The sequence below is a fragment of the Chiloscyllium plagiosum genome, unplaced genomic scaffold (assembly GCF_037043375.1).
Source record: "Chiloscyllium plagiosum isolate Xiang-an unplaced genomic scaffold, Cpla_swu_hap1 HiC_scaffold_15, whole genome shotgun sequence".
Taxonomy (NCBI): domain Eukaryota; kingdom Metazoa; phylum Chordata; class Chondrichthyes; order Orectolobiformes; family Hemiscylliidae; genus Chiloscyllium; species Chiloscyllium plagiosum.
In genome coordinates, this window is record NW_028270153.1 from 37,561,621 (window position 1) to 37,849,978 (window position 288,358).

A 288,358-nucleotide genomic window follows, 5' to 3' on the forward strand; every position below is an offset into this window, starting at 1 on the left:
TTTTGTATTATCAGCAAACTTGGAAATGTACCATTTGGTTCTCTCATCCAGTTCATTTATGTGCATTATGAACAGCTGAGGCCACACTGGTTACTGCCTGTCAATTAGAAAAAGACCATTTATTCCCACTCTCTGTCAAACAATTCTTGATCCATGCCAATATATTTCCCCCAATTGCATGTGCTTTAACTTTGTTCACTCACCTCTTATGAAAAGCCTTCTGAAAATCCACATACATCACATTGCTGGTTCTCCTTTATCTGTTCTACTATTTACATCCTGAAAACACTCCAGCAGATTTGTTAAACATGATTTGCCTATCTTATACTCTTGCTGGCTTTGTCTAATCTTGTTAATGTTTTTCAAATATTCTGTAATCACGACTTTTATAATAGCATTTTCCTCACTTCTGATGTTAGGTTTATCAATCTGAAAGGCGTCTTTCCTCTCCCTTTTTAAAACGTGGGGTGATATTTACCACCCTCTTATCAGTAGAAACTGCTCCAGAATCTACAGAATTTTGGATGATGACCATCAGTATTACGATATTTCCAGGGCCACTTCCTTAAGCAAAAATAACAAAGCTCCTAAAGCAAAAATATGCCTTGAAATTAACCTTACTGAAGTAATTGCAGGTGTCACGTCTTCACCAGAAGGCTCACAGATAGATCATGCATTAAGTTTCTAACCTACCTGTTTTTTGATTCTACCTTTCTAGCTGTTAACCCCTTAAGCCAACATGCCCTTACTGTGTAACTGTAGTAGACTCCAAGCTAGTTTGAATTCATGTACCCCAGATTCCACAGTTAAAAGCTAAAGCTAACTGTTATGTTATAAAATATATGAACTCATCAGATATTTGCAACAAATTCCTGGCCAAAGAAAAACCTGCAAAAGAGACAAGAAAGGCAACATTAGAATTCTGCAGTCAAAGAATTCTGCTTTGGAGCTTTGCAATGATGGAGGGAGGAAGAAATGGGTTACAGTTGGAGAGCTCTAAGCAAGACATTAAGAATAGAGAAAGAAATATCTCAGGGCATAACATTAATAGATTTCAACAGAGATCTGAAGATCAGAAGAGGTTGGCAAATCATGAGCCTGGGTTTGAAGATCATAGGAAATGAGACAGATTCTGGCACATTTGTTTGAGGGATGAGGAAACACTCTTGCTCCTCCTAGCAAGCAAACAGTGTGTTAAAGAAAACAAATAATTGCTGTAGTTGTCAGCTGCCACCTCACTTTATGTGCTGGGTAGCCTGGAATATGAGGAAACCCAGCCAACGAGCATTAAATTTACATGGTTGGAGGTCTGCTTCAATGTTTAATCATGGATCCAGCTTTCCAAAGTGGGACATTTAAACCCACAAGCTTGTCATATTAATCCGAAAGTTGGCACATTCATAAGCTTGGGTTTCACATGTTAAATAATTGGATAAGAATGTATCCTTCTCTAATCTATCATGGGAGGAATGAAGTTACATCTTTTAATTGTTTTCACAGTTGTTTTCAAGAGGTTCCTATTCCTCAATTACAACTTTTAGAACCCATGTATATTTGTCAAAACTTTCTGCCAATGACAAGCAGGCTCTAAAAAGAGACTTGGAATGTTGTTTAAAAAAGTCTGAAGCAATGTATTTACGTGAAGGAAAAAGTCTGAAGAATAGCATAAAGTAGTGAACAGATTAAGTGAGTGATTAAGAGTCTGATAAGCCACAATATTTCTACTGACAGATTCTTTCTTTCCTCACTTCTTGTCCATAAGCACAAGTGTTTGAATTTTTTCTTTTGAAAGCTGTGGTATGTTTCCATCAGTCCTTCTGTTTGTGAAGTCCAATTTTCAAAATAAGCTGCAGCAAACTGTGATGCAAAACATTTTCTCAAAGTTTCTTTCACTCCACTTTTTTAGATTCTGGGTGCTTTGTACTTAAATTATATGTAGCAATATTTAAATATGCAGGATTAATGCAAACTGTGCAATTCAACTGACCTGAAATTAGTGGAGCAGATGGAGCATAAATTTGGAAAAGTAACACTGTGTTCAGCAATAATCCAGAATAGATTAGAATCCAGTTATGGCGGTGGTGGACAATTAAACAATTCATCTGTACAGATGAGGAACACAGCACATCAGATGAGGCTGTTAAGGCTGAAGCATTTGCAACAATATACAACAAGAAGTACTGATTGGATGATCCATTTCAGCCCTTCTCCAGATGCCTCCAGCATCACAGATGCCAGGGTTCAACCAATCTCCTACCATTTGATATCAAGAAATAGCTGGAGGCACTGAATATTGCAAATGCAATAGGCCCTGACAACAATCTAGGGACAATACTGAAAACAGGAATTCTCTAGAACTTGCTGTGTCCTAGCCAAACTGTTTCAACACAGCGACACCATTGGCATCTACCAAACAAAGTGGAAAATTGTTCAGATATGTTGTATTTACACACACAAAGCCAGCAAATTGAGCTTTGCGAACTATCACCTGTCAGTCTACTTTTGAGTAAATTTGTGGAAGGTGTCATCAACAGTACTATCAAGTAGCACTTTCATAGCAATAACCTGCTTAACATTGCTCAGTTTTGGTTTTGCTAGGGCCATTCAACCTCTGATTGAAATATCGATTAAAGAGCTGAATTCCTGACTGAGGTGAGAGTGACTGTCCTTGACATCAAAGCTACATATGACTGAATTTGACATTAAGGAGTCCTAGCAACTTGGAGTAATGGGACTCTTGGAAAACTCTCCACTTGTTGGAGTCATTCCTGGCACAAAGGAAGAAAATTATGGTGATTGGAGATGAGTCATCTCAGCTCCAGGAAATCTCGGCAGGAGTTCCTCAGGGTAGTGTCCTGGACCTGACCATCATCAACTGCTTCATCAATGACCTTCACTCCATCGTAAGGTCAGATATGGGGATTTTCACAATGATTCACCATATTCAACATCATTAGAGACTCCTCAGATGCTGAAGCAGTTCGTGTTCAAATGTAGCAATACCTGGATAATATTCAGGCTGGGGCTGAAAATTGGCTAGTAATATTCATGCCACATATATGCCAGGCAATGATCATATTCAACAAGAGAGAACCTAACCATCATGTATTGACATTCAATAGCATTACCATTGCTGAATATCCCACTGTCAATATGTTGGGAGTTATCTGGAAGCTATTATTCCTGATGAAGTGCTTATGCCCAAAACATCGATTCTCCTGCTCCTGGGATGCTGCCTGACCTGCTGTGCTTTTCTTGACTCTGATCTCCAGCATTTGCAGTCCTCACTTTCTCCTAGTTATCTGACTAGTCATGTGTGTTCTGGGGCTACAATAGCAGGTCAAATGCTAGGAATCCTGTAGTGAGTAACATTCTCTAAAACTTGCCCATTATCTTCAAGGCACAAGTCAGGAATGGATGGAATACACCCCCCTTGACTGGAGTGTAGCTCTAACAACAACCAAGAAGCTTGATACCATCGAGGACAATGTAGCCTAGTTGACTGGCATCACATTCACTCCCTCTACCTCCAATGCTCAGTAGCAGGAATGTGTGTAGTGCACTGCAGAAATTCATCAAGGCTCCTCAGACAGCATCTTCCAAACTCATGGTCACTACCACTAAGACATACAAAGTCAGCAGATACATAAGAAAATCGCCACCTGCAAGCTCCTATCCAAGCCATTCTCCATCCTGACTTGGAATTATATTGTAATTCCTTCATTGTTACGGGATCAAAATCCTGAATCTCACCCTAACAGCATTGTGGATATCTCTACATCCAAAGACTGCAGCATTCAAGCTCATCACCACCTTCTTGATTACAAATAATGATTGACAATAAATGCTAGTCCCAGCAGTGATACCCCACCAGGGATGCTCACATCTCACAAATGCAAAGAAACATAGATATTTACTTTGCAAACATGCACCTATTCAGACTATTCTGTCCTCAGTAATTTAAACAGACAATATGATTTGACTTTGTGCTTTCATTCCTCCTCATCCCAACAACCTGAATAATTCAATGGACTGTAATGTTAAATTATCTTGTGAAAATGCTCAAGTTGAACAGGTTACTCCAAACTAAAAACAGTTGAGGAAAGTCACTTTTCCCATCTGGCTTAATTTTATAAACAGCCTTTTTTTTTTGCTCTCACAGCATTGACTGCTGTGCAATGCTTCAAGTCCCACTTTGCATGACTTGAATTTTGGCTGCACTTTTTTCTAAAAGGTTGTTTTTGATCACCTAGTTTACACAGCCAGAAGATGTTTCATCATTGGTACCCTGACAAATTTATGGTCAGCATTGAATATCTGGTGACGTTTGGTGTGATAGAAGATCTAACAATCAGATGGGAGGACAAAATGCCATTCACTGAAGTAATCACACAAGCTGGCATGCCAAGTGTCCAAATTGCACTGAAACAATAACAACTGAATTGGGTTGGCTAAGTAACCAAACTGTCTGACCCTCACTTACCATGGCAGTCTTTAATCGGGATCTTGAGTTTGAGGTGTACTCTCACGGCAGACAGAGGAAGCTCTGCAAGGATAGTCTGAAGGCATCATTTCGGAGTTTTGATATAAATATCAAGACGTGAGAGAGGTTTTGAACAAATTTTCTGCAACGAGCACAATCAAACAAAAATGGGGCAGCCTGCGTTTAAAGCAAAGGTATATCAGAGGCAATGAGGAAGTGCAAGAAGAGGAACTTCTGAACCAGCAACACACCAAAACTAAGAAGTCTAAAAAAAGGTTTTCTGTGGAACTGTGCAGTATTTGGAGCAGAACCTTCCAGCTGCAGATCATCTTTTATAGTCATTTACCTACCCACCAAACTTTACCTTACCAAACATCCAGATGTCTTCAAAGGATGAAGGAAGTTTCCAACCATTGTTATAGATTTTTATAGTTGGAATCATTTGATTTCAGCTCAGTTTCAAAGATGTTGGGACATCATCATCCTTTTCAATACTAGTTTTTAAATGGGTATCTGCATTCCTTAAATTTATCAAAAAAAGGGGCAGCACAATGGCTCAGTGATTAGCATTGCTGCATCACAGTGCTCGGGACCCAGGTTCAATTCCAACCTGTCTGCAGACTGCACATTCTCCCTGTCTCTGCATGGTGTGCTTTGGTTTCCTCTCACAGATCAAAGTTGTGCAGGTTAGATTAGATTACTTACAATGTGGAAACAGGTCCTTCAGCCCAACAAGTCCATACCGACCCACTGAAGCACAACCCACCCAGATCCATTCCCCTACATTTACCCCTTCACCTAAAACTACAGGCAATTTAACATGGCCAATTCACCTAACCTGCACATTTTTGGATTGTGGGAAGAGCACCCGGGCAGAATGTGCAAACTCCACACAGAAAGTTGCCTGAGGCGGAATTGAACCCTGTGAGGCAGCAGTGCTAACCACTGTGCCACCCACTAATTTAGGTGGATTAGCCATGCTAAATTTTCCATTGTATACAGGGATATGTAGCTTTGGTGGATTAGCCAACGGGAAATCCAGGGTGATGGGATCGAGAGGTGCTCTTCAGCGGATTGGTGTGGACTTGATGGGCCGAATGGCCTGCTTCCACACTGTAAGGATTCTGAAATGAACTGGAGTGTCACCCTGGCCTATCTAAAATAGAGTATTTGCTTTGTTGTTCAGTTACTCCAGAAATTCTTCTTCAACAAACTTCACACCAGGAACGAGTTACCATTCTTCGGATGGGAAAAGGTTTCTTACATCATTCACGAACTCTTCACAGAAAATGGAGAAACTCAGCAGCATCAGTGCCGAGAAAGCAGAGTTAACGTTTCTGAACCAATGATCCTTCTTCAGAACTGATTCATGAACCCTTTACCAGTTTCTATCATATTCCTCGTTCTGTCGGGTTTTAATCATATTATTCGCGTCGGATCTTACATGTTTATCACGCATTTTCTCATTTGCCTCCCTGCCAAAGCTTGAGTCTTTAAGATTATTTGACGTTGGTGTCAGTCTCAGTCACGTTATAAGACTTGATGGGGAAATATATTAATTTGTATTTACGTCGAACAGTTTATTACACTTGAATGTCTTTGATTTTGTTCATGTTTTGTCATTTTTGGAGAATAAATTCACAATTTTGTCTTGGTTGTCCCGAAGTCTGCTTCTGAGCTTGATCTTCGCTACATCTGTAAAGATCGCCCTCTACAGTAAATGAATATGGTCTCACAAATACCAAATATCCATGTTTCGTAGTTTCTCCCTATGTTTCATGTATGTCCCAACATAAAAATAATGAAACCCCACTTTATATTAATGCACGATTTCTCGTTGAGGAAAGGAATCGTCTTGTTGCAGACCATAGCAGCAAAATTATAGGCAAAGTGTTTTCTCAGTAAGGGACTATCTCTAACATTGCACTTTTTAGGGTGACGTATTGAACGGTATTACCTGTCTCTAAAGTCATTTTAACTTGAAAATAGACTAGAATTCCAACTGCTGAAACCTTCTATGACAATGGTTTAATAATCCAAACCAGTCAAATGTATACCTTGCACTGACTGGCAGCTTTCTAACTCAGATCATGCTCAGCTGGGCAAAGATTTGTCCTGATACAGTAGCGCATTTTGACCTTGATGGACCCCGAATTTTGCAAAAGTAGAAAACAACTTATTTCGAAAATCCTGAATTTTTGGGTATAAACGCTTTGTCGTTTTCGTCGAGTCGCTTTCGGGACCCTGCACCGTGTCGTTTCACTTGAGTTTTACACGAGATTTTTGCTGACGGTCCCTTCACTGAGCATGTGCCTGTTGTCTAATTGGTAAAAAAATAGAAAAGCGGAATTTGGCTGGACAGTAGCGGCTGCTGCAGATTTTGGTAATTCGCAGCCCGTCATTTCCACCTTTTCTCTGGGGTTGTGATATGGTGTTTGTTTTTTTGGCTTTCTTCCGCCAGCTGGAGGCAAGTTCGGCGGAAGTTTAGGAACAAATGTGCAGTAACTCATCAGTTTCACGTTGAAAAGTGTCCTGTAACGGAGTGCAGTTGGGACTTCTCAAAGCGGCAGCAGCAACAACAACACTGAGCTCTGCTCATGAATGGTTTGTGGCGCTTTTTTGAACAGAACTGACTAGGAAAGCCAGCTCAATCGACCAAGTATTTTCCATACAGATGAAAACATATCACAAAATGAGAGTAGATCGAAACCAAGCTGATTTGGAAGTGTTTTAAAGAAGCCGCCAGCTGTGCAGCGGAAGAAATCCACATTCTCGACTCTTTTTGTTTAAACCAGTCCCTTGTTTATTTCTCGGAGCGCAGGAACATGGATGAAGAAAGTCACCCCGAAAATGGAGTGGAGAGTGGAAAGGACACAGATCGGCAGCTCCGTTTACGAGTTTGTGTGATGAATGAGATTTTAAAAACGGAGAGAGACTACGTGGGTTCCTTGAAATTTCTGAAATCTGTAAGTGTTTCTTTTCAGATCCCGTTGTTCTGTGTGATTCTCGGTTGTGAAATCAATAAATCGGGATTAATGGGATCTCACCGAGTTAACGTCAATTTAATTTCAGATGGTTAAACTAGGCGATGCCATTTCAACTGCTGAAGTATTGACCCCCACGTTGTTGCTATCAGTGTTATTTGAAACTTGGTGACAAGAAGAGTCCTAGGGATTTACAGCATGGAAACAGGCCCTTCGGCCCAACTGAGAGTGAAACTTTCATTGGAGCCTTGTTGGCTGCTGGGGCCAACGGAGCTGCTTTGTTGAAAGGGCTTCGAGATTATAATTTGGGGAAGTGGCGCTTTAGCCTGGTTAATTTTAACGCGCTAGAGTTATACCAGCTCAGCCAATGAGCTCAAACAGAATGAGGAATCGATCCATTTTGATGGTGAAAGTTACGTGGGACCAACATGAATAATTAACGTGGAATCAGCGTACAAAAGACTCAAGAATAGAAGCTAGCCGCGACACGTTAAATATTTCAAATATTGTAAGAAATACATTTCTTCCGAAACCAAAATAACAGACGTTCAATCTTCTTTGAATCATTTTACTGACTGTAAAACGCTGTGGATAGAGGTTCTGAAATGGCTTGGTGTCCTCATTCCTGATCTAATTAGCCTCCTTCTTGTTCTGTGGTTTCCTGTTGAGATAGGGGCAACGTCTATTAGCAGGTTCGTTTGCTGCCGATAAGGCGTGCTGCGAGCTGAAAGGTGTGCCATATGGTTTGTGTAAAATCAAACGCGCGCTCTCCAGACACAATGAGGCGAAGGGGGGGAGGCGCTGGAAATCCGGCGGCGTCCTTCCTCATTGAACATCTGAGCATTTACCGCAACCCCTCCAGCGGTCTTTAGGGACCGAAATCAACCTGACTTAATTCACATTGTCTTCAACTGCACAACTCCAACAGATTTCAGATCTCCCATTCTTTTCAATTCCAATCTTCAATACATTTCATTTCCATTCTGATTTGTGATGGATGTAAGGAGCGGGTGTTACGAGATTCCCCCTCTTATGTTCTCATTCTGTCGCCATCAGTTGGATGAGTGAACGGGGATTTCACAGTTCTTGGTCTGATTACAGTTAACTGTCAAATACTGATGACGCCAATCCCTCAAAGGGAAACTGGACATTTATTTGGGAACACACTCTGGAATGCTGTCCCTTTCTCACTTCCTCTTTTTTTAAAGAAACTGTTTAAAACCCATCTCCCAGAACATCATCTCGCATTTTAAACGTGCTGTCACGATGGTGCTCCTCTTTGAAGCAAAACTGCACTTGACCCCACCATCCTTACAAACTGCTTTCATATCTCCAACCTTCCTTTCCGCCAAAGACTGAGTATGTCACTTCCCAAATCTCGTCCTTACCTTTTCTGGAACTCCATATTTGAATTCCTCCAATCATGTTTTCGCTCATGTCACAGTTTGGCCATAGGATGACTTTCCCACTTTGTTCCTCTTGATTTGACTACAGTCTGTAATATGTTTGCCTTTTCCAAAAACTTCTACACTGTCATCTATCTGGGTGGGGCAATGCTTAGAGGTTTCCATTTATAGTTCCCCAGTTTTAACCACAGAATCACTTGAAATAGCTTCGAGTCCTATATTTTCATTGTTATGTCTGGTGTTCCACAAGGATATAACCTTAGCTTCATCCTATTACTCATTAAATGCTGCTCCTTGGTGACACCATCCGAAGGCACAGAGTTATTTTTCTCACCAACAGAAGCTCTACTTCACCACCAACTCTCTTGTTCCCAGCATTAATGCGAAATGATCAAACTGATTATCCAGTACTGAATGAGCAGTATTGTTTTCTATTTTCCAAATTAAACATGAACTCCAGATCCAAACTCCATTTCCCAGCTACCAACCACATTCCTCTCCCTGGCAACAGTGTAAGATTCTGATTGTGATATTGATGTAATATTTGATCCTGAGACAAGCTTCTGACCTCACTCACACCATCCCTAAAACTTCCTTTTTCTGTGTCCATAACACTGCCTCTGCATTAGTTCATGTTCTCCTTAAACCCTCATTCATGCTTTGATAGTTCTGGACTCACCTATTCCATTGTAGTCCAGGCTGTCTCACACATTCTACACTCTGTAAACTTGACATCTAAAATTCTGCTGCCCTTGTCTTAATTCACAGCATATCCCACTTAACCCTGTGCTAGCTAACTTACTTAGCTCCAAACACAATTTTACTTTAAAGCTCCTATTCCAGTTTTCAGATCCTTCCATGTCCTTGCCCCTTCCTGACAATGTGATCTTCTTCAACCCGGAATCCTCTGAGATATCTCTGCTCCCTAAATGTTGGCTGCTTGTACATTTCCCATTATAATTGCTGCAGAATTTGGTGCCTGTGCATTCACTCGCCTAGGACCCAGGATGAGGATGTTACAGTTTTCTGTCTCTACTTCATTTTCTTGCTTTGAAGACAATTCATAAAATATACTTTTTTGATGTCATGTTTTGTTTAAGAATGCTCCTATGAGGCACCTTTTGAATAGCATAGGTAGCTGATTGTAGGTGTTTAGTACTATTTACTCCAGTTCTAAGATATTTAAAAACTTGCCCCAAATGTTGCTTCAAATGTGGCAAGACCTTGACAATATCCAGGCTTGGGCTAAAAGTCACAAATAATATTTGGACCACACAAGTGTCTGGCAATAACCATCTCCAACAAGAGAGGATATAACAATTACCCCTTGACATTCTGTGCTATTACCATTGCTAAGTCCCCTCATGATCAGTATCCTTGGGATTACCATTGACTCAAAATTAAACCAGACTAGCCATATAAACGCAGTGGCTAGAAGAGCAGATCAAAGGCTAGGAATCCTGCAGCGAGTTATTCACTTCCTAACCTCTTAAAACCTGTCAACTATCTACAAGGCACAAATCAAAAAGAGAAAAATAAAAGTTGTGTGGATAAAAAGTTTGCTAAAACTGTTCTTGAGAGTGAAGTCAGATTCGCCGTGACCACACTCTATTTAGTGTCTTCATCAGTAATATCTTGGATGGTATCTTAAAGGATCTTCTTCCAAGTGCCGACTTTCGGCATTTCTAAATGAACAATGGCACTTGGTTGTGCTGTTAAAGGTGTACTGTATTGTTCAACTCGTGAGAATGAAAGAATCTTTACTGATCATCTGCAGTTGTGGACTGAACAATGGGATGTGGTTCTGGGTGTATCTAAACTTGTATTATTCATTTTCACAGTTGAAGTATGAATTCTGAAGGTATTGAGTGAAAAACACAAGTAGCATACGCCCTAATTGTATGTCAGTACATGAAGTTCCGATATATATTAATATCATCTCAGGTAGAGTTTCTTGTGACCTCAATGAATGATCTAAGTATTTTGTGGTTTTCAGTCTATTTTTTCAGTAACTGAACACTTCTGATGCTATTCGAAAAGTGTAGTGATGGAAAAGCGCAACCGGTGAGGCAGCATCCGATGAGCAGGAGAATTGACGTTTTGAGCATGAGCTCTTCATCAGGAATGAGGGGGGTGGACCAAGGGAGCTGAGAGGAAAATGGAGCGGGGGAAGAAAAGGTAGCTGGGAATGCGATAGATACATAAAGGTGAGGGAGTGGGTTTTAGGGTGACAGATCAGAGAGGAGGATGGAGCGGATATCTGGGAAGAAAGATGGACAGGTCTTGAGGGTGGTGCTGAGTTGGAAGGTTGAATCTGGGATAAGGTGAGGGGAGGGGAAATGAGGAAACTGGTGAAATCCAAGTTGATCCCATGTGTTTGGAGGGTCTCAAGGCGGAAGATGAGGCGTTCTCCAGGCATCGGGTGGCTAGAGTTTGGCAGTGGAGGAGGCCCAGACTTGCTTGTCCTTGGCAGAATGGCAGGAGGAGTTGAATTGTTTGGCCACAGGGCGGTAGAGTTGTTTAGAGTGTGTGTCCCAAAGATGTTCCCTGAAATGATCCACAGTTTGGTGTCCTGTCTCCCCAGTGTAGAAGAGACCACATTTGAGAGCAATGAATACAGTAGATGACGTGTGGAAGTACAGGTAAATGTGGAAGGATCCTTTGCAGACTTAGATGGAGGTGAGAGGGGTGGTGTGGGGGCAGGTTTTGCACTTCTTGTGGTGGCAAGGGAAGGTTCTGATGCTAATCAAGATTGCTGTAGATGAACAGTTCCTGAATAATTGTTCAAAATACTTTATAAGCTGCTGACAGGAAGTTCTCTGTGGTTTAGTGCATGGTCCAAGCTGTGAACTGAATTTCTGGTTGGAAAAAGGAAGTTTGTTCAGTGACAGAGTCTCTGGTTGACATGAGACATCACTAAGCAGCCGAAATGGAGAGCTAACCTCACAGCAGATCTATCACTTTGTTAATACTATATTGGTGAGAATCTCCATTAAGCAATTGCAGCAGCTAATCAAGAAGTCTGATGGAATGCTGGACTATATTTTGAGGAGGCTGGAGTATAAGAGTCGGGAAGTCTGTGAGCAGTTTGGTTCCCTTATTCAAGAAACAACATCATTTCACTAGAGGCAGTTCAGAGAGAGTTCACTTGGATGATTCCTGGTATGGAGGGATTGTCTTATGAGCAAAGGTTAAACAGGTTGAGAATCTATTCTCTGGAGTTTAGAAGAATGAGAGGTTATCTCAATGAAACTTATATTCTTGAGGGGCTTGACAGTGAATTCTGAGATGGTGTTTCCCCTCATGTGGGAGTCTAGGACCAGAGGACATTGCCCCTTTATTCCGAGACACCAATTTAAGACAGAGATGAGGATAAATTGTTTTTAAGAAGCTTGTGAGTGTATTGAACTCTTTTTTTCACAGGGCACTGTTCAGTTGGAGTCTTTCTGTATATTTAAGGCTAAGATAAATTCCAATGGCAGGGCAGGCTCAGGGACTTAATGTCCTACTCGAGTTCCCTTTTATATGGTCTTATACAAGTACATTATATATACCTAGAATGTTAAGGCAGCTGCACATCATAACATATTGCACATCAGTCTTTGAACCATATGGAAGGCACATCTGCCACACAGCTGATGAGGCAATTTAAACCTTGGCATAACAGCTGCTGGATCGTTAATATTTTATGGCTCACTATAAACATGATTTGGTTCTAGCTCCATGTTTGATGCTGCCCATAGTTTGGTTGCAAAAGGTAGGCAGTTGCTGCTGAGTGCTGTAAACTGGAACCACATGTTTACTCATGGTATGTTGGATTGATGGTCATGCAAATTTTGAGATATTCTTGAGTTTGATCTTTTTCCAACGTTATCAGAACTAAGTTTGATTGTTCATTCATTTGATATGTACACAAGTGCACAAGAAGAAGAAGCAGGGATGGCCCTTTGAGCTCATTCCACCACTCAGTGAGACCATGTCAGATCTGTGACTGTGTAATGGCTAGCTGGTGACTATCCTCTGGATGTCAATAGGTGCATAGGATGCAAACAGAAGTCAAGGCAGTTTAGGTAAGTGGAATCTGTTGGGTGTCACTTTGGTTGTAGAAGAATTATTAGCCTGAAAGGTTGACATGGTTCTGTGTATTTTATTGATTAATATGAGCTTATTAATGCTTATGAGAGAACTAATCACGTCATGAGAAGAGTGAATTCTTTCCATTTGGCTCCTGATTACTGTATGCTGTAATTGATAGTTGCCTTATCTAGACAGAGTTTTTTTAAAATAAACTGTTAGATGTTTGAAGGTTAACCTCAGGAATGATTGTGCACTTTTTGGGATTTCCATGTCTTGGCTTTTATCAACCTTTGCCCAAAATTTTCTGGAGGTTGCTAAATTGAGCCAAAAGTAAGAAGAAGAGTAAGTCAATGTTTGATTTTGGCAAACATAAATTTTACACGTGTGAATTTCTCAGTAGTTTAGTTGGGAGACCTTTGAACATTGTACACCACAATGTCTCTGGTCTGGAATGCTTTGTGTTGCTGGAAAAGCACAATAGGTCAGGCAGCAACTGAGGAGCAGGAAAATCGATATTTCGGGCCGGGAAGGGTTCCGGCCCAAAGTATCGATTTTCCTGCTCCTCGGATGCTGCCTGACCTGCTGTGCTTTTCCAGCAACGCACTCTCAACTCTGATCACCACTGTCTCTTGGAATGCTTTGTGCAAAGCCATTCTTGGATTTCAGAAATTTCTGGAACATGGAACATTGAAATGTCAAACCACTAATATATGAACAGGAAAATACCATGGGATAAATATTTACTTGAAGCATAGATCAATCTAAAACATTATAAAGCTGTAATAAAAATTGTTACCAGTATTTATGTTCCCAAAGAACTGTACTGAAATAGTGAAAATTACATTGAGGCAATTGGTGGTGTATTGATAATGTCACTCATTATTCAGAATCCCCAGTTGACATTCTGGGGACTTGAATGAAAATCTGACCATGGCAGCTGATGAAATTTGAATTCAGTAAAAATCTGAAATCAAAAGCTAGTGTTGTTGATTGTTGTATAAACAAATTTGGTTCACTCATGTATTTTTAGGAAAGGAAATCTATCACCCTTGCCTGGTGGGGCCGATATGTTACTCCAGAGCCACAGCAATGTGGTTGACTCTTACTTCCCTCCGGGCAATTAGGGATGGGCAAAAAAAATGTTGGCCTTGCATCGAAAGAAACTTAAGTTACTCTATATACTGTTTTATTTCTATAACAGTTAGATACAGCAGAAAAGAAAGTTGTGATCATCAATAGCAACAGTTGGGTTCTGTCTCTTGTCCAGTATGCTGGTTAATGAGATCGAGCTTCACGATGGTCTGAGCAGACAGGATTTTACGACTTCATCACCAAACATTTCCTACAATTTCATTCATTTATTTTGGATGCTGCTTTATTAATTTTTCTTGGATTCTGTGCACATGGATTGCATCTTCTCAGCTGATAAAACTTTATTGCTATGGAAAGCCAATGAAGCAGGAAGCTACTTTTTTCCCTTTCTGAAGGGTAATCTCTTGGGGAGCATTAGCTTCTTCACTGTTGTCATTATTCATAGACTTGTGGTGTAAAACTGTCTTAAATGTCGTTGAATCTGTTACTTGTTACACAACTGGAGCAGCAACATTATAGTTTTGCTTGATCACATTGACTGAGACAGGGAAGACAATGTCGACATTCTTTTCATTCGCTTGGTGTAATGCAAGAGATCAGCTTCCTTGGCTTTGGTCTACTCACATCCTAAATATTTCCTTTTGCAGTATCTTCATTAAACTCCCAAAAGCTCATGACTTCTGGCTGCTTTTTGTAAGGGTCTTGTAATGCCACTGTTCCATACATTTGTCAAACACTAGAATATTTGTATTGAAGATCTTCTTAAATGCAACAGCACGGTGGCGGCACGGTGGCACAGTGGTTAGCACTGCTGCCTCACAGCGCCAGAGACCCGGGTTCAATTCCCGCCTCAGGCGACTGACTGTGTCGAGTTTGCACATTCTCCCCGTGTCTGCGTGGGTTTCCTCCGGGTGCTCCGGTTTCCTCCCACAGTCCAAAGATGTGCAGGTCAGGTGAATTGGCCATGCTAAATTGCCCGTAGTGTTAGGTAAGGGGTAGATGTAGGGGTATGTGTGGGTTGCGCTTCGGCGGGGCGGTGTGGACATGTTGGGCCAAAGGGCTTGTTTCCACACTGTAAGTAATCTAATCTAATCTAATCTAATCTTCAAGCACCACCAGTATTGCAAGCTAACACAGAATCTCCTGTAGTGACATTTCTTTGATTTAATATCCTTTTGATTGAATTTAAGATGAGCAACTGGGGATAAATATGTAGGAAGACGTTGTCAAAATCTTGCTGTCCCACAGGAGGTGAACTGTCCAAAAATACAATTTTGCAGTAAATAACCAACCGAGTCTTCTGAAAGTGTGCACAACCACTGGGGAGAAAATGATTGTGGAGTTACTCAGGAGCTGATGAGTGATGCACACAGATTTGGCCTACTCAGGAAGAAATAGTGTTTATTCACCCTTTTAAAATATTAGCATTTGCATATAGGAGCATGGTGAGCTTTCTAGATCTTTGCAACTTTGTACCGCCATCTCCTCTGCATCAGCAGGTGTGTGGTGTGGCAGAAACCTCAAAAAAAAGACTGTTGTCGTCTGCTTGATTTATTTGTTAAAGACTCTGTATCTCAACCTTTAACTAGACATGTTTGGCAGCCTTTCTATTTGTAAAGTTTTGTACACTAGCTTTATCAGTTTGTAGCCTTTAAATGGGAAATACCTTGTCCATGTTCTTCTGCAGCTTACCTTGGGAATACTTGGAGTGTAAATTCTTAAATTAGTGTAAAACTGACGGGCTTTTTCCACAGCCATTGTTTTTAAGATAGTGACCCTCTCATCACTATGTTGCCACAACCATTCATACAGTATATGATCAAGGTCACCAAACTTAGCGCTGCGCACATAGCTTCTCGTGCTGCATATTCTTGTTAGCTATTAGGACACCCATGCAATCTGCCTCTTACAAGGTTTTCACTAAAACACCCTTATCTAGTTGCATTATGACTTCCCCTTTAATTTTAAGTGTAGCATGCTTACATTGTGCTGCAATGGTGAAGGCTTTTGTTTTAAAACTATGCCCTGCGAATGCTTGGGACTGCTCAAAAGCATTGCTGCAGAAGAAGAGGAGAGGGAGAACAGAAGAAAGGTGAGAAAGAGATAGAAAAATGGTGTGAGAGTCTGAGAGAGGGAGAGATAGAGAAGTAGACCAATAGAAGAGGCCGAATGAGCATAATGACACAGATCAAGTGGCTTTGTAACCTCAAGCTATTTTCCCCCACTACACAGTCTTTGTGCCCCTCCCCCATCACCCACCATTTTCTTACCTGAAGATCAGTTGAGCCCACACCTTCCTGATTTGGTGAAGATGAAGCAATCATGTGGTGAGTCATTCTGCCAGCTCAAAAAGACATTTGGTGTTTAGGACATTTAATTTCTGGACTGGAGAGGTTATAGTGTAACAATGTTTTGGGTACATCAGACTCCAAATTTGGGGAAAAAGATTTGAAAATACATTCTCCTTTAACCTTGTTTTCTATCTCATGTATTGGAGTCTGATTGGAGCCTGGAATTTAACATAATTTAAAATTGAAGGATATAGTTTATTTTACTTGTATAAATGAAGTCTTTGACCGTGCATGTTGAAGAAAGTCTGCAGGGGAAAGTGGATTCTAGAAATGTGTTAAATGACATTGAGTTAAAGACTTAAATTTAGTTTGTTTCTGGAGGGTGCATTTTCTGTTTTTCTTCATGACATGGCATGTGTAAGGTAATTTTGCGGTACCATTACTGTGATGAGTTTTTAGAGTCATTTGAATTGATCAGAATGGAAAGTGTGCCTGAATTGTAGCGCAAACCAAAACACCAGAAACCCACACAACTACCCATTTGACTGAAAGTGCTGTAGAAGGTTTGAAGTTAAAGTATAACTGACAGATTGCCAGATGTCCTAGTAAAGGAAAGCTGTGTAGGATTGTATGCCACTTTATTCTGTTCTGAGGTTGGAGCAAAATGATGTTTTGTGATCTTTTGTTGGCTAATTTTTTTTAACCTAATACTTATTTTCAAAGCATAGAGTTGTACAAAATAAAAATAAATCATGTTGTGGTTGCTTTCAAAATTGAGTGCTTTTTTTCCCCTTTGTGAAGTAAATAATTGATATGAACTGATGGAAGGTTTTTCAGTTAATTATATCTTTGCAACCTTACAGCATTTCCAGATTAGTGATGCTAAGCAGCAATTCAGAGATTGAAAAAGGGGGTCTTGTACCTTTTTATCATTTAATGAACCCTGCATAGAATTGTTCATCTTGGTTTTAGTTTGTTCATTCCAAGATTTGATCCTCATCTGTTCAAACCTGCTAACAAAGCCTGAGTGCGGTTGAGGCAAGGATCAGGCCATTTGTCTTGATTTTCACTGTCCTTAAGTGATAATTTCTCCTTTTTATATAAATCAATAACTTATCAAATTTCACTAACAGATTCAGTGGCTTTGCTTTTTTTTGTTTAACATATGAATTTCAGGTTTTATGCTTTGGTCGCTCGGTTTTAAATATCAATTGATTTTTTTTAAGACTTCACTGCATGTATTATTAAAAACTTCTTGAATTAATTAAGATGTTGGCATCTGGCTAAGTTACTTTTTGGCTTCCAGAAAGTGGTTACCAGCTGTACCAAGTGCTATGTAATATGCATTTTAAAAAACATGGTTAACCTCCAGCTTTAAACTTACTGGCAGTTTTGTTATTGTGAGCTTCAAAAGCTTGTTCCAGTCTCTGAAGATCATGTGGCCTAACTTTTAACTCTTATGCAACTCCTCCAACCAAGGTCGGCATTAACATTTTTGAAGATTCCATTAAACAGCTTTGACTTTAAGTAAATCTACTGTGTAATATGGCACTGAGCCAAACCAATTATGAAGTTTCCATTTTAATTCTACGATTGTTCTTGATAAAATGTAAAACAAACATTTTTTTTGACAAAGATGACATGAGTTGTTTCCAGTGTCATGGCCATAACTAAACTCATGGAAGTAGATTATCTGATCATTATCATACTGCTAGTTATGGGGCTTGTATACAAATTGGCTATCAAAATTTCTACTTTATGGTCCAGTTATGAAATGTTAATGTTAAAAGATATCCAAATACCAAATCATTTTAACCAATAGAATTCTGCTATAAGATTTAATGATTTTTATACAAAATATATAAACTTAGCAAGCAGTTTTACCTCAAAAATATAGTTCATAACTATGTAGGCTCTGCATTCAGTTTTACTTCTCACTTCCCCCAATTAATTCTCTTCTAGTTTACAGTAACTGAGTTATTTACTTTTATTAAGATCGCCCAAATACATGCCACAGTCCCCTGGAAACTACTTGAACTCTCCTCTACTCCAACTATTGTTTTGTTTTATTTCTTTATTGTGGATGCATTGGTCCCTTGTTCTGGTTGTATTCTCAATGCTTTGCAGTCAATTCTGCTAATTGCTTTCCAAGTCATGACTTCAATAGATTTTTCTACTGACTTTTAAATGGGTTGTGTTCCATCACATAATTTTAAACTGAGATTAAACCTGCATCCCATATGATGAATGAGGAAAATCACTTTATTTCTGCTTACATTTCTGGTTACAGTGGTCCTGCCCTAACTGTAGTTCACTTTGGTGATCTTCTCTCAGTGAACTGTCCAAACATGTCTCTGTGAACATATAAATAAATTGAAATCAGAGAATTTCCAAGATCTGTTTCATGATACTGTGTTATCTGTCCTTGAGCAGGCATACTTCAGAATCATGGCATCCCTCATTTAAAATTCTTTCTTTGATCTGGTGAAATAAAAAATAAGCCTGAATTTTATAACTTCCAAGTGTCATAAAATGTGAATTCTCCAAAACTCATTTAGCTCTGACACCGAAAAATATCTCTCTGAAAGGATTGCAGTTGTCATGTCTGCAGTTCCTTGGCTAAGTAACCAGACCTGCCATTTTTTATGATCTTGCTTTTCTAGCCTTAAGCTTCTGAAGTTAATGTAGCCAAATCTGTTGAGTGTAATGAATTCCAAAATTGTTTAAATTGTATTTACCCCCACTATCTACAGTTAAATACTACTTTAATTTCTAAAACTCAAGCTTATATTGTAAAATGGTGAATTACTAGAAAGGAGCTCAGAAATGGACTGAGGAGAGCCAGGAGGGGACACGAAAAAGGCTTGGCAGGAAAGATTAGGGAGAACCCAAAGGCATTTTACTCATACATGAGGAATAAGAGCATGTTGAGGGAGATGGTAGGGTCTATCAGGGATACTGTAGGGAACTTGTGCGTGGAGTTTGAGCAGATTGAGGAAGCCCTGAGTGAGTTTTTTGCTTCAGTTTTCACGAAAGAAAGGAACCTTGTTGTGAATAAGAACTTTGAGGAGCAGGGACATAGGCTTGAACAGCTCAAGATTGAGGAAGTTGATGTGCTGGAAATTTTGTCAAAAATCAAGATTGATAAGTCCCCAGGGCCAGACCAGGTTTACCCTAGATTGATCAGGGAAGTGAGAAAGGAGGTTGCTAAGCTACTGGTGAAAATCTTTGCTTCCTCACTCTCCACAGGAGTTGTACAAGAGGATTGGAGGGAGGCGAATGTTATTCCTCTTTTCAAGAAGGGGAATAGGGAAATCCCTAACAGTTACAGACCAGTCTATTTTACGTCTGTAGTCAGCAAGGTTTTGGAAAGAATTCTGAGGGATAGGATTTATGACTATTTGGAAAAGCATAGAGTGATCAAAGATAGTCAACATGGCTTTGTGAGGGGCGGGTCATGCCTCACAAATCTTATTGAATTCTTTGAGGAGGTGACAAGACAGGTCAAGCAGTGGATGTGGTGTATATGGACTTCAGTAAGGCATTTGATAAGGTTCCCCATGGTAGGCTCATTCATAAAGTCAGGAGGTATAGGATACAGGGAGATTTGGCTGTATGGATTTAGAAATGGTTGGCTGACAGAAGGCAGAGAGTGGTTGTAGGTGGAAAGTATTCTGCCTGGAGGCCTGTGGTGAATGCTGTCCTAAAGGGCTCTGTTCTTGGGTTTCTGCTCTTTTGTAGTTTTTAATAAATGATGAGGAGGTTTAGGGCTGGGTTGTGTAAATTTGCAGATGGCATTAAGTTTGGAGGTGCCATTGATAGTATCGAGGGTTATTGCAGGCTGCAGCTTGACGTAGACAGGATGTAGAGTTGGGCTGAGAAATGGCAGATGGAGTTCAACCTGGATAAATGCGAAGTGATGCATTTTGGAAGGCCGAACATGAATACTGAATATAGGATTAAAGACAGGATTCTTGGCAGTGTGGAGGAACAGATGGATCTTGGTGTTCGAGTGCATAGATCCCTCGAAGTTGCCACCCAAGTGGATAGGGTTGTTAAGAAAGCATGTGATGTTTTCCCCTTCATTAACAGGGAGATCGAGTTTACGAGCCGTGAAGTTTTGCTGCAGCTCTACAAGATCCTGGTGAGACCACACTTGGAATATTGAGTCCCGTTCTGGTCGCCCTATTATAAGAAAGATATGGAAGCTTTCGAGAGGGTGCGAAGAAGGTTTACTAGAGTGCTGCCTGGACTGGAGGGCTTATCTTATGAAGAGAGGTTGACTAAGCTCGGACTTTTCTCTCTGGAGAGAAGGAAGAAGAGCGGTGACCTGATCGAGGTATACAAGGTAATGAGAGGGTTCAATAGAGTCAATAGCCAGAGACTTTTCCCCAGGGCAGGATTGACTGGCACGAGGGGCTTTGTTTTAAGAAATTAGGAGAAAGGTATAGAGAAGATGTCAGAGGTACGTTCTTTATGCAGAGAGATGTGAATGCATGAAATGCATTGCCAGTGGTGGTGGTGGAAGCAGAGTCATTAGGGACATTTAAGCGACGGCTGGACATGTACATGGACTGCAGTGAATTGAGGGGTGCGTAGGTTAGGTTATTTTCTTTTAGATTAGGAATAATCCTCGGCACAGCATTGTGGGCTGAAGGGCCTTTTCTGTGTTCTATGTTCTAATGAGCTAGTCTATCCTTTAAAATAACTTGACTGTGAAGGTCTTTGGAATACATGAATAAATAATTTGAATAATTGACTCCATGCACAGTGCACTGTGGGACATTGTATGATCATGAGGCTGGGTTTCATTGCGATTTGTGCTCACATGAACTACTAGGAATTGGGATTTGGACATATATGAAGAATGGCCATTTAGTTCAGGCATTGGGGGTGTGGTGGTGGAAACCAATTAATACAGTATGAATCACCACCACCTTGGGCAAAGAAATGCAGAAGGAAGAGAATTGGAGGCAATATTTGGTGAAATTTCCAATAAGGAACTGTCCTCAATAAGGAAAAATGATGATCTTAAGTTGCATAGTTCTTTTAATCCATTTTTCCTCCCTTAAGAAGGGATTAAATTAAAAGTCAGTTTTAGAAAAAAGTTGCATATACAGTACTCTCTTTGAAAGATGCTAACTGCACCAAAGCTTCAGACTTATGCAAACAAAATTTGTAGTACTTTTGAAAATCATCAAAAGCTATTTTGAGTTTAGATTTGGTTTATGTTGACAAATGTCATCTCGTCCTCCTCCATCCAAGATGGATGTAAAATGGTGATTACTCACAGTTGTATGAAAACCAAGATCTCTAATACTGGGCATTTTAAAACAGAAGTACAGGAAGCCATTGTTTTTCTTTGTCTCCTAAGAATTGGTAGCAGTTATATAAAGCATCAGCTTTTCCAGAAGGATAAAGTTAATAATCTTTGTTAATTGTTGCATAATATCACATAGCAGACAAAGTTTAGCCTTGACTAATTTTGAAGAACATTTATCCAATTCGCAAGTGGACAATCTCTGCATGCTTGAGAAATATGCTTGATTTTGGATGTAAATTTAACATTGGAATGGACTGCAGGTCCCCTTACCATGGTAAATTGTGCCTATATTAGCTGACTGTCTTAATAAATTAATAACCACAGACCACTGAGTATGTGATTGGGCTTTGAATTCACTTAAATTGCAGCTAGTGTTCATGTACGAAAAGAAAATAGTGCATGAACTGTGTTAATAGTGCAGCAAATTCGGACTGGGAAGCAGTTTTTGAACTGTGAACAGTCCTTGCCATTGTTTGGAAACATCAAGCAAATGTTTTAATTGATAACCTCTTCTTTTTGTGCGACATTGGCCTATGCCATTCCAGAAGTCAGATTAATCACATAGGCTAAACTATCTTCAAGTATTGATGCTCTGAGGCCACATGTAATGTGTAAATATCGTAGAGAGTGATACCATTTGCATTAAGGAGTAAAAATTGCTTGGTCATGCGAGTTTAAGTACAAAGGATATGTTTTGTATGCAGCTGCTGAAATTGGCAAAAAAATCTTAAAATTAATTTGATAAATTGTCTGATTTTATGAAGAAGTTAGGAAGCCAAGTCGCGCATTTTGATGTAATGCAAGTTGATTTAACATTTGTGTAGCTGTTGTTACAGCTATATGTGATTTTTAACTTATTTTAATAATTTCACTTCAAATATTTCTCTAATTATTGGAGACCAATTGCATGCGCAATGTGCAGCAGTGTCTGAGGCATGTCAATGTAATGTCCTTTTTTCCATCATTTTATGATGAAATATATATGCCATGTGAGTAGTTATGCCCATACTTCAAAATTTGTCCTCTTAGCATAAATCATAAGCTTAAATAAACATCTTTAGTGGTCAAAAGGCTACTACTTTGTTTCCTGGTCAAATAAATATTGACAATAAATGATAACATGATTATGCAAACGATTAAACAATTATACTGTAGCTGCCATCAAATGCTAGCTAAACTCCCTTGAGGAATAAACTTATTTTTTTGAAGGAATGTTGTTCTCACTGGATTTGTTGATTAAATTCAGTGATTATATCATTGATCAAAATAAGACATTCTGAACTTTCCAAGTTGAATAAAACTTTCATTGAAAAAGTAATTTTGGTAAAATTTGTAGTTTGTGATCAGAGGGGACCCGTGCATCATTTTTGGGTGGTACATGATTTGTCATCACTGTGCCTGTCTGCAGATAGATAAAAAAATGTTTGCTAAACTCTCTTCCACAAATTTGCCAATTTGTGCCGCTTTAGGGTACCTTCCATTGGGGAAAAGCATGTTTCAAAATTTAACTGTTTGATACATTGGTCATGAATAAATGCTTTCTGGTCTTTGCCAAGGAACACTGTTAGTTATAGAAGTGAAAAGGGGGGAAGTTTGCTGTCATTCACGCACACCATGGAGCAACTGGGCCTTTGTCCCACTCTGCTGAGCTCTTGGACAATAGGGCTTTTATTCCATTTCATGTCAAAGAGCAGACAGGCTTCCTTTACAGAGATGAGTTTCATTAATGAGCCAAAAATGGACTCTGCTAAAGTAATGAGTTTTTTTGGTAGTGTTAAGGATCTTGTTTTTGTTGAATGGATTTAAGTTTTTGTACATGTCTGAAACTATTAATTGTAGTAAAATAAAACACTTGCTTTGATATTTAGTTTTGTAAACTGCTTCACGTCGTCAAACCTTTTCTGTGATTTATTTTAGTTATCAGATTTACTTCAGCAATCTTTTTTGGTTTTATTATTCTGGATGGAGAAAATAAATTATTCTGGAAACATAAGTTAAGGAACTGTAAGCGTAACTAAGACAATCTATTCAGTCATCCTATATTCTCCTTGTTCCATGTTGTATTTGAAGCATACTCTTGGCTATTTTTGCATGGATTGAGGTGTTGATGAAGAATATAATGAGTTTTTATGCACAGGCCACAGTGTGAACCAAGTACATTTTATGTTGATCACAGTTTTAATCAGCTTTAAAAACCATGAATTTCAGGTTGACATAAAGTTTGTATAACTTGTTGTTCTTTATCTGATCATACTGGGATAAGTAGTTAATATATCTCAAAAATGAAAGTAATACAGTTTTGAAACAGTATGTAAAATCCAGATGGTGAGCATTAAGAAGATATCATTGGGAAGCTTGCAGTTCAACATTTTTGCAATATTGTAGTAGTATCTTGATACTTATAAATTTAGTCTTTTCTATTTGTAATGTGACATATGAAGCTCAGATTTTAAGTCTGATTTGAAGTTTCCCCACTCCCTCAAAGCAGGCTGCCAGTTTCACTTCCTTTGAGAATATTTTAGTTTGAGATGTGTGCAGTATGAGATGCGCAGGCCTTATTGGTCACTGTATCACCAGAATTTCCGATTTTTGGAAATTCTAAATTTCTGTTCCTTGCAGCTGACTTAACTTCTGCTTGTTGTGCATTTTTGCCTTTGGCTGGAGAAGTAGAATGGCCCACTGAGTGCAAAATTAATGCCATTGATACTGAAAGCTTTAACTGAGGTTCTGATAATGGATTCAGTCCATCATGCTAATGGAAATTCTGGATATATGAGTTACTAGCATTGCCAGTAAACAGCTTTCTAAGCTCCGTGCTTTGAGTCAAGTGGATGTTAAATCAAGCATAATTGATTTTTAATTTCCAACAATAAAATGTTCAGGCAGCAGTGGTGGCAAAAGATTGCCCTGAATTTAAGGGATTAAACTGGCCAAGTTCTTCAAATTGGCATGACATATTAGCAAGAGCTAATGAAAAACCTGAACATGCAGCAAGTAGCACAAGGGTTTTAAAACAAAAACAGTGAAATTGAAAGTGAAACAGCTTGGCTTCAGATGGAGATACCATGGTACGTGAGAAGGTTAGATTCCCTACAGTGTGGAAACAGGTCCTTCAGCCCAACAAGTCCACACCGACATTCCGAAGAGTAATCCACTCAGTCTCATTTCCCTCTGACTAATGCACCTAACACTATGGGCAATTTAGCATGACCAATTCACCTAACCTGCACATCTTTGGACTGTGGGAGGAAACCAGAGCACCCGGGGAAAACCCATGCAGACACAGGGAGAATGTGCAAACTTGATGCAGACAGTCGCCTGAGGCCGGAATCGAACCTGGGACTCTGGCACTGTGAGGCATCAGTGCTAACCACTGAGCCACCTTGCTGCCCTGAAAGAATATTGGTCAATGAGGCAAGTTTAAGGAGGCTCTTTGAAAGAGAGGGTTTGGGAGGTAATTCAAGTTTCTGGTCAAAGCAGCTGAAAGCATGGCTACCATGCAGATGTGTTATTAGCCCTGGAGCCACTGATGGTCAGCAAGCATGGGCAATGGGTGACTGAAACTTGATGTGAGTAAACGCAGACATCAAAGAGATTTGGCTGATCAGGTTTATGGAGCTTGAAGTGTTGCAGGCTAGTTTGAAATAGTCAAGAGGTAATGAATGGATGGATGGTATTTTCTGCAGCAGACCAGTTGTGGTAGAATCAGACTCTGCCTCAAACACAAGACCAAGGCTAAGAATAATCTTGATTAACTTAGCAGTAATAAGGAAAAAAAAAGTTTTTGCTGTGAATCAAGACAGAGGTTTCAGTAATTGCAATATTAAATTTTTCAAAATTTCTGCTCACCTGACATTGGATGCGAGATAAGAAGTGTCACAGCTCAGAGACAACTGCATAATCCAAAGAGTCATGGGCGGGATAGGACTGAATATCATCTGCAAAAACATGAAACCTGATGCTTCCTACTCAAGGGATAGCACATGGATGAAAAATAAAAGGCTACTGAAGAGAGATTCTTGAAGGGGAATCTCTCTGGTGCTTCAAATGTGGGCCATTGTAGATAATTATCTGTCCACTTTTAAATAAGAATGGAGCCAAGCAAGAGGACTTGATTCAGTTGGATGGTGAAGGACAGGTATTGGAGGAGGATTGTCTGGTTAATTACTGAAACCTTGACAGCTTGGTAAAGATGAGAAGAGAGAGTTTTGCATGCTCATACTTGTAAAGAATGTCACTTAATTTTTAAAGGCTGTTTTCTGTCATATGATTGGGTCTAAAACCTGATTGGAGGTACTTAAATATGGAATTGTAGGTAAGCTGTGCATTGATTGGCAAATAACATGACATTGGAAGACTTGGAAGAGAGAAGGGAAAAGTCATCGTTTGCAAAAAAAAGAGAGGATTTGTTGAGAGTGGCAAGAGCTGGGGTTCAGGTATGACTTCTTTTAAAAGGTGTGATGATGAATATGCGTGCTTCCAAGTCTCCTTGTCTAACACCGATTGACAGATGGTCAGAAAATTGTTTTAGCCAGAGTTGTGCCCTAAAAGAAGGTGTTAATTCCATTTAAAATAAAATAGCATTAAGTGCAACAATCGCAATAATGCTTTCTAGTGGAAATATGAGGTCTGAATTATGAAGCTGATGAGAAAATATTGGAACTGCTTTCAGTGTTAGTGAAAATAAGATGTTTCTTATTGAAGTGATGGAATTTTTCTTGTAGACATATGTGAATCTCTAAGAAATGAATGAAACATCCTGGTTCTAAATACAAACTGGGGTTGTTTATTCCCAAGTCTTGTCAGTTTCAGAAATGTGGTTCTAGGAATGCCAAATTTATGTATTGATAGCATGTAAATATCTTTTTTTCTCTAAGAAATGGATATAATTCAAGGAAAAAAATGATCCTGAATATATAGTTTTAATTGTGTTGTTCAATAACTTATCTATGACCTTTAATTTAGTTCGAGACAAAAAAGGTAACTGCAACACTCCAAAGTCATTAGTTTATTCTGAATGTTCTATTTTAGGATATTATGCAATTACCTAAATGATTAACTATAATCCACAAAGTAGCTTGGGCATCTATTAGCAATAAGAGAAAGTGATGTCTACATGGTTTTGAGTGACTGGATTTATCCCTGTTTTCCAGCTTTTGAAATTGACTCCAGTCCCATACAAAGAAAATCTAATTATACTTTTAATCTGGCACACAAGTTCAATGGCTGATGGTTTTCTATGCAAATGAAAGACTAGTATTAGGACATAGACTGGGAACTCAGAGTAATTTCAACAGCTATGCAGAGTGAAAGGAGTGAAACATAACCCATCGGCAATCCTGAGGATCCTGATGATGCCATTTTTGCTTTAAATCAAATCAAATGGGCAATGCAAACTTAAGAACTGGAATGGAAACTTAACAAAATTTAAATCAAAATAGCATTCTCTTTGGTGATGAAGCACATCAGCTCAGTAGTGCTGACCCTAAAGGCCTCTGTTGTGCTGGTGGACACCATGCACTCTGTCTCATTGAACATGCATGGTTACATCATTCATCCCACATACCAGTCTCTTAGCATCTCATTAAGGGTTAAACCAAAGTCAAATGCCTATGCCATTCGTCAAAAATTCCAGTGCAGATTACCCTGGTTCTTGAATTGCGTGAAAAACTGATAGCATCTCTGAATTAGAGCAGGTTTGGAAGTTTAGTATTTCTTAGCTAAATCCATCAACTCTTGAAATGTATTAATGTCTAGTGCCTCAAGGAAAGTTAGGCCTCTAATACCTGAAAAAGCTGTAGGTCCACAAGCTCTCAGGAGAAGTAGTCGTGGATTTTCATTTGCCCAGAAAAAGTGACTTATTCTTTCCACATACTGGGCCCAGTCTTCGATAGCAGGTCTGAACAAGTCATGCTTCCCAAATAATGGCATGATGCCAGAAATGCTTACTGAAACTCAAAAATGACTTTTGTGAGCGAATTTCTGCAGGAGCGTGTTTTTCTCTCGTCGCCACTGAAATAACGCCACAGAAGCCGGCACCCTGTCACCAAGTCCCCCTTTATGTACACATGGAGACGCCTTGACACTGGTGCAGCTTCTTCAGAGCCAACTTTGAGTGAACCGGATGTCTGATACTCCTGTTCTTATCTGTCAGCTAGAGCTCCCTGATTTGGAGCTGCTAATCTGGTCCAATCAGGGAACTCCTATTCTACAAGGTCCTTCTGGCTGACCTCATTACAATCACTACTAAGGCACAGAGGGAATTTGTCTGAGATGACTCCGATTGTGGGGCACCAGATCCTGATGGAGAGTTTGGTCTACAGGGCCACTGTCAGGTCCTGAGTGGATGGGGGTCAGTTCATCCAGATGATGCCATTAGCTGTAGGAGAATAGATGAGCTTGTGAACTATCTAAATTATTCTGGCTTTAACACTCTCAGCAATTATTTTCTCATTTTTGTTTTGTTCATTCCATTAGGCTTTCATGTAGGATGAAGCAAAATTTTGTATGATGACTAAAGCATGTATGTTTATTCTGTCCAGAATATTATGATTACTGTTATTTTTATTGTTGTGCCGAGTGATTGCGCCCTGAGCTTACAGTTGACTCCAGAGCCAACTCAATTATAGTTACATTGTTTATTGGCTTTCTTGATTATGCAGTTAATATACAGAACAGAAATGGATCACTTATCCCTGAAGTCTGTCTCTCATTTCATTGAGATCATGACTGATCTACAATTTAACTCCATGTATCCTGTTTGGCCCCATATCTCTCAGTACCTTTCCTTAACAATTTTGTTAATTTCAGATCTAAAATTCAACAAATGATCAATAATGTGTGCTGACAGGTTTCTTAACTTGATGGTTGAAAGATCTGGTTTTGACTTTTTAGGCTATTCCTGCTGGTCTAGATTCTCCAGCCAGGGTGGCAAATTTCTCACTCTTTTATCTTATCCTTTTCTCTAAATAACTTGATCGTATCCTTCCATAGCCTTCTAAATTCCAGGAAATGGAACTCTAGTTTGGGCATCCTCACCTCATAGCTTAACCTTGGCCTCCATATGATTCCAGTAAATCTGCATTGTACTCTGTCCAATGCTGTTTTATTCTTCCCATGTTGTCAGTTGTCCGATTGTGGTCTAATCAGGATGAAATAGCTGAAGCATTACTTCAGTCCCCTTGCAATTCAGCTCTCTTGATCTAAAAGTGAGTGTTCTAGTTGGTTTTTTTTTTAGTTATATTCTACATTTGTTATTATTAATTCAAATGACCCATATATCTGGAACCGAGGTCATTTTGGACCTTGATATTTCTTGCTTTTTGCCCTTGAAATGACATTACCCTTCTTGTGTTATTGTTGAGTCAAACTCCTGGAGCTCTCTTTTGAATTTGTTCCCACTTTATATTTTAACGTATACTCTCACCACACTGGGGGTGTCCTTCTATGCCAAAGACTGCGGCAGTTCAAGAAAGCAGCTCACAAAACCTTTTCTTGGGCATTTAAGGATGGACAACAAATCTTAATCTAACAATATCTCTTAGAAAGTCGATTCTTCCAACTACATTACTTGTGTTGATGTCTCTCTGTCATTGGTTAAATAAATGTCCTTAAATATTAATATTATGAATAAATATTTATAATCTTCCTAATTGGAAGATGGATTTGGTTGTTGAGGTAAATGTTCTCAGTCAATCACAGAATCCTTAGTGTGGAAAGAGGCCATCTGGCTCATTGGGTCTGCTCTGACTCTCCAAACAGCATTCTGTCCAAACCCATGCCCCATCCTATCTCCATAATTCTGTATTTCCCATGGCTAACCCACCTAACCTGCTCCTCTCTGGTCAGTACTTAAAATTTAGCATGACCAATCTATCTAACCTTCACATCTTTGGACTGTGGGAGGAAACCAGAGTATCCAGAGGAAAGCCATGCAGACACAGGAAGAACATGCAACCTCGACATAGACAGTCGACCAAGGTCTCTTTTGTTGTGAGGCAGCTATTGCTAACCACTGTGCCACCATGCTAATGGCCATTACTCCGGAAGTTCCTCATAGTAGTGCCTTTGGCCCAACAATCTTCAGCTGCTTTACCTATGACATCCCTGCATCATTGCATCAGAAGATGATTGGATAGTCATCAGTACCATTTGTGATGACTCGGATATTAAAGCAATCCATGTCCATATGACAAGACCTGGACAGGTTTCAGGTTTGTGCTGACAAGTTGCAAGTAACATTCACGTTACACAAATGGTAGGTGATGACCATCTCTCATGAGAGAGAATATTATGATCTCCCTTTGAAATTTATTGGCATGACCATCATTGGATTTCTCACTATCAACATCTTGGGGGTTATCATTGACCAGGAACTGAATGAGATCAATCATGTAACTGCTTTGATCACAAATAACAGGCTTTGAATTCTGCAGTGAATAACCATCCTCCTCAGTCCTGAAAGCCTGTCCACTAGTAACAGGGCGCTAGGCAGGAGAGTGGTGAAAATCCTCCACTTGTCTGGATGACTACAATGCTCAAGAAGTTTGATGTGATGACGAGGACAAAACAGGCCACTTGCTTGACACCCCGTAAACACTTCTATCATTCACTCTATTGACCAATAGCACACTGGCAGTTGTGTGTGCCACTTACATGATGCTTCGCAACAAGTTCCCAAGGTTCCTTAGAATACATCTTCCAAATCTACAACCTACAAGGACAGCAGATGCATGAGAACACTACTACCTGCGAATTTGCCTCCAAGTCACACACTATGCAGACTTGGAATGATATAGCCCTCCTTGTGTTATTGTTGGGTCAAAATTCTGGAGCTCCCTTTTGATTTGTTTTCACTTTACATTTTAACGCAAACACACAGAGCACTGTGGATATCCTTATGCACCAAAACTGCAACAGTTCATTATGGCAGTTCACAAAAATTTCTCATGGATAATAAATGTTGCCTCAGCCAGCAATGCCCACAAAATTAATATTTATACATTACAAAACTCTAGATTGTAAACCAATACCATGTTGTTATTCAAAAAGTCTAAAGTATTCATTGACACAATTTTAAAAAATCTCAATCCCTGTCATAATTTTCTTAATGTTGAGTGATAGTGCAAATACTTTGCATTATACCAGATGCCTCTGTCTTGTGAAATGTAAAGAATTTAACAATATTTTGAAATGCATATTTGGAATAATGTTAAAACCCTGCTCTGAACTCTGAGTTTAAATTAATGGCTGCTTGAAATTCTAGATTGTCTTGGCGTCCCTAACATGTCTGCTCCACAAAGAGGCTTTTGCATTTATTCAATGATTAAAAATGCTTACGCTCCTTTCCTCAGTAATGAGTTACTTTTGCTTGGTTTTCTTTTGCCAACAAGTGAAGAACATCCAGTGACTTGAGTGTTTGATCTTCGTGCCTGGAGTGTGCTGAGTGTAAGATGATGCACTACGAAGATCACTATTGGTATGCTGAAATTCACTTTCTTCTAAACAATCACTAGCATTGATATCTGCGACAGCTTGCAGGTCAGGCCACCCTGCTCTGAAAAGAGGCAGCCAGCCAAACGTTCAAATGAACTAACCTGCTTAAATACAGAATTATTGCATCACTTTGAAGAAGCAAGATGCCTAAGTTAGATATTCTTCTACAGGGATCTTTGCCGCATTTCTAGACCTATATAGTAGCCAATATGAATGTTTGCCTTTTTAAAAAGAGATCATTGTCTCCTTGTTGCTTTCTAATTTCTGAAGTATGAAATGATGCAGAGTAAAATTTCTGATCACTGCTTTGTCACTCATCCCAATAAGTGGTGGATTTTACTTGGACTGAGTTTGCACTTGTCACTTTCTATCCAAAGCATGTTTTGAAGTCATGCTTTTCACTCATATTGAGTATCTAATGACTGATTAATTGACTGATTAATTGAAAGCCTAGCGAGAAGTAAGTTGGGGCCTGTAAGTTTTATTTTCCTTGGTCCTGTTTTTGTGGGAAGTGTATCCCTTGAGCTAGTTGTTGCCTTGTTAAGACCAGGAAACAATCATGAATGATCTGTGTTGGGAGTTTTTGCTACAAGAGTTGTGATTCCATCATGGTGAACTCTCATCCAAATGATCATTCCCATTTAAGCTGCAGACTTAACACTTTTTTTTCATGTGTTGACCACCCACTCCAAAAAAGCCTCTACTCTGCCAATATTTTATCTTTCATTGTACCAGACACAAGCTGCTTAAACTTTACATAAAATTATAAAGGATATATGAATTTTTAACTCCCTGTCCTTTATAATGTATCAAGTTAATCTGTGTGGTAACTGACCGTGATGTTATTTACCTGTTCTGTAAACCACAGAAATCATGTTCAAGACTATTCATAAATGATCTCTCAACTTCAGTAGCTTTGAAACATAACTTCTGGGATTCATTACAGGAACTATATTGGAAGGATGCTTTTTTAAGCAAATTAAATTGGAAATGTCCTGAAGTTGACAAAAGCTGTTCTTCTTGACATTTGTGATTAAATGTGGTTTTAATTATAGGGCTTAGAAAGTGTCTTTTCTAGGGTCATCCAGTGACACTTTTCCCAATATTGAGTCCTGCTTTATCCCCTGTTGTGCTACAAAGCGAGTCACTGCCCATTTCTTACTATTTCTGTGAAAGTATAAAATGGTCATTTTGACCATTTGCATCTTCTGCTGAAAGAATGCTTGTGGCAATTCTGAAGAAAAGCAATTTTATTTTTGCAGGCATCTGCTTTTCCCCCCTTTTGGCTGTAAAAATTGATGGGTTTTGGACCATAAGATATGTTCATCACCTGACTTCCACTCAGTCCCTTCGTTTTCTTTTGTGTTAATATTTCTGATTCCTCATCTTTATTTAATATATTCTCCTTTGAATATGAGAGAGCAACAGATAAATGTGGTTTCAAGGCTTGACTAGGGGACGAGCTAACACTGTTACACTTTTTTTGTATAAATAAGACATGAGTACCTGTCATGGCCTTTGGGTTTCCCAAAGCATTTGACACCCGTAAATACTTTTGTAGTTACCAGGATAATGTAAGAAGTGTGACAGCCAGTTTGTGTACGGCAAAGTCTCAGACACACTAATGTGAACATGAAAAGAAAATTTGTTATAGTCATATTAGTTCTGTGATCAGTGTTAATCAGAATACTGATTTGTTGAGAGAAATCAGGTGCTTAGATAGGAAATATTATTGTAGACAATTTTGTTCATCTAAGCCAACTGGATCACAAGTGACGTTGCCAGCTGTCTTAATATTGCAGTCTCTCAGTATGCCCTACGTGAAATATTACACTCCAGTCACTGAACTGAAATTTGTTATCAGATTCTGATTATTCTATCTGTAGCACTAAAACATGTATATTGTAGTGCCCTAATGGTGCCTTATGGATGTGATCTTTATTTATTTGAGGAATAGTATGTGTATTTATTTAAAAACCCTATGAGCAAAACTTAGGACTGAGTATCTATGTAATTAATTTGGAGTTTTATGCCTAAGTACATTGCTTGTGTTCTTTGTGGGCACTCAATGTAGGTCACAATGACAATACAATAGGTCAAAATGACCGCAAGTGAGGTAAATCTGCAGAATGAAGAACTAAAAGTACTGAGAACATTTTAATGTTAACCCACCATTTCCTTGCTGCAAGCACTATATTTTTAAGTTAGTCACTAACTGGTGAAGGTTAAAATGAAATAATTGCTGTTGAAGCAATAAAAACTGTAGGGAAGCTAAAGTGATTAATTTGGGGACTAAGTTTCCAAGTTTTCTTTTTTTTTCCTTTCATACTGAAAATTACTCTGTTAAGCAAAGCTGCTAGAGGTGACTGCAGGGCTATATTTGACTCTGATATAGCGATATGACCAAATTGATATTTTTGTTTTCGCCGATGTCTAAACTGCAACTGCACTTCACCCAAATTCTATGTTGAAATAGATGTTCAAATTGATCAGTTTAATTGTTGAACAATTACACGTCTATAACTCAACATAAACTACCAATTTTTGGCAGAAGCCCAATATGAGGAAAATCTGTTGACATTTAATATAAGTGGATGCCAAGAGCTAGGAGCTCTCAATAGAAAATCAAAGTGGGAAGTATTAATGGCAGAACAATTATACATTTTCTATCACCACAGGGTAGTAATTATTCTTTATCTCTTTCTTTTTAATGATCCCACAACTCTCTCTTCAATCCCAACACAGCCTTTTTCTAGGAGCTCTGATTGTAGAATATTTTATTTGAACTTTATCTGAAGTTTTTTTGTTTAGTGGACTTTTGATAAGTAATTTCATTAACTGTTCTAGAGAATTGTTTTAAAGGAAGAAGTTGTTTTTCTTTCGAATTGGTAGGTCCTCTTAAACTGATTACACACAAGCTATTATAGAAGATTATTGTGGGGTTGGAATAAACATATTTGTAATAACTCTGACTTCAAATTAACTCGTTTCTCCTTTAATCAATTAGTTTGGCAGGATTGACAGAATCTGAGTTCTATGTAGCAGTTTTAAAGGCATTGGGCACCTTGATGCTTTACATATTTGTCTCCCACCTCAACTGTGTCAAATACTGTGTGTGATGCCATCTAGGATATGAAGATTATTTCTGTCTGAGTTAATTTTAAATTTCAAATCACTAGAGGAGACTCATCAAATTCATGAATAATAGGTGATTTCAATTATTTTTCAATGTGGGGGAAAAGCTTGTGTCAGAGTTTTCACCCCTATCTCAGCAGAATGAGTTTGCCCTTGTGTGGTTCCAGTGATATGTATCTAATTATACAAAGTTACACCAGGTTATAGTCCAACAGATTTAATTGGAAGCACTAGCTTTTGGAGCGCTGCTCCTTCATCCACAACCACATGATGAAGGAGCAGCGCTCCGAAAGCTAGTGCTCCCAGTTAAATCTGTTGGATTATAACCTGGTGTTTTTTTTTTAACTTTGCATGCCCCAGACCAACACTGGCATCGCCCAAATCATATCTAATTGTAGGCTGTGAATTGCAAAATGACTTCTACCATTTTTGTATCGTTACCTCTGGGAATCCTGAAGGATCCATTCTTGGACCCATCATCTCTCATCTATGTGTTGCTTCTTGGTGATACCACTGAATGTGCAAGGTAAGTTTCTATCCATATGCTGATGAGCCCATCAGCTCTACCTCACTGTCACCACTCCACCTCACAATCCTTCCACTGTCTTTAAATTGTCAGATTGCTTTTCTGACCTTTAATACTAGATAAGCAGAAATTTCCACCAATCAAATATTGGGACTGAGCCAGTTGTTTCTCCAGCAAATTGTTGTTTTCCCACCAATTGCATCCCTCTTATTAGCAACTGTCTGAGGTGGAACCAGTCTGTTTGCAACCTCGGTGTCCTATTGATCTGTAAGTTGGGTTTTTAAACACATCTGTCACATAACTAGGACCATCCACTTCCATAACATTGTCCTTCTCTGTCTCTGCTTCAGCGTTTCTACTACAAACTCACTTCCATGCCTTTGTTACATCCATACACTTGTAGCCAACCTCTTGCATTGTATCCTGCATAAACCTGAGGTCACACAAAACTCTGCCTAATTTTCACCAAATGCTGTATCACTATCACCCCTGTGCTTGCTAACCCTTCGTGGCCCCTGGAAAATTAATCATTTTTAAAATTTCTCATCCATGTTTGCAAATCCATCCAATCTTGCCCCAATACCTATTCTCTCACTGTCTCTGAAATCTTCCACTGCCCATTACCCTCAGAGACATCTGCATCTCTAATTTCATTGCTTCTGTTAATCATTGCACCATTCATCACTGTGCTTTCCAGTATCAACACGCTAAGCTCTACTAATATCATTCCCTGCACCACTTTATCCTAATTTGCTCCTTGAAACCTACCTGTTTGATCAAATATTTGGTCATCTGCACTGACACCTATTTGTGTGCCTCACTGTAATATTTGATCACTGTAAAGTGTCTTATTTCAATGTTTTACCAGATTGAGTCATAGACAGCAAAGAAAGAGACCCTTCAATCCAACTAGTCCATGTTGACCAGATATCCAAAGTTTATCTAGTCCCATTTGCCAGCAAATGGCACAATCCAAGTAGTAGAAGAACAGCTGAGAATACAAGGCACCAAGTCTTTCTTCTAACCAAGAAAAACTAATTTCAGGAGTGATACCAGGAAGTATTCCATTGGAGGATATTTCATTCAAAGAATGTTTTAATACTGGAATAATAATTTAGGTAGGATATTGGAAGCAAATTTTCAGGAATCAGCTACTCAGTTGGACGGTCACGCTGCAGTGATCTTGTGCTACTGCTTTTGAAAGATTAACATTGACTTTAGCGTACAGAAGTCTGTTTGGAGAAAACTTATTGTATCAATCGCGCCTTGTCCTCAAAGTCTTGTTTCTTAAAAAGGTGCTGAGAACCAACTTTGTTCTCTTAATTGGTAATGTTCCCTAATTTACGATTTTCAAGGTCAAAGTGATCTACATTTTTTTTCTCATCTTCACACATAACTCCGTCTTCTGATATTTGGGATCGTTCACCTGTACCTCATCTGTACAATTTGCAGTGAATAGTAGACACACCTATAGTTTGCAAGTCTGGTAACTGGATGTTCCATTTTAGATGATTTGATGAACAGAAACTATGTTTTCACTCGAAATATATCTTAGAACTTCAGAATATTTCTGCTTTATAGTTAAAGAAGTGATGCACAATTGTGTTTGTATAAAGCAACTTATTTTGAAACTACTAATCATCTGAACTGTGCAGTAATGAATTGAGTGGCAGCACGACATAACCAATCTTGATAAAGTAAAACAGGTTGCAATACATCTTCAAATAATATTGCTTTTCTGTGACATTCTTGGGTATATTTTGCATTTCTGGACTATGTAGTTATTGGCATGGGTACGATTTGCAACCTGAGAATTGAAATCATTAAGGCATTCTAATCTTTGAACGTAAGCCTGTAGCAAAACTCATTCCATGGCTAATATGGAGATTTCAGTGTTAGAAAATTGGTAACTTAAATTAACTTGAATACCATTACGGAATGATGCAGAATTGAAAGAGGCTGTTTGTCTAAGCATGCCTTTGTCAGTTCTTCAGAAATTAAAAATCAATGATTCTTTGTTCTCTGTATTTTTTCCATATCTAGGCAAAGTTCCCTTTTCAAGGACTTTTTTTTGTTATTCATTCATGGAATATGGGTGTTGCTGGCTAGGCCAGCACTTATTGCTGTTCCCCAATTGCTAGAAGGCAGTTAGTCGTCAACCACCTAGTTGTGGGGTTGCAGTCACATGTAGACCAGACCTAGTAATGGTAGCAAATTTTCTGGCAAGCTTTTCATTCGAATTTTTATTGATTTCAGGTTTCTCTATTCCGTTTAATCTACTATGTACCTATTTTATTATTACTCAGATATTACCTGTTTTTATGACAATTGACAATGCTCACATGGTTGAGATTAGGCCAGCTTTTTATTCCAGATTTTTAATGAATTCACTTCTCACCATTTGCTATAATGGAATTTGAATCCTATTCCCCAGAACATTGGCTTGGGCTTCTAGAATCTTCACAAATGTGTCATAGAGTCAGAGATTTACAGCAAGGAAACAGACCCTTCGGTCCAACCCGTCCATGCCGACCAGCTATTCCAACCCAATCTAGTCCCACCTGCCAGCACCAGGCCCATATCCCTCCAAACCCTTCCTATTCATATACCCATCCAAATGCCTTTTAAATGTTGCAATTGTACCAGCTTCCACCACTTCCTCTGGCAGCTCATTCCATACACGTACCATCCTCTGTGTGAAAAGGTTGCCCCTTAGGTCTCTTTTATATCTTTTCCCCTCTCTCCCTAAACCTATGCTGTCCAGTTCTGGGCTCCCCAACTCCAGGGAAAATACTTTGTCTATTTATCCTATCCATGTCCCTCATAATTTTGTAAACTTCTATAAGGTCACCCCTCAGCCTCTGACGCTCCAGGGAAAACAGCTCCAACCTGTTCAGCCTCTCCCCATAGCTCAAAACCTCCAACCCTGGCAACATCCTTGTAAATCTTTTCTGAATCCTTTCAAGTTTCACGACATCTTTCCGATAGGAAGGAGACCAGAGTTGCATGCAACATTCCAACAGTGGCCAAACCAAGGTCCTGTACAGCAGCAACATGACCTCCCAACTCCTGTACTCAATACTCTGACCAATAAAAGAAAGCATACCAAATGTCGTTTTCACTATCCTATCTACCTGCGACTCCACTTTCAAGGAGCTATGAACCTGCACTCCAAGGTCTCTTTGTTCAGCAACACTCCCTAGGACCTTACCATCAAATGTATAAGTCCTGCTAAGATTTACTTTCCCAAAATGCAGCACCTTGCCTCTATCTGAATTATCTCCATCTGCCACTTCTCAGCCCATTGGCCCATCTGGTCAAGATCCTGTTGTAATCTGAGGTAACCTTCTTCACTGTCCACTACACCTTCAATTTTGGTGTCATCTGCAAACTTACTAACTGTACCTCTTTTATACTCACATCCAAATCATTTATGTAAATGACAAAAAGTAGAGGGTCCAGCCCCGATTCTTGTGGCACTCTACTGGTCTCAGGCCTCCAGTCTGAAAATCAACTCTCCACCACCACCTTATGTCTTTCCACCTTTGAGCCAGTTCTGTATCCAAATGGCTAGTTCTCCCTGTATTCACTGCCTCCTCTTAATCTCTAGTTCTTTTCTCCAAATTACACCAACCATTTTAAAGAAAGTATTCCAAATCATAACTTGCTAAGTATTCTGGAAGAGGATGCATGGTTTTTGTGTTATGATGTCATTAAGTTCCAATACTACCCATGTGCCCTGTGGCTGCAATAGAGATGTACAGCTAAGAGACTCTCTGCAGTGTGGTTGGATCAGCCCATGTTTTTCAGTTTGCCAGTTCAGAACATACTGACATTTTTGCTGAGAGGAAACAAACAAGTTTCTCTCTGAATTGAATAGTGTTCTGTTTAATTTTCTTTGAACAGATCCTTGTGTTAAAAACAGATTTCTATAGGCTGTTGTGACACGGTAGTACTGTCCCTAACTCTGAATCAAGAAGGCCTGGGTTCAAGTCCTATATCTGCTCCAGAAGTGTGATTGCATTTATGAATAGGTTGATTAGAACTAGAACCAAAACAAACAAAAATTCTCTGAAAAGAGAATGGAAACTGTTTCTCTGTGTGTAACCAATTAGAAGAAGCAGAGAGCTGAAGACAGGAATGGCATGAGCTTGTGGATTCAACAAGACCCTTGGCTGCTGTTTCAGCCCCCAAAAGAATTTTGAAGAAGGAAACCATTGGAGATTCTGTGCCATCATTGACTGTTGTGATTCTAAGGGTGATGAGTTTTGTAGATGTGCACCTTGTCAGTGTTGACTGTTTTGAGTCAACAGATGGTGTCTGGGAATGATGTTTTGGAATACTACACCTGGTAAATGCATCCTTTTGAAGGGCAGAAGAGAATGAATGAAGTGAGGCACCCTATATAGTGGAGGTGAGTTGGAAAGGCTAGAGACTGCATATGCTCCCACATGTGTTCAGGAAGTAATACGAGTGCTGATAACTAAATGAGGCGTAACTTTGCATTGACTATTTACCCCCGTGTGAAATAGCCTTCACCAGTTAATATGAATTACATTGACTTCAGTTTGGTTTCTTATAGTACATGTTTTAAAAAAGTGACACCTTATTTGGTGTTTTGTTTTCTCTTGGCATTGGGATTATTTTCTTTTGAAAAAAATGTTGCAGACGTCTCTCTGTGGTTCATAGCAGTATACCTTTCGAAATCTGTCCATAGACCCTCTTTAAGATTCTACGAAATAGTTTGTGTTACCCCTTATTCTTACTTCAATAATTCCTTGAGCAGAATGCATCATGTCATTTTTAGTCTTTATTAAATTTCATCTACTATGTGTTCATTTTATTAGTATGTGATGTCCTAAAGGTTCTTTAAGATTCAACTTATAGGTTACTCTGTTTTCAATTTCATATCATCTGTAAAGTTTTTAATTATACCCCGTACTCTAAAATCCAGGTAATAAACCACAGTTAAACAGGTCAGTGATCCGTTTATTGACACTTAGGGATGGGGGGAGGAGTGTCCCTCAAGTTTGAAAAAACAACTTCCACCACAACTGACTTTCTGTCTCTTAGTCAGTTTTGTATACACATAGACACTGCCAGAAAAATTTTGTATATCAAAAGGTGTTTGTAATTCCATGCTTGTTCAACCTCCCCAAACCACTTAGTTTATTGAAGAATTGAATCAAGTGAGTCAAACATGATGCATCCATCACAAATTCTCACTTTCATTTATTAAACCATATTTTCAAGAGCTGTTTTTGTTCTGTCCTGCATTATTGTCTTCCATCAAAGCTGTCATTGCTGACTGACCTCTTTAGGCCAGGGTTACTCCTTTCAGAATATCTGATGAAGTTTGAAAGATTGTAGTCAGAGCCTGTGAAATGACTAATTTCCAACTCTTAAACAATCCAAAACCAGTGACGTTTCTGCTACAACACACGTTGGGTGATCTGCATTTCTTTGAGTTCATCGACTAAAATATAAATGCTTGGTTTTCAATACTTACCATCTGAACATTTTATTATGACAAAGTGTATGCAATTATTTTTAGAAAGCTTCAGTTTAAGTGCTAAGTATTAGGAACAATGATTTTGAACTTTTGTTGTTGAAGAACAATTTCAGGAAATAGTATAAATTCTCACTGTTCGAACTCACTGGGGAGTCTATGTGGAAGTCAAAGAAGACATTTCCTAAAGATGTTTCTCACTGGAAATATTCTTATTCAGTCAAGATCAATGAACGGTTGTTTTTGTGGCTATTAAGGCCATGAAAGCTAAGCAAGCTGTCTAAACAATGGATGATTGCAAACAATGGGAAGAAGGTTCTATTTTCTCTCCTTTTGGAATTTGCTTGTAATTGCCAATGCTTGATTTGTGTCCTCCCTAGTCTCTTTCAGCACTCGATAGAAAATGCCAGCTTCAGCTGGGCATTCGTTTTTCTTTTGAGCCCTGTTAACTATTTACATACTGCATTTCATTAAAATTCTTGTTACCGTCTGGGTTACCTTTGTTTAGAGGAACAAATATTTTTTTCTCTAAGTAGAAGGAAAGCCAGTCTTTCAGATCATACATGTCTTTTTTTTTGCATAGCCATGTGCCAATGTTGTTATTGCATACTTCAATGAGCAAGTCATATGCTATTGATCTTCAGATTGAAATCCACATTGTATTTTTCAAATGACTTTTTCTATTTTGACTTTTTTGATTTTCTCCCATCCCTTTGTTACAATTTCTGGAGAGACCAATTGAAGAAAATGTTTGACCATCCAGTTGATAGCTGAAAAGGCGACACAGAGTTTGGGTTTTAAGACTTTAACTAGAACAAAATAAGAAAAGCCTTTTTTGGTTGAAATCTATCTTTTAGGTAAGTTTTATGTTAAACTATAAGGAAAACATTCCATTGTTCTTTGAGCATAATTGAAGCCACACTTCACAGATGTACCTTACACTGTGATTTTTAAGTGGCCACTTATTCTCCCAGAATCAATCCAAGGTGATTCTTAGCTCCTGAGCGTTTAATTCTGTCCTTTTTCTTTCTCAGTCTTGGAAGTTTCAATCTCCGAACTGTCCCTCATAGTTGATAACCACTCACCCAGCCCAGAGATTTTTTTGTCATATAGTTAGTCAAAATTTCTAACCTCTCCATGAATTTGATCTTTTCATGAGAGTATGAGCCCCCACCTTCATTTCTATATTGTGATACACAGCCTCTGGCCCGTCTACAACTTCTTTCCCTCTTCCACGTACTAGCAGACAGGGTTTTGCTATGCATTTTCAGCAGTCTTAGACTCTCCCTCTTACAAAACCTATGGCAATGTGAACCATATGGACCTTGAATCAGGGTAGAAGTGCTGATCGGTTTAAAGCTCAACATTTTGCAACTCTTTTTTGGGACTTGAAAGACTTCCAGTTAGCTTACAGGATGCTGTTTTTTTTTGTCTGCAATTCTAAAAACTTTTGGGACCCCTTTAGTTTTTAACAATCAAATTATTCAGGCTTGCTGCCAATCTTTAGAGCAGGTCATATGATCCCATTCATTTAAGTTAAATTAAAAATATAGTCCCAAAAACTTAACAATTTTCTTGACCTCAAAATTATAACACTCTCTTGGCCTTCTTCCATCCTGTTAATATTGTTTTTAATGTGTGGGAACCTTGTGAATTGGGCCAGCAAGTCCCTTAACCTGTGAATGAATTTAAAAAAAAAAATCAAGTTTCCTGGTTTCCTGGAAGAAATGGCTTGTGAGGAATGTTGAAATAGAATGAGATAGATGTGTGTTTGGTGGAAGCATCTCACTGGAAGTAATGAGAATTGTGAAGGAAGATGTATTGAATGGTGAGGATGATGTGATGGAAGCTGAAGACAATGGAAGCTCCATTATGGTTCAGGTGGGACAGAAGTCAAGGAAATATAAATGAATATGGATTTTCTTTGATGAGGCATTTCAGTCTTCTGAACTTGAGGCTGAGTTCAACAATGTCAAAAATGACTTTTGAACTCTCTCTTGATTTTTGTTTTATTTGTGAATGTCCTTTTTGAATGTTGATAATGATTCTATTTTTCAATTTACATCTCCCCTACATGCACCTTTTGTTATTTTTCTTTTGCCTTGCACTGTAATTCCTTTTGCCATTTAATCATTTCTATCACAGAGTTTCCCTTTGGTTTCTTCTGCTCCTTGCTTTGATGCATACCGTCACCCACAGAAATTTGTGACTTCTGTGTTATGTTGAACTGAACTATTTTTGCTGTTGCCTTTAGGTTGTTACAACTTCTATTTACTGTATATTGGGTCATTGCTAATAACGGGTTACATGAAGAGTGCCTCCAGTTATTTTCTTGAAAGGGTCATGCATAAGATTGGGCAACCCTGACTCTAAACCACTTGTTTTTTTGGTTTACAGTTGAATGATTGTAAGTTCTTGTGAAAATACCTTGGCTGTTCTCAAATGTCATTGCTACAGAGAAAATTATTCTTGCTGACCCCAGTCTAAGCAGGGATCTTAGAAAACGACTTCTAATCGGAATAGCTTAGTTTCCAGTTTATCATAATCTTAAAGTCCATGACATTGAATGATGTGGTTCTATGCACAGTGTATTTTTGTTTGAGCTTGCTAAACTCTAATATTCAACGCTTTTCCATCCTGTAATTTTGTCGTGTTTCTCCAGTGTATTTTTCTTACCTATACCTATCGTTTCTGAAATTCTGCTGTGAAATCCATTGCATCTGCTGTTTGGTTTCTTTGCTGTGCACTGTTATTTATTTATATAATTGCTATCTTGATGCTTTCCTTGAATCTTTTTGTTTCCTCAGCTTAGTTTTCTCGCACCCGTCTCTTCTACTCTTGTCATTGTTCTGGAAACAAAATCTTTCCTTTTCATGGAAGTGCCTTTATTGTTGCCCCATTTTGGTGGTAATTTATCTTTTTGTTTCCTTAAGCTGCCATCTTTTAGCTATTTTTAAATCTGGAAGGTGACTCAGTGGTTAGCATTGCTGCTTCACAGCACCAGGGACCTGGGTTCGATTCAAGTCTCTGGTACCTGTGTGAAGTTGGCACATTCTCTCCTTATCTGCATGGGTTTTCTCCAGGTGCTCTGGTTTCCTCCCATAATCCAAAGATGTGCAGGTTAGGTGAATTGGCCATGCTAAATTGCCCATTGTGTTCAGGGTTGTGTAGATTAGTTGCATTAGTCAGGGGAAATGTAAAGTAATAGAGTGGGGGATAGGTCTGGGTGGGATACTCTTCGGAAATTCAGTGTGGCCTGTTTCCACACCGTCGGGACTCTATGAATTGTTGTATCTCTAACTTTTAAGGCCTACAGAGTGCACCTCCCAATGTCATTTATCCCTGTTTGGACATACCACCATTTTCTGTCTCACCATTCCTTCTAATCTTTCCTCCATTGTAACCCCCAAACTGCAAATCAACTATTGTTACTCTGTTCACTTTGAATTTTGCATAGCTGTGATTTGTTTGTATAAACAGCCTATTAGTTCAAGTTGTCCTCTTCCAAACTCTCTTTTTGACTCCTTGCTTCTGAGTTTAAATAGATCTTGCATCTGATGATTGGTGTTATCACAAAAGTAATTCCCTGTCTATCCTTCTTTTGATTGCTTAATCCATCCACATCTTTATTTTATTGGCAGAGCATTTTCAGTTTCCTAACAGCCCTTTTAGGGATATCACTAATCCCTGGTCCCATCATTGTTTAGGGTCAGCAACCACCATTGTCTTTCTGGACATTTCTTCGCATGACTTGGTCCCATGCTCTGCAGCCATTAGTCGGCCAACAACATTATCCCGTGATGCACTGCCTTTCTGCACAAATTGGAAGGCAAGCAACTCATGATCTGCTTTAATGATGTTTCATAGTCAGCCAAACAGGCTTTTTCACATTTTTAATTTTTTTTTTTGTATCTGATCAAGAAAAGATGTCTAAAGGAAATGACCACAGAAGTCCTTTTTAATGTGACTGGGAGTTTTCTGAGGAATTGCAAAGAATAGTTTTCTGGAGATTGATCCTGGATATCTGGAGACTTCAGGTCAATTTAGGGGTGCAACAATCCTAAGTCTAATATTATATGGATATGTCCCTTACCTGGCCTGTGATAATAGTATTAATATTTAGATTATACCTTTTCTTCACTTTGTCTTTGACCTTGTTACATGGCATCACATCATGGATGCATGTTTAAGATGATCTGTTGTTTGTTCCTGACCAGAGTAAAGATATGATATGAGCTCTTGAACGGTTTGACCGAGATTTTTTCCTGACGTAGCAAAAACAGTGGAATTCAGATTTAAAGTCTTTTTATGTTGCATTATGGTTTTACAATATTCTGCACTGAATTGGATTTAATGGCTTACTTGGCCCACTTATAATTATATCTTCAGCTATTTCAATTGTCATTCCCAGAGTATGTGTTGCACAATTTTCCATTCTGTACATCAGATTTCTATTGTTTGTCTTCCCTCAAATATTCGGCATAGTCAATAATTTCACTGCCTCTCTTAAGATGATGCCATCTTCAAACTTAAATACTTTGTGTTGAGTTTTGGAATTCACATTATTGACATAAAATTTGAGAAAAACATCAGTGGTGCAGTACATTTGCCCTTGGGCAGCTCCATCCATATTTCCTCCTCTGACCAATAATTAATGCTTTTTGCCTTTCAGAAGAATTTTCCCTGACTTCCCTTGGCTTTGCATTTAGTAATTATTTTCATATGAAACTACCAGTTGTCTTTTGTAAGCATAGATGTATGACGCATTAAGGCTTAGCAGAGTTGATTTGGATTGAGTTCCTTAAATAAGTTGATAATTCTTCCATGTCACTTTTGATGTCTGAGGTTTTATTTAAATATGGCACTTCAAATTGGGACAGCATTATAGGTTAGCATGATTATACTTTGAGCCAATGTGACTTCTACATGTAATAAGTAACTGATCATAACTTGTATCTAATACATACTGCATTCTTGCAACGTATATTGTATCTCTGTCTTATATCCTTTTCATGATACATTTCTGGGCAATGCAGCCCATCAAATGTATGGTTATAGTTTGCTCTATAGTGTTTTAAGTAGATTAGATTAGATTACTTACAGTGTGGAAACAGGCCCTTCGGCCCAACAAGTCCACACCGACCCGCCGAAGCGCAACCCACCCATACCCCTACATTTACCCCTTTTAACCTAACACTACGGGCAATTTAGCATGGCCAATTCACCTGACCTGCACATCTTTTGACTGTGGGAGGAAACCGGAGCACCCGGAGGAAACCCACGCAGACACGGGGAGAATGTGCAAACTCCACACAACCAGTCGCCTGAGTCGGGAATTGAACCCGGGTCTCTGGCGCTGTGAGGCAGCAGTGCTAACCACTGTGCCACCGTGCCGCCCACCTTATACAAGACCAGTCAGTTTTCTTTAGAAGATCTGATAATTGATCATTTCCTTGAATCTGAAGTCTTGGAATTTAATTGTAATCTGTAATAATTCAAGAAGCCTGATTAGAATTGAATATCATTTATTGTTGAACTATCAAATTAGAGCCACTACTCATGGTATAGATAGGCGAGCCCCAGCCCAGGACAGACAGAGATTTGCTGGCCCATTCCTGGGTCTGCTTTATGTATTTTTTAAACATGCTCAGAGATGTTGTTATGCACCTCTGGAGCTGGTAGGACTTGAAGGTGAGCCTCCTGGTTCAGAGAAAGAACAATACCGCTGCACCTCAAGAACACACCTGTGCCTGATTTTGTTTTCATTTTTGTAGTGAGTCTGTTAGGTTAGTTTTGTAGACATTTTTAACCAACTTGTTCAGAGATGTTATGACACATATATGGAGCAGATGAGTCTAGAAGCCAGGTCTCCTGGCTGAGAGATAGGGGTACTACCACTGAACCACAAGGGCTCTTTTTGTGTCTGCTTAATGTACTTTCCAATCAACATGTGTAGAGATGTCATTACACACCCCTGGAGCATGTGAACCTAGGATTCATGGCTCAAAGGATGGGACACTATCATCAATCTACACTACCACTGCACCACAAGAGCTCTTTTATGTTTGTTTTGTATCTAGAAGTGTTATCACACTCAGAAAAACTTTGCCACCACCAAATCATCGTCATTTTAATTTTGCTTTTAAACTATTAACCACCAGCACCAGTAAATTATTCACATAGTCTATGAGAATATACATGCAAAGCTCATTGTGGGCAACGTAAGCTATCAAAGTGATGCTTCATCATTTTATTCAATCTGTTCAGGGATGTTATTACACACCACTGGAACATGTGGGTCTTGAACCCAGACCTCTTACCTCAGAGGTAGGAACACTATCGCTGCAGCATAGGAGCCACCTCACAATGGATTAGCAGTTCATTGCCTTAACCTCTTGGCCATCTCATCTCGCTGTGTGTACCTTATTTTTGTATATCTGAAAGTGTTACCCATCACCAAAATCATTGTGACTTTTTAAAAACTTTTGTTGACCACCACCAGTAACCTATGGACACAATTGAATATTTACAAACAAAATCCGTTATGGGCAAATACAAGAGCCACTTACTGGACTCCGGTGATGAGTTCCAACTGGCAGGCCATTGCTTTTTATCAAGGACACTGTTATGCAATGAGCTCCATGAGGAGATTAATTAGTGATTCCCCGTGTGCCTTAAAGGGATTATCAGACAGTTTTACTAATCATGCCTGTTCACTGTAATTAGCCTTTTGTAATGCCTCTGAGGTAGTTTGAGAGTTAATTAAGCTATAGTCATTGCTTAGCATTATGTAATTCTGAGGCCATTCACTTATTTTGTATATTCTAATTTATGTTCTACTAACTAGTAAGCAAGTGAACGTGACTGCAGCATGGAATATGTTCATGCATTTTAAAGGCAAATCTCACAAGTGCTCAGACCTACCAAAAATAAGATGCTTTTTTCGTAAAACTGTTTTTTACTGAAGAATATTCTGGTGTGTTTCTTTAGAAATTCCTGCAGAATAATTTTTCTAATTCATGTTCTTTCTCCTAATTTTTTGCTTTGTTCTTGAAATCTGATTGTTTTGATACAAGTAAGTCTCTGTTTTTTGACATGGATTATGATTGCAGTGGTTTCTTTTTGATTTTCTTGTGACGTCTTGGCTAATCTTTGTTTTATTCTGTTTACAGTCTGCTTATTGCTGTATTGGTTATCCATTGAGCTATGATATGCTGTTTTATGAAAAAGAAATGTTGTCCAATAGTTGGAAGCAATAATATATATATCAATGTACTAGCATGTGTGTGATAGGCTCACTATCTTATGACTTTTGTGTACCCATGATAAATGAAAGAATTTGTTACTATCGCCATCTGGATATAAATGTTACATTTTGACATAGCAGTGAGGGCTTTTGCCAAGACCACCCTGAAGTCCCAGCTATTGGCAGTACTTAGTGACAGAAGCATACATTCCAAAATGGGTAAAATGTTATTTTGCCTGAATGCTACACTTACCCCAAGTAAATACAAGCAAAAGCAGTCAACCCATTTCATGGATTTGATTCTGACAATATGTCTGCCTGACGTCTGTCCGACACAGGATGAGCATGTTTTTCTGATATCTGTTTGAGCCCGTATTCACTCGTTGGCTCTAAATTTGTATATATCATGGCCTTATCATGTCCAATAATTTTCTGATGTATTCGCACAATTTTTTGGAAGGTTTAATTCTCTGTAGCAGAGCATAACATTTCAAAGACTATCAGTGCTATTATTAAGAATTGTGAGGGAGAACAGCTGCAATGTTTCTGCTTTTGCATACAGTTGTAAATTGCCAACTTTGGGAATGTAGGTTGTTCATTTATTGCCATCAGTTTTTTTCTTCAGTTTGTGATTTTCAAGATTATTGGAACTTTAAATTATTTTAATGCACGTAATAAAGTTGATGTTTATCTTTGAAGTGGAATCAATTTTTTTAAGCTGATGGTCCACATGAGGATCTGAATATTAAGTCTATAAATTGTGCAAAACTTGTGCTTCATAGCTGATGTAATATCAGAATATCCATGTGTGAATAGTACTGCAGCTGTGTTATCATCACTGTTAAATTGTGTAACAGTTCCACTGTGCTATCTCAAAGCAACAAAACCATAAAGGAACAAAACAAATTACAACTTCATCTCCTCCCTGAGTTTTCTTAAATGTTGTTTTGAAGTTGGAACTTTGTTTCCATGTTGATAGTCCTAGTAATAGTCTGTACTTACTGTTATGTAACCAAGTATTTGAATAAATTGCACCAAAACAAAGACCTACTCCAATCTTCTGAGTTACTCTGCAAAATGTGCTTGTTTTTATAACCACCAGTGGACTTACTGCAGCACTTGGGAACTACTTGTAGTGTTTCATACGGTTCCAGATCATTTAATAAGAATTGTACACAGCAGTCAGGATTGAGGTTGTTGCCCAAAGGAACAATCAGCACAGCAATGCAACCAAGATTTTAAACCAAATTTGCTCATCTGTGTTAATTTTACCTCCTATTGTGTTAGCCGGTTCTTCATGATGATAATGATTCACATTCATATATCTTCACAGTCAAGAAAAGAAATAGCTGGCTGGCTAAAACTTTGCTGTAACAAGACTTAAGATGACACTATTATCTGTGGGATTCTAAGTGTGTCAAGTGCAATGTTGATCTTTCTTCTGGAACACTAAGTAAATCCTGAGTCATCAGCAGGTGGTCATTCTTTCAGATTATTTCCATGTGATCCTGAAGTCTGTGTGCAGATCTTGGAAGCCAAACAACTTGACCTATTGTAGAAGCAGAGCATCTATAATGTACTATGTTGTGCAAGCTCCAATGTCATCCTTTTTATAGTAAAATAAATTATATGGTTCTGCTGCAGCTGTTTTATGGAAGTTTTGTACTAACATATAATAAACTCTTCGGGACAGAGAGTTGATGGTTGAAACTGAAGTTGTACACAGCATTTAAATTGTATTAAAAATCACCATTATGGTTTGCTGAAATAATACCACTTAACTATGGCTATTTCTCAGTCCTTAATGCAGTCACGTAACTGTGTTTACATTACTGTTGTCCTGAAGTTTAAAATGGGAAATGAGATGTTAACCCAATGCAGTCCTAAGAAAAATCAAGATGTTTTCCTTAAATAAAATAATATAAAATATTTTGAAATTAAAAGTATCATAAAGGGGCTTCAGTGGGTAGGGTTGTGCTTGGCAACATTCTATTAAATTATTTTGAAGTAGCAGAAATTGTAGACGAGTGATGCAGGAGATGTAATGTGCTTGAATTGTCAAAAGGTCTTTAAGGCACAAACATTTATATCCCTGACTCTGTGATATTGCATGGGTGAAGTAGCAATATGTATATCAAACTGGCAACATAATTGAAAGGAGTTGCTCTATCATTAGACTGACACAACCGGTAGTGGTTTAACCTGAGGGTTACTACACCTTGGGCTGGGGAACAGTTGAGGAGAGTCCTTTGTGTTAATTTCAGCTGGTGTGGAAATTGAATGCATGCTGTTGGTTTTATGCTGCATTGCAAACCAGCCATCCAAACTAACCAATTCCCCTTAATTGAAAATGCAGTTAGTGTTAAAGGTAGCTACCCAGGCCATTAGAAGGTGGAATGTCAGTTTTCTATGGCAATCGGTGCTAAGACAATGACTCTTTGTCATGTGCATTTTGGTTAGTTACTGATTTTTTTTTAGAAGATTTGTAGCTCAGGTTGATGATAAGTATGTACGTTAGCTCGCTGAGCTTGAAGGTGTGATTTCAGAGTTTTTGTCACCATGACTAAGTAACACCATCAGTGCGATCTCTGGTGAAGTGCTGGTGGTATGTCCCACCTCTCTATTTCTTGGTCTTGGTTTCTTAAGGTGGGTGATGTCATTTCCAATTCCTTTTTTCAAGGGAAGGTAGATAGGATGTAAGTCGATGTGTTTATTTATGGAGCTCTGGTTAGAATACCATGCCTCAGAATTCTCACGCGTGTCTTTGTTTCACCTGTCCGAGGATGTGTGTGTTGTCCCAGTCAAAGTGGTGTCCTTCTTTGTCTATATGTGTGGAAACTAGTGATAGTGGGTCATGTCTTTTGGTGGCCTGTTGGTGTTCATGTATCCTGGTGGCAAGTTTCCTTCTAGTTTGTCCGATATAGTGTTTTTTACAATTCTTGCATGATATCTTGTAAATGAAGTTAGTTTTGCAGGTGGTATCTAATGGATCCTTTGGTTCATTAGTTGCTGTTTAAGTGTGTTGGTAGGTTTGTGGGCTACCATGATGCCAAGGGGTCTGAGTAGTCTGGAAGTCATTTCTGATTTGCCTTTAATGTAAGGTAATGTGGCTATAGATTTTGATTACATTGTGTCTGATTGTTTGGGTTTGTTTCTGAGGAATCGATGCATTGTGTTTATTGGGTACCTGTTTTTCTTGAAAACCTTGTAGAGATTTCTCTTCTGCTTTTTGTAGTTATTGGGTGCTGCAGTGTGATGTAGCTCATTGATTTAATATCTTAATGCAGCTCCATTTGTGGGTGTTGGGGTGATTTGCTTCTGAAGTTAAGTATTTGGTCTGTGTGTGTTGTTTTTCTGTAGACACTGGTTTGAAACTCTCCATTAATGATACGTTCCACCGTCGCATCTAGGAATGGGGGTCTGTTGTCGTTCTCCTTCTCTTCTGTGAATTTTATGCCTGTCAGGATATTGTTGATGGTGTTGTATGTTTCCCCTGTTTTGTTCCATTTTATGATGACTAAGGTGTCATCTACGTAGCGGATGGGTTTGGGTTGGACAGATGGGAGGGCAGCTTGTTCAAGTCTGTGCATTACTGCTTCTGCTATGAATCCTAACATTGGTGATCCCATGGATGTTCCATTGGTTTGTTTGTAGGTTTTGTTATTGAATGTGAAGTGGGTTTTTGTTAGGTACAACAAGAATTTGGGTTTGTAACTTCAACGTAGGCAATTGTGAAGTGGCACATTTTGGTTGGAGGGGGACGGAAATTCAGAGTCTGAATGGGCGACAAGACAGGACTTCAGAAAGGATGCAAACAAAATGCACTGGTGAAAGAATTGAAAGACAGGGAATCACATAAAACATTACCTTGTTTCCACTATACTGGGAGTATGGAGTTGGGGTTTGGTCATCTTAGTAGAAAAGGATGTAGAATTATTGGAGCAAGTGTTGGACAGGGATATTACCAGAACTGAGAGAGTTATACCCATTAAGGAGATTGTTCAGAATAGGATTTTTCTTATCTAGTGAGACAAGGCTGATGGTGATCTGATGGAGGATTTTTATGTGAAATAGGAGAGTAGATTGAACAGGTGTTTGCACATGTGGAGCAGACCAAAACAAGTTGCAACCATACAGCTTTCTGAAATAAATAGCATTGAGTTCAGGAGGAAATGACATGACTACATGAGGGAGAAAGAAATTCAAGAAGTACAGAGAGTTAGGTAAAGGAGTGTGTGAGATGGCTCAGTTGATCTGCTGCTATGTTGTAAATTCCAAATACACCTTTCATATTGATGAACTGACTCTTCCCTTGCTGGGGACCGTTTAAATGAAGAAAAATTCAGGTCATATTTTCAGTGACAGTGTCCATTGTTTTATGAGCAATTGAAATTGATGTGCATTTATCAAATGTGTTTAAAAATATAAAGATGAGCTCTCCCTCATTAGCTGTCTTTATTCTGAACTAAACTCAAGAGCTTGTTTTAGTCCAAAAATGATTTTCATATGATCCTAATGAAATTTGATTCGCAAATTAACATATATGAACAAGGCAGTGTACTAACTGCTTTGTATAGTTCATGTATCTTTTTAGAAAGATGCAACATCACTATTGATTGAATACCATGAAAAAAGATTGCTTGCATCTTTTTAGGGTGTCTTTGACTGGAATAATGTAAAATAAATCATATTTTTGTCCTCTTCATTTGTATATGGGGATGTGTGCCTTAATTCATGATTAAAAACAGAGGGATTTTGGCCCAAATTTAATTCTGTGAATGGGCAGTTGTTTTTTCAATAGTGCACAAGATTGGTGCGTCGGTTTGGTCCCCAGTTGCTCCTCCTTCTGCTTAGGCAGTATCCTTTCCCGTCTATTTGTAGAAGATGAATTTTAATTGATTTTGTTTTGACAATTTTTTGGCCTGGTTTAAAAGAGTTTTACAGCTACCTATACAGATATCTAGATTTGCTTGCAGTTGAGCTTTGGGTGTGGGACCCAAGGCAAGAGAAAAGAAGGGATCACCCAAAATGTTCTGGCAATACAAAGAGGCCAGAGAGTTTTGTTCAGGTTTGCTGGCTACTGAGAATGTTTTTGGTTAAGGTGCTTCAGTCAGTATTCTTAAATTTGAAGCTTTAAAATGTTCATGTTCAGGTAAAATATATACTGACCCATTTGATTTATTGTGATGTCAAGGGCTACCTTTCCCTGTCAGAATCACTGACTCATGTAAGAGTGGTATTAGGTCTTATGGAACTGGACCCAAGTCTGTTGGATTCCAGAGAGATTCCTCTCTTCCCAGCCTCTCCATAGACATTTTTAAATCTACCTGTTCAAACATGTTGCAACTTCTGTCTGGAGTAGGTGGAATTTGAACCCAGGCAGTCTGACCCACTGGGAGGGACACTGCCACTGAACCACAAGAGCCCCTATCATTCTCTCTACATAGTTATGATGAATGACATCTGTTAATGATCACTCACTTTGAGTGCGGATCTGATTTTATTGCAAAGTGGGCAATGGTGACAAGACCCACAAAACCAGCAGCAACTGATCAAGGAGCATCTGAAGTAAAGCCAGTGAACTACAGTATTATAGGTGAAGGATGAGGCCAGCCCTGCATTCTGAATGCAAAAGAAGGGGAAAAGTTCTGAAGTGAGACTGAGTGGCAGGATAGTGCAATGGACGAAGAACGTTAAGGCGAACCCACTCACTGAACCAGTCTGCTGCCTAACACAGACTAGACTGTAGGCGACCAACTTTGATTCAGGTTAGCAATTAATTCTGCCTGAGCCCACACAAAATGTTTCAAGATGATACAGGGCTCCAGTCAGACTGAGCAATTTTGGAGTCACTACAGAAAGTGTCTCGGAATACACATCACGGCAGCAATAGGTAGCTTATGGAAAAGGTGCCACCTGCCTTTTTATGCTTCTTGTGATGGTATGAGAAAGGTCCAGTAGTGAAATGAAAGCCCTGTCGATAATGTGAAAGCCATGTGGCAATCACATTTTAAAAAGAGCCCATATTAAGAAAACCTAAGCTAAATGCTTTTAAAGGCATAGCCACACAACAAATTAGTTAATACTGCTGCACTAATATTCTTGCCAATAGCACCCACACACTTGAAATTTATGGGTGTTTACCCATAATGTCCAACTAGAAGGTGCTGGAGGAATCAGCTTTAGGTAATGTTAAAAACTAGACAAAAGCAATTGTTGAAACACTATTATTCACAGCTATAATGTTCACCCATCAGCACGAAGGCCTAACTAGCCCTCAAGTTTGTTCTTAAAGTAGACATTATCACCCAAGTGTGTTTAAACACTGATTCTTAAAATTCTTTCAGGGCCTGGGGAAATGGAACAAAATATACCTTAGCACACTGAAGGAAATGTCAAACCTAACTGCTTGTTCATTCATGGGAAGGTCCCACGCCCACTTAAAGACAAAATGTGAAATGAAATTCGCACCATGCTCCAATCGAGATTATTTTGAAAGTCATATGTGAGATGATGCATTTTGAGAGGTCATGTTCCTGCTTGTCACAGACATTTTCTTATCTCTGCCCTAACATGCTATGGACTTTTCTGCATCTGTGTGCTGGACTTTTCTTGAGTAAAATGCGGTCATGGGAGAGCTTAATTTTGAGCTATCCAAAGAGTGGTCCATATTTTAAGTCACTTTAAAAGCTAGATGACCTTTTATTGATGCTAGATGTTTTCAAGGTAATGAGGAGATCGACTGCTTCAGATCTTTTATTAAATCCTATTAAAAGTATTTTTTTCTGAATCTCCTACTTGTGTTATACCAGCAATGCAGATTGCTGTTTGTGTTCATTGGGTAGTATTATTGTAAGTGGCATCGAATTGCCTGCTTATATTAGTAGCACATATATTCTGGGGCCAGAGTATTTTTGAAAGTCATGTGTGAGATGATGCGTTTTGAGAGGTCAAAAGCAGGAGGCAAGTACACAGTAAAGAAGAATTGATTATGCAGAGGGAAGCAAGTCCATTACTCCCTGACAATGGCAGCACAGGTGGATAAGGTGGCAAAGAAGGCATACAGAATGCTTGCCTTCAACAGTTGGGCATTTAGTATAAAGGTCACGTCACAGCTGTGTCAAAACTTGGGTTAGGCCACATTTGGAGTATTTTATGCAATTCTGGTCACCACACTGTGGAAGGATGTGGAGGCTTTGAGGGATAGCGCAAAAGAGGTTTACCGGGATGTTGCCTGGGTTAACTATCAGGAGAAGTTAGACAAATTTGGATTGTTTATGATAGAGTCTCAGAGGCTGAGTGGCAACTTAATAGAAATATATAAAGTTCTGAGAGGCATGGATAAGGTGGATAGTCGAAGTCTTTTTTTTCTCAGGGTAGAAATGTCAAATGCTGGGGGTCATATGTTTACAGTGAGAAGGGGCGAATTTAAAGGAGATATGTGAGACAAGATTTTTTTTTTACACACGGGTTATGTATGTTTAGAATGTGCTACCAGGAGAGGTGGTAGAAGCAGATTCAATAACAGAGTTTAAAAGGCGTTTAGTCAGACACATTAAAAGTCAGAGAATAGAGGGCTTTAGACCATTTACAGGCAGATGGAATTAGTTTAGAATGGGATCATGGGGATTGGCACAGACATGGTGGGCTGAAATGCCTGTTCCTATGCTGTACTGTTCTATGTTTGTGCAGTTGACTACCACACAATACTTTGCTACAGTGCTAGTTCTCAAAGTGAAAATCGGAAATTGCTGGAAACACTCAGCATCTGCAAAGAGAAAGGAGTATTAACATTTCGGGTCCAGTGACCTTTATTCAGAACTGAACCAAACAAACTGAAGAAGGGTCACTGGGCCTGAAACATTAACTCTGTTTTCTCTTAAAAGATACTGAACTTTTCCAGCAATTTTTGATTTTGTTTCTGACTTCTAGCGTCTGCTGTTCTTTTTTTTTTCTCTCAAACTGAAAGTGTTCATCAGGATTGATGTAGACTTAACATCTCTAAAGAAGACAGAGTAGCGAGAGATTCAACCAGTCACATCTGAGATGAGCACCTACTTGAACTGCCAAACTGGGCATAAACAGCGAATCCTTGCAATTTGCCCTGGATAAGAACTCCAGAATTGTCATATCACTTGTCATTATGGTTTTCATTTCTAGCCCTATGGCATCAGAGCATGTGAGATTTTCCAGCGAATGATATCCAATATACTAGAAGGTATGCAAGAAGTTTTATGCCACAATCTCATCCATGGGTACACTAAACAGCAACATGGTGACAGGGAAGAATAGTTATGAAAACTCTCCTTCAGATTGACACTTAACACTAAAGGCCAATGATGGAATTTTGGGGCCACTTTTTCAGTCAACAGCAGATCCATAAGGCTGAAGCAATCAGGTCATGAGGACAAACAAGGAATATTGCAGAACTCTTACAGTTTACGGGAATGATGATCCAAGTGGAACAATACTTATCCAGACTTAAAACACAGGCAACTTTTGAAGTAAGATAATGTGCATTAGACTGCGCCTCACAACCATTCTTGTTTGATTGAATCAAAAGTGTGCTCATTTTACTGAGAACCTTGCACAATATGATTGTGATCTTCCAAATTTAATAGCAGCATCTGCATTTCCCACTTATCTGAGAACAGTCTTATTTCAGATCTATGCGATGCGATCTAATGGATCCACTGTGCTATCAGAATTCTTCCTGATACAAATACAGTATAGGTATATGCCATCATTTAGAGTCAGAGATGTACAGCATGGAAACGGACCCTTCGGTCCAACCCGTCCATGCCGACCAGATATCCCAACCCAATCTAGTCCCACCTTCCACCATCCAGCCCATATCCCTCCAAACCCTTCCTATTCATATACCCATCCAAATGCCTCTTAAATGTTGCAATTGTACCAGCCTCCACCACATCCTCTGGCAGCTCATTCCATACACGTACCACCCTCTGCGTGAAAATAATGCCCCTTAGGTCTCTTTTATATCTTTCCCCTCTCTCCCTAAACCTATGCTCTCTAGTTCTGGACTCCCTGACCCCAAGGGAGTCCAGACTTTGCCTATTTATCCTATCCATGCCCCTCATAATTTTGAAAACCTCTATAAGGTCACCCCTCAGCCTCTGACGCTCCAGGGAAATCAGCCCCAGCCTGTTCAGCCTCTCCTTGTAACCCTGGCAACATCCTTGTAAATCTTTTCTGAACCCTTTCAAGTTTCACAACATTTTCCGATAGGAAGGAGACCAGAATTGCACGCAAATTTCAACTGTTGGGAGGTACAGCCGCAACATGACCTCCCAACTCCTGCACTCAACATTCTGACCAATAAACGAAAGCATACCAATGCTTTCTTTGCTACCCCATCTACCTGCGACTCCACTTTCAAGGAGCTATGAACCTGCACTCCAAGTTCTCTTTGTTCAGCAACACTTCCCGGGACCTTATCATTAAGAGTATATGTCCTTCTAAGATTTGCTTTCCCAAAATGCAGCACCTGGCATTTATCTGAATTATCTCCATCTGCCACTTCTCAGCCCATTGGCCCATCTGGTCCAGATCCTGTTGTAATGGGAGGTAACCCTGTTCGCTGTCCACTACACCTCCAATTTTGGTGTCATCTGCAAACTTACTAATTGTACCTCTTATGCTTGCATCCAAATAATTTATGTAAATGACAAAAAGTAGAGGGCCCAGCACCGATCCTTGTGGCACTCCACTGGTCACAGGCCTCCAGTCTGAAAAACAACCCTCCTTCACCATCCTCTGTCTTCTACCTTTGAGCCAGTTCTGTATCCAAATGGCTAGTTCTCCCTGTATTCCATGAGATCTAACCTTGCTAATCAGCCTCCCATGGGGAACCTTGTCCAAAGCCTTATTGAAGTCCATATAGATCATATATACTGCTCTTCCCTCTTCAATCTTCTTTGTTACTTCTTCAAAAACCTCAATCAAGTTTGTGAGAAATGATTTCCCACGCACAAAGCCATGTTGACTATCCCTAATCAGTCCTTGCCTTTCCAAATACATGTACATCCTGTCCCTCAGGATTCCCTCCAACAACTTGCCCACCACCGAGGTCAAGCTCACCGGTCAATAGTTCCCTGGCTTCTCTTTACTGCCCTTCTTAAACAGTGGCACCACGTTTGCTAACCTCCAGTCTTCCGGCACCTCACCTGTGACTATCGACGATACAAGTATCTCAGCAAGAGGCCCAGCAATCCACTTCTCTAGCTTTGCACAGAGTTCTCGGGTACACCTGATCAGGTCCTAGGGATTTATCCATTTTTAACTGTTTCAAGACATCCGGCACTTCCTCCTCTGTAATCTGGACATTTTGCAAGCTGTCACTATCTATTTCCCGACAGTCTATATCTTCCATATCCTTTTCCACAATAAATATTGATGCAAAATATTCATTTAGTATCTCCCCCATTTTCTGTGGCTCCACACAAAGGCCGCCTTGCTGATCTTTGAGGGGCTCTATTCTCTCCCTAGTTACCCTTTTGTCCTTAATATATTTATTAAAACCTTTTGGATTCTCCTTATTTCTATTGCCAAAGCTATCTCATTTCCCTGTTTTGCCCTCCTGATTTCCCCCTTAAGTATACTCCTACTTTCTTTATACTCTTCTAAGGATTCACTCGATCTATCCTGTCTATACCTGACATATGCTTCCTTCTTTTTCTTAACCAAACCCTCAATGTTTTTAGTCATCCAGCATTCCCTGTACCTACCAGCCTTCCCTTTCACCCTGACAGGAATATACTTTTTCTGGATTCTTGTTATCTCATGTCTGAAGGCTTCCCATTTTCTAGCCATCCCTTTACCTGCGAACATCTGCCTCCAATCAGCTTTTGAAAGTTCTTACCTAATACCATCAAAATTGGCCTTTCTCCAATTTAGACCTTGAACTTTTAGATCTGGTCTATCCTTTTCCATCACTATTTTAAAAACGAATAGAATTATGGTCGCTGGCCCCAAAGTGCTCCCCCACTGACACCTCAGTCACCTGCCCTGCCTTATTTCCCAAAAGTAGATCAAGTTTTGCACCTTCTCTAGTAGGTACATCCACATACTGAATCAGAAAGTTGTCTTGCACACACTTAAGAAATTCCTCTCCATCTAAACCTTTAACACTATGGCAGTCCCAGTCGATGTTTGGAAAGTTAAAGTCCCCTACCATAACTACCCTATTATTCTTGCAGTTAGCTGAGATCTCCTTACAAGTTTGTTTCTCAATTTCCCTCTGACTATTCGGTGTCTATAATACAATCCCAATAAGGTGATCTGTCCTTCTTGTACAGGTCACTTCTACCCCAAAAGAGATTCTAGTGATCCAAAAATATGAATCCTTCTCCCATACACCAGCTCCTCAGCCATGCATTCATCTGCTCTATCCTCCTATTCCTGCCCTCACTAGCTCATAGCACTGGGAGTAATCCAGATATTACTACCCTTGAGGACCTCCTTTTTAAAATTCTCCCTAACTCTCTGTAATCTCCCTTCAGAGTCTCAACCTTTTCCCTTCCAATGTCGTTTGTTCCAATGTGGATAATGACCTCCTGCTGGCCCCTCTCCCCCCGTGAGAACATTCTTCACCCTCTCTGAGACATCCTTGATCCTGGCACCAGGGAAACAACACACCATTCTGCTTTTTCTCTGCTGACCACAGAAACGTCTGTCTGTACCTCGGACTACAGAATTGCCTAACACAATTGATCTCTTGGAAACTGACCTACACCTCGTTGCATTAGAGCCAGCCTCAATACCAGAAACTTGGCTGTTCGTGCTACGTTCCCCTGAGAATCCATCACCCCCTACATTTTCCAAAACAGCATACCTGTTTGAAATTGGTATATCCACAAAAGACTCCTGCCCTAGGTGCCGACCTCTGTCACCCTTCCTGGTGTTAACCCACCTTGAGAAAGAAGCTCTGCCAGTGGCTGGGACACATGAGAAATTCTCTGACTCTGTCATGGACCCATTGATTCAAATTGAAACTGACCATTAGCTTTTGGTAACTTTGCTGAACACAAGATTTGCCAAGTTGTTTCCCAGCATCTGAGATTTTGATTGCAGCGGATGTGGTAAGACGTAGTAATTTAGTATATGCAAGGGAAACATCAGAACACTGTGATACTTTGAGCAATGATCTCCATAAACAGTGCAGGGATGGAAGACACAAAATTTAATCACGACTTTGGGGCTTTTATAGCTTTGGTTACTCAGTCTTTGTCAGTGACAGCAAAGAGGTTGCAGGAATTTCATGAGACAGTTATGCAATGAAGAATGTGCACAGATCTGCAGGTTATGCACTGATGGGTGGCTGAAGTGTTTTATTAGGAACCCTGATCCGCAGCAATATTTTAAATAATGCTGTCACATCATGCTATCAATGACCATTTCACTTTGAAGTGAGAGGTTGATGATCTCCTGAGCTCTCCTTATGGATATCTCCAGAGATTCACCAGAGATGCCTTTAGTATTTTCAAATATAGGGCCAGAGTGCAACATTAATTTTGTAGGGTATTTTTCCAACTGAGCAATTTGTGCTACTCATGGCTAGAACAACACCCCCCCCCCCTTCCTAATCTGGTGATAGGAATACCTTGGCATTGGTCTGTTTGAATTTAAGGGTAAGGTTTCCTATCTCGGTTAATGATTATTCCCGATTGGAATGAGGTTCAGAAATTCAATTAACCCTCCTCAGAGGCCACAGGAACCACTTTTGAAGAATGTATTTTCCATGCATGGAATCCCAAATGGTGCCACCTCTGAGCCACAATTTGACAATGAGTTTTTCAATTCTTTCAAATGTTCTATTAACTTTTAATATTTGAACACTGAAGATTGAATATAGGCTTATGATAATTTTATTCAAGTCTCGTAGGGTGACCATCATTATATTTAGCCTGGAGTAAGACCATGAAGAATACAGAAAAATTTCATATCGTTGTACCATTTTTAGTCATGTAACATCTCATTATCCAAATTCCTATCTTGTTTCATACAAACACAAGAAACAGATGTCATTACTGTCTCCTTCACCCAGTCAGAGATCAAGTTAATCTTCTTGTAGATGGTATTGTTCTTCTCATTCTGTATCAGTTCTGTATCAGCTCCCTGTCTCTAAATCTCTCCTGACTCCAAGATGTCTCTAATGTGTTTTTCTTAACATTATTATCCATTTATACAAGGTTGCTTACAGATTTCTGTTAACCTCTAGGATATGTAAAATTCATCTGGTACAGTTTGATTAATTGAAGTATGCCCTTTGCTTTTATTTAACAATCTATATTTAATCCTCACAGTGTAAATTCACTCTAACAGCTTTCAGCCCTTGACCTAAACTCCAAATAGCCAATACAGTGGTTCTTGCCTGTACCCTTTACACTCCATTGCCCATTGATATTGGCCAGCTTGTCCTGATGAACGGTTAAGTCTGAAATGTTGACTCTCTTGCTCCTCAGCTGCTGCCTAACCTGCTGTGCTTTTACCTCTGCCACACTTTATCGATACTGGCCAGCTGTCCAGCTTGGGGTTATAAAGGTACTGGGTCAAAGCATGTTTACTACTCAGCCCTTTAATGTAGGTCTCTAACTGAACACCCTGTTGCCCTAATTTCTAAATCCTCATCACCATTTTCTGGGTGACATCGTCGTATGGTCAAGAAGACATGTTAGATATAAAATTAATAGCTTGGAATAAGCAGGGCATGACAGATTATTCAAAACCATGGGGCTATCTGTACAATTCCATAGTTTGTCTGACCAGGTGGTTGTATCTGTACATTCATTGACACCAGCTAAAGCTTGAGTCTGCTGTTAGTGTTTAGTATGTCCTATATACTTTAGATGCTTCATTGTGGATTGGGGTGAGGTGCTTGAGCAGTAGTGGGATAACATTGGAGAACTGGTTTAAGTATTGACTTTTATGATTTCCACAGCTTGAACATTAACTGCTCCTTTACAGTAGACATTTCAACCAGCTCTACCTTCCCCACACTGTCTGGCAACTGTGGATGTAAGTGCACTTATTGTTGATGAGGCATGACCAATATTTCCCATTTTAGAACTCCTGCCACATCATAATACAGTATCTCCCATGACCCCTGTACATGACATGCATTGGCTCTTTGCTTCCCATGTAGTTTCTATTGTAGCCTTTAATCCACATCTGCTCTCTGTTGGATGAGGACATACTATTGAAGTGACTTTTATACTGCATCCATCTAGTGCAGGACTAACTATACTAAGAGCAGGGAATTTATGTTAGATCTATACAGGATTTTGATTAGGCAAGAAATGGAGTATTGTGTGTAATTCTGGTGACCAACCTATTGGAAGGTAGATAAAAAGAAGCTGTTCCCCTTAGTTGAAGGGTCAATACTAAGGGGCAAATTCTAAAGTAAAAGACAGGAGGTTTAGTTGGGATTTGAGGGAATGTTTTTTTCACATGGAGGATAGTAGGGATCCAGATTGCACTGCCTCAGAGGGCAGTTGAGACTGGTAACCTGACAACCTTTAACAAGTAGTTAGATTAGCAGTTGAAATGTATGGGCCTGGTGCTGGCAAGTGGGATTGGTGTATATTTTGTGTATTTTTTGCAGTACAGTCTTAATGGCCCAAAGGCTCTGTACTGTACTGTACGATTCTATGGCTACTCTTCACCATACTGTCTATTTGTGACACCACTTTCAAGGAACAATGCATCTGTGCCCCGTGCCTCTCTGTTCAACAACACTCCCCAGGACCCTACCATTAACTGTGCAAGCACTGCCTTGGTTTGTCTTCGCAAAATGTAATACCTCACATTTTTCTGAATTCCATCTGCCATTCCTTGGCCGACTGGCCCAGTTGATCAGGATCCCATTGTACTCTTATATAACCTTCTTCATTGTCCAGAGCTGAAAATGTGCTGCGCTTTTCCAGCAACACATTTTCAGCTCTGATCTCCAGCATCTGCAGTCCTCACTTTCTCCTTCTTCATTGTCCACTATACCACTAGGTTTGGTGTCAGCTGCAAAATTACTAACCATGCCTCCTATATTTTCATCCAAATTGTGTAAATAATTGATGAGCAACAGTGGACCCAGCACCCAATCCTTGCAGTACACTGGTGGTCGCAGGCTTCCGGTCTGAACAACTCTCTACCACTATCCTCTGTCTCCTACCATCAAGCCAATTTTGTGTCCAATTGGCTAGCTCTCCTGAGATCCAATGTGTTGTAACTTTACTTACCAGTCTACCATGCAAAACCTTGTGCAAGGCCTTGCTAAAGTCCATGTGGATTTTATCTACTGCTCTGCATTCGTCAATTTTCTTTGTCACCTCTTCAAAAAATACTCAATCAAATTTTCTCCCACCTGCAAAGCCATGCTGACTAGCTCTAATCAGTCCTTGCCTTTCCAAATGCATGTAGATCCTAAATATTAGAATCCCCTCCAACAACTTACTCATCACTGATGTTTTACTCACTGGTCTGTATTTCTAGGGATCTTCTTGCAGTGTTCCCTAGTTTCCATGTCTTTCTCTATGGTAAATACTGACTTGAAATATTTATTTCTGATCTCATCCATCTCCTGTGGTTTCACATATGGGCGGCTTCATTGATCTCTAAGGTACCCTATTCTCTCCGTAATTACTCTTTTGCCCTTAATAAACTTGTAGGATCTCTTTGGATTCTCCCTTACCCTATCTGTCAAAGCTATCTCATGTCTGCTTTTTGTCCTCCTGGTTTCTCTGTAAGTGTATCCCTACACCACCAATACTCTTCAAGGGATTTACTTGATCCCAGCTGTCAGTACCTGTCATATGCCTTCTCTTTCTTGACCAGAGCTTCAATATCTCTGGTCATCTAGTGTTCCCTACTCCTGCCTTGCCCATGCTTGCCCTGAATTCTTGTTATCCCACCATTGAAAGCCTCCACTTGCCAGATGTCCCTTTACCTGTGAATAGGCTCCCCCAGTCAACTTTTGAAAGTTTCTGTCTAATAACATCAAAATTGGCCTTGCCCCAATTTAGAAGTTTAACTTGTAGACCAGGCCTATCCTTTTCCAGAACTATCTTAAAACTAAAATAATTACGGTCACTGGTCCCAAAGTTCTCCCTCATTAACATCTCAGTCATTTGCCCTTCCTAATTTCCCAAGAGTAGGATGAGTTTTGCCCCTTCTCTAGAAGGGCCATCTACATTTAGTTTTCTTGAACACACTTAATAAATTACTCCCCATCCAGGCTGTTAACACAATGGCAGTCCCAATCAATGTTTGGAAAGTTAAAATCCTCTGCTGTTACAAATCTGTTTTTCTTACAACTATCTTATGGCCTATGTATTTGCTACTCAATTTTCCACTGACTATTGGCAGACGTACAGTACAATCCCATCAAAGCAAACATCCTCTTCTTATTTCTCAGTTCCACTCATATAGCTTCACTGGACAAACCCTAGGAATGTCTTCTCGAAGTAGTACTGTGGCGTTTTCTGTAATCAAAAATGTCACTTCCCCTCCTGTTCTTCCTCGAGCTATCCGTAACCCAGAACCTTCCTCAACCATGATTCTATAATAACTCTTATAGAGATTAGATTCCCTCCAGTATGGAAACAGGCCCTTCAGCCCCACACCAACCATCTGAAGAGTAACCCACCCAGATCCATTCCCCTATCCTATGTTTACCCCTGTCTAATGCACCTAACACTATGGGTAATTTAGCATGGTCAATTCACCTGACCTGTACATCTTTGGACTGTGGGAGGAAACCAAAGCACCCAGAAGAACAGGGAGAACAGGCAAAGCAGGCACGGGGAGAACATGCAAACTCCATAAAGACAGTCACCTGAGATGGGAATCGAACCCAGGTCCCTGGCACTGTGAGGCAGTAGTGCTAACCACTGAACCACTGTGCTGCCCATGTCCCAGTCCCATTTTTCAAAGCATGCCCAGAATTCATCTGTCTTACCTGATAGGCCTCTTGCATTGAAATAAATGCAGTTTAATTCATCAGTCTTCCCTCATTCTCTGCCTTGTCTATTTAACTTGCTATCTTTAACTTCTATCTCTCTTGTCGCACCAGTGCTTTGGGTACCTGTATCTACATTTTTGACGGAAACTGTAAATAGTTGAAATCTCAACACTGATCACTGTGGCACTCACTTGCTATATCTTGCCAATCTGCAAATTACATATTTATGCCTATTCTCTGCCTTCGATTTACTAATCAATGCACTTTGCATGCTAGTATGTTGACCCCTGTGCCACTAACGTTTTGCTTGTGCAGTAATCTTTGCTGTGGCACCTTGATGCTACCTTCTGAAAATGTCATGATTTGGAGATGCCAGTGTTGGGACTGGGGTGTACAAAGTTAAAAATCACACAACACCAGGTCATAGTCCAACAGGTTTAATTGGAAGCACACTAGCTTTCGGAGCGTCGCTCCTTCATCAGATGCTCCGAAAGCTAGTGTGCTTCCAATTAAACCTGTTCGACTATAACCTGGTGTTGTGTGATTTTTAACTTCTGAAAATGTAAATACATTGCATTCACAGGCTCTCCTTTTCCATGAGGCTTGTTAACTCCTCAAAGAGCATTGATAAGTTAGTCAAACAGGACTTCTCTTTCACATGACCCTGTTGACTCTGCCTGATTGCATTAAGATGTTTGAAGTGCTCTGCTATTAACTCCTAATATGAGATTACAACATTTCCTCATAACAGATGCTAAGTCAGATGTTATTACTGTTCCCTTACTGTTAGGATGTGAAGATTTAACAACAGTTTCTGCTTTAACACCACTGGGGGGGTACTATCACTAACCAAATCATGGAGGTAACCTGTTAGTACTGCTTTTGAGTTGCTTGCAACAGACCATGACTATAACCATACATAATCCTGAGAACACATCTGAAATTGAAGGAATAGATGTAATTAAACTTTTGAATGTTCATTTTCTAATATATTGAGTGGAGTACTACAGCAATCAGTGCTGAAGCCGCAACAATTTAGAATTTAGAATTGTTCTGATCCTGCCTCACCTAAGTTTGTTCAATCAGTCTTTTGTAGCATTGGTGAATTGATCGCAAGGCTGTGTAGGAAAATCACAATTATGGGCTTGCAACAAGGAGGTTTGATTATTAAAAACTTTTGTAGATTATGCTACATATGTTTAGATATTGGGTAGTAAAATTTAGCTATCTATGGATAGACCATTGCATGCATGCAATGTCATAAGGGAATAACTGTGGCAGAGTTAATTAATTCTGATGGATATGAAGGGTGCCAAATTATTTTAGATCCAACAAAATACTACTTGAAATGCAGTAATTGTGTTAAGTAAATGGACACTGGAGTCAACATTTCCTCACAGCAAGATCACAAAACACCATGAGAGAGATGATGAGTCAATGTACCTTTGGTGCTACTTGTCAGAAAATACTGTCATCCCTGTCCCCACCACCTCCCCCTGTCGAAACAAAACGCTCAGAGACACAGTATAATTCTGCCTCCTTATCTTTATTCCAGGCCCTCGAGAGAGAGAACATGCACAGAGACATGAGTTCTCGATCTTCTCTGGAACAGCAGTTTCTTAATGAACTATGTAGTCATTTTACAGGGAGGAGCATCCAGATAAGGCAACATACATATTGATTGGGTGACCGTTACAATCAACAAGTATCAATAGCAGAGACCAAGCAGGTGAATTTGTGGAAGATATGGCAGGATCCCTTGAGGCCTTGGAGGGAAGTAAGGGGGGAGGTGTGGGCGCAAGTTTTGCATTTGCGGTTGCAGGGGAAGGTGCCGGGAGTGGAGGTTGGGTTGGTGGGGTGTGTGGACCTGACGAGGGAGTCACTGAGGGAGTGGTCTTTTCGGAACGCTGATAGGGGAGGGGAAGGAAATATATCCCTGGTGGTGGAGTCCGTTTGGAGGTGGCGGAAATGACGACGGATGATACAATGTATCTGGAGGTTGGTGGGGTGGTAGGTGAGGACCAGTGGGGTTCTGTCCTGGTGGCGATTGGAGGGCGGGAGGCTCAAGGGCGGAGGAGCGGGAAGTGGAGGAGATGCGGTGGAGAGCATCGTCGACCACGTCTGGGGGGAAATCGCGGTCTTTGAAGAAGGAGGCCATCTGGGTTGTTCGGTATTGGAACTGGTCCTCCTGGGAGCAGATGCGGCAGAGCCGAAGGAATTGGGAATATGGGATGGCGTTTTTACAGGGGGCAGGGTGGGAGAAGGTGTAGTCTAGGTAGCTGTGGGAGTCGGTCGGTTTATAGTAAATGTCCGTGTTGATTTGGTCACCCGCGATAGAAATGGAGAGGTCTAGGAAGGGGAGGGAGGAGTCTGAGACGGTCCAGGTAAGTTTGAGGTCAGGGTGGAAGGTGTTAGTAAAGTGGATGAACTTTTCAACCTCCTCGTGAGAGCACGAGATCCTTCCATATCCGCCACAAATTCACCTGCACCTCCACACGCATCATTTACTGCATCCGCTGCACCCAATGTGGCCTCCTCTATGTTGGGGAGACAGGTCGCCTACTTGCAGAACATTTCAGAGAACACCTCTGGGACACCCAGACCAATCAACCCAACCACCCCGTGGCTCAACACTTCACCTCCCCCTCCCACTCCACCAAGGACACGCAGGTCCTTGGACTCCTCCATCGCGAGACCATAGCAACACGACGGCTGGAGGAAGAGCACCTCCATCCTCTGCCTGGGAACCCTCCAACCACAAGGGATGAATTCAGATTTGAGAAGAAAGTGAGGTCTGCAGATGCTGGAGATCAGAGATGGAAATGTGTTGCTGGAAAAGCGCAGCAGGTCAGGCAGCATCTAGGGAACAGGAGAATCGACGTTTCGGGCATTAGCCCTTCTTCAGGAATCAGATTTCTCCAGTTTCCTCATTTCCCCTCCCCCCACCCTGTCTCAGTCCCAACCCTCGAACTCAGCACCACCTTCCTGACCTGCAATCTTCTTCCCGACCTCTCCGCGCCCACCCCCACTCCGGCCTATCACCCTCACCTTAACCTCCTTCCACCTATCGCATTTCCAATGGCCCCCCCCCCCCCAAGTCCCTCCTCCCTACCTTTTATCTTAGCCTGCTTGGCACACTTTCCTCATTCCTGAAGAAGGGCTCATGCCCGAAACGTCGATTCTCCTGCTCCTTGGATGCCCTGACCTGCTGCGCTTTTCCAGCAACACATTTTCAGCTTCATAACATGAGGAATTGAGTATAGAAGCAAAGAGGTTCTTCTGCAGCTGTACAGGGCCCTGGTGAGACCACACCTAGAGTACTATGTGCAGTTCTGAGGAAAGGCATTCTGGCTATTGAGGGAGTGCAGCGTAGGTTCACGAGGTCACTTCCTGGAATGGCGGGATTACCTTACGCTGAAAGACTGGAGCGACTGGGCTTGTATACCATTGAGTTTAGAAGACTGAGAAAGGATCTGATTGAGACATATAAGATTATGAAAGGATTGGACACTTTGGAGGCAGGAAACATGTTTCCGTTGATGGGTGAGTGCCGAACCAGAGGACACAGCTTAAAAATACGGGGTAGACCATTTAGGACAGAGATGAGGAGAAACTTCTTCACCCAGAGTGTGGTGGCTGTGTGGAATGTTCTGCCCCAGACGGCAATGGAGGCTCAGTCTCTGGATTCATTTAAGAAAGAGTTGGATAGAGCTCTCAAGGATAGTGGAATCAAGGGTTATGGAGCTAAGGCAGGTACAGGATACTGATTGAGGATGATCAGCCATGATCATATTGAATGGTGGTGCAGGCTCGAAGGGTAGAATGGCCTACTCCTGCACCTATTGTCTATTGTCTATTGAATACTTCCAATATTGTTAAATGGCTGAACATAAGGACTGCTTTTCCACCTTGTTAACCCATTACCCTTGTCTTCAGCACCCATTGTTAACTGTAAGTTCTTATCTGATCTAAGTCATGCTCAGCTGAATCTCTTGTTTCACAAACCTCAAAACTTAACTCTTTCCCTACCTGCTCATACTCGATACACATTCTCATTACTGCCAAAGACACCTCAAACACCCATGGCTATTCACATTTTATCTTTGTGGCGCTCTCCAAAGAGAGCTGGAACTTTAGTATAACATCTCACTTTTAATGATGTATCCGTGATGATGTCAGCATTGACATTTTGGAAGAATCTTTAACCTGGAACCATTGTTTCAAGGTTGGATTGTGTCAATCTGATAATATTAGGTCTGTAAAATGGTCTACATTTCATTAGTTATGAATTCATGCAGTTGTCAGTAATTTTACTTGCCAATGAAACTCACTCTACTGAGCTCCCTACTGTGATTTAATGTCCTTATTGGACCAGTATTTCTCTCACCTTGGTTCCCTGGTAAGCTCGTAAGTTGCTGATTTGACACTAGTTAATGTGGTATAATTGGCTTTACTACCTCTATGTACACTATACATGCATCTTCCATCTCTTCAGTCTAAGAGCAAAATCTTGGCCTGAGCTGAAAGGTGTGGTAATACTCCTCTACTCTCTGGATTAAATCATTATCAGGTTTACGCAGAATTATCACAAATCCCACTAACCTCTTCTTAAAAAGGTTCACCTTATTGAAAACTATGTTTCCTGGTCATTGGTGCAGAAGAAATATTTAGAATGCAGTTATAGTTTCAGCAAACAGGATGTGGTAGTCGTGCAAAAACATTTGCATCACCCTGTATATGGTTTAGTTCTGTTCATTGGCTCAAATTTTTGTTAGGTTTCTTTGTACTACAGTTTGATACCTCTGTTGTCTGCTTTGCCAAAGTTACCTTGCTCAATACCATATGAAGCAGTGCTATTACTTTCATCTCCATTAATTGACTCCTATTCACTGGGTTTCTTAAATGCATTCCCCTGGCAGGTGATTGGATCCGTTTAAACTAAATTTGGGTTACTCTGTCCAAAAATAATGTAAATACAAATTAAAGATAGATTCACTTTTTAACAAATAAAGTGCAAAGTGAGGTAGTTTTCACTGAGATCCTTTGTACATTATCAGATAACATAAGTTAAGAATGGTATACGGTATTAGGTCTGTAACAGCATTAGTTGTGGTGCCACAATGCAAATGGTCTCATTTATTCAGTTGGAATGTAATCACAAAAAAAACCTTGGTAAATACGGTTGCTATTTTATACTTAAGCTCTAGTAGTTGGCATGACAAATGAAAACACACAGATGCTCAAATTTTGTTACATTCCACTTTCTGGCATTGTGTTGCAAAATGTTTTTTTTTAACCTCAGCTCTTTTTCTTTGCTGAGGGGGACTGCAGAATCCAAAATGTATTTGTTTGGTTTCCACTCTTTCATTTGAAAATAAGATAATAGTAGTATTTTACTATTTTGTTTTTAGGTGGCTGAACTATGTTGGGTCATTATGTTTTTTTGCACTGGTTTTGGAGTTAACAAACAAAAATATTTTTGAACTTTTTGTTGTGCTTTTCAAGGATTGTATTAGGAAAGGAGTTAAAATCATTAGGCTTTGATTCAAATATTGTTTCGTGTTATTTCTTTCTGCTTTCCAGTCACGCCTTCCTCGCTTAAATAGTTGAACATTTTTAGATTAGATTACTTAGTGTGGAAACAGGCCCTTCGGCCAACAAGTCCACACCGACCCATGGAAGCGCAACTCACCCAGACCCATTCCCCTACATTTACCCCTTCACCTAACACTACAGGCAATTTAGCATGGCCAATTCACCTAACCTGCACATTTTTTGGACTGTGGGAGGAAACTGGAGCACACCCACACAGACACGGGGAGAATGTGCAAACTCCACACAGACAGTTGCATGATGCGGGAATTGAACCCGGGTTTCTGGCACTGTGAGGCAACAGTGCTAACCACTGTGCCACCGTGCCACTGTTCTGTCAAAAAATATCGAACCAAATGAACTCTGGCAATACAGTTAGTACAGTCAGTAAAAGAATGGGAGAATGCAGGTCTGTTTTCCAAATATATCTCCATTCCTGGGTACCTTGCCAAGCCCACACAGTTAGTAATGAATATATTGCAGAAAAGAGGCCTGTTGCTGAAGCTTTGTCCTGACTGCTTCAGGACAAGTGCAAAACTGCCAAATTTAAAATAAAATTCATACGATAGGAGAAAATGGTATTAATTTGATGGCAGGTAAACTCTCTAATCAGCCAAGTCAGTACATCCTGCCTGAACAATGTTCGAGTACTACCAAACAACTTTGTGACTTTGTATCATTGATGAGAATTCTGTTTTTAAACTTGGAAATGACCAGAAACTACCTCCAGGATGTTAACAAAATAAATGAAAATCCATCGTTGCTTGCTCATTTAAAAACTGCTGACATCACGTCAGTTAATAGTTTGAAGATCCATGGGTGATGTGCACCTCTGCACTGTACATAAAGATACTTCAAAGTGTGAGTACTTTGGCAAGGCTTTCTGTGGGCTGAGATTCAAATTGTAGTTCTTCTTTGACAGTGTGAATTAAGTTTCATTTTTGAATGCATCATATGTAATTTATCCCCAGTTTAAAGGCAACTGCTCTGAGGAAGAATATTTCTGGAGGGTGAGTTTCTCTATTCTAGAAGCTTAAATGTGTGTCTGGTAGTTATCCATATCAAGAGACTCCATGAACTGTATAATTTCCTGGTTTCTTGTACATATGGCCTCTACAAGAATGTAGGAATAAATGGTATCCACCCTCTGAATTTGTATCTGTTCAGACACCACAGCATCAATAACTGCTGTTGTGGACAGATTAAATTTCTTTGCTGTGCAATTGGACTATATGGTCATTTTAAGATGAACAGATCCGTTAGTTATCATACTTTTGTGCTCAGAGTGAAATATGAAAGGGAGAAGTGTTCACATGTAGGAAGGGAAATTGTAATCACGTAAGTTCTCTGAATGGTAGCTGTTAATCACTATGATATATGTTGTTGTTTGGATTACAGGCAAATTGGAAGTTTATTATGTGCCAAAGGTTTCAGGCTAGTTTTCCAGTCCCCAGCTCCCCTCTTGGCATTCTCACATGTCAGTTCCATGATCGGCATTTATGGAAGCTTCGACTGCACCTGCCTCATAGCGGATAGGCTCATGCGATTTGGGTGTGGCTTTATACTGCTTGCTGCTTGGAGCTCCAGAGCAGATGTTTGGAGAGGCTTTAGAGCAATAATCATTCAGGTGTCTGGTCTGTGATCTCAGGACAGCTTTACAGATTCTGAAGTTAGAACTTATCCACTTCAAAAATATCAGCTTGGCATCTTTCTTAGACCCCCAAAGTTGGCAGACCTCCCCAGTTCACTTCTAGTGAATGACACTACAGCCAGGGGACATCTTTGGATCATATAGAATCTTCACCCCACTGAGAATTTCCTGTTGGCATTCCCTCATTTATCCTCTGAACCCTCCGTGCTATCCCAAATTTATTTTCTTTTAACAAGATTCACTCATATATCTTTGCAGTCTAACTTCACCGCACCTCCCAGCACTTGATCATCTCCCTCTGAGTTTTTTTTTGGCCAACCGTAGAGCCTGCCCTGCCCAAAGTCTCCTTGGTATTTCACAATATCATAGCACATTAGCTGTTCTTGGTTTCAGAGTGACCTTTACAATTGCCCATTGCATGTAGTTCTCACTTCTCCATTTTCCTTGGTCCCCTTGCTTTGCTTGCTTTATCATTTTATTCAATGCTACACATCCACTGCTATATTCTCATTTATCAGCTTCAATGCCTATCTTGTATGAAGCATGTTGGTGACAGTATCCATAAGAATGGGGTGAGGCTTAATACGTGAGCCAAACCAAGTTTATCTCACTGAATCTGACTCTTCAATTGTTGATGTTAATTCCCATCAACTAATGAACATGTCAGAACTTCAGAGAACCAAACACACCGTCTTACAAAATAAATCTGGAAATTCTAGCTGATACTGGTACATGAAATTGTCAAGTTTTATAAAAATACAATTATTTTGCTTGTGTCTTTTGGGGAAGAAAGTTGCCATCATTACATTGTCTGAGGTGTGAATCCAGCCGTGTATTCATCAGGCTGGCACTTGGCTATCCTCTGAATTGGCTAAATGATGTACTCCATTGTGTCAAAAGAAAAATTGATATGCCAGTGATATCCACATTCCATATACATAATGAATATTTTGTCTTTAGCATGCACCTGTTATTTTGTCTGCATTTTGAATCTCAGATAGATTGTTCACACTTTAAGAAACATTCTGCTCTAATTAATATTTCATTAATTGCTTGCTACCGTTCACTGGGTAATTGATTTCTAATTTTCTTTTCTCTAACAATGCCGCTGTTTATCTCATGAGAATTTATCACACCTTTATGTTTTGTGTGAATATAGTTCATTTTAAAAGCCCATCTGTTAATGTAACAATTCCAATTCTTTTAAAAAATGATCAAAAACACTAAAATGTATGGCTCTAGTTTGTCTTAGTAATCCCATGTTTGGTGTCATGTATCTAATATTACTTTTTTCTCCTTTAACACCACTGGTACTTATTTCCAAACTTATTTATTTGAAATGCTAATTTGTTTTAAGTAATTCTTCTGATTTCCATATATTTCCATGCAGTGGGTCAGTTAGCTAAGTTGGCGGAACAATTGGTTTTTGATGCACAGTGATGTCAATAACGTGAGTTCTGTTCTTGCACTGTCTGAGATTACTGTGAAGGACTGTCTTTCTTAACTTCCCCTCTTGCTGGAGGTGTGGTGACCCTCAGGTTAAACCATTACCAGTTGTCTCTTTCTATGGTCTGGTAGAACTATAGTAATTTTACCTTTTTAATCTTATGCAACAGCAATCTTGTGTAAAAGGGACCTAAGGGACAACCTTTTCACATGGAGGCTGGTGCATGTATGGAATGAGCCACCAGAGGAAGTGGTGGTGGCTGGTACAATTGCAACATTTGAAAGGCATCTGGATGGGTATATGAATAGGAAAGGTTTAGAGGGATAAGGGCCAAGTGCTGGCAAATGGGACTAAATTAGATTGGGATGTCTGGTCGCCATGGACTAGTTGGACCGAAGGGTCTGTTTCCATGCTGTACATCTCTATGACTCTGTGACTCTATAACTGTTTGCAATTGTAATTCCTGTCCTTCTGATTCAGGCCTTCTGTTTGTTTCTTATCCCTTTACTCAGTAATATAGGCATCAGTAATATAATCAAACTGTTATGGTTGAAGATGGTCTAGTCCCAATACTCCTCAGCTTGCAATAAAAATAGGAAAGCTACTTTTTTATTTTAGCAAGATGACCAATTAAGTACTTTTATCTATGTTAGGTTCTGAACCAAGAAAACCTTCCAATGTGGCTTGTTAATAACACAATTATAGATCTTCCATTAAGTCCAATCTTACTCAATAAATATGCAATAATTAGTTAACATTAGCCAGTAATCAATAAATTTCACCAAAATATGCATGTATGTATTCGCTTGCTCTCTCTCTCTCTCTCTCTCTCTCCCTCTGATAGGGGAAAGAAGTTCGCTGTTGCGATTGGCATTCTGACAAAGGACACTTGAACCAAAGGGTTATTCATTAAAGCAAAAGTTCTGGCACATGCGGTCAACTCACTGAACATACATGCTTGTCTCTGAAGTCTTCCAGGCACAATTTTCTTACAAGATTTTCTTTTAATGATCTACAAAAAGTAAAAATGGATTTTCTAATGAACTGATGTTAAGGGTGTTTTCCCAAGATTGGGACAATAGGATCAAACTATAAGAAGAAGAATCAGAAGTCAGTCATTCAGACCACCAAGTCTGCTGTGGCCTTCAGTCAGATCATGGCTGATCTGATTGTCTTCAACTCCACTTTTCTGTCTTTTCCCCATAACTCTTGATTCCCTTACTGATGAAAAATCTGTCTAACTCAACCACAAATACATTTAATGCACATCCTCCTCAGCCCTCTGTGAAAGAATTCTATCCATTCACTGCCTACCTGGTAAAGTATTACTCTGAAACTATGCTGTCTAATTCTAGACTGTCTCACAAGGGGTGTCAATCTAATATATAAAGCTCTAAACTCTCCAGCTCCATAAGAATCTTATCTTTCAATTAAGCCATCTCGCATTCTTCTAACTGTCCTCAATCTTTCCTCAGATGAAAATTCTTCCATTTCTAGGTTCAGCCAAGTGAACTTTCTCTGTACTATCTCAAAGCAAGTATATTTTCTGTAAGCAAAGGGGATCAAAAATATTCACAGCATTCTAAACGGACTGACGAGTACCTTATTTAGCTTTAGCAAGACCTCCTATTTTTAAATTCCATTCCCTTTGAAATTAAGGCCAACTGTCCACTTGCCTTCCCTATCACCTCCTGAACGTGTATGCTAGCTTTTCATGATTTACGGATGAGGACCCCAAATCCTTTTGTATCTTCAGTCTTTCTCTAATTAAGTAATATTCAGCTCCTCTTTCTATGCCAAGCTGGATAACTTCACATTTTCCCACATTAAACTCCATCTGTTAATATTTTGCCCACTCACTTAATGTTTCTAAATCTCGCTACAGACCGTGTCATCCTCACCACTTGCCTTCTGATCTCATTTTGTGTCATTCACAAGCTTTGCAATAGACATTCATTTCCCTCAATTAAGTCATGGATATATATTATGGCTCCAACAATTCTCTCCACGAGTTCTTAACCAACTCCGTTTTCTTTTAGTTCGCTAATTATCTATCTTTAATAGATGGACCCTAACAGCATGGATTCTTATATTATTAGTTGGATAGGTTGTTCTTAGTACACTTATCTTCAACTGAACTATGAAAAAAACCCCTTCCCTTTCAATTGATTTTCAAAACAGCCCCAGCAGGGTCGACAGCAAAGCAATTTATTGTTACCAATCATGTGCTATTTTATTTAGAATATGGTGGCCTTGTTTTTAAAAAAACTCCAATGTCTGCAACGGATATTCAATTATCTCTTTTAAAGAATCCACTCCAATATATCCATAAAATTTGAAATAAATCTTTCCACAGTCCTTCAAAACTCCTGTCCTCTAAACAGTATTTTTATATATAGGGTCTGTAGACTATACCCTGTAACTTTAGCAAGTTCCATCACTTTCCAAAACAACCCCCCCCCACCCCACCCCAAACCTTTCAGTCACTTGCTTTAACTGCCCCTCATCATTTTATAAACCTCAATAAAGTCACCCCTCAATCCCCTATGCTCAAGTGAAACAAGTCCCAGCCTATTCTTCTAACTCAAATCCTCCATTCATGGAATCCCTTCAGTGTGGTAGCAGGCTGCTCAGCCACTTGAGTTAACACCAACCCTCCAAAGAGTATTCCACCCAGACTCAACCCTTGTCCTTGCAACCCTGCATTTCCCATGGCTAATCCATCTAGCTTGCATATCCCTGGACACCATGGACAATTAACCATGGACAATCCACCTAACCTCCACATTATTGGACTGTGGGAAGAAACAAGGGCACCTGGAGGGAAACCATGCAAAGAATGTGCAAACTCCACATAGACAGTTACCCAAGGGTGGAATTGTGGCCAAGTCCCTGACACGGTGAGGAAAATGCTAATCACTGAGCCACTGTGCTGCCCCATTTCCAGAAACATCCTGGTAAATTTTATTTGAACTCTCTCTAGTTTAGTAATATCCTTCCTATAACAGGGTGACCAGAATTGCACACAATATTCCAGAAGAAGACCTCAACATGACATCTAAACTCCTATACTCAAAATTCTGAGCAATGAAGGCAAGTGTGCTAAACACCTTCTTAATCATCCTGTCTAGCTGTGAAGCAAATTTCAAAGCATTATGTACCTGAAGCCCTTGGTCTCTCTGTTCTACAACACTGCCCATGGCCCTACCATTTATTGTATAAATTCTACCATTATTTGTTTTTACCAAAATGCAACAACTTGCATTTGTCCAAATTAGCTCCATCTGTCATCCTTCAGCCCACTGACCCATTTTATCACAATAACCTACTTCACTGTCTATTATGCCATCTGCAAACCTACTAACCATGCAACCTCTGTTCTCCTCCAATCATTTTAGAAATTACAAACAAAAGTGGACCCAATACCATTTCCTGTGGAACACTGCTGGTCACAGGTTTCCAGTCCAAAAAACAACCCTCCACTACCACCCTCTTGTTTCCTTGTAAATCCAATTTTGTATCCAATTGGCAAGCAGAACCTGAATCCTATGTGTTCTAACTTCACTAATTAGTCCACCATATGGAATCTTATCAAAGGCTTTACTAAAGTCCAAATAAACAATGCCTACAGCTCTCTCTTCCTCGAAGAATTCAATAAAGTTTATGAGACACGATTTCCCTTGCACAAAACCGTGCTGACTATCCCTAATCATTCCTCGTCTCTCCAAATCCGATCTTTCAGAATCACCTCCAACAACTTGGTTTAAAAACTGCATGAAAGCAAAGGAATCAATTTTCCTTGGTACTCTGACTTACATTTGATTTTTTGGAAAAGTTAATTAAAAACTGACTTAATTGAAGGAATGAGGTCTTGCTTGATTTAATAATACAGCTTAGAGATTGGCTAAACACTGTATGTCCCTACAATGAAAGCTTATCCTTATTTAACCATCTTCTTTCTTAGAGAAGCAATGGTTTTGGGTCAAAAGCAGCTCAATAATTATTCAAAGCAAAATTGGTGACTTGCTAACCAATGATTTGTAGTTAGGATAACGCCCATCTGTTTTTAAATGAGGTATGTATTTGTGCAGGACGTTCAATCCAGGATGAGGAGCTTTTTTTTGTATAATGACAGCTAAGGTGGTAAATTACGTTAAATGATTTAATGTAACATTCAAATCCGAATCTTGTGGTCCTTGCTTCTGGTTCAGAAGGTTTGGGTTTCAAGTCCCATCTGCCAGAGTGGTGTGTTTACCAACGAAAACATCATGAATTTAGTGGACCTGTGCCTCACCCACCCACTTCACTTTCAACAACATAATCTACAAACAAACCAACAGCACACCCATGGGATCTCCTCTATCAGGATTCATAGCGGAAGCGGTAATGCAAAGGCTAGAACAAACAGCCCTACCAACCATCAAACCAAAAATCTGGGTCCGCTATGTAGATGACACCTTTGTCATCACAAAATGAAACAAGATAGAAGAGACATTTAACATCATCAACAACACCCTCACAGGCATAAAGTTCACCAAGGAGGAAGAAACTGACAACAAACTCGCATTTCTGGGCGTCACAGTCGAAAGAAAGGACAAGGGAGAACTACAAACCTGCATATACAGAAAACCGACAAACACTGACCAAATACTTAACTACACCAGCAACCATCTCAACACACACAAATGAAGCTGTATCAGAACACTATTCCAATGAGCCACATCACACTGCAGCACAGACAAACTTCGAAAAACAGAGGAGAACCACCTATACGACGTATTCAAGAAGAACGGATACTCAAAAAATACAGTCCGCAAATTCCTCAAGAACAAACCACGACAAGCAGACAAAACACAGCCAGAAACCCTAACCACCTTACCATATATCAAAGAAGTTTCAGAAATGACAGCCAGACTACTGAGACCCCTCGGAATTCTAGTAGCACACAAACCCACCAACACACTCAAACAAAAACTAACAAACTTAAAAGACCCAGTACAACGTCATCTATAAATTTCCATGCAAGGACTGCCACAAACACTACGTAGGACAAACAGGAAGAAAGTTCGCCACCAGGATACACAAACACCAGCTAGCCACAAAAAGACACAACCCCCTCTCCCTCATAGCCCTAACACATGGATGAAAAAAACCCACCATTTCGACTGGGACAACACATCTATCCTGGGACAGGCTAAGCAAAGACACGCCAGAGAATTCCTAGAGGCCTGGCACTCCAACCACAACGCCATAAACAAACACATAGATCTAGATGCCATCTATCAACCCCTCAGAAAACGAACAGGAAATGACATCACCACAAACCCCAAGAACCCCATCCAGGAGAAAGATATAAATCGAAAGCAGGAGACAACAGCTTTGCTTCACTTGGAGGTCGCCACTTTGACGTTACCTAGCCAGGTAATGAAACGTCCGGATAGCAAACCTACAACTCAGCGAGCAAACCTACACCCTAAACCTCAACCTGAGCTACAAACCTTCACAATCCTTGTGGTGTGTCATAAACCTGTTGAACAGACTGATTAAAAGTTATTTTTTTATTTCGGGAGAATGTTCCTTACTCTATATTCTAATCTGTAAGGACTATCTTGCATTTCCTAGTTTTAACCAACAGACTGGCTCACTTTGTTAACTTGTATCAGATAATGATAAAGAGCTCAATATATGGATAGTAAAGAGTCATAGAGTCACAGAGATGTATAGTATGGAAACAGACCCTTCGGTCCAACCCATCCATGCCGACCAGATATCTCAACCCAATCTAGTCCCACCTTCCAGGACCTGGCCCATATCCCTCCAAACCCTTCCTATTTGTATACCCATCCAAATACCTCTTAGATGTTGCAATTGTATCAGCCTCCACCAGTTCCTCTGGCAGCTCATTCCATACATGTACCACCCTCTGTGTGAAAAAGTTGCCCCTTAGGTCTCTTTTATATCTTTCCCCTCTCACCCTAAACCTATGCCCTCTAGTTCTGGACTCCCCGACCCCAGGGAAAAGACTTTGTCTATTTATCCTATCCATGCCCCTCATAGTTTTGTAAACCTCTATAAGGTCACCTCTCAGCCTCCAATGCTCCTGGGAAAACAGCCCCAGCCTGTTCAGCCAGTCCCTATAGCTCAAATCCTCTAACCCTGGCAATATCCTTGTAAATCTATTCTGAACCCTTTCAAGTTTCACAACATCTTTCCGATAGGAAGAAGACCAGAATTGCATGCAATATTCCAACAGTGGCCTAACCAATGTCCTGTACAGCTGCAACATGACCTCCCTACTCCTGTACTCAATACTCTGACTGACTAATAAAGGAAAGTATACCAAATGCCTTCTTCAATGTCCTATCTACTTGCGACTCCATTTTCAAGGAGCTATGAGCCTGCACTCCAAGGTCTCTTTGTTCAGCAACACTCCCTCGGACCTTACCATCAAATGTATAAGTCCTGCTAAGATTTGCTTTCCCAAAATGCAACACCTCACATTTACCTGAATTAAACTCCATCTGCCACTTCTCAGCACATTGGCCCATCTGGTCAACATCTTGTTGTAATCTGAGGTAACCCTCTTTGCTGTCCACTACACCTCCAATTTTGGTGTCATCTGCAAACTTACTAACTGTAACTCTTATGCTGGCATCCAAATCATTTATGTAAATGACAAAAAGTAGAGGGCTCAGCACCGATCCTTGTGGCACTCCACTGGTCACAGGCCACCAGTCTGAAAAACAACCCTCCACCACCACCTTCTACCTTTGAGCCAGTTCTGTATCCAAATGGCTAGTTCTCCCTGTATTCAAGAGATCTAACCTTGCTAATCAGTCTCCCATGAGGAACCTTGTTGAACACCTTACTGAAGTCTATATAGATCACATCTACTGCTCTGCCCTCATAATCCTCTTTGTTACTTCCTCAAAAAACTCAATTTCCCATGGTAATCCAAGATGGAGGATGGGAAAAATTTCTGGCTGTAACAGCTGCTCTTTTTTTTTGAGGTATTTTAGGTGCTAAAGATGATTGGTGTTGGCAAAATATGTTGGTATCCTTTCATTATTAAACATTGGGTGCATAACATGCGATCCTTTTGGGGTGGGGTATCTTCATTTGGTGCACTTTTGCTGATGGCTGTGAAAACCAATCTTTGAGAGGCATTTTTTACCACATGAGGCTGTCAGGTGACACTGAGAGTGGTTGTTTTTAGCACTGGCATCTGTTGCAAAATTGTTGCAGGACTCTCTTGGCCACGGTGGTGGTAGATAGCAGCGCAATGGTGCTGTCACCATTTCCCTCTCCTAACAGCTAGTGAATGAATGAAGGAAGGAATGATTGATTTGTTGTCATGTGCATTTTACAGTGAAATACACCAAAATAAAGTGAAATGCTTTCATTTATCATTAAAAGCTGGTGTCATTTTGATAGCTTAAGAATAAGAGATGAAAAAGTGACTGTCAGGTGTAATAGTTGATCAGTTGATTCATGTCACACTTATAGACATTCTTCATGTGGTTCTTCTTGTGCCCTATTGGTCGCCTTCTTCAACTACCTTAATATATAGATGATCCTTGGATATGTGACCAACTTCCATCCCCCACGTGTCTACTCCACTGATTTCTGCCACAACACTGGCGAGTACCGCCTTTGAGAGGATTGTCACAATTGTGGTTTTGTCCTATCAGTATACATTCAGTGTGCTGTAGGCATCAAAGATTGAACTCATCAAGCTGCTTTTTCTGGTAGTTGAAGGATGCGCATGATTCACAGCCATTTACTGGAAAGGTTAAGAGCACAGACCCTGTAAATCACCAGTTTTGCCCTAAAGATCAGCTTGGCTTTTAACCCTTCCATGAGCTGAGAGTTGGTCAAAGGTGACAGCAGCTTTCTCAATACATGCATCAAGCTGCGCATCAAAGGACAGATTATCTGTCGCACTGGACTTAAATTTACAGAATATGTCAACCACTTCCTATGGAATGCTTTTGAGCTTGGTTTATGGTAAAAATGACTCTGAGATGTGATAGTCCATATATGGGGGCTTCATGCCACACTTGCAAGCATTCTTGAAGTGGTCCTTTTGGCACCGTATTGGTTACCTGTTTCCAACTACTTTATGCCATGACGAGTGGGTTTTTTTGTGAGATGCTTACTGAACAGGAAAGCATGGAATTGAGCATAACCATAAGAACATGAGGCATAGGAGCAGAAATAGACCCGTTTAGCCCATCAGATCTGCTCTACTGTTCAGTGAGATCATGGCTGATCTGGTAATCCTCAACTCCACTGTCCTACCTTTACCCAAAACTGTTTATTCCATTAGTAACTAAAAATCTATTAATCTTAGCCTTGAATATACTCAATGACTTAATATCTACAGCTGGCCATGGTAAAGAATTCAATAAGTTCACTGCCCTCTGAAGGAGGGATTCCTGCTCAATCTTGACTTAAATGTTGACCCATAACTCTGGGATTATGCCTTCTGGTCTAGAGTGTCCTACAAAGGTAAACAACCTCTAAGTTGTCAAGCTTCCTGAAAATCCTGTATGTGTCAATAAGTCCTCCTCTCATTTTTTTAAACTCCAGTGAGTACAGACCCAAACTATTCAACTTTTCTGCATAAGACACTCACTCAATACCCAGGATCAACCTTGTAAACCTCCTCTGGACTGACTCCAATGCCAGTATATCTTTCCCTAGATAAAGGGCTCAAAACTGTTCACATTATTCCAGTCGTGGTCTAACTAATGCCTTGTATTGTTTTAGCAAGACTTTCTTATTTTTATACTTCTATTTCAAAAGGAACAGAGTATAAAATAAGGCCAACGTCCATTTGTTTTCCCTATTATGTGCTGAAATTGTAATCTAGATATTTTGTGATAAATAATAACAGGACAAGGATCAGTCCTGATGGAAATGGCAGACATTACTACAGGGACAGAAAGTCAAAATTGTAGGTGATTCTTTCCCTACAACTGGTTTGAGAACAATGAAGAGGGTTTTGAGAATCGTCTGGCTAACCATCTCCAGTGCTAGTGATGGGGTTGAGAAGATCATAGTGGGTGAGTTTATCTTTGTCATTCATCGGCTGATGAGCCTGTTTCCATGCTGTGTGAGTCTGTGACGCTATATCAGATGTTAGGATGTTATTTGTGACTTTGATAGCTTTTTTGGACTGTAGCAAGTGCAGAAAGCCGATTGGAAGGAACCAAAAAAATAGAAAAGATTCTCTTTACAAGCAAGAATGATGCTGGATTAGGCAGGAATTCCAGCATGAGATCAGAACCTGATGGTGCTTTCCATAGTTCAACCAGACACAATGGTGGATGGCCAGTTTGAGTTTTTAGTGTCCATTGGACTTGGGCGGTGGCAATGGTACCAACATTGGCAGAATGACTGGGTGAGAATATCATTCTTTCACTGGAGACTGAGACACTAACACTGGAGATAAGGCCATGGTTGAACAAATCACTAGCTGTAAAAATGCTTTGAAGAGAGGGTCAATGGCTAGAGAGGTAGGATTTTAAATGTACAATTTTACATGAATTAGGAGATTTCATTTCCTGGCTGCACGCAAAATGAAGTATGTTGGTGGGAGAAGGGATGTGGGTGAAGAGTGATATAAGGAAGTGACAATTGATTATGCTATTATTTATGAGATGAGTGTAAAGAACAGATCCAGGCCATTCACATTGTCAGTTCCAGGCTAGGGCTGCTTCTCTATTCAAGCTGAGAAACCAGATGTTTTGTATTACTCAGCTGGGTAGTGTTTGAAGTGCAAATAGCATGTGTTAAAATTACAGGTTACAGCAGGAAATGGAGCTAGGTGAATTCTGCATCATCTGACAAATCTCTGTATTCAGGTTTAGGGTACAAGATATTTTTGGGTCTGGCGAGGCAAGGTGTTTCTTGGTTTGAGGTTGTTGATAAGGCGAGCAACTCTACATTTATTTTTGGAGCTTTACACTTTGTTCACAATCTTTTGGGCCAAAGTTGACCCATTTCTTGTTACCTAACCTTTGCTTCGACTTGCCATTTTGCTGTTGAAACGCTCATTCCTTGCCAAGTTACCCCTCGACTCAAATATTCCAATGCACTCTTGGTTGCGGATCACAACCAAGAAACTTGAAGTTATCCAAAATTCTATTGCCCATATCTAAGCTGCATCCCAAGTTTGAATTATTTCTCGTCCTGTGCCCACTGACCTACATTGGCAACTGGTCAACTAACATCCTGATTTTAAAATCAATGGTCTTGTTTCTAAATCCTCTATGGACTTGCCAGCCACTTCCTCTCCCATAATTCTCTGATAAATTTGTACTCATCTCATTTTGGCCTCTTGAGCATCTTTGATTTTAGTTTCTTCATGGACAGCAATGATTCAAGAAAATAGTTTCAGTGCCAAGTTCTTGTGCAATTTGAGATAGGCAGTTAATGTTGGCCTAGCCTGCTACGCCCACATCATGTGAATGAATAAGAAACATTTCATCACCATTGGTCACCATGCCTTAGCTGCCACCTCTCGAACTCACTCCCGAAACGTCTCTGATTCTACATCTGTCGTTTCCTCTCTTTAAAATGTACCTTAAAACTTCCCTGCATTAAAACTTTTGACTAAGCGCTGCAATATTGTTTTATTGTTCAATTTGCTTTACGACTTGTCCATGAGGCAATTTCTCATTACTTTAATTTAAAGCACTGTACAAAATAGTTGAAAGCAAAGCTTGTAATTTTGTAGCTCCTTTCATGGCTACTGAATGTCAAACTGCTTTATCGCAAACCAAGTAGTTCTGAATTGTAACCACTGTTGTAGGAAGCAACCAATTTGTGTCGAGCAAACTCTCTCAACCTGCAAGATGATCTTAACTGTATCCAGATGAATCTGTTTTTCTAGTGAGGATTGAGGGTTAAATATTATTGAGGACACTGGGATAACATCCCTGTTCCATGATACAGTGTCATGGGATGCATTATGTCCATCTGAAAGACAGATGAGATCTTTATTCCATTTCTCATCAGAAAGACAGCATCTATGATGATTCACCATTTGCTTAGGTTAGTCTGGAGTGTCAGCCTTGATTTTGACCTGGTGTTGGACATGAATTGAGGAACCTTTTGTCCCCAAGATGAGGATGCGCCAAACTGGAAAGAGTGCAATTAAGTTTATTTGGGATGAGCTTGTCCTTGGAATTAGGATTGATTTGCTGAGATCAGAGCAATGTTTATTGTACTTGATTGAAGACTGCAGGGTTTGCGGCTTGTCTGTAGATTGCGCATGAATGGCTAGTCTTTTATCAATTTGAGTATAGGCCCTCTCTCGGGTTTCAAAATATGATCATGCATGTTGAAAAGGAGGAACTTTCTTTTGACAGCTGTCGCTTGCTTGCTGAGCCTCTTGTATTATTGTCATTCACCAACTGATTGTTGCAGCAACCCCTTCAACTTTTGTATCCTTCAGAAAATCCTTGTTTTTTCTGGATTTGAAATTACTACTGGTTGCATTTGATTTTTATTATGTTAGTGCTGGATTTGACCTAGGTTTTGGATTCCGAACAAAGCAGGATTGCAGCCAAAAGGATATTCAGAAAATAGTTTTGGTCTTTTTTCTTGGATTCCTTTCTCCTCCTGCAAGTTATTTATTTGCGGAGTTTTGCTTGGTCCTGATTTTGTTTTTGGGGTGCACTATCTTTAATGACTTGCTGATTAGAAATTGCACTTCTTTGGGGGAAAAATGTTATGTGGATCAATTGATTGCAAGGACAATGGAAGAATTCCAGATACAAGACTTGTGCATTTTTATATTCATTAATCAGCCATAGTTTTGTTTGCTTGAGTTATTTTTGCATATAATATTCTGAAGTAGTATTATATTTAAATACCATCTGACCACGGTCTTGTTTCAAAATTGTTAAAAATTTTAAAGCTGTGGGGATATTAAAATTAATTTCCTTCTTTAGTGAGCTTGTATAGATCTTGTTCCGACTGAGTATGCTTTTATATTTCTTCAAAAGATGAACTGACCAGAGTGTTTTTGAAGTGAGGCCAATAACCAACTACCTGACTTAATTCAGGAAAATCATGATTAGAGTGAGTTTTAACTTGTTTTGTAATGTTCTTTTTAACAACTAAGATAAAGCATTTATTCTGGAATTTTGTTGGTAAAGACTATATTCTGCAAAGGTGGGTGAAGTTCCTTAGTTGATTTCAGCAAATCTCTCTCCATGCCATTGCCTTGCTGTGCAAGCTGCTGTGACCTTCATTGCTGTCTGGTATTGGCAAGTTCAAGTGCCAATCAAGTAGGCTATCACTGGTGGGTTTCTGCCTGTTAATTTCTTTCGCATTCACAAGCATGCAGACAAATAGGTGAATATATACTACCACTTGTTAGCATGCCATTTTGAAAATGATGAGATTGGTTGTCTTAATCTCTATTGCATCTCCTTTCAGGCTGATTTCTTAGTATTTCCTGTCAGTTTTTATTCTAGTGGCTACATTTTCTTTAAGGAAGAAGTCAGCTTCTAGATGATTTTGAATTCATTTTTTGTAATTGTAAATCCAGTGTTGTCAGAAATATGTTGTAGCTCCGATTAACAATCCTTTAAAGCAACATAGCTGCAAATCTCTAGAAAAGACATGCACTGCAGTTGAACTGATCTCTAAAAATTAAATGAATAGCGTACATTTGATGCATTAATTACAGGCCTGTAAATTTAAGAATGAGAAGTGAGGCCTTTTTTTTAGTGCAATGAATTTGCATACACAACATGTGTGGTTTGTGATGATGTGTCTTAGACGGTGGATTTAGTTTATTTACAATGGAGGAAAATATTTGATAATACTCCAAAAAATACAAATAATGTTAAAATGGTTTTGTGAAATGTAAACTTGTTAGCCTGTGTATATTGCACATTAAATTGACAATTTGTTGACAAAATAAGTGGTAATGCTATTGCTATTAAACTCAAACTTGAGTTAAACAAATTGTGGTGATCTTGCTAGAGGTTCACTTTGAAGTTGCTTTCAATTTTCTGTATTGTGAGCATTCAAGAAAGACTGAATAATGTTTGGATTATGAGGTTATTGGATTTTTGTGTTTTGAGGCAATGGCTTTAATTTAGAAAAAAAATTAACAAGGATGTGACCTGAAGTGTGCCTCACAACAAACGGAGTGATGTGACTATTGAAGGTAAAAAGAAGTTGCAGATTGTTTAGTTGGAAAGAAGGTTTGAGGTGTTTGTACTTGTAGACAATGCCAGCGGCATCTGTTTATAGGGGGTCGACTGAGAGTTGAACGCCAAGGTTTCAGGAAGCTGTTGACAATGTTAAGATAAAGTAGATTTGGAGTCTCAAGGATAGCAGTTCAGCATTTCCACCTGGAAATAAGCCACATGTGATGCATGTTTTGTCAGAAGGAAATGGTTTCTGAGATACTGTATCCCTGCAAGCCTCAGACATAGTTAATTCAAAACCTAGAGGCCAAAAGTCTTTCTGGTTCACTACACAGGTCTACAGTCTTGCTACCTCTAGTCATGAATGGTGGTAGACAATTAAACAACTCGCTGGAAATGGAGACTCCATAAGTATCTTTATCGCCAATGATGGGAGAGCCCATCCATCAGTGCAGAAGATAAGGCTGAAGCATTCGTAGTGCTGAGTGAATTATCCAACTTGGCCTTCTCCAGTGGTCACCAGCATCACAAGTACCCATCTTCAGTCAATTCAATTTACTACATATGATATCAATAAATGGTTGGAGGCACTAGATACTGCAAAGACTAATGCCTCTGACAATATTCTGGCAGTAATACTGAAGACTTCTGCTCCAGAACTTGCTGATCCTGTAGCCAAGCTCTTGCAAAAATTACAAAACTGACATTTACCCAATAATGTGGACAATTGGCCAGGTGTGTCCTGTATACAAAAAAAAAGCAGGACAAATCCAACCCATCAGTCTAACCTTGAACATCAGTAAAGTTATGGAAGCTATCATCAACAGTGTTATCAAGCAGCATCTGCTCAGCACTTTTCTGCTCACTGATGCCCAGTTTGGGTTCCAACAAGGCCACTCCGCTCCTGACCTCATTGTATTCTTGGTTCAAACATGGACAAAAGAGCTGACTTTCAAAGGTGAGAGTAACAGCCCTTGATATCAAAGCTGCATTTGCCTGAATTTGGCATCAAGGTATTCTAGCAATACTGAAATCAATGGGTATCAGGTGGCAATCTCTCCACTAGTTGGAGTCATACCTGACACCTAGGAAGATGGCTGTGGTTGTTGGGGGTCAGTCATCTCAGCTTCAGGATAGTGTCTGAGACCCAACTATCTTCAGCTGCTTTAACAATGACCTTCCCTCCATCATAACATCAGAAGTAAGGATGTTCACCGATGATTGCACAATATTCAGCACTGTTTGTGACTATTCAGATACTGGAGTTGTCTGTGTTCAAATACAACAAGATCTCAATAATATCCAGGCTTGGGGTGACAAGTGGCAAGAAACATTCATACTAATCAAATTCCAGGCAAAGACCATTTCCAATAAGAGATGATTGAATAACCGCCCTTTGACATTCAATGCTGTTACCATCACTGAATCCCACGATCAACACCCTGGGCTTTATATGGATCAGAAGTTCAACTGTACTTGCTACAAAAACACAGTGGCTACAACAGCAGGTCAGAGTCTAGGAATACTGCAGCGAGTGACCCCCCTGCCCCCCCACCCCCCCCAAAAAAAAACCTGTCCGCCATCTTCAAGGTACAAGTGAGAAGTATGGTGAAATATTCCCCGCTAGCTTGGATGGATGTTGCTTCAAATATGCTCTAGAAGCTTGACACCATCCAGGACAAAATAGCCCACTTGATTGGTACCATATCCACAAACATCCACTCTGTCCACCACCAATACTCAGTAGCAGCATGTACTGTCTACAAGACGCAATTCAGAAATTCACCAGGGATACTTAGCCAACATGTTCCACACCCACAACTACCTCCGTCTCAAAAGGTAAGGGCAGCAGATACTTGGGAACACCAACACCTGAAAGTTCCCTCCAAGCGAATCACCATCCTGACTTGGAAATATATTGTTCCTTCACTGTCGCTGGGTCAAAATCCTGGAATTCCCTCCTGCATGGCATTGTGGATCCACCCACGAAAGGTGGACTGCAGTGGTTTAAGAAAGCAGTTCACTACCACCTCCTCAAGGGCAACTAGAGGTGGGCAATAAATGCTGGCCAGCCAGCAATGCCCACATCCCACAAATGAATAAAAACTTAACATGAATGGGAAGGTGGCTCAGGTTGCAAAATCCAAGTTCAACTGGATTTCAAATGTAACTGGAAGGTTCGTTAATATTATATAAAATGGATCATTACCTGGAATAACTTGCACCATGAAAAAAAACAGGTCTGAAATTAAAAGTTACCATGCTGCTAAAGGAAAGGAGCAGACCGAGCAACTCTTGAAAACTAATTTCTTTGGACTAGGTCCAAAAAAATTGATAATCTGATTGATGTGCACCTGTGAATCCGGTTTGATTTTTGTACTTAAAAGTGGAAAAGGTAGGTACTGTTTGTAATTCAAAGCAAACTTTCTTACAAATATACTGTTTAGTCATTTGTACTTTGTCTTTGCAGTACAAGTCTAAAAACATGTCACTCTTTCAGAAATCAAATGATAGTTCAAATTTCTTTTCATTTAGAGAAATATTGGTCTTGATGTGAATCATAACAATAATTACAGAAGCTTGCAATAGTTAATGTACTTGCATCACTTAGTCTGCTACATGTGTGTTACGGAAACCAAGTATTAGACTGCAGAACATGATCCAGAGATTAAAAGCCAAAAATATCATGTTTTATTATGTAATTACAGAGCTGTTTTTAAATTTCATTTATTGCAGACTTTTTGAAAATTAAATTTATTTGGCTCTGCCCCAAAACTCTGAGGTGATATCATATTTCGATACCAGTTGTTGAGTCTTAATTTAGAGAATATGCAGCAAAAACAATAATGTTAGCAAAATCCTAGTTGAGGAATTATTTTTTCTGAACTGCTGTGAAGTAACTGATTAAGATAAACTAGAAAGATGTGATCTTTTTATCCATATTTCTGAATCTGGAGTCCACACACCTTCCACTGAGTCTGCAAAAACATCACTTATGATTGGACAGTGATCAAGATTAAATGTGTGACAAAGTGGTCAGAGGAATAATGTCATACTCCGCAGGCTTCATTTATGCTTTCTACAGGTTTTGACTGCAGAAGGCAAACTCTGCATTTAGAAAGCTGAATTTATTTAATTGGTATCTGCGAGTACATCATCGGTTTTCTTAAAAGCTTGATCACTGCATGTATGAATGAGTTTTAATTTCATATTATGCATGCCAAAGAGTGTCTTGATTAATCTTTTTAAAATATGTGTCACTCATAGAGTCCTAGCAATGCACAGTATGGAAACAGACCCTTTGTCCATGCTGACCAGATATCCCGACCTAATCTAGTGCCACTTGCCAGCACCCGGCCCATATCCCTCCAAACCCTTCCTATACATGTATTCAATCCAGATGCCTTTTAAATGTTGCAATCGTACTTGTCTCCACCATTTCCTTTGGCAGCTCATTCCATACATGTACCACCCTCTGTGTGAAAAAGTTGCCCTTTATGTCTCTTTCATATCTTTCCCCTCTTGCCTTAAATGCATGCCCTTGAGTTATAGACTCACCCACCCCACTTGGTCTATTTATCCTATCCATGCCCCTCATGTTTTTATAAGCCTCTATAAGGCCATCCCTCCGCCTCCAGGAATAACAGCCTCAGCCTATTCAACCTCTCCCTATAATTCAAATACTCCAACTCTGGCAACATCCTTGTTAATCTTTTCTGAACCCTTTCAAGTTTCACAACATCCTTCCAATAGGAAGAAGACCAGAATTGCACGCAATATTGCAAAAGTGGCCTAACCCATCAAATATTTTGAGAACTAATGATCCGTGACTTGTGTCAGAACACGATTGCCTCTGTTTGCTGAACACGTGCAAAGGTCCAATTGTATTTTGCATTTTGGTATCAGAGTCAAAAGATAATTGGAACCAATACTAATTACTGTGCACTTGATTGCTGCTATTGCTGCTGCTGCTGCTGCTACTTAAAGGCAGTTGACCTACTTCTCATAGCCGCACATTTTGTAACAGGGCAGCAGCACCACATTTTCCTGGATTTAGATGTTCTGACAAATGCATGAAATGCACAGTGGATCAGTGAACATTTGGAGAAAGGCAGATGGGTTGACATTTTGGGGATAACCCTTACTTGGTTTTTGAACCAAGCAAACCTAAAACCTTAACTCGTATTCTCTGCTCACTGAAGGGTGGAAAATATTTTGTGTATTTCCTTTTTATTGTTTCAAACTGGCCTGCAAAATAGTCCACTCGTGATTTTTGTTTTAGTGATTAGGTGAAGGTCATAGGAATGCTTATTGCTGTGTTGCACAATTGGTGAATGAAGAAGCCAGTTCTTGATTTCCAGATTGCTGAGCTGTTAGGCGACAGGTCTCTTGGTTTGCAAGGTGTTTGCTATGTGGCTGCTTCTGTTCGCTGTGCCTTTCTTTATCAGACTTGCTTCTAATTGTTTTGAACTTCTGTATTTTGTTGTTGTGCAGCAACGATCTCAGTTTCCTGCTCCCTCACTAGATATTTGAAGTATTGCCCATTTGGATTTGGATTTGGATCTCATTCACAGGAGTATATTTCACCATAAAGTACTTCTGGAGTCTTACATGTGTGACACATGCTTTACGCTGCATTGTAAGAGAATGCTTACACGCTCGGCAGACTTTGTTGAGGACTGCTTTTGTTTTAACTATCTCACATCAGATCATGTTCCTGTAGCCATGAACTAGACATAATACCTTTTGTAGTTTTGTGGTTGGCAAGACTGTCACAAATTAAAGGCAACTTTGCAAAGACTTAGGTTAACAGTAACAGAATTTTGTGATTGAATTTTGCAGCTTTTGAATGAGATACTGCAGATTGTTTTGACTTAATTTCTATGCAAGTTACGTTTGTGTGAACACGTGACTATCATTTAACATGGTATCTCAGTATTGTATCCTCTTTTGTATCTTCACTTTTCTTCTTTTCAAAGCTTTAATCCTTTCTATTTAACTCAAATGTCATCTCATCTTAAAAAGAAATCCATCTTGAAAATGACCATACGAGCATCTGTCGAGAATGTGTGATTTACACACAATTATCATTAACAACGATTATGCATATGTAGAATTTTTAATGGATATAACCTTAACTTTTAAACTCTACCTCAGTGATTTGCCTTGAAACAGGAAAGTGAGTGCAGAAATTGAGTGCTTTTGCTGTCATCTAAAGTGCTCCATTTGAACTCTGCTTGCGAAGTAATATTTATTTATTATTATAAAGACTATCACTAGCCGTTCTGTACTGAGGTCAATGAGCAGTTTTGCATCTCAAGCAGCCAATAGCTTAAGGTAAACCTGTCATATTTGCAAAGAAAACCAATCATGAAGAACTCTGTCAACCAAGGGTCTGTTCTCCAATTGTTGTCTTAATGTGATTCGGTGTGCCAGCGAGATGCCTCTGGAATTTTGTGGTTTCAGATTGGCTCATGTCCCAATATGCAAACACATAACTTGTGAATGATTGGCTGATTGTGCCAGAACAATTGGAAACGTCTCATTTTTGCAAACAGAAATTAAACTCCCGACAAATCTATTTCAGTATTTTCTTAGGTGATTGAACTCTGTCTAAATGTTAGCCCATGATCATTTCATCTGCTAAGAGGAAGTGTGATGACTGCATAATTCAAGGTACTTTATAGTTCTCTTTCTTAGGTAACCACTTAGGTGTGTTCAAGTGGATGGACTCTTTGTTCAATCATCACCAATCCAAGGTGAAGGTTAAGCAAACGTGCCATAGATATAGTATACGAACATTAATCTGAGAACTCAACCAACAGAAGTGGAGTGCAATTTCTTCAAATTGTATAAGGTGGAAGTGCTTATTTTTTCTGAAGGAGTGCAAACTGTTAAACTGTCAGATGATTGAGAGCTTGAGAGGCATAGTTAGCAATTTAGCACTGCAATTATGAAACTGAAAAAAATCTCTTTCATCTTATGGCACAATGTACCATTAAAATTGGAAAAGCTAAAGAATCAAATTTGGTTTAACAATGAAGACTTGAAGACTTCTTCATAATAAACTGATGCTAAAACCAATTGAGCACCTTTCTTCCCTAAGTGTTAGATAATGTTCTGAGAGTGGAGTAAGGGAGTATTTTACAACTGCACCGCTCCATTCTTCATTCTCTAGACTTGCGAAGGATCTTGTATTTAAACAACACATTGTGAAGGATCTTGTATTTAAACAATATGTTTTGTTCAGCTCCGTGATGATTATAGGTATTTCAGTAGCACCTATATGTCAGACATTTACTTTTGATTGTTGATGCCCTCTTTGAAATAACTTGTTAGCTGTTATTTCTGTTTAGCTAATGAAATCAACATCCTCTCCTTTTAACAGATCAGTATTGTCAACGGACAAGATTAAACCTGAAACCTGTGACCAAAGACTTTTTAAATGTCTTGTGCATCATGCTTCCTGTTTTTGCTTTTACTAAAATACTGATGCCTACTGATAACAAATATACTTGTAAGAATTATGAAAATTTAAATGTATTGAATTTTAAAATTTTGTACATGAAGAATTTCATGTATGTTGTATACATTAACTTTCATATAAGTAATTTAAGCTTTTCTTCTGCATGTAGTCATTCCTGCACAGAAATCACCAGAATGATGGCGACAAATCAGAAAAGCAAATTACTGAAGAACATCTCAAGGTGGGACTGTAGTAAAAACTTAACCTGCATTAGCAGCATTTCTTAATGGTCTATTGTATTGTTGGATTTGTTCTGTGGTTGTTGGGAGTCTAGTGAAAACTCATTTATAATAGAACAAACACAATGGTTTAAATAATTCAACCTGATGTATAAAGAAATCTTTGCAGATTAAAGGAAATATAGTTGGGGTCTTCTACAGTGAATATTTTGCTCCTTTCTCCGTTTTGTTAGTTAAAAGGGTTGGCAATTAATGCATACCTAGCCACTACTTACCAAGCTCTTGCACATGTTAATGGACTATATTTGTTGGCCTACATTTTATACTTTACTTCGCTCTCTCTTTCTCTATGGAGAAATATCAATATTCCCTTTGTAGTTGCTGGAATAGTTCACAAATTTGACTCTATATACGTAAGAAGCTACAGTTAGGACCCAAATGCTATTGCATTGTTAATGTCTTTTCTTACAATGAGGAACTAGAGGAATATTCTTCTTTGTGAAGAAGTTTTTAAATCTGCTTTATGCAGGGCACAACTCCAAGAAAGACAAGACCTAGATTTGTTTCTTTTTCTAACATAGCACTATCGAAGTTACACCCAAATGGTTTCATATTAACTTCCTGTGCAAATATGGGCTTTAAATCTTATCTAATCTAGAAATTGGGGTGGATTCTGAAGAACATTTTTAACCATTTGCTCACAACATACACATTCACTTGAATTCAGCAGGAAAAAAGCTAGTGTTTTGTTCTTGAGTATGAAGATAAGACTTTCCTAATAATGACTATGTTCTATTTTTATCTTCAGATTTTGTTTTCTAACATTGAAGAGATACTTGATGTGCATAAGTTGTTCTTGGCAGCTCTTGAGTACCATTTACAACCAGAACCACAACCTCAACATGAACTTGGAAATATCTTCCTTCAGTTTGTGAGTTGAACCAGTTTTTATTTTAGTTGTATTCTTTTGTGAATCTCATTTCTTGTCCTTTCACTTCAACTTTTAAATTTGGCATCCCTCAACTTGTGTTGGGTTTATCTATATCCCTGTCACAATTTTAGATCCACCGTTGTAGTCTGCAGGTGGAAACACTGGAAGTGTTTTGGAGGGAAACACTGGAAGTTTGTCAGCATTTGTGTTGCATTTTGACCATTCTTAATTCATAGTCGAAGAGTGTAGTGTTGGAAAAGCACAGCTGGTCAGGCAGCATTCGAGGAGCAGAGGAGTCGTTTCGAGCATAAGCTCATTCATTCAATTTTATACTGACTGTCAGCAAATGCCATTTAGGAGTCTACAACAAAGACACTGGATCCTGTTAAGTCTCATGGCATCAGATTGAACATGGGTAAGAAAACCTTTTGCTGGTTGCCACCCACCACCTCCGAATTTCAAACAACTCCAGCAGATCAAAACTGGGCATGTGTAAGCTACTGTGCACCATCAATAGCAGAATTGTATTCAGAAGCAGAATTGTATTCAGAAGCAATCTGTAAGCTCATGGCCTAACATATCTCCCACAGTACCATTATTGTGAAGCTGGGAGAATAACGTTTAGTTTGAAGTAGAGTGCAGGAGGCCATGCCAGGACTGTACGAAGCATACCTAAAACTTAGGAGTCAACTGGTGAAATTGGAAGCATGCAATCGACAGATCCCACACACATCAGATCAGATTAAGCATTAAATCTTCAGCCATGACCAACTAATGGAAGGGAAAAGCTCCATAACTGCCTGCATCCTCAATAATTGGGGAGACCAGCTCATCCATGAAATAGACAAAGTTGAAACATCGGCAACTAACAAATACTTCTGACTGGAGGAGGCAGAGCTGGATCATCTGGAGGTCACCAGTATCACATATGCCAGTAGTCAGACAGTTCAATTCACTCCATGTGATATCAAGAAACTACTCAAGGCAGTGAATACCACAGAATCTACAGGCCGTGAAAGCATTCTGGCAGTAGTTTTGAAGACTTGAGTTGTAGAGCTAGCTGAGCCTCTCACCAAGCTGTTCCAGTACAGCTACAATGCTGGCATCTACCCAACAATATGGAAAATTTCCCACTATTGCCTTGTCCACAAATTGAACAATTTTAGCATGTCAGTTACTGCCCTATCAATTACTCTAGGTCAATATGCTTTCAAGCAGCACCAGCTCAGCAATAGCTGTTCACTGACACTCAGTTGGGGTTCTGTCAGAGCCCCTTAGCTCCTGATCTCATTGTAGCCTTGGTTCAAGCGTGGACACAATAGCGGAATTCCAGAGGTGAGGTGAGAGTAGCTGTTCTTCACGTCAAGGCTACATTTGACCAGATGTTCAAGGAGCCCAAACACAACTGGTGACAATGAGAAATCATAAGGAAAGTTGGTTGGAATTATACCTAGCACAAAGGAAGGTATTTATAGTTATAGAGTCCTAGAGTCATACAGCATTCAAGTAGACCCTTTAATCCAGCTCGTCCGCGCTGATCAGGTATCATAATCTGACCTAGTTCCATTTGCCATCCCTTGGCCCATGTCCCTCGAAACCTTTCCTATTCATATTCCCATCCAGATGCCTCTTAAGTGATGCAATTGTACGAGCCTCCACCACTTCCTCTGGCAGCTCGTTCCATACATGTACCACCCTCTCCATGAAAAGGTTGCCCCTCAGGTCATTTTTAAATCTTTCCCTCTCACCTTAAATCTATGCCATCTAGTTTTGAATTCTGTCACCCGAGGAAAAAGACCTGGGACTCTTCGCCCCTCCCATGCCACTCATGATTTTATAAATCTCTATGTTGTTACCCTTGCTCCAGGGCGAGAATGCCCCAGCCTATTCACCCTTTCCTTATAATTCAAACTCTGCAGTCCCAGCAAAATCCTGGTTGTTAGAGGTCGCCCATTTAGTCCTAAAACATCACTGCAGGGGTTCTGTTGCCAACTGTTGTAAAAACCCATGTGGTTCACTAATGTCCTCAAGGGAGGGAAATCTGCCATCATTGACTGGTCTGAACCACATGTGACTCCAAACCCACAGCAATGTGGTTGACATTTAATCACCCTTTAAAATGGCCGAGCAAGCCATTCAGTTTAAGGACAATTCGGAATGGGTAACAAATGCTGGCCTTGTCAGCGATGGCCCTGGAAATGTCAGAATTATACCTGTTGTCATGGACTAAATGTTACTCATTGGATCCTCAAATATTGCAAGGATATATCAACATACTTTTGAAATTAGTGGGCTATAAGTGCCAAACTAAAAGGAGTGTGTACCTGTTCCCTATAATTTTATGGCTAGACTGCATACTGGGATTGTTAATATTTTTGACTGCATGCAGTCCTGCTTTGCCGCTGAGGGTGACATTTTAAAATTAAAATATTTTTGAATTATCTCTTTGGGACTGTACTCGCATGTAATTTGTAACTTCACAAGCCTCTTGAAGTGGATTAAATGCACTTCACAAAGAAAAATATTTTGAACGTGCTGTTTTTGCTGTCATGTTGTTGGTAATGAAAAACTGAAGCAGCAAGCTGTTTTTACTGCACTTGTATACTTAAATTATCAGCGGTTTCATACATATGAAGCAGGGGGGGCTCCTTGTGAGATTTTTTGAGAGTAGCTTTCTTTGTCACGAGTGACTTTTTTTTATTTTCAGGTTTTTTATTTCATTTTAGCTAAGTTAGCTAACATCGTCTTAAAGTGACAATACCTTCTGTTTTTGTGTTGCCCTATGTAGTACATACATTTTGTCAGAGCAGCAGTAGTAGAATTCATCAAGATCCTCAATTATGATCAATTCTACATTAAACTTAAAGCCACACTACAGAAGGAAAACATTATTTTTGTAGACACTGCAGTATTTGAATTGACAGAACATGCATAAGTTGGTAACAAATGTTTTTTTTTTATTTGCCAAAGTAACTGGCACAGACTTCTATATGCAAAAGGCCATCATCCAAAGTACCCTTCCATTTGCTGCCATGAACACTTGCTGCTGAGGTTGTGGCAAATGCATTTGTGTCATGTGTGCATAAAGCTCAGAAACATTTTGTTTACAGCGTCTCGGATTGAATTTTAACACTTGAATTCCTTGCAGTAGAACCCCACTATGTTTTCCTATATATTAGCTCCTGAATATACATATAGCCTTAACCTAGACGTTCTACTTCCATTTGAAACTCAGTAATTTAAAATTTTCTTGGATGCTTCTTGAAGTTAGCTGAGATTTCTTTTTGGTGATGCCTTTTACAACAGTTGTCTCCATTTAGCAGCCTTGTCCTCCTATCACCTTGCAACCTCCCTCTGTCACCCTTATCCCCACTCACTGGCTGGGCCGATCTGGCAAGTGGCTCTCTAACTTCAGAGGGAGCCTCAATTCACTGGCAGTGGCTTCCCCAGTGCCCCTAGAACTCTACTCCACAGCAAAAGGCCCCAACCCACCCTGGCTGCCGTGCTCATTTACCTTTTCTTTCTTAACCAGCTAACTGCATCTCCACTTGAGCCTAGTAGTGACCAGTGCAAGAGAGAACCTTCAGTGGTTGTAGATTCGAAATATAAGATCAGCTTTTCTCTAATTGGTTGCCCTTCCCACTGAATTATTCATGGGCTTTTGGGGACTTTGAGAGGAGAATTTGCCTGCCTATTAATTTTGAGTGATGAAGTTCATTTCATTATGGAATAACATAATATGTCTCTGAGCATTGAACATAAGAAATAATGATGAATCTCAGTGAGGTTTAGTCGCTCTCTGCAAAGCCCTGTGTATTTCACATGGCCTGTAAAACTTCTTAGTTTCTATAGAAAAAGAATTGTTGGAATTTAATGAATTGTCAGGTCACCCAGGAGATGTGAGCTTTTTGGTCTTTCTGAAAATCAAATATGACATATAATGCAATATTAGATCATTCCACATTGAATTTGTTTGTAAAATTTTTTGAGTGCACTTTTATTCCCTTGACAGTAAGATAATCTTCCTTGAAATTATTCTGGAATAATGTAAATAGGACCATTTATTCTAGACTCAAGATGGGGCACTCAGTACAGGATTAACACTTTGCTTACACCAGAATTTAGCGTCTTTAGCTGCTTTTTGAGTGGATAAAGCTTTTAAAATTGTATTCTTGTATACAAGAAAACCCTTCACCTGGGAAAACTTTGATATTCATGCTGTTGGCATATTGCAAACATGCTGCCTGTACTTTAATGGAGGATCATGGGAAAGGCAATTAGTTTTGCTGAATATGCACAAATGGTTATCAAGAAGCTGCATATGTTTGTAAATTTAACCAGTCCTTTACTAAGCTGTGTTAATTAGTTTAATTAAATTTCCCAGTCAAAGATGCACTTGGCCAGGAGTTTGAGGTCAGCAGCAAAATGCAGTGTTTACTTCTGATCTCCTAGAAAGCCAGCCACAAAGATCTACTGATCTCTGAGGCATTGTTTTCCCTTTCAGTTCAATTCTGAGGCTGAGCCTGCCAGTAGATAGGCAGCAATGATATCAGGTTCCATTTGAGATATTCACACACAGCAAATTCAGAAGTCTTAATTCCCTTCATTATTAGTTTATATCTTCAGATGGTGAAGTAAATTATTTGCATTTAGCTGGAAGCTTAGATGAAAGCATTTGAAGAAAACCAAAAATGTCTTGTTATCATTTGGAGAAAATTTATAATCAACAAATATAAAAGCAGCTTCTCAGGGGTAATCAAGGGTGTATTTAGTAGCAGTCATTAAGTTAGTATTCCATTTAAATATTCAGTTACATTTCACTTAAATAAAATAGGTTTTTTGAGGGTTTTCTGCAGTGTTGGCATTCTCATTGATTTGATTTCCATGACTGCAGGCTGTAGGTCTGGAGAGGATTGTAACTCCTCTCCAGAGCATACTGGTCTGTTGTATCGAACAGCTTAATACTATTCGAGACACTTGCATGTCTGAATATGGTGTTTGTACACAATAGTTAATTGTAATAAATGTCTGTTGTATTCTTCAATGCCACAATAACCAAGCCCAATTTCTTACAATATGGGAGATAGAAATCATTGCCATATTGGGAAAAGCATCTTCCTGGAGGCCAACTCTCATAATTGCCTTCAGGCAACTCACTTAACTAGCATAATTGTGTAATAAGGCATGAATACAGGCAGTCTCTGATTCACAAATATCGGGCTTACAAATGTTTGCACTTATGAATGCACTCCCATACAGAGGCTTTAAAGATCCAATAGATGAATATTTCCTTTACTTACAAATGGCTGCTTTACAGTGTCCTGCATTATATTTGGACTTGTGATCCGGAACAGAACCCAGTCACAACCTGGGGACAGTCTGTACATATTGACTTTAAATTACTGCTAACTTTTTAACCAAATAAGGTCAATTAATTTTGAGGTCAAGAACTGTTGTGTTGAATTAAATTTTGAGTGAAGAAGGTATTGTGCTTATAAACAATTAATCTTCCTGTTACACTTCAGATTTCTCCTGTAAATAAAAAAAACAAAATTTGACTCCAAGAGTCGAATTTTTCTCTCCCTGGAGGTGGTGAGAGGGAAATAATTAGGCAACTACGCCTTGGACAATACCTGTCCTCTTCTTGCTAACTCCGCAGTTTAGTACTGGGTAAGCAGGCCAATGGGGAATTTCTTGTCATGCCAGCTATTAAGGCCTTTTAAAGGCCTTAACTCACCAGCAGGACCAAAGAACCAGTCTTGTAAGCAAGTGGGAAAATTGGCTGATTGCACGACTTGATGACAAGGCCAACCTGGGAAATTTTGGTTGTGGGATGGTGGGGGGCACTCCTTTTTCTTCAACTTGCAGGCAACTAGAGAAATTGATGATGGTGTCTGAAAGCCACACCCCTTGTCCTTGTCTCTGACTACCCATGACATCCGCCACTCCCTGCCACCCCCACATGGCCAAAAGAAAATAACTCATGTTCTTTACACTCCCTGAGGAGTAGACCTTGGCCAATTGTTATTGTCTTGAGAGCCAGGATGCTACTATCAAAGCCTGTCAAACGCCAAGAATATCATAGGCCAACTCTTAACAAGTTGGCATATGACATGAAACACCTTTTCAGTGACTGGATGGCAGGATGGTTGACATTGCAGATGCTTGAAATCTAGTGACAACACAGTCAGGAAACAAACCGGCATGGTTCTTCTGTGCCACCTCACTTTCTTTGACCTTTACTGGTTTTTGCTCCATGCTTGTTGAAGTCAGTATTTTTGAACAGACAGGACATTTCTCAAAGGAAAAAACAACATTTAAATCTAAATTTAATACGTTGCTCTTTAAATGAATTCTGCGTAATGGAATTGTTTTTTTCCCTTTCATTAACCACTCTAGAAGATCAACTTTATCATCCCCAGGGTCAGTGAATGACTTCCTGCAGGGTGTCCCAATATCTTCATTGGTTTACCTGCTTGATTTGAAGGATCAAAGAATTACCTTTCTATAATACCATTGGAGGTAGGAGCAGCAGTAGACCATTTGGCCATCAAGTCTGCTGTATCATTCCATCAGATTGCGGATAATCTTATAATCCTCAAACCCACTTTTCTGTCTTTTTCCCCAAAACCCTTGATGCATTACTCATGAAAAATCTGTCTATTTTAATTTTGAATATACGTAACACAGTGCCTAGGGGAAGAATCAACCTCTCAGCATCTGCACTGTCATGTCCCCTGAAAATCTATATGTTTCAATAAGATCTCTTTTCTCTCATCTAAACTCCCAGTGAGTACAATTCTAAGCTACTTGACCACTCCTCATAAGACAATCCGTCCATACTTGTGATCAACCGAGTGAACTTTCTCTGGACTGCCTCCAAATGCTAGTATTTATTTCCTTAGCTAAGGGGATGAAAACTGTTCACAGTATTCCAGCTGTGATTTAACTAGGGCCTTACATAGTTTCAGCAAGACATTCCAGTGTATACGTTTCCTTTGAAATAAAGGCCAACTTTCCATTTGCCTTTCCTATTACCTGCTGAACTTAGATGCTAGCTTTTTGTGATTCATGAGCAAGAACTTCCAAATCTCTCTGTGCTACAGCTTTCTGCGTCTTTTTACATTTAAATAACCTTCAGCTCTTCTCTTCTTCCTGTCCAAGAGCATAACCTCGTACTTTCCCACCTTGTATTCCATCTGCCAAATTTTTGCCCATTCGCTGAACTTAACCCTATGTAGAGATTTTATTACCACCTCACTACTTGCCTTCCCACCTACTTTTTCCAATATGACTATGGTACCTTTCCTTATCCAAGCAATCACTACATGTCATAAATTATTGTGGTCTCAGCATTAATCCCTGTGGCACAGATTTCTTTTTGAGACAAAATACCAAGAACCTCCTAGTGGTCTGATTCTACAAATCAATATCAAAAAACATTTTTCTTCTCTGTTTATAGTCATCTGATCTTTGTAATACATTCTAAAGAAACATGAAGTCTTTGAACTATTGCTATAATTTTAGTATCTTGTATTCCTGATGCCTTCTATTCTGAGGGTTCATCAGACATTTGGGTCTCACGTTTTCATTGGCTTTGGCATGTCAGTCTTAATACAATAGGAGCATGATATTTTCCTTGTATTATTTTTGGTTCTATTTTCAGTGTTTCAAATCTTGATAAATTATTCTGTTATGCCACTTTTTTTGGTTTGATTTAAATGCTTTTCTCCAGCAAAGTTCTCTTCCATGAATCCTCTTTTTTTTTAAAACAAATGCAAGCTTAGTCTTTCTCAGCTTTTAAATAATCTGCAGTTTTCTAACCAACTATCTCTGGTCTGGAAGTTTTACAATTTAAGCCTTACACCAAGGTACAGTCTATCTTTCCCTGAACTGCTCTACATTACTTTCTAGGAGAAAAACTGTATTTTGTTCTGACCTCGTCAGATCTCCTCTAAAGTCACTGTAAAAGTTTTTAGGCTGTGGGTTTTCTAAACTAATGATCAGTCCATGACCATTCAAAATCATATTCCGTGAGGTCCACCTGGCTAACCTCCTTACAATCACTATACTTACCTCTATATCATGCCTGCAGCAGTGACACCTTGAGCTGACTGGATAGGATATTGTGCAATAAGTTGGAGCTGTTTCACGTTGGATCACACCTTCACCTTTTGTACAGCAATGATTTAACCTTGGTTCTACATAAGTTTCATATACTAATACTATAACTAATATATGGACTTGAATAGGTATGTGATGCTTATGGAACTTTCTATTATGGTTCAGTGAGGATTGTATCGTACAAAAGGAAGCCATTTGGCCTGTCATGCCTGTTAAGGTGCAATCACTGTGAAAAGGTGATGCCTGAGTGAATGAAATTCATTTTTTTTCTCACCCATGTCTGAGTTGTTACAATCCAACTGTTTAGCATGCTTTTCTTTCTAAAGAATCATACTTTATCATATAAACCAGAATACATTATTCTCCCATGGTGCATTCCACTAAATATAAATTTTAAATTGAGCAACTATAAACTATTGCACATAAACAGTTTCTTTAATACTATTGTCATCTTTGTATTTATTTGTAGAAAGACCGATTTTGTGTCTATCAAGAATATTGTAGCAATCACGAAAAAGCCTTGAGACTTTTAATGGAATTGAACAAAATACCTGAAGTGCGGGCAATGCTTTTGGTAAGCTGCATGGCCTCTTTTAAAAATTGCATGGTCATGTGTTTATTTGAATATTATCTGCATAATTGGTTCATGTTGGACTGCCTAATACAATTACCCTTCCTCAGTTGTATACTACTATAAATATTAATATAAACCTTGTGCATTCAGAAAATTATGTTTGGTTAGTTGAAAATATTTCTGATGTTGATTTTAATCCTATTTTGTAAGGTCCCTGGTCAAGTCTATAAACTATTTGAGAATATTATGTAGTTTTTGTAGTACTTTGAATACTAAACCCAAGATTCAATATTTATTTGTTTACGCAGACATTGCTATGAGAGGAATGAATATATTTATAATTTTGGACATGAGGCTAATTTGAGTCTGCAATTTAGGTAAAGTCTTGAAGCAGGAATGTTCCAAAATACCAAACCCCTTTTCTGGGTATAGTATTTGACTCAAAATTCACATAGTCACCTGGGGAGTCAGTTGTTTCAAGTATCTGTGCATGTAAAATTGTTTTAGTGAACTAACAGTCCCACTTTGTTTTTAGAACTGCATGGTTCTGGGAGGAATGAAGACCACAGATATACCACTGGAAGGCTATTTGTTAACCCCAATACAGAGAATCTGCAAATATCCTTTATTACTTAAAGTAAGTAATTGGAATAAATAAGGTTAATAAATTGTGAACATTTTGTGTGGTTTCTTACAGAAGTTAATATAATATGGTACCAAATCTTGAACAGTTCAATTTTAATTTAATCTGACTGAATTTCCACAAAAAGAAATCTATAATTTGAATGTTATTGTTGTGAAATGTTTCTAATTGTTATTTAATTTTTTTGGAGGTCAGAAATTTAAGTTAGTAGGAAAATGTGCAGACAATTTCTTTCTTAAAGCTGATTTGTTACTTCATGATTGCAATGTAGCAACTGAACATTTACAAAAGATTTTCCATTTGTAGTAATTATTTTAGTTACAGTAATTAAATTCCATTGTTGACAGATGGAGTTGAATTTTTCTAGGCAAAGTGCCAGTTGAGTTGAATATTTTTGGAGAGTTTTTCACGGTGAGACCTAGCAAGATTTCTTACTGTATCTTATTACTCTTCTCATTAACCACAATGGCGTCTCTCTCTCTCTCTCTCTCTCTCTCTCTCTCTCTCTCTCTCTCTCTCTCTCTCTCTCTCTCTCTCTCTCTCTCTCTGTACCCCTCCCTGAATCTAGTCTGCCCATGCCACACACCATTCCCATAACAACTTGCCAATTAGCAGATATCACCAAAAGATTGGTATCCCTTGCACCAGTGCCATATTTAAAAGGCCTCTCTATATCCAAACAAGATTGGCAGTTTACTTTTGACCCTCACCAAGAATGTAATGGCATAGTAATCACAAATCCACACTGCTCACAGCATGGCTACCACTCTCTCTCGCACATACAACCCCATTCTCTCACCCTTGTTGCTGTGTAACCACCAGACACACAGTTTGTCTTCAGCTATGTCTTCTTTAAAAAACCTGCCCTAAATCACTATTACTCTATCTACCCGCCCCCCCCCCCCCTGCAGTGCACACTGATCTTTTGTTGACAGCTGGCAAAAATGAACACAAATGAAACAAGTAGAGGTTGCAGTTCACCCCCACAATCCAAACTTGATGCTGGCATGTTGATAAGCAACTATCCTAAAGTTCATCATTTTCTGCTGCACCCACCGTCATCGCCTAGAACTGGGTGCCAGTCTATGCACTGTCTAGTTTATAGCACCTGATGCAGCTGAGCCCTCCAGCACAAGGAAAGCTTTCTTCACCCAACATCATCTTCCTACTTATTGGAAGACTACTCCCATTTTCCTAGTTCCTCAGTATCTATCATTGCCTGATCCAATTGTGCAGACACAGCATGTCAGGATGATGCAGCAGACTCTTTCCAGACAATACTGGAGGATGTCTCTAGACTGGTCCAAGCAGTGGAGTTTCATCTTCAATAGCCCTAGCATCTGCTCCACTGCAGTCTGGGATGCAACATGTGCACCTACCTGGTGAAGGTTCCATTGTGGCTGAGTGTCCAACACTTTCATCCAAAAGGGAGTTCCTGCTGAATTCTGACCTCCTTCCCATCATTTATTTAACTTGCCATTGCATTCAGTAGAGATTCTCCCTTCCCCCATGCCACTGTGTTGGTCCCCACTTGCCTCTGCAAAGACTCTACCTCCTACCACCAGCTTTGCTTCCCAGACCCTTATTGCCAGTAATCCCACCCTGCCCCCGATGCCTGGACAGACATGTTTTACACTTCCCTCAATGCACAGGCCCCTAGGGACTGTATTCACCATAACATCTGAACAACTTCAAACAGCCCCTAAGTGATTGGCCAGCTACCAATCACTGTCTTTGTCATTGCAGCTCCCCGACTGCTTATGAAAGCCCTACAGACTGACCATTTATCACATGTTGGTCTGTAGTCAGATGTATCCCTTGGCAGTGCCTGGCCTGAGGGTTGACTGTGGCTATGCTGCTGGACCTCTGTAAACTGTGCACATGACTGATGGTAGCAGGATTCTTTGACTGGGAATAACCCACCATTTTCTGGACTGCAGATGAGCTTCACACCCACTTTCTGACATGGCCATTTGGTTGAATAAACAAGCAGCACATTTGCCATAAAGGCAGCTGACACATGCTGTAGGTGTTACATTGCTGTACAGCAAGATATGTTTCTTGCCAAACCTGATAGTCAAGTTGCTTGTCAGTAGGGACCTATGTGTCAGCACAAATGAATATGTCGACACAGCAATGCCTTTTGGCTCTGGTAAATGTGTCAATATGCTAACAGGCACAGTATGGCAAGACAGGGTAGGATGCTGAAAGCCTGCAGATAGGGATCAAGTGAGCAAGAGAGTAAACTCTGAGATGCAGCTGGTCCAATCCCAATGCTGAGTGCCTGTCCAGAATGTGCAAGGTTTCCCTACTGCAGCCTTCCAATGTTAGTTGCTGAGGTGCGCTGCACTGCAGACCTGTACATCCGAAACATCATGCAAGTGGATTGGAGAGGATCCTGAGAGGTTGGCAAATGTCCGATACCTGTGTTTGAATGAGGGTGTATGTAGCCAGTACCCCGGGACTCGCCCTGAAATGCTGTTTGGTGCAGTTCTCAGCCAGCGGTGAGTTGCATTCGCCAGGTTCACTTGCTCTGACTTCGATGTGGAGAATTCTTGAACCCAAATTTGTTTGATGCATTTGATAAGATGGAAGTTAAATATTACTGATATGAGCTTTGTCATTGATAAGGCATTTAACAAGTGATGATCTTACTTGGCCACTCACTGCTGCGTTGAGAGAAACCCCTCTCAATGCTTGGTAAATGCAGCCAGTTGCTCTTGAAGACAAGATAGGCCTTGTTGGAATTCTTACCCAATTCTCCATGAATCTTGCCATAGCCCATGTCATATGGGTCTTGATAACATTCTGCCCATGGTGCTTACTATGTAATGCTAGTTTCAAGAAATGTGTCACAGCCAAGATCTTGAAAATTTTATTTGTTTATTGACCTGATCATTGTTGAAAGTTAACACCAAACATAATTTTCAAGTGAAACAGGGTCAGAGGACAGGCATAATTGGAGAAGTTATCTTGTTTTACCTTCACGAATCACATAATTCCTGATTCATGTTTGCTCTTTGATAAGATAAAAGTCAAAATGTTGCTTTTAAACTGCTCCAGTCCTGTGGAAAGACATTCACTTTAAACTTTTTAAATGGTTTGTTCCCTAACTAATTGTTTAGAAATATTAGAAATTTAGAAATATTAATGGACGAATTTTCACAATTGAGAATGAAGTGTTATTTTAGAATGTTAATGCACTCACGACAGTGTTCAACAATTGGATATCTTGCCTTGTTGGAGTTTTAGAATAGATCAGTATGCTACAGAAGTTTGAAGTTTTATTCTTCAGTGAATTTGCATGACTGATGGGAGGATTTGAGTAATGTATTCTATTCTTGCTAGTGTTGAGTTGAGGGATTTCCTTCATTATTGTGAGAATGTGTTTGTGCTGTTAATGCTTTTGCCTCTGATTTAATTTGTTGTTGTAACCTGTAGCAAAAGAACACAGTGGGCAAATCCAAGTCTCTTGCATGCACTTCAGATTACAGATTAGTGTTGAAAATTAATGAAAAGGTTCCCCTCTTTTATGTTGCCTTTTTATATGTACTTGAGCCATGTTTTTTTGAAATGGCAGGAATGCAAGTGATACACTGGCCCAGTCAAAGTGTTCCTTACAAATGACAAACTGATTGGATTTTGGTAATCGTGATTAGTTTTAGTTTCAAATTTGATTTCCAAGCAACTTAATGTTTTTAGTTCCTTTCCTGATCGCAGTGAGATTCATGTGATATATTGAGCAATATATACTGTAGATCTGATATTAAGGAGCCAAATGTTTTTTATAGAGTTTTAGGTGGCAACTGGCAAATGGATTCGCTGAAAGCATACAATGAAGATTCATAGAAAACAGGTTTTATAGTTTTGAAGAAAGACTGGTGAAAAATCAGATTGTCCACTCTTTTATTTAATAGTACCTAGGACCAGAGGACATAATCTAGGAATAAAGGGTTGGGCATTTAAGACAGATGAGGAATTTCATCTCTGAGGATAGTGAATCTATGGCATTCATTACCACATGGGACTGTCAGGGCTGGGTTATTAGTGCATTCAAAGCTGAAATAGATTTTTAGTTAGTAAGGGAATCATCGATATAGGGAAAAGTCAGGAAAGTGGAGTTATCCAATCATCCACCATCTCATTGTATAGTGGAACAGACTCAATTGGGTGAATAGCTCCTGCACTTTGTTTGGAAATGTTTGTCTTTAGGCTTTTCATAGAATCCCTACAGTGTGGAAAGAGGCAATTTTGTCCAACTAGTCCACACCAACACTCCGAAGAACTTCCCATCCAGACTAAACCCCCTACCCTATCCCTGTAACCTTGAATTTCCCACAAATAATCCACCTAACCTACACATCCCTGGGCACTATGGGTAATTTGGCATGGACAATCCACGTAACCCGCTCATCTTTGGACTGTGGGAGGAAACTGGAGCACCTGGAGGAAACCCATGCAGACACAGGGAGAATGTGCAAACTCCACACAGACAGGTACCTGAGGGTGGAATTGAACCCTGGTCCCTGGTACTGTGAGGCAGCAGTGCTAGCTATTGAGCCACCGTGCTGCCCCACTAGCATCTATGCTTGTGCCTAAATATACAATGGGGTACTTTGATGGATCCTGAAGTGCTTATTTTTCAACCTGCCTTTTTTCATGGGTCAAGTTTAAAAGCCATTTCTGTTGGGAATACAGGTTTCACTTGTGAAGCTGTTTTGGGTCGAGTGCACGTGAAATAGGGTCAGCATAACACAAGAAAAAACAAGAACATAAATCATTGTTCCTCTTTCCGGCTTAAACCTTTTCATTGAGCAGAAGCAGAACAACGTATTTAAGTGCAAATATTTGAGGTTTGTCTCTGTTTTGGTTGAACATAACAATCTTGTTTGGGGAATTGAAGTCTAATGTGCACTGAAAATTTTTGAAGTAAGCAGAAGAGACTGATAATTTGTGTTAATCTTAAGTATTTGCGTTTGCTGGCCAGTTAGACCTAAATATTCCCATTCTTCAGCAATTTAAGTCCAATATGTTGAACTACATATTTTATTTTACAAGCATTTATGCATTCTGTGATATATAGTCAGAGAATTGCAATAAGGGAGGATTTGTTGGTGCTGCAGGTATGTAGACTTGCTACATTTTATATCTTTAGATTGTCATTATCAGTGGTTTACACAGATAAAATAACTTTTTAGAGTTATTATTTTGCTGTTGAATTTGGTAATCCACATAATACTTCTACAAGATTTCATGAATTTTAGTCATCAATTATTATGTGGCACTCTGTTTCAGTATCTTCCAATTGCATTTTCCAAAACAAGGCAGTGCCAACATTTGTTTACCCAATATATTTTAATCACTGAACCAATTTGCCAGCCTACAGATCTTGAAATGCTTTAGTCCCAAGCTCTGCTGGCAATTCTTTGACTTCAACAGAAATTGCTGCAGAACCTTAGCAGATCTAGAAGTATCTGTAGACAAAAAGCAGAGTCAGTGTTTTGGGTCCAGTGACCCGTCTTCAGGGTTCTTTGACTGGCCTTGAAGAGTGATAGTTTACATAACTTTGACAGATCAGAAAATGTTACTGCATCAAAATACTTTGCAACTGGTGGTCATTTCTGAGGAGGGGCAGAACCATTGCAAGTATCCTTCCTCTTAATTGGCCCATTGAAATCAAACCTTGAGGCATCCCACCCTAAACGTTGTAAATGTGGTTCCTTTCATCTCTATTACTTTCTCAGCATTGTCTTTGATGTGGCACATGGAAGTTTCTCATGGGCTTTTGTTCATCTACCCATTTTAGCCCTCATAATCTTAGATCTAACTGCAGTCCTTGTGTGTCATAACATGAAAAATGTATTGGGTAATGTTTTCAATTTGGGAGCATCATTTTAGTAGCACTTTAAATTTACTTTCTCTTTGACTTGTACATTATTAATACCCGTTGTGATCTCCAGAGCAGTCCCAGCAGAGTTGTAGGATTGTGCAAGTATTTTGCTGATCATCAAACAATATGGGAACACCCGTTGCTGTTTGGAACTGGCTGTGCTCCCAGCTCCCAGCCCCCAGCCCTGTGCTCCCATGTGATCCTGTGTTGCAGTCTGTCCCAAGTGGTGTTGTAACCAGTTTATAATGAATGAACTGGGCTTCATGTGACATTTGACCCATACTTCAGCCAGGTAGTATTGTCCAAAATGTTCTTTGTAAACTGGGCTGCAAAAAGTGTTATAAATTGCAGAATGTGATACATTATACTCGATCATCTACATGTTTTAGGATTGTGTAAAAGCTTCCAATGTTTGGATTCCCTGGAATTTTCACCAAACAAGCTTCCTTACCCATTTTTCTCTTTAGTTTTCTTCCCTCCCGCACCCTAGTTCTGTGCCTGAAGTCAGAACTTTGTCAGGTCTTCTCAAATTAGGGATGCATATCAGGCCAGCTGAACACAGAGATATGTGCAGTGCATTCACAAACAAAAAAATAGAAATTGCTGGAAAAACTCAGCAAGTCTCCCAGCATCTGTGGAAAGAAATCAGAATTAACAATTCTGATCTGACCCTTCCCCAGAACATGATTTGGCGATGCAGGTATTGGACCGGGGTGCACAATCTTAAAAACCACACAGTCCAACAGGTTTATTTGAAAGCACTAGCTTTCGGAGCGCTGCTCCTTCATCAGGTGGTTGTGGAGTATAAGATCGTAAGACACTGAATTTATAGCAAAAGTTTAAAGCATGATGTAACTGAAATCATATATTTTAAAAGACCTGGATTGTTTGTTAAGTCTCCATCTTTTAGAATGATTTGGAGGTATCGGTGTTGAACTGGGATGGACAAAGTTAAAAATCACACAACACCATGTTATAGTCCAACAGGTTTATTTGGAAGCACTAGCTTTCAAGGTGCTGCCTCTTCATCAGGTGGAGCAGGTCCTGCTCCCTATGAGTCTGTAGGAGGGAGAGAGAGAGAGAGAGAGAGAGAGAGTGTGTGTGAGTGTGTGAGTGTGTGCGTGTGTGAGTGTGTGTGTCTAGTGCAGGGGTGGGGAACCTGCAGAACAAATCTTTTATTTTTTTATTAATTTTTTTCATCCTTTATTATTTTTATTTTAATCTTAAAATTAATATATTTAAAGTACCAGAGAGTAAAAGAAAATTCAATGAAATAATCCTCACAGACTGACCGCCACAATTAAAAAATTGGTAAGTCATAAGGCTCCTAAAGAACTACAGATGGAATTGATTGAGCTCTCAGAAGATGACATTTTAAAGTTTTATTTGACGCTAAGAAAGATCCGATTGAAATATGGAAAAATGCAATAGAATATCCATGCCTTTGGCAACATGCACGAAAAATGCTTTCTTGCTTTTCAACCACTTATTGCTGCGAATCTACATTCTCCTACTTAACCAAAATCAAGACGCCCTTAAGGTCACAAATGACACATACCCATCTAGAGGATCAGCTAAAACTGCAGACCTCCATGCTGCAACCAAATATTCAAATACTTTCCTGCAAAAAGCAGTCACAACAAAGTCATTAAAAGGTTAGTTAACTTTAGAATTAACTTTTTTTATCTTTTTTTTTAGTTAGTAGTTCAATTTTTACAAAATAATGTGAATTTTGAAGAATATATAATTGAAGTTTCTTGGATGCGGCCTTATTAGATTACAACTAACATAATGCGGCCTTCCAACATGAAAAGGTTCCCCACCTCTGGTCTAGTGCATTGGGGTCACCTGCAGTGTTACATGAATCCAAGGTCACGGTTGAGGACATACACTCCCCCCCCACCCCCCCCAACACACACACACACACACACAGATATAAGTTTGTAGGGTGAATTTGTACTTGCAGAATCATATTTTGTTTTGCTCAAAAACTTCATGAATCCATGTAAGATTCTGTAAATCCCTTTTTTAGAAATAGAATCAGTCTGAACATTGGGGCATACACAGCCTCACACAGGGCACCTCACACCTTCAATGCATTATATGAGACGACATGGCGCCTATTGTTAAAGTTTACTTGAGAATGTAACTTTTTAAAAAAAAAGTTCTGGGGTTTACATATGAAAGAACTGAAACTAACATGGTCATTCTAAAAACAATCCAGGTTTTTTTCAATATATAATTTCAGTTACATCACACTGTAAACTTTTGCTATAAATTCTGTGTCTTATGATCTTATAGTCCACAACCACCTGATGAAGGAGCAACGCTCCGAAAGCTAGTGCTTCCAAATAAACCTGTTGGACTATAACCAAGTGTTGTGTGATTTTTAACTTTCTCAGAACAGCAATTCACAAACTGTTAATTTTCTGGAAGTAATAGGTTTTCTTACCTTTTTGGCTACTGAAGAGCACAGGATAAAGTTTTCTGCCTGCAACCTAACCTGCAAATATTTTGTGAAATCTGAAGATGCTTCACTGACCAAAGTGGAGAGAAACTTTGGTGTTCCCACCTAGAACACTTGTTATGTGATGTAGTGTGGACATTGTTGTGTATGTCTGAATATTTTCTAACTCATGGCAAAATATACTTTTAGCAGAGAAGTTCACAGGTGAATTAATGCTGGAGCCATTACAATGTACATAAATAATTTGAAGTCAGGGCCTTGGGGAAAGTGAAGCAATATTAAGATTGCAGTGAGAAATCTGTGCAGATGCAAGGGTAAATAGGTAAAACTAAGGCTACATGAAGATTATTATGTGCAGCTCTGGTCACTGTACTAAATATAACAAGCTATGGAGTAATGTAGAAAAGAACAACCAAATTGGGAAGTATCTAAACCAGGTGAAGACCAGACCTGGATTTGTCTTGGCCTTTAACCAGTTGCATTCCAGAACAAGATCATGTCAGATTTGGAAATGTACTAAGCTGTTATTTCTGATTTGTTCTCTCCCTAATCTCATCAGTGACTGTATTCTTGAAATAAAACTTCTAACATATTAAATTGAGATTTCCTATTACAGTTTTTGCTCATCTAAGCCTGAGGAAATGAATCAATGAATTAGGTGGAGAGAAACGTATACTTCTAAAAAGTTTTTTTTTAAGAAAAAGAAATTCACCTTGATCGGTGCATAGAATTTGTGAAATGTAATTTTTAATTTCAAGAAAATGTATTTGAAAGGAACTATCACTCTTATTGGAGACGTAGTATTGACAGCTGAATTTGGTTTTAGGTACTACGTTTCAAGCATTTTGGTTTCTGAGGTGACAGTGAAGTTTGAGTTTCACTTCTCTATTTCTTGCAGGAGTTGCTAAAACGGACCCCCAAAAAGCACAGTGATAACTCTGCAGTGGAAAAAGCCTTGCAAGCAATGAAAGCCGTGTGCTCTAACATTAATGAAACCAAGAGGCAAATGGAGAAACTGGAAGCTTTGGAACATCTGCAGTCATCAATTGAAGGATGGGAGGTATGAGTAAAAGGATGGATGAAATGACAAGCATTTATGACATTATATTTGAAATGTTTAACAGAGCATTTTTCAAGTCTTCTAATTTAATGGTAAAAATATATTTCCATTTCTAAACCCATCAAAAGAAAGCAATTTCCTTGTTCAGTTGACTATCGCCATTAGATATGATTCTTCACAGTGCATCCGTTTAAAATTCTGAAACTAAGTTAACACAAGTTTCTTTCTTTCACAACACTTTCTGGTGGAAACCCTGTAAATTCAACTCCTGCTGTTTCACTGAAAAAATGCCGGACTTCATATTCCCTTAATGTTTGCATCCACAATGTAAAAACCTGTATTAGACACATTTATGTAACTTTCTTGCCAATTAAAACATTTTATGGGAGAAATGACGTAATTCTAGGTGTGCATTACTACGGACCCTGTCCTTAACACCGTCTATCCTGGATACAGCATTGCATGATGACCTAATAAGTCTTATTAATCTTAGTTTTTTTTTAAAGCTGTGACCTAACACTTGTCATTCCTGTACGTGATTCATTTCTAATGCAATCCTAATTCTGCTGTGAATGTCTCTTTTGTTTAAAGAAGTGAAGACCATTGCTGTTGCAGCTAGCGTGTTGCAGTAGCAGCAGCTGCAAAGATTATGTAATTTTTCTGACTGAAGGAAGTGCCTTCTCTGTGGTCTTGACTGAATGCTGGACAATAAAGTATTCTGCTGAACATTTTGAGGCAAACCATACTTGTTTAATGCTTTATTTTTTTGTGTCAATATAAGATTGTGTGATGTTTTTAGTTTTCGTCCCTTGCCCATAAACATAGATTTTTATTTACCACACTCTGTGCCCTAAAGATACCATGCTGCGTTGTCATAGAGTTTGAGGTGGTGGATTGAACACTCTAGTCCCCTCTTTTACCAATCTGAATGATTTAACAACAGTTCTAATGTAAAAATCAAGGCTCGTTAAGTGCATGTTTTAAACAGAAACAATGCAACAGCTAAAAAGAGAAAAAAAATCTGAATATCAGGTGCACTAGTTTTCATCAACTGAAGACTAAGCTGCATGTGCAACAACTTGTGTTAACATTGTGCCTTTAAGCTAATAAGATGTTCCAAGGTACTTAGTAGGAGCATTAACAAACGAATAATGATGAAATTAGTAAGACATTGGATAGATGATCAAAAGCTTGGGCAAAGTGGTAAACTTCAAGAACTGTGTTAAAATAATATTAAATTGTTTTGAAATGTTGAAGTCAGTCAAGGCATTTATAAAAACATTCAACATGGTACAGTGCATCACAGATGTGTATCAAACAAAATAATTGAAGGTGTGTTTGCCAGTGTTGGCCCAATGAAAATTTTGATTGCAGAAGATGCCAGACTTGTAGAAGTTCAGAGATCTTGGAAGCATGTGAACCTAAGGAAGGTTGGGGACATAAAGGGTGAGGTGTGGTGGTATATGATAAACAGCATTTGAATTTTAAAATTGGTTCCTAATTTCCAAATGACTTTATATGAGCATGGGTGATAGGAAAATGGGATTGGGTATGATTTAGGATAAAGATAACAGAGGTTTAGATGAATTTAACTTTACAGACGGTCCAAAAATATGTTAATGTATTTTATCATCTCACTGATGAAGGAACTTTCTATGGAGGTTATGCTACTGATAGCTGATGTTTTCATACATTCCTGACTAATATGAGCAATTATTTACTGTAGTATACAACATAGATTAATGGGGAAAGTGAGGACTGCAGATGCTGGAGATCAGAGCTGAAAATGTGTTGCTAGAAAAGCGCAGCAGGTCAGGCAGCATCCAAGGAGCAGGAGAATCGACATTTCGGGCATGAGCCCTGAAGAAGGGCTCATGCCCAAAACGTCGATTCTCCTGCTCCTTGGATGCTGCCTGACCTGCTGCGCTTTTCCAGCAACACATTTTCAACATAGATTAATGCCAATGGCTTTCATACCTAATGACTGTATGCAGTTTAGGCTGTGGGCCTCATTCTTTTTTACATGTGGTATGCAAGGTTGTCTCCATTTTCTGTTTATCCTCATTTATGTCAAAGGTATTTCAGAATGTTTACGAACAGAATATACTTGTTACTTCAGCAATTAAAGTAATCTAAATTTGGTTCTGCAGATTGTTTTATTTGGGGAAGATTGAAGCTTTTTCAGCAAATCTTGCAACTTGTCACTTTCTTCCTTCTGTTCTAAATATACACAGGCAAGTTGCATTCAGCTGTTGTGTGTTTGAGTACATTCAGTTGTGTACTTCCACATGTACTGCCAAAGATATTCTGAGTGGGTATTAATGCAAGAAAAATATAGCGAATAATTAGACAATTAAACTTGCAGCTATTTTGTTGTATATTACATTGTCTTGTACTTGGAGTTTGTAAAATGAAATAACATCCAACTATGCATGATACTGAATGTGTTCAATATTTTTCTTTGCCAGGGTTCAAATTTGACAGATATATGCACTGAGCTGCTTCAGCAAGGACCTTTATTAAAGATCTCAGCTGGAAATATTCAGGAGCGAGTGTTCTTTTTGTTTGATAACTTGCTGGTATACTGCAAAAGAAAGTCAAGGTATGTCATGACTTGGATCAATTCAAAGGCATCCTAAAAAGAATTGCAGTTACTGACTTTGAGCCTCAATTAATTTGGTTAGAATTAAAAACTTGCAAACCTCACCATTTATTCTGGGCATCACAACTTTGAACATACACCATCTTCTTGGAAGTATAATAGTTGGTGAACAATGTTTGTCAAACTGAGTGAGCACAACCTATTCTCAGCCAAATGTGTATATTACGTGGCCTTCCAATCTGGAAATGCTTATTTCAAGGAGAAATGAATCTAGATAATTGTGGGAATCAATGACCATTAAATGCATGTTGAAAATTGGTAAACCTATCTATGAAAGGCAATCTTGTGCTTTTCTCCTTGATGAAATTGAAGTGAATCATACCTAAGGAAGGAAACTGGTCTCGAGTCTTTTACTGAAAAGATTTGGAAATGAAAAGTAATGATTTCCCTACACTTCTGTAGTGCTGATTTGGCAGTTATTCTAAATCTGTTCGAGATGAACTTTGGTGTACATCACTCTTTCAAATGCTTTTATTTGTTGCTTTGTAGATCTTAATGTAAAATATTAATACTTTGCCTGCAGCAAGCTGATGAATACACGTTTCTTAACATGCACAGGAAGTATAAGTATGGAGTATAAATGAGATAAACTTGCTATATAGAAAATTTTTAAATGTTACTATAGCTACAGGTACATACAATCACACTGTAACTGTTGAATTAAACTAAACTTGAATTGGAAATGCCAACATTTTACTTTTAGAATGGTCTGTAAGACACAAGTATGACAAAAAATTTCGTAACAGACTTTAGTAAAATATATGAACAGAATATTTAAGGGTAGGTGATTAGGATGATTTTCTGACTTCTGTTAAATTCCAGAAGAAGAGTAGTTGCTGGTAAGGCTGTTCTGTAAGAAATTATATGGTACAAATATTTCCTGCTGAGTTTGATTGACTAAATGGCAATAAGAGATGGATTGTTGACTCATCAGTTCAAATCTAAGCAAGGTATTGTGTTATTATTAATTTGTTCAATATTAATGTTTTGGACTTGCATGTAGTTTAAAAGTAGTCGTTTCAGTTGCTCAATTTGTTGTAAAGTTGAAGTAAATTTGGAACACAAGGACAAAAGTGGGAATTTTGGTCCCCTCAACTCTCAAGGCAGCTCTATCTGCCCATTTTTCTCCATATCCCTTCATCTTTTCACTGACCAAGTTAAATATGTATCCCGCTTTCAAAGCTTGACTTACTTCACTCTCTAGAAAAGGTATCCATACTATTGTCATCATTTGAGTGAAGGTGATGTTTGGTTTATTTATAAGTCTAAAGATTAAACTTGGAAAACTGTGTTCTGTTAGAAATGCTTGTTTTCCCTTTCTTTAGGGTGGCTAGTAAGAAGTCAACCAAGCGCACCAAATCTATAAATGGTGCCCAATACATTTTCCGTGGAAGAATCAACACCGAGGTAATGGAAGTGGAGAACGTTGAAGATGGAACAGGTATTTTACCTGCTAATGTTTTCTTCTATTGTTCCCCTTCTGAAGGTGGAAATGATTGTTTGCTGTAATACATTTCTATGTATTTTTGTTCTTTGGTATCTCCCCCAAATAGCTGTTATTTTATATAGATCTTTATCAAATACCCTAAATGGCAGACTATTTCACTGCAGAAGATTTCATTTCTGTTTAATTCTCATGTTAGTTGATGCTGACACATACACATCCATCAAGGGCTTGAGACTACTATTGGGTGCTTAAAACATAGCATCACTTTTCAGCGGCTGTTTATTTGCGGATTGGCGGTAAGCGTTTGGCAGTTTGGGAGTTGTGTGGAAGCCCAGTTTTCACATTATTTTCCATTTTCAAGTTTCAAGCTGCAGAATTTGACTTTGTAATTGAATAATATGACCTTATCTTTACATCCTGTGTTAGCTTTTCCAGCTAGTATTTCTTCAGTTAAATGCTCAGTCCAAATATTGAAGACAAATCAAGTGCGGCTTAAATAATTAATTAGTTTCAAGGGATTTCTTCAGTCTGGTAGAGCTTGCCATTAATATTGCATTCTATACTTTAGGAGGAAGGGCAATGTTTTTCTCATCCATTTTGATTGAACCATTAAGTGATTAAAGATTTGTTTGTTTTTCTGAATCAAGACTCTGCTCTTCCTATTTATAGTCGAAAGGTGACCAAACAATTGAAATTATGATCAACTGTGACAAATTTCATGGTTTAACTTTGAGTTAATTTGCTGACATGTTCATACTTGAGTTCTTGAAACTTGTATAGCAAATGAAGCAAATTAATATTATGGCTTAATTGCTTGAGGAGAGAGTGAGGTCTGCAGATGCTGGAGATCAGAGCTGAAAATGTGTTGCTGGAAAAGCGCAGCAGGTCAGGCAGCATCCAGGGAACGGAAGAATCGACGTTTCAGGCATAAGCCCTTCTTCAGGAATGAGGAAAGTTTCCTCATTCCTGAAGAAGGGCTTATGCCCGAAACGTCGATTCTCCTGTTCCCTGGATGCTGCCTGACCTGCTGCGCTTTTCCAGCAACACATTTTCAGCTGTGGCTTAATTGCTTGCTTGGGAAGGTAAGTTAACTGCTAAACTGATACAAATTCTTCTTAGCATTTTAAAAAGTGATATAGTCAAAGGAGAAAAAGGTTTCATTGCATTTTGGGTAAGATATTAAATGATTCACAAGTTGCCAGTGTCTTGAAAAATTTGAACAGGAATTAATTTTTGGGGTTAGATTAGTTTAGAATACCTGATCGGCATAAATGAGTTGGACCAAAGGGTATGTTTCCATGCTGTTATGACTCGATGTCCAGAGGAAGCCACCTGTTGAAAGGTTTTTCTAATAAGTCTGTAATTATGTCCTATATCAATATAAATAACTGCAAATCTTCTGTTTCTCTCACAAATGTGAGAGATTTTTTTGCCACATGCTTATTTCTTCTTTGCTCAGTAAATGTGAGCAAGACAAAAAACAAACTCGGAGCATGGGAGCTTAAGATTTAGATGAAAAACATTTACAGCGCGCGGTGCCCGCATATGTGTTTTTCGTGAAGTGTTCATTTTCCCTTTGTGATCTGGATATTTGAATATTCATCCTAAATTGTCATTTGAACATTGTGAGTGAATGTACGCATTCAGAATTGGTCAGATACTGGGTCATTTTATTTATTTTGGTGTTCAAGGTTTATCTTGCTTAAGAGCTAGTAACTGTTTTGGCATTAGGTAACCTGTGGAATTTATGGTAGTGTTTCTTAGCTTTTTCTTTCTCTCCAGAATTCAGCATATCTACTTAAAAATTACTTGTTTAAGTTGCAAGTTAATTTAGAGTGCTTTTGATTACAGGGCATGTTAACCCAGAATCTACATGAAAGCTGCCAGCATGGGGTGGGATTTCGACATCTCTTAGTTTCTGACCATGGAGAAATTGTTTCTGTTGTTCTGAGAGTGTAGGTTAGTGATTGGAGAGAGATAAAAATGTATCATTAACTGTTCCCACTACTGGCAAACTCTTCTTGTGGAGCAAATGTGGGCTTGATATTGGTAAGGCTCTGCTAATAAATAAACCTCATGTCTCTGGCAGTTGTTGATTCTTAACTAATGCTCATAGCAATAAGTGTAATATACAATATTACATTATTCATTTTACCCCCTTTGAATATTCGTTTGCTCAGAAATAAATGAATCTTTATGGTGTCTTCTGTCATGACTGGCAAAAAAGTTAACTGCCCATTGCACGAGTACAAGAAAGTTGGCATCAAGCAGTCAAATCCCTGCTTGATGTGTCTGCTTGTGTTGAGGAAAATTACATTTCATGGTTATATCCTTGTGTTCCCTAACTAGCTCTGTCTATCTGTTTGCAGCTGATTACCATAGCAATGGCTATACTGTGACAAATGGTTGGAAGATCCACAACACGGCTAAAAATAAGTGGTTTGTCTTAATGGCCAAAACTGCTGAAGAAAAACAGAAATGGTTGGATGCAATTCTAAAGGAGCGAGAACAGAGGGAGAGTGAGTAATTTCTAATCATCATTAATGTTTTAACATAACAGCAGTATCGTCATGCTTGCCCCACTTAATGAGCCATTTGTAAGTTATTGATAGATGGCACACATAACTCATTATTTTCTTTTGTATTCAGCCAATGTTTTCAATGTACTTTTTGAAAATTTTGCAGTATCATTATAGTGTGGAAGGAGGCCATTTGGCCCATCGTGTCTCTCTCCAAATGAGCAACCCACTTTGTGCCATTTGGCTGCCTTGTTTGTGTAAGCCTGTATATTTTTCCTTCTTTTTTAAGTAAGCATCTAATTCCCTTTTGAATGCCTCAATTCAACCTGCACATTTATTCTACATCCTGTCATGAGTTTGGAAAAGTTATTCCCTACCTACTCTGTTCAGACTCTTCATGGAGTCAGACAGCATTAAAACAGACCTTTCAATCCAACCCAATCCATGCCAAAATTCTGTACTATACTCCTCACAATGCTTCTAAGTTGTGTATCATCCAAGTGTATTAATGATCTGATACAGAATTCTGGTCATTACTATCTGTCAGGAAAGTTAACGACCCTCACACTGACCCCTGAGGAACTACACTACAATGCCCCCTCCCCCAGCCTGAAAAATACCTATCAACCATTACTCTGTTTCCAATCCCTCAAAACATTCCCTATCCATGTTGCTATTGCCCCTTTTATATTCAATGCACTAAAACATTCCCCGCAAGTCTGTTGTGTGGCACTATATCAAACACCTTTAAGACAACACACCATTTGTGTTGCCGTCATCAGTTCTCAGCCAGCTCTTCAAAAAACTCTTTCAAGTTTGATAAGCATGATTTATCTTAAAGAAAGCTAGCATGAATTTCTTAGCTTACCCACATTTTCCCAAGTGATTATTAAATTTGATCTGTAGCAGCAGTGTGTGCCAACTACAAGATGCACAGCAAAAATTTACGAACGCTCCTTAGAAAGCACCTTCCAAAAACACGACCACCACCAATTAGAAAACAAGGGCGGCAGGTATAGAAGAACACCACCACCTGCAAGGTCCCTTCCAAGCCACTCGCCATCCTGGTATGGAAATATTTCACCGTTCCTTCACTGATATTGGGTCAAATTTTTGGAATCCCTCCCGAGTAACATTATGGGTTTCCCTACAGCAAGTGGAGTGCAGTGGTTCAAAATGGCAGCTCAGCACCACACTTTCAAAAGCAACAGATAGTCAATATATGCTGGCCCAACCAATAAAGCCCACATTCCACAAGGAATTTTTAAAAATACTTCCAAAACCAAAGGGTCAAAACTGTTTCTCTCTCCCTATGTGCTGACAGACCTACTGCATTTTTGCAGCACTTTGTTTTGATTTCAGATTTCTAGTATCTGCAGTATTTTGCTTTTTAGTTGGGGTTAAACTGACATGCCAATAGTTTCTGAACTTATCTTTGCACAATTTGTTTTAAACAAGTATGTAATGTTTGCAATTATTCGCTCCTCTGGGACACACTCTCGCTTCCCTCAGCATCTCTTTCGGTCTTATCCATTTCCTCCTTTGTGTCAACTTTGATCCCGCTAGTGTTTAAATTACTTCCCCTTCTCCATGGCCTAGGTAGCATCATCTTCCTTGGGGATGACAAATGGAAAGTATTAATTTCATCCCTCAGCTATGCTGTGTTCTTCCATGTGCAAATCCTGATTTTGGTCTCTTATTATTGTTCTTCAAATTGCTCCTTTTCCGACTCTTCTACTGTTTGTTGTCTAAGATGACTTTGGATTCCCTTTTATACTGGCTAACACCCTTTTGTCACACCCCCTCTTTGCTTCACTTTGCTTTTTCATCTACCCTCTGTGCGTCCTGTATTCAGTCTGATTCACAATTGTATTTTCTACCTGGTAACTACCATAAGCACACTTATTTAAAATCTTTTTGTTGTCCAAGAAGCTTTGGCTTTATTTGCTAAACCTTGACTCTTCTTTAAGTACCTTTTCTTTAAATGTAGCACATTGTTCAACTACTGTTTCTCCTGCCAATCTTTAACTCCAATTTATTCATCCCAAATGCATTCTTATTATTTGTTTATTATTTTTACTATGGATTGTTCTTCATCCATGAGTAGCTTTTGATGTCCTGATCATTTGACTCTTAAATTCTCTGATGCTGCTACTTGCCCAGGTCGACCAAGTAGCATTTCATTCTCAAGAATCAGGCCCAGAAAACCTTTTTTTTGTTTGAATGGAAACATACTGCTGTAGAGATTTTTCCTGAACATATTCTAAGAATTGTTGCCTGTCAGATCCCTTCACATGGCAGATTTTGAAATATATATTTGGATAATTGGAATTGTCCATTATAACTACCATATCATTTTTGTACCTCTCTGGAATTACCTTTTAATTACTTATTGGCAGCATGTAGACAACACCGAAAAATGTAATGGCACCTTTTTTGTTCCTTAGTTCCAGCTAAATGTATTTTATGTTCAACCCAGGTGTGAACATCCTCTTTTTTCCAACACTGCAATCCTGTCCATCGTCAATAATCCTGTCCACTCTTTTCTTTCTTTTCCTAACTTTCCTTCACACCCTGTATCCAGAGGACACTCAGTCCTGCCCTTTCTTTGAAACCAGTCTCTGAGGGTCACAATATCGTATTTCAGTTCGACAATCTGAAGCAATAATTCACCAATCTTATTGACCACAATCCATGTAGGTGTGCACATTAACCCTAATTTAGATTTCGATTGAGGCTTTGATCTGTATATCTTTTCAAATCTCTTTTGCTAAAATTCCTTTGTTGAAGTTGATGTTTTTCTCAAGCAGTTAAATCGCTTCAAGTTACAACTTTAAAATGTGTTTTTTATGTTTCGAGGTTCTCTAACCAGGTAAATTATTTTGATGATTGAGTAGGAGGTGAGATGCTGTTCCCTAAACCTGTGCATTATAACTTTGGAAATGCTTCCATTTCATCATTGGAACCATTTTGATAGAAATGGTCTATATTTGGCCACATTTGCATCACAAATCTGTTTTGCAGGATTTGCATTTTCACAATCATAAAACTATTGCACATTAGTACAAGTCACACCTGTTGGAGAACAGTGATATTGTTCATTGATAATGTCCTGCCTTTTAAATTACAGTGGCAGGATATTGGTGACAATATAATCACATGAATCTTGGATATTCCATAAAATCTCCAAATGTAATCAGGGCGTGGCTCTTGGTTTTGAAGAATGGTTGTCAATAGGTGGAGTAGAGATTGTTGTAACGAATTGGATTCCCAGTCATGACAAGATTATGAATGTATTAAAAAATTACTGCTAGTTTGTGGCATAGGAATGGTTCATGTTACTGTAGAACAGCTATGGGACTGCCTTAGAAACTGGGAGTTCGAAGGCCGTGGTGGGAGACATATCTGCAACAGCACGATCAATGGTTGCAATTGTCCATTTTTCTGGCTGACAGAAGAATTTTCTTAAGAGTGGGTAGTTATTCAGATGCACTTTGTCCTTTCAAAATCAATTTTGGTTGTATTAATGAATTAGTGTCTTTCCCAGTCAGACAAATTGGACCTTTCAAACTCACAATGTTAGGGACTAGTCTATTTTAAAGTCATTTTATCCTTTTTTTTAAAATCATCAGAAGAGTTTCTGAACTGACCTTCAAATTTCAAATATGCCCAGAGTATCTAAAAGGAACTTGAAAGATTTTAAATGATTTGTAGATTGTTGTCAGAGCCTCTGCTCTTTTCCTCTCTGCTTCAGGATCCCAGGATGCATGTCAGCAAGAGCTAGTGCATTTTCCATTTTTGACTTTTACCGATTTATTTAGTACAACTTCCCAGTCAAGAGCTGTCCCCATATTAATACCACAGAACACCAATTCCCCGCTCATTTGTCTTCTGGCTTTTTATCAGGCAATGTAAACAAATTGACCGAGACTTTGTGGCTTTGTACTGGTGCCTGCTTCAAAAGTACTTCATTGCTGTGAAATGCTTAGGGACATTCTGTGATTGTGAAAGATGCCATACAAGTGCAAATGTTTTGTTTTAAGTTGCTCCTTCTCATGTTATTACACTCCCACCGACAAAGACACTCTTGTAAAATTATTTTCGATGTATTGTCAACACTGTTCCTACAACCTCTGTAGGAAGAAGCCATCTTACAGTTTCCATCTGTCTGTCACTGCTTTGTTTATAAAAATCATTTACAGTTAGTATTTGACAGAAAACTTGCAGATAACATCAGCCTTCCTAATTTGTTTTTGCTTGTCCGTAATCTTTTGTACACTTGAATTCATTATTCTCTTAGTGACCCTAGATTTGCCTTTTGATTGTTTAAATATGGCTGGGCAGCTGGGGTTTGCAGTGCAGAGTGACACCAACCTCACCAGCTGAGGTTACCATGAAGGATTCTTCTTCTCAACCTCTCCCCTTGCCTGAAGCATGGTGACCCTCAGGTTAAATCACCACCCGTCATCTCTCTCTAATGAGAGAGAGAGAGAGAGCAGCCCTATGGTCTGGTAAGACTATAGCAACTTAATTCTTTTAATGAGTTTCTCCATGTGTTTCAAATACCCGAGCTTTTGCTGTATCTCCTTTAGATGTGGGAATGTTTCTTGTTTTCTCAGCAATTTATTTGTTACAGCTCTCTTTTCTATTTTATTTTTATTCTGGTTAAATTATAGAAATCACAAACCTGTGTAAATTGTACATTTCATAACAATCGGATATCCGAAATTACTTGACAATTGCTTCTTGAAGTATGACCACTGTTATGTATGCAACAGATTTATACACAGCGCAGTGATAAAAGACCAGATTTTTTAAAAATGGTTTTGGTTTAATGATAAATTGGGTGGGGTGGATTGAGGAACCAAAAGTAGCTTAGTAGATACTCAGAGGGTTTTGCATCGAATACAGTTTCAGAATAGCTCATTGTCTAAAATTTCATTTACTGAATGTTAAACTGAAGTGTCTGTCAATAAGAGTGCCACTTGCATGTCATTTCTGGCAACAGTTTTGGAAAACAGCAGCTCCACATTTAACTATGTATACAACACCAGGGAAGTTCTGTCAGAACCTATAAAATCTGGCCTCCCATTTGCTTTGCATTTTCAAGTATACAGTATGGTTTAATATTGTATATTTAAACAAACAGTGTGAGGACTCTGAAGAGAGGAACCAATCAAATGAAAGCTAATGGACTGGAGGTCTGTAAAAATGATTGAAAACATCTGGAGACTTCAATGCATATATAATATAGACTGTTCATTTTCCTCCAGTGTTTGCAAATCACAAATGTTCTTGAACAGTGAGAATTTAGAAGACTATTGCACAAATTGCCAGAGTTAATCAATTAACTTCTTAATGGAAACTGGACCATATGTGTTTTGATGAGATCAAAATTTGGCTTTCCAACGTAAAATGGTTTCAGGTTGGAAATATTATCCAGCAAAAAAAAATCAAGTGTTTGAAGTTCTGTTCCCACCTGGGATCATTTTGCATTGGGAAACTGCACACACAAAGGTTAGCTAGGAAGCAAAGATCGGATAAAATGCTGCATTTGTGTGTGGCTAAAAATGCTGTATGGTCCTGATTTATCAGCTGTGCCACCAATAGTCATTGAGATTGTGAAGCAGGTTCTTGTCTGAGTAAAATACTTAACTTAGTTTATTTTGAAAATTAAGTTGAATTTTTTTTCTTTTTTTCTTTTTGCATCTGCAACCATTTAAAATGAAGCCATTATTATAGGTGTGCTAATGAACTGTATGATGTGTGTGTGTGTGTGTGTGTGTTTTGAAGGTTAATGCAGTCCATCTGGAATCGGCCCTGCAATTACATCAGTTATTGGTGTATTCATTGAATAAACTCATGCAGCATGTTTCTACAAGTGCGCCAACAGTAACTTGCACTTACACAACATTTTTAAGAAAGGTGCCAAGTTTCAGTGGTTGTGTAACGTAAGAAATTGGAGCAGGAGTAGGCCATTTGGCTCCTCAAGCCTGCTCCACTGTTTAACAAGATCATGGGTGACATCTCTAAGGCATCAAATCTTCTTTTGTGCCAGCTCATCACAGCCCTCAATTGCGTGATATTTCAAAAAACTATCCATTTCCATTATAAATACATTCTGTGATCTAGCCTCCATATTTCCCTGAGGTAGACAATTCCAGACATTCACTATCTTCTGGGTGAAGAAATTCCTTTGCATCACCATTTTAAATAACTGTCTGCTTATCAAGATTCACCTACTGGCAAAAACATTGTCTCAACACGACCCTGTCAAACTCCCTCATCAACATTATAAAGCCTCATTCTTGTAAATTCTAATGAATAAGGGTCTGAACTCTTCTACCATTTTTGATAAATCAACCCCTTCATTAGATGAATCAACCTGGTGAATCTCTTTTTCTGAATTGCCTCCAGTGACAGTACAACTTTTCTCAAGTATGGAGACCAAAACGGTACACAATACTCCAGGTGTGGTCTCACCACCACCGTGTACAGTTGCAATAAGACTTCTCTATTCTAAATTCCAATGCCCTAGCAATAAATGCCAACATTCCATTTGCATTCTTAATTACTTGCTGCACCTGGATCTTAGGTTTTTGTGTTTCAGATCCTTTGTGCTGCACTCTTTGGAAGCCTCTCGCCATTTTCAATTGTAATGCCTTCTGATTCTTCTGACCAAAGTGCATGATGTTACGTTTCGCGACATTAAAGAACATATGTTGTGTGCCTGCCCACTCACTCAACTTATCTCTATCTCCTTGCAGATTCCTCATGTCCTTGTTCCATTATGTCCACTGACGTATTTTTGTCTCATCAGCAAATTTGAATACATTATACTCTGCCCCCCCCCCACCCCAAGTCATTAACGTAGATAGTAAACAATTAAGGCCCTAGGCTGATCTATGTAGCACTCCACTGGTTACCTTTTCCTAACCTGAAAAGAGACCCATTCATTCTGACTCTGTTTTGTATGTTAACATTAGCCTCAATCCATGCCAATACTTTACACCTGTACCATGAGTTCCTATATTCTGAAAAGAAATAGTTTGCGTAGCCCATTATTGAATGCTTTTTTTGGAAATCAAAATATACTGCAGCTACCAACTCTCCATTATCAACTCTGCTTGGTATAATGTGTCAAAAAGTGTAGTGCTGGAGAAACACAGCAGGTCAGGTAGCATCCAAGGAGAGGGAGAGTCTACATTTCTGGCAGAATCTCTTCATCAGAAATGTGGGGAGAGGCAGGGTGCCCAAGGAGGCTGGGAGATAAATAGGATGGGGGGGGTGGGGGTTGGGGGGAGTAGAAGGTAGCTTGGAAGGTGTTACGTAAATGAAGGTGGAGGGGTAGTGATAGTGATAGGGTGGAGCAGATGGGTGGGAAGGAAGATGGACAGGTAGGACATTTCAAGAGGGCGGTGCTGAGTTGGAGTGTTGGGTCTGGGGTAAAGTAGAGGGAGGGGAGATGAGGAAACTGGTGAAATTGATATTGATGTTGTGTGGTTGGAGGGTCTCAAGGTGGAAGATGAGGCATTCTTTCTCCAGGCATTGGGTGCTTGCTGTAATACTCAAAGAACTGAAGGTGATTTCCCGAAACGTTGATTCTCCTGCTCCTTGGATGCTGCCTGACCTGCTACGCTTTTCCACCAAAACATTTTCAGCTCTGATCTCCAGCATCTGCAGTCCTCACTTTCTTGCAGAAAGAAATGCCCATCAATTACCTGATCGCTTTCCTGCCATATCACACTTGCATTCTGATAAGTAGAAACAGGTTAAAAGGGTTGCACTGTCACCAGTTTCTACCTCTTGCCAGTGCTGCCGTTCTCCCACAGGTCGACTATTTTTATGATATTGCTGTCCCCACTCTCTCCTGTTGTTTCAGAAACTCCTGTCCCGGTTCTGTTTTGTGCTGTTTATGAAACTGTTGCCTCTGCTGCCTCTTGCACTGTTTCAGAAGAACAGGTCCCTCCTCTCTCTCACTCTATTTGGTGCTGAGGACTGTTTCTGAGTCCCACTCGTAGACATATGAGCGATGACCAAAGGTAAAGTTTGTTAAATGTAACAAGTCATTTTTGCAAAGAGTTGTTCTGATTGGAAACCTGTTTTTTTCCTGCAGCTGCAAATGCCTGTTTTGATTCACTTTGTTCACTTAGGTATTTCTCCTGATGTATTTCTTTCCTCCTCAAATAATTTTTGTTTCAAATTTAATAGCTGAGAACTCTCAAGTACTGTGCAAAGGTACAGTGGTTTAAAGTTGTTCCGTGTTCCTACTTTCTATCCGCTGAATGCATGTAATTTTTCATGTAATGCTATTAGCAACACTGAATTTCATCTGGTATCCCTTTGCTATTCAATCTATCAGATTTCTTACAATGCTAATTTTTTGCTAGTCTCCACAAGGGATCATTTATTTTCTGAAATTATTAGACGATAAGTGTTATTAGATTAGATTAGATTCGATTAGATTACTTTACAGTGTGGAAATAGGCCCTTCGGCCCAACAAGTCCACACCGACCCGCCGAAGCGCAAACCACCCATACCCCTACATTTACCCCTTACCTAACACTACGGACAATTTAGCATGGTCAATTCACCTGACCTGCACATCTTTGGACTGTGGGAGGAAACCGGAGCACCCGGAGGAAACCCACGCAGACACGGGGAGAATGTGCAAACTCCACACAGTCAGTCGCCTGAGGCGGGAATTGAACCCGGGTCTCTGGCGCTGTGAGGCAGCAGTGCTAACCACTGTGCCACCGTGCCACCCCAATAACTAAATAACAGTAATTTACTGGCATGTTTTCCCCAATTGTATTACATTCTACAAGTTTGCTTTAATTTTTGAAGTACTTTTATTTGTTGGACTGGCTTCAATATTTGTGGTTGTTTACTTAAAGTTGTGATTGCATGTTTGACCAATCTGATGGCATTCCTTTTGTATCTATTCAAAACTTCAAGTTGGAGTAGTAAGAGATATTAGTTGTATTTTACCTAGAAAGGCCTCTCAAAACTTTACTAACAAAAAGCAAATGACTTGAGCAGAGGGTGTTAGCATTGGCAAGCACTGCATATGTATACTGTTTAAATAGATATTTGGCCATAGTCTTTTGTTAGGAAGTCTGTTAATGATTTTGTTTTGACTGTTGCAACTATCTTCAGTGACAATTTTAAGTAGATTGCATATGGTCTGCTGGCCCATGTCAAAGAATCTGTTCCAAACAATGACATTTCGAATTGAATGCAATTTGCAAATTTGTTCTTGTGGTCCGGGTATCATTACACATTTCTTTTTATTCATTCATGGGATGTGGGCATCACTGGTTCAGTCAGTATTTATTGCACATTCCTAATCATCTAGTGGACAGTTCAGAGAATTAACAAAATTGCTGAAGGTCCGGAGTCATATGTAGGCTATTCCAGGTAAGGATAGCAGATTTTCTTCGTGAAATGGATTTTTAACAACAATCAACAGGTATTGGTGAACATAAAGTTCTCGGTTATTAAATTTGTAAGACAAATTATTTGAGTCTGACATAAATGCATTGGGAGAAACACATATGTCTATGGAGTGAATCAATGCAGGCATTTGCACCTGCAGGAAAAAAAATGGGTTTCCAATCAGAACAGCAGCTTCTTGCAAAAACGTCTTGTTACATTTAACATTCGATCATCTTTTATAGAATTCACATTTTACCTTCTGCCAACGTGGGACTTGAACCCATATACTGAGTTTCTGAACAACTCGGTCAGTGACAGAAGCACTACACTGCTGCTTTCCTCCACTGAATCATTCTTCAGTAGAGTTGAGAACTGAAGATCTAATCTGGCAAATTTGTTTGTAGTCAGTGGTCAAAGTAGAATTTAGCACCTTAATGTTATGTCTACTCTAGCCTGGGTTGAGAGCTTAAGCATCCTAAACAAGAGTAGCCTTAGAGCAAGGAAAAACTGGTCAAATTGTTGTCTTGCTCGAAATGCAACAAAAGAAGTTACTGAAGATTTGAATCAGGTATTCCTATGAATTCATTTTAAGATGATGTTGACATTTACGTGTCAAGATTAGGCTGTGGAAGATGATTTCTTTTTGCTCTTGATGAAAAACTTATCTGTATAAAATTAGAATTTTTAATGAATAAAATGGAAATGTCCATACCACATGAAAATTGGTGGTGTTGTCAAAGGAGATAGCAGAATGTAGATCAGGTGGATGTTGGGCAGAGAAATATCAGGTGGAGTTCAATTCATACAAGTGTGAGATGATACATTTTGGGAGGTCAGGTACAAGAGGAAATGAAACTGTAAATAGCTGACCCTGAGGAGCTTGCATCGAAAGTGGGATCTTGGGATGCAAGTCCATAACTTTCTGAAATTGGCAACACAAGTATGTAAGATGGTCAAGAAGGCAGAGGGCATGCTTATCGTCATTGGTCAGAGAATTTGGTATGAAAGTTGGCGAGTTGTGTTGTAGCTGAATAACACTTTAGTTAGGCCACATTGGAATATTGTGTGCAGTTCTTGTTGCCACACTATAGGAAGGAGAGGGTGTAGAGTTTTACCAAGATGTTACTTTCATTGGAGTATGTTAACTATAAGGAGAGATTGGATAAGCTTGGATTGTATTCACTAAAGTATTGGAGGTTAAGGGGCAACCTGATAGAAATATATAAAATTCTGAGAGGCATGGGTATTCAGAGTGGAAAATGTCAAATACATTGGTTTAAGGTGAGAGGGGGCAAGTTTAAAGGAAATGTGCAAGGCAAGTTCTTTACACAGAGGGTGGTAGGTGCCTGGAAAATGTTGCCAGAGAAAGTGGTAGAAGCAGAAACAATAGCATGAGGCATTTAGATAGACACATGAACAGATAGGAAAGAGAGAGATACGTATCATGTACAAGCAGATGGGATTGGTTTAGAATGGCATTGTGGTCCATACAGACATGGTGACCTGAAGGGTTTGTTCCTGTGCTAAACTGTTCTGTGTCCCATTTAGAATTACCTTGTACCTATGAATTACAAATCCCATCCTGCAACTGATTTTGTTGCACTAAGATTGAAAATTGGGTGCCAAATAGAAAATGTAATTATTTTAATATCGTGAAAGGAAAATGATCAAGTACATGAGATTTACAAAAACTACATACATAATTCTAAATTGGCACTCCAGCGATGCTCTCGCTGTCTGTTATGTTTTCAAGCAAATTAAGGTACCTGGTGTTAAAAGAATCAATTAAAAATGTGTTCTGTATCCTCTCCACATGAACTGTGTTGACAAGAAGAGAAATGAGTTAATCTTTTCAAGACTCTCTTGGTTCATAAATAAACATCCGCTGTAATAAATTCCAGCTTCATTGACTGTGGCTGCAACTTGTAACTTTATAACATAGTGTACCCAGTGTACACATTTATATCCATCGCTGAAACCACTGAATTCCATGCATTTCCAGAAAATTAATGTAACATATTATTTCTACGACAGACCCCATCGAAGCAAGTGAGTTCAGCCACAAGGTTTGTGCATTTATAAGGGTTTGCTATTGTCAAGAAAATGAAAACAGTGGAGAACTGTCGAAAGTTCACTTCATTGTAATTAGTTCCCTTTTGCTTTGATCTTTCATACTAAATTGATCACATTGTTGTCGATTATTTGGGAATGGTTTTCCTTGTGCATGTCTTGCTCAGATGCTGGTATTTTCTGAATCTCCATTTGTTGTACCAATCAAATACTGAGACTTATGATTTCAGCATCACTTTATATTTAAGGTGCACTGCAGCTACCATATTATGAAGGCTGTACAGTTGACATCCAAAGTACATTGTGTGGGGGTATGGGTGGGGCTAGGGAACAGCAGGATTCTTGTGTTTTCAGTCTGAGTGATGTGGCACGTTGGAAGGTCATCTGACCAATTTTGTAGCCAGTTCAATTCCTTCAGGCGAACCACAATGCGAAAAGCCAAGAGTCCCATCTTGAAGTGCAGTTCCCTAAGGTTAGGTATTAAGACCATTGCGTTTCCTGATATTTATAAGTGGTTGGCAGGGGATAATTTCAAATTTTGTGGACTACAAAACTTGAATATTGTTAGGAGGACAGTGTAGATTCAAAAGGACACTGACATGTTGCTGGAGTGCTCAGACAGGTAGCAGCTGAAGTTAAACGTAAGTCACCACAGAAATAGTGGATGCACTGGTCATAATCTTCCAATCGACCCTAGATTATGGAAAAATTCCAAAGGATAAGAAAACTGCAAATGGAACACTTATCAAAAAGGAAGGGAGACAATAAACATATAAGTATGGGTCAGTTAGCTTAACATCTGTAATTGAAAAATTGTTGGGAGTCTATTAAAAAGGAACTTTAGCAGAGTATAGTAGTTTTAGCATAGCAGCAGAGCGTTTAGAAGTACATAAGATAATCAAATAGGGTCAGCCTGGTTTCATGAAGGTAAAATAATATCTAATAAATTTATTATAGATCTTTGAAGAAGTAACAAGCAGAATACATAAAGAGGAACTGGTAATACAATATATTTGGACTTTCAAATGGCATTCAGTACTTCACTACAAATAAGATCCCGTAGTGTTGGGGATTGTTAATTAGCATGGACAAATGTTTGGCTACCTAATAAAAGGCAAGCTGAGCCAGAGCATTGTGTACTGGCCTCAGTGCCACACTATAAGAAGGATGTGATACCGTGGACAAAAAGGGTTTGCAAGAATGGTCCCAGAGATGAGAAAATTTGGAGAAGTTGGGTTGCTCTCCCAGGAGAGGAGAAAACTACCAGGGGATCTGATAGAAGTTTTCAAAATCTTGCGGTCTGGACAGGGTAGATAGGGAAGAACTGCAACTGCTGGTAAATGATTGCAAATCAGAATGTACAAATTTAAAATATTTTGTAAAAGAAATAAATGCATGTTGAGAAAAGAGATCTTTTTTGCACAGCAAGTAATTAGTGTCAGGAATGCACTGCCTGGAATTGTGGTGGAGACAGGGTCATTTGAGCTGAAAATGTGTTGCTAGAAAAGTGCAGCAGGTCAGGCAGCATCCAAGGAACAGGAGAATTGATGTTTCGGGCATGATCCCTTCTTCAGGGTCATTTGAGGCATACAAGAAGGCATTGAATGATTGAGTCTATATAAATAAGTGGGAAACAGCAGGAGAGTGAAACTGAGCTAAATTGCTCAGAGAGCCAGTACAGTTATGATTGGCTGAATGAACTCCATCCACACCGTAACAATACTGTGATTCTAAACTCCTTCCCTGCATACCACTGTGCCACTACCTCTGCTGGGTTTGTCCTGCTGGTGGGACAGGGTATACCTGGAGATGGTGATGATAGTGTCTGGTATGTTATAAGGTGAGATTGGATAAGGAGGTCTTCCCAGAGTCACCAAGGCTGAGTTGGCCATTTAGTTTTTAATGGCTTGGTCACTGCCAGGTGGTTCATTCCTTTTTTTGAGACATTTTAGAAGTTTTGCTGTAACTAAATGGCTTGCAAAGCTACTTCAGAAGGCAGTTAGGAGTGACCTACATTACCGTATGTCACATGTGAGCCCGAAAAGGGTAAGGACAGCAAACTTTCTTTCCTAAAGGACATTAGTGAATACGTTGGCGGTCTTCTGAAAGTCAACAATGGTTGAGAGCTGAAAAATGTGTTGCTAGAAAAGCGCAGCATAAGCTTATGCCCGAAAAGTCGATTCTCCTGCTCCTTGGATGCTGCCTGACCTGCTGTGCTTTTCCAGCAACACATTTTTCAGCTCTGATCTCCAGCATCTGCAGTCCTCACTTTCTCCTAGTCAACAATGGTTGCCTTGTTACCATTAGACTTCCAAGTGCAGATTATTTTAAAAATCCGATTCTTCTGTCTGATGTGGTGGGATTCGAAACTGGGTGTCCAGAGCATTACCTGAGGCTCTTGATGTCGAGTCCAGAGACTATGCGATGAACTCATATCTATCCGGTTAGATTTCTAATAGTTTTGCTTATTTTTTCAAGCAGGTGAATGCCTGACACATTTTAAAACTTATCACTTACTTGCTAACTTTCACTGATTCATGTTTCTGAGAAATTGGTAAGAGTTTCTTTATGCTTGATGGGAAATACTCACTTTTTCTCCATTGAAGCAGACCTCAGTCCAGCCTAAGTCCAAAGAACTTAATTGCAGGTTGACAGAGTTCAGGCCGGTTGATTCGGCTAGTGTTGACAAACTGCTGCATTTAACAAGGTTCAATTATGCAGTCCATTAGGACGTGGCAATGCAATATTGGTTTTTGTAGAACAAGGATTTCCCCACTATCTCTTTACTTCTCCCTCCTTTTAAGCCACTTTTAAAGCCTACCTCTGTCTAAGCTGTGGGATACCCCTCCTAAGATCCCATACTTTGGCTGTATCATTTTCTCTTTTAGCTGATTATGCTTCTCTAATGCTTACACGGATGGCCCTATTCCTCTCAGTTCCATTTTTGAGCCATGCAACTTTACAAGTATTCACAGTTCCACAAGAGCCTGACTGGATACCTGAGCAGTGGGTGAAGGTGTTGGACTGTAGCATTGTTATCGTCTCACTGGTTGAGTGTAACTTCATTCTTGGCTTGCAGATTAAGGTTTTCCAGCAACTTTTAGTTTTAATTCTCAATTTTCTTACTTTTTGTGAGCCGTATTGGTTCACCTAGGTTTTCAGCATGAGGAGCAAACCAAGAGAGGGTAATTTGTTTTGTGTTGTGACTTTGTTATGGACATTGAGGTTCAGTTCCACTTACCATGCTTGCTCATTGACTCATGATAAATCAGGTCCTAATGAGCAATTTTAGTACTAAAGCTAACTCCTCTCATCTCTTTCCACCTGCACTATCTTTCTACCAATTATCCATATGCTTCAGCATGGATACTATTTTGAGTCAGAGGAAATGTCTGTATTCCATAACTTGGAGTGCTGAATGATGAAGGGAAACTGTCTGGACTTGATTTTGTTTCAAGCCACTGAATGCAATAGAACCTTTGAAACATAATTACATTCCCATTGTGCAGTTTATTCTTAGGAGGTAGGTGCTGGCACAATGTTGAATTTGTGAAGGGAACTTTACCCTACATTTAATCTACTTGTGCCTTCACATCAGTGCTTGATGAGGCGGATTGTTCTGATCTGTGTTGACGTGCAGTGATTACATAAAATGGAACTGGAAGCTGTAATTTAAAAGAAATGTTCATTTGTATTCAAAGGTTTAAAGAATCCAAATAGAACACTCAATTTATTTCACATTTTTCAACAATAAATGGAGTGAACTACTTCACTGCCAAGAATGTTCTATGAATCAGTCGTGTGATGTTCTCTAACCTTTGATTTCTAGGTCTGAAGTTGGGCATGGAGCGTGATGCATATGTCATGATCTCTGAGAAGGGAGAGAAGCTCTATCACATGATGATGAGCAAGAAAGGAAACCTCATAAAGGACCGGAGGAGAAAACTGTCTGTTGTCCCAAAGTGCTTTTTTGGCAAGTAAGGCAGCATCAATCTTCTTGTCCTATTCATGTAGCTTGAAAGATGATACACTTGATTTCCTGTTGACTTCATTTTGGTTTGCCAAATCAGATATAATTTGATGGGCTCTAATTGCAAAGACATTGCTATCTACTATTTAAGCTAAAACAATTAATAATTTTTGTCTAAACTGGCACTGAATACAAATTGCATGATTTAACAAAACCAGATATTTTCCATTGCATGGTTTTGAAAATCACAATGAAAACAAGTGAATGCTTTCTGGTCTTATTTAATACTTTGCAGCACTCACAGACTGCGTGTTACCTTGGTTAGCTGTATGTTTATCCAGGTCATACCATATTGAACTTTAAATTGTTGGGAAAGTTTGTGCTGTGGTAAACTGTGTTTACATAGTAACTTAAACTTTATGTGTATCCTGATTGAATGTATTCCATGAGATGTGTTTTTTTTCTCCATATCTGCACCATGTTGCATGGTTGGGTTTCTTGTCAGTGGTATTAAATTCAAAGTATGAAGGGTAATCTCTGGTGCTTAATCACTGTTGCTATTGAATTTCAGTTCGTAGCCTGACTGAAAGACATGCTCAGAACTGCAGCAGCAATGATTTTGTGAGAACCTTAATTAGTTTTTCAGAGAATAACTCTTTCATGTTTTCTGCTGTTAATTATAAATTATTGCTCATGCTTTTGAAATAATTAGCTTTGAATTTCAATTGTGAATGTTTGTATAAAGAGTGAAGTGACCAACTGTGCTAAAGTAAGTTAAACATTTCAATATTCGATGCTCCTGTATCCAAAGACCATCGACCCTGAGGCATAGGAGTAGAAATTAGGCCATTCAGCCTGTTGAGTCTGCTCCGCCATTCAATCATGGCTGATAGGTTTCTCAACCCCATTCTCCCGCTTTCTCCCATAACCCTTAGACCCCTTGGTACTCAAGAACCTATCTATCTTCGTCTTAAATATACTCAATGACTTGGCCTCCACAGCCTTCTGTGGCAGTAAATTCCATAGATTCACCACTGTCTGGCTGAAGAAGTTTCTCATTATCTTGAACTGAATTAAGGCCGCAAAAAGAATGGAGATGAAAGTCTTCGTGTCAGCTTTCAATTCCTCCTTCTGTAGATGAATACAGATTTCCCTGTTTGCTTCAGATACTGTACTTTATTTCCTCCTCCAATAATGAAAATGTCAGCTGATTTTCACTCATTACTTTAATGGCATTGTCCTTTGCATTACAACTGTTGAAGGTAAACAGTTTTCTGCTTGGATGTCTCAATTTGGCCTATATCACCTTGTGCAGTCAGATGAACCTGAAATGTAATGTTAACAGGTATATTTCATTTATCATTGAATATGTTTCAAATTGTGAAATGTTTTTCCTTTGTACTTCATTTGGATGTGTTTTGCAGTCACCATGAGGTATTTCCTCCTGTGCATAGAAAGACGATATTTGAATGAATGAAAAGTGAAATTTTGTTTCTGCCTTCTGAAAGAACCTTGTCTGGCTCTGGACCAAATTCAATATAAAAAAAGCCTCAACTGTTTAAGAATTAGGCACTTGTCAGAACTTATGAATTGTGCCAAAGGAACTCTTGCGTTTATGTACTTTAGCTGACAGCTAGCTCTCAGAAAGGAACTTGCAGCTTTAAAAAAAAGTTATAACTACAGTAACTCACCTATTGATTGAGGGCCTTTACAAAACCAAACTTATTGTGCAAGTTTTGTCTAAAACATCAATTAAGATTGGTTTTTGAGTTGTTTAGACTAACTTTTTATTTATGAACCGTTTGTAATCTATTTAATACATTGAGGTGTCTATAAATTGTACACTTTTTATCAGATCATATCTGTCAACATTCAAAATGGAGTTTTGTTTTGCTATATACTAAAAATGTGCATATAAGCATACTTATGTCATTCACATGCACTGGAGATAACTACTTGCCTATGTTTTATGTTAATTGTATGAAATATTTGGCACTGTATGATTTTGTTTTCCAGTGAGTTTGTTTCCTGGCTGATGGACATAGGAGAGATCAGTAAAGCTGAGGAAGGCGTGAATCTGGGTCAAGCCTTGCTTGAGAATGGCATCATTCATCATGGTGAGTCAATTCATGAAAATATTTAAAATGCATTGCAAAGGAAAGCTGTTGTATTCATCTACGTCCGAGGCAGCTGTTAATGATGTGCCTTGAAATTATCCATCTCAAATGAACTGGACAAATGTACTGGCACTGACTGAATACAGCTTCACTTAAAGGGGAAGCTTATTAACTCCAGTTGTCAGACTTGCTTGTTATAAATCACACAGAAATTGCACTTTCATCAGAAAATGGAATGCTTTTTTCAGTCTCAGCAAAATGCAATGTCTGTTGAATATCTTTTCATAGTGCAGAATCATGCACAGTACTATTTGTGAACATACACGCCTTGTACAGTGTCATGAGTACATTTTTCTTCACCTCCCAATGCTTATGTAGACAAATGCATTTAATGCAGGGTCACACATGTGCCTTGCAGTTTTAACCTAATCCAAATGATGGGATGTTGGCTGTGTCTGTTGATCATATTTGTACACAATGCCCAATTTTACTTTGCATTGACTTCAAGTTAAGAGTTAGAGTCCATGTTATGTCTTTGCTTGTCACTGAAGTTGATGTTTTTTAACTGATGTGAACAGTGCAGACTCTTTGAGGAATACAGATCGTCAAGCCTGTATCTAGTGATTGCCTAGAGTGCATAAACAGTTGCTTATACTCCTGTAAAAAGCCATACAATGTAATAGAACAGGGCATTATTGATCCAGCTCAGACCATACTAACACCTTGGATATAGGGTTGAAAAATAATTTGAGAGCTAAATATTCTCCACGACAGTCTGGAATTTAGAATTACATATCTCTTGCTATTGATAGCCCTGATTGATTCAAAAATATTCTACAGTACTACATAACTCCCTGTTCAGATTTCAAATTTATTTAGCAGTAGGGAAGGGGACTACAATTATAGGTTGTTAAAAAAATTTATTAAGTTGTTGGGGCGGGGGGTCGCTTAGACAAAACTTGAGAAAATGACAACTTGATGTTTAAACCAAGAAGGCAAAGGAAATGATGTAATTCGAGCAGAATACCAACTCTCTCAATGATATAATGGAATAAAAATGAAGTCAAAATTATAACTTTTGAGGAATTGATGAAGGAATTGAGTTCCTGATTATTTTCTGCAATTTGATTTCCTAAAAATTTAAATTTAAAGTCAAGGTTAGGTTGTTCTCTTTCTGAGCGTCTTTAGAACTCTCTTCCTGAAAATGTGCAGAGTCAATGAATATTTTTAAGGCAGAGGCAAATTCTTGTTAAGAAGATGAAATGTTATCTGGGTTCGCAAGAATGCAGGTTGAAGGTTGCAATCAGATCAACGAAGATCTTATTGAATAGTGACGCAGATCAGGAGCTGAATTATTTATTCCTGCTCCTCATACATGTCTTTGTAAAAAAAAATCTGCAGCTGGTAAAATAGCATCTGATCTGGTGATAAGCTGTTATTGCCTTTTGGCCATGTTTCCTATTTAAGACTGATGATAATGCTGTTGTTCTCAAGAGGTTGTTAACCTGTGAATTTCTCTTTGCCAGAGAGGGTGTGAACACAGGGCTGTTGAATATTTTTATGGCTGTGTTAGATGGTCTCTTGATTGACAAGGGAGTAAAAGGGTAGACTGAAAAGTGAAGTTGATGCTCCAATGATATCAGCCAAATGCCCCAGTTCTTATGCTTGTTCATCTGTTCATATGTCTATCTCAAAGCTGTACATATTCATTGCAGTATGTACTCACTCTATCTCCTTCCTTTCAGTGCTTAGGCTATTGAAGCTAAGGCAGACCTATTTAATTTGTCCTTTGCTGAGGCAGAGGTGCCTCAAATCAAGCCAAGTTCAATCACTGGTGATGAAACATTGGCCCAAATCTTCTCGTCTGCAGATAGCAATTTCCCTGCCTCTGTGACCCTCTGCAAGTGTGTCTGACTCTGAACTGAAGTTGGAGACATGGGATGATTTGTGAAGATTGCTTGGATAGTTAACCCAGGAGATGTTGAACAATTTAAAAGCTGGGAGATCATATCTGACTGCTCCCTCCCATTTCCCTAACTTTCTCTAGCCCAACTTGATTGGACCTGCTCACCTCCTTAACCCTTATTCGACCTCACCCACTCAGGATCTAGTGTGGCATAACCATGGTTCTGTACAAGTTTAATAAAATTACTGCTTTTCAGTTCTATCCCTCTGGAATGAACCTCAGTGCTTTGTATGCTTTTTAATGTCCTTATTAATCAGTCATTCATGCATATGCACTTTGAGATCCCTTTTCTCATTTACCCATTTAGATTCCTATTATCCAAGAAGTTCACAACCTCCTTGTCCTTCCTATTGAAATGGGCCACCTCACACTTGGCCCCATTAGGAACTTAGTTTATATTTTTGTGAATTCTTAAAATGTAGCAGCAGAGTTTAACTGTTGTTTCAAGAAATTCATGTCGTTAATACGTTAGTATTCCACTTTTAAAGTAGTTTATATTACAAGTCTTTACGCAGCTCTTACTTTGATTCCTCATGGACATTTCTATTTTTCAGTTTCCGACAAACACCATTTCAAAAATGAGATGGTACTCTACAGGTTTCGGTATGACGATGGAACCTATAAACCTCGAAGTGAGATGGAAGATATCATGTCGAAGGTATTGCTCTTTTACTGTGGATTCACTCTAGTTGAATTGACTTTCTTAGCTTGTGGCAATTGCATTGTGTGTTGCAGGAACTTGTAAAATAATTCCATTTGGCAAACATTGGATAGAGAGTAATAACATTTCTGAATATTACTCAGGGAAGCATGCATTAATTTTGCGTATCAATGATATTACACTTTTCTTGGCAGGGTGTAAGGTTGTACTGTCGATTACATTGCCTCTTCACTCCTGTGGTCAAGTAAGTTGTAACTCTTTTCCAGTGATATTGTTTTGACTTCATGAACATCTATCAGTCATGGAGTGAAAGAAAATAACAGCCTCTATTTTAAATGATATTATTGTATTTTCTAAGATATCATTGTATTTTATTTCACATTTTCAGCATCCTCAACACTTGCTTTTATCATTGTGTATGATTGATTAACTTTCCAATTTCAGTCTTGTTTTGGTGTTTAAAGACGTTTCAAAATTGGGTGAATTTCTTTTCATCTGTGCGTTATACTTGTGCATGAAGGTGAAACTTGAAAATGTCTTGATGTAATGGAGCATTTATTTGAGTAGAATTTAGTGCATTGGTATTTATCAGTGCAGAAAAATGTGTTGCTGGAAAAGCGCAGCAGGTCAGGCACCATCCAAGGAGCAGGAGAATCGACGTTTCGGGCATTAGCCCTTCTTCAGGAATGCCTCATTCCTGAAGAAGGGCTAATGCCCGAAATATCGATTCTCCTGCTCCTTGGATGGTGCCTGACCTGCTGCGCTTTTCCAGCAACACATTTTCAGCTCTGATCTCCAGCATCTGCAGTCCTCACATTCTCCTCATTATTTATCAATGCACTTGATAATTTCTCCAAATTCCAAATGTAATTAAAATACTGACTGTTAGCAGCCTTTATGATTTTGACTGTATCACCCAAGTGTGTTATCCTTTTTGCAATTCATAAAAAACTGAACTTGCTCCTGAAGCTCCTACATAATCAACTTTCATCCAATTTGGCAAAGTATTTTCTCTTATGAATTGTTTTGTTTCTTTATAAGCATGGGATGTCAAAAATACACTATTGCAATGACATGAATAGGTTTTCTATGAATTAAACAATGATTTTCTCAAAAGTACAGTTTTGTGAATTAGGGGCCAACAGAAGACACTGATAAATGAAACTAAATCAGCTATGTTCCATGTTTAAGAGATTAAAGCCTACATATGCTGAACTATAGCACTGTTGATTGTGCAAATTACATGACAAATTCAAAGGTGAAAGTAGTTGTGTGTCATACTCAAACTTTTCATTTGGTAATGCCCTTTCATTAAGCAGGATCTATAGTTTAGTAACAGGAGGTTTCACTGTTCCTTTTGCCATGTTACCTCCACGTGTTGTTCAATAGTTTTATTTCATTAGCAAGGGAAATAAACGTTACTCCATAATATATAAACGCAGAGTTTAATGATGCTGAAAAGATGTTATCATTGGCATGAATTCTCTAAATATGTTTTCTTCAAATACATTTGACACTTTTCGTTCCCTGAAGTTTTAATGAAAAATGGCAGCTGTTTTTGATCACGTTATTTGAATTTCCAAAATTTAATTTTCATATTGGATCTAAGTCAAATGATTGTAGGAATAGAGTATTAACTGAAAATTGGAGCCTTGAAGAAATAAAACTTTTATATCTCTACTTTATTTGACTTTTCTGTTGACATATCAGCACATTTTGTACTGTGATTTCTAACAGATTTAAAACTTGCTGTTTGGTATTAATTCAATAACTTGTAATTTCTTGTGTGTTGAAACATGTGAAGTTTTGGATCTTGCAAACAATTTCAAGTGCATTAATAGTTAAAGCATGTCAATTTCTTTTCAATTTAAAGGAAAACTTATTAGTTAACACTGGTGAACAAAATGCCTGTACTAATGTATGAAAAATCATGTTTTGCATTAAATACAGAGACCGAGATCATCACCTGAAAACCTACAAGTCTGTGGTGCCAGCAAGCAAGTTGATCGATTGGCTGCTAATGCAGGTCAGGAATACTTGAGAGATGACAGGGTAGATATGCTGTTCCAATCTGTTTATTGTTTATTTCTTGTCCCATTTCAGCATGCTGGTGACTGAAGTATTGTGCACAATAAAATAATTCAGATTGTAATCCATAAAGACTCGCATTTTGGCACACTGTCGCTGTTAAATAATGAGACACAAGCTCACGTTTACAGTAAGGTGTGAAACTTAACTAGTGCGTACTGGGAAAGCTATACAACAACAAGTTTAATGGCACAACCGTTGCCCAAGGAGAACAGTTGAAACCAGGGAATCTTAGCCCATAATTTTTGGGTTTTTTCTTTTCCTTTTTCTCTTTTTAATCCAGTCCTTCTCTTCCCCTAATGCTTTGTTCTTAATTTTAGTTCATCTTCGTTGTTTCTTTTTTAATACTAAAATCTCATTCCTTGATGCCATAGACTGTTGAGAGATTGTTCAGCAAAGTTCTAGATGTCACATTATGTGTTTGTAGTTTTAGAAGTTGGCTTTGGAATTTGCATTTATCCCCCCTAAATTGCCAGTTGTGAACAGCTTGACACACACTGGAGTGTTTTGACAATATATGGGGTGTTGGAGTTGTTGAGGATGAGTTGTCTTGAAAAACTTATAATTGTAAGAAAGTTGCCTCCAGTAAAATTCATAGATAAAATATTTTTTAATTTCTTGCATTTTTTCTAGAATCATGATCGCTTACAACTTTGTAGAATTATACCCTGCAAATTATTGTATTCTGAAAGCCAAAGGAATGCAGCACTCATTGAGTGTCTTTACAGATTTGATTCTGCACCACTGGATGCTGATCGTGGTGGATCACAAGTGTTGAGTGCATATATTAATTTAATTTGCTATCAGTTTGATCCCACAGGACCTGGCAACCCTTTGTAACCAGTTGGTTGCAAATATTTTTTTTGCCTTTGCCACTTCTTCCACTGTACATTCTTCAGCAGTGAGATGGGCAGTAGTCACTTCCAACTTTCAGGCAATGCAGATCCATTCCTGTCATCACGAGAGGCCAGGGTAAACTTTTCACATTTACCCCTTTTCATTTTTGGCTAGTAACCTCTCCGAGACAGCATGACTGAAATCTGGAAATTATTATGAGCCTGACCTCTCAGAAAAGTCTGAGTTTGGTTGACTTACGGTACAGCTTTTATTACGTTTTTCTGCAGTTTGCAGAGGTACTTGTGTACCTACCAGCATTTTAAATGTTAGTGACTCTTACCTCACTTAAGATAACTTAGCACACACTGTTGTTAATATAAAAGCATATATACAGGGAGTTTTTGCTGTGTCATAGGTATTTCAGTGATAAATCAAATGACTACCACATTGTCGAGTCCCAATATACTTCAAGCTGCTTTTTACAAAAAATTTAGAACATTAGTAATCATTGCACATCTGGGGAGCAGTGCTTTCAATTGCAGTCCAATATTTTAACTGCACTCCAGTTCTGTCATGACATTTGAAGGGATAAAGTATGAAAGAAAAAATCGAGAACTGTCTCCGCTTTTTCTAACTTGATGTTGTCAAAAACATGAATTATCCTTTTACATGTGGTGACCAATGTTAACAATAGCCAAATGCGATATTTGTGCCCTGTTTTAGTTTTCAATGAATTTCTGATGACTTCAGGGAATAGATGCTGATAACATCCTCCAAATAGTCTGTGTATCTTTTTTTTGAACTATTTACTGATAAGATATTGACTTCATGTTCCAATAAGGGCTGCTTGTGGTACTTCTGTAAAACTTGGTGTCTACTTTAAAAATAACCCTTGCATCAGAAACCAAAATGTAAGTCAGCTGTTTTATCTGAAGTCATTTGTTTATGGCTGATACTATGGTTGTAAGTGAACTTTAGATAATTGTCTCCAGACATGTTCTTTGTTGTCCTAGCTTCCTTTGTGAGTATTCATAGCTTGAGATTTGCTATTTTGAAAATATCAATGGAGACTCTTGCCATTTTCATTGAGATTATTGTTTGTAACAAAGAGCACCTTCTAAATTTAGACTTGCAATCACAAGCAGTTGTTTTTGAAAGGAAATCTCTTTTTAGGTGTAAAAATGTCTTTTTGTTGCTAGGGCGACTGTCAGACCAGAGAGGAAGCGGTCACACTTGGCGTGGGACTGTGTAATAATGGCTTCATGCATCATGGTAATCAATCACAGTAACAAAAAAACTTACTTCAAATGTAATTTCAGTGTGATAGCTGTGAATTATTCATAATTAAGTTGGAAGTTAGTACTTCAAGGTGCCCTGCAGTCAGTTTTGTTCTTTGCCAAATTTTAAAATATTTCATAATTTGATCATGCAACACTACTCCCTCCATTCCAAAAAAAACAAAATGAGTTACAAAAAGAGAAAATGCTGGCAAAACTCAGCAGGTCTGGCAGCATCTGCAGGGAGAAAGCAAGCTTAATATTTTAAGTCTGATGGTCATTCATCTGAACCTCTGAAGTGGGCAGACCTGCTGGGTATCACCAGCAGTTCCTGTTTTTGTTTCAGATCTTCAGCATCTGCTGCTGTTTGTTTTATAACAAAATCAGTTAGTTGGATAATATCAATCACAAAAATTACTGTCCAGTTGACCTCCACGGTTGTGCAGAAGAACTCTGGTGAGGGGGTGGGGGGAATGGGGAAAATTCGGTTGGGATCTTGTGTCTTTTCCTTCCCCTCTTCCTCCTAAGCATGTCTAATTATATTCTCAAAATGTTCAAACCCAATGTTCTTTTAGGAGCTCAGGAAACAGTATTGCTTTTGGAAGCATTCAGTAAAGTTGCAGAATGAGTGTTAAATAACTCTTTGTTACTGGTTTTGCTTCCAGACATTTCTAATTTCTCTGGTCACGCATTTGAGCTGTTAGGTTAATTACAGCCACTAGCTTGACTGGAAATTTTAAAAAAAATTTACACCTTCCTTTATTTAATAATAGGCACTTGGCGCACTTCCTGATTTTTCTGAAATCTGCTATTAGATTTATCTCTCAGGTTGTGCATATTCATTTAAAAATATACATTTTGACTCCATCTCTCCTTAGAATGATGATGATCAGTGAAATTTGTGGTTTGGCAACTATTTGTATTCGCACTTATCTATTATTACTATTTCCTAATTTCTTGAACCATGTTACAATGGCACTATGTATAGTACTAACCTGGTCAAACTATAATTCTGCAATAGGTAATCATATTGACTATTATTAATAACATTGAAATATCCCTTCACCATTTGACCAAAATTTGACTTGACCTAACAATAAATTGGCCAGCTGGAAGGAAAACTGCATATTTGAAGTCCCACAGAAAAATGTTATTGATGCTTCTCGATTGTAAACAATTGCCATTTATCAAATTTTTGTGGTCAAATATTTCATTTTATGTTTGGCAAACAACTGACTCATTTTGTAGGGGTGAATTTGATGTTAAGTCAAAGACAAACAGATTCATTTTTAGTTTAAAATGAACTGGATACCAATGCAACAATTTTTTGCCTTGTCACAGACACCTTCTAAGTTAATCTTCATTTGTTGCTGTAGTTCGCAATGAAGAGAAACTTGTTGACAAATGAATTTTTAATGTTATTTGTAATGAATATTAGATTTTTACTCCGTTTTCTTCGTTGGTAAGATTTTGAATTTACAGATGCTAAAACTTTACTGAAGTCAACAAAAAATGTAATTGTGTGTCAATATATTAACCATAATTTTGAGAAGATGTTTTTGTATGGTATATGTGTTTTTTCTTTTGCTGTGCTTGACATGAATTTTAACTTTTATCAGTGCTAGAGAAAAGTGAATTCAAGGATGAGTCCCAATTTTTTCGCCTTTATGCTGATGAAGAAATGGAAGGGACCAGCTCCAAAAGCAAACAGTTGCGGAATGACTTCAGATTGGTTGAAAACATTGTTGTTAAATCCCTTTTGGTAAGCAAATAGTGCTGCTTTTCACATTAGAAGTGGGAGCCTTTCCATGGTGTTATACAAATTTTGCAGAACATGGATTGCAGAAATTTGAGTGAAATGCTTTATTCAAATTAGGTTAATAAATGGAATGTTAATTTATTCAATATTTTGTAGGTGCATAAATTTTGACTTTGAATTTTAACACAATCTAAGATTGTAAAAATGACAAGCACATTTTAGCTGCCTTTCATTTGGTTAGATGGAAAGCTAATGGACATATATCTTTCATCTCTTGATTTGTGTTTAAATGAGAACTTATGAATCCTTGCCGTTCTTTTCCCCCCTGGTAAGTTGAATCCTTTTGATTTTTCTTTCACATTACAATGCCTTTCTGTTCCTTCCCTTCCTGCATTGCGCCACTTTTCACAGTGAACAGACTAATAATCTTTTCTTTCTCTTTAACTCTTTCGCACTGGCAGTTCTTTTTCTCTCTAGTATTTTCTCTTTTACTTTTCCTCTCTGGTGTATGCAGTTTGTCTTTCTCTTGCACTTTTTCTCACTTCCCTGCTCTCTTCCATGTGCTCTTATTTTCTGTGTCTCTGGTGTGCACGCTATCTCACACCCTGTCTTGCTCACTCATTTTTATCGTTCTCTGGTAGGCCTTTTTTCTCTTGCCTCTCATTTTCTGGCTCAGTGGCACTCTGTCTGGCTCTCTCTTTTTCTCTCTCTCTGGCACTCCTTTCTTCCTGTCTCTGATTTTTTTCACTCTGGTGTTCTTTTTATCTCTCTGGCACTTTTTTTTGTGTCTCTCGTGCACGGTCTCTCTCTTTCTCTTCTCCACAACCCCCCTCCCCCCTCCTCTCTCTCAATGGTGGCATAATGACTATCTGGCCAGCAGAAACGCCAAGCCCTTATTCTTAAAGGGACCTCAGCACAGTACATAATATTGATTCTTTCTCCCCCATTCTCCCATAAGCACATGACAATGGTATTCTGAAGGAAAATGTGAACAATTCAGGATCATAGTAAAGGCCAAAATGCACATCATTTTTGGTCTTGAAGAGATCATGGTCTTCCAGAAAGCAATGATAGTGTTCTTTATCTAGGGGTATTGGTCTTGATGTGCAGTATAGCAAATGGGGTTATTATGGTCAGCTTTACCATGACTGAGCGACTGTTGGAATATATTTTTGTTGAATGATTTGCTCATAGATTTTATTGCTCACTGAACTATGGCTACAAATATAAGACATAATCAAAGATTTCACAGGCTTTCAACATTTGTCTCTATTCCTTGGTTTACCTGAAAATACTATTTGCGTATTTGGTGTTGCATGCTCCCTTTCTTTGTCAAAATCTATTGAGGACTGTTTCAAGGTACATAAATTAATGTTTATTCCAACATTGCATGCAGTATTCGTTTTTAAATCTGTTCTGCTCATTGAGGCAATGACTGATGCTGGAGTAATACTCCACAAGCTTCATCCCTGATGAGGCATTATTACTTAGTCATTGTGCAGCAATTCCATGTGAATTGGATAATTACCTCCCTCTGTATTTCCACCTTGAGTTGCATACTTCCAGTAGTGATCGGTGTTTAGGACAAGGACATTGTAATTCCTTCTCTACTCTAAGGGCAACACAGAGAGGCTCAGTGGTTAGCACTGCTGCCTTACGACACCAGGGTCCCAGGTTCGATTCCAGCCTCGGGTGACTGTCTGTGTGGAGTTTGCATGGGTTTCCTCCGAGTACTCTGGTTTCCTCCCACAGTCCAAAGATGTGCAGATCAGGTGAATTAGCCATGCTAAATTACCCATAGTGTTAGGTGCATTAGTCAGAGGGAGATGGGTCTGGGTGGGTTACACTTTGGAGGATTGGTGTGGACTGGTTGGGCTGAAGGGCCTGTTTTCACACTGTAGGGAATCTAATCTAAACCTCTGCCCAAACAACGATGAACCAGATGTAACGTGTTTCCTACAATGAGCATACCCATTGGAAATATAGCAGCTGTTCATAGATAACAGATTAAAACCTGAGAATTTCCTGGTCTTTGTGTTAATCATGTAATTGTTCACTGAGCCAACAGGAAGACTTTTATGATGTTTTCCAAATGTATACATAAATCAAAATATGGAGTAGTGAACCAAATCTCATATGCTGTTATGGTTAGATGGGTCGGAAGGTATGAATTTCCAACTAAGGTTGAAAACTGACTGATCAAGAAGCTCTGCCCCTGATGTACCAGCCCAGAAACAAAAATGATCTTGCCCATTATTGACAAAATGGTCATCATAGTTGTCAGTGGACAAATGGTTTACTGGACCTGTGTATTTGGCTTTATTGATGATCAAGTATATTCGTAATTTGATTGATTGGGTTTATACTGGATTGTGATGATCTGTGAGATTTGAGTTGTACTTCATTCACTCCCACATTGTTACAGGCACTTAAAATGAATATAACATGCTGTATGGATAGAGACATTTGTGGTGAGATTTTAAACCGTACATGATTTTTCTTTGTGTTACAATGACAATTTTTAAAAATTAATATTCCTTGCAATTTCCAGGTAACTTCACTTGGGGGTGAGAAACATTTACTCATCTAACCAGACCTGAAATAAAAAGCGAGCCCAGTGTTCACCACACAATGACTATCAATTGTTTTCAAATCCCATCTGAGTCACCAATGTGCTTTCTTCAGAATAGCCATACCAGACTTGAAACATTAACTCTGTTTCTCTCTCCATGGATGCTGCCAGACCTGCTGAGTTTCTCCAGCAATTTTTGTGTTTGATTCAGATTTCCAGCATCCTAAATATTTTACTTTGAACCTTGCCACGATTGATAGGTGTGCTAACAGCTGCACAGCTTCCACGCACATCCCCACCACATTTACTCTGCTTTGCTCCTTTATGACACTCCTTAAAGCCTACCTTTTTGACCTAGGTTTGGCTATCTGATCTAACATTTCCTTATATTTAAGTATAGAGTCATGGAGACGTTCAGGTTGGAAACAGACCCTTTGGTTCAACTCGTCCGTGCCAGCGAGATATCTTATACTAATCTAGTCCCATTTATCAGCATTTGGCCCATAACCCTCTGAACCCTTCCTATTCATATACCCATCCAGATGCCTTTTAAATGTTGAAATTGTACCAGCCTCCACCGCTTCCTCTGGCAGCTCATTCCATACATGCACCACCCTCAGCGTGAAGACGTTGCCCCTTAGGTCCCTTTTAAATTTTTCCCCTTTTACCCTGAGCCTGTGCCCTCTAGTTCTGGACTGCCCCACCCTAGGGAAAAGACCTTGTCTATTTACCCTATCCATGCCCCTTACGATTTCATAAACTTCTATAAGGTCACCCCTCATCTTCCGATGCTCAAAGGAAAACAGCCCCAGCCTATTCAGCTTCTCCCTATAGCTCAAATCCACCAACCCTGGCAACATCCATGTAAATCTTTCTTGAACCCTTTCAAGTTTCACAATATCTTTTCTATAGGAGGGACAACAGAATTACACACGATATTCCAACAGTGGCCTAACCAATGTCCTGTACCACTGTAGCATGACCTCCCAACCCCTCTACTCAATACTCTGTCCAATAAAGGAAAGCATGCCAAAAGCCGCCTTCACTATCCTATCTACCTGTGACTCAATTTTCAAGGAGCCATGAACCTGCACTCAAAGGTCTGTTTGTTCAGCAGCACTCCCTAGGACCTTACCATTAAGCGCATGTCCTATTCTGATTTGCCTTTCCAAATGCAGCATCTCACATTTATCTAAATTAAACTCCATCTGCCACTCCTCAGCCCATTGTCCCCTCTGATCAAGATCCTGTCGTACTCTGAGGTAACCTTCTTTGCTGTCCACTGCAACTTCAATTTTGATTTAATCTTCAAACTTATGAACCATACTCCTCTGTTCACATCCAAATCATTTATATGAATGATGAAAAGCAGTGGACCCAGCACCGATCCTTGTGGCGCACCACTGGTCACAGGCCTCCAGTCTGAAAAGCAACCCTCCTCCATCATCCTCGGTCTTCTACCTTCAAGCCAGTTCTGTATTCAAATGACTAGTTCTCCCTGTGTTCCATGAAATCTAACCTTACGTACCAGTCTACCATGAGGAACCTTGTTGAACACTTTACTGAAGTCCAGATAGATCACATCCACTGCTCTGCCCTCATCAATCCTCTTCATTACTTTTTCAATCAAGTTTGTGAGACATGATTTCCCAAACACAAATCCATGGTGACTATCCCTAATCAGTCCTTTTCCTTTCCAAATGCATGGAAATCCTGTCCCTCAGGATTCCCTCCAACAACTTGCCCACCACTGATGTCAGGCTCACCAGGCTATATTTCTCTGGCTTTTCCTTACCACCTTTCTTAAATTGTGGCACCACGTTAGCCAACCTCCAGTGTTCTGGCACCTCACCTGTGACTATCGATATACAAATATCTAAGCAAGGGGCTCAGCAATCATTTCCCTAGCTTCCCACAGAGTTCGAGGGTACACCTGATCAGGTTCTGGGGATTTATCCACTTTTATGCGTTAGACATTGATCACTACCTCCTCTGTGATATGGACATTTTTCAAGATGTCACCATCTTTTTCTCCACATTCTATATCTTCCATGTCCTTCTCCATAGTGAACACTGATGCAAAACACTAGTTTAGTATCTCCCTCATCTCCTTTAGCTCCACACATAGCTTGCCTTGCTGATCTGTGAGGGGCCCTATTCTCTCCTTCGTTACCTATTTGTCCTGATCTTGTCGTATAATGCCCTGTCAAATGTCTTTGGATGTTTTATTACATTAACTGTGCTATATTATTGGTTTAGTTATGGATTACTGATATATAGGCTCACGTGAGTAATAGCCATTGGGACAAAGCCTGTAGAAATAGCCATCTTCACTTAAGATGGTTTTGTCCAGGTAGAATATTCTTTTGTAATATCATATAAAGTTTTTAATTGCTTTCAAGCTTCTTCAAATTGTATCTAAAGTTTAGTTTTAATTATTATACCACATCAAAACTGGTCTGGTTTACATGACTTATCATGTTTTGAGCACCGAATAAAACTCCAGAAACCTAATATTTTTTACGACATGGTTCTGAAACACCACTTTAAAGAATTTTTACTGATGTCCATGTCAACATCCTAATATTTTTCTTTGTTTCTTATCATCAGATGCCAGTTCAATTCTCTTCGTCACCTCATAAAACGCTTCAATTTCTTTGGTTACTGAGTTAAATTCTGCAACTAAAACTGTGCATGAGGTGTGGTGGGAGTCCTTTTATAGGGGTGCAATTAGAAATGAGGGCTGTAATACTAAGATAAATCCTGAGGTTGGTGCTATTTTTCACATGAAACATTAAATTTTTCTCAATGGCTCATTTTGGAAGTACTGTAAGTAATTTAAACACTTAATTGTGAAGCCATTTACAATTCACATAGTCCTGTTTGAGTGCTGTTTTGATTTCAGTCTAAAGAGTTCAGCTGACAGAAATGGTGCCTTGGTGAGGTCCAACATCTTTTGGCGGAGATGAATTTGAATTTTCCCCTTTCATTTCATTAACTTAGCATTATCTAGTCTAATAAGCACCATGTAAACATTGTTAATCATAATTAAAAAATCCATCTGGCTCATTTTTCTTTTAGGGAAGGAAAACATTTGATCTGTATGTGACTGGAGATCCACAGCAATGTAGTTAATTCCTAAGTACCAATTGGGAAATTATGATGGAGAATAAATACTATCCATGGGTGATTTTTAAAAAAAGAATGTCACTAATATTAAGTGTTTTGACTTCCAGAAATCATTCAGTGGTCTTCATGGTTCCCACTTAAATTTGAGTACAATATTAGCTCAAATCCAGGAAATCAGATGAATTGTATTTCTGAGTATTGTCAAAAAGTAGCTTAGCCCCAGTGTACTACAATGAATGTGTATTCTTTAGATATTGCCACTTACAATCATGCGAAATAGAAGGATATTCAGCCCATTGAGCCTGCTCTGTCATTCAATAAGATTATGGATGATTGTATTTTGAATTTTGCATTGCCATTTAACCCTGATAACCAATGATTCCTTAACTAACAAGAACCTATTTCCACTGCTTTCATCTTATTTCTGCGACTTTCCAAGGCAGAGAATTCAAAGTTGTGCAACTCTCTGAGAGAAAGAAAAAGTTCTCCTCATCCCTATCCTGTAAGGGTAACTCCGAATTGTGAAATAGTTTTCCCAGTTCTGGGCTTCCTACAAAATGAAACATTGTTTTCAAGTCCATTTTGTTAAGACCTTTTGGGACCTCATATGCGTGTTCAAATCACCCTTTACTTTCGCATCTCCAGTAAAACCAAGCCCAGCCAGTGCAACCTGCATGTATGAAAACAGCCCAGGTGACAAACTCCCTTGATACTTATACCTTTATTTAAATAAGGAGACCAAAACTGCACACAGTATTTGAAAGGTGATCTCACCAATGCCTTGTATTATGGAAGTATTATATCTTTTTTTTGCTTTTTATCACAAGTTATTCTTTTTGCAGTTCCTTCAACTTTGAAGATAAACTGAATCATCCAAAATGCACAATACTATATTCAATATATATTTCCAAAGGAAGGACAATAAATAAACTGAAAGGCAAGGAATATAGGATAAAGGACTAATGATTATTACAACAATCTCCTATTAGTTTATTACGAACTAGGGCTCTCTAGTCCTAGACTTTCCCCAAAGTGGAAACATTCTCTGTATCTACCCTGCCAAGTTCCCGAAGGGTCTTTATACTTCAATAAGGTTGGCCCTCATTCTTCCAAATTCCAATGAGGACAGACCTAACCTACGTCTCTGCTTGATAAACTTGAACTTAATGCCAATGAGCTGTTATAACTTATTTCCCTAAAGCAGCTAACATTTTTCCTCTGACCAATTGGCCTGTAGTTTTCTGCTTTCCGTGTGTCTCCCTTTTTGAATTACATTTGCTACCTTCCAATTGAATGGGATTTTCCTGTATTGAGCACGTTTTGGAAAATTAAAACCTATGTACCAACAACCTCATAAGACACTTCATTTAAGATGCTGGGGTGAAGTTCATCAGGACTTGGTCACTTATCAGCTCACAGCTCCAACAATTTTATCAGAACCACTTTTCTGGTGACTGTGATTTCCTTGCATTCCTCTCATTAATTTCCTCGTTTGTCACTGTTTCTGAGATGTTACTGCTACCCCCTATAATGAAGATCGATGCAAGATACCTGCTCATTTTATCTGCCATTCACTTATTTTCCACTATTAATTTTAAAGACTCAATTTTTATAGACCAATACACTCTTTTTGTGAACTTCTCTTTGTAAATAAAAAACTCTTACTATCTGTTTTTATATTTCTGGTTTTCTCTTTCACTGTATTTTTTCCCTCTAATAATTTGGTATTCTTTGATTTTTAAAAAAATATATTTTTCCAAATATTTGACCTGTCACTTGTCTTTGCACAATTATTTTCTCTTTCCTTCTTTGTGTTTGATAGTATCTTTAATTGTTGTAGTTAAACCATGAATGGTGGGTCTGTCCAATGGAGTTTTTCTTACTCTTTATAATACATTCTCATATGTCCTCAAAATGTCAGCCATGGCCTCTCTACTGTCCCATTTTAGATCCTAATTTGCCTACTCACTTTAGTGAGTTTTGTTTTCTTGCAGAATTGGGAACAAGTGTAAGCCATTTAGCTAGTCAACCTGTTTTGCCATGGAATGACATATGGCTGATTAGTGACCCAACTTACTTGCCTTTGATCATAGCTCTTTGTGTCATTTGAATAACAAAAGTCTATCAATTTAGCTGTTCTTGCATCAATAGTTGTTTAAGTTGAGAGTTCCAACATTATGCTCCTGTTTTTCACAAATAAATGTTTTCTAAAACACCACTTAGGAAATTTGTCATATTTCAGACTATGTTTTACTTCTGTTATTGTATACATAAGGTGATTTCTCCGGATGTATAACATTAACACTGTTTGAAGTTTGAAAAGTGGAGTTCTACTTTGAGTAAAACGTCATGATGAGCAGATTAGGCATTGCAAGAAAAGCTCAACAGCCTGGATTTGAAGTTTCTCTTTAGGGACAGAAAGTAGATGCTAACGGATTCGTCACAGTCACACCTTGTTAACCCTTTTTATTGACTGACTGTAGTGGACTCACTTTTACTCTTGAGGGAGAGCTCTTTTTCGAGTTTCAAAGTGTTACTGAAAATACATTAAACCAGTTCTGATTTTGAAGTGCTTGGAAATGCTTAGCCATTGCTAGTATAAATTGTCATTATAAGAAGACTGACTGCTCCTCAATGACAACTGACTTTCCAAATTCAAATTTTGAAATCTCACCAGCTTTGCAGTTCTCTCTCCTATTTTAATTGATGTGTATTGATTCTGACTCTGGTGAGGGTTGTAGAATTAATTCTACTTTGTTTCCCTAGATTTTCCCCGAAGAAGACAATTATGGATTCGAAATTGAAGAGAAAAATAAGGTCATTGTGGTGAAATCTGTACAAAGTGGTTCTTCTGCTGAGGTAATTACTGTTTTGCTTGGTTCTGAATTTCAAAACGCCAGCAATGAGCAGAACAGAACAGTCGACTCCTGTTCCTATTTCTTAAAACAAAATGGCCCCAGAGAGGTAGACACCATTACTTGGCATACACAAAAAAAACTTGAAATATTGATCCTCCACATGTCAGTGGAACAAGAGTGCAAGCACTTAAGTATTTGCTAATTTAGGATCTGGATTTTCTGAGTATGTTTCAGTGTTTCGAGCTTGGTATATTGAAAACCTGGTCCCTGAAGATGAGGTGAAGAAGGTGTGGGATGCATAAAACCCAAAAAACTGAACTGAGAGCTCAGATGTTTGTGAGGCTGAGGAGAGCGTAAAGAAAGGAAGTGGTTGAGGATCTACAAGTCCGCTCCAGAACATTGGGTGAACTGTTGGTTTAGGATGGGGTATCACACAGGGACAGATGAAGCCAAGGAAAAATTAGAAAACTAAGATGGAAATTTTAAACCTTGGTGTGGTCAGACTAGAGGCCAATGTAATTCAGCAAACATGGAGGGTGATTAAATGAGACTTGGTCTAAGTTCAAATGCTTACAGCACACTGTCGATGCACAGAGGTCTATGGAGGGTATGAGCTGTTCTGGATAACTTTGAAATAGACAACTTTGCAGAGAAAACTTGAATGAGAGATTCATCAGCAGACTGTATACACTTGTGAAGATAGACAGTTTTCCATTTAATAATATGTATATATGCTTGTCCCACAAAAGGTTGAATTGGGCTATGGAGGACACATATATGAATGACACTAGTTTACATTTCAGTGGGATATTTATGATACTTCTGGATTACATTATCCAGGTAAATTCTAAGAATGTCAGTCACCATTGTTTTGATGATCATTATGTGGCAGACCCAATTTGTAGCAAGAAGTCAATGTGTTATAAGATAATGGGCTGGAGGTGGATGGGCAGTTCATATAATATCCTGTTGCAGAAAAAATGAGGAAAGGAACTGCTAGATTAACTAATGTTTTCAAATCATAAGACAGATGTAATGTATTTATAACTGCCAAACTTTGTTCTCTGAAAAGATGAAAAATGCTGCCTGAACAATCATAGGTCATAATTAAACCAAGGAGATTGATATTTAGAGCAGGATTGTTCTGGTTTTTTGTAGTTGGTACTATTTCAAAAATCACATTGTTATGTATAAAAAGTTAAGGTCCATAACCACATTTGATACTCCTAATCGTGTGAATTTCATGTCATGCATGGTCATACACCTGAAATTGTAAAACATCACAGCAACTAATGGTATTACAATGACTCTATTAAGCATGCTATAATTTGCGTGGGTGAGGTCAGTCATTTGAAACACTATGGTAGTCTCTTGGAACCAGAATCTAGTATCAAAGTTGCAATTCAACTCAACATAAGAATTGATGGTTAAGCCTCAACGATTTCTGCTTCAAATGTAAGAATGTAGTTGTATTAGTTAGCAGCAACTTCTTGCAAGTGTGCTCATCCATTTGAAAGTGCAATTGCCTAAAACCATCATGGTACTAGCATTTCCCCAGCAAAACATCAATACGAATAGATTGGTTTAATTCTGATGCACAAGCACCACATATCTTTCGTTCTTTTAGTAATCCAAAAAGAGCAGGATTTTCTGTTCACTCACTGCATACGTTTCCTCACCCTCGTTATATTTTAATTAGAACAATAGCATTTCTGACAGCTTGTCTTACCAGCTATAGAAGTATAAATGAAAGCAGTATCATATTTAGTAATTCAATGCAAATTTTGAGTAATTCAAAAAAAAAATTACGTTAAGGCATTACTTTCATTAGGATTATTCACAAGAAAAGCAATGTAAATGTAAAACATTTGCAAGGTTTGTGAAGGTTTGTAGCTCAGGTTGAGGTTTAGGGTGTAGGTTTGCTCGCTGAGCTGTAGGTTTGGTATCCAGACGTTTCATTACCTGGCTAGGTAAAATCACCAGTGGCGACCGCCAAGTGAAGTGAAGCTGTTGTCTCCTGCTTTCTACTTCTATATTTCTCCTGGATGGGGTTCCTGGGGTTTGTGGTGATGTCATTTCCTGTTCGGAATCCTAGTAGCACACAAACCCACCGACTCTCTCAAACAAAAACTAACAAACCTAAAAGACCCAGTACAACCCATGGACAAAACCAACGTCATCTACAAAATTCCATGCACGGACTGCCACAAACACTACATAGGACAAACAGGAAGAAAGTTAGTCACCAGGATACACGAACACCAGCTAGCCACAAAAAGGCATGACCCTCTCTCCCTCGTAGCCCTACACACGGATGAAAAAAAACACCATTTCGACTGGGATAACATATCTATCCTGGGACAGGCTAAGCAAAGACATGCCAGAGAATTCCTAGAGGCCTGGCACTCCAACCACAATGCCATAAACAAACACACAGATCTAGATACCGTCTATCGACCCCTCAGAAAGCAAACAGGAAATGACATCACCACAAACCCCAGGAACCCCATCCAGGAGAAGGATATAAATAGAAAGCAGGAGACAACAGCTTGCTTCACTTGGAGGTCGCCACCGATGATGTTACCTAGCCAGTTAATGAAATGTCTGGATACCAAACTACAGCTCAGTGAGCAAACCTACACCCCGTAAAACATTTGTACAGTATGTGAGGAGAGTGCTGTTTGATTGGCAAGTGAATGGTAGACAGGTTATCATGCAGAATCCACCAGTTAGATAGTGATTGAAAATTAACTGCAAAGGATTGAATAAAGATGCCTTGACCAGCTACTCATTGTCCTAAGTAATGAACTAGTAAATAGTTGACACCTATTTTGTTGAGTTGAAACAGGCACAGTATATGTACATATCCTTGCTTATTGCTGAGAACAGGCCTTGTGTTAATATAGGTACCTTCCAATAAAAGTACAGTCCAGTTCATGCAAGTGTGTTTCATAGTGAGTCCAACTGACAGTCCAAAATTAGTTGTCATTGTAATTAATTGCATACTCAAGAGTTATTTAGCAAATGTCCAATTACAGAATCACATCTGATATTGAACACTTTTGCGTTTTGCAAATGAGGGGTGATTGAATGCAGTCAGTACCCTGCTTGTTGCGAATAGGCCAAGGGATACACTTTTTGATATGATTCACCTGTCTTTGGGACATATAGTCTCCACATCTTGCATCACACTGGGACTGTAATTCATATACCATGTTTACTCATTTGTATGATATGCAAAATATCTTGATAACAGCTTCCTTTCAGAGGTGAATATCACTCAAGTTGTTCTTGATTAGTAGCAGCATGAAACAGCTAGCTTCATATTGCTCAAGCATTTGAGATTAATCAGAAGTGGACTGCATAGCGTAGGTGAGTGGGCACAATTTGTCAGGTTGAGTATAATGTGGAAAAATGCAAACTTGTCCACCTTAACAGGAAAACAGCATTTTACTTTAGTGGAGAGATATTTCAGAACTCTGAAGTACAGGGGAACCTGGTAAAATAGAAAATATAGCATGCATGTATAACAAGTGATTAGGAAGACAAAAGGAACATCCTAATATCTTGCAAGTTGTACAGGGTATTGAAGAGAACACATCTGAAGTAAGTCTCAGTCATCTTATTTGAGAAAGGACATTTGCTTCAGAAGCAGTTCAGAGAAAGTTCACTGGACTGATTCCTGAGGGTGAGCAGGTGAACCTATGAGGAAATGGAGCATGAAACCATTGGTGTTTTAGATGAATGTAAGATGATCTTACTGAAATCTGCAAGATGCTGAGGAGACTTGACATGATGGATGCCAAAAGGTTGATATCCCCTTATGGGAAAGCTTAGAAATAGGGAACACAGTTTAAAAATTCAAAATGTTTAAGATATGATGAAGAGAAATATTTAGACTTTGGGGGTTGTGAGTCTATTCCCCCAAGAGAAAGTCAGAATAGATGCCAGATTACTGAAAATTTTGAAGGCAGTAGTGGGTAGATTCACAAGGGTGTTAAGTAGTATTGCAGTAGGAAAGTGGAGTTGAAGCCACGATCAGGTCAGCTGTGATCTTATTGAATGGCAAAGCAGGATTGAGGGCCCAGTTACTTCCTATTTCGAATTTGTATGTGACCAACATTACTTATTCTTGACCAGTTTACTTTAATAGGGTTACATTCAATTAGTGCTTCAACTTCCTGTCAGTAAACAATTACTTAAGCCTACCATTGGAAATTCAAATAAAAGCCCACTATTTAAATGCAATACATTAAGTAGGAACGTATGTAAATGTAATCCAGTTATTCTGGAAGTGCACAGGTTTCTTTTCTAATGAACACTTTCTAATTAAAAATATTTTGGAGAAATTTAAGTGTTAAATTTTTTTTAGGTTGTTTTCAAAGCTGCGTTTGTGGAAGTGGTGAATGGAGCTTACAGGAGACTGGAATACTAAGCACAGATTGCCAGTCTGGTAATAAATGACAAAACCTTTAAGGATGCTGGTCACAGTGGCTCAACTGCATTATCATGCAACAGGCTTATTGAGTAAAGCTGAACAGATGTGCTTGATGTAAACCAGGATATCAGATTTTTCAAAACAGGAAAAAAAATAAATGTAATTAAATCTACATGTTTGCTTTTCAGATTTTCCATATTAAAATATTGTTGGTTTTCAAATGAAAGGCTTGTTTTGAATTAAGAGGACATGGACTTGTTTACCACAAAATTCACTTCTAGCCTCCTGACTCACTGACTTTTGTCTTTCTCTCATACAATGCACATTATCTAAAATACCAACATTGCTGATGCACTGTTATGGAAATACATACAATGAAAGGAGTTCTAAACATTGTGTTCCTATTTGGGACATACAGCTTGTGCAGTTGTTCTAGTATTGTTACATATGTAGATTTTGGTTGAAAGTTGTCAACCTTCCAGCTACTGTCATTGTTCTTTTTTATTTATATCATAAATTTGAAGTAGATGTAGTGTCAGAAAGTCTCCTATTGGTGACTTAATCTATGGTAGATACATAAATGTCGACAGCACAGAAAAAGGCCCTTCAGCCCATAGTGTGCACCAGACAAAAACAATCACCTAACCATTCTAATTCAATTTTTCACCACTTGGTGGATAACCTTGCATGCCATGGCATTGCAAGTGTACATCTGAATGCTTCTTAAATATTATGAGGGTTTCTGCCTTTACCACCCTTACAGGCAATGGTTCCAGATTCCCAACATATTCCTCAAGCCCTCTCTAAACATCCTGCTCCTTGCCTTAAATCTAAGTCCCCTGGCCACTGATCTCTCTACCAAGAGGAATGGTTTCTTCCTGTCTATGCCCCTCACAATTTCATATGTGACACCCCTCAGTCTCCTTTTTTTTAATGATTGTAATCATGCTTTTGTAAAAACTCTGATCTTTCATTTGTTCTGCAGGTGGCAGGCCTTCAGGTTGGGAGGAAGATTTACTCCATCAATGAAGATTTGGTTTTTCTTCGGCCAATTTTGGAAGTGGAGACCATTTTAAATCAGTTGCACTGCAGTCGGCGACCACTGAGGATGCTGATTGCAACAAAACCCAAAGAGTGAGTCATCTCATGTGACCAACAAAAGAAATTTGTGCAAGATTTAAATTTGCCTTCTATTAGTAATACTTCACATTAGTTACGTAATCAGAGTATATCAATTTCCTTAAACTGCTTGCTATTTGAAAGGGCAGTCTGGCAGATGAGATCATTGCATCTAATGCTTTTCAACAGCTTCCTCACTGTCGTTGCATCAGTTGCAACCTTGCTTATTTCGGTGTTTGTATTGAATTTTGGAATATTTTTACATTCACTGTTACATATTGCAACCTCTAGATTAATTATACCTTATGTTAAAAACAAACAAATTTAGCCAAGCATAACAGTGGTGTTGCACAGAACTCCCAATTGTGCTGGTCTGCGTCTTTTTTTAACTTTCTACTTCTGCCACCATAACCTCAATGCAAATTTTACATCATTTTCACTTCAAACTTTTATAAAGGAAAATTCCATCCCTTCAGCTAGGTTCTGAATTGAAGTCAGGTCTCAAAGTCCAAAGACACTATTGAAAATTATCACACATTTTAGCAGTTATTCAAGTTTCAGTCATTTTTTTTTGTCTCAGCCATATCTATAAACAGCAAAAATCTTGAAGAGACTTGACTAGATGGATTTGAAAAGGGCGATTTGCTATTGTGGGAGAATCTAGAACGCAGTGTCATAGTTTAAAAATAAGAGGTTGCCAGAGACAAGCAAAAAAATGTTCTGAGGTTTGAGACTTTTTCAAATTCCCTTCCTCAAAAGACTGTCAATATTTAAATAATTTTATGGAAGAGATAGTTTCTTGATTACCAAAGGGATGGAGTATCCCGGGATGTACAGTTGAGGTACAGATTGGACCATCCATGATTGTATTGAATGATGGAGCATGCTCAAAGGACTAAGTGGCCTACTCTTATTCCTTGTTCATATGTTCGTAAAAGAGGGAGCCTAAACTGAATTAGACCAGTCATATAAATATAAGGGCTACACGGGCTGTGGCAAGCAGCTCACCTCCTGCCTCCTCAAAGCCCTCAACAAGGCACAGTGAGGGGTAAGATTCAATTGTCTCCACTTGCACAAGTGGTCACAATCCAGGATCTTCCCATCTTCTGTCACGAGAGCACAGTCACAGCATTGTGTTTCATCTGCAAAATGCAAATAAGTAACTTGTCAAGCTGCATTCAACAGCTTTCCAAGTCTGAGTTCTTTTCCATCTAGAAGGACAAGGGCAGCAAATGTTGTTTTGAAGTATTGTCATGCTGTTGTAGACTACCTATTCTAGGCCTATTTAAACAAAGAATAAAAATTATCATTGGAACATTTAGTAACATCTGATTGTCTCACTGATGTCCTTGAGACCAGGGTTCTCAGGGTGAAAATAGTTAAGTGTGGTTATTGGGAGAGGATGCAATAGATAAATGATACCCAAATGCAGGTAGGAGCTAACTTATCTAAGTTAGCAAATTAAGGGTGGAATTAAGCAAAGATAAATATAGAAGAATGTAGTGTATTTTTTCATGAATGGATAGTTAGGCCGCATGCCTGTTGAAAAATCCACCTGGTTTTTCTCTTTAAATAATTTAAGTAAGGATGCTAGAAAAGTTGGGTTAAAAATGCACAATGTTAATTTGTGATTTTGTTCTAGTATAAATGATGACAGCAAGTTCCACTTATGGTCTTGCTTTGTGATTATGCATTGAATGTCCTTTTTGCTAATAAGACTGATTTAATTTGTTGCACTTTTTAACACATTTGTGGTAGTACGGTCGGTTTCATGACTAGCTACAAAATTTGAGACTATGCTAATAAATACAAAGTTAAGATCAACTTGCTAAATGTAGTTACTCAGCATCTATATTCCATGTTGATGCAGAATAATCAAAGTTCCTGACTCTTTGGAAGGACTAAGCTTTCAGATATGTGGAGCTGCCCCACCATTTGTTCATGCAGTTCTAAAAGGTAAGACATGCAAGTCGGGAAATTAACATTGAATTCTACAGATCTGATGCCAATATTGACTTCAGTTGCACAATTAGCTGTTATAAATATTCACAGATGATTATTATATGCTATGTGATTTTACACAAAGAAATGGCCGCTAATAACATGATAGGAGCTTTTCACGTTGAATAAAACAATGCATGGACATACCACCACCATCCCAGTGATTAGGTCTTGACTGTATGGAAGGAGAATTGCATGTGTTGCAGTAATACCCAGTTGCACAGGATAGTGTAGCAAAAAAGGCAGATGATTGTAGGCATGGCCTGCAGCCATAGCAAGCTAAAAGTTGAATTAAAAGAAAAGTATCACAGTAAAAAGGTATAGCACAAACATTTTTTTTTAAATGGACAATTATATTCTAAAATTGCAATGGAAAATAACATTTTTAGGTAGTAAAAAAATTAAAATGTGAACTTAGTTTTGAATTTGAAAAATTGATAAAGTGTAAAATAACATCAAAATGTCATAGATTTTACTACATGTTCTATCAGATTTTAAAAAGATTATGTTAAATCAGTCTGCTTTAGCTTTTAAAATTATGTGGGTCTCCTTATTTGCAAATTGAAATGAAGCCTCTTAAACCTGAAGTGTTGGTGTAAAATTTAATAGAGCAATTAAGTTAGAATTAATGGGCAATTAGCCCAAATTCACACTGATTCCTTACTTGGCTTTTGAAGTATTGAGCACTCAGGAATAGCATTGCCTTGACCCACAGTGCCTGTCATATATGATCTGTGATCTCTATCACGTACGAACACAGAACTAGTTTGTCAAATATTCACCTCCCATATATATTGAAAGACGCACTCTCCAATATGTTGCCAAACCTTGGCAGCCATTTTGCGAATAAAAGCCACTATTGCCAAGGAGATCCAACACCGGAGCAGTTGCTTAGCTCAGCCTTCAACCAACTACTTCAATAAGTGCTTGAAAGTGAAGACCTCTGCAAATCAGCAAAAATCTGAGGATATAGAGCAGATATCATCGCTGCAATCTGTACTACAGTGAGATCTGAATTGTATATAAGTGATACATGGTGGAATTTCTTGTGCATTCCCAACAGTATCTCTACTGTGTTCTCTCGATTCAAACACTTGTCAAACAAATGTTAGTATCTTTCTTGAAATTAGTTCTAAAAGTGTTTCGTCAAAACTCCTGCAAAACCAAGTACAAATGGGAGGACAAAGGAATTGTGATAAAGACTGAGTTTCACGTTGAAGTATGGCAGCATTGACATTAGTGGTTGGGTGCCACTTGCTAAGAATGACAACAAGTTGTCAATTGAACTTTGGATCCAAATACCTAAATGATGAAGAAATATGATGACTGCAAAGGTAAGAATAGAAAGCAAATTCTGTACTTGGAACCTCATTGTCTCATGGGATGACCTTCCTCATGTGCCCACACTTGGGTCAAATTGGCCCATTCAGTCACATGAAGATCCACAGCAAAAACTTGCAATCTGAAGTAGATGTGCCAAAAAAAAGCATGCACATGTGTGCACCTTTGAAATTTGCAGGGCCTCTACCACACCCAGTCATGATGAATGCTGACTATATTGCCACGACTGGCACTGTAAAATCTGCTCCCGGATATTTATAGGGTATGTACTAAGAACAGTGCCAAATGGATCTTAAATTGGATGCTAGTTGGAGTCTATCAGTTAGTTGCTTTATTTGTTTTAGTTTAGGTTTAACATTTCTTTTGACAACCTTTTACAAATCATTCTTTTTGTAGCAGTAAAGTGAAATACATTAATCTTTTTCTTGTTACACATATGGTGTACTGTCTTGTGACCAAGTGGATGCAATTCTAAATAGGGGTACAGGCTGTGTGAGCATATCTGGGACTGATGGAGATGGAGGGTCAAAGTATTATTATTATATGCTTGCTTTTTATTTTGCTTTTTTCTTTGATTGTCACTTTCATTCGTGCTTTACTTCCTACCCTGAGAACTCATACAGGAAGAACCCAAGTCCTCCCACTTTATCTCAACCAACGTTCTGCCATAGTGCCGTTCTTTCTCCCCCATTAGAATGTGGGTGTTCTAATAGGATCCTGGAAACCTGGAACTGTGCTTAGCTGACATTCTGCAAAATTCTTTGAGTTTGAAAGGATTGCATTTAGCTTGCAGTTTACAGTTCTTAATGTTGCGCTTTTATGAGATGAGTTTTTTCTCCCCTCCCCCTCTCCATTTGAAGAACATTGGACCAATTTCACCTTGGTGAATTGGCAGCACAAATCCACACAAGCTCTGACCTGGCTCACCTTAACAGCTAAGACATTTATAGAAACAGATTATTCCTTCACCTTGCCTCTTGAGTTGATTTACTTCCTCCCTCTCATTCTGACTTTTCTTCTGTCGTGGTATGTCTACCCACTTGACAAATTCCTGACCTCAACTATAACACAGTACAACACATCAAATCATTTTCTCACAATCTACAGTAAATGCAAGTTTCAACATGATTTACCTCATTTTTTTCACTAGCTTTCTAGTGTTTCCAAAAAAGCATTCATTCAGTGCTTCAACAGAAAGCTCAAAATACAGCTTTTATAGTTCTACAATTACGTGAACCTTAACTTACAAGCATTGGGATGATGACCTGCAATTTAACTTTCTTTGATCAATAAAGAAGTTTGAACTTGCAGAAAATTGCATAATTGTATGCAGGTGAGAAGGACGTGCTAAGACTTTATTTTTGGAAAAATGAAAGATGTTTTACAAGTAGCAGAAATATTGGATGTTACAAATGAGAATTTAGAGAAGCTTTAAAATGCTTTTCTTCTTGTTTGAACACATTTTTGATGTTCTTGACGAATGATGGATAGGATCTCAACTTTGTACTAAGTACACTGTCAAAAGTCTGCTTTATTCCAATGTATTTCTGACTTGGTATGTATTGGTGGGGTAACAGTATCCAGTAGGCGAAAGTGAGGACATCAGATGCTGGAGATTAGAGTCAAAATTAGAGTGGTGCTGGAAATGCACAGCAGGTCAGGCAGCATCTGAAGATCAGGCACATTATATCTACCCACTCCCTTTTATCCATTGTGCTTGTTCCATTCTCAAAGAAATATGAATTAATTTGGCAAACATTACCTCATACAAGCAGGCAGAGTCAAAATGGTTTTATATTTGTCTAAATGCCCTGCCACCACATTAGTCATGGGTTCCAGCATTTTCCAAGGACTGACATTTGGCTAATTTGCTCACAATTTCCTGTTTCTTGAGTAGGGGCATTGCTTTTATAGTTTACCAATCTCCTGGAATTTTTTCAGAATCTAGGGAATCTATAGCCACCACAGCCACTTCTTTTTTCAACTGTAATTACTTGGCAATCAGGTTTAAGGACTTATCTGTCTTTGGTTATAATAATTTTCCTACTATTTTCTCTCCAGTGATCGTCCTGATTAAATTTTCCCTCTTGTTTTCCCCCTTGATTTTCTGCCATTTCTTGTGATGCTTTTAGAGTCATCTACAGTTAAGATATATATGAAATATTTCTACTAAATCCCTGACATTTCTGTGTGATACATTATTAATTCCCCAGTCTCATCCCCCAAGGAACCAATATTTACCTTGACTATTCTCTCTTTATGTACTTAGAAGACCTTTTTGTCATTGTTTAATTCCTTGCTAGTTTTTAGGTACTGGTTTCTCACGCTTCATTTTTTAATCATCCTTCACTGATTTCTAGCATTGCACTAGTCTGACCAATCACTAATCTTCAAACATTGTATACCTTTTACAATTTCATATCATTCTGACTAACTTATTTAGCCAAGTTGATTTATCTTTATCATGTCTTTCTTTTCAGTGGAGTTTAACTTTGTTGATGGTTATGAATGATCCTTAAATGTCTGCTACTGCCTTTCTACTCTCTTACCTTTTCACTATTTTCCTAGTCTAATTGAACCAAATCTGTCTTCATCACTTTGTAGTTGAAGTTTAAGGCATTCATTTCATTCACAAGTTTCTCATCCTCAAACTCTTACCTGGAGAATCCTTGTACATTGAGATAATTAATTCACATTGCCTCAATACACATTATAAAGTTTAAAATAACCTATTCTCCAGTTGTTTCCACCAACGTTTTCTCTGAAGAATGCATCATGAATGCACTCTAGGAAGTCATCCTCAACACTACCTTTACCAATTTATTGTGTCCAAGTTATATGGATCCACACTCTTCTGAATGACTTCTTTCCCTTGCTTCTCCTTATCACCATTAAAGCTAATTCCACAAATTGATCCTCTCAGCTAGCATCACTTCTCATTACTGTCTTGATTTGATCCTTTAGTCACAGAAATACTTCACCCCTGTTTCCTTCCTATATTTGTGAAATAATTTCACTTGCCATCAGCAACTTACGCTGAAAAAGAAAGCTTCCCAAACTAGTTGTCTATGCTTGTCACTGATTACTTGAGAGGAAACTGAACACTCAAAGGAAACTGGTTGAGGTTTGTATATTGCAACAAATTGTACTATTAGAGCTCCATGTACATGATTCTCCAAAATTGTCAATTTTATGTTACTTGTTTACTGTGTGCTCTTTCTGAAAAGTTTGGGAGCTAATCCTGGCCCGATCCTCCAATTTAACCAAAATGAATCATTTGTAGGCTAAATCTTTGTGCAATGGATTACCACAGGACATTGCAGAATACTGGATAGGAAAAAGTATTACGTAGTGATTATGGTAAGAGCTATTTATGTGTAAATGCTAGGATTCCCAGAACCATTGACTAAAAACCATATGCTTCAAATCACTTTTTGCCAAAAAAATGCAAAACTTGTAAACAGTGGGTGCAAAGAGTGACAGAAGATTGTGTACTTCAACATAATTCTTTAACTAAAACTTTTAATGAGTCTTTGGCTGTGGGTGAGAGGGCTTTCCGGTATAAAGCAGTCACTTTCAAAGCTTATGTCCTGTTCCTGTAAAAATATTCTGTTCTGGGTTATTACAAAGCATGTGGGTAACCTTACAGAATAGACAATTTATCTTTACCTTATTAAGATTTCACACAAACTCCCCGCAAGTTCAGTCATGATGTCCCATCTTGCTAGAAAATGTGCAGCTGTCAGTCTGTCTATTCTCCCTTTTCTATCTTTCCACTCTTCTCACACTCATAAGTTTAAACATTGCATCTTTATGAATGAATATCAAGTACTCCAAACAAAGTGAGGAAGTGAAAAATGCTGCACACTGGATCTAATCTTCAAGCATTGTTTATGGGTACAGTGTGAATATGCTATGATTTCACCCTCTTTCTCCACCTAGTGTGTGTGTGAGTACATGCATGTGAAATGTGGATAAGATTGTGAGAAGATTGACTAGGCTCAAATGTGGTACTGCTCAATGTACAAGGTGACATAAAGAAAAGATTTACTCTCTTCCATTCATTGATTAGTTGACCACAATCTTTTAATTGTGGTTCATTTCTGTTTCTATTAAACTTAGCACTTCGTGTATATAATTGAAATGGGTACTTTGATAACTGCGAAATAATAATGTAAGAAGTCCTTGATGTTCTATAGTACAAAAGATTTCTAGCTGATAATGGGGAATATTCTGTATGGGTAGTGAAGCTTATACAATGCACTTGATGTATTAGACTGTGGACAACTGTAATGGATAGTGTATTTGGAAGGAAATCTAAAGATGGGAAATCTTTCTTTTCAATATTTGTTTAATCTCAGTTATTTTTATGCTTTTCCTTATTCTTCCTTGGGATGTGGGCCTTGCTGGCAAGCCTAGCATTTGTTACCCATCCCTGATATCCCTTAATGGCTGAATGGTTTGTTAGGCCATTCACAGGAAAATTAATAGATAACCACATTGGTGTGGTTCTGAAGAGCTGTATATGTCAGACAAGGTTGATTGCAATGTTCCTTCCTGACAGGACATTAATGAACCAGATGGGTTTTTACTTCAATTGATAATGATTTCATGGCTATCATTGCTAACTCTAGCTTATAGTTCCAGACTTTATTTGTTGAATTTGCAGTGGTGGGATTTGAACCCATGTTCTCTGAGCATTAATCAGGATTACTTGTGCACAGTTACCAGTATACTGTCATCTCATTGCAAGGATTTTCTGTATCCAGTTTGGTGGTTGACTGCCCTGGGCAAATGCTAAGAGCTGTAATTCAGCATAAACTATCAATTCAGTGCTTTCAATATCTATTATCAGATTATGCAGCTTTAAGTTTGTAGTCTATAAATTAATTGTAAGAAGATTTAAAATTCTGATTATTGTGCAGGGTCTGGGGCTGCAGCAGCGGGACTTCTTCCTGGCCAGTGTGTTCTAAAAGTAAACGGGAACAACGTTAGCAAAGAAAACTACACTGAAGTACTTGAACACTTCAGTGCATACAGAAATAATCCACAGCATTTGCTGGTAAGTCACAATTTTATCACACCCAATTGTGGTTTTTTTACTCGAACTTAATGTTGATTTTTTGTCTCATCACCTTAAATAAATAAAGTAATATGATGGAGGATTACTTTCTTAAATTATAAGTCTTCCTGGTAGTGTTCCCTCCATAATGTTACTTGATATGGAATTGTAGGATCTTGGCCATTCACAGTGTTAAGTGACTTGCACTACTGCTGCCTCATAGTCAGAAAGTGACATTGTCAATTAATTCAACCAGGCTGCAGTACTTCTAGTGATTACCAAGGACGAGGTGGCACTGTTGTTATCAGAAGTGACACAGTACCAACAAACCACTCAAATTGGTTGTTAGTGTTTCTAAAGTCTTTGAATAACTAAAGATTGGAAAGGGTTTATTTAGTTTGTCTTGTCAAGTGGGGAAATCATTTGGGTTCCGGGATAGCTAAAGAGTTGTGAGAAACGACAAGTTGAATTTATTCACATGAAATGGTACTGATGTAAAGAATCACCATTAATTCTGCATTTGCTAATTTGTACTTTATGCTGTTCTGTGTATTAATTTAAATAAATGTGAGATTGCAAAAGAACCACAAAGTATGTTATATTTTGTTAATTATACACAATTGTACATAATGTAATTGAAAGAGAATGCCCTATTGAGCTTCCAGTTATGGGAAATAGTATGTCTTTGTATATTTCTATAGTCTATTTGATAATGAATTTCCTTGTCATGTTCCCTTGTTTTGGTTGGATGCGCATGTACACATGAATTGATACGTCAGTGTGTCTGGAACAATAAGTAATATCTTCAATTGGTAGAGCTTAAAGAATATGTGTGAAAATGAAATTATATGATAAAATTGTCACAAATCAATAAAATTGTTTTGAAATGTAGACACCATTGTATCATGACAAGCAGCCTGTGCTCAGCGAGCTCCCACAAAACCAATACAATAATGACCAGTTAATTTCAGTTTTTGTGTTCTGTTGCTTGAGACATAAATATTGGCCAAGGCACCAAGAGTAACCTGCATTGTTTCTTTTCAAAATAATGTCATGGGATCCTTTGCATTCATCTGTGCAGGCAGATCTGACCTTGGCGTAATGTCGAAAGAATGCACAGGGCTGTATTGCATTGGAGTGTCAGCTTGATTTTCCACTCAAGCTATGGAGTGAGACTTGAAATGTTTTATAGAGAGCGAACTTATTCAATCCAGCAATCTTTGTTACAACTGTTTGCATCAGAAAATATTGTAATATCATTTCACATTGTGGTTATAATTAGAATGATGCATGAATATTTATACTTGCAATTCTCATGGGTTGCTGCTAAAATGATACCAATATTTGTTGCATGAAATAAAAGTAATATTTTCATCTCTTCCCTTTTCTACCCACCACCACTCCCAAAACAAATCTGTTGTTTAAAATCCCAGGTAATTTACTTTTAATCTTTTATTTCCTCTTGTTTCTCGTATTTGAAACTCTGGTTTGACTGCAAACAATTGAATAATCCTAAGTTCTGGTTTCTCAGTCAGTTGTGTGAAAAGATTCAACTTGTAAATACTAAGAGCATTACCCAGTAAAACAAAATAAACCAAAACACTAAGTTTCTTCTTTTAAAAGTTAGTTGGCTTGAACAAATTTAAAATGTCTAATTCTAATGAGTAACACAAGAAATCCTAATTCTTCTCACTCTCTCATTTCTCAAGAATACACGTTCAAGTCAGTGGATATATAGGACTGTTGAAGATGTTGATGAGATGATGAAAACAAAAGTCAACACAAATAGTGTTTACAGTATTTCCGATCTGTCAATGAATGACAAATTGTTAGATGTTCCAGCCAATCAAACAAAGCCATGTGATCATATCACTGAGAGCAAGCAGGAGACTGGTATGTTATGATTTAATTACAAATGGAACCTGTTTGCTTAAACCATATTTTTAAACAGAAGTCTTGCATGTGTTCTCTGTTGATTTATTTTTGAAGATATCCAGTGCACAAAGTTTGAAATTTATTTACGTTGAACAATCAATGTAGAAGGCTCCAAATAATTTCTGTTCAATTTGCTTTAATCCAAGTAGGTTGAAGGGTTTTCTGGCTCCATTTAAGCAACTAGCTTCAAACAAATTAGAGTTCCATGTAAACATGGTCATGCCATATGGAGATTTGTGCATGAAACTTGTGAGCCTTATCAGATCCAAGTTCAGTTGGCAACCATTGATGTTTTCTGACCAGTATCTAGGAAATGTACTTCCACCAGAAAAGTGGACTTCACCAGTTTCCTCATTTCCCTCCCCCCATCTTACACCAGTTCCAAACTTCCAGCTCAGCACCATCCCCATGACTTGTCCTACCTGCCAATCTTCCTTCCCACCTATCCATTCCACCCTCCTCTCCGACCTATCACCTTCATCCCCAACTCCATCCTACTGTACTCTTGGTTTCCTTCTCCCCATTTATCTCTCCAACCCCTGATGCTGTCTGCCTATTCCTGATGAAGGGCTTTTGCCCGAAACATCGATTTTCCTGCTCCTCGGATGCTGCCTGACCTGCTGTACTTTTCCAGCACCACTCTAATCTTGACTCTGATCTGCAGCATCTGCAGTCCTCACTTTTGCTCTAGGAAGTGTAAACTTATTGTGCACTGATCCATGAAAATTGAACAGGTCAAATACCTTGGTAATGGCTTTCATGTTCTGTCACCCTTCACAGCTACTGTGAAAAGGAAGATAGGATACCACTTCTGTTTTCACTTGTAAGCTGCATATCCTTTTCTGTGGGAAACATGGTCATGCAATGCTTGCATGCAATGTCATCTCTCACAGTTAACTGCAATTGGTGCAATAAGTAAAATTAGCTGGGAAGGGAGGACTCCTTTTCAGCAGATTTGGCTGACTGCCAATTTCAAGACTGTATGTAATTTCACCGTCAGCTGGCAGGTGACTGTCACTTCCAGGCCTGGGGGTTGATATTTGGCAATCTTACTATTGACACAGTTCCCTGGACATGTTATTTTGTCATTAGAGAATTATGAAGATAGGGAGAGAGATGGTGGCCTCTGTCTTGGTACGGAGTGAAAAATGTTTATAAGATTTGTTTATTTAATGTAAGGCCATCTATTGGAGTTCTTGGGAGTCGAATCATCTACTTGACTTGCAATTTCCACTCAAATAAAAACCGAGTAATGCAATTGCTGGTGATCTGAAATAAAAGCAGGATACTGGAGAAAGCCAGCAGGTATTTTCCAAAGAAGAGTCATATTGGACTTAAAAGATTAACTGTGTTTTTCTCTTTACAAAGGCTGCAGGATCTGCTGCTTTCATTGCAATGACCACTGTCAGTTTTGCATCCATACATGTAAAAATGTAAAGCATGTTCATTTTCTAAATAGCCTGTTTTCCATCAAAATTCACTGTGTAATTAAAATATCATACAATTTTTTAACTTCAATAATTGCCATTCTTGATTTTTCTCTGAAGTTTTAGTGAACTAAAATTATTTTTAGTTATGAAAATGTGAAATTTCTATGTAAGGAGTATGTGGGTGAAGATGGAATTATAGAAAGTGAAGAATTTGTTTTATGTTTTGCATTTTAGAATGTCCAAGCAATGTTTTCTTTAATTTTTTTTTTGGTACTAAGTCCCTTACAAACTCCTCAGAGCACTTTTTTTTGAGAATGGGCAATTTACATTTCACAAGTTATATTATGTTCAAAATTTCTCCAGACAAACTGGCTAAGTTGTGAATGGCCTTTTTTTTTCATATCCAGTACATTTGATGCTTGTCCACATCTTAGAGGAAACATTGATCCCAAGAATGACAATCAGTTATTTTTTTTTACATCTGATCATTTCTTGTTTCGGCAAATGCCTGAGAGTTAATTCTCCAGGGCAAGTAACTTTTTGGATCAGAGGCATCTTTTTTCTTGGATCATTTTAACTCTGTAACAATACAGGGCTGTCTAGATTTGCATTAAAAAGAAATCCATGATAGCTGGCTTCCAAAATGAGGGCAGTTTGCTCTGGTTAATTCTGTAAATGTAATTACCTCCCTAAGCTTGAACAAGTTTCCAGTGAGGTAAGGGGAATTACTTATAAGAAAAGTCAAAGTCTGATTGCAGTTTGTAAATCTAACAAGTGAACAATCGAGCTTGTTTCAGGCTGTCAATCATTTAATACATTAAAGATAATCCTTTATCAATCTTTGTAGATCTGCAGCCGATCATTGATGGGGTGACCTCTCATGTCAACATGACTGTCGATAATGTGTATTTAGAGCACGGTGTTATCTATGAGTATGTCAGTACAGTTGGGATAAAATGTCACGTCAAGGAAAAAATGGTGGAGCCTAAGGGATGTTTCAATTTAACTGCAAAGGTATAGATTATTTAATTATATTTAAAGTATGATTTCTCATGCATGTTGTCAGAAATTATATTTCCATTATCGGAAAACATCATTTTATAAATTGCAACAATGGCTTGTATAATAAAGATAACGTACTAAGGAAGGATTTAAACTTCAGAGGCTTCACTTCAGGTTACTAACTGTGGCTTAACAAATCCAAGTAGGACTACAAATCAAATTTCAGGGACCATTACCAAACTCTCAACACAATGCTGTTTGATTTAACTGATTTAGATTGAATACTAACTATCTCTGACATCCAAAGACTAACTTGGAATTATGAAATCTGAGAGTGGTTCAATTTTAAATTGTTATTAAAACAAGTGATTCTGTCTATAGTTGTGGTGCATTTTACTAAACCACTGAGTATATTTCTTTTAAATGCCTTCAAATTTAAAGTCAACATTTGTCATCACTAAGAGTTAATCCATGCTAAGGAAGGCCGAGTGGAAATGAATTAGCCACTTTTTTGGCTGAGGAAGTGGATTCTAGAAGGAATAAGCAACACAGAAAATTGTGTAGCGCCAAGCTAAATCATTTCATAAAGACTTTATTTGGAACCCAAGCCAGAGAAGGGTGTGGAAATGTGGATGCTATGCTAAAGTGCAGGCAGTGTACACTGTGAAAATGGCATAAAACCTTATTTGCTGCATCAGGGATTCTGGCTGCATTTATAAGGTGAACATCTTTAGGCAGGCAATTGCAAAGAAAATAGGAGTAGATGTTGGCCATTCGACCCATTGAGCCTTCTCCACTATTCAATATAATTATGGTTGCTTATCAAATTTAGTAACCTATTGCTGCTTTCTCCCCAAGTTCTTTGATACCTTAAGCCCTGCGAGCTACATCTAATTTCTTTTTTAAAATATTCAATATTATGCCCTCAACTGCTTTCTGTGGCAGAGAATTTCATAGGCTCACCACTCTCTAAGTGAAGAAACTTCTTTTCATCTCAATCCTGTGTTGCCAGTCTCCATCCCTAAATTGTAATTCCTGGTTCTGGACTCTCCAACATCCTTCTTTTTTTGTCCTATCTAGTCCTGTCACAATTTTATAGATTTTTAGAGACTGCCCCCTCATTCTTAACTCCGGTGAATATAGTCTGAACTACTCCAGTCTCCCTTCATACATCAGTCCTGCCATCCCAGGAATCAGTCTGGTAGACATGCACTACACTCATTTTATTAAAAATTACAATTAAAGATGTTGTCTGTCTGTACAGAGCATTGATGAATTATTCTGTTTCTGTCATGAAGGGAGTCTGAATGGTAGCAGTGTTGTTCCTTAATTATTGATGTAATTTCATTGAGCTACTCTTTGTTATTGCCTGAATCAAAGATCTTTTCAACTCTGATTTCTGCACCATGATCCTGCCCTCAACCCCCACCCCTAAATTCCACAAGTCCCTTTCCCACTTTTTAATTCAGCTTCTCTCAAGCTATTGCACTACAAAACCTAGCAGGAAGCTGGAAGAGCACAGCAAGCGAGGCAGCATCAGGAAGTGGAGAAGTTGACATTTTGGGTATAACCTTTCTTCAGGAATCGCTCTGGAGAAGGATTATACCCAAGACATGGACTTCTCCACCCCTTAATGCTGCCTGGCTTGCTGTGTTCTTCGAGCCTCCTGCTTGTCTACTTTGGATTCCAGAAGTTGCAGTTTTTTTTTGTTTCTGATGCAAAACCATAAGCAAAGATACTTCATTGCATGAGGCCCAACCTTTACAAGATAACCAGGTTGTTATCAAATCTCCTGAAACATGTCCAACAAACATTGGCAACCCTCCTGGAATTTCGTATCATTAGCTTTTAGCTTGTGGTTTCCTTGTGTGAGGAAATGGATGAGTTTGATGTTCTTGCCAGATTGTTTTGTATTTGATGCAATTGCATGTATCCCATTGCTTTCATGTTTTGCCAGCTTAAATTATATTCCTGCTGACTGAGGTAGTTTTGATTGATAAGTAGGGAAATCCCATTTGTTTATTGGCAAAGAAGAACTCTACTATGTGTCATATTTATAATGAAAACATATTCAAGAACTTTATTTCATTGTTTGAAATACCACCTTCACTGACGCTACTTATTTTGCTAGATTTTGGAAGCTTTAGCAGCAGATGACCGTCAGTTTGTAAAGAACTGCAGAGGACTGATATCGTCTAGAAATTCTCTCATCTTTAAGCCTCAATTGGAATTCAGCCATCTATGTGAGACCAAGCTTGATACCATTGGCCAGAGAATTTCCAATTATTTGAAGGTAGATATGACAAATTTGTTTGCTAAATTATAGTATCTGAGCAGTATCATCTGAACAGTTGAAGTAGCTGGGAATTCCGTTGGATTCTGCAATGGTATACTCTTATCATTGTTCAGTCTGGTTAAATAACTTCTTGAATTTGTTCAGATTTTCCTTTAGTTTTCTTAGAGTTATTTTTGACTTTGGTTGGAGGTGTGTTCGTTAACTTCTTTACAGTATTGATGCCTGGAGTTGAACTTGCCGATTTACAGCCGAGCAAATTTCTCATTCACTCTGAAAACTAAAAGGCTAACATTTATTGTAATACGACTTCTGTTTTCATGAGGCTGCAATATTTTCACCAATATTTGAGAGATTCCATTCTAATAGTGAGAGAAATGTTGCAATATGTTGAGATAAGAATTAGAATTAGGTTTTATTGTCGCATATACTCAAGTACAGGGATACAGGAGTATGGGAAATGTTTACAATGTCACCATTCATGCCGCCACCTTAGGTACAAGGGATCTAGGTACAAAATCTTAGGTAAAAAGGAGAAAAATAAAGACCTAAATTAAAAGTTCAACATTACAGTTCTTGTCAGTATAAAGTAGAGAATAAGAATTAAAGTTAGAAGTTCCAAATTACAAAGGTCCTTCTTTAGCCATGGTCCTGCAGATGTTCCATCCTCTGATTTCCCTACAAGGGCTCCATCTCTCCCCTGCTCTGGTCTCCATCTTTCCCCTGCACTGGGCTCCATCTGTCAATCCCCGGGCCTCCATGCTGCCCTCTCGCTGCTGATCACCATCCACGCTCACCAGCTGCCTTGCCACCAGCCACCAGAGTTCCACCTGGTGCGACCCCAGGCCCTGAGCTGTGTCTGTGAAACCACCGACCTCCAGAGTTCTAACCAAGCGCGCCAACTAGCTCATGGCTGACCACCCCATTCCCAGCTGTGACCCTCCAGTTGCTGCTGCCTCTGCCTCCACAACTTCCAGAAGAAAGTAAAGAAAAAGAAAAACAAAAGAAAACAGCGAGAAAATAAGAAAGAAAAGCATTTGGAGTAAATGAGGTCTGGTTCAGGAGCCCTATTCTCCTGTCATATTGGAATAAGAAAAGTCTTTTGGTCGCCAACTGGAATGGCATTGTAAAAGCACTTTCAAAGTTAGCTGGGAAAATCTTCATAAATTCTTAAAAATACTGTTGCACAAGAGCAGTGGAATCTCTGTCCCCAATTAAATAAACTACATACTGCTGTATCCACTTAGTATCTAAAATATGATTTTCCATCCTTTCAGTTTATGGAAGAAGGTTTATTCAAAAATAACCTCTTTTATCAGACATAGCAGTAGAAGCAGATGCATATTTTCTTTTAAAATTAATTTTGAAAAATATTTGAAAAAACACAAAAGGTTTTTGGCAATGACACAGGAATGGAAATTAGTGTCTCGGTCTTTGAAAGAGCTAGCACAGGCATTGCAGCTGAATGGTTCATCCCAGAAAACAACAAGTGCATCAACAAACTCTATTCTGAACTGAAGGGAACTAAATTCATCATCATCAAAGTGCTGTCTGTACATACTCCCTGGCACCTTAAGATGAGCACACTTTATCTTTTGTGTAAATCTTTGATGTCGTAGAATCATATAGAGAATGTTCACAATGGTACCTTTTATTAAATTTGTTCTCTGTGGTTGTGTTTAGTTTGCCCAAGAGTTGAAAAATAAAGCATGGCCCTCCTTCAAGCAAGCTTCAACCAGTTTACACCCATTAAACAGCACGGACTTCTGTCCAAGCAACTGTCATATTAATGTCATTGAAGTATCCTGTCCAAAAAATACTACCTCTCTGGGAAGATCTTTCAGTATACGCTTTGGTCGAAAAAATTCTTTCCTCGGCCTGGAGCAAGATCAAGGTAATAGAAAATTATTATCTGAAAATTTCAGTTTATTTAATTCATGATTACAATACAATAAATTCCTGTTGAATGAATTGAATTAAGAGAAAGTGAGGACTGCAGATGGTGGAGATCAGAGAGTGATGCTGGAAAAGCATAGCAGGTCAGGCAGCAGCCGAGGGGCAGGAGAATCGACGTTTCGGACATAGGCCCTTAATCAGGAATGAGGCTTGTGAGCCGGAGGGCTGGGAGATAAATGCAAGGGAGGTGGGATTGGGGAAAGGTAGCTGGGAATGCAATAGGTAGATGAAGGTTTGGGGAGAAGTTGATAGGTTGGAGAGAATAGATGGGAAAGACGATGGACAGGTCAAGAGGGGTATGCTGAGTTGGAGGCTTGGGACTGGGATAAGGTGGGAGAAGGGGAAATGAGGAAACTGGTGAAATCCACATTAATCCCGCGTGGTTGCAGGGTCCCAAGCCGGAAGATGAGGGGATCTTCCTCCAGGCATCGGGTGGTTAGTGTTTGGCGAAAGAGGAGGCCCAGGACCTGCATGTCCTTAGTGGAGTGGGAGGGGGAATTGGTGTTCATCCACGGGGCGGTAGGGTTGGTTAGTGCATGTTCTCTGAAACCATCTGCAAATTGGCATCCTGTCTCCCGATGTAGAGGAGACCACATAAGGTGCAACGGATACAGGAAATGACATTAGTGGAAGTAAAGGTCAATTCTGTCAGATGTGGAAGGATCCTTTTGGGCCTTGAACAGAGGTGGGGTGGGGACGTGTGGGCACAGGTTTTGCACTTCCTACAGTGGCAGGGGAGGGTGCCAAGAGTGGGGTGTGGGCTGGAGGGGGTCATGGAGGGAATGGTCTCTCCAGAACGCTGATAGGGATGGGGAGGGGAATATATTCCTAGTGGTGGGGTCTGTTTGAAGGTGGCGGAAGTGGCAGAGGATGATGCGATGTATATGGAACTCGGTGGGGTGGAAGGTTCTGTCCTTGTGGTGTTGGGAGGGATGGGGTTCAAGGGTGAAGGTGCGGGAAGTGGAGGAGATGTGCTGGAGAGCATCATCGACCATGTGGGAGGGGAAATTGTGGCCTTTGAAGAAGGAGGCCATCTGGGATTTTCTGAGATGGAATTGGTTATCCTGGGAACAGATGAGGCGGAGGAATTGGGAATAAGGAATGGTGTTTTTACAGATAGCATGGGAGGAGGTGTAGTCCAGGTAGCTGTGGGAGTCTGTGGGTTTGTAGTAGATGTCTGTGGTTAGTCACTTGCTGGAGATGGAGATGGAGAGGTCCTGGAAAGGGAGGGAGGTGTCTGAGATTGTCCAGGTGACTTTGAGGTCAGGGTGAAAGGTGTTAGTGGGTTTGATGAACTGATCAACCTCCTCATGGGAGCATGAGGTAGCGCTGATATAGTCATCGATGTAACGGAAGAAAAGGTGGGGGATGGTGCCAGTGGAGCTGTGGAAGATGGACTGTGCCACGTACCCAACAGAGGCAGGCATAGCTGGGGGTGCACGTGGGTGTCTCTGGCTACCCCTTTGATTTGGGGAAAGTGGGAAGATTGGATGGAGAATTTAAGGGTGAGGACCAGTTTAGCCAATCGGGTGAGAGTGTCAGTGGATCCACCTGCAACCACACAGGATTAATGAGGATTTCACCAGTTTCCACATTTCCCCTCCCCACCTAAACCCAGTCCCAAGCTTCCAACTTGGCACCACCTTCTTAAACTGTCCATTGTCTTTCCCATCTATTTGCTCCACCCTCCTCTCCAGCCTATCACCTTCTCCCCCACCTTCATGTATCTATTACATTCCAAATTACCTACCCCCCCATTTATCTCAGCACCCTTGGCCCACAAGCCTCATTCCTAATGAAGGGCTTTTGCCCAAAACATTGAATCTCCTGCTCCTTGGATTCCCACTCCACCAAGGACATGCAGGTCCTGGGCCTCGGATGCCTGACCTGCTGTGCTTTTCCAGCACCACACTCTCATTTGATGTAATCCCTCACTTCATGGTTTTCCAGCAGGTGTCAATAGATAATGATCAGAAACAGATGATTTTTAGTTTCTTTGTGGCCAGTTTATGAGCAAATTGTGGAATGCATACTGTTTTTATTGCTAATGTTTAAATCAAATAGAGATTAATTCTGGTCCTTCTGGGATTGTAACACTGAATAACATGCAACTACTTTTGCATTGAGCCTCTGGAAGGGTGCATCATTTGGCTTACAAACTTGTGCACACCTATCTCTTCTTTTGTCCAGCTCTACCTAGCCGTCTTTGACTTTAGAATAGCTCCTTTGTTTTACTATACATGGTAGATCAAGATGCCTTTATTATCCTGGAGCTATTGTCCTATACCCTTGTGTGCTCAATTTTAGCCTGTTTTATCCTTCTGGTTTGTTCCCTTGCCCAAATCCATTTTGCCTTTTTGTTTAGTACTTTGAAATGGCTCGTATCATCAAGATGTGATAAAAGTGCTCCAAGTCCACATTTCCCATTCAATTTGTATCATAGCTTCTGTGGTCTGCATTGTGCCAAATGTTACCATTTTTAGTTACCTATCAAACAAAATTAGGTTTGAAAAGTACGGTTCTGGAAAAGCGCAGCAGGCCAGGCAGCATCCGAGGAGCAGGAGCGTTGATGTTTCGACTATGAGCTGTTCATCAGTAATGAGGGGGTGTCCCAAGGTGGCTGAGAGATAAATGGGACGGGGCATGGTGGGTGAGCAGAAGGTAGCTGGGAATGTGATAGGTAGATGAACGTGGGGGTGTGTGGTAGTGATAGGTTGGAGAGGAGGGCAACTCCGCTAAGGACATGCAAGTCCTGGGCTACCTCCATAGCCAAACTCGAGCCACCTGACACATGGAGGAAGAATACCTCATCTTCTGCCTTGGAACCCTCTAACCACATGGGATCAATATCGATTTCACCAGTTTCTTCACTTCCTGTCCCCCCCACCCTATCCCAGAAACAAACTTTCAGCTCAGCACTGCCCTCTTGAACTGTCCTACTATCCATCTTCCTTCCCACCTATCCGCTCCACTATCATTTCTGACCTATCACCATCACCCTTCACCTTCATTTACCTATCATATTCCCAGCTACCTACCTTCCCCCAAGACCCAACACCCACCCCCCATTTACCTCTCATCCCTCCCCTTGGGCCAGCCCCTCATTCCTCATGAAGAGTTCATGCTCAAAACATCAACTCTCCTGCTCCTCAGATGCTGCCTGACCAACTGTGCTTTACCAGCAACACACCTTTCCACTCTGATCTCTGGCAACTGCAGTCCTGTTTTCTCCTACATAAAATTAGATTTTGAGAACAGAATATGTTGAAAATATTGAATAGGTCAAATAACATCTAGAAGATAAAAGAGATTTTATTTTGATGACCTTTCAACAGAACTGAATGAATTTAGATATGTGTCAGATTTACAACAATTACAGAAATTGAATGTGGCCTAGGGTAGCAAGCGAGGGAGTATGATGGCAGAAATCACCAGGGCAAGATGGATTGCCCTCTCGGATGTTCGAGGAAGCCAGGGAGGAAAATAGTAGGTACTCTGAGGGATATTCTTCAAATATCTCTAAATGCAAGCGAAGTGATAGAGGACTGGAAGAATACAAATGTGGTCCCTTTGTTTAAAAAGGGTACAAAGGAAATTGGGAAACAATTATAGGTCAGATAGCCTTATTTCAATTGTGGGCAAATTGTTCGAATCAAACCTGGTTCTGAGAGATCAGACAAACTGTTACTTAGAAAGACATGGATTCATCAGTATTGTCAGCATGGCTTTAATGTAAGGTCATGCCTAACAAATTTGATTGAATTATTTGAGGAAGTGTCAAGGACGATTGATGAGAGTAATGCAATGGATGTTGTCTGCAGAGATTTTAGTAAGGCATTTGATGAGGTCCCACATAACAGACTGATCAACAAAGTAAATGCCCATGGGATAGAGGTAATGTGTCAAATTGGATCCAGGGTTGGTATAGCAACAGGATCAAAATGTTTGATGGCTGCCTCTGTGAATAGAAAGCTGTTTCAAGTGGTGTTCTGCAGGGTCAGTGTTGGGAACCCTGCTGTTTGTGTTATACATTGGCGATTTGGACTTGAACATGTCGGGCACAATTGGGAAATTTGCAGAAACAAGAATTGGCCCTGTACTGGATAGTGTAGAAGAGAGCTGTAAGCTCTGAAATGATATAAATGTGTTGGTGGAGTGGATAGGAAAGTGGCAGATAGAGTTCAACTCTGTTAAGTGTGAGGTAATGCATTTAGGGAGGTCAAACAGTAAAAGGGAATACACAATAAACAGGAATGTACTGGGAGGGGTAGATGAAGTGAGAGATCTTGGCATGCAAATGCATAGATCTGTAATGTTAGCGGTACAGATGTTGTAAGGAAGGCATATGGAATGCTGTCCTTCATTGGAAGAGGTATAGAGGCAGATATCAGTGAGGCCACAACTGGAGTATTGTATGCAATTCTGGTCACCATATTACAGGAAGGATGTGATTGCTCTAGAGAGAGTGCAGAGAAGATTTATCAGAATGTTACCGGGGCTGGAGAATTGTACCTACGAGGAGAGATTGAAGAGATTGAGGTTGTTTTGCTTGGAACAGAGAAGGTTGAGGGGGGACGTGATTTCAGGTATATAAGAGCATGAGGGAGAGAGATAAACAGGAGGAACCTGTTTCCCTTAGCAGTGAGTTCAAAAACCAGGGATCATAGCTTCAAGCCAACTGTCAGAAAGATTAGAAGGGATGAGAGGAAAGACCTTTTCATGTAGAGGGTGGTGAGTGTTTGAAACTCATTGCCTGAGTTAGTGATGGAGACTGTGACCCTGAGTGCTTTTAAGAAGTACCTGGATCTGCACCTTCATTGCTGTCAACTGCAGGGCTATGGGCCATGTGCAGGAAAATGGGATTAGAAATGGCATCTTTGGGTCAGCATGAGCAAGACAGGCTGAACGGTCCCTTTCTGTGCTGTATCATTTATTTAATGTTTTATTGTCAGTACCTGATGTCTGCAGGAAATGAGAGCAATGGTAGTGACCTGACATTGTTGCACTGATATCAGAAGGTTGTAAAGCACTGAGTCAAAATATGACGTGCTGTTCCTTAAGTTTTATTGAAACAGGTTGAGACCAGAGTGGGATGGGCAATCAAAATGGCATATGACTGGTAGCTGTGAATCACCCTTGTGGAATGACTAGAGATGTACAATAATACAGTTCTCTTGCTTGTGTTTTATCTTCTCAATGTAGATGCGACTGCATTATGAGTAGGAAATGTTTTATCCAAAATCAAAAACATAAAAGCAAATCACTGTTTTCCTTGGAGGTGATAAAAATGTGATATGAGCGATTTTATATCTGAAATTGGTAGATTTTTTGCTAGATACGAATGTAGATTGATTAGAGCCAAAGTAATGAGTAGAGTTAAAATACAGATCAGCCATGATATAATGAATGGTGGACCAGGCTCACAATTCAATAGTCTACTTCTCCTTGGTTATGTTTATGGAATTATAATTGGACCTTCAGCTTGTAGGTTACAAACTTCCAACAGAAGGTAAGCTTTATACTCCGATATTGCAGCAAAACCGTATGCTTAATTGTTGAATAAATCTTGATGAATGGGAAAAAATTAGTCATCCTCAGCTTGTTAATTGTCCATGTGTTAGAAATGAAAATGGACTTAGAAACACTTCTTGGAAATGGAAGATAGGTTTTTTTTTAAGATCAAATTTTATGGAAAATATGATTTCAAGTAAATCTTTGTCGGAGGAAAATATGATCTTTTTGAGTTTTTTTCTTTTTACTGGCTATTTTTATTGAACATGATCTTGAATAATAGCTAAAAGACTACTCAAAGCCAAATCATGTGCATTAACATCATTAAACTTATACATGTTATTAAACATTGGATATGATTAGATGCAGTTTTTCTTTCAGAAGCATTTCCCTATTCTTGCAACCTGGAGTTAATTATCAAAAGTTGAAAATTGAATTATTCTGAACAGAACCAGCCAATCTAGGCATAAATGTATTGTTATTGTCGATGTCAGACAATTAATTGGACCAGTTCTGGTTAGAGGTGCAAGAAATTCAAACATATCCATCAGTTAAGAGACCTGCAGTTAGGGTTCTGGTTGTTGGTTCCAGCTGTTACATTTTCTGTTGGAGGGAAAACACTGAAGTTCTGATGGCAAGTTCACAAAACCTTGTGAACATACTTGGGACTACCCACTAGCTTGCTACTTGTTCCCTTCATGCTTTATAATCCCAATTTAGTCAGCGGGCAAAAATCTGGCAGATGGAGTACAGTGAGGGAAAATATGAAGTTGTTCACTTTACGAAGGAGAATACAGAAAGACAATTATTTTAACAGAGAATGACTGCCAAATTCTAAGGAGCAGAAAGGTTTACATTTTCTGGCTCTGATGTGGAGGAGCTTGTGTTGGACTGGGGTGCACAAAGTCAAAACTCACACTACACCAGGTTATAGTCCAACAGTCCAAATAAACCTGTGGGACTATAACCTGGTGTTGTTGATTTTTGACTGTATTCTGGCTCATGCATCACAACAAGCTTAGTATGGGGGTACAATACCTAATTTTGAAGACTCGTGGGGATTTTGCCCTTTATTATGAGAGGAATTGAACATAAATGAAGGGATGTCATGCTTCAGGTAGAGAGACATGAGTGAGTCTGTATCTCAAATACAGTACTGTGTGCAGTTTTGGTCTCCTGATAGTAGGCAGTTCAGAAGAGGTTTACTAGATTGATATCTAGAATGAGTGAATCATCTTATGAGCAAACATTAGACTGGGTGGACATATTTCCACTGGTGTATAGAAGAGTGAGAGTTGATTTGACTGAAGTCTATGTGATCTTAATGGTCTTGACAAGGTAAATCTGGAAAAAAATCTTTCTTTTCATAAGTCAGTCCAGAATTAGGTTTTAAAATTAAGGATCACCCTTTCAGAATGGAGCTGAGAATTTTATTTCTTGGAAAGTTGACCGATTTACAAATTCCTGACCTCAAAAGGCAGTGAAGCTGGCTCTCTGAATGTTGTTTTTAAAAAAAATGTAGCTAAATTCTTATCAGGCAGGGTAGGCAAGGACTGTGGGCCAGGCCGAAATGTGGAATTTGAAACACAAGCAGATCAACTGTCATCTTATTGAGCGGCTTTACAGACTTGAGAAATGAACCTCCGGGTGAGGCGAATGTGGTTTCCAATACAAGCTTGCACCAGCTTTGTGCAGCTCTATACCACTGCTGGAAAAATCGGCTAGAATTGGCTCCTACCTCAATAACTTTGCTGTGTGGAAAGACTTTGCCCCTTCAGCCAAAGAAATAGCTTGCAAGTACCATGGAGAGCCAATATAAGCTTTGTCTATCCACTTTCTTCTATTCTGTATAGAAGAGGGATTGGAGTAAAAGATTTTAATACTAGCACTTTGATTTATTTTTTTGAAAATCAGAACATTCACTCAAAGATTAAAACATGGGGCTAGGTTTTGTTATGAACAGCAAAAAGAAAGATATAAATCATTGTCATCACACTGGTACCTATCACCAAATGAATGTTATGATCTGACTAGGAACCATAACCTTTTTGAGATCCGAGGTACTTCTTTAGAGGCTAAAAGCACATTATTGAATAAACAACAATTACAGTTAGCTTGTTAGAAAGTAATTTAATCTGGAATATCACACAACTTATATTTTAAAGTACTGAATTATGCTGAGGTAAGTATGGGCAACTGGCAAACTGACTAAATACACTACAGAACACATCAAACAACAAATATGGTGAAGATAGACCCCATGGATTTCTCAGCATCTCCTTAGCTGTTAGTGACATTGTGGACTATCATTAAATCTCATTAAACCTTTCAAGGGGTTCTTATTTTTTTCTCTTCCAAAGACCTAGCTTTGTAACTCCCTAAAAATCTGTTCTGTAAATTACCTCAGTGACTGCCCTTATCTGGTAATTCACTATTTCAATTGATATTATTTTCCTGTTGCTTCTAGTAACTGTTGTTCAGCATCTACTCTCAGATACAATTTCCACTTAGGTCTGGGCCATTAGCTTCACTAAACTGATACTGCTTGTGTGTTTCTCTAAGCTCTAATCCTGTTAAGCTGCATCAAGTAACTCCTGCTTTTGAGTGTCTTTCACTTCACTCTCTACTGCATTGAACTGTAAGCTTCTCCTGAATGCTTCAAATCCCTCATTGGCTCCGAGGGCTTTTCATGTATCCTAGTTTCCATAATTTATTGCATCTATGAGCTCATAGGACTTCTCCTGAGAGCTATCAAATGACTTATAGGACTTTTTCCTGATCTCCAATGACACAAAACACCTGCATGGAGTCTGCTCATCATTCTCTCTGACTGACTCTAAATGACTCTTAAACCTTGAACTGCACTTGATTCCAGAGATGAGGGTTTTGTCTAATGAAGTGAGATTAAGCAGTTCAGGCATATACTCACTGGAGTTGAGAAGAATGTGAAGTGATTTAATTGAGGTATATAAAATGCTAAAGAGGATCAACAAATTGGGCATAGAAAGGATGTTAACCTCATGGGACAGATTAGAGTGAAAAGTCATAGTTTTAAGATAAAGGATAACACGTTTAAAACCAAAATGAGGAGAAATTATTCATCTTGAAGGTTGTGAATCTGTGGAATTCATTACTCCAGAATGTGGTGGATGCTGGGATATTGAGTAAATTTAGAGAAGATTTGGACAGATTTTAAATTAGTAATGGGTTCAAAGATTCTGGAGAGTGGGCAGGAATGTGGAGTTGAGGCCAAGATGGGATCATCCATGATCGTATTGAGTGGCAATGCAGGCTCAAGGTGTTGAATTGCTTATTCCTTTTGTTCCTTGGCAGGTTGGAATCCAACCACCAGTCAAATGTTGTAACCACTGGAGCATCTGGTTACTTGAATAGAGTCGTTGAGTCATAGATATGTACAGCATGGAAACAGACCCTTCGGTCCAACCCGTCCATGCCAAGCAGATATCACAACCCAATCTAGTCCCACCTGCCATCACCTGGCCCCTATCCATCCAAATGCCTTTTAAATGTTGCAATTGTACCAGCCTCCACTACTTCCTCTGGCAGCTCATTCCATACATGTACCACCCTCTGTGAAAAAGTTGCCCCTGACGTCTCTTTTATATCTTTCCCCTCCCACCTTAAACTTATGCCCTCTAGTTCTGGACTCCCTGACCACAGGGAAAAGACTTTGTCTATTTATCGTATTCATACCCCTCATAATTTTGTAAACCTCCATATGGTCACCCCTCAGCCTCTGATGCTCCAGGGAAGACAGCCCTAGCCTGTTCAGCCTCTCCCTGTAGCTCAAAGCCTCCAACCCTGGCAACATCCTTGTAAATTTTTTCTGAACCCTTTCAAGCTTCACAACATCTTTCCGATAGGAAGGAGACCAGAATTGCACGTTACAATATTCACATATTGTTGGTTTATACAGTAGAATTAGATGCAAAAAGCAGTGAATTTCATCACACCACATATTTTGCATATGAGAATTTCATGGCTGTACCTATCAAAATTTCTAGTAATTGGGCAGCAAACCTGGTGTTGTGTCCATTGTGGGGATCTGTGGTATTGATGAGCAGATCAATCAGCAGATCAATTCTTCAATCAATATGGTTGAAGAATCTTCACAGGCTGTGAAGCAAGAGGCAAAAAAAATCAGTTGCATTTAAATCATAGAACAAGAAGAATAATCAAGATGTGCATTATTAATTATCTGACATCAAGTTAAAAAGAAGCAATTAAAAATTATGCAACGTTAATTTCCTGAGAGGATAAGACTTCATACTTGTTCAAAAGACAATTGAAGCTAGAGGTGTTGTATAGAGCTTCTTATTTATAAAGGTAAAATCTCATGTTCTGAATACATACGCCCTTACCTTTTCATCTGCCCTTAGAACATGATTAGTCGACAATTGCCACTAAAGTTATCTCATTACAGTGATTTCTGAATAGGTTCCATTGGCAACAGCTCAACCAGTAAAGGAGCTGAACATCGCTGATTCCAACTTTTGCTATCCCACATTTACCTATCAGAATTTCAGTTTTACCCTGTCATAATGGGCGGCACGGTGGCACAGTGGTTAGCACTGCTGCCTCACAGCGCCAGAGACCCGGGTTCAATTCCCGACTCAGGCGACTGACTGTGTGGAGTTTGCACATTCTCCCCGTGTCTGCGTGGGTTTCCTCCGGGTGCTCCGGTTTCCTCCCACAATCCAAAAATGTGCGGGTCAGGTGAATTGGCCATGCTAAATTGCCAGTAGTGTTAGGTTAAAGGGGTAAATGTAGGGGTATGGGTGGGTTGCGCTTCGGCGGGTCGGTGTGGACTTGTTGGGCCGAAGGGCCTGTTTCCACACTGTAAGTAATCTAAAGTAATCTAATCTAATAATATGAGCAGGATTGGTATTGTTAGCACAGCAAACTTTGGGCCACTGAAAGAATGTTGAGAGTATTCTGTGCAACCAGTTAGTGTACTTGACGTTATATAAAAGTTACTTTCAGGGATCATTTACTTTACACTGCATCCAGTTGCTCGAGACTGAAGTTCTTTATTATTGTTGGACTCACCAGTCTGCACTTGTATTCTGAATTTACACTTATTTCCTTTCCCCACCTGCAGCTAGATTCTGTGCTTCATTGAGCTACATCTTTCTGCTTGTTACGGAAGCTTTATGTGATTGTAGGTGATTTTAACCATCAAAACTGGGATTTGAAATGTATTCCTCAGATTGATGGATCAATGTTTTCGACTGGGTCATCGATGTAGCTCAAAATTTACATATTGTTCATTGCTGTTCTTGATCCTAAGTTTGTGTTATTTCCAACAACAAAAACAAATTGCTGAAAAGTCTCAGCAGGTCTGGCAGAATCTGTGGAGAGAAATCAGAGTTAACATTTCGGGTCTGGTGATCCTTCTTTAGAACGAATATTCAATGGTGCTTTCATTGCTGGTGAAATAGCGGAATGAATATCACTTAAATTTGTTTTTGTATGCAGGAACTATAAATCCTATGAACTACACTCGGCACAGCATCACCACTATGGCAGCACCCCAATGGAAGTGTTTAATAGTTGAGGAGGGAGAAAGAGACCAACAGCTAGATCCAGAGGAGTTGGTAAATCAGCAGAATGGAGAAGTGTCTCAAGAAAGTGGAGGCCTGAGTTTTCTATTAAAGCAGGAAGACCTGGAGATTCAAGACACTTTCTTCCAGCTTTTTATTAAACTGGAGAATTCTTTAAAAGAAATGAAGCAATATGTAATGCAAATAAATGTGTAAGTAATAGCGACTCTGAATTGAATTTAATCATTGCTCATTCTGCAAAACTGAGCTTTTTTTTAATGGCAATGTAGCAATTGAGTTCTTGCTTGCTTCTGAATGACCTGATAGTTATTGAATGATTTTGCTGCACAAATAGTTTTTGAGATTTGCATGACTTTTTTTGACCTCCATTCCTTTGACCCACTGACCCTCCTACTCAAAACGAAAATAGTTTTATTTTTCAACTAGTAAACCTCATCTCTCATATCATTCTGCACCTGCTAATTTCTTCAGAACTGTTCGAATGTGCTTGGTGAATCCTGGGCTAACTTGTCTTTCTGATTTCTTTTATGCACAACCTGCATTGAAATTTTCCTTTCTTTTAGTTTTCTACATTGTGGCATTTGAAAATTAGCACTTGTTTCGCTGCTGGGTGAAATAATGTAACATTGGGGATCAGTTCTGAGTATTTTGTCTGATTGGTCCATGCAGCTTAAACTAACTTGAGTAAATGGGTAACTATGAATCTAATTTTTCATAACAATTCAGAAATTTCATGTTAAACTCATCATATATTAATCTGCAGAAATGAACAGTGAAAGAAATTGATCACTTTCTTCGGTTGTGTGCTTTTGCTACCATTCCTGTGGAGTTGCTTTTGGACATCATGCTTCTAAAAATTACTTTTTGGCTAGCGCAATAGGATCTCGGACATGGTTAACACGATACTAAACTCAGAAAGGATAAAGATCGATTAAGTTCCAAATTCTGATTTCTGAACTTGGTCCATCAAGAACCTGTAATGTTCTATTTGTAGGGTATGCATCAACTGATGAATGAGTAATATTTTACAATTACTGAATTAAGGTTTAACTGTCATGTGAATCAATTTTTCTTGTGTTGAATTACAGTTTTTGCCTGTAAGTCATGAGACACGTGTCACTAAATGCAAGAAGTGGTGCCCAATCCAACTGAAATGCAAGCTGATGTTTTCCAGGTGGTTTGACCAAGAAAGGGAAAATTATTTCCATGTGTATAGCATTTATTGTCGATTAGACTGTAATATTGTCTCTGTTTGTCTGCAGCCTGCTGTCCTCAATAACTGAGCCTGCCCAGTCTGAGACTTCAGAGCACAGTTCATCAGACCTCACACTTCCCCCATCCGTTCTGATGGAAGAAAATGATATTGACAAAGCTGAACACTGTGGAACAAAGAGAGTCTGCTTTGTGGTGAATGAGGAAGAGCAGGATGACTCTGGACACGATACAACAAGTTATAGGGATTCCTACAGGTACAGATCTCTGCTAGCAGCCAAACATTGGCTTATGATCGTTCTTTTAATGATTAATTTATTTGAACAAATATTATAAGTTCATGGTTTGAGCACAGAACATTACAGCACAGATGTATGGTTTGTAAGCTTGTACTAGATTTTTATCTTCACCATGCCCACCTTGCGGCATTTCTTTCTCCTGCTTGTTCACTGCACCATTCAATATTCATTCTTGAAATTGTGCCATGGACCATTCCCTGGCTGGCTGAATTTCTGATAGAATTCTATTGATCAGGTTTTGTTCAGCAATTTTTCTGTAAGATTTAATCTTGAGTGATTATAGAACAATTAATCTGTAGGGAAATTTTCTGTGTCTCAGGTTCTGGCCTCATCCCAATTATGCACTCTATTTATCCAGTGTAAACATACTTTGTGGGAAATCACTGATCAAGCCAGTAAACTATTTCTGCATAATAACCGTAAGGACACTAACTTCCGATATAGCTGACAAGGTTACTTCAAAAGTATTTTTTTAATGAGTTATTCACTCATAAAATAATTGTTGTCTAAACAGTTGTCGATACCTTTACATTGATAAATTAATTTGGGTGTGGAATAACTTGTACTATCAGATCAGTGGTATCTTTGAAATATGAGAAGATTGATTCATAACTTTCATCCAGCTTGATTCAGCTCTGTCATGCCTGGTGTGTTGCAGTATTACGAATGTTTCACATTAAGCACATATTACTGCAATATTTATTGTAATTTCTGATTTCTGTAATTTCTATAATTCTGATTTCTAATGATTATTGTGTAATGGTTAAAACCCATGTTGCAACTTTCCTAGTATTTCTTCTGTTCCTGGATACTTTGCAAACCTTTTCCCCTCCTCCCCTTGCCCACTACTGTCCCCAGTTGGAATTGAATGTATTTCTATTAGTTTGAGGCTGTTGAGTCATAGATTTATTGCACCCAGTGTACATGCTTGCTTGTTATTTTTCCTTTTTTGATTTGGAGAAATATAAAATTGTGCATCAAAGAAAAGACAAAAGATATGCAAATTTCATGATGCCCTGCTTACAACCCCTGCCACCCTACCCATTCATACTTCAGCAGTTAGCATTAGGTGCAAATAACCAAGTTGCTCAAACTTAAACCATGGAATTGTGTGTCCTGGATGTTTTGAAATCCTTGCTTGCATGCCAACTATGAATTAAGCAATTTCATCTGCCATTTCTAATTTTTAAAGTTAAAACTGTTAAATAAGATCGGGAATATTATAAGCAGCATTATTTATGTGGTCAATAAACATTTAAAGCAAGAGTGAAGCATGAAATAGTCATTCTAAATTTGTCCTTTAAAAAATGCAGACACTACAAGTTAAATTAATCAATTGCTCCATTGTGGACTGATTTGAAACAGATTTACTTCTTACAACTTCTTCATGCTTCTTGTAGGCTTGAAATACCAGCTGTTTGAAAGCATTTTTTCCACCAGTCTGTGAACAATTTTCTCACGAGTTCAGTTCCAAACGTTGAAACCTTTTTTTTTGGCTTTTTGAAATATTTGGCTGTTGCAGGTATTTATGCAGAATAGTGAGATTGAAAGAATTGTTTATTCAGGTGTCCTCTAGAAGCCATTTTCCACTATTGGGGCAATTTATGCCAGGTTTTTTGGATGCAAAGTATTTCACAATCAGTTCAGAGTTTCATAATTGATAGTAATAAACAGTCCAAGCACTTTTCCTTCACTAGGAACTACATGAAGTTATAAGTATCTATTGTTGGATACTATGGAGATCTGAAAATACATAAGCCCCCAATAGCTGATTGAAGTTTAGTTTCAGGATTACTAAATAATGGGCTGTGTTACTCTTGCCGACTGTCTGCCCATCCTCTTCCATTTTCACTTTTGTACTTGGTGTTGCTGGACAGGGAGCACGTGGTGTCCATCGATGCCTTTAGTGAGAGATGGTCACCATGGGGGGTACAGTGCTGTATTTCCCCCTCCAACTCCATTTTGATTTAGACCCTTCCTGCTCTCCCTAACCTCCCCCCCCCCGCCAACTTCACTCTTGATGGTTTGCATTGCTCTACATGTAAATATTGAATTGGCTACATGAGTGTTTTTACTAGTGGATTTTTAAAGAACCCCAAAATACTAGTCATTGAGAGTTTGGTGGGAAGGTTGCTCAGTTGTGTATGATAATACTTCTGGTTATAAAAAAAAACTAAGAATGGGCTTTGCTCATTGTAAATCTAATTTGGGTTATTTGAAAAACAAATAGTACTCAAAGGAAGCTTCTGGGGCAGCACTTGAGGCCTTTCCTGGAAAACTTTGAAAGCACCTAGTTCCAAACCATTATTAAATGTTCCGGTCATAGAGATGTACAGCACGGAAACAGACCCTTCGGTCCAACCCCTCCATGCTGACCAGATATCCCAACCCAATCTCGCCCCACCTGCCAGCACCCAGCCCATATCCCTCCAAATCCTTCCTATTCATATACACAGCCAGATGCCTTTTAAATGTTGCAATTGTACTAGGCTCCACCACTTCCTCTGACAGCCCATTCAACACACTCACCACCCTCTGCGTGAAAAAGTTGACCCTGCAGGTCTCTTTTATATCTTTCCCCTCTCACTCTAAACCTCTAGTTCTGGACTCCCGCACCTCCAGGAAAAGACTTTGTCTATTTATCCTATCCATGCCGCTCATGATTTTATTAACCTCCTATAAGGCCACCCCTCAGCCTCTGAAGCTCCAGGGAAAACAGCCCTAGCCTATTCAACCTTTCCCTATAGCTCAAATCCTCCAACCCTGGCAACATCCTTGACAATCTTTTCTGAACCCTTTCAAGTTTCACAACATCTTTCTGATAGGAATAGATGGAGTAATAACAAAGGAATATATTCATAAAATCATCAAATCCATACAGTGTGGAAAGATGCTATTTGACTCTGTGAGTCTGCACCAACCCTCTGAAGAACATCCCACCCAGACTCAGTCCCGTCTGTATCCCCATAACCCTCACATCCTTAGTCACTCCAGGCAATTTGGCATGGCCAGTTCTCCTACCCTGCACATCTTTGGATGATTGTTATAGTTATTTGTGCAGTCTGGGATATGTTAAGAAATGCCATAAGGTAATATTAGTTTGATTTTGGCCCTGTGTAACTCCAGTGTAACAGCAGCATAATTAGGTATGTGTTTGTCCATGTTTGAACAAGAAAGCAGGAGTCTTTTTAATATATTGCCCCCTGGAGGCAAATAGAGGAATGGGGTGAATAACTTCCAGCCATAATACGTCTTGAGCTTAAAACAAAAGATATTATAAACTGCCAGGTGCCGTTTATAAAATTGAAGTATTTTACATAAAGTATTATTAAGTAAATAGAATGGAAATGCAGCTACTAAATTTCAGCATTTGTTTAGCTATAGAATTGTTGTAGTCTTCTGTTATGATGGCACAATATAAAATTGTTGCTGTTTCCAGCAATGACTGCATAGTTTCATGTGGCTATAAAGGCAAAAATATTTAACAACACATTGAAAACTAAATTGGTAACTTAGCTGCATTATATGATATAACGCAGTTTGTAGTACCATATTTAATTCAAGCACATATCTACTAGCACTTGAATTACTTTGTCCTGTGCAAAGCCACAGCTAAACCCACTTGCAACAGCTATGTTCTTTCCTTTTTAAGATTCACTGTTGCTGAGCTTTAGCACCTTGTATGTTGCAGGCCATTTTACCACAGGTTTATTTATAGCTTTAATGTAAATCATCTGCTTCCCAAGGGCTGAATATAAGTGATGTATGTTCAGGAAACTCTTTCTAAAACAAAATGATAAATTGTGACATGAATTTCATTATATCAACTTGGTTTTGTGTAAATCACCAGGTTTTAAACATCACTGCTTTATATGCTTGTAAATTACTTACTTCATATACTATAAAAGCTAGTAAACTACTGTTGGCTTCAGAAAAAACTTTGGAAAAAAAAAACTTGCTGAGTTGCCAAACTTATGGCCAATTGTTTGAACATAATTCATAAAAGTTTACTTTGTTTTATTATATCATGGAAAGAAAATGTTGCTGGCAATGGCAGCATTTATTGCCTATTCTGATTGTTCTTGAGGAGGTGACTGTGAGTTGCTGTCCTGAAGAGTAGTTACACTCTGAGCCCTATTAGGAAGGAGTTCCAGGATTTTAACCTGGAACAGGGAATGAATGACGATTATAATTTAAAGTCCTGATGGTGTGTGGCTTGCTCAGAAACAAACATTGCTGCACCAACACTTACATTTGCTGTCCTAATCATTCTAGATGGTATAGAGCATGGGTTTGGAAGACTGTTGAAGAGGTCTTGGGGAATTACTGCAATTCATTTTGTAAATTGTACATACTGCTGCCACTATGCACTGGTAAAGAAAGAGATGAATGCTAACAATGCATGGCATTATCCTGAATGGTTTTAAGCTTTTTGAGCATTGGAGTTACACTCATGTAAGCAAATGGAGAGCATTCTACCACACTCCTGATGTGTGCTGTGTAGATCATGTCCACAGTATGGGAAGTTGGGAAGTTGCTCACAACAGAATTCCCAACTTCTCAATTGATGAGACTTTTTGAGCAATCGGGGTGGCCAATAAATGCTTGCCTCGTCAGATGCTATGAAAGAATTTTTACAAAGGAAGTGATCTCAATTTGAATTCCAGACCATTTATTTGATAGGGTATTGTTGCAAATGCATTGATGAATTTTGATGCTCAAAATGCCACTTGTTTTTGGTAATCCCTTGCAGTGAATGTAACAGCAACCGAGACTCTGTTCTATCCTATACAAGTGATCGCAGCAGGAGCTCTTATCTGGGCAGTGATGAAATGGGATCAGGTGAGACTTTGCTCCAAATGAACTGATATTTAAAGCATGAAACTATTTTTAGGACTGCTGTAACATTTCTCTTCTCAAAATGTTACCCGCTCATTTTTATTTTTGTTGCCTTATCTCAAGTATGGTGTTTTGAAGATGACATCTAACATCTCTCAACATTTACATTTGTCATCAACATTAGTCACGGTACCATTTATCAGAAGTCCATTGTCATCTGATGCTGCAAATGTTTCTGTTTGAACTAAAACCCATGACATTTGGCAATAGAAATGCAGAGCTGTACTGATTAGATTAATTTGATGACTGTTGGGTATTTGATGATTATAGGACAATGAATAATTATTTAGATAAAAATAGCATGCAAGGGTATGGGAAAGAAACAGGAGATTAGAACTAGGTAATGATGCTCATTCAACAAGCTGATACAGGCATGATAAACTGAATGATCTCTTCCTGTGTCAAAACACTTCTGTGATTCTGTGCTGCATTTTTGAAATGTAATCCCATGTGAATTTTCACATGAGTAAATACTTTCTTCTTCACCATTAAAACATGGAAGCTTATTTTTTCACTGCATCAGCCTAATTGGAAACTCACAGATAATTATGGATACTATATGGAAGCAAATATTGACATTAATCCCCTCAGATGTGCAGTGATGCTCCTCACTGCTAACAACTTTGTGAAACGCCTATGATTTGGATATGCTTTCTGCAGTAACCTTCTGCATAGCACTCTTATATGATTTGAAGATTGATAAGATTAAATATTGAATATTCATTTATCGACCTTTATTATTTTGTACTTTCAAATATGCTTTCTCAATTTTAAAACAGGTGATGAACTGCCTTGTGACATAAGAATTCCTCTCGACAAACAGGACAAATTACATGGTTGCCTCGAGCACCTTTTTAATCAGGTATGTAAGCTTTATAACCACTTTTTTGTCCACCGATTTATTCATAACATTTTTAGAAAGACGTTGCAGAACAATTTTGACTTGAAAATTTCTGAAGGCGATATCTCAATATCATTGTAATAGTCTTAACATTTGCAATACATATTCCAAGTTAGGCATACAGCCTGAAGGCAACATGTTTCACATTGTAAATGTACAGAGTACTACTGAAATAAATGTTTCTCTTTACACCGTGTCCCACCTTGAGGTGCCTCAATACAATTTCAATAATGCTGATCGTCATAATGTGTGTTTCTTGTCAAGCATACAGCTGTGTGTTTCTAACAGATTCCAGCCCCTCAGTGCATAATGACTGAAAGATCTTCAACAAGCTACCTTTCTCTATTGTACATCAGTGGCAGTTACCCCAAGCTTCAACCCATCCCTCAGCTCTAATCCTAGACTTTGGAATCTTGTCAGTCTGTACTACTCTGTCAAGGACAACATTGGTTTGCTCAAAACATGCCAGTGTTTCAATGACAAAGAGGGTCTTTCACTGAGTTGATGGTCCTCCACCCACAATTGATATTTATCTCTGTCTGTGTTCCTGAGAAGAGCTCATTGAAGATAGAGTACGGCATCCTAGAGTAGTTTTGTGTAAACTTCAACATAAACCAGGACATCTGTCTCGAGACCTTCTTCATAATGGTACGTGAGGCGTTGCCCTTGAGGCACTGTTCTTGTCAAAATACATTTTTGTGTCAGGTTTGATATGAAAACTAGCAATCGGCAAATGTTGTCAGTTTGTAAGTATAAAGCTTCACAATCTTACAAAATAGATTAATGTTTCCTAACTTCACAATGGCTCCATTTTTGATCCTGTGGTCTTTTGAGAATTTGAAGCCTGAAGCTTTCTAGTTTGCTTTTACTTTCTGATGGAAGGATTCCATCAGGTAAACAGAAATCCCTTTCACATCATCTTTCAGAAGCAATAGCAAGACTTAAGTCTTAGTACGACAGGACTTGCTAAACTTATCCTCTCCTTTGAATCTAGAATTGAAATTGAAGATTACTAAGGACATAAACCATCTTGGGATTTGTGAAAAATACTACGGTTTTTGATTTTGGTTTTAGACAGAAAAAAAATTGAACTTTTTTCTGAAGTAACTTTGTCTACAAAATATCTTTTTCTTTCAATTTATATGTATATCCTCCATCACAATATACTAATTCAATGTTAATATAATTGTGCAGCTCTGCCTGGCAGTTCTGTTTGAAAGTGGAAACTGTTTTATTAAGAGTTCTAGCTCATTGAGGATGCCACATGCTAACCCGCATTTAACAAACTGCTTTAAAAATTCTGTTCACGTTTTGACACCTAAGACAAATTGCACCATTGCAGCTGAGGCAATGCACAATATTCTAAAACAGTGAACAACCTTTTAAATGTCCCACAAGATTTGTAAAAGCATTCAATTTACCCTATCAGTCAAAGCAGATTATTAAAATATCCAGGCCTGCATCCTCAACAAAACTATCCAGTTCTCCCTTCGATAATACAAAATCTGTGTACCAAATTTCGTCGAGATTGGTCCATTTGTTTTGTGGCATTTTGTGCAGAATCGTATAGAGGCCTCAGTGACATGAACTGTGATGAGACTTGTGGCAGAGTTGGACAAGAAGTAATTTGAGACCTATCTCAATGTCAGAAGCATCTCGTTGCATTTTAAATGCATTTGCTGAAAGTGAGGCAAGTCTTTCACTAGGCAGTAGAGAGTTGCCAGCTCAGGGAATTGTAGTGTATTAAATGCTACCTTTAATCTCTCAACTTGGCCTCCTTTAGTATTTAGGTTCCCATCTTCCCAAATGAACCCAAACAAATTATATGTCAAGAACTCTCAACATGGCAGTCAGAGGTGGTACCTGGTGACTTCAGCTCACCATTTGCATTGAAGGGCCTCCATGTTGAACACTTGGCATCAGATCTGATTACCAATCACACGCACTCCACATCTATGGACATCCAGTATGTGCCAGCCTCTCAGAACCCTCATGGCACATCTTCAGTGCACCTACCTCAGGCTGTACTGGCATCTATCATTGTAATGCTGCAGCAAGGATACTGACTTGGGGACGTGCATTCAGCTCATGAACTGCATCAGTCTGCTTCTCCAGGCTCTTTGTTTTCTGTTGCAACACTCACTCACTCTGAGCTCACCGCATCCTTGCCTTTCCAGAGCTATCAGGCTCAGACAAATTCTGTTTTGCCTTGACAATTAGGGGGATGCAAAGCCAGGATACTGTCAACAGTCCTCAGTCAAGTCAAGGGAGATGGGCTTTGATCAGGAGGTCCTAGCACATTACATCATATGCAGCCTTCACTACTCTTCCAGGGTTTGGATATGGTCAGTCAATGGCACATAATGGATGAGGAGCAGAATGTCAGGCAGCTCACCACCCATCTTGAGTTTTTCTTCCCCATTATGAACTGTTTTTCTCCTAGAATGAGAGGGGGTTAGGTGTTATGAAAGATTTAAAGTGGAAGGTGAAGTGGTGGTGGCCCAAGGTGAGTGAGTGGGCTGTGCAGAGGATATCTAAAATGGTGTATAAGGGTTTGCAGATGGGTGGCAGTGACTGGGAAGATGTTGCGGCCAGTGGAGACAGTATGAGCATGGGTCTTAGTGGGAGGTGGTTGCAGTAACAGAGATGGAGTAGGTGATAGCTATAATGAAAAAGGTGGTGCATTTGTGCTGCTGGAGTAGAGAAGATCATTGACCATAGAGTCACAGAGATGTACAGCATGGAAGCAGACTCTTCGGTCCAATCCGTCCACGCCGACCAGACTTCCCAACCCAATCTAGTCCCACCTGCCAGCACCCGGCCCATATCCCTCCAAACCCTTCCTATTCATATACCCATCCAAATGCCTCTTAAAAGTTGCAATTGTACCAGCCTCCACCATATCCTCTGGAAGCTCATTCCATACATGTACCACCCTCTGTGTGAAAAAGTTGCCTCTTAATTCTCTTTTATATCTTTCTCCTCTCACCCTAAACCTATGCCCTCTAGTTCTGGACTCCCTAACCCCAGGGAAAAGACTTAGTCTATTTATCCTATCCATGCCCCTCATAATTTTGAAAACCTCTATAAGGTCACCCCTCAGCCTCCGACGCTCCAGGGAAAACAGCCCCAGCCTGTTCAGCCTCTCCCTGTAGCTCAGATCCTCCATCCCTGGCAACATCCTTGTAAATATTTTCTGAACCCTTTCAAATTTCACAACATCTTTGCGATAGGAAGGAGACCAGAATTGCACGCAATATTCCAACAGTGTCCTAACCAATGTCCTGTACAGCCGCAACATGACCTCTTAACTCCTGTACTCAATACTCTGACCAATAAAGGAAAACATACCAAATGCCTTCTTCACTATCCTATCTACCTGTAACTCCACTTTCAAGGAGCTATGAACCTGCACTCCAAGGTCTCTTTGTTCAGCAACACTCCCTCGGACTTTACCATTAAGTGTATAAGTCCTGTGAAGATTTGCTTTCCCAAAATGCAGCACCTCGCATTTATCTGAATTAAACTCCATCTGCCACTTCTCAGCCCATTGGTCAAGATCCTGTTGTAATCTGAGGTAACTCTCTTTGCTGTCCACTACACCTTCAATTTTGGTGTCATCTGCAAACTTACTAACTGTACCTCTTATGCTCGCATCCAAATCATGTATGTAAATGACAAAAAGTACAGGGTCCAGCACCGATCCTTGTGGCACTCCACTGGTCACAGGCCTCCAGTCTGAAAAGCAACCCTCCACCACTACCCTCTGTCTTCTACCTTTGAGCCAGTTCTGTATCCAAATGGCTAGTTCTCCCTGTATTTCATGAGATCTAACCTTGCTAATCAGTCTCCCATGGGGAACCTTGTCGAACGCCTTACTGAAGTCCATATAGATCACATCTACTGCTTTGCCCTCATCAATCTTCTTTGTTATTTCTTCAAAAACATCAATCAAGTTTGTGAGACATGATTTCCCACGCACAAAGCCATGTTGACTATCCCGAATCAGTCCTTGCCTTTCCAAATACATGTACGTCCTGTCCCTCAGGATTCCCTCCAACGACTTGCCCACCACCGAAGTCAAGGCTCACCGGTCTATAGTTCCCTGGTTTGTCTTTACCGCCCTTCTTAAACAGTGGCACCACGTTTGCCAACCTCCAGTCTTGCAGCACCTCACCTGTGACTATCAATGATACAAATATCTCAGCAAGAGGCCCAGCAATCCACTTCTCTAGCTTCCCACACTTCTCGGGTACACCTGATCAGGTCCGAGGGATTTATCCACTTTTAATCATTTCAAGACATCCAGCACTTCCTCCTCTGAAATCTGGACATTTTGCAAGCTGTCACCATCTAATACCCTGCAGTCTATATCTTCCTTATCCTTTTCCACAGTAAATACTGATGCAACATATTCATTTAATGTCTCCCCCATTTTCTGCGGCTCCACACAAAGGCTGCCTTGCTGATCTTTGAGGGACCCTATTCTCTCCTTAGTTACCTTTTGTCCTTAATATATTTGGAAAAACCCTTTGGATTTTCCTTAATTATATTTGCCAAAGCTATCTCATGTCCCCATTTTGCCCTCCTGATTTCCCTCTTAAGTATACTCCTACTTTCTTTATACTCTTCTAAGGATTCACTCGATCTATCCTGTCTATACCTGACATATGCTTCCTTCTTTTTCTTAACCAAACCCTCAATTTCTTTCATCATCCAGCATTTCCTATACCTATCAGCCTTCCCTCTCATCCTGACTGGAATATACTTTCTCTGGATTCTTGTTATCTCATTTCTGAAGGCGTCCCATCTTTCAGCCACCCCTTTAACTGCGAACATCTACCTCCAATCAGCTTTCGAAAGTTCTTGCTTAATACTGTCAAAATTGGCCTTTCTCCAATTTAGAACTTCAACTTTTAGATCTGGTCTATCCTTTTCCATCACTATTTTAAAACGAATAGAATTATGGTCACTGGCCCCAAAGTGCTCTCCCACTGATACCTCAGTCACCTGCCCTGCCTTATTTCCCAAGAGTAGGTGAGGTTTAGCACCTTCTCTACTAGGTATATCCACATACTGAATCAGAAAATTGTCTTGTACACACAAGAAATTCCTCTCCATCTAAACATTTAACACTATGGCAGTCCCAGTCGATGTTTGGAAAGTTAAAATTCCCTACCATAACAACCCTGTTGTTCTTGCAGGGTTGCTGAGATAGCTGAGATCTCCTTACAAGTTTGTTTCTCATTTTCCCTCTGACTATTGGGGGGTCTATAATACAATCCCAATAAGGTGATCATCCGTTTCTTATTTCTCAGTTCCACCCACATAACTTCCCAGGATGTATTTCCAGGAATATCCTCACTCAGCACAGCTGTAATGCTATCCCTTATCAAAAATGCCAATCCCCCTCCTCTTTTGCCTCCTTTTCTATCCTTCCTGTAGCATTTGTATCCTGGAACATGAAGCTGCCAGTCCTGCCCATCCCTGAGCCATGTTTCCTTAATTGCTATGATATCCCAGTCCCATGTTCCTAACCATGCCTTGAGTTCATCTGCCTTCCCTGTTAGGCCCCTTGCATTGAAATAAATGCAGTTTTAATTTATTAGTCCTACCTTGTCCCTGCCTGCCCTCACTGTTTGACTCACTTCTGTTCTCAGCTGTTCCCATCTCAGATCGATCTCTTTCCTCACTATCTCCCTGCGTCACCCCACCCCCCCCCCACCTTGCTAGTTTAAATCCTCCCAAGCAGTTCTAGCAAATTTCCCTGCCAGTATATTAGTCCCCTTCCAATTTAGGTGCAATCCATCCTTCTTGTACAGGTCACTTCTACCCCAAAAGAGATCCCAAAGATCCAAAAATGTGAATCCTTCTCCCATACATCAGCTCCTCAGCCATGCAGTCATCTGCTCTATCCTCCTATTCCTGCCCTCACGAGCTTATAGCACTGGGAGTAATCCAGATATTACTATCCTTGAGGACCTCCTTTTTAAATTTCTGTCTAACTCTCTGTAATCTCCCTTCAGAGTCTCAACCTTTTCCCTTCCAATGTGGACAATGACCTCCTGCTGGCCCCTCTCCCCCCGTGAGAACATTCTGCACCCTCTCTGAGACATCCTTGATCCTGGCACCAGGGAAACAACACACTATTCTGCTTTTTTTCTGCTGGCCACAAATGTCTGTCTGTACCTCTGACTACAGAGTCCCCTAACACAATTGATCTCTTGGAAGCTGACGTACCCCTCGTTGCATTAGAGCCAGTCTCAATACCAGAAACTTGGCTGTTCGTGCTACGTTCCCCTGAGAACCCATCACCCCCTACATTTTCCAAAACAGCATACCTGTTTGAAATTGATATATCCACAAAAGACCCCTGCCCTCAGTGCTGACCTCTCTCACCCTTCCTGGAGTTAACCCATCTATGTGACTGTATCTGAGACTTTCCCCCCTTCCTATAACTGTCATCCACCACATACTGTTGCTGTTGCAAATTCCTCATCGCTTCTATCTGTCTCTCCAACCGATCCACTCGATCTGATAAGATTTGCATCCAACAGCATTTATGGCAGATGTAATCCGCAGTAACCCTTAAACTCTCTTTAAACTCCCACATCTGACAAGAAATACATATCACTGCAAAGGCCATTTTTGCTCCTTCACAATCTTCAGACCCAGAAAATAACACCGCCTTATTCCTCTACAAACACTGCCCCAGGTTAAATTAATAGCTGTGGCTTATATTTTAAGTTTAACCAAGAGACTTATCTCCAAAAATATATAATCAAGAAAGAATCCATTATACTCACTACTGCAGCCTTTCTCTTGGACTGACTTAAAACAACAATTAACTTATCTGATTCTGTGCTGTGAACTTCGCCCAACAGTTCCTCTAAGTTTAGTTGTGAATTTCACTGTTTGTTAATTTTCCCAGATGCACTCTGATGTCCAGCGATACACGAATTCAAACAGCAAAGGTGGTAACTGTACAGGTTCTCTCTCTCTCTTGCACTGTCCTCACCATATGCTTCCTTTGTCTGCTCTTCTCCCTTTTAATCTGCTGTTGTTTTGACTTTTTTTTTCCAAAGTTCCAAAACAATGCAACAGCATATAAAACAGTAATTGCTGCTCCTGGAATTCGAGGAAATCACCTCCAACACCTAAAATACCTCAAAAAAAGGAGCAGCTCATACAGCCAGAAATTTTTCCCGTCCTCCATCTTGGATTACCCAGAATCATTCTTTCAACATTGCTGTGCATCCTTGCGTATGATGACATAGCACTGAGATAGCACTGACCTGGGTGAGAACCTCTGACTGGCTGGCATGGTCTCGTGTTGTGGCCTCCACTGTTGATCCTGGGGTTGAGGATGTTGTCCCATGTCTGCATCACCCCATACAGTAGGAGTTCCATGTTTTTGCCTGCAATGCAGGGTGCCAGTTTCCGCTCATCTGCAAGGTCTAGGGCAAATCTCAGGAACTGTAAGTAACAACTCTGACTTGCCTGGATGCACAATGGACCTTTATAGTTGGCATGGATGCAAGGAATGCTGGTCTTTCAGTAGGTATCCACTAAATGGTAAGTTGTTCTGGAAATGGTGCGTAGTAGGATGAGGATAGAATCAAATGTGAAGGATGCCATAGGTAGGTAGTGAGGTAAATTTGGGATAATGTAATGAGAAATCTCTCTAGGCCTGTTGTAGAGAAAATATAGAGAATCACCAGGAGACACAGAGAGTTCCTCAAGAAGTAGGTCTTTTATTTGCAAACATAAAACCATGACACTGAGAAAGCAGATTCTTGAATGCTCACAAACCACACGGTCCGTGGATTTTTATATATTTTTTTATCATGTTTCTGTTAGCTTATCAGCATGTCCAACTATATTAATCAAAGTACCTCACTCTAGCTACACAATAAACCAGTGATGTTAGTTCCCATTATCTCTTTAGTTGTACATTCTACTTAATGTTATTCTCATGTCACGGTTAGATATTTATTGCTAACTCTGCTACAGTGATCTTCCATTCCAGACTAACCTGTCTTGATAGATATTTAGCTATTCCATCTATTACAATAGTCTCCTGTCTCAAGCTGACTCTACTAACTATTAATTAGATATTATAATGTCATGGCCCAAATATTTATTGTCCCAATCCTGTCATCATAATACTTAACAGAGAAGCTTGCTTTATTACTTGTGTTATCTCATCTCGCCGTAGTGATCTTTCAGCCTTAACCTTACTCTGCTAATTGGTGTAAGAGCATTTCACTATTCTTATCCCATCCTGCCTTCCACAACCACAGATCACCAGTGGTCTTTATTCTTTAACCCTTCCTATGCTTTCATGTTCTTTATTTTCCGTAGGCCTTGCTGCGCAAATCCCTTCAAAAATGTGATGCATTTGGCCCTGAGTCAAAAAAACCACATTTTTTCCAAACAAATAGACGAATAAATAAGAACTGAGATATTGCCTCCACACATACTTTGGGTCGTGGAAATAGCTAGTCAATTTGTTGGAATTACAGTTGGCATTTCTCAGGAGTTAATTACTGTTTAATACAGGTAAGTAGACAAAAATTACAGTGGGAATGGCAGGGATGTGTATATTTTGCAATGTATGTTTATAAATACTTAACACCAATTGAATTCATTGCTGAAGTGATCAATGCTTAATGCAACGTGTGATATGTTGTAGAAATTTAACAGAAATCATTAAGTTTAGAGGGGTAAATGGTCTGGATTCAAGTAGGTATATTTCGATAGACTATTCTGATAATGCAGCTTTTTGAGACATTTGGAGTGATATAAATTCAAATTGATGCAAATTCATTTGAAGGTTATCCAGTGCATCTTTTCTTTAGCTTTCAGTCATTTTTGACTTTTCCCATTTAAGCAATACTCTAAATTAACAATAAAGAGCTACTTATTCATATTGACAAGGTCAAAAGTCACACAACATCAGGTTATAGTACAACAGGTTTATTGAAATCACAAGCTCTCGGAGCACTGATCCTTTGTCAGGTTTCACCTGATAAAGGAGCAGTACTCCAAAAGCTTGTGCTTTTAAATAAACCTGTTGCAGTATAACCTGATGTCATGTGACTTCTGATCTTGTCCACTCCAGTCCAACACTGGCACCTCCACATCATATTCATATTGAAATTACAGGTATTTAGTGAAAGGAGAAAGGAGTGAATATACCCATTTATCTGAAGCAACTAAGAAGAATTTCAATCAACAATACATTTCTGTAACTCTTGGAAACTCCTTTTAAATGTTATAAGCAGCTTATTTGTCCACTTCAATATCCTAGTATCCTTTTCCAACAATGTTACCTCTCTCCTACTATGAGCCACACAATGAGTGATCAATGTTAGTATTTGCTGTACAAAACTTGTGAAATAAAGCACAGAAACCAAGTATTGGAAATTGAAAAGAGTTTGAGATGCTCAATGAATTATTACAGGTGGATTCCATTGATGCATTCCTTAAGGGGTCAGTTATGACCAAGGCCTTTGAAGAGACAGATGGCATTAGTACAGAATACAACATACAAGGTAAAAAAGATTTAAGTACTAATTGCGTCTACATTTCTAAATGGTGCTACATTAATGATCATTCTCCCTCAATCACTGTAGATGGCTATCATTTACTTGTTTGTCTGTGTACAGCACTTAGTGAGTTGCAAACCATGAACAGGAAGCTCCCAGGAAGCAGTTCAGTAATGTACCTACTTGAAATATTTGATTAATCCTGTTGAAATGCTTATGAAAGTCCCTATTTGGTGACAAAAGTCACGCTCAATAACAGGTAGCCATTCTAAAATATGGAGAGCAATCTGAAACCATGAATTTTACCGATCCAAAGCTTCCGATCCTGTACAGGTTTTGATTAGTACCATTTCCAGAATTGCCCTCCCATATGGTCCCAAATTATCGAACAGTCTTCAATACTGATTTTTATCAACAGGACAAAACAGTTTGTTTTTAATACTAAGTAAAACTGGTTCTTGCCAACTGTGCTTTTTGATGAGATTGGTGACTGCAGAAATTAATATTCATTCACTAGCATTGGTTAAGCACAGAGCTGTTCTTAAGTAGAAGTTTTATGTTACATTTGTTTTTATTTTTCAGTATTGTCTTGTGTTAAGATTTTAATTGTAAAAATGTTCAATGTTTTCATTCTTAATGAGAGCTACTTATGCTAAGGCATGTCTATATATTTTTATTTACAAGCTCCATTTCTTGGTTTAGTGTCTGTCATAGCTCCTCCTTCCCTAATGTGTTTTTGACTATTTTTGATCCATAGCTATTTTGGTTTTATCTGCGTTACATTTAACTGTATCCTTTTCCTAGAAGTGTTACATATGGGAAATAATGGCATAAAATCTATGTTCAATCACACATGATTGGCAATGCACTATTAGCACTATTAAATCATATGCTCTTCACCATGTGTAGTTATCATTGAAATGCTTATAGATTTCAATACTGAGATTTTGATCACCTAACTCCTAGAATCTTTCCTTAGAATTTCGACAGAAAGTTGACCAAAACATAAGATGTCGAAGTATAATCCAAACAAATGTGCAGGAAGACCCCTGGAATTTGCCTTGTTCAATCAATGCCTTAGTGGACAACGTACAGGAATACGTAGAAGGTTAGTCGTATATATTTACTGTGAATTACTGAGATTGTGTTTCTTCTATGAGTCACCTTTCAGCATGTTGTACAGCTTTTGAAAATTAATGGGGAGTAGTTATATAAACAAATTTTTTTACACCATTTCTTATCATAACTAGACCATAATATTGATTTTTGTGTTCCATACAAAAGGATCTGTTTGACTTCAGTCAGAACTAAGTTGGAATAGACTCTAGTGGAAATGCAGACCTACTCAAATCATTACTGCCTGGTGCCCTGTGATGCTTAGTGCTTTAAATGATTTAACAGATGGAATAAAATCTGCAGGCCGCCTTTGGATTTGATTATAATTCTAAATGTGGTTCATTGAGTTCTTGCCAACTTAGAACTTTCCTGGAAGGGAACAAATTTGAAGACTGACTTAAAGTGAAATTATTTCGGCAACACTGAGGGACATGCATACATTGCATAATTTTCTGTACTTTAAATACAGATGCAATGTAGGTGTGATTTGGGGAAAATTCTCTCTTAACATTTGTGGATTTATTATTTAAAGAAATAATGATTACTTCCGTTCATATGTTTTCAGGTTTCCATTGAATAATAACAATTAAAACATCAGAAATCATTGCTGGCTAGTGTCCTTTTACTTCAGTTAAACTATAGATCTATTTCTTTCCCTTGTAGTTAACCCCAATAAAACCAATATATTATCTATGGCATTCACAGGCAGAAATCCATGGCATTAATTATTTAAATATTGAAAAGATGCATTTCAAAAAGTACTCTTTAAATGTAATTCATGTCTGAGAATTCGTGTTTTCAGATATTTAAATTATTTTTTTCAAACCAGCATTTCACACTGTATCACTAAACAGGCTGGTGGTTTCTAAAGTAAAAATATATTCTGCAAGCTTGCAATATATCATTAGATATTTACAGTTTCTAACCAGAGATGGGTTTTACACATTGTAGGAATTGTATGGATTTTAATTATTCAGATCTCCATGAGGTAGTAACCTGTGTTTATAATGGTCATGCTCGTTGACTTCTCACAGAGCTAAAAATGATGTGGTATAATTTTGTGAAAGTTTTATACATGAAATTTAAAACTAATACAGGGGTAGTTAGAGAAGTAATGTCAAATGTTTTGGAGCACAAGCTATATTTTGAGACTTTTAATTTCCCATGTTTGCAATGTGAGATATTGCATCGGATGGTACATTCATTTATGTCTTAAGATTGTTATCTTGAAAGTTTTGTTCCTGCACTGGAGTTAAGAGAAGATGCCCTCAATATGGCTGTAATATTTCAGTGTACTTGTAAATTGTGGTCCATAATTTCGTTATTGACTTATCTTTTAATGCTGTTTTCTCAATTGCATTGCTGATTAACAGAACACAAACATTCATAAGAGAATAAATTGAAAACAAAAAGCACCAGTTGGCTACAATGGAATCAAATAGATTGCAGACATTTCTACTAGTTCATACCATCAAATGAGATGACATGATTCCAGCAGTTTTGACATTTTACCAGAGTTTTAGAGACACTTTTCAAATATCATTTTGCTTGAATTACTTGAGTAAAAGGCTCAAGTTTTAAAGGCCACAAGAATTGCAAGGTCACACATACATCTCTGAAGAATGTTTGTGTCACAATCTTCTTTTTCATGACATAAGTTTGACATGAGTTTTTAATGTACGAAGAGAAAAACAGTTCTCAACTGCCAGATTGTGACTCATCACTTGGCTCCTGAATAAGTCCTATCTTTCTGTATTTCCTCTGCCCCTGTAGTAATCCCTGTGTTTATTCTCCAGATGTAATCGAAACACTTTCCTGTCTATTATGCCTCTCTCACCTCCTCATATCCATTCCCCATGTTCATCTATTGTCTGCTTCCTTCTTCCTTTCTCCAGTGTAACTCATCTTGTTCCTCCTCCACCTCTCACTTGTCTTCACTAACATTTTCCCTTCCTCTGTTCTTCCTTCCCATTTGCTGCTTCAGTCTTCTCATTCCCTGATCTCTATCTTCATCCAGTTAGCTCCAGAGCCCTCTTTGTTGGCTTGACCTGAACACTGCACTTCATCTTGCGGCATCATTCCAGATTGAGCAATTTTTTAATGTCTTATGCTATTTCGATCCTTAAAGTAAAGATTCATTTAAAATCTTTTTTCTTTATGATGTGTAAATACTGACATTTTGGTAATCTCTCCAATTGCTTCCACAGATGGAAAAAATCAATTGCTTTTAGCTCTCCTCCATTGCACAGGTAAGACATGTTTTCGTAATTGCAATTAAGCTCGAAGGGGCAGAGAGGAGAAATTTATGTATTACTTTATACCTCTATATACCATATTTGAATGAAACTAAATGTTACAGCTGTAAGATATATTTAATTTGAGAACAAAGTATCATAGTTATTGGTAAAATATTTATGATAAAAGCCTTGCAATTTAAATATCAAAGTAACAATAGAATGGTGAGTTAATTTGGTTGTGGTCAGATATTATAACTTGCTGTATATTTTCAGCTATTATCTCTCGATAGCAAATGAACTCCTTTAATTTCAGTATACAACACTATTCCTTGGAGGAACACACTAAAGGGAATTATTTCCCACTTAAAAAGTGACTCGCTGTAATTATACGGTAATATTACATCACCCACTTGGAACAGCAAGTCAGCATTCCTCTCTGGCTCGTGTGAAAACATGTCACAAAAATTTTTAATGGATTTGGGACTTCAGAATATGAAATTGCACTTGCATGTTCCCTTTTTAGTTTGCTTGTATGACAAGTTAAGATGTAGTTATGAAAACTTTTCAAAAGACATTTCATCTTAAATTTTGATAGCGTATTTCTAGCTTCAGTCAAGTTAGCTTGGACTTCTGAAGTGACCAGCTGAATTTTACTTTGTGCTCTGTTGTATCAATGCAGATGAGATTCAGTCTTATTGTTTACATCATGAAATGAATGATCAGTGTATGTGATGGAATTATTGCTCATGCTAGCACATGATTTTGTGCTTTTGTCAAAAATGTAATATTGGAATGTTGATGATGGTTGACTGTCAGCATTTTCCAATATAACCTCTTTGAATGTCATCTCAATGCAGTATTTTAGCACAATGAGAGATTGACTTAAAAATTCTGAAGTTGTGCTTTGTAATTCACTGTTCTGCCTCAGAGTGCACTCTGGAACTACCCAACCATCTCACACTCATCTCAATCCTCCCAATAAAGGCAGAAATCCATTAAGTCAATGATATAACAAGCCTTTTCTGTTAGAAACTCCTGTTTCACTTCACTAGACAAGGCTCAACAGTGATGGTTATTCTATGATCTAATGTCGAACAATTGTCAATTATTTTTTAAAATGTTGTTAAATATCTTCAGTATGATTCATGTCATTCCTTTCAAAATAATTCAGTTTATTTTTGTTTGATTCTACATTTATGAACACAATCCAAATGTATATTCCAGTCTTTATTCTGAATTTAATAAGATCTTTACGAAGTGATTTAATTATTTAAAATTTTCACTTCCTTTCTTGGTTGGCTGTCTGAGATTCTTTTAATGTGACTAGGTGTTTTGATTTCTTGTAGATATCACTGAAACTCGATGCTGGGAATTCTCATTAAGCTACCAAATAATCCATTTCACAACAAGGGAGGTCAAATTCTTGGCAAATAGAATGCAAGATCACTCTGTGCCAACTTTTTTTGAAGTCAGCGAGTACCTTTATTTTTCCACTGACTACCAAATCTGGCCCATTTTTATTTCATTTATTATTTGCAATAAGGTTGCTTGTATGGTATAGTGATCCTTGTATCATTTTGGCCTTTCGTGATGGGATTTATTTTTCTGTCATGGATGCTTTACTTTAGGTTATTTGTATAGCCCAGTGTCTATTTTGGTTCTACTTACTTGTTTTGGCAAGGCAAAGTTTGGTTTGTAAAGAATTGAACCAGAATCTTTGAGGGTCAGATTACACTTCTCTAGATAAGCAGAAGGTAAAGAATTTTAAACCTATTTTTCAAACATTTTTGTGGTATAAATAATTAAATTTATAAACATTCCAAGCTGTGTTATTAATGAATGTCCCTCAGTTATTCATTCATCTGATTCAGGTTTGGTGCTTTTCCCTATGATATACAGACCAACGTTTGCAACTTGCAGAGCGTTTTGGATTTGATAATGTAATTTATTTTTGGTTCCTGTTGGCACTGGAACCTTTGTCATGGCGAGTTGCTGGAGTTCCATTTGAGAGCACTTGATTTATGAGCAGGTGCAGAGGTGCTGTTATCAAAATGTTTGTAAGATATCCAAAATATTCCTGTTCTCTCTTAATTCTCTTTCAGTACCTCTCCCTCTGGCTCTCTCTTTTCACAAGCATCATTGCAAGGCCTCCAGCTGGAGTATAATTTTGCCCCTAGCCATAATAATAGGTTTTTGCATTCCAAAGAAAAAAAAAATCCAAATACATTAGCTGTTCACTGTTCCACTCATTTAGGTTCCTTTCTCTGACTCCTCAATACTTTTCTCTTCCCTACAGATCTGGAGTTACAATTACGCCGCGATGTCCTCTTTTGTCAAAGCCTAGTAGCAGCCATCTGTAGCTTTTCAGAGCAGTTGTTGGCTGCTTTGAACCACCGGTATAATAACAATGGCGAATATGAAGAGGAGAGCAAGGAAGCCAGCAAAAAGTGGCTTGAGCAGATAGCTGTTACTGGGGTCCTTCTCAATTTTCAGTCTCTGCTCTCTCCAAGTGTGGTAAGTGAATATGTTTAAGTTTACAAATTTTAACTTGGTGTCTACTAAACCATATGTACACAAATTCTCTATTAGGTTTAGGGAATTGCCCAATATTTTTTTAGAAGTGCAAGAATCCAGACAAATTTGAAATTGCAAGTAAGTTATTAAAACTTTTCAAATTGAAGAATTACTGGTGAAATTTGTTGCTTTTGATTGGGGAATGCAGCTGAGTTGGCACATTTCAAGTAGAAAATAATTATTCTACTTTGTTATTTGACATCCAGGGGCTCACGTCCTGTGTTCACCGTTTTCATAGAAATAATGTGTTGAATTTTTTTGCACTATTTTGCTGTCTTTATAAAGTTGTGTTAAGCAGATATTTTATGCAAAGAAACTCTTTAAGGCCCCTATGCTGGTGTGTTCGCGCGGTAACTGATTTCCTCTAGAAAGTCAATTTAGGTTTCACTCTTTTGGTGTGTGAACCCAAAGCCACCTCTAACCATGCCAACACTGTACCTCTTTGCAACTCTTCTCCTTACTTGTGGGATCTCAAACCCTCGCTAATTGTGTTCATTTGAAAAGAGATACAAAGATTTACTGTTCCAACAATTTCTCTTGTTAGAGGCAGAAATGAACTCCTTTCAAATCTAATGACAAAGTACTACCGACTGATACATGAAATGAAATCTCAGAAGTTGTCCAACACATAGATCACAAGATTCATTTTCTTCACACACCATTTATTGTGTGATCTCAAGATCCTTTTTATAACAATGTAATGGATGTATGTTTTTGTTAGAATTGCACGAAGTAAGATAATATGTGAGAGGAATTTATTGAAGCAATTGCCTGATGGATGCAAAGCCAGCTGCATTATCTTCTACTGCTTCTGGAGGCTGGATATTTCATGCTGTTTATTTCAGTGTGCTGGAATTAATAATTATCTTTTTACTCCTGCACAGAAAGATGAGCGCATCATGCTGGAAGACACCAAGGTCGCCTTGTCTGATCTGGATAATGTAACATTCTATTTTAGACAGCTGGAACATGAATACCCAGTAGCAAGTAAGGATTTCAAATACTATATTGGCTTAAACATTAAGCAATATTTACGGTTGATACTGAAATTGTGTTCAAGCAAAGGGAAACACTATAGTAATAACTATGAATCAAAATAAATTTATAGTCTGCACAGAAAGAGGTTTTGTTTCAGGAGCATTGTACTCCTTGAAGCAAAGCTGTCTGCCCTTTTTGGTCAACAGTATATCCTGTGAAAAAATCAAGAGTTTAGAAGTTAGTGTTATACAGTAGATAAGGTGCTTTTTTCTTCATGACTGCAACATGCGTTCCGATCCAACTGGGCCTTTCGGGAAGAGCGTCTCATGCTGGTGTTGGGAATTAATTGTGATGAAAGTTTGGGCAGACCTTATCTCATTCTCTGTGTAACTTATGAGTAACTGTGTAACTTCGTGAGGTTGCTAATTTGGCAACTGTGTTCAGAGCCTACAGGCTAATAGATTGAAAATATGAGGTTGGAACTGAGACACATTGTTGGTGCAGAGGAGGACAACTACGCACTGCATCTAAACCGCAATGTACCTGACTTGGGAAAACAGCACCCTGATATGAGATACTTCCAGATAGAAAGTGCTGTGAGGAGGCAGGGTTGGGAGAAGATGTCAGAAAAAAAGAACACACTGGGCCTATATTAGAGAAAGGATAGGTGTAGATACCTATTCAAATATAGTGGATTGGAGGCTATAGTGGAGCCAGTTGGTTGTGAAGAGTCAGTGCAGTTACAGGGGCAGGCAGAGATGGTTCACTCATAAGAAAGGGAAAATGATCAAACAGTTTTAACAATACAAAAAAGGGATAAAATTGTACACAAGATAATGTATGACCAGGGAATCCAGAGTAGATACACAAAATTAAGAGTCCTGATATGAGGCAAATGCTTCTACAAATATCTATCAAAATATTTGTGATGTACTCAAAGGTAAAGAATATATACAAGGGGCTTTTGGAATTGCACTACATTTAATCAGATCTCCAATTTATTTTTGCAAAGCCAATGCCAGTGACACAACTTGTCTAACAATAAGGTAGTTTGCATATCATGGGGTATCTCTTTCGTGCAAAGTACTGTTGCTCGAATTGCATATAAATGCGTTGGATCATTCTCATTTTTATTCAGAAAACTGTTAGTTATATACCTCACAAAAAGGCAGGCATGCATAAGGGATGAAATGTAAACTCAAACAATATATGCACCAACTGTAGCTCATTTCTTGCTTTCAGCGATGAGGGAAGAATTTTCACTGTTCAGTTTGCATACAGTTATGGACACATTTTTCACATCTTGTCAGTGAAGATTTCTACTTAGTCAACATTTGTTTTAATGTGGTGTCCTCTACAGCACCTGTGTGTAAAGCAACAATGAGGCTCTTCAACTGAACAAATTGGAAAATAGCCTCACTGAGGTGCAAACTGCAGATCATGATTTATTTAAAACATTTTACAGGAAGGAAAATAAGATTAAGGAAGAGAGTTTAGAGTCATAGAGATGTACAGCATGGAAACAGACCCTTCCGTCCAACCCATCCATGCCGACCAGATATCCCAACCCAATCTAGTCCCACCTGCCAACACCTGGCCCATATCCCTCTAAACTCTTCCTATTCATGTATCTATCCAAATGCCTCTTAAATGTTGCAATTGTACCAGCCTCCACCACTTCCTCTGGCAGCTCATTCCATTCACGTACCACCCTCTGTGTGAAAACATTGTCCTGTAGGTTTCTTTTATATCTTTAGCCTCTCACCCTAAACCTATGCCCTCTAGTTCTGGACTCCCCGACCACAGGGAAAAGACTTTGTCTATTTACCCTATCCATGCCCCTCATAATTTTGTAAACCTGTATAAAATTATGAGGGACATGGATAGGATAAATAGGCAAAGTCTTTTCCCTGGGGTCGAAAAACAGAAAAATTAAAATTGTATTTCTTCTGAGGGATTGAGTCTTTCCACTTGGAAAATTACCTTTTGAGAGCCATGTGTGCGGATCTATGATTATCACTTATTACAGCATTTTTAAAAAATGCATTTCGTCCTAAATGTTTGCAGAAATGATTCAATCTGCTTGATGAGAGAAGCTGTGCTTCCATATACTGTGTCACTCTACTTTAGTCATGAGGGCTTTAATGCCTGCAGTTTCAGCGATTTGAATAAACAGATTTGAATTTACCCTGTTACATGGCTTCTGGCTGTGAGATGTTTCAAAAACAAGCTCAACCTGACTTTGGCAAGTCTGATCATACAGCACGGGGTTGTGTTACTTGTAATGTAGTTTCAAAGCCTATTTGTACTGTAAAATAGACACTTCTGAAATATGACCTCATTGCTTCCAGAAATGGAAAAATGATGGTGATACTGGATATATGAATCTATATGTACAACATCTAATTTTAGCAATTAAATGGACAGTTTGCTTCCAAAGGGATTTAAGCTGCAATCCTGTGACACATAAGTATGTAAGATCCTCCGTTGATCTGCTGCTGCTGGCCTTTCCATTCTGGGATGAAAACACTATGTTGGGGATCATCTTCCCTCAAGGTTTTAAAGACTTGCTAATATATTGCATGGGGAATTCACCCTAATCTCTTTCCACTGGTTGACCTCAGCATACCCTCATTTAACTAAATTGCTTTTCAACTCCAAGGACTCGGTTCATCTTTTTCTCAATTTGTGGTTCAAATGATCCTCCATCAAATGTGTTTCTTTTCATTATGCTAGCACATTATTACCTTTGCAATTGCATTTACTTTGCTGCTTTCTATTAATATTTTATCATGAATCGGATCAATTTAAAAATTTTCAGTTCAACAGCCTTTTTATTGAAAAATAATTAGGTCTTATTAGAGTAAACTATTGCAAAGAGCTGAATATTATAACTTTAGTAAACTCAGGCTTTCGCAGTTGTTATTTTAATGTACATTAGGTTTGTTTTCATGTTGATGTACATAAGCCATGTCTACAACAGCAGACTGCAATTTATAGAATTCCAGGACAATAGATTACATATTGATTTAATACTGTATTTTTAAGTATCATTTAAGGTGTCTTTTAGTCTGTAATTTAGCATAAGATGATTTAACCAGTAGATAAAGTAAACACAGTTAAAGGTATGGTTTGCCAAGTGGCTTCTTTCTGAGCTGTTAAATCCCATCGCTCTAAAATTTCATCTATGTTGACCCTAGATCCTCAGGGACTGGGGATAAAATATGAGCTGCACTGAAACAGGAGCAAGCTGCTACTGATGTTGTGAACTCAGTGGTTTAGAGTGTCATCTAAAGGTCTATATTAATGAATTTTATGTTTTGAACATGGCTATGCATTTTTTTGTTTCTGACTAGTTGATTGGCTTGCCATTTCTTTTACTTGAAAACATTGTCTCCTAACATTAGAAACAACATCTGAGATTATTTTGCTTTCTTTCTCAAATCCACCAAGTGCCAGTACTTTTTTCCCCCACAATACTTGGAGGAATATTTACTTTGTTTTAATCCTAGTCCAAATGAACTGCAGTTTTCTGGTGGGCTCAGGTTTAACAGTCACCTTGCCATAGGTTCCTTCACTGGTTAACAGAGAAAAATATTTTAAAATATGCAGTCTTTCACTGATGTTGAAATTTGATTTTGATTTTATTTTTGCAGACAACTCTATCACTTACCATATAGATGGAAGTCGCCAAGCGTTGAAAGTTATCTTTTATCTTGAAAATCATAACTTTATGGAGTTGCCTTCTAAGTTTCAGAATGGGGGAAGTTTAAAGCTACACACAGTGCTCTTCACTCAAGGTAAAATTTGTTTTAATTTGCATTGTAATTTTTCTGTTTTTACCAGTTGAATATGTCTATAACTATTTTATAATGGGTACATTTTACTTGTTGCTCAAACCACCTGTTTGTATTAAATGTCTCACATCATTGGAAATTTACTACTGATTAATGTTTTCTCTGATCATCAGTTGCACTTGTAACTTATTGCATCTTCTGCACTGTGCTTCTTTATGAACCAACCGCTTAAACTGCAATGAACAATACAGGAAATTGTTTCAAACCAATAGGTCTCTTCCAGATTGTAGAAAACATTGCTTAATTTAAAAAGCAAACTCATACTTGTTAACAATTTGGAGTTATCAAGACATTTAAGGAAGTGAAGACAAAATGAAAATCCAGATTTATGATTCAAATATTACACTCTGTTATAATAGTGCGCTAAGTTATTACTTGCTTTTAGTTTTAATAAGTGTTTTTTGTAATGATCACAACAAGGTTCTGTACCAACATAGTAGTAACTATATTTTTGTCTCTAGCTCTTGAGAACAGATGTTCTTCAGAAAATGCATCGGCAGAAGAATTCCAACAACTGATCAATTCGGCTTCTCTTGAAAAAGTTAAATGTTATTATCGAAAACTCAGGTAAGTTAATTATTTGTGGAATTAAAAGAAATTGGAATGCTTTTCGGTTGATTATCTCTTGAAGCAACTCAATAAAATGCAGATTTAGACAAGTCTACCCAAGATTTTGTGGTAAATTTTAAAATGGGCCTCAGTTATATATCTAACCCATAATTTGAAGCAAATTTTATTTCTTTAAAAATCTTTCCATAGGGCTTTCTATCTAGAACGGTCTAATTTACCTTCTGATTCTTCGACTACAGCTGTAAAGATAAACCAGGTAAGGTGTGTCCAGAAGTCTAAAGAAACCTTTGTCATATTCTGAACTGAACACTTCTTATGACTTTGAATAATATGTATTTGATGGAAAAGCAGATTTATTAGCATTGTCAAGCAATTAAAAGTCACTGTCACCAATGCAAGCAGAAACCAGTTGTACATCCTACTGTGTGTCTTACTCATCCATGCCAAATTCTGCAGTTATGTATGTCATGAGTTTTTTTCTCAATTTTGCATGGTCATCTAGCAATTATGTTTGACTTGCATTTTACATTTTAAGGGGTATCATGAAAAGCTAATATTGCTTAAAGTATCTTTTTGGTAAGTACATGCTTGAGGCCAAGGCATTGAATGCCTTCAAGAAAGGGGAAACAGAGTGCTGAGTTGGATGACCAGACATGCTCACGTTGAATGGCAGAGCAGGCTTGAAGGAAGAATAACTTTCTCATGCTCCTATTTTCTATGTTTCCATGAGGATGCACAGAATAAGCAAATTTGATGATAGTGTGCAGGGAGAATTGTATGGAACAATAACACCAGCACACACACATTGGACTGAATGCGGCTCTTAAATTCAATGTAGTTGTTCAGTTATTTTTGTTGAAGCAAAATGAATATATACGCTGAGTGATATCTAACTCTGTATAGATTACTGTGTTTTAATATTGCAATCGGAAAAATCCCAGCCAAGAAAAAAAATTGAGAAGAGGGTTTAGCTACTTCATAAAGTACAATGACGTTTCTTGTATCTACAAGCTTGACACAAACCAGAATCCTACCTAACACATTTCATTTCAAACCTCATAGCTGTTACGTCCTCTCAATGCACTGGAGGAACTTCGGCGGTTGATGGAGTTGTACATAGGCCCAAAACATTCAACATCCACAGTGAACTCAAGCAATAATGCTTCCGGGATTGCAGTCTTGCCGATATCTTCTGAGCTTTGCAACAGGCTTGGAGCTTGTCAGATTGTTATGTGCAGCACTGGTATACAAAGGTAAATCAAAGCTGTCACTTATCTGTCTTTTCTGTTAAAACAGTGCAGTGACTTTGCTGTGCACTCTTGAAATGTTATGGAAATTTTACCGTACCATTATCAGAATATGATGATGAAGCTGGTCATGTTGAATGTTTATAGTACGATCGTTCATTTAGAACTTAAAGAGCTCTCATGAAAGTTTTGCATAAATCTTGGATTCACTCACTCTGCTGTCATGGTAATCCAGATTTTATAATTAGTTTTATAATATTAGCTCAATGATATGTAACACATTCTAAATAAATTGTTACTCCCAGTGCTACTGATGAAGGTCAGAAGGCAGTAAGCTGAAATAGGAGAAAGTGAGGACTGCAGATGCTGGAGATCAGAGTCAGAGTGTGGTGTTGGAAAAGCACAGCCAGTCAGGCAGCATCCGAGGAGCAGGAGAATTGATGTTTCAGGCATAAGCCCTCCATCAGAAATGCTGATGAAGGAGGCATCAGGAATGCTTCAGGGCTTATGCCTGAAACATCAATACTTCTGCTCCTCGGATGCTGCCTGACTGGCTGTGTTTTTCCAGCACCACAATCTTCAACGGCAAACTGAAATACACTTACAGCTGTTAATGTGCTGCTGGTATTTTGTTGCCTGTGTTGTGAAATCTAGCCAGGAATACAAATAGCCTCACTTGTAATTGATCAGCAGACTCTGTAAGTTGTAGCAGGGTTTTATTGGAGAATCCAAGCATTGTAAAGTTGAGTCCCGGGTTTCACAGCACTTTAAATGCTGCAAGTTTTGACAATCTTAGATGGTCATTGATGAGGTGAATATGAATTTATGGGAAAAAAGTGAAGTAGTGCCCTTTATCATTGACAGACTAGTGCAAATCAAACACCAGCTGTTGGTTGCATTGGAGACTGTGAACGTAGTACTGGATTTGGGTGTAAGTTCGCGTTAGAAAGGGGATTGTTGTAAAACTTTAATGAGAGCACTCTATTTTCTAAAGCACCAGTTTGGCTGTTAAAATTAGGCCCTATCTGCCTGTTTAAAATGGTGTTAAAAGATAAACAAAGTCGTTCTGTGTCTGATCAACACATATCCCTCAACCAAAACTCTTTTTTTCCAAATGGACTATCCAGTTAGTTATTGCCTTGCTGTTTGTGAGAAGTTAGGAGCTACTCCATTTGCCTACTTGAGTGATTATATTTCAAAAATAATTAATTGGAACAAAATATTTAAGACATTCTGTTTACATGCATGTTGCTGTACACTTTGATGTTTAGTATATATTTAGCACAAATAGTGGAATCTTCCATTACCTGTCTTTTGAATCATTAAAGGGCAATTTATTATATTTCTATTATTTAGAAGTATACAGAAGCCAGCAGATAACATCTGTCATTGGTACAGCAAGGTATATCACCCAAATCTGAACCTCTTGCATTTAAATTATCTATTGGCCTTATTAATTGAATATTCTCAGAACATGAATCACTCTGTCAAGTTTTACTTGCAGTGCAAAATCTGTTTAATTCTGTGTTCTAACATCTTGCTACTTTTTCTTTCATCATTACTGGTGTACAATCTCAAAATTTAGTTAATTTTAAAAGATCAATGTTTTCTTTTTGCAGGATAAATTTTGGTGTTGTTTAGCTTTGTTTAAGAGACCATGGATCTTATGTAAACATTAAACTGGTTTTCCATGCTAAAGCAAACGTCAGTAGTGCACTATCCTATTGTATTTTAGTCGCAATTTCTCATTTTTGAAGTGGCAATTCCCAAGTGCTTTAGTCTCACACTGGGCCACCCAGGTAGTTGAATTTGATTTATTTCATGTACTAGAGCAACCCGAGATTCAGCAACTTGTAACTTAAACTATCTTCAGCCTTTTTGTACTGTCAATAATTGTCAACTCCTGAAGCTGTACTAAGGTACTGCTTTTGGTAGTATAGAATATGAGTTTTGCTGAGAAAGGACACATTTTGCCAATGTTTCTTGTCTTGCACTGATCAGGAAGTTTTGCAAAAATATCAATTCAAGGGGTAAACCAACATTTATATTGGATGAGAAGACAGTGCATGTACTGGACATTGCATGTGTTAATATACAAGGCCCTGTTATTTTCTGCAAACAGAAAGAACATGTACTCCAGTGTGTTTGTTTCAACTCAACAAAATGGGTGACAGCCTTTCGTTTGTTCATTTCTCAGATCATGACTTCATCAGTCAGTCACCCTATCTGCTTTAAAATTTAAACAAAGCCTGGCTGTTAACTGTCAATGTCTCTACCAATCAGCACCGTCCTCTCACATGGTATAAATGTCGGTTTTCCCCTTGAATCTTGCGAAATGACTTGATAGGTACAAGGTGAAAACCTCTTTCCAGAAATACTGACTTTCCTGAAGTACGCCAACAAATTTTACCACTTTGACCAAATAATAATAAATGTCTTTACTTTGTCTTAGCCCATGAAGTAAAATCAAAGTTTCCAGATGTAAAATTAACAAATCACATTTTTGAACATAAAAGAGAACAGGATATAATTTTACTTTTCCTATCCGTGGGGCCAACATCATAATCTTGGGAAATTAATTTTGTATGTTAATGAATTTGCTTCAGAGAAACATGGCTTTCATTCTTCTGTAGGAGTTTGTAATATCAATCAGCTCTTTTGTTTCCTCCTGATCTGAGCAGATCATGCTGAAGATGTTTTACCTTTATGATGGAAAATCCACAGGGGATGTTAACTGTCTTGACATTTTCATTTTATTCAGGAGTACTTTAAGTGTGACCCTGGAGCAAGCAGTTATTTTGGCTCGTAGTCATGGACTCTTACCTAGATGTATCATGCAGGCAACAGACATTATGAGAAAACAGGTAAGATCTTTAAAGACCAATTAAATGGATCTCAAGGCATGTGTTGAATAGTTTAAAACTGTTGTCTTCAGTGTGTAACCCAGTTGCCCTTACTTCAGAACAACGGATTGTTTTCTTTCTACAGGGTGCAAGGGTTGAGAATTCAGCCAAAAATTTGAAAGTAATGGATCAGATGCCACAACTTGTACCAAGGCAAGTTATAAATGTGTTTGCTTGTAATATCTTATGTCAGATCTGAGAGTTTGCACAAGTGGTTCCTTCTAGTTCAGCCAGCAACACTTTCAGAATCCCATCCAGGCCAATATTAGGAATGTAAAATATTTCACCAACCTCAGTGCTTTTAAGTGTAGTTATTTTTTCTCTCTATCTAGATCTTAAACATGGCATTGTCTGTTAATTTAAGGCCTGTTACAGCTAGTGCAATGTTAGTTTTGGCTGCGACACCCCACCCCCCCGCACAGACCCATCTAATCGGGTTTCCAACCTGATCACAACATTGAAATAAACAACCCTTATTACACCTACACATAAAATCCCCCTGACTATGACTGTAGCTAAGTATCCCACTCCTCCTCTAGCTATTGGCAGCCTCTTATATGGTTGATCACACCACCCTCTTCCAATGTTTCTTTTCATGATGTAATTGAATTGGACTACTTCACCTATTTCCATCCTTTTCTATCATGTTATAGCCACAGAATTACTTGTTTCTTACAGCTTCTGCACTATTAATGCAGTTCCACCAAGCTTCTTTGCTTGTTTTCATTGTACACATGCTGCCATTCTATGACATCATCCAAAGACACAACATTAGGCTCTTTGCGTATACCAACAACATCCACCTCTACCTTACTGTCCCCCCTTCCAACCCATCTGTTGTAGTTGAGCTGCGAGCTATGGCATTCTTTATCACACAAGATTTTCCAATTCTGTCCACTTGTGTGCACATCTTGAAATCTTCCTTCATCCCTTGATTATTCCAATATTCTCTCAGCCAGCCTCCCATCTTCCATCCTTTATAATCTTGAGCCCCATCAAAACTCATCCTAACTCTCACCAACTTCTGTTCACCTATCATCACCCTTGTGCTCGTTGACCTACATTGGCTTCTAGTCCAATAGTATCCTACTTTCAAAATTCTCATGCTTGATTTCAAATCCTTCTGTGGTATCATCCTTCTCTACCTGTAACCCTCCTGATATCTCTGTGATCCTCTAACTCTGACCTCTTACATATTCCCAATTTTTAATCAGACCAGTGTTGGTGGCTGATTTTTCAGCTGATTTGATCCCAAGCGCTGAAATTGTTCCTTCAGGCTTCACTTTCTTTTCAAGACCCTGCTTAAAAATCTACCCCTGGCAAAGCTGTTGGTAATCTCTCTCCTAATGAACTTAAACGTATCTGTGTTTGATAATACCCTCTGAAGTGTCTTTGGGTGGTTTCCTGTGCTAAAGATCTTATCGAGCTTTGTGGATAGGCCATGTGTTGATGTGGTCACCTGATAGGCTATGCTGGGAAAGAGAGAATGGGCATCAGACAATGGGAAATAGAGCGGAGTTCAGGACTCCTGAGTCTCCAACCACTTTTCAGTTTCAAATACTATTGAAAGTGATAGTTCATCTGGGGAATGCAATCTGAGGCGAGACCATGGGTGGTTCTGCTATGTAGTGGATCACAAAGGGAACTGGATGAATACAAACGATAAGTGATTTAATAGAGAAACCATTTTTTTTAAAAGACAAAGAATTATATGGTAGTTATAATGGGAAGCTTTAGTTTTCTGAATATAAATTGGGATATCAGTTGTGAAAAAGTCAGAGAGGGCCAAGAGGGTGTTCAGGGAAAGTTTCTGTTGTTGAACAGCAAATATTTTATTAACTGGCACCTATGGGACCAGGAGTTTGCCAGTTGATAAAATAGTTTGGATAACCAAGAGGTCCACTTAACCACAGTAAACCCCAACCAAGCGAAGCTTTGAGGCATAAATATTCCTCAAAAGGGCTTTGTAAAAAACATCAACACACCTCCTAAAATCAATGCTAAGACACACAGTAAGTAGTGGAAACATAATGCCGGGAGTATAGAACATTATTGTTATACTTCATTTACAGCATACGTACTCAGACATTGTGGTAGAGCGCGGTATTTGAGATAGGTATTTCTCTGTATCTGCGAGGGTTCTGTTCCTAAGCACCCCATGAATGATGAAATTCACGAGTGCGGTGCTAGTTTAAAAAAAAGGTTAAAAATTGAGGATATGCAAATTTGTTCCATAAATGTTGATTTTTGTTGGTACTTATGTTTTTGGCATGGATAGGTAAATTAATGATTTCGCAGATTCCAAGGATTTACTGTATGTAATCTTTGCCAGTTCATTAACAGTGCTGGTTGATGAGGTGCCAGTTAAAACAAAGTTTGCCATATGTTACCCAATCTAATGAAAAAGGACACACTGCTGGACCTACTTGGGAATAAGAGTGACCAAGTGGATTGCCTGTTAGTATGGGAATCTCGAGGGGACAGTGATCATTGCAACATGAAGTTGGATTTGGAAAAAGAACGAAATAATCCAACAAAACAGTTAACTAGGAAAAGGCAAACTTCAATGGGGTTAAGAATAGATCTGACCCAAGTAAACTGGTATCAAAGATAAGCAAGCAAAACTGTAACTAAACAATGGGCTGGGCTTTAATGAAGGGAAAGTTCAACACCCATCAAGACATTTTCCCAATAAATGGAAAGCTGGGACAAATCCTGTGTTCCATGGATGGCAAAACAAATCAAGACTTACATGATGCAGAGAAAGTATGCCTATAACAGCTGTCAGGTTGATCATACAATTAAGAGTCAGGTTGAAAGTGACAAGTTTCGAGAGGAATTGAAAAAACAAGCAAGATAGACAATGAACAAATATGAGAAGAAGCCGACAGGTATTATAAAAGGGAATTTTCATGTTACTGTATTCTGTAAGTGCATAAATAGTAAAAGATTGGTAAAGGAGGAGTGGGGCAAAGTAGGAACTAAGAATGAAATTTAGGCATGGAACTTGAGAAGAGACTGGGGTATGACATGAATATTTTGCATCTGTCTTTAACAAGATGTTGCCCAGGCCAAGTTGTTGGTAATTCAAACACTAGGAGTTTTGAAATTGAAACTTGAAGTTAAGGAAATGGAATTTGATTGGTCGTCTGTCCTAAAGGTTAATAAAGTTCTAAGACTGGATGAGATGGATCCAAGGATATTGAGAGAAATGTGAATTAAAATTACATAGGCATTGACCATAACTATCTAATTTTCCTTAAATTCAGGGCTGGTGCCAGGGGAACTGAGGGCACTGTTGCTAGATTTGCAGATGACACAAAGAAAGATGGTGAGACAGGTAGTGTTAAGGAGGCAGGGAAACTACAGAAGGAATTTGACAGGCTAGGAAAGTGAGCAAAGAAATGACAGATGGAATATAATGTGGGAAATTGTGACTTATGCAATTTAGTAGGAAGAATAGAGGCATTGGTGACCCTCCGTTGGTAAAGGATTTGGAAATCTAAAGCACAAAGGGACTTGGGAGTCCTAGTTCAACTGGCAACTATGACAGGAAATGCAACATCAGCATTCATTTCAAGAGGGCTGGAATCCAAGAGCAGAGATGTACTGCTGAGGCTGTATCAGGCCCCGGTCAGGCCAGAATTGGAATATTGTGAGCAATTCTAGGCCTGTATCTAAGATAAGATGTGCTGACATTGAAGGGGTCCAGAGAAGGTTTCCAAGAATGATTCTGGAGATCAATTGCTTGTCAAAAGAGGAGCTGTTGAGACCCTGGGACTGTACTCAATGGAGTTTAGAAGGATGAGGGGGAATCCAAAATTTACAGAATACTGAGGCCTGAATAGAGTGGATCTGGAGAGGATGTTTCCACTAGTCAGAGAAAGTAGAACCTGAGGACATAGCCCCAGAGTGAAGGGATGACCCTTTAGAACTGAGGTAGAAGGAATTTCTTCAGCCCGAGAATGATGAATCTGTGAAACTTATTGCCACAGAAGACTATGGAGTACAAGCCATTGAGACTGCATTTAAGACAGAGATAGGTAAATTCTTGATTAGTGAAGGGATCAATCGTTACAGGGAGAGGGCAGGAGAACGGGTTGAGAAATATTGCAGCCATGATGGGCCAAATGGCCTAATTCGGCTCCTATTTCTGATTGTCTTAAGGACTGGAGAATTGTAAATGTTGCTCTTGTTCAAAAAGGGTGTAAAGATAAACCCAGCAATTCCACTTAATCAATTTAACCTTTGAGGTGGGGAGGCTCTAAGCAATGATAATTTAAGATAAAATTAATCATCATTTGGGCAAATCTGGTCAATTAAGAACATTCAGCATGGATTTATTAAGGGTGAATTATGTTTAATTAACTTGCTTAAGTTTTTTGATGAGGTAAGGGAAAGGTTAATGAGGGTAAATGCTTTTAATGAAATGGAATTCAAGAAGGTCATGTTAGAGTACAACAGATTTGTAAGCAAAAGTTAAAACTCATGTTAAAAAAGGACAGTAGAAATATGGATATGAAATTGGAATTGAGTCACAGGAAACTGGGGTGTGATGACTAGTTCTTTTTTGACCTGGAGGATGGTTTATACTAAAGTTTCCTGTGGATTAATGTTCAAACCCCTAGACTTTGTTATTAATAGACTAGAACTTTGTGTATAGGGCACAAATTTAAATTTTGCAGATATGAAACTCAATGATATTGTGAATTAGGAGGATAGTGTAGAATTTCAAAGGAACATAAAAGCAAAATTAAAATAAAAAGTTCTGGAGGAATGCAACAGATCTAGCAGCATTTGTGGAGAAAGAAGCAGAATGAGGATTTGAAACAATATCTCTGTTTCTGTCTTCAAGGATGCTGCCAGACCTGCTGAGTTTTTTCCACACTTCCATTTTTCATTTCAGAGGCTATATGTGGCAGTAAAGAAGTAGATAGAATTTCATGCAAAACATTGTGAAGTGATTAATTTCAGTAGGAAAAATATAAAGAAGCAATACAAAGTGTAGGGTTCAGTTCTGCATGGGATGCTGGAGCAAAAGGACCGGCGTATTTTTCTACATAAATCATTGACGATATTAGAACAGATTAAATGAGCAGGTGCTATCAATAGAGTCACAGAATACAAAAGCAAGAAACTTGGGGTAAACTGTTAATTTGATATCAACTGGATTGTTGCACCACACGTGGGGTGTGAAGATATTCAAGATAGTGCTTTAAAAAAATCACAAGAATATTACCAAAGTTGAGGAATTGTAGTTGGTCAAAAGGTTGGGAAATTAGGGCTGTTCTCTTTAGAGAAGAGGAAGCTAATAGAAGACTTGTTCGAGATACGGTTCCCATTGGGAGAAGGATTGAGAACCCGAGGGCACAGATTCAAGGTATTGGCCAAAGAAGCAATACAATCTGAAGAAAAACATTTTCACACAGTGCTTGGGACTTGGAATGTAAGGCCTAAGAGTGTGGTGGAAGCAGGGTCGCTTGAGATGTTCAAAGGGCAATTAGATCATTAACTGGATAAGAACAAAATTGCAGAATTACAGCACAGAACAATGGAATTAATTGCGTTGTCCCTTCAGAAGGCCAGCACGGGTACGACAGGCTGAATGCTATTCTCTTTATTTGTGACCATTGTTTGATTCGATATACATGTCAGTATTTGGCTTTGCTTTTAGCATTTATAAGCCTGATGTAGGACCTGATTCAATTGAACAACTAATTAACAGTGCAAAAGTCTACCACGGAGCAATCTCAAATCTGTCCAATTCAGTGTCATGTGTTTATAATCCGAGTAGCATAACCAGTTGTTCTGTAGGTCTATAAACCTGAAGACCTGCTCTCCTTGCACTGTGCTTATCTCTGAATTGAAAGAATGTATTGCTGTTGTTGCTCTTCATTAGAGAATAAAGTTGATTGTAGATTTGAAAGTGCACTTTGTTACTAATCCCTGTTATTTCATCATAGGTTATACCGGCTCTGTCAACCACCTTCCGATGGAGACATATGAAAGTAACTTCTCTTGTAAACACTTTCCAAGACTTCCCAGAGAGCTAGAGCTGTTAGACATTGTACAATTATATTGTGTCTGTTTTTTGTTACAGTCAAACTGTAAAGTGTCGATGTATGTACAGAAAGCTGCACAGAGACAGAGCTGTTGTTTTGCGATATTTCCATTAATAGCACAGTGATAGTCGACTATCCCAACCTGCATCAATATTTGATTATATTGTAATAACTTATGGAAGCGCTATAAAATTAAGAATTTTTGTATTTGCGTACCTCATCATGCATAGAATCTTTGGATCTTGGTGACTGGCTTATGCCAGTGTAGTGAGGGTTCAAGCACATATTTTTGACAGCGTTGGAATTCTACTGATTTACATATGCATCTCAAGCTAAAGACTATGCACCAACCGTTTTTAGATACTAACGGCATTGGACATAAATGACTGTAAGAGAAGTAAGGTGCTATACAATTAGGTTATTAGGATAGCAGAGAATCTCCAGCTATTTTTTTATATAAAGTACACATTATATAATATACTCATGAGACCATCTATGGTACTGTACATGTAACTATGTTGTGTAGCTACAGAGGCTGTCATCATTCTGCTTAACCAGAGCATCTGATATAACGTACTATAATGAGTCATTTTTAAATGAACAAACAATGTAATGATTCCCTTAATTATAGTGTACCCTTTGCTATTATGCTTTTTGTGTTGCTTCTAAGACAGCATAATTGAATGTGGTCTACTGGAATTGCCCGGATTGTGTTTGTTCTGTTGAATCAATAATTCAGTGTTCCACTTACTTACTAAAACCAGCTATTATCAACACAAGCTGAGTTCAAATGAAAACTAACCTGTTGACATTTTAGGATAGCATTACTTTAAAATCTAAACCACCTCAAATTTGTCAAAGCTCCCCAGCCTGTTTTGTATGTTTTGCCTTACTCTTGCAGGATCCTGTTTCAAATCCTACAAATGATGCCAGTAAATATGACTATTTCTGATGGTTCTATTTTTGTCACAACTAGCTTTATTGTTATGGCTGGCAGTATTTCAATCTACTTTTTGTTTTAATTGAGTATCAATAGGCAAATGTCCAACATTAATTCATTTGCATTTTTCTTGAAATTATGTCAACAGATGACTGAACATTCCCTACGGTTGCAGTCATGAAAGTTTATGTTTACATCTAATTTCAGTACTTAATTCAAAATTCTTCTGTCACAATACCAAGTGACTCAAAACCTGTTGACCTGGATAAATAAGGGACGAACTGGAGTCTAACAGACATGTAACAAAGAAAAAGACAGATTATGGACCACATTATTTTAACTTCTGCACATCTCAAAGTTTTCAGTTTGAAATTGCTAATATCGTGGGTAGAATTATTTGAAGACTATCTAATCTGAGCTAATTGTTGTTCTGTTTTATGTCACAAATAGCAAGAGATTATTTTGTGAGACTTATGGTTTTAGAATTAACTTTTTAAAAAAATTCTGTTTATTTGCACAATAGGTAAGTGTTGAAGCAGTTGTCTCAGGGCAAAAGGTTAATTGCTTAAATTTTGAAGCCCATTTCTAGTGCCTTAAAGCTAGAATTATAAGCTCCTGAAATTCACCTGCTTTGCTAGGTTGAAATTTTGTTCAGTATTAACATGGTAAATATTCTATCGTCATAACCTATTTTCTTTTAAATGTAAAATGTCTTCTCATATAATTGTTTCAGGAGTTAACTTGACCATTTTACTGGCTGAGCAAATGCTTTACTTATTTGTACACATGATTTAAATTGTGAATTATAATAACTTGGGTTAGAATTGAGGAAGATGATAAAAGCAAAGTGAAAAAGAAAAACTGCATTTGATTTAATTCCAGTTCAGTCTCATTTTCCTAACATTTCATGATTTCTGATCCGGTCATTTCCTGTACTGTCTGTAGTTCAGAGAACAGAGCATTACATCACTCAATTAATCATCTTCTCCATGTTCACCAAAGCAGTATATTTTGTAATTAATTGAGAAATATGTGACTTAACCTTTGTGCAATGCACACGATACTTAGTTCAGTTGAGCCATCACATGAAAAGTCTTAATTCCTTTCATCAGCAGAAAGGCTTTGCTTCCTTTCAGTGCTAGATTTAAACAGTCTTTGATATTCCTTGTGTTATTTTGGTGCAGACTGGTAGTAATTTAGTCCTATACCCTACAGAATTTTAATGGATATACCGTGTATATGCGTGTCAAAGTCAAATTTTTTAGACTAATTTTTAAGGTTAAATTTATGGGCTCAACTATTACATGGATACTACTTTTTGAGGGCCTGAAATTCATGCTACAGTCCAAAATATTCCATCATTAGCAGAAGCCCAAATTATCTCTCTTTGAATAAAGAAAAAAAAATAAGTTACAGTAATATGATTGTATTCCATGAGTGCTACAGGGAACTGAGGTTACCTGAGCTGCACAGAAAGGGAAGTTGTCACCTGACTCTGACCTGATGCATCTTAAATTTTCATGCCAGTTTTGGTGTGAATTGTACATCAAAATGTACAATAAGCATAAAAAAATCCATTTCCTCATCGTAACATTTATGTACAGGATAATACCTTGACTCACAAATATTGGTCTGTTGTCTGTGAAGAACCAGGGTGAACTTTTACACAAGATATATGGAAAATTCCAGACTTTTACTTGAGTAGATACAGTATTACCTTGATACCTTAATGTGACTGAATCTATGTGATGAATACTATGAAAATGCAGTAGTTTTCAAAAATTCTTCTTTAATCATCCTCACCCAATATTCTCTTTTCTCCTGAAGGTGCTTGCTGGATATGAGCACATAAGTTGTCACCCAAGATCTCATTTCCTGAAAGTGTTCATTTCTTAGGTGAGATGGGGATTTTTGGCAGAAGTTCTCATAGTTGAGTCTGTCTTAAGCCAGGCTCCACACAGGCAAATTTTCCACCAGAGGCCACTGGATTGCAATCAAGACACTTTTCTTTTCCCCTTGTTCGCCTAGCAAGTCACAGCTTTTATAGATTCAGCCTAGGCACTGTGTGGAACTTTTTCTTTGCACAATGAATAACTTGATTAAGAAATAATAAGCATTTTTAACTGGCTCCCAAATCATTTTTCCTACATTACACAATATTAATTCATTGCAGCTTAAAAATCATTGTTTTCTTAACTCACCATGTACCAGACTAAAATTCCAAATTAAAAGAAAATTTGAAATTGGACCAGACAATATTTAAAATTTCATCTTGATCAAAGTGAATATTTTAGCAGCTTCATGTGATTTCAAGTGTGTCTGCTCAGCCTGTATTTAAGTCAAGTATAATATGATGATTAAATTCAGTAGAAAATGAATCCATTGAATTTGGATCTCAATTAGTAAATGTATGTCATAACTAAACTTGCTGTTAATAAAAAACTTTACGTACAGTTACATACTCAATATAAAATGCTTAGTTCTGCACAAACAGAGAGTGGTACATAGTTATTCTGACTTTTGTCTAATCTCTGTTTACTGGTATGATGCAATTACTTGTTTTAAACATTCAGGAACATTAACACAATTATGTTTCACTTCAAGTCCTAGATTGCACCTCTTCTTTGCAAGATATCAATTCACAGATCTGTAAAATTAAGACAATCAATTCTCCTGATTTTAGATGAAGGGACCAAGCCCTTGTAACAGTTTCTGTCATGACCAGTGCAATACTTTCTTTATCAAAGATCTGCAAGGAAGAGGTGCACTTCCATCCAGTGACTAATTAAAATTTGACAAAGCCATTTTTGTGTATAATGCTAGTAACCATTGTTTTGCTAATGTTGTAAATACATCAGGTTCATGATGTAGTTTTTGTTCTGTAATTCTACAGTTGTACAGTGAGTGTTTAATTTTAAATGCTATTTTATTGAAGTAGTTAGATTGTCAGTTTTAACCTGTTAGCAAATAAATTTTTATTTACATTTAAGGGTGTATGTGCCTTTAATCCTGTTTTCCTTTCATAATTAAACTGCATAATATTTAAAGAAATAATTTACTATCCCAAAATATCTATAGCAGTGGATGATCAATCACTGCATGCTTTCTTATTGAAATGTCCAATACGTTAATCATTCCACAAGATACAAGTTGACTTCCTGAAATTATGTATCTTTTTTGTAACAAAGATTTTAAGCCATTTTCTGTTTATATCTTTGATCTGTTGCATGAGTTTCTGTCAATGACAGAACTGAAATGTATTTGCAGAGTGGACTTTAATAGCACTTTTAAATAAGCATGTTGCAGCAAATCACTGCAAAAATGTAAGTTAGTGCTGTGTAGGGGATGGAACGTGCTGGGATTAGCTGCATGCTCCTTTCAAGTGTGCTAACTGATGTAATGACTTCTTTATTCAAAACATGGCCACTGAACCCTGAAGTGTTACTGATTCTCATCTTAAAATCATCAATGTCACAAGCAAAGGAAGTGGAATAATTGATCATTTGTGAAGTGAAAAAGAGATTTACATTATATGACTAAATTGATAAAGTGAAAACAGTGGTTGAATAGTATCTTTTACTGTTTGCAACCTTCCCTATTTAATTCTGCATCTTTCTGTTAATATTACTGAAGTCAAAGGAATTAGAGACATTTAATGTCATTATGAAAATAAGAATTGTAGACCATTTGCAATGTAGCTACTTTGTCACCAATAAAGATTTTCGTAACAATTATGAGGCTGTACCTGCTTCTTAACTGCATATCTCAAAGATAACAGTCCAGTAAAACCTTAATAAGATTTGGAAATATTCATACATATAACAGTCCAGGTGAACTGTAGTTTATTTCTTTTCATACGTTAATATAGACTGAAGAGTCAAAAAGGGTGGCACTGGAAAAGCACAGCAGGTCAGGCAGCATCCAAGGAGCAGGAGAGTCAAATTTTGGGTGTTAGCCCTTCATCAGGTTTATGCCGAAATACTGATTCTCCTTCTCCTTGCATGCTGCCTGACCTGCTGTGCTTTTCTAGCGCCACCCTTTTCGATTCTGACTTCTCCAGCATCTGCAGTCCTCTCTTTCTCCGAATTTAGATTCAAACCTGCCATGAGCCATGCTTACCCAGTCATTTTCTCTGTCCTTGACAAGGTGGTGTTGTCTTTATTCTGTAATAAAACATCACTGGAACTCTCAAGATAATTTACATTGTGGCAAAGAAAAAACCAGAAAGGTCCTTTGAAAGATCAGCAGAAACCATGTGCTGTAGCAGGCAATGGATGCTGATCTGAACAGCCTCTGAGCAGGACTCAGCAGTGATGTCTCTGTTGTGATGTTCGTGCAAAGTCGGTTCATACTTTGCTGATGGATCTAAGACAATTTACACTATCCTGGACAAACTTATTTTTGTTGTCTCTTTAGTTTAAGTGCTGTCATTAAAAGAGGTTTAAAGGTGATTTCTTGCATTAAAAATGAGTGCAAACATCTATGGGATTGTACCAGAGAATGGAATTAGAGACGTTACAAAGAGGAGGACCAGAAGCAAGTTGCAAGATCTTTATTGATTTGATTTATTGTCACAAATACAGTGAAAAGTGTTGTTTAGTGTCACCGCTCTCCAGTGCCATCTTAAAACAAAGAAAATAGACCAAAACATACAAATATCGAACCAGAAAATTAAAACAGTACGGTTCATCATATAGTCTTATCTCAATAAAGTTAGTGGTCTTTGGAACAGCTCCTGCTTTTAGAGTTGGAGTTTTACGGCATGGAAACAAACCCTTTGGACCAACCAGTCCATGCTGACCATAATCCCAAGTTAAAAGTGATCCCTTCTGCATGCTCCTGGCCCATATCTCTCCAAACCGTTCCTATTTGTGTACTTATCCAAACATCTTTTAAATGTGATAAATGTGCCTACATCCACTAATTGCTCTGGAAGTTCATTCCACATATGCACCACTGTCTGTGTAAACGCGTTGTCCCTTTTGTCTTTTTAAAATCTTTCTCATCTCACCTTAAAAATATGCCCCCTAGTCTTGAAATCCCCCATCCTAGGGAAAAATACGTCATTCACCTCTCATTTTATAAACCTCTGTAAGGTCATCCCTCAATCATGTAGATTCCAATGAAAAAAGTACCATCCTATCCTTATAACTTCACCCCTTCATTCCCAGCAACATTTTTCTGAACCCTCTTCAGCTTAATAATATATTTCCCTTAACAGGGTGACCAGAGCTGGACGCAGTACTCCAGAAGAGGCCACACCAATATCCTATACAACCTCAACATAACATCCCGACTCCTATGCTCAAACGACTGAGCACTGAAGGAAAGCATGCTAAATGTCGCCTTAACCACTCTGTCCACATGTGATGTTAACTTCAAAGAATTATGTATCTGAACTCCCAAGTCTCTCTGTTCTGCAGCACTACCCAAGGCCCTATTGTATAAATTCTGCCCTTGTTTGCTTTACCAAAATGCAATACTTTGCATTTATCCAAATTAAATTCCATCTGCCAGTCCTCAGCCAATTGATCAAGATCTCTTTGTAATCTTACATAACCGTCTTCACTGTCCACTATACCACCAATTTTGGTGTTACCCATAAAATTACTAACCATGCTTTTTATATTCTCATCTAAATCATTTATATGCATGGACCCAGCACTGATCCCTGTGGAACACTGCTAGTAACAGTCCTCTTGTCAGAAAAACTAATCTTCACCATCACTCTCTGTCTCCTACCATTAAACCAATTTTGTATCCAATTGGCAAGCTCACCCTGAATCCCATGTGATCTTACTTTATTAATTAGGTAAAAACAATGACTGCAGATGCTGGAAACCAGATTCTGGATTAGTGGTGCTGGAAGAGCACAGCAGTTCAGGCAGCACCCGAGGAGCAGTAAAACCGATGTTTCGGGCAAAAGCCCTTCATCGGGAATCAAGGCAGAGAGCCTGAAGCGTGGCGAGATAAGCTAGAGGAGGGTGGGGGTGGGAAGAAAGTAGCATAGAGTACAATCGGTGAGTGGGGGAGGGGATGAAGGTGATAGGTCAGAGAGGAGGGTGGTGGAGGAGAGCAAAGAGTACAATGGGTGAATGGGGTGGGGATGAAGGTGCTAGGTCAGAGAGGAGGGTGGAGTGGATAGGTGGAAAAGAAGATAGGCAGGTAGGACAAGTCATGGGGACAGTGCTGAGCTGGAAGTTTGGAACTAGGGTGAGGTGGGGGAAGGGGAAATGAGGAAACTGTTGAAGTCCACATTGATGCCCTGGGGTTGAAGTGTTCCGAGGCGGAAGATGAGACGTTCTTCCTCCAGGCGTCTGGTGGTGAGGGAGCGGCGGTGAAGGAGGCCCAGGACCTCCATGTCCTCGGCAGAGTGGGAGGGGGAGTTGAAATGTTGGGCCACAGGGCGGTGTGGTTGATTGGTGCGGGTGTCCCGGAGATGTTCCCTAAAGCGCTCTGCTAGGAGGCATCCAGTCTCCCCAATGTAGAGGAGACCGCATCGGGAGCAATGGATACAATAAATGATATTAGTGGATGTGTAGGTAAAACCTTGATGGATGTGGAAGGCTCCTTTAGGGCCTTGGATGGAGGTGAGGGAGGAGGTGTGGGCGCAGGCTTTGCAGTTCCTGTGGTGGCAGGGGAAGGTGCCAGGATGGGAGGGGGGGCGTGGACCTGACCAGGTAGTCATGGAGGGAACGGTCTTTGCAGAAGGCGGAAAGGGGTGGGGAGGGAAATATATCCCTGGTGGTGGGGTCTTTTTGGAGGTGGCGGAAATGTCGGCGGATGATTTGGTTTATGTGAAGGTTGGTAGGGTGGAAGGTGAGCACCAGGAGCGTTCTGTCCTTGTTACGGTTGGAGGGGTGGGGTCTGAGGGTGGAGGTGCGGGATGTGGACGAGATGCGTTGGAGGGCATCTTTAACGATGTGGGAAGGGAAATTGCGGTCTCTAAAGAAGGAGGCCATCTAGTGTGTTATGTGGTGGAACTGGTCCTCCTGGGAGCAGATACAGCAGAGGCGGAGGAATTGGGAATACGGGATGGCATTTTTGCAGGAGGTAGGATGGGAAGAGGTGTAATCCAGGTAGCTGTGGGAGTCGGTGGGTTTGTAAAAAAGTGTCAGTGTCAAGTAGGTCATCATTAATGGAGATGGAGAGGTCCAGGAATGGGAGGGATGTGGCAGAGATGGTCCAGGTAAATTTAAGGTCAGGGTGGAATGTAGTGGTGAAGTTGATGAATTGCTCAACCTCCTCGCGGGAGCACGAGGTGGCGCCAATGCAATCATCAATGTAGCGGAGGAAGAGGTGGGGAGTGGTGCTGGTGTAATTACGGAAGATCGACTGTTCTACGTAGCCAACAAGAGGCAGGCATAGCTGGGCCCATACATGTGCCCATGGCTACCCCTTTGGTCTGGAGGAAGTGGGAGGATTCGAAGGAGAAACTGTTAAGGGTGAGGACCAGTTCGGCCAAATGAATGAGCGTGTCAGTGGAAGGGTACTGTTTGGGACGTCGGGAGAGGAAAAAACGGAGGGCTTGGAGGCCCTGGTCATGGCGGATGGAGGTGTAGAGGGATTGGATATCTACCACATGGAACTTTATCAAAGGCTTTACTAAAGCCCAAGTTAATATCATCTACTGTTCTGCCCTCATCAATCTTGAAGCTCAGCCATAGGCCTGGATTCAGGCTCTTCCATCCCAATGCCTCATATTCCTGCTGCTAAACTGATGACATTACTGCAACCATGCTTCACTACGTTGCCATTACTGGAACAAAGAGTACCCACTCTCCGGTACCATGAGTTCACGCTGGGCTGACCTCGCTTGCTGCTGCCGCTGCCGGTGTCCCAGAGTCCTGCGCTGGGATAAAACTCGCTGCCTCCGCTGTCAGGCTTCCAGGCCTAGCCGCGGACCTGAACTCTCAGCTCAGTCTGTGAGTCTGGACCAGGGGATTAAGCCTTGGACCTGCTCCTCGCTCACTGGGTTACCTCGGGCTGGGGTGGAACTGTGCCCACCTCATCCTGGTGTTGCTGCCGCCACTGCTAGATGTCTTCTCCTTTGTCATTAACTCTGTCTCACCGCTCCCCGGGCCCACTCCGCCATCTTTGTCCACCATTCTGCACAGAGCCTGCTCTCGCTTGTACACCTGAGGTAAAACGGTAAGCGGAAAGTCTTGAAAGAAAAAGAAAAGCTAAAGTAAAAAGGAAGAAAAGAAAAGTGGATGAGCCCTTGGCTCAGTGGCCTGAACACAGCTACCTATTTTGCACTGTGAAACATTTTATTTGTTCCATCGTTCTGTTTCTCCTGTTCTCCATTTTCCTTCAGCTTTCCCATTTTTTTAAACCTTTCTTCCCAATATAATTCAATTATTTGTTTCATTTTTATGAACTTACATATGAATTTATAAATTAGGAGCAGAAGGAGGCCAGTCCCTCCATTGAGCATATTCCAGCATTCCATAAGATTGTGGCTAATCGGATTACAATCTTAATGAACTCTCCCAACTGTCTCTGATAACTATTCGTTCCCTTCATTATTAATAATCTATGTTCCTCTGCCTTAAAAAATTTCAAGGGCTCAACTTCCACTACCTTTTCCGCATGAGTGCTTCAAAGAATTGTGTCCCTCTGAAAAGGAAAGAATTACCTAACCTCTGTTTTAAATGGGCAACCCTTGATCTTGAAAGTGACCCCTCATTCTAGATACCCCCATAAGAATAAACATTCTTTCTCCATCCAGACCTCTCAGAATCTTGTATGTTTTGATCATAAGTCAACCTTTCATCATAAGTCAACCCACCATTGTCCCTAGTTCTGGGTATTAATCCTGTAAATCTTCTCTGAACTACCTCCAACACATTTCCATCCTTCCTTAAGTAAGATGATCAATACTGTGCACAATATTCCAAATGCAGACATAACAGTCCTGTGTTTAACTGAATATAATTTCCTACTTTTGTACTTAATTCCCTTCGTGACAGTATAGATCTCAATTTCTCCAATGCTAGTGCCAGTGCCCCATGAATTGAAACCTATCTCCAACACTAACCATGCATTCATCTCTCTAACCTGATTTACTCTATGCCAATTTGCATATGGCACAGGTAATAATGCAGAAATTATGGCATTTGACATTCTGATTTTTTGAAACTTGCTTCCTCATTCTGACTTTTGTATTAATCCCAGCTGATGCCAGTGCCAGACGAGTCAGATCTCAGGTCAACACCTGTCTTGATAGATTAGAATTTCTTTTGTTTTTACAAAATTATGAATGCTGCAGATTTTACTTTCACAGTAAAACAGTGTTTATTAACAAAAAAGAAGAAGATAAAAGAGAAATCAAACTATCTACTATGACTCAAACGCAAAGATTTTTAATCACAGAGTATAAGTATTGGTCCAAAACATGCTTTTATAAAGTTAAAAAAGAAGCAATAGTTTTTGTGTAGTACCTGAAACACCACACAGATAGTACTCACACCAAAGTTCCTGTCTCTAACACCTCAGATGTTTTAAATCATTTGTGACTTTAATTTAGAAATTGGAGCTGCAGATAACTTCTTTGTGGAGCTATTATATACTTGAGCTTAAATATGCTCAGCTTTAACCATTCTCTTCACCATTTTATACCAACACCTCTAGGCTGGTAATAACACTAACCGTTTACTCAAAGTTAATCTAATTTCACTATATCTTTCCCTTCTCAGGAGAACTGATCTATATAGCTGTCTTTAAGTATTTCACAGGACTGTTCAAAACTCAAAGTAAAACTAAAAGAAAATCTATCGAAGTTATCTTTCTCTCAGACTTAAGAAACTTCTTCTGACCTTCTAAATTGGAACTTTGGCCATAAGATCATAAGAGGAGCAGAAATTACACCATTCCTCCCATTGAGTCTGCTCCACCATTCGATCATGGCTGATAGGTTTGTCAACGCCATTTTCCCACTTTCTCCCCATAACGTTTGATTTGACAATCTGTAACTTATCTATATCTGTTTTAAGTACATCCAATGATCTGGCCTCCACGGCAATGATTCACCATTCTCTGCCTAAAGAAGTTTCTCTTTATCTCTGTTCTAAAGGGTCTTCCCTTCACTCCAAGACTGTGTCCTCAGGCCTTCATCTCTCCTGCCAATGAAAACATCTTCCCAATGTCCACTCTATCCAGACTGTTCAATATTCTGTAAGTTTCAATCAAACCCCCCCACCCCCCCACCCCCCCATCCTTCTAATCTCCATCGAGTACAGACCCAGGGTCCTCACACGTTCCTCATATGTTAAGGCTTTTATTCCTGGGATCATTCTCGTGAACCTTCTCTGGTCCGACACCAGGGCCAACACATCCTTCCTGAGGTAAGGGGCCCAAAATTGCTTACTCTAAATGTGGTCTGACCAGAGTTTTATAAAGCCTCAGAAGTACATCCCTGCTTTTATCCTGTTTTGTCATAGAACCCACCAATATCCACAAAGACAAATTAATTCTAAAACTAGGCCTCCAAAAACAGTTTTTAAAGAAAGCACCATGGCTATAGAGATATGTACAAGTTAATTATTAACTTCTGACACACAAGAAAACACATATCCCTCAGTAACCCAGAATCCATGAATCCAAACTTGTAATAATTGATAATAAATAATACTGTTTACCTCACACTGTGCAGAACTTCTTTTGTTCTGTCATTGCTACCTACATGAACCATGACTAGATCCTCCTAGTCTCACTATAAGTTTCTATCCAGAAATGAACAGATGTCCCGAATCCTGACTCCAGGCAGGCAACATAGCCATCTGGACTGTGCTCTTCACTACACAAAACAACGTCAATCTTCCTTACTATACTGTCCCTGAGATGTCTGAGATCACATTTCACAACTTTTTTTTTAATTGGGATGTGATTTCTGTGGTTTGAAATTTGAAATAGAATCTTCAAAATTTATTTTGCGCAATTTATTTTGTCAGGAAAGCATTCCCCACCCCACAACAATCTTTTTCTCTTTGATTCCATTTAATAAATTTGATCTTTTTTTCAGTTGATGCTCACAGTTATTTGAATGTTGGGATGGTTGTACTATTATGCATCAAACAAGGGACGTAGCCGATAGCACTTTACTGCTCCTGTTTTCCATTTTAACTTTGTGGATAAACTGGCTCAGTACGTTACAAACTATGTTGGTGCGGAACTGAGCTGATGTAACTGGAAAACACAAGGCCCAACTCATTTAAATAACTTTCTGGCACTCGATAAACATTTGTTGATAATGTTGAGGAGAGCCAGGGCCAAGATTGAAATGCTGGACACTGCAAGCAGTTCAAAGGTTGCTGCTCTTTTCTGAGTAATCGACTTTTATTTTTGCATTGTCATAGGGTGTCTGTGACCATTGAGCAAGTTTGTTAGCGTTTCTATTTATAGTATGGTTCCCCCAGTGCTATCACATCCTTCCTATAATGTGGATTCCAGAACTGCACTTAATACTCTAGTTGTGGCCTAACCATTTTTGATACAGTTCCATCATAACCTCCCAGCTCTTAAACTCTATGCCTCGGCCTAATAAAGGCATATGCCTTCTTACCTACTTTATTTACCTGCCCTGACACTTTAACAGACTGGTATACATGTACCAAGGTCCCTCTGATCCTCCATGCTTTCCAGGATCCAACCATTCATCATTCAATCCTTTGCTGAAGGTCCTGCTGAAGTTCATCACCTCACAATTATGTGGATGGAATTTATTTGATACTGGTCAGCCCGTCTATATTCTCCATAATCTCAGGCTCACCATTTGTCACACCCTCAGTTTTTTTTTGTCATCTTGGGGTTCTACTGTTTTGATGCCTTGATATCTACCTTAAACCTTCCTTTTTCCTCTTAATCCTATGCATTGTTCACAAGATGTGGTCCCACCCTTTGCCTGTATTGGAACACATTGGCTCCATACTCAGCTGATGAAGGAGCAGTGCTCTGAAAGCTTGTGATTTGAAAAAAGCCTGTTGGACTATAACCTGGTGTCATGTGACTTCTGACTTTGTATGTCCTTTCTAACAGTTTTCCAAATCAAGAATTCTATGCATACCATTTCTCTTCACCACAAATTTGCCAGAAAGCACAAAGCTGCAACTTTTACTTCTTAAACAACCAACCTCTCCCCTCCACGCCTCTCCACCTTTTAAACACCTTCTCAAAACTCATGTCTGTTTCTTTATCTGTGATTTATATTTTCTTGACTCTATGCTCAAAGCACTATATAAAACTAAATTACTGTCACTGTAGGCCCCAGCTACTCTATGATCTATGTATTTTTGCGATTGGTCATTAAAGAGAATTGCTGGCATGATGTATTTTAAAGCTTCATTATGTTTCATAAAAGCAAGTTGGTCTGCCCATAATTATTTATAGATTACTAGACCTCATTTCCCCTAACTGTTCTAAAATTAATGTACTTTTTTTTATGAATGTTGCACTATAGCCAATAGCCAAAAAAGCAAGAATGATTGTTCCATATGGAAATAATTGCAGCCCAGGAATTTGGTGCAGCTTCATATCTTTTATTAGAAAATTACGGCAACATGAGTAGCTTCCCACAACACAATTAAACTTTTTCGACAGTGTAGGTGAATCCTAGCACAGATTGGGTAAGCGAAGATGGTTGTGTTGTGTAGAATAAAAAACAACATAAAAGCAGGTCATTGGCTTAATTCCAATGTCTTGAGTTTCTTTACATTCTATCTACTTCATCTCAGTCTTTTAGCTTATCATTTCCAATTCTTTTTTCTTTCATATGTCTGTGCAACTTTCATGAAGTAAGTTATATGATTTATATATACATTAATATTTATTTCAGGGTTTAGATTTGGAACTAGTGGCGTGTGAGTTTAATCTGTTTCTGTGAAGTAGTTTAATGATTAAATTGTAAATATTTCTGTACCCTTTTTTCAACACAATGAGAGAGATTTCCTGGAAAATAATGGGAATTGATTTCACTGGATGAGTTTTATGAGCAGAGTATTTTGGGATGCATTAGGTTTCAGATAGAAGCATCTGGAGGTTCCGCTTTTTGGAGGAGCCAACTGCCGTGAAGGGATTGGGATATATTTCCAATTCAGGGTGGTGCGTGGTTTGGAGGGGAACTTACAGGTGATGGTGTTCCCAAATATCTGCTGTCCCTATCCTTTGAGATGGTGGTGCTTTTAGAAGGCACTGTCCAACAATCTTTGGTGAATATTTGCAGTGCAACCCGTAGATAACACACACTGAACATCAGTAGTGGTGGGAGTGGATGCTTGTGGATTTGTGTTAATCAAGTGAGCTGCTTTATCCTGGATGGTTTCAAGTTTTATGAGTGTTGTTGGAGTGGACTCTTTCAGGCTAAAATGATTGTGAGTATCTCAACTGAATGATGATCCTATCAACTTTCTCTCGACCACCGACATGCTGTCAAGTGACACCTACTCATCAATCAATTACTCATTGATGTTCACTTTGGATTCCACCAAAATCACTCACCTCCCACCAATACTACTAGCAATCAGCAGATGTAAGTCTTTGGATAGAGAGAAGTGACCAAGTGAAGGAAGTGAAATAATGATCGGGTGCAAAGTGGGCACTTGGTTTAAAACATATTATAAAATGTTTGATGTTGCTGTGTGTTATCTTCATTTTTTTTTTAAAATTCAGATTTGCAGAAGTTATTTTGCTTTAATGCAACAGAAGTTGCTGAAATAATTAAAAAGTTCTGAATGTGAGGAAATTTCAAGATGCATCTGCAGACACAGTGCAGAAGATTCCCAAAGCCACACCAAACGAATTGAAGTCATTGTGGGTGAAGCGGAACTGGGTAATACCATAGTGCCAAACATCTGTTTTACATGGATGGGATATGTTTTTGACCTCATTCACATTGTTCATGCTCTAACTCACATAATTTTCCATTTGAAAATACCCAGCAATGACTTGCCATGTTCCCTTCTGTGCTGAGCCAGGCATGTGTACAACGCATTAAGAGCTAAAACATGTTCATCTGTCCATGATCCTCTAGGGACCCTTCCACTTAGGAAATACGATCATGTCACTGATCAGTTCGAAAGTACTGTGCGATATATGATATAATGTTGTATTTTGTGACAACATTTGGCAACTATTACCATAGCTGAGATTGGTGAGTCTTAATCCAACATCATGCAGAGATTTGATGGCACAGACACAAAGTGTGGTAATCAATGGTCTGTAATTTAGTAATATAGTTATCTACAGGTTGCACTGCAAAAATTCACCAAAGATTGTTGGACAGTACCTTCTAAAAGCACCACCATCTCAAAGAACAGGGACAGCAGATACATTTTTTTAAAAGTTCAAAGATTCCAAGGGCCAACTCAGCAGAGAATTAGGCTACTCTACAGCATTGGCTGAGGTTATCAAAACAATTCACCAGTTGGGAGTAACATCAACTCATTTATCCCTCCAGCCCTGATCATAAGTTGGTTCATTTTCTTTTGCATCTTTGTGCCATGTATTAAACCATGTTTAGATTCGATCAACAGTAGCTTTTACACATGTTTTCCATTAGTGTCCCTGGTATATTGTAAGTAACCTGAGAGGCAAAAGCTTCCACATCTGCTGCCCAAGTGATTGTTAGTTGTTCACAATCTTCAAATTTAAAAAAAACTGCCAGGTTATGGTCAGTGAAGGCTAGAAACAAATTCTGAAAATGAAGAGCGAAAATGTCAAGCTAAAGAGAAATTTAAAATGGTAGCAGTACTTTTTTGGTCTTTGCTGCTCCAGCAAGCTTATTAAACAACTTTTTTGTCTTGGATTAACGTTGTATTTGATCATTATGTATTCAAATGCCAATTTCTGCTTTCCTGGTCAATATTTTACATTTAAATGAGAGCTAAAATTGAATGATCAAAATTGCTAATCTGAGAGTTACTTTTGTCTAAGAGTTAGATTCAATTTCTAAATTAGATGCAAAGTCATTCTGTTACTGTGCCTTCCAGCTGGCTGTTGTAAATAGTTACGGATGTAAGATTTGCATTGCAGTCACTTAATCAGAATTTTGTTTCTGTTACTATGTGAAGCCTTGCTAACAAAGTATAGGTTTCTGAAAGGACTTTATTTCTCCATCTTATTTTGGCAGTGCAGATTTTGTTTGAACAGAGGCATGAAAATGGCATATATTTTTGATGCGGAGGAGGGTTCGAAGATATATTCTTATACTTTTCCTTGTTCCCTTCTCTGTTCAAGTGAATTGAAATGTTACTTTGTGAGTGAAATAGACTTTAACCCTTTATGTTGCATATTTTACACAATTCTCAACTTTTGCCACAATCCCACAACTCCTTCCAGAGCAAAGAATGAATGATGATTTATTGTCACTTGTACTCTAAAATGAATGACACGGTAAGATACAGTGAAAAGCTTCAACTGTCACCACAATCTTGTGCCAATTGAATAATTCAAGAATAAAACGACAAAGCTGAAAGCAAGTCCACCTTCACTCTGCCGCCTCTACCATGGGCCGCCAAGCACTGTGCCAGCCAACCAACATCAGTCACCATTCTCTTCAGGTGCCATCTCTTCAAAGGTGGGCCCACCCCACCGACAGACCACTGAGGCTGGGTCCCCTGTTGAAGCTGCACTTCCCCGCAACCAGGAGCCTCCAGCTCAGTTGCTGCCTCGCTGAACACCAGGAGACCTCCACTCTGGGCTTACTGTAACAAGGAGCTGCTGCCACTATCTCACTGATGCCTGGAGTCCTCGCTCAGGCTCACTATAACCAGGCATCCCTGGCTCTGCCGCCAGGCTCAGCTAACGCCTCGCCAAGACTCCTACTCTGCTCTCCACAGTCATCCCTTCCACTGCCGCCAACAGGAAGAAAACAAAGAAAAAGAGAAGGAAAGAAGGGAGGATGTAGTCACCTGGAGCAAACAGGCCCAGGAGCCAGAACACTGCCTGCATTGTCGGATCCACCACCTTGGAGTATAAGACCTGCAATATAAATAATTTCATGCTAATGTTACAGGAAATCCAGGCAATATTATTTGGTGAGAAACCACTTTATATTTAAACATTTTGAGAATTAGAACCAAAGCTATCTATCTATATAACTACTTTATATAGGTAGATTTTATATAGGTATCTGTTTATTGCAAGAAGTTCTTAAGCTACTTCCTGGGGAAGAGACCATTTGTGGTGGTGATATACATACTTGTTTTGACTTGTTACTGATTAAATGTAAGCTTTCCACCATGTTCATAAAAACAAATTTCAGGTGCTCCATTTTTACACAACTGACTTATTTAAGTCAAAGCGGACTTTGTTGTGACTTTTTCACTTGGTCACAGTATTAGCATCCCTTAGTTTTTCTGGTGAATTACAGATAGCAGGTGTGCTAGTGAATTGTTCTTGTTGATGGAAGGATTTCGATTTCAAGTGATCCCAACAGCAGTCAGAATGGTTTCTGAGGCTTCAGCAGCCTTGGAATGGAAGAGTGCTTTAAAAGGGCTTTCCTGGAGCTCCTGTTGTCAGGTCTAAGAGCTCATGGAGAAATCTGGTTTCCTGTTGAATGGAAAAAAGGGGCTAGACGGACAGTGTGAACAAGTGTGGTTGCGATTGGAGAAAGCGCTGAGTGCTAACTAGGATTGTGGTCCCACCTACCCGGATATAATGGTGTAAGATGCATTTTGAGGACCAGAGAGGTGAGTAGCATTCCACCCACTTGTCATTTTATTCTCATCATGCATTCCTCTGCTCACAGTTTTCTCTACTTGCAGGGGAAGACAGTGCATAACTCCAGGGAAAGTCAGAGAATAGGGGAGTGGGATGTGACCTCCAATGATGACCATCTTGACCAATGTGGTTGAAAGATAATTTGCAGGTTGGCAGAGGGGACTCCATTGCCAGTGGAAGTCTGGGTTTCTCCCAGACACCTGCCATTATCACCCATGTACGTTAATGGCTTCCAGTCGGCTGGATTTTCTGAGAAGTGACAATCGGGAGAAGATGCCAGATAAGTCTGGTACCATGCAGTCAGGTAAGGGAAGTGTTGCTGGACGGTACTGTCACTAATTATTTTTCTCAGTGTGCAGACAGCCAAGGTCCATGCATGACAGTGACTTCTGAGTCCAGAGCAGCAGGAATAGAACCTAGAAGGAACCTTGGAGCAGCATCATTGCTTAGAGTGAACACTGGTATCAGTTGGGTAGAGAGTAGAGTGCCAAAATGGTACATAATGTGACAGCTGGGAAGGAGATAGAGTCCCAAAGTAGGATATCAGATGAGCAGAGAGGAAACTATCAGTTGTGTAGATTACCAGATTAATTTGTAAGGTGAAAACTGAGTAGGCTGCCAACTGGGTAGGGGGTGGACTATCAAGTGAGTAGGATGCCACATGAGAAAGGGGTAAGATGCCAAGTGGGTAGGATTCTAGGCTACAATATGACGAGATAAGTGATGCAGTCTGTCGAGTAGACCTGGGTGAATGGGAGAAATTGAGTCTTGCAAGGGCCGAGGTGGGGTGGTGTCAGTTTAAGTCAGTTCCAGCAGGTATTGGAGTGGAGTCTTGATTTAAATGGTTACTTTTGGAGGGCTTCAGACATAAAGGAATTACCCAGCAGAAAGTTCAATTTCCAGGCAATTCCTTCAGAGTGTGCATTAAGATGGTTTCTTCAGGATCCTTACGTGCAACTCTCATCCATACTGGAATACCAATTACCTGGCCAGCAGAAACCTGGGGCCAGTGTCTCTCAGGCATCACTGACTGACTCTGGGTAGAGGTGTGAAGACATTGAAGACATGTGACTGGCGTAGAATGATGTCAGGATGTCACTACCAGCTGTAAACTCCATGGAATCCTTTTCTGTTGACAAATGCTGCTGATTGATCTGTAAGTGACTTCATTGCCACATGTGTAGTGTATAAGACACTCTGAATTTATGAGAATCCAGTCCTTGCCGCAAAGAGAAGAGGTCTCTATGTCTGCTTGTTCTCATCACCAAATTGGATGGAATTTGTCGACCTAGTAAACTGGACTTCAGTCATTTGGAAGAAACTTATAAGGCCGGCAGATTGTGAAATTCTTGGGAGAGGTGATAGCCTAGCGGTATTATCTCTGAATTATTAATCCAGAGACTCAAATAATGTTCTGGAGATTTGGGTTTGAATCCCGCCACAGTAGATTGTAGAATATGAATGGAATACAAATCTGAAATTAAGAGTCATGATGACCATGAATCCATTGTCAAATCCATTGTTGGAAAACCCCACCTGGTTCACTAATGCCCTTTGGTGAAGGAAACTGGCATTCTTACCTGATCTGGCTTACATGTGACTCTTGGCCACCATCTCTTAACTGTCCTCTGGGCAATTAGGGATAGGCAATAAATGCCAGCCTAGCCAGTGACGCCTACATCCCATGAAGTAACTTTAAAAAAATGTCATTCTTGATTTGTGCATTTGATCTTCTACTTGTATACACTGTGCATTGAGCTGGAACCTCTATAGTCCCTGACCTGACATGGGGCTGAGGCTGTGACAGCTACTGGTGTTCTTCTGTATTGGTGCTCCTCTTCAGAGATCCAGGAGGATAGTGCTACATAAATTACCTTATTCTGCAATGGAGGCCAACAGCAGGGAAGTACAGATTAAAGTGAATAGAGTACTCCCAGTCTGTGTGGACACAAGCTCTGTGGCACAGTAGTAGTGTTCCTACCTCTCAGTTGTGAAGGCCTGGTTTCATGTCCCACCTGCTCCTGAGGTATGTAATAACATCTCTGAACATAAACACAGGCCTTTCACCTAGGCAGGGCAGCATCTGTGCAGTTTCAGTCTTTAACAATTTTCCAGTCTCTCAATTTCCCAGATCAACAATTCCTCTTTGAACCTTGTTGGGCTGGTGAGTTTCACACAGCTTGTGCGACTTGTGTGTTTCTGTTAAAAACAGATTGCTGGGTTCAAGCCAGAATTAATTGCATGAATAAAGACCTGATATCTCCAAGGGATTTTTCTGGAGCCCCTCTGAACTTAGCCTGGAAGCCAGGAGGATTGTACTGAAAAGGTGTTGTGATTTTGGGGGATTTAATGCCCAACAAGAAATAAAACTTTGCTAATTAATATTCTGTCATGTATCTGAAATAGTCACTCCATCAATAGGTTCATAGGGTTAAAAGAAAGTTATATTGAGTTGGGTTGTCTTGAGAGATATTCCTGATTGACAACCGTAATATTGATGTTACAAGAGCAGCAGAAACATTATTTTGTGTAACTACTGACGAACCAGCCGAAGACCAGACAGCCTATCAGATGAATCACTAAGCGATTTGCTGCTGATCTGAAGGATATAAAGCAAAAGGAAGAATTTGCGACCTCAGAATATCCTAAAGTATTTCTCAATTATTACTTTTCATGTCCAAAAAAACTTGGTGTTGGCAGAGGGATAAATATTGACTGCATGCTTGTTTGTTATGTTTATGTAAGGGCAGAGTGACCTCAGTTTAACATTTCATCTGAAAATCACATCTTTTGACAATGCAGTCTTCGCTCAGTACTGCATTGGAATCCTAGTTGAGATCCCATGTTCAGATCCTGGAGTGAAACCTGAACTCTAACAGATGAAGATCATGGCTACTGAGATATAAAGTACATATTATATATGTCTTTAATCATCTTTAACGGGTCACACCATTACAACTGCGGATTACAGATACAACTCAATATGTGATTCTTATACCTCTCTTGTGTGGAATATTCAGCTCTCCATTAAGCTGATCTGAGAAATTTGAAAGTTTGGAGCAGGTATGGAAATATAAAAAGTAATTTTTACATCCAATTTAAATTTCTCCGATTGTTAAAAAGCATATACTGTATTACTTCAGGATCTATTATTAAATGTGATGAGCAGTATTAGGGATACTTTCTGATCTTTGAATAATGCATTATATTATAATGTTGTAGAAGATACTAATAATAATTAACAACTTATGAAATTGTAAGTTCTGAAATAATGGCCACTATTTATTTGTCTCTGAGAAAGAAAATTAATGACATTCCCACATGTACTGTCGAGGAGGTTTATTGTATAGCAATGATCAGTGCATAATGTGATAAATAGCTCTTGAAGCTTTACTCCCTGACCAAGTGCTATAAATGTTCCATTTGCCATGGTCAGGCTTAGTTAAAGATAGTGTGGAGAAAACTGGACCTTCTCCTTTGCAACTGTATAAATCTGTGATTTATATTATCCAGAAAAATTTTCATCAATCCATTTGTAGGTAGTCCTTTCTACACAGTTGCAATGGAGGAGCTACAGTTTTCACCACACTATCCCTAACTAAGCCTGACCATGGCAACAGAACATCTAAAGCACTTGGTCAGGGAATAAAGCTGAAAGAGCTAAATTTCCTCTGTTGAAAAGCAGAAATACTACCTGCGCTGTGTCTCTTGTTTGTGGAGTGAAGGGAGGGTTCAGGTACCAAAATGAGAGCCCTGCCAGGCATTCCACAGAAATTGTTCAAAACATTAGGTAGTGTTAGCAGCAAGAAGAAAGTGTTTCAGGTAGGATTATGGAACTTTTAATTTAAATTTTAACCTGAATTGTATAATAGTTGGAAACATGAGCTTGAACAGGTTGAAAGTGCTGATCTCCAAACCTGTTAGGGATAGACAAGAATTGAGATAATAATTACATCAGCCGTGATCTTCACAAATGACCAAAGAGCTTCAGGATCCTACTCCTCTTTCTAATTTGAATATTCTAATTTTGATGATGTATGATCATGATAAAATATCTCAGGACTGAAACACTTTGGTCTATTGCATCATTTAGTGTTCTCTAATGAGTTGTCATAAATATATGTGAATGCTAGGAATCTTGAACTGCCCTGGATTTGAAACTGCTAACTCATGTTCATGTTGTCATACCTAGAATTAGTCATAATCATCATGCAATCAGAATGGTTTGCTCCTTCACAGTCGAAAAAAACCTAATTCACAAAAGAGACAGGTAGAGGAAGTGTACTTCCTCAGCACATCTTGGGAAGTGTGCTCCCATAACATTGCAGTCATTTTAAAATATTTGTCTTGGAGTCAGTGAGAACAAAAATACCATGATGAGATATTAACCGTTGTGCTGAACAACATATAAAGTCAAATAATTTGTGTGTTGTCTCCCTCTTGAGGTTGAATTATCAATTGAAGCTTTCTGACTAGTATCTTGAAATGATTAAATTTTTCAACTGTCAAACTTAATCAAAATGTGTCAAAAAAGAACAAATGGAAACAATCACTGCATGAGGTAGATGCAATATTGAAAATCTCAACAATATTATTGTTTTTCACAGACTGTATTTTCCCCAGGGTGTTCTGTCTACTGTGAGGTTTTCAGGAGAGTTCATTTGTAGCTTCAGCTTCGAAATGAGATAGTGACCTTTATGGTTCTGCTGGAATCTGGTACTCTGAACTGCTGACATGTTTGATGTCCTCCTTGCTCCAAGTGATTTAATTCATATTCTTGCACCACCAAGGGGTTTCTGTTCCTGCTCTAGGTTACAGTGGAGTGAATTTTTACCATGGCCAACGAATCTTCAGCTGAAATAATTTCTCAATTGAAATGAACTGAAGTTGATACAGAATCAGAACATGTTATCTTATCTACGAAATGTTCTCTTTGTCTTATTTTCTTTCAATCTGATTTCACCAATTTTCTTTTTGTAAATTCAAGACATACATGTCTATTAACATGGCTAGTGATGGGTCTGCAAAAGCAGTCAATTCTCCCAACAGCCACATGATGGGGATATTCACTTAGCTAAAGGTGCATACCATGATATTTTCATAATTTAGTTTGTGTCAATTTGCACAGAGCAGGGAAGTTTAAGTTTTTGATTGTTGTTGTACAGGTATATATTGACCATAAAATGTGTAAACCCATGTTCACATTCATGTGTTTGCATTCAAAGTTGTGGTTGTAATAGCTCTTGGTGCTATGATCCATATCTTATGAGGGCAACACCAACTATGTTCAAACCTGTGCTCCAAGACAACAAAACAGAGGCAGCACAGTGGCTCAGTGGTTAGCACTGCTGCCTCACAGCGCCAGGGACCCGGGTTCAATTCCTGCCTCGGGTGACTGTCTGTCTGGAGTTTGCGCATTCTCCCCGCTTCTGCTTGGATTTCCTCCGGCTGCTCCGGAGTCCTTCCACAGTCCAAAAATGTGCTAGTCAGGTGAATTGGCCATGCTAAATTGCCATAGTGTTAGGTGCATTAGTCAGAGGTAAATGTAGGGAAATAGGTCTTGGTGGGTTACTCTTCGGAGGGAAGGTGTGGACTTGTTGGGCGGAAAGGCCTGTTTCCACACTGTAGCGAATCTATCTAATCTTCAAGCAGAGAAAGGAAAAAAATAGGAAAGTATAATTACCGGGTTTAGTTGCCAGGGTTGAGGTGGTCTAACAAGGTTTGGCATGTGATGCCCAGGTTTTATGAGTATGATACTAGTCAGTGGCATTTTGGCCGCGGGTGGGCAGGAATGTGGCTTGATTAGGACCCGTTCAGAATCTCTGAGTAGCTACTGGTCTAAGGACTACAAAGTGGTGTCATAAAGGCTTCTGTGCATTTCATATGGGAACACTTTTGTCTAGCCAATACAGAAAAATTGGAATGGATTGGATGTTTTTTCTTAAAGAGTTTCAGACAATATATAGCTTAAAACTAGACTAATCTGAAACAGTATTTTCCTTGACTTCAAATAATAATTGGAATGTTAATGCTGATTCATAGTATTTGTTGAATCTGATGGCTTACACCTGTACAAAATTGTTGTGAATTCACAAAATCACAGAATTGTTACAGTTCTGAAGATGATCATTTGGTCCATTGGTCTGTGCAGGCTTTTCAAATAAGTAATCACTCACAGCCACTCTCCTGCCTCCTCCCCATTACTCTGAGCATTGTTTCTTTTCAAATAACTGTCAAATTCCTTTTTGAATATCTTGATTGAACCCACCTCTGCCCTACTATCTGACAGTGTGTTCACACTTTACTTTTAATGGTGGAGAACAGGTGGCATGGTGGCTCAGTGGTTAGCACTGCTGCCTCACAGCGCCAGGGACCCGGGTTCAATTCCCACCTTGGGCAACTGACTGTGTGGAGTTTGCACATTCTCCCTGTGTCTGCGTGGGTTTCCTCCGGGTGTTCCGGTTTCCTCCCACAGTCCAAAGATGTGCAGGTTGGATGAATTGGCCATGCTAAATTGCCTGTAGTGTTACATGGATTAGTCAGAGGTAAATATAGGCGGGGGGTAGGTTTCTCTCCGGAGGGTCGGTGTGGACTTGTTGGGCCGAAGGGCCTGTTTCCACACTGTAGGTAATCTAATTATAAGTGGAAGAGTTCTGTCTAAATTAAGTCATGTGCCACTATTTTGCAATGTAATGTTATATTCACAACTAGTGGCATAGTGGAATTTGGACTCTGTTCTGGGAATATGCTGGAGTCTCCAGAATTGAAGAGGCAACATGGGAGAGAAGTCAGAGAACCCTTATAGAGTCACAGAGTCATACAGCACTGAAATGGACCCTTCAGGCCAACCAGTCCATGTTGACCATATTTCCAAAATAAACTAGTTGCATTGGCCTGTGCTTGGCCCATATCACTCCAAATATCTCTAATTCATGTACTTATCTAAATGTCTTATTCCACACATGAACCACTCAGTGCAAAAAAGATGCCCCTCATGTCTTTTTTAAATCTTTCTCCTCTCACCTTAAAATTATGTACCCTAGTCTTGAAATCCCCCAACCTCTGGAAAAGACACCTGCCATTCACCTTATCTATACCCGTCATGATTTTATAAAACCTTTGTAAGGTCACCCCTCAACCACTTATGCTCCAGTGAAAAAAGTTCCAGCCTATCTAGCCACTCCCTTTAATTCAAACCCTCCATTCCTGGCAACATCCTGGTAAATCTCTTCTGAGCCCTCTCCAGCTTAACAATATTTTAAAATAATATACAAGTCAAAAGGATATTAAAGCAAACAGTACATTATTCAGCTTTTTGAACAATTTTATTAATTGGTTATGAATGTACTAGAGACAGGCTAAAATAAAATTTAGTTGGGTGGGGTATTTGGAGGAATGGGAGGATGGGGTGGAGATCCAGGAATATATTTTACCTGATTTGGCAGCACCAACATTCAACATTCGTACTGCACAAAAGAACAATAATACACTGAGCAATCTTATTCTCTGATTAGACGTTGAGAACATTAATCTACAAATAATACAAATGAAATGACACAGATGCCAAAGCCTGCAATAAAAACTAGAGAAAGCTAGAAATCCTCATTAGGTCAGGCAGCATCCCTGGAAAGAGGAACAAGTGAGCAGAGTGTTATCAGAACTGACATGTTTTAAGCAAGTAAAGAGGAAGATTTAAAAAGAACAGAAGGGAAAGGCTGTAGTTGAGTAGAAGATGGGATAGATTTGATAAAGAAAGAGCTTTTGATGTCGAGCCTAAGGTGGTGATAATGGGATAAGTAAAGAAACAGAAAATGTGTTGAGAACAGGTGTGAATGGCAGATTGATAACTGCCATCCAAAAGCTAAAAAGTAAGAAAAATAAGATAAAAGCCAAAATCTGTAATGAGGAAGGAAACAGATTGTGGGAGGGGAGATTACAGAGTGCAATTAATAAATTCTGAATTCAATATTAAAGTGCATAATCAAAAGATTAGGTTTTGTACTTCAAATTTCACTGAAACACTAAAGTCCAAGGAAATAGTGATTAATGCGAGAACAAGGTGGAGAATTAAAATGACAGGTAACTGGACTCACAGGTTTATGTCTGTGGGCTGAGTAGGGTTGCCAATCCTCCTAGAATGCCCATAAATCTACTGGAATTACCACTAATTTACCTGTAGCTTTTAGAAGTAATCTGGCAAAATTTTAAAAGGTGAAGGGGATCACTTGGTGCTTAGAAAACCTCAGGTCAGTGAACACGACCAAGACTCAAGGTTGCGCTGTGGACGGAGTGAGCTAACTAACAGGGACAGGGCGAGGCTGGGCCAACAGACCACCGTTCAATGACTGTTGTGTTGTGGACTCAATGGGTGCACTGTACAGTTGCTGCAAATAGCGTGCAGGTGGAATGCATGACCCTAGTAGTTTGTGTTGAAGTATGGGTGCAGGATTAAAATCGCTCAATATTGCCATTTCAAGCAAGGAGTGGTTAAAACATATCGGGCAGAGGTGAGACAGACAGACAGTTTCCTGTACCCATGCTGAGATCAGCCTGTCATTTTAAATTACATTATTACCAAAATTGATGCGGTCATAACTCAGTCACCATAGTGTAAGTATTTTACTTTCTAATGTTGAGATGTTGAACATAACTTGTGAGGGAAGCCAGATTAAACATTAGTCCCTGAGGTGACTGCCATGAGGGAGCAAAAGGAGAAGCTACAAAGAGACATCCAGATTGAAAAACTGAATCTGGGTGCTTATCCAAGTGAAATAATGTGTTAACGTGGGGTTGATGAGAAATTGGGTAATTTACTACACAAGTCACACCACTAGTTTTCTGCAACATCACTTTTACCAATGTTTCTGGAATATGTCCAGCCTGAGTTGGCAATCCTAAAACCGAACAATGGTTTTCCAAAAAGCAATTGTCCAATCTGTGATAGGTCTCTCAGCATAGAATAAATTACAATGTGAGCAGTGAATACAATTTATTAAATTGAAAGAAGCGCATCAAATCACCAATTTACCAGAGGCAAATATTTATAGCCTTAAATGACTATGCTTAAGGAAGAGTTAAAAGGTTGACGCTGTATTTCCTGTACTTGAAGGGAAAATTGCTGTCAGAAAGTGTGAGTGATTGAGGAGGGAATGGTTCCTTTAAATTTCTAATGGGGAAGAAATTTACAATAATGCTCATTATAAGCTCAAGCTCATTATCAATCTTGCTGAAATTCTTCTTGCATATAAATATGGCGCAGACTGTAAACATATTAACACAGACAAAAAAAATGAAAGCTGAATATTATGCCGAAGGGAATCCTGCAATTGTATCATCTACATTTGGGAATTCAATGATATATTTCATTGAACATGCTCTTCACACAATATTCTAGTGAGTTACTGCATCATTCAGCATATATAATGCTCAAGCATGCAGTGGTCCCATATTTCCATCCATTTTGTAGATTGGTCTGGGTCCTCACTTCAAAGGAATATAGTCAGATATTTAAAAATGTTTGCAGATTGAAAGATGCAAAAGGCATTGGACTTGTTGCCATCACAAACCTCCTATGCTCACTACTTGCCTGCAAAACTTGCTTTTAGAGTCATCTTCAGCTTCATCAACAAGTAGATTCCAATGCTTTTTCAATACCAGCTGCTATTTCTTCTCGTCTATGCGTAATCTACTACTGAATCTGCAATCTGCCTTGAAATAAGGAAATCGATTCTATGGTATCAGCTTTTACAGAATTGCTTTTAGAAATGATGTGGAACAGAACTACAACTCTAGTTTTACTACTTTTGTCAATGGAAAATACTAATTTTTGGTTCAGAATCTTAAGTTACTGTTCTACTTTAGTAATTGGGTAAGCCATTCAGCCCATTATGTAAGTCCTGCTATTCCAGGTCATGACTGATCATGGCCTCAATGCCACTTTCCCACACAATCTCCATATCCCTTAATGTTATTAGCCTCCAGAAACCTATCATTTTCTGTCATGAACTTTCTCAATGTCTGAGCTTCCACAGCCCCCTCAGGTAGAGAAATCCAAAGATTTGCCATCCTCTGAGTAAATAAATTCCTCTTTATCTTAGTCGTTAATGGGCTTCCTTTTCTCCTAAGATTACGTCTTCATAAACCAGCAGCACATGTCTTCAGAAATAAGATGTCAATTATTATGCAATAATTCCTCAGATAAAAATACTAATGTTAAAAGTTAGTGATGATTTGAACTGGGGAGTAATATTGAAACTCAATAAGAAACTATGCATAGTGAATTAAGATACCTAAAGCATGCTGCGCACAGGAAGAGATGAAAAACAATGGCATTACTTACATTCCAAGTATTTGGCAGCAGGTGATGAGACTTTCGAAAGGTTTTCTATGTAGTTGATTGTTTATAAGGTGTAACGATTGCAGTGGATGAAAACAATGTATACTATAAGTTATGATTGACAAAGCAACATTTTATGTATGCTTCCATTAACTGAAACATTGCAATAATATTTTCAAGTTGCTATGCCTTTCTTTCTCTGTCTTGCACATATTTATTTGATTATTTTACAGATAAACAATAATGGCTAACATTCTAATGTTCAGAGTTGAGAATTGGCTTTGCATGGTGATAAAAATTTGCCTTCTATTTTCACATTTGCTGTGATCCTAGATATTCATTTGAAAACGGCACCTAAAAAAAAATCATAATCTTTGTAGAAGATTGTATGTTATGCATGCTATCAATTTACACTGTTTGAAAATCTTAATCTTATTTAACCTCTGTCTTACTTCATTCTCATCCAATTAAAATTTGTCTCATTTATTTGGGTATTCAAAGTTTTTACTTGAAGTTGCATGTAATTATTTAATATTTCATTGAATATTTCCAAGGGAAATATTTTACCTCTGCTATTTTTCAGACAAATGATGGATGGTGAAGGTACTTTCATATTTCCATTTTAACTCAACCATTTCTTCATATATTTATTCTTTCTTAGGATTTGGGTGTTGCCCATCCCAAATTGTCCTTGAATTGAATGGTTTTCCAGGCCATGTTAGAGGACAGTTAGGAGTCAACCACATTATTGTGGATCTGGAGGCACATGTCAATAAGGTGAGAATGGTAGGTTTCTTTCTCTAAAGTACATAAAGAGAGCCAGATGGGTTTTTTTGCAACATTTGATGATAACTTCATGGCCATTATTATTGAGACTAACTTTCAAATCTAGGTTTCCTTTATTAATTTGCTCAAAATTCCACTAGCTGTTGTGATGGACTATAAACCAATGTTCCCAGAGCATTCATCTGTGCCTCTGGATTACCAATCCAGTAACACCTTACACTGCCCATTTCCCCTAATAAAGTAAGTCAATTGATTGTAACTGTACAGATTTTGTATTTGACTGTGCTAACTCTCATTAACAGTGAGAAAACTGTGAAAACATAAGGTAAGATTTTACAATAACAACTTAATGGAATGGAACCATTCCATTAGATCAATTACAAAGATGAATAAAATACTATCACAGGTGATACATACTGAGGTTACTTTTTTTTTTCTTGCCAAGGAATATATTTGATTAATTTAGTCATTTTAAACTTTGTCTTTCTTAGGCCAGTTGGAATTGTTTCTAGCCCTCTTGTGTGGAGAGCTCGAATCATGTTGGCCAAATTGTTGCAAGTCAAGAACTTGAGGAAATATTGACGTCAAAAGCAACCTCACCCCTGAGCATAAACCCAACATCTTATTAAATACACATATGAGATTTAATCCTAGTTCATTTATCTGAAACTTGATCTTATAGATGTAAATATGAGTAGAAAACAGTTTCTGCTTGTATTTTCCAATGCCCCCGCTTTTGGTGGGTGGAGACGCTCTCCAACTGGGGAATTGGCAGATGTTGATGCAGATTTAATGGTCAGTCCTTCCTACTAACTTTGAAGAAACCTATCTACAAATACCTTGAAATTTCATTGGTTATTCCTTTTCCACATGGCAGTTTAAATCGGGCACCAAGTTAAGGAGATGAGTTGACATGTAAAGAATCAATCACTTAAAGCAAACCAAGCATTTAATATTCTTTTAATTTAAATTTTCACAAAACAAATGGTTATGTTTGCATTAAAAAGGATTATCAAAAAGTTAACGTATATTATCATAAAAGTTAAAATTTGGAATGTCACAGAATTTAAAATAAACATAAACTTCAAAAATGTAAAATCAAAAATGCCTAGCTGTTTAAATGTTGCACTGGAGCCCTTGGTGGAGGATGTAGGAAGGAAGACAATAGACAATAGACGCAGGAGTAGGCCATTCTGCCCTTCGAGCCTGCACCACCATTCAATATGATCATGGCTGATCATCCTTAATCAGTATCCTGTTCCTGCCTTATCTCCATAACCCTTGATTCCACAATCCTTGAGAGATGTCTTAGATCATACTGTGTCAGGAGGCACCTCTGTCTCATAGTTAAAAAGCATTTGGAGCGGTGGCTATTGAGGCCGTTTTCATGAAACAAGTTTAAAGAAATGGTATACAGTGCTGCTAGAACTATCCCTAAACTGAATGGTCTTCAGATTCAATTCTAATGTTGAACATTTTTAAATGTAGGATATAAAAAGCTTAAAAATTTAATTATTCGTTCTTCCTGAGTGCATGTTTTATTGGTACATCAGTATGTAAAAATAGCTTTATGATCCTTCTTTCATCATGTGGTTTCATGCCACAATGAGTTTGGATTTGAGACAAACCAGTCAAAGAGAAGGCAAAGTCCAGAATTCTCTTGGGCATAGACTTCAAAGTAACACGACTTGTTATACTTTTTTATTAAATACCAGGCTCTGATCTTACAATTACAATAACTAGGGACTAATTTATCTTTGATTGTTCATGTCCATTTGCTCTCAAACTCTTTCATTCTAAAGTGCAGTCTAGTACGACATGTTGTAATGTTAACTGTTTACCTGTACCCAGACTATTCTGCCTGTGCAGCTGTTTGAAATAATCACAAGGTAGCTCCAGGAAGCCCTCACAGAACAATCTTAAATCATATCAGTGTTGTGATGTATGGTGGTGGTGGAAATTTTCAAGTTTCTGTAATTTTATTGTCATTTCATTGTGGGCCTTTGACAAGCTTCTGCATGGTAGATTAGTAATTAGTGAAGTTAGATCATGTGGGATCCAGGGAGAGCTTGCCAATTGGATACAAATTTGGCCTGATGGTAGGAGAGAGAGGGTGGTGATTGAGGGGTTGTTTTTCTGACTGGGGACCTGTCCCCAGCTGAGCCGACTGCTGTTTGTCATTTATATAAACAATTTAGATGAGGATATCGGAAATATGGTTATTAAGTTTTTGGGTGGCACCAAAATTCATGTTATAATGGACTATGAAGAAGGTGATCTAAGATTATAATAGGATCTTGATCAATTGGGCCAATATGCTGAGGATTGGCAAATGGAGTTAAATTTAGATAAATGTGATGTGCTGCATTTTGGTAAAACAAATAAGATCTGAACCTTCACAGTTAATGGTACAGCCCCGGAAAATGTTGTCGAACAGAGAGACCTAGGGGTTCAAGTACATTTTTTCCTGAAAGTGGTGTCACAGATAAACAGGGTGATAAAGAAGGCATTGGCATGCTTACCTTCATTGATCAGACCATTGAGTATAGGAGTTGGGATGATGTTGCAACTGTACAGGAAGTTGGTGAGGCCATTTATGGTGTACTGTGTACAGTTTTGGTTGCCTTGCTACAGAATGGGTATTGTTGTATTGAAGAGGGCGCAGGAAAGATTTACAAGGATGTTACTGGGACTGGAGGGTTTGAGTTATAAAGAGAGGTTGGATAGAGTGGGATTTTCTTTCACTGGAGTGTCGGAGATTGAGGGTAATCTTATAAAGGTTTATAAAATCACAAGGGGCACAGATAGGGTGAATAATGGAGGTTTCTTCTCCAGGGTAGGAGAGTTTTGAAACTGAAGTGCATATGCTTAAGGTAAGAGGGCAAAGATTTAAAAGGGACTTGAGGGGCAACTTTTTCACACTGAATGCATGAAGATATGAAATGAACTGCCAGAGGAAGTGGTAGATGCAGCCACAGTTGCAACATTGAAAAGATATTTGGACAGGTAAACAAATAGGAAAGATTTGGAGGGATATGGGCAGACATAGTCAAGTGGGCCTTGTTTAGTTTGGGAAACTTGGTTGGCATGGACGAATTTTACTGAAAGGCCTGTTTCCATGCTATATGACTCTATAACACATCAAAATTACTCGATTTCATGTTCACAGATTCTGGTTCAGATTTCAGACAGGAGGTAAGGATTGTACAGATGCCAAGATGCTGATGGGTGAGGTTACTTGCAGTCTCTTGCTGAATACTCAAATGAGAATCTCAGTAGGAAAACCTAGGGAACCACATAATAAAATGCCTAGTGCATTAGTAGGCCTGTCGGAATGCTTCCAATCAATATCAGGAAGTATGGACATTTTTTGTGTTTACTTGCACCGGAGTTTTGTACAGTCCTTTTTGCTAATTCTTTCCTGAGAGGTTACCTCCTTACCTTCTTCCTTGTCTTGCTCCAGCTAGTTATCATAAAACTGGTTGCAAACGTGGTGCCTTCATAATGAGGAGGTTGTCCAGTGTCCAGCAGACCACTGCGAATCCTGACATCCACTCTGCCGAGTACTGCACTGAGCAGGCAGGGCAAGCACTGTTTCAGCATGCCGATTGTCCACTCTGTCATATTTTGAGCAGTAGCTTGACCTTCATTGCAGATATGCTGTCCATGTGTGTGTGGGTTGCATGTTAGAATCACAAGCCATGCCATTAGGGGACAATCCTTGTTGCATGGTATCTATCATTTAGTTTGCCATGTTGGCTTAAATGCATCTAGTAAAGCAGACTGCTACAGAAAGAAAACATCATGACTGCTACCTGGATATTAAGTAATAACTTACATTATTCAACAAGGACAATAATTTATATAGTCCCTTAAGCATAATAAGTTATCTCAAAGAGCTTCATTGAAGCATTATGAGACAGAATATGACTTCAAGCCACATAAGATCAGATGTCCCAAAACTTTATCAAAGAGATGGGGTTAAAGGAGTGTTTTAATGGAGAAAAGTATAGAATAGGGGGTGAATAGGTTATAGGTAATAGCTGGAGCACATTATTAGTGATGTCAGAAGATGCCAAATCACATCATTCTGGGACTTGAGTGATGAAGGCTGAATAGAGTCATGCCTCTTTAAATACAGTAAGTAGTTACTAAATGTTCATTAGTTTGGTTTAGCATGCATTCCAGTTCCTCATCTGTAACAGCATCCAGGACTCAGTTGTGGTATTTATACATGGTGTCAGTGGTCTGCAGATCACTTTATGAAGACCCACTGAGAAAGATTATGCAGTAACAAGCCATTGGTCCAAAAATCAAACTTGAAAAATGACCACAGTAGTAACCAAAAAAATGAATCTTTACTGGAGTCTCGTGACATCTGAGTAGAAGAGTACAGAGTCATGAGAGAAGTCACACTTTTGCCTGAGCCCCTGTACCTCATGGTGGAGGTCTCAACACAGCTATACACTGGAGAAACTGGAGTCACTGATTTTATCAATACTGGACAGAATTCAAGGTTGCCCTGGAGCCAGGTAAAGTTCAGATCAATATGTTCCTGCCTGCAGTTAGCAGGTGTGATAATGGTATTTTAAGACACTGAGGGGTTAATGATGGAAGTGCGAAATATAAAGAGGTCTTTAAAGCCTCAAGTCATATTTCAGACTTCAAAGTGACTTTCATACGGATTTTAAAAATTGGCATGGAGGCACAGAGCTCTGAAGCAATATTTTATGCCTGTAGCAATTCTCTCTCTGTGGTGCCAACTGAGCATGGTTATGGGAGGGCTATTGGAGCACCTGCAACAAAGCAGAGCTAAAAGCCAGAGGCATCGGTCGCTGTCATTAATTTATGACTGAATTATAGTGGGATAACATTACAGTGATTCCAAGCCTACCCAGCTATTAGTGAATGTCATAAAAATAACCATTTTATAATTGTTTGCTACAGTAGCAGTAGATTTAAAACAGACCACTTCAATGTGTAACTGTCCAAGAAGTCACACATAGACAGGATGGTTAAAAAGGCGATTGGTATGCTTGCCTTCATTGCTCAGTCCTTTGAATATAGGAGCTGGGAAATCATGTTGATGTTGTGCAGAACATTGGTGAGGTCTCTCCTGAATACTGTGGCCAGTTCTGTCACCTAGTTACAGGAAGGATATTATTAAGCTGGAGAGGGTTCAGAAGAGATTTATCAAGATGTTGTTGGGTATGGATGATTTGGGTTATAAAGAAAGGCTGGATAGGCTGGGACTTTTTTCACTGGAGCGTAGGAGGTTGAGATTTGAGCTGATAGAAGTTTATAAAATAATTAGGAGCATAGATAGGCTTCATGACAGTTGTCTTTCCCCTAGGATGAGGGTTTTCAAGACTAGGCGGCACATTTGTAAGGTGAGAGGAGAGAGATTTAAAAGAGACGTGAGGGGCAATCTTTTACACTGAGGGCGATTTGTGTGTGGAATTAACTTCCTGAGGAAGTGGTGGATGTGGATACAACTACAACATTTAAAAGACATTTGGATAAGTACGTAAGTACAAATAGGAAAGGTTTGAAGGGATATCCTGCCAAGGATTAGGAAGTTAACACTAGTTTAGTTTGGGATTATGTTTACTATGGATCAGTTAGATCGAAGGTTCAGTTTCTGTGCTGTATGACACTGTGATTCTATACGTAGCTGATACTGATGAATAAGATTTATTACTGGGGCAAGTGCTGGCCTCACAAGAGAATTTCTAGTGTAGATATTATGATTAATGGTAGGAATACAAATTCTAAGTTAGATACAGGAACAGGAGCATCCATTCTTAATGAGACCATACTAGGGCTCAAACCTGAATTTTTCCAAACCATCTCCTATTCAACTTAGTGGTGAGGAAATTATTCCACTCAGGCTGCAAGGGCAGAGGTCAGTTACATTTCAATATAGTGGGACAAAGTCAATATTTCTATTTTGTTTCTAATTAGGATCGTTGTTAAGCAGAGAAGCTCCTGCAAGTTTGAATTTTATTGATTTACCAACAATAGAAGAAATTTAAGTTCATACAACATGCTGTGAATCCATCTGCATTGAAGAAATTCCATCCCAATAGCTGCAGGAGGATCCTTGCTGATCCTTTATCTCTCCATGAAGAGAAGTTAAATGAAGCAGAAGAGAAGTATGTCAAGGATGAAGCTGACCACCTGAAAATACCATATTAGATTCAGTTTGCTTTTTCAGGGAAGAGTGGAAGAGAGTGAAGAAAGCGAAGATGACATTGATTCCGAATTGTGTCTTGCTGTTTGAAGACAGTGGTGATGATGTCCATGAAAGCCTTGATATCTCTATTGAAGAGGACTGTTGAACAAAGCTTGAGCATATAAGAATTCTAAAGGAAATAGACATTCTGCAAAAAAGAATTTCTCAGAAAACCTTTTGATTGGCAAATATTTGAGGAAGAGGATGGCACTGCAGGGCTATAGGCTGTGTGCAGGGAGATGGGATTAGAAAGGCCATCTGGATGTCTTTTCATCAGCATTGACAAGATGGGCCAAATCCCCCTCTGTGCTGTAACATGTCTACGGTGCTATGGAACTATGCAAGAGCCTCTGAGCTCAACTGTCGGAAATTCTGTAGGACAAGCAACTGACACAAATTGGCTGAGATTGAAGAAAGGAATAAATAACTTAGAATAATATTGCACTGGGATATTTGCTAATAGACTGTGGTCTGCAGTTTGTAGAATTACAAAATGCCATTGCTCCTGTACATGCTTCACAGCACTCACTGCAAATTGACCCGCATTGCAGAAATTCACCAAGGATCCATGGCATAATCTTCCAAACCCAAGACCACTTACATCTAAAATGACTAGGGCAGCAAACACATGGGAACATCAGCCACTGCAAGTTCCTCTCCAAGCTATTCACCATTACAACCTGGAAATATATTGCCATTCCTTCACTGTTACTGGGTCAGAGTCATGGAATTCCCTCTCTAACTGCATTGTGGGTGTATCTACACAAGGTGTAGATATAAGTAGTTCAAGAAGGCGACTCACCACCACCTTCTCAATGGCAATTGGGTATGGGCAACAAATGCTGGCCCAGCCACAAAGCCAACATTCCATAAAGGACATTTTAAAAAAAATAGCAATAAAAGAGAGTCAGGCAGAAGATGACTTGCAAATAATTTACTCTCACTATTGTGTGGCATACGGCCGCTTCATGCCTCAGCTGGACAAATTACCTCTGCTGTCAACTAAACAGAATGGATTTTGAGGCAATTACCAAAGAAATGGTTATGTAGCTAATGTTGAAGAGGAAAAAAAAGAATCCTGCAGAAAATCAGCATTCTGTTTTCCAACAAGATTGTCTGGAACTTGTAGAACTTGGCTTCACAGAACATAACAGTCAGTCAGAACTATCAAGCAACAAAGAGGCATTCACACATTAGAAATGGTGCAGCAGACGAAAATGAACATACCCAAGAGGGTGAGCTGCAAACGGTTCCCAATTTATAAATGTTCAGCTTATAAACATACTCAAGAAGGGAGTCTGTGTGCTACTCAGGCACTGCTTGTATAGTGCGTATAAACAGATGAAAAGAGCCTCTGAAGACTAGGTTGGCCACAAAGGAGAATCTTAAGAAGTAGTTATCCTTCCCATCAGCTCAGTAACTAGTTATCTTCACCATCAGCACAGTAACTTTGTGTAGGAAATACTTGATGCTACTGTTCAACTTTCAACTAAGTTTGGGGCTCAGAATACTGCAGAACAGCTTCCTTTAGAACTCAATCTTGATGTAACACTAAGATAGACTCATTTCCTAAATTTTCATAATCATTGTGTTATCGATGATGATGAAATTCTACTTTTCTGCTTGAGTTCCTGCAATAGCATTTTTTGCAGGGCAGCAGTCTCAATCTGAAGAGACTCTGACGATAGTACAACACTATTGAAAAATGAATTAATGCCTTAAGAGTAGTTGAAAGATCATTACGTTTTTTGTCTTCAGAACAGTCTCTAAAATTATCAATTTATCTCTTATCTTTAATGATTCATTGGTAAGATATTGAATAATTATTTTGTCATCACCATGAGATTCTTCTTGGGAGCTGAAAGTGCTTCATTTTTTTTCAAACTGTTGCTTTAATCTACCCCAATGCATAACAGAGAAGATGAAAAGCAGCAGAGAAGATGATGGGAATTTTAAAATTCAGATATTGCTTAAACAGGAGCCAATGTAGGTCAGGAGACAGAGATAATACATGAATGGGACATGGGTTAGTTAAGGCGGCACAATTTTAGTTGACTTTAAGTTTTCAAACCAGGAGAAAGTAAGGATTGCAGATGCTGGAGAGTCAGAGTCGAAAAGTGTGGCACAAGATAAAACACAGCAGGTCAGACAGAATCCAAGGAGTGAATAGTCAACGTTTTTGGCATAAGCCTTCCATCCTGCTCTTTGGATGCTTTTTCCAGTGCCACACCTTTTGACTTTAAGTTTTCAAAGAGTAGAATGTGGCAACAAGCCAAGAATGTGTTGGAATTCTCAGGTATTGGGCTAATGAACACATGAATGAAACTTGAACAGCAAATATAATGAGATAAGTTCAAAGTCGGACAATTTTATGGTGGTGGGAGTAAACAATCTTAAAATTGTGAATGTGAGTTTAGACTCACCAGGCTCAAATGTGTAATCAAATTGGCAAATACATTGGCTTAATGACATACTGTTATCCAGGAGAAGGTAGAGTTGACAACTAGGAATGGATTTGGAATGGGCACTGAAAACAATGGCATTAATTTTCCTAGTATGAAACTGGAGGAAAGTTCCTTTCATTCAGTATTGGATAGCCAGTCTGATAATTTAGTAACAGTGGAGGAATGAGATAAAGCTGAATGTCATTAGTGTACATATGAAAATTGACATTTTGCTTTTGAGTGATAATGTTGAGGGGTAAAGTCGGCAAGAGCTAGGAAGGCATTAGCCACAGATCTTTGAGGATCCAGAGTTATTGGTGTGGATTAAGGATCAAAAACTATTGCAAGTGATTCTCTGGCGACAATCATAAGTAAACATGGAACCTAGCTGTAGGACAGTAGAGATATATTGGAGGAGATTTCTATTGTCAACTGTTTTAGAGACTGAAGACAGGTGGAGAAGGAAAGGACAGAAAGCTTATCCTTATCTTGGTTTTGTAGGATGTCATTTGTGGATGGAGATATAGTTGGAAGAATTCAGAATGTGGTATTCCAGGAAATTTGAGAATGGATTTGGGAAGTAACAACACGTTGAAAGTCTTTGGAGAAGAAAGAGAGATTGGAGATTAACAGTGGGGTCAAGGATTGGTTTTTTGAGGAGATTTAAAGCAGAGAGAAACAACGTCTGAAACAAATTTTAAGAATATTGATTGACATCAGGACCAGGGAGGGATGTTAAGCCATCAGCAGTTTCATGGGAATGGGATTGATCAAACAGTAGGGGATTCTTAAGGAATATATAAACTTAGAGAGGGCATGTGGAAAAGTAAGAAAGAGTTGAAAGAAAGTTGCAAGTTCAGGTATAGGGCTAATGAAAACATTAGATGAAGTTTGGCCAGTTGGTCTAGTGGAAGCAAAGGACCCGACAGTGACAGTAGTTAGGCTGATCAAGACAGAGTAACTCACTGCCTCTGTTCACTCACCAGATAGTTGTTATTGGAGCAGAATTACTTTCACTTCCAGTATAGAGTTAATGTCTTGGTATCTGCAAAGTAATGTACATGCAGTCAATGGCACCCGGTATCATGGGTAAGAAAGCTCAGCATGGTTATGTCTCTGTAGTCACCTCTCTATGAAAACACAGCCCTTGTTGGATTCTTTTCATCACCATGGATCACAAACTGACAGATGTTGCAAATACCTACATTATCAGCCTAGAGGAAGCCTGATGTATAAAACTTCACTGTCGTGGTTACCTTCTCAGCCACAGGCAATGTGATCTGTGCTTGGCTTGCATTTGCTTTAGCTGTTGGATTTCACTGATGATGTTCATAATGAACTCAATCCCTCCCACATGGTTCCTCCCTAAGGTTTCAAACTGGAGCATAGTAAGAACATTATTAGGCTTTAATAAATATAATCCTATATGAGAGATGGTAAGAGGGGATATCTTCTGGAAACCTACAGATGCAGGGTCCAGTTCCAAGTGATTGGTCACCTCTCTGGCATAGCTCCTGATACACATGCTCTGCAGTTAGGTGTAAAGGTATAAATAACCCTTTACTGTACAAGGACAATTTCTCTTTGAGCACCTTGGGCTGATATAGCCATCTTCCACGAGCCGTTTTCCCCCATCCTCCTCTTCCATCATCTAGCAGCTTGACCTACTCCATACAACCCCTGTTCATTTTTCAAGGTCTGATATATTCCTGGGATAAAATGCACACATTTCTGGGAGCAATGTCTTCTGTGCAGAAGGTTAGAAGTCAACAAGATGTTATTTGGCATCTGGTGCACCAGTCCTTGTTGAATTTTGCAATTGTAAATGACTTGAGAAAGCATAAAGACTTTCAGAATCATAGCAACAATAAAAAGAAACACTTTGATTAACCTGCATGTAGGTAAATTAGTTGATGGCCACTTTAAATGGTATATGCGATGGATTGTTCCTGCTGCATGAACATATGTTCAGCTGTTTGAGGTTAACAGAGGGTGGCTGCTGGAGCATGAAATTCCAAGATGGCTCTGCAGGCATCAAACAAAGTGTTGCACCTTAAATAACGTCATGTTCTGCAACAGTAGGTATGTTTACTTTAGTTTGATTCTAATTACTGGACAGTTTTTTTCTGTGTCCTGCTGTTCCTTGGAATCTAATTGAAAAGAATCATTGCTGTCAGTGGTGGTGGGTATATATATGCTCCAACAACTATATGTCTCTCATGGCTAGTCCAATAAAGCATCTGACATGGATTTCTGCCGTATGCACCATATTCAGGTCTTCCTGCATTAGTTAGATTCCCTACAGTGTGGAAACAGGTCCTTCGGCCCAACCAGTCCACACCAACCCTCCAAAGAGTAACCCACCCAGACCCATTTCCCTCTGACTAATGCACCTAACATTATGGGCAATTTAACACGGCCAATTCACCTAGTCTGCACATCTTTGGATGGTGAGAGGAAACCGGAGCAGCCAGAGGAAACCCACGCAGACACGGGGAGAATGTGCAAACTCCACACAGTCAGTCACCTAAGGCTGGAATTGAATCTGGGACGCTGCTGGTGTGAGGCAGCAGTGCTAACCACTGAGCCACTGTGCCATCCCAAATAGTACAACATGTGTGGTGCTAATGAGTCCCAACCACTTACCCAGAATTTCCTATTATTTCTTGTATTTATTTTAGGCAAAATCGAGCCGACTGTTGTTTCACTTGTTGGTGTGTTCCCTGCAGTATAACGGATTCACTTTATTTCAGCACTGTAAGTTTTCAATGGGAATTGGGAGAAATCAGTTAAACCCCATCTTAAAATGACCAGGTTCGATATTTCTGGAACTTACGATGTGTACTGATATTAGATGATGTAGTTGTTTAGATTCTTGGATGAATTGCCAACCAAATGTGTTACTTTATCGTCGGATTATTGTCAATCTTTTCAAATACTGTAACAGCTACATGTAACCGGGCAAGAGCAGAAAATTCTATCATAGTCCTGACAAATGCTTTGTAGCAAATAGACTTTGAAGCATCAGGGGGTGAAGACTTGCTGCAAAACTCCCAACCTTTGAGCTGCTCTAGCAGCAATTATGTATCTGGTGACTGGCAATCACTGGAACCTGAGTTGTGAATATTAAGGTGAGGTGGTTAGCTATTCATAGGTTATGATCATTGTTTGGCATAAATATTTTTTGCCACTCCTTAGCTCAGACTGTTGTTCAGACATTACTGATACTTTGATTTTTTCACAGGATGCAGTGACACAGAGAAGACCAGCATTTGACATTCAAGCCTAATTTCCCTTGAGAAAAAGGTGCTAGGTCATGTTCTTGAACTGCTGCAGTTCATCTGATTTAACTTTTCATAAAGGCATGGGTTGCTTCTTTATCTAAGAAATTACAGAAGAATTTGAATACAGTGAACATTAAACACACTGCTTCATTATTGATGCTTATGAAGAGAAGATTGTTGTTGAAGTGATTTAATGTTAAGATGGTACTCCAAGGATAATGATTTTCTGGGTCAGAGATGATTGGGCTTCAACAAGTTTAGTTTGATTGTAATTACTGGGCATTTTTCTCCTGCATCTTGCTGTCCCTTGGTATCTAGTTGAATGAATTGAATTGTTTGCTATCTGTGATGATAGGAATCTAAAGGAGAAGGTGGAGGTGGATCATCTACTTGGTACCTCTTGCTGAAGAAGATTGCAAATGCTCCAAGCTGATCTTGCATAGTTAACTTGCATGATTGAGAATGGTGATGTTTATAGAGCCTCTTAAGTCTCATTATTTGTTTAGCTGACTCCCCACCATTAATGTTTAGATGTGACAGGGTTGTACAATGTGGGCGTGGTTCATTGCTGTGGGATAATTTAGTTGGTCTACTTATCATGAATGTACTTCTGTGTTACACCTTTCCCCAGATGGTACCATGTTTTCGGGTGCACTTCCCTGCTGTACGTTCTATCCGTACAATTTCAAAGGATTTATATTCAGGAATGTCGACAGTTCTGATCTTATTCAAACAAGAAAACATTAAAGGTAATGGCACTGGACACAAAGCTATGTATGTCTTTAGCACTGAAAGGTGTGTGGTATTTAGATTAAATAGATGCATTTTAATTAAATATACTGCATTTCAGATTAATTGTGCATTCAGATTAATTGTGCCAAATTATGCTTATATTTGTTGCAATTAAATATTGTCAGTATAAAAATTATTCCTGCAGGGTTTAATTAAAATTGTCGATTTGTGAATGAATATTTATGTCAGTGCCTCCTGTTGCTCTCCACAGGCCATTTTAATGTCTGTTTTATATCTATTTTCCTTCTATTTAATTATAAATCTGATATGAATCAATTTAACTGAGTACTTAGGCTGTCATTCTACCTTCCCTAACTCTGTAATCTCCTCAGTCCCCTTCTAAGATATCTACATTTTAATTCTGACCTCTTATGTATCCCCAATTTTAAGCACACTACTATTGGTGACTCTGCCTTCGATCTTGTCTCTTGGTCTACCCTACCTACACCCTTCACCTCATTTTCCTCTTAGTTCACTACTTTAATCTGTCTCTTGGAGTAAGCATTTGGCCACTTGACCAAACATCTCCTTTTGAAGCGCAGTATCATAATATTCTTTCTAATTTTTCGAAAGGTGTTGCGGGATGACATTGAATGAATTATTCACAACTCTTATTTTACCTTTGATCCTGAGATTTAATGTCACTACTACTAAATATTACAAGTGGCATCAAAATAACAACATGAAAGCAGAAGAGGCACTTAGCTTGTCTCAATTACTCCTAATCATTCTGTTACTATGGTTATGTTGTTCACTTAAGCTCTTGCAATCATATTATTATTAACATTGTGATCGAATTGGTAAGACGTGGATGAATGACCTTCATGGATTTCTTCAGTTCCTCATTCTTGCATTACTGTCTGGCAGATAGCTGTTCTCACTCATCCCATACTGACAATGAGGTGTACATTGTGAATACACATTACCACATTATGTAAATGAGCAAACTGGTTTTGTTTACATGAAACACATGAACGAACAAAATACAGCTTCTTCAGAAGTTCATCAATGTCTTCGTATATCTTCTACCATAAGGGAAATAACATTGACTTCGCTAAATACAAAACACTCACACAATCTAGTTAGCCAAAATTAACCAGTAATATTCCAGGAAGCAAGACACAAACATTCTGGAATTTCTCTCCGGGTAGCTATTACATTTAGTTCTGCAGTCAGTTTGACTGTATCAATCCTCCTAAAAAACATGTTCAAATCTTCCTTGAGCAAAAGCCTGTACAGTGTCCAACCACTACCACCCACCTTTGCTTGGCTGAGCTTGTTCTTACTTTGAATGACTTCTCCTTTAATATCTCACATTTTCTCCAAGTCAAAAGTGTGACCATCAGTACCCGCATGGTCTCAGCTGTACCCATCTGTTTAACATGTGGAACATTCCTTGTATCAGTGCTTTTTGGGCCACTACCCACAACATTCTCAAGCACACCGAAGAGGAAAGGGTGTGTGGCTAGAATGCAAGAAAAATGGAGAACAGACATAAAGCAGCCAAGTTCTGAAGTTATTGAATTCAATATTGAGACCTCAAGACTGCAGAGTGCTGAAGTAAAATATGAGGTATCATTCCTTGAGCTCATGTTGGGCTTCTTTGAAAGCAGCAGGTCCAGGATGAGAGCAAGGTGGTTTACTGAAATGGCAGCGAGGTTGGAGGCATTCTTATGTACAGAGTGGAGGTGTTCCACAAAAATAGTCAACGAGTCTGTTCTCACTAATATGCAGGACACTGCATTGTGAACAACAAATAGGGTGGACTGGATTGAAAGAGGTACAAGTGAAATGCAGCTTCACATGGAACGTGTGCTTGTTGCCTTGGGCAGTGAGGAGTGAGGAGGTGAATTGGCATGTCTTACACCTTCTGCATGGGAAGGTGCTATGGGGAAGGAGGAAGCATCAGGTATGATGGAGGAATGGTCACTGTGTCATGGAGGCAATGGTCCCTGTGGAATGCTGAGAGTAGAGGGGAAGATAAGATTTGGAGAATGGTGGCATCCTGCTGGACTTGGTGGAAATAGCTAAGGGTGATCTTTTGAATGCAAAGACTAATGGGGTAGAAAGTAAGGACAAGTGGAACCTCTGGGATGGAGGGGGAGGGGTTAGGGCAGAAGTGTAGGGGACCGGTTGGACACAGCTGAGGGCTCTATCAACCACCATAGGTGGGAATACTTGGTTGAAGAAAAAGGTAGTCATTTCTGAAGTCTCCCTACAGGAGGTGGCGTCATTGGAATGTGATGGAGAATCTGGGAGAATGAAATGGAATATTTGCAGGAAGCAATGAAATGAGGCAGTGTACTCAGGTAACTGTGGGAATCAATGATCTTGTAATGGATATTGATGGACAGTCTTTCCTCAGAAGTGGAAACAGTGAAGTAAAGAAATGGAAGGGAAGAATTACAAATGATAGGTGAGAGAAGGATGGACGTTGGAAGCAAAACTGAGGCATTTTTCCAATTCTGGACAAGAACAGAAAACAGCAATGAAGACGTGCTGGAGAAAGTTGTCAAGAGGGGCCAAATAAGACTGATACAAGGAATGTTCCACAGACCCAAAAATAGATGGGTATAGCTGGGACCATGCGGGTACAGATGGTCACACCTTTGACTTGGAAAAAGTGTGATGAGTTAAAGGAGAAGTTATTCAAAGTAAGAACAAGCTCATCCAAGTGAAGGAGGGTGGTAGTGGGTGGAGATTGTACAGGCCTTTTTTCAAAGAATATTTGAACATATCTTTGTTCTGGATATCTTTTGTTTTATTAAGAGGACTGATACAGTCAAGCTAACTGCAGAAGTAAATTTAATGGCTCTCTGGAGAGAAATTCCAGAATGTCACATCTTTACAGAGTCAGAGAAACTTGAAATACAAAGATTGAATAGTTTGGGATATGAAAGGCTGACTACCCAACCTCCTCTGCGGATATGTTTTATACTCTATTAAGAATGTACCAAAAAATAGGGCTTAAAAGTGATTACATTGAACAGCTCTTAGTGAATCAACATTAAAGCAAAATGATTTCAGCCTTTTTTAGGGCATAATTGTGATTTATATTTGATCCTCGATTTCCAGCAAATGATCTCCTTCAGTCCCACACTTAGCCAGAGTTGTCCTGCAGTTTTTTGACAGTAACAAAATAAATTGGTTCCTCCACCTGACTAACTACTCTCTTGACAATGATTCTACTTTATATTCAGCATATCTCAGTCCATGGAGCCTTTGGTCCATTCACTGTACAATGGCTGAATTGCTGCATCTTGTTTTCCTTAATGCGTTTTGATGGAGGAGTAAAATTTCTCAGACACCATTCCTACACATTTCTTGCAAGTCAGATCAATAGGTAGCACTTACCTTGATGGTTCCAATCTGAATCCTTTCTCATAAATTGACATTATTGATTTTCTCATCTCTTGTGGTCTTGTGGTTGAATACGGATATTAGTCTGTGACGCCTACACAGATAATGCAGAAAGCGGAAATGAAACTTCCAGGAATCTTTCATAGCTCCAAAAAAAAAAACTTGGTTCTCTTAATTGTTCACAAAGAGGTTTTTACTTTAAATCTCATGTCTCTCTAAGTCAACTTAGGTCAGCTGATAACGTTCTTGCCTCAAGACAAAAAGTTTTGGCATCTCATGATGGGAGTAAGTAGAAGTCCTAAGCTCATTGTTCAGTGTAGCCCTGAAAAGTTGAGGCCCTCTTTCAGAAGAGGAGATAAATTGTAGCCCTGCCTGCTTTCGGAAGAAAATATTCCACAGCAATTTTCATTCAAAAAGAATACTGCTGAAAAAAGAAAGGTAAATTTCATTGAACCTTTTCATCTTGAACTCATTAGGGACAATTCTCAAGAATATCAGTGTGCAGTGAAAAAAAATTACATCGAATGTGAGGAGAGTGCTGATTGGTTGACAATGGACCCTGATTGGTACAGGTATTACCATAGCGTAATTACAAAGAAAATGACTGTCACTTATTTTATTTAGTTGAAACAGGTGCCGTGTTTGTATGTGTTCTTTCTGTCTGCATTGATAAAGGCAGCAAGTACATAGAAACAGCTCCAACTGCAAATTCCTCTCCAAGCCACTCACCATCTTGACTTGGAAATATATTATTATTCCTTCAACAATGCTGGGTTGAAATCCTGGAACTTCTTTCCTGACAGCTCTGTGTTCACCCCTACACTCCTCAATGTGCAGTGATTCGAGGAAGTGGCTCACCACTACATGGTAAAGAACAATTAGCGATGGCCTTGCCAGTGATGGCCACATCTCAAGAATAAATAAATAAATGGATAAATAGATAAATAATGTGGCCGTGCAACAAACAAGCTCTGCATGAAAATGAAGAAAGATTGGAGGGAACATTTCTCAGCAGGACACAAATCTCTGTTTCAGAGATTCAGGAGGTTGCACAAAATGAATTTCCTATTTCATCTGGGAAGTCATTCTTTATGAAAGAAATCCAAGAGATTAAAAGCCTTCAAATCGAAAGGGACTACAGAGCCCAGACAGTGGTGTTTTACTCATAAAACTACCACCTTTCAAGACTGAAGAGAACACATTCTGCAAATCTTTAGATAGTCAGAATTGGGGAGAGATGTGTTGTGGTAAATGCAATTACAGTATATGCACAAATGTACAATAATAGAAAACAAAGGTGTGAGGGCATGTTGCTTCTAGGTCTGAATGAGTTAATAGTGTGTTAAGCTATTATGAGGTAATCACTATGATGATGCCCTTTGGACTTGTGGGAAGAACAAGTTAGGATTTAGACGGAGACCTAACAGTCTCTGGGCTGAACCTTACAACAGTTTGGTTAAGTGTAATTTTCCTGACATTTCGTGGACTGAGGCCTCATGATTTGTCTTGCACCCCCAAGCTCACATGATTAATGATTTTCTGTGTCCCTGTGGCAAAACTCTCCATAGATGGAAGAACTCATCATTGTGTCTATATTCCAGGATGTTATCGTGTTTCTACTATTGAAACTCTGACATTCCAAAGCTGCCCTACATGACTGCACACTCTCCTGAAGATAATGGATGATCAGGGCAAATTGGTGCCTTGATTCACTGACGGGGACTTTGAGGTCCCTGTGCATGGGGTGCTGCACAGGAGACTTGTCTTCTTTGTACAGAATTGACAGAAGAGGCCATGACACCAGACCCTGCCAACGTGGTTTGAGTTTGCCACCTAGACAATGGCCATCTCTACTGTTCGGTAAAATGTCCAGCAGTGCAGGAAGAAGATCACTGACCTTCTCAGCCCCAGAAAGGCAAGGAGCACCATCTATTCTCAGCAATTTCACACTTACTCTGTTACTGTACACACCTCTCATCAAGGCCCATGCTCTACCACTCTTACTATTGTATGCAACAAACGTCTCTCGTTCATTCTCTCTACTGTAGACCCCACACCACTAACCTTGCATGCCCTCTCTATTAATTTCTTATTCACTCGTGACACCTCACTATCTTTCCCCAACCTGCAACAGCATCAACAGCTGTGCCATCTACTTTCACCTCATTCTATTCCACTCTTTCTGTTGTTAGAGGAGAAAACAATCTGCAGTATGACAAAAAGGGGTTAGTGGGGCAGTGGGTGTCCAATACCAGTCTCCTTGCCCCTGATGAGGAAAGGATCCTGGCAGAGACTTGTCCTGCTGAGTTGACCAGACATCCATGTCATTCCAATTGAGTAAGCAGCAATGTTTACTGTGGTATACTTCTGATATCAAAGCCTCTATCAGTATTATTTTTGCCTGACACAAATTCTAACTCTTGGCATTGATGCCTTCTGTTGCATGTACCTGCGTTGTGTCCACGGTTTTGATGGGGAAAAGCAAAGCACCACAACATATCCCCTCTAGCACCCTCAGGAGCCGAGCATGGATGTCTCAGAGGAAGCATGGACAAGGCTGCTTCCTAAACTTTCCACAGGCTCGGAAACTGACTCTGCAGTAGCTACATTACCTAGATTAGGATTGGGAGCATATGCTGATCACTGCCATGTCTCTGCAGCTGGCCGAGGAGGAAATGCTCAGAGGTGCTGGCATTCTGAGAACTGCCTGAGACAATGCACTTGCTCAACCTCAGGCAGGAGGAGACTCAATGGTGTTGACAATCAGGGACCTCACTGTACATAATTTCTCATGTTTGTAAATGTACGTACACTGTTTGAGTCTTAGTAAAGCCACAACTGAAGCTGCCAGATAATGAAGCCAACCATCTTTGTCCCCTGCATGATGTTCCATGGGCCAAGGTGTGAGGTGATCAGCTGCTGCCCCATGGGTAGGCAATGGGTGTATCACAGTGATTGTGGCTCCACCATCAATGTACTATTTTCCCAGGGACACAGATATTGTTCTTGCATCACAGTCCTTAGAGCCATTCAGCTGGATCTTGCATAAAATGGTCTTCAATGATTAGGGAGGGAAATGTATTCCACACAGGTCAGTGCATGAGGGTCTCTGGGCATTCCATGTCCACAGGGTGTGTTTACTCTGTAATGGATGAGTCTATATGGAATGGGATTGCCTGTTGAAGGGCCTCACATTGCTGGAATCTGAAACCCCCTTCCTCACAGAACACCTACCACACCCACTCCAGGGATGGTTGCAGCCATTTTCATATCCACTACACATTTATGATTTACAAGATGGTAGAAAGCAATTGCAACTGTTCCTTGAACAGTTACTTCCAGGTTCCACCTCTGTGTGTCGGTGAACCTCCCATCAACACCATAGCTGTCATCTTTCTCCAGGTAGGCTGTGAGTGATTGAGAAGTAAGTGAGCAACCCTGTGATGCAGCTAATCTATTTGTGAGTGGGTGGCCATCTCTGCCTGCAAACTGTCCTTGTGGTAGCATTTCAATGATAGAATCCAGTGTGCTCTATAGTGCAGGAACATTGTGCAAGTGGATCAAAGATGTGATACAATGGTGTGGAGATGTTGACATGTGAAAAAATGCCAGTGTCCATGAATGTGAGTTGTGAGTGGTCAGTGTGCCGTAGAGCATGCCCTGAGATGTTGGTGGTCCAATGGAACATGCGGTGACCTCAAATTGCCAGGTGTCTGTCCTGACTTTCGTGTCAGAAATCCTAAGCATTCGGTTTCTGTCCTGTGAAAACCTTCAAATTGATGAAGCGAGATTTGCAGTTAATGAAGGTGAGAACAAACTTCTTGCCATTCCCAGAACTTGTTTGAAAACACAGATAGTTCCTCTTAATATCAATGAAGGCTTTGCTGGATTCATGTAGTTCTTCCAGATTTTGCAATATAGCCCGTGACATTCAGGACCGTGAATGATTGTGAGTTTTGAAAGGATTGCCACGAAATTCAGTCAGAATTGTAGCTGTTGTGTTCCAACTCTCATAGGCCCTACTCCCTGCTCCTTACTGAGGGCTATGACAATTTTCAAGGCTCAAAAATACAGTCACTGTGGGAAAAGGTGGGAAACATTGCATTAAATTAGATCTTTGGGCCATAGCATCATACAGCAAGGAAGCAGACCCTTTGCTCCAACTCGTCCATAGTGATCATGTTTCCCAAACTGAACTGATCCAATTTGCTTGCATTTGGCCCATATACGTCTAAACCTTTCCTAATCATAGAACTGTCCAATTCTTTTTTAAATGCTGCAATTATACCGGGCTTGACCACTTCCTCTGGCAATTTGCTCCATCTCCATCCTACCTTCTGCATGAAAATATTAACTACAAGAAGTTCTTTAGGTTAGACCAGAAAGTGTTTTTTCTCTACTACATGGGACCAAGCAGATCCTGTTTCCTAGACTAATGGAAATATCTTTATCATGCACAGTGTAGTTCACTGACATGACCTACATCCGTCCCTTCTGACAAACTCAAAATTGTTAGAAATACCACCTTAACACAAACCAATCAATTCAAGTCATGCCATGCTTTGAGGCTGCATCAGATGGCAACTCTTGCAGTTTATCTCTTTGCTGAATCAGAGGCATCTGACACACTATTTTTCACTGGTTGAAGGAGAAGACTTCCTGAAAACTGTGGGTGGAAAAAGCATCCCTCTTTGAACAGTTTTTTCCCTCTTCTGTGTTGCTTCTATTCATTCTCCCACAGAGATTGCAGGTCAGGGGAATAGACATACTGAACCTACGCCTGGCCTGCAAGTGGTTTGAGGAGAAACCTTGACAGCAGGTCAAACTTATTTATGTGCCACTCCTTCGCAGTACAAACCACTTTGCACCTGTATAAACCCAGCCAGTAGAAATGAATCAGCAATCATCAATTAAGTAGTTGAAGATCGCTTAGAGTGGTATTGCTAAGTGGTCCTTTCTGCAGCTGATGTTGTGCTGTGTGAAATTAAAGAATGATCTTAGCTAGAGCTTCCAGAGTGGAAATGACAGCACAAGTATCAAATCAGTATTACATGCGTACTGACCTCATGCTCTGCCTATTCTGAGCAGTCTAACACACCATCCTGCAGCTTGGCTAGAGTTCTCACCATTATGTGTGTGCTTGTGAACACTGTTTCTGAACTGGAAAGGTACCTGCAGTATCAAATATATTGGTGCTAATGCAACCAAATATAGCAATGTTTGCAATAATAGATGATTTAAACCTTGGGATTATTATTCATATCTTCGAATCTTTGAGTGAGTGCTATGGTTCAATTTTCTAATATGTCGATATTTATAGAAAATAAATCAGTTTTTTTGTGAAGTTTTGCTTGTACAAGTTCAGTCTTACTTTACTTTCACTCTGCTTGTTCATGTATTGCTTGCTCGCTGACAAAGATTTGTTCCTCCATTCAAGGATAAATGTGCTCAGCAGTGAGTTTCTGTCAGGGTTGGTGTGTCATTGAACTGGCAGATTCATGGCCCATAGATCTTTGGCCATCTGGGGTAAGATGTCCCACAGGGTAGTGAGATCAGTGTCCAGGAGTTGTTTCCTTTTCTTTCCTTCTCTGCCACTACTCTATTACCATTCAGATGTTGTGACTTGGAGCATAACGCATCTTGGTGAACAAATTGTCACCATATTGAATGATCGGCACCAAGTTCCTCCCAGCCAAAAATGTTAATATTGCTTTGTTTCAAAATGAGCTTCAAAGGATCTTTGAAGTTTTTTGTTCTTTGTTCTCCCCTGGAATGTTCTTTAAAAGTTGAAAACAGAGGGCTTGGAGGGGAATCAAAGCTTGTATTGACTGAGACAATTTTGTCTTAGCAGTTACATACTGCTCCATTCTTTTGTGATGGCAAACAATGTTATGTTTTGAAAATGATTTGTACATTTGTCAAATGCACTTCAAAAATATATCAATCAATTGCAACTGGTCTAATCACACTATTTGTGGAGACCCATATGGTTTTGCTGGAAATGCTTGATTACTATTTACAACATGAAATGATGGTTTCTAAAAGTTCTAGCTAATTCCTTGTCCATAAAATGTTGTTGTTTTATGCAGGAATCTTTAATCTATATGGGAATAATGCAAATTGGCCGATGGCAGGCAGTGTTTAATGATGGGGAGGTCAAGGTTTAGTTCTGCCGAACACGGTATTGCAAAAACAGACTTTTGGTAAGATATTTGTTTAACGTTTTCATGATGAGAGTAAAGGACTAGCAAATGTTGTTTTCATAATAAAAAAAAGCTTTTGTTTTAGGAACATTAGGTGCTACCATTTCTGAGAATAGAAATGACTCTGGAAAGTACAATCATAAGAAATAAACAGACAATCAATAACAGACAGTAACAATCCTCGACATAACTTGATTCTTCACTTGAGGCTGTTAAGTTTAAATTCTGAGTTCAAGTTTGATCTTTTCAAAACTGACCCTTGCTGAAGATTATAATTAAACTGAAGAAGAAATATATAAGAAGAACTAAAATTAATTCAAAGTAAAACTGTCGGCCTATAAGGAGTTCTGCAATGGCCTAGTTCCTCTGTAACTGAAGAATTAAACAGGCTATTTCGAGTATTGTCTGATTTGATATTCCCAGCTAATTAAGGACACTGCAGTTAATATTAATGTTGAATGAAATGGTTCTATCCTGACACTGGAATGAAGTAGAGTAGGTCTCCCTGGAGGAAGTCTTCATACCTGATTTACAGCACAGTTTATCCTTGGTGTGAAGCTCAAGTCACTTTTTAACCATTGCTAAGCTTGTTGGGTGATGACAATGTAAATATTTTAAGTATTGTCTGCTGAGTTAAGCCTGATAAAAGTAAAATTATAAGTCAAGATAATGAAGATTTAAAAATGTGAAAATAGTGGATGAGAGTCCAGGCATGAACATCAGGTGATTGATGGTTGGAATCACAAACACTCAATGATTAATAGACTAGCACCAGCCAATTGGCAGTCGTGAGCAGCTGCTGGCTCTTTCGATATGAGAATTAGTTACTGCCTCTCTGAAAATGCAACGAAAAACTAGAAAAAATATCTTTAGCTTGAAAGACTGACTGAACGCCAGTATGTTATAAAAATTGTACAAATTATATCTTATAAACAACAACAAACCTTTTGTTGCTTTGCTCAAGAAACATTGCACCCTGTTTTATAAGAATATGAGAACATGTCCCGTAATAAGAAGCTGCAAGGGAAAGAATTATGTTCTCGCTTCTTTTCATGAGATTGCTTTGCATGTACAATATAGCAAAGTGTGATATATTTACATAAGGAGATCCATTTGTATTTTTAATAGATAGTGAGCCAGCATAAATTAAACAGAACCGAGTCATGAAAAGCAATAAAATTTGAAAATAGCATGTATATTTCAAAATTAGCTTTTAAAATCCATAATTGAACTCTAAATTGTGTGAAAGGAGATTGTCAAATAATGTGAATTCAGTTAAATGGAAGGGTTTGTCACTATGGAGATATTTAAGCAATTGTCTTGCAAGTTACATAAATGTGCTCATAGACAATGTGCGCAAATGCATCCAAATGTACTAGCATTCTATATTGCTTCATACGTTGTTGTAAACACAAAGTAAAAATCCATCAACCAACAACTATATCTGAACTCTACTACATGCCACCAACATGACCACTTGAAACATGTCTTTGCATGGATCCAAATTGGGACGTATTGATCTGCATAAGGAAGTGGAAGGACAGTGAAATATCAAGCACTGAAGAAGGTAATGTAGAATGACGGTTTTTGAATTATCATAGAGTCATAGAGATGGACAGCATGGAAACAGACTCTTCGGTCCAACCCATCCATGCCGACCAGATATCTCAACCCAATCTAGTCCCACCTGCTTAACCCGGCCCATATCCCTCCCAACCTTTCCTACTCATATGCCCATCCAAATGTCTTTTAAATGTTTCAATTATACCAGCCTCCACTACTTCCTCTGGTAGCTCATTCCATACATGTACCATCCTCTGCATGAAAAGGTTGCCCCTTAGGTCCCTTTTATATCTTTCCCCTCTCACCCTAAACCTATGCCCTTGAGTTCTGGACTCCCCACCCCCAGGGAAAAGACTTTGTCTATTTATCCTATCCATGCCCCTCACAATTTTGTAAACCACTATAAGGTCACCCCTCAGCCTCCGATGCTCCAGGGAAAACAGCACCAGCCTGTTCAGCCTCTCCCCGTAGCTCAGGACCTCCAACCCTGGCAACATCCTTGTAAATCTTTTCTGAACCCTTTCAAGTTTAACAACATCTTTCCGATAGGAAGGAGACCAGAATTGCATGCAATATTCCAACAGTGGCCTATCCAACGTCCTGTACAGCCACAACATGACCTCTCAACTTCTGTACTCAATACTCTGACCTATAAAAGAAAGCATACCAAACACCTAGCTTCTATAAGCTGCTTTTATAGATATTTGCTATTTAATTGGGAAGAATATGAGAAACAGAACATATTCATAAATCACTGTCTCTTAGCCCAACACAGAAAGTAGTGGGGAAGAGTACAACATCCATATTTGTGAGCAATTCTGTATTGGAATTCTAGGGGAAAACTTCCATTCTTTATCCCCAACATAATAAGAGGCTGATTGAAAAGAGTTATTATTTGACAATACAATTTACATTGTTCTTTGACATCATGTGTTCAATGACTTTCCATAAACAGCACAAATTTCCTATGATTCTAGAATCCTGAATATTTCTCTATATTGTAGAAATTTACCATTCACCTGATTGGCTATCCAGCTCACTGAAGAATAAGTGGGATGCCAACATATTTTCCTGTACCTCCATGAGCTTGTTCAATTTCTTCATTGTCCTTGTGTTATCAGAATTCTTTCTAGGTGTCCTCTTGTGGGCTAGCTGCAATATTCTCAGGTTAAATGTAAGGCAACTGAAATCATTTTCTTTAATCCTCCTGAGAAACTGTATACTTTCATTGTCAAATCCATTCTACTGTCCAGCTATTATCTTCAGATGAACCAGATGATTTGTAATTTGAGGATTCCATTTGTCGCAATGTTGTGCTTCTCAGAGAATCATACAGCATAGAAGAGGCCCTTCATCCCATCAAGTCTGTGCTAACCTATCTGCACTAATCCTACTTTCTGTACTTTGCCCATAGCTTTCATTTTACAACATTTAATTGATCATCCACATACTTTTTAAAAATTGTGAACTTTCCTTACTCTGCTACCCTCCCAAGTAGAGCAATCCAGATTCCCATCACCCTCTGGGTGAAACAAAATCTTATTTTCAAATCTCGTCTAAACCTTGTGCCTTTTGTCTTAAAATTATGTTATCTCATTTTTGACACTTCAAGTAAGGGAAACAACTGTTTCCTATCAATCATATCCATGCCCTTCATTATCTTATACACCTCTATCAGTTCCCTCCTCAACCTGCTATGCTCGAAAGAAATCAACCTGAACTTATTCAGCCTTTCTTCATTAGATAAAATACTTTGTCCCAGGCAACATCTTAATGAATCTCCTCTGCACCCCATCCAAGGCAAACACATCCTTCCTACAATGAGGCAACCAGAACTGCATGCAATACTCCAGCTGTGACCTAACCAAAGGACCAACAAAACCTTACTGCTCTTACAAGCTATACTAAGCCTGAAAGCAAATGACCTATATGCCTTGTTAGCAGCCCTAGTAATCTGTCCTAATACTTTGAGGGATCTGTGGACAAACACCCCATGTTTCACTGTTCCTCTGATTTTCCCTCCTCCCATTCACGGATTATTCCATTGTTGGTTACTTTTTTCAAAATGTATCACCTCACACATTTTTCAGGGTTAAACTGCATCTGCCACTCATCTGTCAATTTGACTAATCTGTCCACATCCTCCTGCAACTTGTGACCTTCTTCCTCCTCGTAACTTCTAGGCTGATCTTCCTGTCATCATTCCTCTCCTCAACATTCTCACTTCCATCACTTGCCTCTGCTCCTGCCTCATCTACCTCCTTCAGAAACTCTCATTTCACCTCTGGACTTGACTATCCTAATGGTCTCCTGATCGGAAAAACAGAAATTCACAACAACCGGAGCTCCCTCTTCCTTTCAGGTCAGTAGCCTAATTTGATATAGACAGACATTATGTTGTGAAACTCAGAGGAACAGTGAAATATGGGGTGTTTGTCCACAGATCCCACAAAGTGTTAGGACAGATTACTAGGGCTGCTAGTAGAAGTAATAGAAGTATTTATGCTTAAGTTTGAATTAGAATTTGAAATAACAATTTGCTCGCGATTAAATCCTCTTAAAAAAAAATCATATGGGAGGGAGATGCAAATTGAATTCAAAATTCCACATACTTAACTTGTCCACTCAGAAATTTGTGCGCATTCCTTTGGGGGGGAAGACATAGGCATAGTGGTAATTTCAATGAATAATAAGAGAACTGAAACACAGGCTAATGCTATGGGAATGCAGGCTCAAATTCTACCAATGCACCTGTTGGAATTTAAATTCAATTATTTGTTTTTAAAAAAATCTGGAATTGAAAATCTGGTGTCAATAAAGGTGACCATGAAACTAAAATCAATGATTATAAAAACTCATTCAGGTTCACAAATTTTCTTTTGGGAACAGAATCTGCTGTCCTTAAGACTGGCTGATGTGTGGCTCCAGATCCATAGCAATGTGGTTGACACATAACTGATCTTTGAAAAGATATAGCAAAACACTAGTTTAAAGGCAATTACAGATAAGTAAGAAATGCTTGCCTTGCCATCAGTGCTCAAAGGATCCAGAGGGGTTCGATATGGCTAGGAAAAAGGACCACGTCGATCTCCGCCCCCATGTCGGTCTCCACCCCCACAACTGACTTCCCCGCCCCCCCACTCCCAGCTCCAGCCCCACACCAGGTCCTAGGTCCCAGCCCTGCTGTATTTTCACTATCCCTCCAGACCTCCCCCTCTCTGAGGATGAACGATCAGTCCTCAGCAGAGGCCTCACCTTCATCCCCCTACGCTCCCGGATCAATGAGTTCGACACGTGGCTAGATATCGAGCATTTCTTCCGCCGCCTTCGCCTCCGCGCCTACTTCTTCAACAAGGACTCTCGCCCACCCTCTGACGACCCCTTCTCCCGCCTCCAACTCACCCCATCCACCTGGACACCCCATGCTGGCCTCTTACCCACCCTCGATCTCTTCATAGCCTACTGCCGCCGCGACATTAACCGCCTCAACCTGTCCACCCCTCTCACCCACTCCAACCTCTCACCCTCACAACACGCAGCCCTCCACTCCCTCCACTCCAACCCCAACCTCACCATCAAACCGGCAGACAAGGGAGGCGAAGTAGTAGTTTGGCGCACCGATCTTTACACTGCTGAGGCTAGACGCCAACTCGCGGACACCTCCTCTTACTTCACCCTTGACCATGACCCCACCTTTCCCTTCCACTGACACCCTCTTTTGATTGACTGAACTGGTCCTCACTCTTAACAACTTCTCCTTCCAATCCTCCCACTTCCTCCAAACCAAAGGAGTAGCCATGGGCACCCGCATGGGCCTCAGCTATGCCTGCCTCTTTGTCGGATATGTGGAACAGTCCATCTTCTGCAGCTACACTGGCACCACCCCCCACCTTTTCCTCCGCTACATCGATGATTGTATTGGCGCTACCTTGTACTCCCACGAAGAGGTTGAACAGTTCATCCACTTTACTAACACCTTCCACTTCAACCTCAAATTTACCTGGACCATCTCAGACTCCTCCCTCCCCTTCCTAGACCTCTCCATTTCTATCTCGGGCGACCGACTCAACACAGACATTTACTACAAACCGAACGACTCCTACAGCTACCTAGATTACATCTCCTCCCACCCTGCCCCCTGTAAAAACACCATCCCATATTCCCAATTCCTGCCCCTCCGCCGCATCTGCTCCTAGGAGGACCAATTCCACTACCGAACAACTCAAATGGCCTCTTTCATCAAAGACCGCAATTTCCCCTCCGACGTGGTTGATGATGCTCTCCACCGCATCTCCTCCACTTCCCGCACCTCTGCACTTGAACTCTGCCCCTCCAATCGCCACCAGGACAGAACCTCACTGATCCTCACCTTCGACCCCACCAACCTCTGGATACATCGTATCATCCTCCGTCATTTCCGCCACCTCCAGACAGACCCCACCACCAGGGATATATTTCCCTCTCCACCCCTATCAGCATTCAGGAGAGATCAGTCCCTCCACGACTCCCTCGTCAGGTACACACCCCCCACCAACCCAACCTCCACTCCCGGCACCTTCCCCTGCAACCACAAGAAATGCAAACCTTGCGCCCACACCTCCCCCCTCACCTCCCTCCAAGGCCCCAATGGATCCTTCCATATCCATCACAAATTCACCTGCACCTCCACACACATCATTTACTGTATCCGCTGCACCCGATGTGGTCTCCTCGACATTGGGGAGACAGGCCGCCTACTTGTGGAACGTTTCAGGGAACACCTCTGGGACACCTGCACCAACCAACCCAACCGCCCCGTGGCTGAACACTTTATCTCCCCTTCCCATCCGCCAATGACATGCAGGTCCTTGGCCTCCTCCATCGCCAGACCCTGGCCACACGACGCCTGGAGGAAGAGCGCCTCATCTTCCTCCTAGGAATCCTCCAACCACACGGGATGAATGTAGATTTCTGCAGCTTTCTCATTTCCCCTCCCCCCCCCCCACCTTACCTCAGTCCCAACCCTCAGATTCAGTACTGCCCTCTTGACCTGCAATCTTCATCCCGACCTCTCCGGCCTATCACCCTCACCCTCATCTCCTTCCACTTATCGTATTCCCAGCGCCCCTCCCCTAAATTCCCTCCCTCCTACCTTTTATCTCAGCCCGCGTGGCACACCAGCTTCATTCCTGAAGAAGGGCTTATGCCCGAAACGTCGATCCTCCTGCTCCTCAGATGCTGCCTAGACTGCTGTGTTTTTCCAGTACCATATTTTTCAACATTAATGCTCAAATCCTATCAAAGAATATTTTTAAAAATCTACATGATTTTAAGATCTCCATTGACCTTTAAAATATTCTGATAGATGACATCGCACACTCTTACTTTCTCCAGAACAACTTAGTTCTATGCCACTATGTTTGTCTAGAGTTATAGCAGCAAGATAATGTTTTCAGTGTTTCTTTTTGTAGCTGGTTGGAAACCTGTTGCAGTGTTTGAAGCTCTGGTCATCTTATTGATGCAGAGGAGGCTGGGTAAAGGGAGAATAAGTGATTATGGGCTAAGCCCTAGTGCACTGAATGGTGCATAATTTACCTGTTTTGCCTGATGATATTGGAAGCATAATATTGCAAGGAATGTGAGATCCAGCCTGAAGTCATGTAACAGTGTCATGTAACTTAAGTGAATATTTCTTTATGTCAGCAGTTTGGTGAAATTTGCATGTTATCAGCAATGTTGGCATAAGATTTCAGATTTGGCTATCGTCATTTCTGAATATTTTATCATTTTAAGAACTAAATAAATTCAAATGATTATTCTTAGTTGGAGCCATATTATGTTTTGAATGTAAAACTACATTGAGTTGTAGAACTTCTTCTCATTTGAGGATTCTCCAGTTTGTGAGTGCCAAACTGCATGTATTAAGAATATAATCTTTTACAAACAAAGGAGAGTTGGGGTTTCTTCCTTCTTCCTGTGTCATTAGGTATAAAGTGAATTTAGTGAGGACAGGGAAATTAGACAAAGCAAGTATTTTTTCTCCATACTAACTATGTTGTGGTAAGAGGTTTATTAATTGGCAACTATTCAAGATTCTCTTTGTACTACAGGTTGGTTCATACAGTTGACAAAACTGTTCAAAGACCTTACACACAATTAATATAAAAACAGAACGTGCAATTAGTCACTGAGTCAGATTTCTTTTTGTTGCCATAGTCCCCCAATTATCATTCCTTTAAAGTCAGAAGTTAGCATCTTCAAAGAGATGTCAACAAAACCTGAAGTAGATGAAGAGGTAGATTTATTATTTTTTTCACACAGTGACCAGACAGAGGCAGAAAAGTCATAAATATCCCTGGAGATGGGTCACTGGACCCAAAGCATTCACTCTGTTTTCTATCAACTGATGCTGCCAGACCTGTGGAGGTTTTTCCAGCAATTTCTGTTTTTGTTTCTGATTTCCAGCATCTACAGTTTTTTTTTGTTTAATCATAAATATCTCTCCATTCCAAAGTGATGTCATGAAGGGCTAATGTGGGTTGTGATTTGCTGCAAGAGTAGCCATGATGATACTGGTGGTTTAGTGATGCCCATTTGCATGGTTGAAAGTGGGAAGGGGCTTGTACCTGTGAGGCATGCAGGGAAATTGTGGTTAAGGTGGAGTTGACCAAAGGCTTGGAGATACAAGTGTGAGCCAAGGCTACCAAGCAGCTACTGTTTTATGTTAGGAATTGGTGCTGTCTCATTCCTTGTCAAGGAGAGGAGTTTGAATTCAATTTAGATTCAGAATTAGTAGTTTCAAGGAAATGAGGCAAAATTAGCCATTAGTGGGATGCAAATACATTGAAATAAAGTAATCACTGCTCATTAGTGAGACTCAGAAATTACTATTTAAGGGGAAAAGTGGATATTTTGTCTTAATATCAAGAATCTGTTTTCTTTTCCAGTTTCATAGTATTTTTCCAATCTTCTTGCCATCGACCATTTTGCTCAAGGCAGTGGAAAATTCCTCCCAGTAACTCAAATGTGTTTAAATTTTGAGGAATATGATGGATTCATCTGCTCCTTTTTCACCCTATGGAGGTATTAATTCCACATTATTATCAGCAGGTCCTTGAATTTTGTGATTATTGATTCTCATTCTTGTTTCTTCCTTGTTGTTTTGATATATTCCCCATTTGTTCAGTTTAACTTTTGCTTGAATTTTATATTCATAAGATTAACCTCCTGCAAATGTGACGCAGAAATGTGCAAGGAGACATATATGACAAATGTAGTATGATGGTAAATTGAATACATACACATACTCCTTTGTTATGAGACAATAGTAATGTAATTTTTGAGTTTAACTACTTGCCATACCAGGAACATCTAAAAGTGGATTGTCAGGCTGGTAAAGCTACACGAGAAGGCTACATTTATGCTGAATAGCAGAAGCAGCAACTTTATACAGAATTAAATGTATCCAAAACCACTGGATCAGGTCAAAACGTTGCAGCCCAGACATGAAATATGTTGGGTAATTAGACAACAAACTGGAGGAGGAAGATGCAAAATTAACCCCCACCCCAGTAAGGGAGAGACTTGCTAGCAATGTTGACATCCTAAGTAAAAATGAAATGTGCCATTATGTGGACTCTTCCAAAAATATTCAAAGGTGTATAGTCTGATAAATGTGTATATCATATTATTACAATTTTCAGGATTTGGATTTAAATTAGAGATAGATGGGTTTTAGTCAGTCCTGTGAAGGCGTTTTTTAAGTAAAAGATCAAATATGTGAAATTGGGATGAAACGGGATTTGATTGTTTTGGGTTAAACTGTAACTGAAATCAATTAAGTGTTGACTTTGGGAATTTCATTGAGAGTTTCTCCTTATGAGTCCTGTGATTTTTCTCACTGTATTCTCTGTAACTTTCCTTATTAACCATGCACCATACTTCTACGGCACCATCTTTCATCTCACCAGAGCCTGAAATTTTGGTATGGTTAATAATTGTGCAGGTATAGGGGACAGTGAAGAAGGATGTTTGAGAGTACAATGAGATCTTGATCAAAAGGGCCAAAGGACTGAGAAATAGTAGATGGAATTTAATTTAGAAAAATGCAAGGTATTGCGTTTTGGTAAGCCAAACCAGGACGGGACTTTCTTAGTTAATAGGACACTCGGGAGTGTTGTTGAACAAAGGGTGCAGGTTATTAGTTCCTCGAAAGTGGTGTCACAGTGTGGTGAAGAAAACTGAAGAAGGGTCACTAAATCTGAAATGTTAACTCTGATTTCTCTCCACAGATGCTGCCACACCTGCTGAGCTTTTTCAGCAATTTCTGTTTTTTGCATGCTTTCCTTCATTGGTCAGCATTGAGCATAGAAGTTGGGACATCATTTTGCGGCTGTATAGGACATTGGTGAAGCCACTTTTAGAATATTGTGTACATTTCTGGTTGACCTGCTATAAGGAAGCTGCTGTTAAACTTGAAAGGGTGCAGAAAAGATTTATAAGGATGTTGCCGGGACCTAGGGTTTGAGGAGAGACTGGTTAAGCTAAGATGTTTTTTTCCCCGGAGTGTCAGAGGCTGAGGGGTGAGGTTTAAAAAATCATGAAGGGCATAGATAAGGTGAGTAAACAAGATATTTTTCCAAAGGTAGGAGTATCCAAAACTAGAGGGCATAGGTTTAAGTGAGAGGGGAAAGATTTAAAAGGGACCTGAGGGGCAAGTTTTCACACAGAAGGTGGTGTGTATGGATTGCACTGCCAGACCAAATGGTAGGGGTAGGTACAGTTACAACATTTTAAAGACATTTAGACAAACATAAATAGGAAAGGTTTAGATGGACATGGGCCAAATACAGACAAGTAGGACTCGTTTAGTTTGGGAAACTTGGACCAAAGGGTCTGTCTCTGTGCTGTATGACTCTATAACTCCTCGGATTCCTGGCAGTCATGAATTTTTAAAGACCAGTTATGCATCAGATCAAACTTTACCAGCCAGGAGGTGCCCTTCACTCCCCGTGTAGTAGTAGGAGAAATATGTTATGAATGTGCAATGAGACTGCTACATGTCGATGACAGAGGTGAGAGATGCAGGCTGTCTCTGTCCATGGAGTGTGCCATGAGATGTTTGGGATTGTCTCCAAGATGGAGGCCTGATAAAGCAAGCAGTAAACTGGCGCTATCAGCCACTCACTTTGGCTTTCCTGTTAGGATTTGTTGCCATTAGTTTTTTACCAGTTCATGGAAGAATAGGAAACTGCATATTAATTTGGTGGATTTAGGTAATCAAGCCAGGCATGCAAATAGAAGTAAATAGGATGATTGTCACTCACAAGTGAGATTCACATCTCAGTATTCAATGTTTTGTTGCAGAATTGGACTTTTTCAGCCTAATTTTTCCTGATTTTTGCCAACTAACTCACATTGCCAACATTGATCTGTCCTTTTTTTTTGTTGTTGCAATCTTTCAAGTGCC

The 288,358-nt window shown here is 39.0% G+C and overlaps 1 protein-coding gene across 1 annotated transcript; it reads left to right on the forward strand.

The window, feature by feature from the left end:
* The first annotated feature begins 6,871 nt into the window (after positions 1–6,871).
* On the forward strand, positions 6,872–230,923 carry prex1 (phosphatidylinositol-3,4,5-trisphosphate-dependent Rac exchange factor 1). The gene is made up of 41 exons (XM_043710358.2): positions 6,872–7,449; positions 93,043–93,114; positions 93,921–94,043; positions 102,637–102,741; positions 103,277–103,378; positions 112,640–112,801; positions 115,270–115,403; positions 116,789–116,904; positions 119,280–119,429; positions 134,768–134,915; positions 136,925–137,025; positions 139,546–139,649; positions 139,847–139,896; positions 141,603–141,678; positions 143,777–143,849; positions 145,474–145,616; positions 154,081–154,173; positions 159,596–159,744; positions 161,600–161,685; positions 167,997–168,133; positions 169,843–170,026; positions 172,346–172,512; positions 174,632–174,793; positions 176,477–176,687; positions 187,760–188,036; positions 189,108–189,314; positions 194,110–194,198; positions 195,035–195,117; positions 204,623–204,713; positions 205,687–205,815; positions 208,031–208,072; positions 210,357–210,574; positions 211,519–211,621; positions 215,269–215,412; positions 215,931–216,036; positions 216,229–216,295; positions 217,102–217,292; positions 220,048–220,150; positions 220,275–220,342; positions 226,153–226,197; positions 227,340–230,923. Exons 1-40 carry the CDS (start codon positions 7,309–7,311, stop codon positions 226,193–226,195), a joined length of 4,950 nt encoding a protein of 1,649 aa, XP_043566293.2. The 5' UTR covers positions 6,872–7,308; the 3' UTR covers positions 226,196–226,197; positions 227,340–230,923.
* Positions 230,924–288,358: the final 57,435 nt, after the last annotated feature.

Excerpts from the sequence above, each read along its gene's own strand:
- prex1 (XM_043710358.2), top strand. The coding sequence starts at position 7,309 with ATGGATGAAGAAAGTCACCCCGAAAATGGAGTGGAGAGTGGAAAGGAC. Across the intron at positions 93,115-93,920 it reads TTACTGAAGAACATCTCAAG|ATTTTGTTTTCTAACATTGA; the intron begins GTGGGACTGTAG and ends TTTTATCTTCAG. Across the intron at positions 141,679-143,776 it reads TCGATTGGCTGCTAATGCAG|GGCGACTGTCAGACCAGAGA; the intron begins GTCAGGAATACT and ends TTTTGTTGCTAG.